The sequence below is a fragment of the Trachinotus anak genome, unplaced genomic scaffold (assembly GCF_046630095.1).
Source record: "Trachinotus anak isolate AG129_WGS33_773 ecotype Australia unplaced genomic scaffold, CSIRO_AGI_Tana_v1 ptg000002l, whole genome shotgun sequence".
NCBI classification, from domain to species: domain Eukaryota; kingdom Metazoa; phylum Chordata; class Actinopteri; order Carangiformes; family Carangidae; genus Trachinotus; species Trachinotus anak.
The window spans coordinates 7114348-7402705 of NW_027273853.1; the positions used below are offsets into that span (position 1 = coordinate 7114348).

At 41.1% G+C, this 288358-nt stretch overlaps 7 protein-coding genes and 1 long non-coding RNA gene across 15 annotated transcripts in view; 5 read left to right on the forward strand and 3 right to left on the reverse strand.

Annotated features, from left to right (window-relative positions):
* The first annotated feature begins 9285 nt into the window (after positions 1 to 9285).
* On the forward strand, positions 9286 to 12864 carry avpr1aa (arginine vasopressin receptor 1Aa). Its single transcript, XM_071493126.1, has 2 exons — positions 9286 to 10348; positions 11078 to 12864. Exons 1-2 carry the CDS (start codon positions 9400 to 9402, stop codon positions 11359 to 11361), a joined length of 1233 nt encoding a protein of 410 aa, XP_071349227.1. The 5' UTR covers positions 9286 to 9399; the 3' UTR covers positions 11362 to 12864.
* Positions 12865 to 29647: 16783 nt separating this feature from the next.
* Positions 29648 to 68901, forward strand: ppm1h (protein phosphatase, Mg2+/Mn2+ dependent, 1H). Its single transcript, XM_071493195.1, has 10 exons — positions 29648 to 30039; positions 40818 to 40983; positions 43266 to 43622; positions 51257 to 51369; positions 51584 to 51668; positions 51909 to 52027; positions 58114 to 58177; positions 60282 to 60389; positions 66576 to 66727; positions 67117 to 68901. Exons 1-10 carry the CDS (start codon positions 29807 to 29809, stop codon positions 67262 to 67264), a joined length of 1545 nt encoding a protein of 514 aa, XP_071349296.1. The 5' UTR covers positions 29648 to 29806; the 3' UTR covers positions 67265 to 68901.
* A 7405-nt stretch (positions 68902 to 76306) lies between these two features.
* On the reverse strand, positions 76307 to 116676 carry mon2 (MON2 homolog, regulator of endosome-to-Golgi trafficking). 2 transcript variants are annotated; one of them, XM_071493141.1, is made up of 35 exons: positions 116164 to 116676; positions 109420 to 109483; positions 107850 to 107977; positions 104091 to 104222; positions 103654 to 103783; positions 102639 to 102736; positions 102104 to 102229; positions 101604 to 101798; positions 101048 to 101172; positions 100247 to 100386; positions 99663 to 99813; positions 98222 to 98412; positions 97721 to 97802; positions 97200 to 97381; positions 96308 to 96420; positions 93618 to 93722; positions 93269 to 93349; positions 93078 to 93151; positions 92620 to 92710; positions 92237 to 92338; positions 90181 to 90291; positions 89054 to 89229; positions 88739 to 88901; positions 87614 to 87907; positions 87082 to 87280; positions 86172 to 86815; positions 84541 to 84684; positions 83530 to 83547; positions 82848 to 82976; positions 79943 to 80133; positions 79770 to 79830; positions 79555 to 79678; positions 79052 to 79259; positions 77496 to 77578; positions 76307 to 77024 (listed from the first exon to the last, which is right to left on the reverse strand). In XM_071493141.1, exons 1-35 carry the CDS (start codon positions 116269 to 116271, stop codon positions 76861 to 76863), a joined length of 5127 nt encoding a protein of 1708 aa, XP_071349242.1. In that variant the 5' UTR covers positions 116272 to 116676; the 3' UTR covers positions 76307 to 76860. The 2 variants fall into 2 exon arrangements, with proteins under 2 accessions (XP_071349242.1, XP_071349252.1); XM_071493151.1 differs by lacking the exon at positions 83530 to 83547.
* A 2192-nt stretch (positions 116677 to 118868) lies between these two features.
* On the reverse strand, positions 118869 to 146416 carry slc6a13 (solute carrier family 6 member 13). The gene is made up of 24 exons (XM_071488204.1): positions 146088 to 146416; positions 145665 to 145832; positions 145412 to 145528; positions 144772 to 144849; positions 143783 to 143905; positions 142728 to 142837; positions 142071 to 142236; positions 141524 to 141606; positions 141323 to 141362; positions 136781 to 136859; positions 131857 to 132066; positions 130029 to 130163; positions 128149 to 128289; positions 127689 to 127770; positions 127233 to 127365; positions 126304 to 126438; positions 124177 to 124280; positions 123819 to 123943; positions 123288 to 123400; positions 122903 to 123040; positions 121928 to 122030; positions 121425 to 121525; positions 120982 to 121152; positions 118869 to 120580 (listed from the first exon to the last, which is right to left on the reverse strand). The coding sequence occupies exons 1-24, from the start codon at positions 146178 to 146180 to the stop codon at positions 120416 to 120418; spliced, it is 2913 nt and encodes a 970-aa protein (XP_071344305.1). The 5' UTR covers positions 146181 to 146416; the 3' UTR covers positions 118869 to 120415.
* Positions 146417 to 146885: 469 nt separating this feature from the next.
* LOC139630071 (transcription intermediary factor 1-alpha-like) lies at positions 146886 to 159873 on the forward strand. Of its 3 annotated transcripts, none has more exons than XM_071493162.1 (18): positions 146887 to 147814; positions 147999 to 148117; positions 148434 to 148581; positions 149840 to 149972; positions 150354 to 150470; positions 151078 to 151192; positions 151409 to 151555; positions 151755 to 151869; positions 152918 to 153294; positions 154625 to 154759; positions 154850 to 154955; positions 155048 to 155123; positions 155372 to 155504; positions 156393 to 156745; positions 156953 to 157088; positions 158015 to 158089; positions 158542 to 158697; positions 158786 to 159873. In XM_071493162.1, the coding sequence occupies exons 1-18, from the start codon at positions 147523 to 147525 to the stop codon at positions 159023 to 159025; spliced, it is 2973 nt and encodes a 990-aa protein (XP_071349263.1). In that variant the 5' UTR covers positions 146887 to 147522; the 3' UTR covers positions 159026 to 159873. The 3 variants fall into 3 exon arrangements, with proteins under 3 accessions (XP_071349281.1, XP_071349263.1, XP_071349273.1); XM_071493172.1 differs by having other exon boundaries at positions 146888 to 147814; positions 155066 to 155123; XM_071493180.1 differs by lacking the exon at positions 158786 to 159873 and having other exon boundaries at positions 146886 to 147814; positions 158050 to 158089; positions 158542 to 158616.
* Positions 159874 to 162616: 2743 nt separating this feature from the next.
* fbln1 (fibulin 1) lies at positions 162617 to 193856 on the forward strand. Of its 2 annotated transcripts, XM_071493204.1 has the most exons (17): positions 162617 to 162835; positions 166091 to 166199; positions 167872 to 168001; positions 170786 to 170945; positions 171818 to 171880; positions 171972 to 172058; positions 172284 to 172421; positions 172520 to 172657; positions 173017 to 173160; positions 173271 to 173396; positions 173560 to 173685; positions 174864 to 174983; positions 175742 to 175873; positions 175991 to 176114; positions 181113 to 181258; positions 182618 to 182758; positions 193235 to 193856. In XM_071493204.1, exons 1-17 carry the CDS (start codon positions 162781 to 162783, stop codon positions 193372 to 193374), a joined length of 2079 nt encoding a protein of 692 aa, XP_071349305.1. In that variant the 5' UTR covers positions 162617 to 162780; the 3' UTR covers positions 193375 to 193856. The 2 variants fall into 2 exon arrangements, with proteins under 2 accessions (XP_071349305.1, XP_071349316.1); XM_071493215.1 differs by lacking the exons at positions 181113 to 181258; positions 182618 to 182758; positions 193235 to 193856 and adding an exon at positions 176723 to 177239 and having other exon boundaries at positions 162649 to 162835.
* A 17144-nt stretch (positions 193857 to 211000) lies between these two features.
* On the forward strand, positions 211001 to 266920 carry LOC139630112 (uncharacterized). 3 transcript variants are annotated; one of them, XR_011693121.1, is made up of 4 exons: positions 211001 to 211453; positions 212176 to 212278; positions 231746 to 231834; positions 233487 to 238218. It is a non-coding gene; the product is annotated as an uncharacterized lncRNA (long non-coding RNA). The 3 variants fall into 3 exon arrangements; XR_011693119.1 differs by having other exon boundaries at positions 211017 to 211453; positions 231746 to 238218; XR_011693120.1 differs by lacking the exons at positions 231746 to 231834; positions 233487 to 238218 and adding an exon at positions 266789 to 266920 and having other exon boundaries at positions 211024 to 211453.
* Positions 266921 to 269021: 2101 nt separating this feature from the next.
* The window catches only part of wnt7bb (wingless-type MMTV integration site family, member 7Bb), a 31712-nt gene continuing 12375 nt past the window's right edge, over positions 269022 to 288358 (reverse strand). For both annotated transcript variants that reach the window (XM_071493231.1, XM_071493223.1), the window contains exons 3-4: positions 275077 to 275348; positions 269022 to 270724 (exon numbers count right to left, since the gene is read on the reverse strand). In XM_071493231.1, coding sequence (XP_071349332.1) covers positions 270245 to 270724; positions 275077 to 275348 — 752 coding nt within the window. In that variant the 3' untranslated portion in view covers positions 269022 to 270244. The remainder of the gene's footprint in view (positions 270725 to 275076; positions 275349 to 288358) is intronic.

A 288358-nucleotide genomic window follows, 5' to 3' on the forward strand; every position in this document is an offset into this window, starting at 1 on the left:
CTTTTGCCAGCATCTTTCACAGTATTTAAGCCTGGATTTTTTCCATATGAGCTAAACCTCATGTACATATAAACATTCATGCATGAACCGTAGGAATAAACACCCAGGCATTCTGTTGGTACGCAAAAAACAGTCTCATATTTACCTCAGCTGGCATGGATGGCGTGCAGTCGACAACACTGTCAATCAATCGCAGTGAGAGCAAGAAGAAAAGAGAAGGTGGATTGTAATTGGGTAAAAGGCCAAGCTGGAGTACTTCATGTACCATTATCAGAAAAGTGGCCCCAAACCCACACACCTCTATTTCTGTTTGCCCTTCAGCTCTCTCGACAGGGCATGAACAGGGGAGGACAGAAGTCACCAGCACCTTTTGATTCAGTATAACGTGGACATATAATAATAAAATAAAGCTGAAATGCAGGGCCTTTCATAAGGCATGTAAAGAGGCTTTATTTGTAAAGTCTCCTTTAACTTTACAGTCAGAGTGGAATTACAAGCATCCTGTTTTGCATAGCAAAGTCTATGATACATGAAACATGTAACCACTAAATGTACACAAATACTATACCTTCTGTTTTATGGTGACTTGTCACATTTTGCTGCGTTATATTGCTGCAATTTTTTTTTTTTTTCATTCCTTTTGCAAGTGTGTAGATTTACAGGCTCATTGCAGTGCCTGGAGATTTATTTCACCCCCCTGGCCTTTAAAATTTGTCAAAGCCCCAGTTACTGAATGGCCTCAAAAGTTCCATATAGGGGTGTCTGAAAGAAAATAATCACCAGTCCCTTGTTCCCTGCCTCCTGGGGTCACTATGTTGTTCTTTCCTGGCCTGAATCCAAATTTTAACTGGTTCTCCTCTGAGCTGCCGCAGACTGAGGGCAGGAAGCTACTGTGTGTCATACAGAGAGAGAGAGAGAGAGACAGAGAGAGGGAGAGAGAGAGAGAGAGAGAGAGAGAGAGAGAGAGGTGGGATTCAGTTTAGATTGTAGCTGAAATTCACTTACTGGCAACATATGTTATTTCCAATTTTTATATAAACAAAAAAATATATATACTTCCTGAAGCAGTAGAATTAAAAGTAAATTCAAACCATCGCTGGTGTCTGCATTGGTGGCAGCGTACACAACGCAAACAAACAATGTGTGTGTGTGTGTGTGTGTGTGTGTGTGTGTGTGTGTGTGTGTACCATAATTGGGTGGGATGCATGGACCCATGTGTATTCTAAAGATAGTGATGGTGAGAATGTAAACAAAGGCAGAGATGTTTAATGAAGCTTCATCCCAAATCTGTTTCTGTTTATCAAACATGCACCCATATAGACTTAAAATGAGGCTGAATGTATTTGTCTTTTATTTATAAATCAATTGTTTCCCTTCAGGCAAAAAAAAAGTACACTTAGTCATAGACAGCAGCGGACATTTCTCTGACTCTCAGAGAAGCAAATAAATAAGAGTGAGGAGAGGGAGGTAGAAAGAGAGGACAAGAATATTTAATATTTCTAAAACAACAACAGTTTGTGATTTAGACATGTTTTTTAATAAATCTCCACAGTCCAGTTGCCTCCGTGCCAAGTTAATGGACGGGATCAGAGCGAGGCCTCGATTGTCCCCCAGAGGGTTGATCTTATTGGGTCACAGTGTGTGCATTCAAAGAAACACCAGTGAGAACATTGCCGTCTACTCTCCTGATAGATGATAAGTCGTGTCGATGCCTCCGAGTTTCCCATAAGCTCTTGATTGCAGGACGCACATGTGCACACACATACACACACACACAGGAACCACCACATGTGTGCACATCTGCACCAACAACTCACCCACACATGCCTGTAGAATTTCCACTCAGCTAATCTGTCTTCATATAAATAACTCGGCTTCGTTTGGCTGTTTATGTTGGAAGTGAAGTTTCTCATAAGTGGTGCATGCATATCCCTTTTGAAAAGCTTTACAGTACATTGACTGCTCGATGCAGGGTTTTCTAACAAGGATCGTAACCACTGCTGCAAAATTGCACGGGAAAAGCCAGTGAGGCCTCAGGTTGTTGCTTTTTTTTTTTTTTTTTTTTTTTTCTCACATTTAGCGTCAAGGATCAAGGGTTTGTTTCTTCCTCTTTGGCTGATGTCAGAGTCTCTTTGCTGAAGGAAAACCTTTCAGTCTTCAAACAGCTTTGGCTTTTTGACTGATACTGACAGCGGCAGCGGTTTCAAAGCATTTTCCAGGGAAATATATTGGTAGTTTTGTTCACGCAGAGAACAACGTGATCATTCCTCGAAACAGATGCCAGTGAAGATAAAAGTGCAAATGACCACACAGCTGCACAAAATGCTCTCTTATATGGTCTACTGTATTAAATGTGGCTGTGGGTCAAGTACAGTATATCAGACAATTAATCAGACACTTGAAAGTGCACTCAGTCTAGATTACTGATGTGTCTTTCTTATGATAATAAATCAGATTAAGTATTTGAGTTTGCCACGTGGGTGATGCCCTTGTGAACTATATCTGACATAAGATAGACCTTTTGGAGAGATGGTTATATATACATAAGTGGTATACTGTATGTGTAATGTGAACAGACTCCACAGCTTGGTAATATTTAATTTCTTCTTCCACCTCTGTCTCTGTAGTAGCCTTGGCTACAATTTCCAGTTGGTATTTGAATAGAAAACAAACACTTGACAGACACAGTTGTGACTCTGTTTTTCCTTGAAGACAAAGATTAAGTTTGTTGATTTTATTTCATACACCAGATTTCTTACAGGGCATCATCCAGTTGTAATGTCAGTGTCATAGTGTCCAAAGCAGAAATATTTAATGCTTACATTGTTGAGTTTTTATTTAAGCCCTCCGAAACAGACTGCTGCAGCTGCTCGTGTACTCATCAAAGTAGCATCACCACCTTCAGCAAAACTGTTGTGCATGAATATTAAATTTCCTGAAAGATCTACCAAGCAGCCATGTCACTGCTTAAATCTAAGCCAGTGTTTAAATATACTGGAAAGAAAATGAAAGAAAAAAAATACACCAGTGATTAAACCACATTTATGATACAGAGATGGAGAATAAATTACAGACTACACCAACATTAAGTGTCTTAGTAAGGTGTTGAACCACCACTTTTCTTTAGAACACCTTCAATGTGCCCTGGAACCGATTCTCAAATGAGAGATGAACATTATTCCATGTTCATTTAGTGTTTTAAAGGTGGTGGTGGTGGTGGAGAGCACCACCTAACACCAGATCTCCCATAGGTGTTCAGCAGGATTGAGCTCCTGTGACTGTGAAGGCCAAAGCATATTTACATCTGTTTAAAATCCATCATGAGTTCATCATGTGCATGGAAGCATCTGCATTTCTTATGTTATCTTAGGTTTTGTCATCTGTCTTCATTTTGTATAAAGTTGGTTGTGTAACAAATTTTTTTTATAATAGGAAAAGAATGAATTGTTCACATTTTTACAGACCATGGAGATGTTGTTTTGGAAAAATTCAGATATAAGAAATATACGAAAATATACAAAAATAGCATATCCATATTGTGTACTGTACATGAGAAAGTGCACTAATTATTATAAGAGCCCACTCATAAAGCAATGGAAGCGACCAAACTGAACTGAAATGTGAGGTGAAGCCTGTGAATGTGAGGCTAATGGGCCAGGGCTCTTGCAAAAGACAGGATCAGGCTCTCATGTCCATATGAGAGTAGAACAGTCAGTCATTAGGCAGGACAAGTGGATCTGAAGTCTGCCGCCAGCTGAGGAAATGGTCTCAAACATCTGAACGGCTCATTGAGAAAGTGATAACCATTAGGTACAGCTTGGCTATTTTTGTTTGAATAAATTATCTATAACACTGAAAGAAAAGAAAAGAAAAACTCTCCTTTGTTTTCTTTTTCTGTGGATAAATGAGTGATTTCATATCAAAGTAACAATATTATCATTCACAATAATGTGATAAGACCTGCTGAAAGGTTCCCATTACACAGTGGTCATTTCCCCTCTGTTATGACTATCAAATCACATCAGGTTTGTTGTCAAGAAGGCTGGAAAACAAAATGAGAACGATCCTTATCTTGTTATGAAAACAGAATAAAATGATTTTGCTTTGCAACACCTGAAGCGCCGCTATTGTAAAATGACTGGCATCTACTTGTGTTAGAAAGAGCATATGGCAACTGTTGCACTTTTTTGCATTTTTTTTTTCTACACTGACCACAGATACACACAGTTACTGTATATAAATCATGTTTCTATATACCAGCTCTTGTTCAAGTTGTGTAACAGACGTTTTGATTCAGTTCTGTGTCCATGTTTGAAGATTTAGGTTTTAGTATGTCCCATGATTCAGTGTCTCTATTTATCTTGTCCATGAACTTGTGATCACTTTGAAACTTGGGGCACTTCTCCACTTTTTATCTTTGATGATTTTAAGCCTTGTCCTCATTTTGCTATGAAACACCCGAACATCACACCTGTGTGTCACTGTTGAAAATCTCGGTTGTTCATTTCAACAGCCTTCTATCTTATAAAGGTTTTGGGACCTGGAGCAGGGATCGCTGTTCACAACATATTGAAGACATAGTGGTGGTACGTATTGTAACCTCCTGTCTTGTAAATGCATCGACAGCTGAAGCTCTTGTCAAGTGATAATTGTCAATCACCACCGCCCGCTCCCGGCAAGAAACCAGGTGGCAGAGAAAACTTACTGATAGCCTCTTTAATGCATAATTTGTTTTAGAAATTCTAATGTGTTCCTATATTGATTTGACAATTAATGAATACAGTAGATCAAATGCCTCATGCAAACCTTTATCAGCATGCCAGCTAGGTTATATATTAAATTAATAACACATTCAACCACCATTCTCTTCCAGTGAAGCAGCTTGTCACCTCTGTTTGTGATACCCCATGAAAAACATGTTGAAAATCCAGTCAGTTTAAGCTCTTGTCAAGCGACAATAACCACCACCCGCTCCAGGTAAGAAACCATATTCAGCAGCAGAGAAAATGTACTAATAGCCCCTTTAAGCAGTACTTATAGTGCCTTTTTATGTAGCAGATAGTAATTAGCTAATTAGCTTAATAGCTAATTGACATTCCTCTTCTATGGCTCATATCCTTTTCATATGCTTCACTGTCTTTTGTAGTATCCTATTACTCACCCCCTTTACTGTAGGTCCACATTAAGGTAGGTCCATTTAATTTATAGAATACATTGATTTTTATAGAAGAAACCAATACTTCAGCTCAGCTGCTATAAAACTGGTTACAAAAATCCCCTAACTCAGAGAACCAGAGAGCTCAGACTATACACTGACTGTAAAATAAAACAGTTTCAAACATCTGTGCTCTCTGTTCTTGGTTGAATTGTGGTTGGTAAGTCTCTTTGTAGGCCACTGCTGTCTTTCAAATTCAAACATAGAGGTGGGGAAAGTGGTTTCAAGCAAAAGCAGCTGTGCTGTAGTTTTCATTATATCATCTACATAGATCCAGGTTGCATAACTACTGTGTGTACTTGGTACGGATTTCCATGATTATAAACCAGAATGCTGTGTTTACTGAAGCATTGATTTATCATCAGCCCAATGCCAAAGGAGAACATGCAAACCTACATCTTTGAACTTACATAATCAGTGTATTATAGGTGGCCTCTGCAGAGGTCCTGTTCATTGTCATAACTTTAACCATAAAGCAAACAGATAATTAAATTCATTGGACTCCAGTCCTCCAGGAGACAAACATTTGTGCTTTTATGAATACTGTAAAGTAAAAAGGAGATAACTAGATGAAAGATGTTTTTCAGGTGCTCCTTCTGAATGTCAGTCTGTTTCAAAGGCACAGCATAGATCATATAGGGAAAGAGATGAACTGAAGGGTATTAAAATCCATGAGGTGTCAAAGATATAAGCCAGACAGAACAAGGAAAGCATGTATACTATGCAGTTTGTTAAGAGCCAGCGTTCTTCTCGTGCCTGAGATTACATACAGCGACATAAACAATCTATAAAGTCCTCAAATGCAATGTCCAAGTTTTGGAAACTTTCTCTCTTGTAGTTTAAGACATATTCCATCTACTAGAAAAATGGGAGAAATTTAATTCTACGTTTGTTCCTACACAGTAAATTAACAATTAATAAGATCTGAGGAGGAGCTGTCAAAGTAAAAATTAAAAATAGGTTGTGAATCCTGTTCTTAAAGTTAGAAGTGGACTTTAATAAACTACATATTTCAATTAAAAAGTGTGATGAAGATGTTTTGATATTCACAACGCTATCTGATAACAAATTTAAGTCGTGCAAGAAAGACAATCTGTTTTATAAAGGAGGAAACTCTTTAACAAGACTCTATATCCCAAAGGACAAAAAAAATCATTCAATGTTCCCAGCGAGTCTGAGCAGCTCTTACAAAACCTTAAGCCCGTGAGTAAAAGGGAAACATCACGGAAATGATTCAGACTGACTGCTTCAGCTACTGGAGACACAACATGCATTCCCATGATTCCCGGGCCCAGACACTCAATCCACAATTGAGGATGGTGAACAAAGTCTTCGTGTTCTGTAGCCACTGATGAAACTAACCAAGCCTGGAGCTGCAATAAAAGGGCAGGACGTCTCCGGTGAACATCTTCAAAAAGAGGAGATGAGAGAAAACGTGGTTCAGTCCAGCGTGAAGGGAGACATCCGTTCTACTGTCCTTGAAACCCCCCAGGATAAAAAAAAAAATGACTGTAACAAAGTGGATTAGGGAGTAGAAATCAATACACATAACAGGGCTCCCATGGGAAGAGGTTGGTTAGCTAGTCAAGGCCCAGGGCATCAGAAATGTCCCTCACTGTGGTTCTGATGGGAAGATTAGCAGAGACTGACACAGAGATAATTGAGAAAACTTCATTACAGCTCTAAGCCAGTTCAACCGGCCAGCAGGAAATTTTAGGAAGGGGGTTCTAGTTTGCACCGCTCACTACAAGGGCCATCGGAAATGAAACACAGCAGATGTGGATGGTTAAATGCAATGTGAACACAATAAAGATAACTATCCTCACTATCAGTATATGGGTCAGATGAGCTGAATAGCTGCCAGATGCCCACAGCCACCATGTGCTTTCGCAATGGAAACTGTAATAAGAAATTGACATTGTTACAGGTCACCTGGAAACTGAGGCGGCGTCACTAAAGATGCTGAGGTAAAGAACTGCAGGACAAGTGTGCAAGAGTGGAGACTGGAGGGATGCTCTCACCAGGAGAGAGAGACAGAGGAAGATGGGGGACGGTTGGTGATGTCAAGTTAAAATGTAAAATGTTAAACACAGAAACATGTTAATTTACTTGAATGTTAGACCGTTGCTGTGCGGAATGATGAAGGCAGAGTTTAACACTAGAAGGCTGTTTTCACAGTCATCTGCTGCAGGGGGAAATGTGTGCTCACTGATGGACTCACTGGGGTGCTTATCTTAAATCAGAGTGCTGAAGACGTGCACGTCAACATGATTCTGAGCCATTTGTAGTCCAACACAATAAAGTTACACATAATGTGTGATGTGGAAACTTGAAATTTCTAGAAAACAAACACTGAGAACCTTTTAGTGAACTTCTGAAACAAGGTTTAATGTGTATCAGTAGATTCTAAGTATTGATTTGCCTCTGAGATTTCTGCTTCCATGCCAGTATGTTCAGGATGAATGGAATCTTTTTTTTTTTAATTGTTATTTTCTTATCTTCTCTTTTTTTTTTTGTGGTGATCAAAGCACTGAAAAGTTACATTTAAAAAAACAGTGCTATTAGATGATAGTGTTACACAGTTTCATTTGCTTTATCAGTTTTTCTTCAGCTGAGTCACTGCACCCACCAGGCAGATTATTTTACAAATATCAATTTTTCTTACTTAATTTGGAAACCAATAAGAAAAAAACTGAAACCTGACAGGATACTGAAACCTAAAGTAAAATGAGAAAAAAATCCTGTGACCAATAAATTGGTTTAAATATGTTTGTTGTGTGTGAAGACTTTTTAAAACCTTAAATTTCATTTTAAATGACTGTGCAGTATAAGCATTTATTGGCTCTGGTTCCGAATGGCATTGTATTGTATTGGCATTGTAAACACAACATCCAGGTGAACCCACTCATTTTTGCCCCTTTTGCTGTTGAGCACACAGACACTTTAGACACACCTGTCGCCTGCCCAGCACGGTGCTGTTAAACCAGAAGCACCACGTCTACACTGTCCTCCAGGATGAAAGAGTGTGCTACAGCCCTGAAATAAGTTTTAAGAACACACAATCACTGATCAGAGTGTCTCACACGGACGCTCCAACACTGTTACAGAAGAACCAGCAGTTCAGATCTGTTTTACCAGTTTGCACAGTAGCTAGCAGCTCACTCTCATTGCACTGCTTCTGTGTATGTGCCCTGTGAGTGCATGTGATGACATCGCTCTTTGCAGTCGTGTGTCCTCAGTCCGATCAGCAAGGCAAATTCCACTGGCAGTGGAAAAGGGGTCAATTGGCTGATTAATAATCAGGCTACAGCTAGTTTCCTGCAGCTTGACTGTGCCATTCAGTTTGAAATGTGACTTTAAATAGGAAACACTGAACCTGAATAAATCAAGCCCCGTGATTCCTCCAGCAACAGGTTTAAAGGCTTCATCACTGCCTGTCTGTGGCCTCACTGTGCAGAGGTGAAGGCAAACAACATTCCTTTGTGTTGGTCCATACATTGCTATTGAAGTAGACTAAAGGCAGCATCGCAGTTCAAGAGCCACATTAGAAAAAACATTGCATATTTTCAATTGAGGTCAACAAAGGGATGCCACTGACTCACCCAGCGTTTCACTGGAAACATTTTATAGTGTTACTTCAACTATTTACTGCTTGCTGTGTTGCTCAACTTACTCCCTTGGAATTTTGCAATTGTGTTGTTTTGACTTCAATGCACACAGAGCTGCTTTCTCAACATGTGGTCCAAGCGGGAGAGGCTGTCGATGTGGTGGCTGTGTACACCGTGGGGAAGGGCTAGGCTGCACACTGCAAAAAATACTCATCCTAATTTCCCTAGGTTTCTAATGTGAGAGCAATTTCAAGAAAATGCATCTTTAAACTAATTCACTGGCAGTGGAAACTTAAAAATCGAATTTGTTTTTTAATTGAAAAGTTTGGGGAGAAATCTGGGCTCATCCCCACGCCAAAAAACTTTCTATGGTGTTTTATTTTTTTACAGTGTATGCGCTTTACGCACACGCTGTCTGAAATTTGATTCGAGTTTAAAAAAGCCCGACAGCAGCCACAAGTCACAGAGTAGCGGGTTCCTCTCTATGCGCATCAGGTAGCTCCTTATACGGATTGGAGAGGCACTTCGCAGCCCCTCTGGCACTGTATCTGCTAGGGCGCACAGAGGGGCAGTGCCATGCACACTCCTGATTACGCGCTGCTGCTGAGTGGGGGGAACCTGTCTTTGGTCTTCAGTCCCACTAATGACCTGACGATGGGAATGCCTGGAAACAGCACCGTCCACCCGAACGGATCCGATCCGTTTGCGAGAAACGAGGAGGTGGCCCAAATCGAGATCATGGTCCTGAGCATCACCTTCGTGGTTGCTGTGATTGGGAACGTGAGCGTCCTGCTGGCGATGTACAACACCAAGAAGAAGATGTCGCGGATGCACCTCTTCATCAAACACCTCAGCCTGGCCGACCTGGTGGTCGCCTTCTTCCAGGTGCTGCCGCAGCTGTGCTGGGAGATCACGTTCCGCTTCTACGGTCCAGACTTTCTCTGCAGGATAGTGAAGCACCTCCAGGTGATGGGGATGTTTGCTTCCACCTACATGATGGTGATGATGACCCTGGACCGTTACATAGCCATCTGCCACCCCCTGAAAACCCTCCAGCAGCCCACTCAGCGCTCCTACATCATGATCGTCTCCACTTGGATGTGCAGCCTGCTGCTCAGCACCCCACAGTACTTCATCTTCTCCCTGAGCGAGATCAAGAACGGCTCGGACGTGTACGATTGCTGGGCGCACTTCATCGAGCCATGGGGCGCCAAGGCGTACATCACCTGGATAACCGTGGGCATCTTCCTTGTGCCCGTGGTCATTCTCGTTATGTGCTACGGCTTCATCTGCCACAGCATATGGAAAAATATCAAATACAAGAAAAGGAAAACGACAGCTGGTGCCGCGGCCAAGAACGGGCTGATTGGGAAGAATTCAGTCAGCAGCGTTACGACTATATCAAGAGCCAAACTGAGGACCGTAAAAATGACTTTTGTGATAGTTCTGGCTTACATTGTTTGCTGGGCGCCGTTTTTCACAGTGCAGATGTGGTCTGTGTGGGATGAGAACTTCCAGTGGGTTGGTGAGTGCTGGAGAAAGCAAACTAGAAATGTATTAATCATGACTTAATTAAAGCACTTAGAGCTGTAGGATATACAGCCACAGAATAACACAGCATAGATAGCACAGATCCAAGTGCGCACAGTCTTTACGCACGGATTTATTTGGCATACAAAAAAAAAAAAGCAGAAGCAAAAATACACAAACAAACAAAAAAACAAATTTATGCATAAGGTAAATATGAATAAAAACTATAAAATTAAAATAGTTTAGACAGATTTTGCTCACAGCGTCTCATGTTTTTTTGCGTTTCACTGAGCCTTCAAGTTTCACAGCAAAAACGCTCTTGTTAGTTTGGGGCAAGAAATCTGTCACTTCAGTCTCCTCAGCTGTGGGCTCTTGAAAACATTTCACTTTACACCAAGTCTAATCTTATATTCTGTTTAAAATGTTAAATAAGTACTGCTATTAGGGAATATTGTTACACAGCTGTAGACTCACTCTGCCCACCAGGCAGATTATTTTACAAATGAGACTTGATTCAAAAAGTCTTAAAATAAGTTTGATTTGCAGTAGAAACAATAACATTTGTGAGAAACTTTTTGAACTTGTTCATTTGACAGAGTTTCTCTCTTGTAAAGAACATCAACACCAGATGAATTAACTTAGTCAGGCATTTCTGCAGCAGAGCCTGGACCAGATGTTTTGCAGATTAATCATGCCTTTCCCCTTTCCTCTCTCTGTTCTCTAGATTCTGAGAACACAGCAGTGACTCTGTCTGCGCTGCTTGCCAGTCTCAACAGCTGCTGCAACCCATGGATATACATGATCTTCAGTGGTCACCTTCTCCAGGATTTTGTTCACTGCTTCTCCTGCTGCCTCAAAACGAACACTGACTTCAAGAAGGAGGACTCAGACAGCAGCATCCGCAGAACAACGCTGCTGACGAAGATGACCAATCGGAGCCCTACGGGCAGCACTGGCAACTGGAGGGAGCTGGACAATTCTCCAAAGTCCTCCATTCAGACAGAGTAAACATGCAGCCAGACGACTCTGTTTACCGGGCCGGGAATGAACACAAGGTACACAAGCAGTATGAGCTCATCTTAACTTTCGACATGACTGACACTGACTGAAAATGTCCCTCACGCTCCAAACCCACAACGCAGACCAAGTTTTTTTTCCATGGAAAACATAAAACAGAGTGAAGATATGTGACGTAGATCGAGAATTTGCAACAGTGACAGAAAATATGGAAATACGTCCTGTTTCTTCTTGCTGGATTCTGTGTACGAATTAGTTATTTTTCATATGAGAAGAAGAAAAAAATAGAAAAGGAAGTGAAATTGCAAAGGTTTGCTAATAATGTTTTTATATCCCCACAATTGTTGGTAAAAGTCCTAGCCGCACATTTGCATCATTTTGTTGAATTTAGTTGTAAAACTCAGCCTCAGGTGGTCAAGAAGAGGTTTTTCGAGCTCCAGCATGAATTCTTTTTGTGTCTTTAAGAGAAAGCACTTTTCCAGGAATACTGGTGCTTTTACTGGTGGTTATTTCTCTGTGCAGTGCCGCCGAACACCCTTTCCTGTGAGAGTGTTTGCAAAGATAAAACTCACGTATAGCAGCCAGACGGTGTGTGGTGGTGGTAAACGAATCTTCCAGACCGCAGGTCTCTCAGTAACTGAGGCAGACACCTCGTCCTTTGTGTTTAGCCTACCATTCTGTTGTTTTTGTCCAAACCAGATTTTTTAAAGGGGCTATGTAAAAGAAACATCTGCTTTAAACTTTTCACCTTTCACAAAAAAAAAAAAAAAAGGTGGTTGTAGGGTTTATGCTACATTTATCAATTGAGCCTTTGGGAGCGTCCATATATTTATAATTTGCTCAAGGATTGGTTTCATGTTGTAGCAGGGAGCCCTTTGTGTGGACGGCTTTCACTTCTGCTCAGCAGGGGCAGATGGGAAATAGCAGGACTTTCACCTACACACACACGCGCGTACACACATACATACACATACACGCAGATGGGTGAGTAGGGGCTGCTGGGGGTTTTTGGTTAAATGAGATTGGTCACAGATGGAGCCTTTACCTACCGACCCATAGACCCCTCCCACTGCTTTCACAAAACGTTGAGGAGAAGCTCACACATTCCACACACACTACATCAACACGCTTCCTGATTTTCTTTTTTTTCTTTCTCTGACATCCTGCACCACTTGGGGGGGTTTGTGTTTTGGCTTCATTTGCACTCCAGACAAAAACAATTTCCTGCACATTAAAATGATGTACAGCACCATCATGTTTCTCAGACCACCCTGGGAACCCCCAGAAGAACATGTAAAATTTATTGCATCAAGATATTTCTATTTCTGACTGTATAGTATATTTGTACATAAAAGGCACTTGAATATCTGTAAATAGGAGTAATATATGTAAATATGTTCAACCTAAGTTCTATTTGTCTGTAATGATTTGTGCACATTGAAAAGAATCAAAATATCTTATAAATGTATGTTGAAATATAAGTATTAATGTACTGAATACTACACTGGCTTTGTCTCCTGTTTTCTCAGTCGCAACACAGATGTTGCTGCTTCGTGCAGTTGCTACTCAGCCATAGCAATTTCTGGTGTTATTTTTCTTGAGGAATTGAGCAAATTCACACTTACATCTCCAGCCAATCTAAGCCCTAAAAACTTGCCAAGATCTGGGATTGTGCAACAGTACGACCTTCCAATTGAAAATAGTGTGAAAAAGACAAACGTTTTGTTAATGACAGGCTTCAAAAAAACAGATCAAATCAACAGATAATCTAATAGCACTGCATAATGTAAAAGCCCCTTTAACTTGTTACTACAGTGTTTTGAGTGGAAAAAATAACGTCATTGTTACATTAAAGGGCCAGATGCAGAGTAAAAAACGTTTTCTCGCTTACTTGTGTTTTCTAGCCATGAAAAGACTTTGGTTTTAGTTTTGAGGTTAGGTTTTGAGATATCTGTCTCTGTCTGGAACCGACAACATTGATAAATGACATTTTACAAATTAAAAATAAAATCAATTCCAGTTACGGATTAAACATATAAGGTGTAAGGTATTATTTATTGAGTTTCTAACTTTTTCCAGTCTTTACGTTAACCTGAGCATCATATTTACCATGCCGTCATGAGTGTGGTCTAACTCCGAGCCTGACAGTGAACAGGCATATTTCCCAAACTATTTCTCAACAGCAACTATGTTTCTATAGAAACAACGCCTCTGTTACCCTGGACGATCTACAAAGTACACAGTCAACAGTTTTCACAGGGACTCTTTCTTTGGGAGAAACTAGATCCAAAGTAAAGTGGTCAGGGAAATGGAGAGTAATTGACAGTTTTCCTGGAAAGAGGCTTTGCTGTGAATTTAATTTAATTTAATTTTTATTTTTTTATTTTGTTTTTCAATGTTCTGAGGATGACAGGCAAAACTTTTTTTTTTCTGTAATTTGGCAAACTGACACTTTTGCTGATTAGACTCCAACATAATTTCATTCAACATTTCATAATTATATTACAAAATTGAGTTATTACATTATTGTGTCTCTTGGAGAAAAAATATGCCACACCTCTTATGGAATCACAACTGAATAATGCAATAATGTAATATTACTTCACCTAACAAGTTTTCTACTCTTCATGGCATCAATAACTAATTTTAATATTGTGGATTACCTTACTCACCACAGATAACATTGTCATTTATCAGTTGGTACAAATCTGGTACAGTATACAGTTGCATTTTTAAGGATTTCCCTCACAGCAACAACCCCCCAACCTCCCATATACACAGGAAGAGTAAATCCAGATCTGCCGTACAGGATGGGGGTGGTCATTGTCAGCTATATAAAAGAGAATAAAACAGGCATCTGGAAGTCCCAGTCGGTGTTAACAGGGATCATGCAGTAACAATCCCTACTTAAGGCAGATTGGAAGAAGTATCCCTGCAGGTCTGATGGACATATCTCAAATTCCCAGTGTAGCACTTGCTCTGCATCTCATTATTCATGTCAATCATCAAAATGCCTCTGAAAGGCTGGCCACACGAACATGATCTGGGCTAAGGTCATCAGTCAGACTCTAGACTGAACAAATACTTCAGAAGGCAGTGACAGAGTCACTCTCCAGACAGTTTGAAAAACGAACTTGGGCAACCAGAAAACAGACAGATCATATTATCATAAAAAAAAGTAGAATTGCCATAAAAGAGGCTCTTTGTACCAGTAAGCTACAACTCTGAAGTTTCTGCTGATGGAAAAAGACACATTCCTCCCATTCAATACATTTCTGTGTCTAAAATGTATCAACTCTCTGACAATTTATCAGTTTCATCATTGCGACGACACCAAAGGAAAAAAAAAAGAAAATCAATCAGGAAATCTATTTCACTATATAGTCTCTCATACAGTCCATATTGTGCTGCTGGTGAGATGAACGGAGTAAAGAAAGATAAATGGGTCCGACAGGGAAGAGCAACAGCGACACAGACCTTCACATCCTTTGTGTGTCCTTTGTGTGTTTTATGTATTAATACTTCAGGCAAAAACACTGATTAATGGTGCTCTATCCGAAGCATTCCTCAGACGAGAAAAACATGCGACTACTGCCGAGAAGATACTTCCTTTCTTAGTTAGTAAACAAACTTCTACCGTGCTCTGCTTATGGGAAACAAGTCCTGTTTTCCGTTTCTATCTGGACAATTGTGTCCACAGCTGGCTTCCCTCCACCTGACACCTTGGCCTTTTCTCAGCCCAGAACAGAAACTGTTATTGGCAGGCCAGTGTAAACAAAACAGTCTTAAAAAAAAAAAAAAAGTTATGCAAGTGTTTACAGAGTCGCTACAGCAATCATGATTTTTATCAAATGAAGATGTGCAGCTCGTGGCTGAATGAGACTGCTCTTGGTTTTTAGTGGACTGGACATGAATAAGTCTTTCATCCAGGAAGTTCCCCTCACATTCTGATCAGAAGAGTCAGATGAGACGAGGCGCTCCCTCTCAGAGTCTTGGCGTATCCCCCTCCATTAAAACGCTGCCTCGCTCTTCCTGCTCCATTGTTCTCCTTCCATCGGCCTTGAAAATAACACACACTTCTGTGTAGTATTGTGTGATTTAATTGCTCGCTAGAGGCCATTCAATTCATACAAACAAACAGGTCTAAACATGCTTGTACACAAAATCTGGAACTCGATCAAACGTTATTGTCCCAAAATCACTGCATATTCACAACACCACCCCCTCGTCAGGAAAATTGATAAATGCAGCTATATAGCTTGTCCTAGTTTTCTGTAATGTTTCAACCCATCCAGAGGAAGTTTTCTTGACATAACTTTTTTTCATCTTGTCCAAATACTTTGCTGCCGAAACCGTTTTGCTTCACAGAAATTGCATACAGCTGTATGTCTATTGTCTACTTGTAGCCTCAACTGTCAGCATATTTCCGAGGTCAGCTCAGTATCTATAAGTTATTGTTTCCTAGTAGCAAAGGGTTTTATTTAAGCTGAGGTCCTCAAAAGGGGGAGCAGAGGAATCTGAGTCCTAATCAAGATCATGACTGTATCAAATGACATCATAGTAAAGGCTCAGTCTACTGTGTTTCACTGCTAATATTTCAAAGGAAAAACAGAATTAAGAGATTTAAGAGATTTTTCGTCATTTGTACACACACGGGTACATAGGAATTTTTTGTGGAGAGTCTCTCAAGTCTGCAGTATAATTATTCATAAATTAAAGGAAAATTATGATGACTGTCCATATGTTAGCATCCACGGCAACACAATAGCAATATTAGGTTTCAGCTCAAGGTGAGCTTGATTGCAGCTTCAGGTGACAAAGCTCGGATATCTAGTTGGGACAGTTATGCAATACAGAGCTGAGCCGAAAAGCTCAGTATACCCTGTGAACTAGAAACATATTCACATACTACAAAATGCTTCACACATTTTGGAGGACGCTTTAATGTTGCATGGATTATGTTCACTAGCAGAGGATTTTGTAGTTAGCAAAGTGCTACAAAAACTATGTGGAAGTCACATGTTGATGAGTTTCAACGATGAACGATGAAACGATGAAAATACTTTGGGAAAGTTATTTGTTTGATCAATTTGGGCAGTGCTACTGTACGTTTATTTCAAAATACATTTTCTGTTGAACATTAGGCTTTAGGAGACAGGCTTAGGGTCTGAGATGTTCCTAAATCCGCTGTTCAGAGGATTTAAGATGGAGGTAATGCCAGTTTGACCAACCACATCATCTGTTCCGAATGGCCACAGGAGGGGTGGTAAGCCTGCTGTTACAGAGAGGGGCAAGCTGTAACAGTGCTTCAAATATTAAGATAAGGGTGTACTCTCTCAAACAATCCTTCCTCAAAAGCATTTATAATGTCGTGCTTGGTTGTATACAATAGTGACAAAAATAAATCAATCATGAAAGACAGTGGTTAAAATGAATGAACAGAGGTTTTATTTAATAAAGAAGTTGACCCCTTCAGTTTGGGAGATAAGGATAGAGTTCTTTAAATAGCAGCCAATTGGAGATGACCCTTAACGGAGGCCTCGACACTGGTGGCAGTGCGGGTGGGGAAGTGGTGAAGGCTTCTGCCACTCCCCCACTTCAGAGGGCCACTTATGCCACTCTTAAGAGATCCTGTTAAATTACCATTAAAGGAGCTATTTGTAAGTTTTGCTATTGCTACATAGCAGCATTAACAGCTGTTCACTCACCAGTCTCTTCAGCATCAAACCCCATCCCTTTGCTCACCCAGAGCTGTCTCCTGTGGTGAAAAGCAACACCAGTGTTATCTATTGTGCCTATCGCATCTTCTCTTCTACTGAAATTAGCACGCTAACCAGCTAGCCCCAGCCCCTCTTGTCACTTTCCAATAGCAACTCACTGAAGCCTCCAATCCCCCCTGAAGACGTAGCACTGCTCAGAGGGCATATTATAAACTCTTGTCTTGTAAACACAGCAATGGCTGAAGCTCTTGTCAAGTGACAATCACCTCCATCCTCTCTCAGCAAGAAATTCGGCAGCAGAGAAAACTTACAAATGGGCCTTTTACAAACACCTCTCATTATGTTTTGCTTGTTTACATCGTTCCAAACAGCATGTCACTGCCCTGTGTGATTTCTGATAGCATGCCAGCATGACGTCTAACACAACAGCACCTGACTCAGCATTCTGGCTCTCCCCTTCACACAGAAGTCGATCCAGCTCTGTGGCTACCTCTGCTGCTGGCTTATTACCGGAACAACAGTGACAGGTGAGAGGTGAGGCTGAGAGGTGGAACATCAGTGTGATGGTGAAAATAGACAAGCTGACAGTTGGCTTCATGCTTGAACTTGAGAGTGAGAAAAGAGAGAAATTCAAACGCTGCTTACAGTCTCACCTTCACACATCTGGCCAACCAAATGTGCGATTGTTGGATTGTCCGTTTCAGAAAGTTGCTGAATTTGTTGGATGCAGCCCTCCATGCAGCATCGGAAAGGTGTCAGGGAGGGGGAATCAACTAAGGGATACTGACGGCTTTAGGAAACATGACCTTTTCTCTGGCACTGCCCTCAGACCAAACCTTACATTGTTCCTCTGCTTGGTAATGATCTAAAAAGCAATCATCTTTATCTCCATAAAAACAATAACTAATTATCAGAAACAAAACCTGTTCTGAAAAATAGAGAGAAAACTAAAACAGCCTCATGGAGCTATTAGCATATACAGCCTTTTACTTTCATTCCTCAAAGAAGAGGAAAGGTCACATCAAGCCCTTATTAATCAAACATGTGCTTTGATGTACCAGAGGATCGCAGCATGATGTCGTATCAGGGCTGCACACAGATGATAGACTTGCTCCGTGAACATCCATACCAGGTGGGAATCAAAGACAGAGCCAGGGAGGTGAAATGAGAGGCTGCTGGACATATTATCTACTCTTTCATGTGGTCTCTGTATGTCACAATATCCATGCGTACAGAATATAAACAACCCAAAACATGTGTGAAAGCAAAAACATTTGGTAGTATATTTGCACCTTAGAGACTTACATCCTGCAATATATTTAAGTTCTCATGATCATATTGTTCCCTTATAAAGCCTTTGCTATAAATGTGTTCTAATTATCTATATGTGTATATGTCCCATAACAATGTGCAGCTTTATCATCTGAGATACAAGTGACACACAAACACACACTGCAACCACCAAAATATGTGATGCCTTCACAGTGGAGTTGTTGCCTAGAAACCAACGGCAGGCTAAATTGGCTCAGTGGACAATGATTAATGAAGTGTCACTGCAATAGTTTTTCCTGCTCATGCCCACAGGTCAGGGAAAAATTTACCCTTTCTAATTATGAAAGCCTTATTTATGAACAGTAATGTCAACAGTGGAGAGAGATTAGGTGTTGCTGTTAGTGCCGTCCTGCCTGGTTAACACCACATGTTCCAGCAGTGAACAGGGTGATGTGGTGTCAAGTCCAAAGCTAATAATTTGTGATACTCTGTGTTATGTTCAAAGACACCAGAAGAGTTTTTCAAATGTGCTCATTCAAATATGCATGTCATCAGTTTAAATTGACTGGATTTCGAGTTTTTCATGGGGTATCACAAGCAGAGGTGACAAGCTACGTCACTGTAGGAGTTTGGTGGTTAAATGTGTTATTAATTTGACATATAAACTAGCTGGCATACTGTTTAAGGTCTGCATGTAGCATTCAGTCCATTAAACCTTCATTGTCAAATCAAAAGGAACATATTAGAATTCGTAAAAAACAAATGTTGCATTGAAGGGACTGCAAGTTTTCTCTGCTGCTGAACATGGTTTCTTGCCAGGAGCTGGTGGTGGTGATTGTTGCTTGACAAGCGCTTCATTGGCCATTGTTGCATTTACAAGACAAGAGGCTATAATTTACTCTCTGAGCAACGTGACATCTTCAGGGCAGATTGGAGGCTACTATGAGTCACTATCGGGAAGTGACAAGATGTTGTTCAAGATGTGCTATAAGTTAGCATGCTAATTTCAGTAGAAGAAAAGACGTAATAGAGACAAGAGTTAACATTGGTGTTGCTTTCCACAGCAGGAGACAACTCTTGGTGAGTAAAGGAATGAGGTTTGATGCTGAAGAGACTGGCATGTAAACAGCTGTTACTGCTAACATTGGCTTTGTAGCAACAGCCAAACTTACAAATAGCTCCGTTATTTGATGAAACAATTCCAACTCATACTTCCTTTCCTATCTTTTTCCATAGCTTTCAACAATATTGCATGGTCTTCGTCAACAGAGGCCAGAGAAAAGAAGTTCATCTTTTGACGTGCAAGTGTAGAGATTTTAGTTTATTCTTGACCTTGGAAATAGCCACTCACAAAATAGTCCCAACTCAAGGTCAATTTACAAGCTTTTTCTAAATCTTTAAATCGTGTCACAATCAGTCATATCTGAGAATTGGCATTGTTTCCTCAAACTCCTATTTCTAAGGTCAAGAATGTACCTTTATGTTTAAACACAATTGTGTTTACATTCACTGTTTCTCATCAAAACGCATTGTATGTATCCTTGAATGCATACTTATCTTGAAAGTATGAATTTGTTAACTGCATTTCCTTCCTCACAAAACATTAACAAAACCTTTCATACTTTGAAAGCCAACTTGTTTACATTGGTTCGCATTCTTCTACATTTCTTGGCATTTTCCTGCCATCCCCTCTCAGTGCTGGAAACATTTATGCACTATTTTCATATTTATATTCTGTTCTGTGTTTGTGCATATGAAGTGTGTGTCTGTTTGTGTGTGTGTGTGTGTGTGTGTGTGTGTGTGTGTGTGTGTGTGTGTGTGTGTGTATGTGTGTGTGTGCATAGTTATGAATAAGTTGTTGGCCTATTTCTAGTGGTGATGTTGGGTTACGCTCTGTGCTTTGTGTTCCCCTCACCTGCCAAGGGACCGTAGATGGAAATTAGCTAGTAGCTAAATGTGGAACAAGCATGTTTCCTGTATTTCATACATGGTCCCTGATAAAAAAAAATCAATGTGAAAAGAAAAGAAAAGACATTGTGAAATTGTGTGAAACAGAGGGACATCATGTGTGCACATATGCATGCTCTGCACAATCACATTACCCCTCCAGCCGTCTCAGGAAAGCATACTAATGATCACACTACTAGACCACATTATATGTCCAGAACAGGGACCCCTCATCAAAATGTTGCTCTACAGTGGTACTAGAGCTCAACAGCTGGAATGTGTGATGGGTTACCTTAGTATTTGTGGTCCTCACATCTTCCTGCTGCTGCTTTTCTTTTCTGTTGGAGAAAAAAAAACATCTTGAAAGTCAATTTCAGCCATCCTCCATTACCATAGTTCTGTTTGTGGTGGAGGAACAACAGCCCACTTCCTGGTCTCTGACATAAAGCAATATCACATTGTGTGATGAAAAAACGCCAGTGTAAAAGAGGATACGCTGGTACTAGTCTTCTGGTGATCTACTTTATGTTATGTTTCAGAGTATATGTATATATGTACAGTATAGGTCACCTGAAGGGCACTTTAAATGACATGATTTGACATGATTGTCTCTTAGCTAAATGTTTTTATTAAAGGATCTACTAATGGCTTGCATAGCATCAATAAAATTCTGGAGGTTCTGACTAAATAAAGAAGTTTCTTAATGTGGTCATAATAATAATGTGCTTTTGTTATACAAGGACTGTTTTTAGTGTCATAATTTAAAGGAACAAAGAAGCGACATCTAACAGTTTCTTCAAAACGAAGTTGGACCTGACCTCTGTATATACACATGGATCCCTATTACAGTGATTTGTGCCAATGAGGTACCTGAAGACTCCAAAATGATACTCTTACAAATAATTGATAACACAATATGAAAACACCTAATTAGACATATAGAAATTAATATTCATGCTTGTTTCATAAATACATTAGATAACGTAGAATAACACAACATGGAGGTTCAGGGAGTGGTTGTTCTTCTGAAACTCATTTTAGCACCCAATGGTTTTCTTATTTCTTCAACCCTATTGTTTTCTTATGAGTATCAGATGAGACTGCACCTTTGAATTATATGATCACACTATGAGATAAATTGCCCACGGCCGTCTTTAACACTGATTTTTTTAGTTATCCCCTGCCCCCATGTGAATGTTTTGGATATTGCACCATTACCCAGGGATGCAATTTGCTGCATCCCAATGTTTTTTCTCTAGGATTTTTTGAGCTTTTTGTGCAAGTAATATCCATACAATCAAGTTGTAATTTTCTTCTGCTTGTTGTTTTCTTATGATGATTTGAGTGACTATAAGAACAATTCATGAAGTTCTTCTGAAAAATGCAGAAACACGTTATTTTCTCTGTTGTAGCTATTCGTTATAATGAGGCTGATGGTGGTGTGACTGAGTTTTTTATGAATAATTTCTTGACTAAATTGCTAAATAAATGTGAATCTAAATCACATATTGCAAAGGAGCTTTCTCACAAAGTCCACTACAGTCAGATCAGAAATACTTGATACAAAAACAAGAGCAACCATAACACAATATCATGTCCTCTGATCATTTTTCTTTATTCATATGTTTCTGCATAATCTTATAACATGATATTAGACTAGAGATTTCAGATAGTCTTATTTGGCAAACTGTGACACATTATAGGGTTTTTTTTAATGTAATGTCCCCTTAAAGTAGTAAAAACATATATATATTAAAAATGCACTTGTGTGATCTGTGAATATGTTTGAGACACCTCCGAAAACAACACATACATGTGCATAACCACAACAACATGTCACTCTTTCCAGAGCCAGACCCCCAACATAAAATTTGCAGGAGGAAGGTGTTGTTCATCACAAGGAGAGGAAAGCCGTAACAGAAACAAATGGTGAGAGCAGGCTCCCCTGTGGAGCTTCTGACCACCCCCCAGCTCTCTGAGGGGACAGATGGGAATGGAATCTGGGCCCACTGACGCCCATAAATCACACACATTCACAGCTCAATGCCAGCACCAGCCCCGGTTGGTGATGTGTGACTGATGTAATGTTATCACCTCATTGCGTCACACAAAAACACACGTGTTTGACTGTGCACTGGATACACTGATATGTGGCAACTAATATGTAAAATGTAAATGTAATGTAAAGAAAATGTAAATTGTGATGAGCTGCACTGGGGGTGAGCTGGAAATTTGACGAAAGTCTGGAGGTTTCTCCTGAAAGATTCTCAGTACGCTGGTGACATCTGCTGGTCAGAGTTTAAAACAACAAGCCACCCATAAATCCTGATAAAAATGACCCCTGTTGTTAGTGGCACACAAACATTACACACATATAGAGTTGGTTTATGAAATACATTTGTGAAATCTTTGGTCACTCTCCAGTATTACTGTAAATTTAGCAGTACTTATGAAAATCTAAAAGGATGTGAAATTAATTATTAAAAAATTTGCAATTTATTGCATGGAGCCAGCTTTCCTAACCCATGCTTCAGAGCTCAGTATCAATATCACAGCAATTTAGGATGACAGTAGAAGAGCCCAGTAATTCCTACAGATGTGTACAGATATGCAAGAGATACTGCTACTAATGTATATCCTTACAGATGTGCTGCAATATGCACTGAACCAAATTAAGATCCCCTCCCTGATTCTGCCATAGCAACCAGTAACATACCATCCATCCATCCATCCCTTTATCCGAAACCGGGTAGCAGGGGGGTGGGGTTGGAGCCAATCCCAGCTGACACTGGGCGAGAGTGGGGTACACCCTGGACAGGTCGCCAGTCCATCACAGGGCCCAGAAACACACCATAATCCCATATTCCCAGTGGTAGCAGAAGCAAATTAGTAGCCGGGAGTGGACTAGCTGTTAATTATTGTCTCATTGCTGTCAAAAATATCTGCTGACAGTGGAGAAAAGTAGAGTAACACTGTTCAGAACCAGATGAGGCTCTCAGACATAATCAATACCTCAATAGCTGAACAATTAGACTGATGAGATCTGGCAACATTTCATACAATATTTAGAAAAGGCTCACTATACAATCCCGACTTCTTAACTCCCCAGTCTGGGACATAATGTTTTACAAGTCTTCATTTACTATATTATTTTGTTTTATTTCATTTACCACTAACATTTACATAAAAAACATAAAAAACAACCAGACATCAGATTGGGGTTAGTCTTCACTGGAACCATCTCCAATGATTATTTAATAATGTGATTTTGTTTCCTAGAGTACAAAGATAAGAGAGGAGTCGGTTGTGTACACAGGTCGCTTCTTTCTACTTTATCTACTTATTTATTTATTTATTGCTTTACTATTATGCTCAAATAGCAGAATGCATACCAGTTCCATAGAGATTGAAATCTTTATTGCTTTAATGAAAACATAAGTAAATGTTCGAGCACAGTAGTTAGTAAAAGACAAGTAGGTCTAATATGGCAACAGTGTTGTAGTTATAGTAGTAGCGCTGGTACCAGTGAGATTATACGGTGTAGCAGCAGCAGTAGTAGCAGTAGTACTGTTATTAGTATGAGTACTAGTATCGTAGTTGTAGTTGCTGTAGCAGTGTGTGGTTTCCCTGCGTGTATTTGGCTCTTTTATTCACATCCCAGTGTCTATTGTTTGTTTAATTCTAATTGTTTATTTGATTCTGAATTAAAACCTCATCATTAAAACAAAACCTCAGACCTCATGGAGCAGCAGTTACATACAAATCATGACTACAGTCTATCACTATCACACTAAGTTTGTTTGTTTTTGTTGCTGTGTCATGCCAAACATCTGACAAATCCCACATTTACAAGAACTATCAAACATTAAAATCATGCATCATACATCATCCAATTACACATAAAAACAAACCAAAAGATAACAAAATCACTTACAACTTTGTATATACTTTCAAATAACTTATTTATGTTACAAATAAATTCACAAACACACAAAAAATGCTACAAACCTACAGTTTATCCTGATTAAGGGCTTTTTTTCTGACTAATAGTAACTGACTCATTTAAATGAGCTGTCAACTGAGTCTCCACAAAATCAACTGAGGTTTTTATCTTCTGATAGCGTGGTGTAGTTTGGTGTAAAAAGGACAGTAAAAACCAAAATGGAACTAACTTTCTATATCATTGAGATGGCATATGGAAAAATCCACTTCTGCCACTATAACTGGCCATTAGTAAGTAGTGGCAATAGTATGGTAGTTCTAGTATAACAGAACTAGCGGTACTAGCTAATAGCAGCAGCAGCAGTAGCTGTTGTAGCAGTACCAGCACTGCGACTACCAATGGATGTAGAGGCTGTTTAGCCGCTGCTGTTTTTCCTATCAGCTGAACACAAACAGTGTGTCAGGTCTGCATACTGTCAGGTCTCAGATTAAAGACTGAAGTGAAAAGACAGATGTAAGCAGTGCTGACATTATGCTCTGTTGAATCATCTCTGTCTCACACAAAACCAGCCTCTGTGATCACCCATGAACACAGATTATTTTCTGCTACGAGTGTGTGTGGGTGGCCGTCTGTGTCCATCTGTGAGTCAGCCGTCAGCTGGACTGGCAGGCTGATTACACACACACACACACACACACACACACACACACACACACACACACACACACACACAGGCTGGTATGACATCCTGCAAGCCATCTTGACCCCTCCATCACCATCATAATCCTGTGATGACTAAGACAGAGACAGAGCTGGAGGGAGATGATGTTCAGGAAGTCGACAAAAAAATAGAAACACTCTGCGCTATTGTAATAGCTTTCAGTAGAACTGCAGTAGATAGCCACTCCACCATCGTGCCACTTACATTTTGAAGTGCAGACTTGGAACTTCACTTACTGTAAATTGCCTTCTGCTTCTTACAGAACATTGTCACTGTTACTCCCTTCATCTTACGCAACTGCTATTGCAAATTTATATCATGCTCTCATCTCTTCAGAGGCCGCCTGCAACCTATAGAATTGATTTTAAGGTGCTTCCCCTTGTTCCAGATAACGTGGTTGTTGTGTCCAGTAAACTCTCTCTCACTCACTGTCCCTCGGCCCGGGACTAAAGCCGAAGGTGTTTTATACACCTCTAGTAAAACAGGGTTCAAAATTGAAATTCTGATGTGCTGCAATGAGAGCGAGATGGAAACTTAAGTCATTAAACAGTCTTTGGCAACCTAAGTTTTTAGGTATATGATTAGCTGTTCAGATATTTATCCGTTCCCTAGGTGACCCTTCAGTGATTTAGTTTTGTTTTACACAGATGCCTTACAAAAGAATATATTTTAGTTTTCATCTGATGTGGCATGGCTCTGTGAATGGCAGTGTCACAGCCACCTGTATGTCCAACATGGCCAAAAGTATGTAGACACCAAACAAAGGATGTGGACACCAAAGCAATACATCTATATTGATTGGTGAAGATCTACTTTCAAATCCATGTGCATTAGTCGGCTGCTACAACAGCCTAAGGTTTTATGAGACTTTGGGACTGAGATCAGACATTAGTGAAGTCGGATGTTGGGTGGTGAGGCCTGGCTCGCAGTCATGTTTTTCATTTAGATTCACTTAAAAAATGTGTTTAATGGAGATGAGCTCAGGACTCTGTTCGAGCCAGTCATGGTCTTCCACATCAAACTGGGAAATTCATTTCTTTATGCACTGTTGTGTTGAAACAGGAAGGGACTTTGTCCAAACTGTTGCCACAAGCAAAAGATTTCCCCTAATTCTCTGTAAAACAGCCCCAGACTAAAAGTACACCCCCTGTCCACATACTTTTGCTCAAACAGATAAATATACAAGATTGAAAATGAATCATGAAAGATGAATCATAATGACTTTGGTGGCTTTGGTTCAAATTGTGGCACCAAAATGTCTAAAATGAATTATTAAATCAAAGCCTCAGAACTGTAATAAATACTCAACATCAGGATGAAGTGGTTGTTAAACATACTATATGTTAAATGTTATCAAAACGTATATTTCACCAGATTACATGTAAAAAGTTGGCCACTACAGATTCATCAGTGCCCCATTTAGTGCTCTGGTACATTTTTACTGACTATGGATGACTGTGTGTCCTGAGGTAGAGTATATCACATCCTGCATACCAGCTCACAGACTGGCTGGTTGTGTGTAATTAGGTCAGTGGAGCTCTTTGCTGGCAAATTCATGAATTATTGATTAGATATAGTCTGCCAATTTGGCAACTCTGCTTTCATTGGAGTTCATTCATTTTCACAGGAGACGTTCTGTATAATGAGTGAGCTCACAGTTTTAATGGGCGTGTAAGCACATGGAGGTTGAAGATATTGAGGCTGGGGTGAAATGAGGTACTATGAACTTGTCTTCTTTTCTCCAGAAAGCCACACACTACACAGAAAAAAAACAAGTCAAAAAAACAAAACAAAAAACAAACCTTGTTCCAAAGCAGGAAGCAAGTGAATATCATATCACAGTGAAAAGTTACAGATAAGTGTTTGCTGGGTCTGGAGCACTAAACATATGACTTGTGGTTGAGGTTCATATCCTGTCCCATCCTCACCACAATCCTTTCACTGTGGTTAAACAAGTGCAAGATGTCTAAACATAACCACAAAAACACAACACTGTTTTTAATATTTTGTTGTTATAATGATGAAAAATGAAACTTGCATGGAAGACTTTTAGCAGACCACAAGGGCTTTTAAAACACAGATGCACAAGAAAAACAAAAACCACATGAAAAATTAATGGTTTCACAAGTCAAATTTTACATTTCAAATATCAATGTAAAATTTTATGTGAAATGTCCCAACACCATATTTAGTATGCTTATATGAGAATCATATAAAGGGATAAAACACATGTCTATTTTACATATATTACATCTGAATTTATAATTTTCACATTTAGCTTTGTATTTGTAAAACTATGCTAAATATCTAAAAATCTCATGCACATACAATGTCATTTTTTTTTTATATGTGAGGTTCATTGTGTGTATTGTTTATGAGTGAAATGTATTTTAAGCCCGATGTCAACATCTGATTTTAAGACATTTATTGCTTTAGTTTATATGGTGCTCACACAGGGAACTTTCCTAGATACAATATTCATGGATTCAGTGAAATTACAGTGTTGTATTCCTGGAGTACACTGGTGTCACTACTGAGTTTGTCGGGGGGGCAGTAGGGGATAATAGTAAAGTTTTGCCCTGACGCAAAGCGTTAATCTGGCCATGGTTGACTGGAGACCTAAAGCAAATAAGTAATTCTTACATAACTGGAGAATTATTAGAAAGCACATGACTAGGTGTTGACATGGTAAAGAGCAGAGATTATAAACTAAAGTGCATATAAGGACTTAAACACATTATCATGAGAGATGTGAATAGTGTCTTAAATTAGTTATGCTTTTGATTATGAGGTTGAATAAGTGCACTTTTATTTGTAGGCTGATCAGAAATCTGCCAACTCTCAGTCGATTCAAACTAAATTTGATTTATGGGTTGCTGATAGAGGCCGTTACTACGCAAAAAGCTAATTTCTTTCCAGTGAATATTTGGACTAAATGGATTTGAATCAATTCCCAGTTGAGTCTGACAGTGCCAATATGTGACAGTCGTTTTATCATTACATGCAGAGTGTTTTTTTAAACGCGCTCATGATTCTAAACTTCACCTTTCAACACCACCGGTCCACGAGCAGAAAGAAGCCAGAGAGTCTGATCGGTGGGTTGGCTGCTCTGCACACTGTGGTGTTGTATGACAGATCATTTTGTGAAGTTTACTTCTCCAAAATGCAGCTCCAAGTTCATGATGTCTAGACACATGTCCCAGTGGTTTGGCTGAACGCCCAGTCAGTCAGATTTTAACCAACTCCCTGGCCAGAACAAATGGAAACAAGAATTTAAAATAAAACAGGACCACTAAAGCAACAACAGAAAGTCACATGATGTTCCATAAAGCTGCACAGTGTGTCATATTTGCAGGTTTAAAGTGAATTATTGTGGTGAATGTTGAAAAAAAAGCCGATTTCTCTGTGCTAAAATCAGAGCCCAGATTTTTACTGTAGTTTACAATGAACTCAGTTAGAGGAAATGAGGCTGCCACAGTCAGTATCAGGTCTCAGACCTCTTCCTTAAACAGACTTAAAATATACTTAATATTTTGAATGAATTACTTTTATTTATATATTATTAATATTCATATTATTATTATTATTATTATTGTGCCTCAAGTTATACTCCATATTATAAATTCTTCATTTGGCTTCTGCTCAGTTTTTGGTTGTCCACTCATCTAATTACCAGTGTAACAGAGAGCATGCCAATCTCAGCTGACTGCACTCACACTGTCTTCCTTTGTGTGTGTGTGTGTGTATAGGTGTGTGTGTGTGTGTATGTGTGTGCATGTAGGTGTGTGTGTGTGTGTGTGTGTGTGTGTGTGAGAGAGAGAGAGAGAGAGACAGAGAGAGAGAGAGAGAGACTGTCTCTTCCTTTTATTTTATTCCCAGTTCCCAAATCCCTGTGAATAAGTTGTTGATGACAGCAGAAAATTACACATTACTTCTGTTTGTGGTCTCAGAGACCCCAGCTGTAAACCATTTTTGCATATGTTCTACATCTGTGACCATCTGTTTTATGAACTGTATTTTTTTGAATTTTTGGCATTGGAATTACATGTCTATGAATTCATAGACCCCAATAGACCCCAAACATGTAGGATAACATATTGTACATTTCTTCACATGCAAATGACTTCCCATCTATGGCCCATATAACATATAAACATGAAACATTTCTTTGTTTGGTGTAAGAACAATACTTCAGAGTCATTCTTTCATTTTGTCTCCTTCATCAAATGACCAAGACAAGCCCAGTCTGTGGTACAGTACAGGGAAGGATTCTTAACTCAATATTGGGCTACAACAAAGTCAAAACACGACAAATATTCAAAGTAGTTCATATTATTAGTTATAGAGCAGTGGGGGTGTGTTCTTGGAGATATTACTGTATGATTACAGATAAATGTAACACTGTAATTGTGATTAATGTGTTTGAGTGCTAATGTGTGTTACGTGAATGAAGATCCTCTCTTCAGGTCGTGGGTCAGCATGGGACCTTGCCCAGGATGTCATCGTCACTCCGGGATTACGCACCTTTGACCTCCAGCGCTGTCAACAGTGAGCTGCTCACTCAGATGCCAGTGCGACCAAATCCACCAGCAGCAACCGGTTTGTCACATGACCAGCGTGCAGCGCTCTCTCTCTCTCTCTCTCTCTCTCTCTGTGTGTGTGTGTGGCTTTTATTTCCGTGTTCACAGAGGGAGCTCTGAGCTGCCGGATGAGTTTCCACGGCCGCTGTGTGTCTACCTTTCACGCCGCAAAACTGCGTCGCTGTGCGGGGATCTGTCGGGCGGGGGGAGACTCACGCAATCGCATCGCTTGGACGCACGCTGCAGCAGGACCATGCTCACACGGGTGAAGTCAGCGGTGGCCAGTTTCATGGGAGGTGTGATGGCCGGTGGCTCCAACGGAGACCATCCCGGCGGCTCGGATCTGCCGCTGAAATTCCCGTACAGCAGACCGGAGTTCCTGGGACTCTCGCCGGACGAGATCGAGTGCTCGGCGGATCACATCGCCAGACCGATCCTCATACTGAAGGAGACCAAGCGGCTGCCGTGGTCCACCGGCTACGCAGAGTGAGTAACCTGTGCGCGTCCATCTTTTCCTCGCACAGCCACACACACACACACACACACACACACACACAGCATCCTCAAGAAGTGGACCACTGAGCTCACTCACCAGGGCGGAAACGCAAACACCAGCCGCTGTTATCATGTTGTGTTATTATAGCAGGCTTCATGTGTTGCCTGTGTGAAATTATTATTAAGACAGGGCGTAGCAGCTGGCCTTTCCCCATATATTCCCTCACACACCGCACATAAAACAGATCAGGTCGCTGTATCAAGTCTCTGTGGCCATATAGCACCATTATTATTGTGATGCAAATATAGATGCAAAGCACAGTTGGTGTAGACTCGCTGTAAGATAGGAGATCAGAATGATTTTTGTTATGATGAGATCAGCAATAACCTGCTCCTTCAGATAAGGTTTTCTTTTAAATAGATGTGACATGTTGTATTGGTATTTATTTACCCATGAGGCTGTGCAGGAAAGCTCCCGCAATTAGTCACCAGTTTCTCCACTTTACCTGTTACCTGCCTGCATAGTCTTAATATTAATCACTCTCTGTAAAAACAGTGAAACCTGATGCTTAAGATGTATTGAAAAGCAGGTTTTGCTCGGTATTTGCTCAGTCAGTGTTTGCTGTGTCAGACGCTGTCTTCCTCCCCCTGCTTTATAATCTACCTGAGACCAGAATCGCAACCGGATCTAAGACCATCTGTTGTATTATTGATATCGCATCAATCCATTTGGCTCCCTGCCTCCTCCTGCCAACTGTCTGTGTTGTATTATAAATGGTCAAATCATAAACAGCATTTCTAAACTTCTAAACTGTGCTGTTGGTGTGGGGAGCACACATGCAAAAAAAAAAAAAAAGGAAGGGCAGAACATGAGAAAGTGCAGACGTGGGGAGATAGTCTGAGTAATGCTGACAGCAACAAACAGGACAGGTGAGTATGGAATTTGCATGCAGGTAAGAGCGGCATGCACAGCACAAACAGACCAGTTTACTTTTCATTACACGTAGTTTACATAAACTGGGCACGACTCAAAAACATGTCATAGCCTTGTTGTCATCATTGTCTCTCGCCTGAGACCACAGAGTCACAGTCGCCTCTACTCATGCAGACCCACATAAAGTATCCGGGCGGTTGCTGAGGCTGGCTCACAGCTAAAGAGGTCACAGTTCAGTCCTGGAGGCAACCCTAACTGCACAGTGTGCGACACGGCAGTGCCCTGAATTCAGAAACTCACAAATAAGGGTTAGTTTGTTGTCTGTTTTCCCCCCTGACATAAAGTCTTATCTCCATGCTGTTGATGAGCTGTTACGACAGAGGGGTAATTTCCTTGAGCTTTAACAGTTCAGCAAGAACATTGTGCGGAAACTGCCCCCGTCTTTTTGCATCTAAATGTTTCAACTTTAGCTGTTCCGCTGTCAAACAAATTTACATGTGCAAACATTTATCATCTCAAGTCAGCCAGAGGTGTCTCCTAACTTGACAGCCGACCAGTGCAGCCTCACTCCCTCAGGCAATTGCTCTCTGCTTTCAAGAAATAAACAGGACACAGTGACACTTCAGCACCACAGAGATTAGGGTTGAGAATAACAATTACTTACTACAATTGTTTTATCCATAAAATGTCACAGAATAGTGGCCAGAGCTCAAGGTGATGTCCTCAGATTGCTTGTTGTATCTGGCCAAGAAAAATAGTCAATTAAAAGCAATAAATCCTCACATTTCAGAAGCTGAAACCAATTACTGTTTGGTCTTTTTGTTTGATTCAATACTCAAGATTTATTCAGTTCATTAAGTTTGATCAACTAATTGTTTAATTTACCTTTCCAGGCCTAAAATAGATCTATATGGTCTCTGCTTATTATGTACTGAAGAAATCCTTTGAAATTGGTGGGTTCTCATACACGCCCTCCTCTATGCTTCCTCATGCTAATCTGCCATGGAGAGTTTTTAATCTGAAGATGAAAAGAAAGGAGGATAATTCGCTTCTATGTTCAGAAACCATCACCCACTCATATATGTTCTGAAGTGGGTTGTATAATTTTATTTAAAAAGATAATCCAGATTTTTTTTTTTTTTTGCAGGATACCGTGTTCATCATTATTCTTATTTCATGATTTGAAGAACACGCAGAGGTTTTTATTTTCTTAAAAATCAACATATTTAAACAGGATGCATAATTCTACAGGATCAATTGAACAGCCCTACTTCATGAATAGATGTGATTCTGCTGTGAGTGTGTGTGTGTGTGTGTGTCTGTGTGTCTGTGTGTCTTTGTGTTTGTCTATATACGTGCCAGCGTGGCACAGCATCAGCCAGGACTCAGCCATACTGGGGATTTGTCAACAGCTGGTTGTCCAGCTGGCTTTGTTGTTGTGAAATCTCACTGCCAGCTGTGAAAACCTGAGTCCATAGGAGAGGATGTGATCCACACAGATCCATTCAGGAGAGTTAGCAGGGTCAGATACCAATGGATCAATCTGAAAAAAAAAAGATAGATACGTGCATCTGGAGATTTTTCAGCTGGCGATGTGATTTTGGCCTGACGCTATTATAAAGTTATTGCTTGTTAAAAATTTCTACTTATGTAGTAGATGTAACAGCTGTAGGCTAACAGGAATACAATAAGAGTTGCTTTCATTCACTTCCTTGTGCTGAAGAAAACATGGTAAATGGACTGCTTGTATAGCGCTTTTCTAGTCTTATTGACCACTCAAAGTGCTTTACAACGTGAGCCGCATTCACCCATTCACACACACAGCACTTACATCTACAGTGGAGTGCTTCTAACATTCACACACATCAGCGGCAGTTTGGGGTTCACTGCCTTGCCCAAGGACACTTCGACACGTGGACCGGAGGAGCCAGGGATCGAACCACCGACCTTCTGATAAGTGGATGACCCGCTCTACCTCCTGAACCACACCGCCCTGGTGTGAAGGGAAGCAGTCAGTTGAATAAACTGTAGGTACATGTACATGTGCACGGTATCACATCCTTTACTATTTGTGAGCAGTTACTCTGTTACCTATGGCCATGCTAATGGTGTGGCTCTGGGGTTTGGGAATGTTGGACTGTGGCTTGATCCACTGCTTTGCCTCAGACAGAAGTATCTCAACAGCTATTGTTTGGATTGTGCAGACATTCATGGTCCCCAGAAAAATGAAAACTATACTAACTGTGTTGATCCTCTGACTTTTCCGTCATTGCCACCATAAGGTTGACCTTTTAGGTTTTTAGTGAAATATTTCAACTATTGGATTGATTACCTTTAACTTCGGTGCAGGCGTTCATGCTGTCCGGAGGATGAACCATAATATCTTTGGTGATCCCCTGACTATGGGATGATTTGGCACAAAAAGTTGTTGAGACATTTGTGATTCCCAGATGATGCACCATAGTGACTTTGACTTTCCCCTTAAGCATATTCAGTCAAACTTTAAGTTTCTTTAAGCATGGGAGCATAAACATTATACCATCATTGTGAACATGTCAGCATGCTGACATTAGGCTAGATGCTAGAGCTTTCTGCAGACACAGTGGTTATAACATAGAGCATTAATGACTAGTTAACAGTAACACAGAATGGATGCTTTGATTTACATTTTTTTAATGTTATTTTTGGGGCTTTTTGACTTTATTTATAGGACAGTAGAGAATGACAGGAAAGGGGACAGAGAGTAGGGGAATGACATACAGCAAAGAGTCCAGCCAGTCAGGAGTCCAACCGGGGACTCAGCTACTCAGAGCATTTGCGCCCACATGCCATGTGCCCCAACCATTTGACTATCAGGTCGCTCTGTTGATTTTTACACTGAGGCAAACATAATTTGAAGGAAACATCTGAGGAATGATGTTGGATTAATTACAGTAAATATTACAATCACACTCAGAACTGAGAAAGTGTCACTTATCTTATTTCAACATCCTGATTATTTAATCCAAAATGTGTAAACTCCAGTAGGATGAGCTGCACGGTCCTTCTCTGTCTGTGTTTTTCTCCTTCACACCCCTGTCTGTCTATGAGCAGGCCTCTCTGAGCCTTTCTGCATCATCGAGGGTTATTGTGTTGCTCTCATTGGAGACCGGAAGAGCAGTTCTGCTTTATGAGGAGGATTCTGATGCACTGTCTCTCTGAGTGGATGCACCGTCAGGTCCACTGAGCATGATCATTTGAATGGATCATTGGGTTTTGCTCACTCTCACTTGCATCACCCTTTCTTTCTTGTGCAGCGCACGCACAGGCCTCACTTTTGCAGACAGGCTGAATTTACTGGAGCTGTTCTCCCCAGCAATGACCACTGTGATGCTCGGTGTTTCTTAAAGTAGAGGAGATGAGGGAAACTTGGTCCTAATGTCACCTTCAGTGACGGGTGTGCTCTCTCCAGGAAGTCTTTTCCATTTTGAAGGTGTTCACTTTGCTGTGACCATGTCCATTCACAAAACTAAAAATGTAAAGGCATATACAGTACACTCAGTGGCTGCTTAATTATGCACAACTGTACAATTTTATGCTATTAAATACAACAACTGGCATAAATTTGACCTTTATGACATCAGTTTATGGTAGCATTGTCGGCATGTTTGCTATTGAGGTCATAATTAATGATGGTTTTTATTTACCCTTTATTTTTGTTACTTTTTGGAGGTAGAATGAAAAAGGGACAGTGGGCTTGGATAGCTAGCTTGGATAGAAGTGAGGTTCAACACATTGTGCTCATCAGAGCAAATTAAAGCAGGGAGTTTGCATAAAACACAGTAGGCAGTACACAGTGTTGGAATGATTAGACCAAAGCCAGTTCTTTTCTTCAGTGGCCTTTAGAGGCGGTTCATTAAGAACTGTGAGAGCCTCTTTATCAACAGGAGAGATCCAAGTTTGATGATGGAGTAGCAAAAATATTGTCCAAATGAGCGTCACCTTTTCGTTTTCTTTTCTTTTACCTTTTCTTCAACTCCTCCAACCTGCCTGTTGGCAGAGGAGAGCTTCGTGACAAAGCTTTCCCTCTGACCCAGTACCAACAACATACCCCTGCAACCTCAGCAGCGGTCCGATCGATGCTTAATCAATATGCATGTCTGTTGGCTAAACACTAGCACCGCCACCGCACGCTGTATGTTTTGGCTGAAGGTCAGCAGACATGTATGCGTGAGGGCATGTCAGCGCAGGCAGAAAGTCGGCATCCTCAGTGTTAAAATCTGTGGTAAGGGAAGAGAGACAAGAAGGTGGCAGCTCCAGGCTGTCTAACAGTGTGGAGTAAATTCAGGGCGCACACGTTCAACAAATCTTTTAAGTATAAAGAGGCACTGATACAAGTTGTAAAGTCTACAAAGATGCCATAAATGTGTTTGTTGTCCTATGTTTTATTGGAAGGTCTTTTCTTTGTACAGTTTTAATATTCTTTCTTTCTGTTTTCCTCTTTCTGTAGGGGAGCCAAATAAAGTCAGTGTTACACTCAACTCTGGAGTGGAAGCACATGAGCAGCACTTCATACGTACAAAGCTTCCCAGTGCTCAGTCACATGATGCAGCACATGTTCTTGTGTTGTTTCTGCTACATCAACACGGCACATCGCTCCGAGGCAGAAACAGTGTGTCGCTGTTTCAGTTCCCTGCCAGCTTTTTCTTGTTGTGTGGCATAAATGTGCGTTGCCATTCACCGAAATGCGTCATGAAGAACTATAATTGTTTTTTTTTAGTATCATCTTTATCATTATCTTAAAGGATCTGATGGTGCAGCAGTAAAACATGGGAAACAAAGACAAATACAGTGTAATATGATAAGGATCATCTAATAATAGATGTTATATGTAGCAGGTATATGTGTGTGACATGATATAGGTAGATATGTGTCTACAGGGGCCATGTATTGCGTATAGAGACAAATTTGACATATTTAATGTATATGTGTAAAAAAAAACTGAACTCAGAATGTGTTCATCTGGAAATGGGATTGGCGGCACGGAGCTTTGAACAGGATTTGACTTTAACACATAAAAGAGAATGGGAGCTGCAGGGTTGCACGAACATAGAAACTCAGTTATGGGCACTGCAGTGATTCAATAGCTAACCTGACAAGATATAATTACCTGTGCTGTGTGAGCAATGTGTTTGTAGTAGTCATGGCCTCCAGGTCAGTTTTTCTACAACTTGGCATCAATTTATGTGTGCTGTGGTTGCACAAGAGGATGGCAACAAAGGATGATCCAAAACACAGCAAGGGTTCAGTTTTCAAAATGGAGACCAGTATTAGTCTCTGGTTAGTGTTATTGTATATTAGGCTACACCTAACGACTATTTTCATTACAGATTAAGCTGCTTATCGATTATTTTTGCAAAATACCAGATTGTTTATTCCACAAAATGTCAAGAAATAGTAAAAAATGCCAGTGACTAATTGTTTCACCACCAGTTGCATTTTGAACATGATTTCTTAGTAAATTTGGAGCAAAACTTCCCATCAAGTGTTGCTGAGAAGAAAAATCCCAAACCCAAAGAATGAGCGCTGTAGATTACAGCTCTGACAGGGTAATTAAGGTCATGCCATTGTCTCAAATGAGAAGAAATGAGATGAGGTAACCGAATGTGACAGCTCTGCTCTCGGATACTGCTCATGCCTCAGGGTGCGGACGGCTTTTCCTCTCATATCAGAGATAAAAGGCTTGAAAGCCCCGCTGCTGTTAATCTTGTGATCTTCCAGGGTCAAATGAACGTCACTCCCTGCAGTGCTTCGGTCACAGACACGCATGATGGTCCATGAAGTTTGTGGCCTCTACGCATCATATGAAGTTAGGGAAAGGAGTTATCCATTAACAAGATCTCACACACATGCACTGTGCACTTTATATTACTGTTGACCAGAGCGTTCCATCATCTCATGAACACAGGACGGGGCCGACTGATTTAAAATCTTATATGAAAACTCAAACTATACACTTGAGAGCAGGCAAATTCCTTAATGTAAGACACTCATGAATTGACAGTACCTGTTTTATGAAGTGCGTGTTCTCTTGCTGTTTACCCTCAGGGTTTGAATTTCTGACAACAAAGCCTTTGAATGCCGTGCTCTCAGATTCTCAGTAATGTAACCAACAATTAATGTTAACTGTTAACTGTAACTATCCATCTCAGGCAGGGTTCAAAACTTCAAATAATGAGCAACATCACAGTTAAAGTTGAAACAGAACTGACCTTTATGAATTAATCAAGGCTTAATCCTGAATAATTATAAGGACGTGGTTTGATAAGACCCGATTAACGGTGGCATTTTCAAGGCAAAATAAGCAAACATCTCAACAAACATCTTAACTCAAGGTCCACTCACTTTCTTTTCCTGAGGCGTGTGCACAGTTAATGAGGTACAGGTAACAAAGCCGTAATGAAACTCTGAACTGCTGATGAAGACTGTGACATACGGTTGAAAGCCACAGAAAAGGCATACAGCTACATTTTGATCTCTGAGGAAAAAAAAAAAATCTGGTGACCTGAATGCTGAAGCCGTATTCACAAGAGAGTTTCACAGCAGACATTTTGACTTGTCATTGTTTGAAAAGCACAGATGGAACTAATGACGTTAATGACGGGTCCCCTCTAGCAACAACTGTACTGGAGCAATTAAATAATGTTATTAGTAACACCTGTGTTTGACAGGTCACGTCTTCTGCTGTGTACAAAGGTCTGTTGAACTCCAGATTAACTCCACATTTTCCCTCTTGGTTATGTTTGCTCCTCCACTGTTTGGGAACCAATGACTTACAGTAAGAAGATGAATAAAAAGAGATTTTCCAGGCTTTTAATAAGATGTAATTAACTGTTTAAAGTGCTCAAAGCCACACTGTAGTATTTGAGATCATAGGGTGACTTTTTTTTTCCGTTGAATTTCTCGAGGATTAAAAGCATTGAATTAAGTGTAGATGTGACTTTATTATTAAAGTGCTGTTTTATAGACTATAAAATCAGTCCAAGTTTAATATGAAATGTGTGATGTGTGCATGTACACATATGACATCGACATTTTTATAAAGTGTAACTGCACTTATGCTTATTTGCAAAGTGCTGATGTAGGGCTGGAGCTAACATTTTTTAACATTTAACATTTAAATTGTAAGGTAATGTGCTGATTATTTTTCTAATTATTAGTCTATTATGTCAGAAAATGGTGAAAATTTTTTGAATTGGATTTCCAAAGAAGAGTCTATAACCCAAAGTAGGAGTGTTGCAATTTATGAAAAATGTGATATATATAAAAAAAAAAAAAAAATGAAATGCTGATACCATGGTAATGTACAAATATGATAAGATCATGATGGCAGTTGTGGATCATTAGTTTATTTATTAAGCGCAACTCTTCTTTTTGTACGCTTTTGTACTTTTGTACAGTAACGGTTCCAGACTCCACCTCACTACACTTGTATTTGAGTCTAATTCATTTAACAAATAAGAGAAAAAACACATAATTAACAAAGTCAAAGAGGAATTTGACTGATGGCCTTCTTCTTCTTCGTCTTCTTCTTCTTCTTCGTCTTGTCCTTATTCTTCTTTTCCTTCTTCTTCTTCTACGTCCTCTTCTTCTCCTCCTTCTTCTTCTTCCTATTCTTATTCTTCTTATTATCTTGTGACAGCCCTAATCTAAAGACATTTTTTATATCACTGACAGTAGATTAAAACAAAGAAACACAACATATCTTCGCATTTGAAAAACGGGAGCCAGTACATGTAAATGACATATGACCCTGACAAGCTAGTTCAATAAGAAGTGGAAGAAACAGATTTTAAAGATTGTTGACAATTGTTTTTCTCAGTGAATCAACCTTTCAGCACTGTTCTGATTCAAAGTGAGCCTCGTGTTCTGCTTCATGTACTTCATAGGTGCTGTAGCTGTGTGGGCAAGTTAAACATGTCTTATTGACACACTACAGGGAGTATGCTATTATTAGTTTTAGGATGGGGAAGTGGTGAATAGCACATTGTGTAAGACACCAATTAAAATCAATCTAACTGAGTGAAGGTCTGCTCAGTGAGTGTCCTATCAGTTTTACAACCCACAGTGTTTTCTTAGCTGGAGCCAGAGGGTCTCTGCTCTGCATGTTCATCCCTGTGACCAATTAGGATTATTCATAAAGGATCCTCCACAGGGGAGCAATCATGGCTGCCGCAGATCACAGATGACTGAGAATAGCTTGACTTGATTTATATCTCAAGCATGTTTAGAAATTAATTTGTAACTTTTGGATCACGTCATGTTGACGGAAGAAGCATACAAGTAGAAAGTGACAGAATTTTCACAAAAATAAATATTTCACTTTTCTTTCCTAATTTAACCTTGTGTGCTCTAATTCCACGAGCTACAATAGTATATGCACAGTTTTAATAGGGGCCGCTGTAGACCTACCATCTCCTACAGTGTGGCTAAATAAAGAATGCCTGGAGTATTGTTAACCAGCGGGTGCTTGTCCATGACTACAGCCGCTCGCAGCAGCAGCACGCCATCTGCCAGGTGTTGTATAATGCAGTATTTATGTGTCTTTCTGTCCTCTGCCCTACATGCGAGGGACTCAAATTGAAATGTGTATTTCAGGTTTGTGTATCTGCTGACTTCAATTCACCTTATCTCACTTTGTTTATTGCCGTCATGACAGGCAAACCCTTCCACAGAGATGAAGTTTGGAAGGGTTTTATAGTCCTAAGAACATCACATGGATGAAAGGTCATCCTCTATCCTCCGTATCTGCTGAATCAACAGCCGTGTGTCCAGTTGATGCAAGAATCCCTCTAGATTATCTGCAGCAGTGTATCATCCTCCAGCATTCGGGAGATTAGTCTCTCAGCCATAATAAATGCAAAGAGGCACAATCACCTTCTTAAAAGTTAAATCAAAGACAGAGCTGTTACTAAACTGTTTGGGATAGAGGGGTGTTCTTGACATGATGTGAGTGAAGATGACAACTGATGTATTGGAAATAGTTCATCCCTCAAGCTTTATTGGGATTTTTTTTTTAATACAAATACATATACAAATATGTGTGCGTTGTGTTTTGATGAGGAGGCCAAGAGCAGGATGTCATTGGAGGCGATCTCCGTTTAGTCTGACAGAAGAGACCTCCGGTCAATTGTGACAATGTAACTTAGCCCCTACACAAATTAGATGACACAATGTGTTAATGTACTAGCCATTTAGCTCATAAACGTAAACGGAACACATGGAAATATCTCAGATCACAATATCGTCACTAACCTCTCCCTGGGAGTTCAACAACAGAAGGAGGGAGGTAAAGGCCCATTTTATAATGGGGAAGTGCACGTAGGGACACAGAAACTAAGTCACAAACATTCCACATATTGACTCTGGAGGGCTAACATGTCAGGCTGTAACTATATACACAGATTTTGTGTAATTATAATATTACATATTACTGCTGTATAATCCACACTCTCACACATATTACTGCTGGATAATAGACTCTGTTCCGTCATTACTATATAGTGTATGTATCCTACCTATACTGCACATATATGTTTGCACAACACCAATGTATATTGACTTTCACTCTTAAAGCTATATACCTATTATATTATGAATAGTACACACATCATGCTTGCAAAAGTTTTTGAAGGTACTGTAATGTATATAGCTTTTTAATGCCATTTTTCCAGATTATTTTAGTTTTACTTAATTCATTTGAATCGTTTTTATTATCTCTTTATCTCTTAGGTGTTTTGTTAAGATGAAGCATAAATTCCCTTTCTGTGTGTCCTGTTGTCCCTTCTCTGACTAGGGTGATCAATGCAGGAAAGAGCACATTAAATGAAGACCAAGCCTGCTGTGAAGTGCTGGTGGTCAAAAGGAGACCTGCAGGAAACTGCACACCCAACCGGACCCCCGTGACCCGCAGGAGGTCCTCCCTGCCGAATGGAGAGGGCCTGGGCCTCCGGGAGAATCTGGTGAGTCAAACTGATCAGGAATACTCACCTTTTCCACCATACCCACCAAGTTAAGACACCAAGCCATGGTATTCTTTAATGTCTTATATATTTAGAGCAAAAGTTTTAATAAGAACTTAAAAGAACAAATAAGAACTGAATCTTACATTGCAGCTTAAAATAAAATGCTTTTTTCCTGGAGCAAGCAGCTGAGCCGTGTTTTTGATAAAATGTTAATACTGTAGCCTGACTGTAGTCCTCAAATGTCCCCTGGGGGCTTGTCATTGGGACCCACTGTCCCTTCATCCTGTCCCATCAGCAGTTTACTGGGACATACAGCGTCCTTTCCACAGTGGCCTTCAGCAGCTCTTGACAGCCAAAAACATGCAGAGGCAAATGTGAATGCATTTACACACAGAAAAACACAAAGAGGATTTTGAAATAACCTTTGGTGCTTGTGCAAGTACAGTATGTCATCTATAAAGGAAACCTATATATCATTATGAAATGTAAAGTCACTGCTGTTTGCTGCTATAGGGCAGTGTGCTACATTTATACAGCATACTGACACACTTAATTCTTTCACTGACAGCAGTGGCTCCGTCACCTCTTAGCAACAAGACTCAACAAACAGCTAATCCACAAAACACTGATACTAATCTCTTGTGTTTCACTTCATCTCTCTGATCTGACATGCAGTATTTCCTCATTTTGCAGTTCTTTGTAATTTAATTTCCAAAGGCAATGCATATCTATATAAAGTAACACTGCTGCTAAAATTTCCTCTCAGCCCACCAGTACTTTACTCAGGCCCACCCAGAGCCTACAGGAAACTCGTGCAAGTACCTCATGACTCACTACTGCAGTGAAACTAGACCAATACGAGTAGTGTAGAGCCTTTCTAGTGCTCTTCACTTCCTTCGTAGGCTCATGTTGTAGAACCAGCATGCACTACATTTAGAAAACCAGAGCTTTAGTGTGTGCAGAAATATGTGCAAGCAATGATCTATAGTCAGTGACTGGAAAATGCAGAAGTCAGACCTATATTGTCTATATTGTATACGACTTAATTACTAAGAGTGGAGTTAAACTAGTATCTGACAGATTTTGAAAAAGCGTGACCATTGGTTCCAGGAAGGCGGAAGATCAGAGAGTTGCTGCACTTTTTGAAGGCAGCAAATTCAAAGATGTGTGATGAATGAACCAGATCACAGGCTATTTTCTCTAAACATCACGTGGGAGGTGGCACTTTGTAGATGGACACACCGGACAGTATCCGGTTTTGGATCATACAGTGCTTCATGCCAGATCTGTTAAAACCCGTAGAATGAAGCATTGATGGAAAACATTAATATGGACACCTTGGAAGAGGAAGTGTACGCTCAGATCAGAGGATGTCATTGAATTGACCGCTGCAGTCCCCTGAAAGCGTTCTCGCTGAACACCTATGGGATACATTTGAATACAGTTTCCGCAGAAAGGAGCTTTCACCCACTAACGCTGGGTAATGTGAAGCTTTAGTCTGCATGAGTCACCTGGCAGCTGGACTCGGGGCTTTTTTGTTGGTTTTTTTTTGTATCCTTCTGGTCACTGACTGTATACATGAGTGGTTCCCAACCTTTTTGGCTTGTGACGCTTTATACAACATTTATTTATGACGTCCCACCACAGATTTCAAAGTATATGTCATTTGATGTTCCCCTCACAGATTGTTTCATTCAGGGGCCTAAAGAGGTAAAGGCATCCACAACAAAAGAAGATTGGAGAAAAGTAAATAAAAAAACATAATTGGTGTAGCTGACATCTTTTTTTCTTATTTCCTTCTTATTTCATGAGATTTCCAGTATCTTTGCACTCATTGGTGGGTCCCGAGCCCCCAGGTTGGGAACCACAGCTGAACATCATAGCACTGCAAAGGGAATGTGTGTTTTGTACTGCCCTACATTCACACTTTCATAATTCTAGATCAAGAGTCATCACACTTTATTGATTTTGATAACAAACTGTACTGCATCTTGTGATTGAAAATAATCATTACTCTTTCTTAGAGTTATGAAATGCTTGCCAGAACCTGGAATAATTAACCTGCTGAAATCAGCTTCTTTAATGATTGTAGAGAAAATGAGAAAGAAACCAGTTCATATTGGAACCACATGCTGACTTGTCTGACAGATATTCAGTAACTTATTGTGATTGTTACAGTGTGAATGTGGGGTCAGATCAAAGTGTTTGCTCACACCTTGAAAATGTTGACACAACTGACAAATGAAGCGAAGCCGTGTTTCACTCTTACCCGTATCCAGGACAACTCTGAAGACCTAACCTTCCACTACTGGGCGTTATTTGATGGCCACGCTGGCTCTGGGGCGGCTGTAATGGCCTCTCGCCTTCTCCATCACCACATCGCCCTGCACCTTCAGGAGGTGCTGGAGATACTCTGCTCTCCAAACCTGCTACCTCCCACATGCCTGGGTGAGGAACCAATCAATCACCATCTCACCCCGACCTCGCAACGCGCCCTTACCAGGGCTGCCTCTCTCCGGGGTGCTGCGGGGGCTCCGGGTTCACCCAGCACCCCATCCACACGCTTCTTTACTGAGAAGAAAGTTTCACACGAGAGCCTAGTGATCGGAGCCATCGAGAATGCCTTCAAAGACATGGTAAGTGGCGTGTGAAGTAGAATATGAATGTTTTTTATGATAATGTGCAGACCTTCTTGCAACAATGGTCTAAGATAAAGGACTACAAACAACGTTTAAATTGCAGTCTATAAAAATACATGTTCATTTGGTTCATTTGGTGCTATTACTTCTCTTGTACAAAGAACTGGGATAACTGCCTGACAGTTCAATGCATCACCAACCACCTAAGCTGCAGGAAATATGGTCACAATCTCCCTTTCCTGAGCTACAGTTTTGAATAATGGCCAGAAGTGTTTTTTCAGAACATTATGATGGCACACTGTCTTTTTTTTGTCCTGATAGACATTTAAATTATCGTTAGAGTTTGTGTCATAATTAGTGAATGAATTCATGAATTATGGCCAAAACCGTGTTTTATGAGGTCACAGTGACCTTGACCTTTGACCTTTGACCACTAAAATCTAATGAGTTCATCCTTTAGTCCTAAAAAATGTTTGTGCCAAATTTGAAGAAGTTCCATCAAGGCGTTACTGAGATATCGCGTTCACAAGAATTGGACAGACATACTTATGGATGTGCCGACGGACAACCTGAAAACATAATTCCTCCGTCCCTCGCTGTCGCAAGCGCAGAGGCATAAAAAGGAGAATTCAGGCAATCTTAAAGATACTGTCCTTGGCTCTGTTTCTGTACCAACTTGTGACCCCAAATCTGGGACAGACTTCTCAGCTCAGCTTTAATGTTTTGAAACTCAGAGTTGACTTTCATAAATAGTGAGCTTGGAGGACGTCTAGGAGAGGACATTTAGAGTCCTATATCAAAAAATCAGAATTAAAAAATTATTTAAAAATTATTTGTTTAATAAAGGTCAACGCATAATTATGTATAAGGAATATTTATTCCTTTCCTTTTATATTTCACACAAGAACTGTGTTTATTTCTTTCACACTGGTTCTAGTGTTTGCTTCCCTCTTTAGGAATATCGAATACGTAAACCTTTATAGGCCTCTTAAACACTTCCAAATGAAACATCTAGAAAATCATGTTTGTTGAAAGGTTCATGGCCCTTGTCCCCAGTGAGCCCATTTAGGGCTTGTGAGGGGCCACGAGTAGATATTTCTACATATTCACAGGTTACAAACCAAAAAGATTTGGGAACCTCTGTTTTGAGCTGATCTGCGGTATGCCATCATTATTCTGTGGCCTTGATGCAGTTTGCCTCTGCCTCCAATGTGCCTGTGTTGCTGCTTCAGTTAGTTATTTCCAATATTTCTCAGGTTAGTGAGACCCCTCACTAAAAAACGGTGTTGCTCAAAAGGAAAGCAAGAACAGAAAATGGCACATTTTTGCTGCCAGAAGTAACTAAAATCTGTTAACTCAATGTTAAATCCAGATGAAGTTTTTCTTTGCATACATTTTTCATTGACCTTACAAACACAACATGACAGAAGTTGGTAAAAACTTCAAATGGTATAAACTTTTAAAGCTAATTTTTTTCAGAATTTACAACGAATCATTTATACATTTATCAGTAACTGTGCACTCACAGATCATTCAGTAGGCCTACTTACCATCCATTAAGCTCTAATTGCTTTCTAAGTCAACTGATATTGATTCACTGTAATTGGAGGGTCAAACAAAATGCACATAGGCTTCTCAGTTTCCTGTTGTTGCTTCACAAAGATAAGCTACAGACATGAACCATGTTCCTGTTGAATTTGACCCGAGTGCATACAGTATATATACTGTATACTGAACACTGTATTGCGTACACTACTCTTGTTTCATGACCAGTAATTGAAATGGTATTACATTTAAAATGACTCTTCACAATGAAATCTGGGTTTTTTGTATCATTCATTCCCTGTAGGCTTGAAAAATATATATTTTAAAAAGGTTTCCTTATTCACAATGAGCTGTGAGCTTTAATTATGCAAGTTACAGTTCATCCAGAGGAACTATTGGTAAGGTTTGCTATTGCTATTTACCACACATGCGGATCATCTGACTGTTTAGTGACTGTTCACACAGCAATCAAGCCAACATTAGAGAAGTAGTGTTTGATACCTAAAAGTTTTTGGTGTTTAGGTGTTCACTGTGCCTCTGTAAGATGATGTGGACTCATCTGGAGTGTCATTCTCTTCTGGCAGCTCAGAGAGATGAGTAGGTGTCTTACCAGCACACATGGTGAACTGTCCAAAAACGCTGACAACGAGGCAGGCACATACACATGTGCACTCACACATCATGTTTGGTGTCCAAATTCATAATGTATGACTGTTTCTCTCAAACTGGAAGCACATGTCAGTCAGTGGGTCAGTCAGTCAATCAGTCAGTCAGTAAACAGCAGCTGCAGGTCACACACACTTGCCATCTGGCTGTGCTGGTGGATGCTGGAGACTTAATTCATGCAGAAGCCAAGAAATCAAGACCAGAGCCAATCAGAACAGTGCAGGCCTGCCTGATAGGCTTTGAAGGGGACAGGTCAAAGGTCACTGGCCTCAGTTTCAACATAAGGGTTTCGATCAACAGTCTGTCCTCAGCTGGGTCGTTACATTAGGGTCTTAAGTCGCTCTAATGAAAATAGCTGCTGATTTATTTTTCTGTCAGTCGACTAATCGACTAGCAGTTTCAGCTGAGAACACATACACAGTACATGAATACAAAATACAAAAAACTAAAGCAATGTGACCAATACAGAGGCCACATTGTGATTTTAAAAAATACACAAAGTTTTATCGACAAATAAATGAATACATTCTATTTAGTATCTGTGTTGTCTTGCTGCTGTAAACCCCACCCGTCTGGCCTTAAAAATAGGTTAAAACAGACGCTCTGAATTATTTTCCAGCAATGCTTGACCCAGGTCCACACATCACAGATTTCTAAAAGCTAACATTTGTTTTGTGATGTCACTCAGGGAGGTTAAATTAGATCTTGATGGAGGGAAGTACAAATCAATCCCATTAGAAAATACCATTAATCCTGCTGTTTCCATATATTGACCACTAGAGGGCACTGTGTGATTATCTATGTTTCCCAAAGCTATATGATATGATAAGGTGATTTGTTCCACAGTGTCATGAGGACTGTGTTCTTAATTGCTTATGATAATAACAGAGCTATTGTTGGACAGTGGTGCACTAAAATTAGGTAAACTATCATGGCAGCAATCAGCAGAAATCCAGTTTTTGAATAGGATTCAAATCAGTGCAACAGTTTCTTTTTCTTTTGCTGTCTTTTTCCTTCTGTATCAATCTTTTTCTTGTCAGAAACATATCATCCCACGACTCCTCGCACTGAGCAAACGTCCATGTCTCCCTCTGCCTCCCCTCTCTCCTCTCATTTGCTTCTCCAGCTCTTTATCCAGCTCTGAATCTGCACTTTTTACCTTGTGTCTCCTCTCTTTCTTAAAGGGTAATTGTACTAAAATCCACCATTTCAAGCATTGCAGTTGAGGTCATCTTTCACTCACTGCCATACTTCTAATCTTACAGCTACAATAACTGTCTAATATTGGTCTAAAGTTGGTCTTCAGAGAGCGATATTTAAAGCATTAACATTTATATATCCAGTTGATTGTTCAGTGTTTTACTAATTTGTTTTTCCTACTGGCTTCAATTACTGCACCTACTTTCCTCCACAGTTGTCATTTATTTTAATTTGAATAATTGTTACAGTAAAATTAGATGCACTCTGCTTCAGATGATACACATTTCTGCTTGGAACAAAAAATACTGTCACTTCCACTTTTGCTGAGTGACTACCCAAAAGCCAATTTTGGCAGAATCTCGCCCCTAAAAGCCCCTCGTCTTATTTTTTTAATGAAGCTCATTCTTTAAGAAAATTAGAAGTGTCAGAGAATCTTGGTTAAGGTTTGTCGCTCTAAATCTCTGTCTCAGAAGTTCACCGAGCCTCTGCGTCTTATCAGTGGTGATCCGCCTTTTAATTCTCCTCTGACACAACCCTCTGCATTCCTATGAAAGTGACGGGTTTGTGTGGAGTGGCTGCTGAGGCCTGATAAACACTCAGGGATGTGTAAACATAAAAAAAACAATGTGTAGCTCAGAGTCTTATCACTCTTAGCTGTTTGTCGGGTACGGACAGAAATAAGAGGGGATGAGGTCTCTGGCCTCGTATGACCCTTTGCAGTGCAAGACATTTAGCCCCTGTAGCTGGTTGGTACAGTGTATACGTGTGTGTGATCAGGTTGAGCTTGGTACATGTGCTGACTGTCACATCTTATCATTGTGTTTTAGAGCTCACTTTATGATAAGGGTGATCAGGAATAGGAAACAGCTCACCTGACTGGCCTTTAAAGCTCCGTATCTGCCACGTTATATCGGTAATGTAATCTGTACAAACACCAAAGTGTAAAAACAGCAACCTCATGGGTGGTTGCACAGTAAACAGAGGAGACTCCAGGAAGTCAGCGCTCCCGGCCAAGAAATAGTCTCACACATAACCCCGAGTAAAACTACAATGTGTCATCTAGTTTTTGTATTGGATTAAACAATCGAGACATAACATATATCAGTGAGCCTTACAGGTTCTGTTTGGAAGATTTTGTTACTTTTGTCCGAGGCCGGACTGCTTCCCTGTTTACAGTCTCTGTGTTAATTTAGCTAACTGGCAGTTGGCTGTTGTTTCATATTTGGCATTAATTCATGAGAATTGTATCAAGTTAAACCTTCTTATTTAACTCTTTGTGAGAATCAAACTATTCTATTTTTAATTAGTGGTCTTTAGAGATAAATCAATCAGCATTTATTTATATAGCCCTTTACAACAACCAAAGGTGACCAAAGTGCTTCATGGTAAAATCAAGAGATAAATAAAATCAACAGAATAAGAACACAATATATAATAAAATCATAAAAAAGCATAAAAGGTACATAAAAGAACAGAAGTAAAATAAGTTTTGAGCATAGATTTAAAAAGTGCTGGGTCAGTAATAGTGCCTGTTTTAGAGGTGGTGTGTTTATTTTTTTGTTTCAGATGTGGCAGACCTGAGGTATTTCCCAAGGTTTGTTGTGTGGTATGAGTATGAGCAGTCATCATTACCCCAGCCAGGGAGTAATGTTTTCATCAGTGTCTGTTTGTTGGTTTGTTGGTTGGTTGGTGGGTTGGTTTGTCAGCAGGATAACATAAAAGGTACAGAATCAATTTGTACCAAACTTGGTAGAGGGATGGAATGTGGGCCAGGAAAGAACTCATTACATTTTGCTGCTGATCTGGTTAAAGCAGCGGATCCAGGAGTTTTTTTTTTTTTTTTTTTTAAATCTCAAATGATGTATGAATCTTGGCATAAAAATCGGACACATTAAAGGTGTTGAGAACTATGACTTTGCACAATTAGGTGCAGATCTGACAGTTTGGTCCACTTAGTGCAATTCTAGTTAATCATTCAATCAAGCCATTCATTTTCCACATTTTCTCTCACTGCACTCTGACTTCACTGGCGACTGAACAAGTTGCTACTCTATCACAGGGTAATTAATTTGTTATTGAATATTATATATATATATATATATATATATATAATATAATATAATAAAATATTTATTCTGTTAATTACCTGTCTCACTGTCCTTCATCTGAGCTTTCCATCCTTTGAAAACCTCTGATTCAGCCATCGCTGTTCTCAGAGTTCTTTTTTAATAGCTTTAGGCTCTCCCATTCATTCTGCATGAACCAGGTAATATTACAGAAAACATTTTTTTTTTTTTTCGGCCTAATCTGTAATGACATATTACTGACAAAATCATGTTAAATAAAATTGCTCATTTTCAAATGATGAATCACCTCCTCATATATTTGTGAGTTTTTAGTTTGTCTAACAGGTAAGGTCAGATTTTTTTTATTTATTTTGCATTTGTGTTTCTTTGGAGGTTGAATTAAATCTTTCACTGCATTGAGATACAGTTTGAGTAGTTTGGTCAGGTGAGATGTGTGGGTGTGTACTGCATGAAAGTTTTTGAGTATGTTGTATTTTAATGTGTGCCTGACTTTTTTCTTAAATATATTCAAGTAGATTTTAATGGAATTTTAGTTGAATATAATCAACTCTGCTTCTTTCTTGTTGCTAGAGTGTTTGATTTGCTGGACATTTACTTTGCCTAAATGCCTTATGTGGTGATATGATTTTGGACTTTTCTGAGAAATTGGGCAGTCCCTGATCCTAATTCATGGTATTTTTTTTTCTTTTTTAAAGAAAACAATAAAGACTTTAATTTTGAAGGATTACAGAGAACACATGTGCATTGGCAGTTAGGTAGGATGAGATGTTTATGTTGAGCATTGCATGTCTCTGTCTGTCTCTGCCTGCTGGTTATTTAGCTCAGTTGGTTGATTCTTCCTGGTGGAAGTGGAGAGGAGAAAGGTGTAGATGTTTATGCAGGCATTTTCATTATTAAAGACTTTGCCTGCAGCGAGAGGTATTGGATACAGTGAGGATAAATATGTATGGCTCGCTATGGATTCATAATTCATCCAGTGTGAAGGACACATTTGTTCACCTCCCTCCCACTCAACTCACACACACACACACACACGTATCCGTCCTCTGTACACCTTCATGCCCAGTCACTCCTGAGAAATGTGTTGCTTCTTCGAGCAGACAGCAGCAACATGGGAGTGTGTGTGTGTGTGTGTGTACGGGAGAGAAAGGATACAGAAACACACACATGCAGATACACACAGACTTTCTGTCTCAAAAAAATCTTACACAAAGACTACACTTACACACATGCAGAGCAGTGTACACACACTTGCATCTTTCACCCAGACACAAACACACACATATTTATGGGCACGATGCACGCACACACTACAGTACACTGTTGTTCCCTGATATAAACACATGTGTACACACACTCACACACACACACACTCATTTAGATTTGTAATCAGATGGAGGTCGTCAGCAGCGGAGCAGAAGGTGATTCACTTTAGCTGGGGTGAACATCCATCCTGGGAAAATGTGTCAAGGATGGACTCACTGCAGATGTGTTTACCAACATTTTTCATCCCACTCAGTCTGTTGATAGTGATGGAGGGACGTGAAGGAGTCGCCCTGGGGCGTCATCCGTTCTCCCGGCCTCAGTTCTGCCATGAGAGGAGCCAGAGAGAGAGGGAGAGAGAGAGTGAGCAAAGAAGGGTTAAACCAAGTCTGAGCAGCTTGGTTCAAATGTATGTTAGCATTTTGATTAATTCACTGACAGGTTAATTATTCATCTAATTAATGAACTAATAGCGTGGGTTTTTTTCAAATCTTTCTTTTGGTTTAATTAGCACCAAATTAATCTGAGCTAATTAACTGGTGTAATAACCAGCAGTCCCTCCAAACTTTCTCTCATGTCCTTTTTGGTTTCCATTCTTTTTTATTGCAGCTCGACTTATGGCGCTCCTGATGAATTAATCCATTATCTTGCTATAATTAATAATCATGCATCATGGCAGGTTTTAAGTATCAGGGAAATATTTTACTCAGCATCAGGCTCCTGCTTCAGTGCTTAAATGTGCCGCTGCTTGATTAGGAAAAACTTTTTGAAGGCTGCGATGATTAGAAACATGATTATTTCCAGAGGATGAGTGTGTATTGTGTGCTGTCATCAAAGGATTAATGAGTGTGTGTGTGTTTGTGTGTTTAGGATGTACAGATAGAAAAGGAGAAGGCAGTCTACAACATCTCAGGTGGCTGCACTGCTCTGGTGGTCGTCTATTTGCTTGGGAAGCTCTATGTTGGGAACGCGGGGGACAGCAGGTGAGACGCACACACACACGCACACACACATACACACACTCATACATGCAAAACAAGTGTATCCTCACTATAAAACATACATAACGTACAGGCGTTTTTTTTTTTTTTCTTTCTTTATTCTGTCGCTCACCTTCTGGTGCCCTGCAGACAGCAGGAGCAGCAGTGTCCCAGCTTAAAGAAACAGAGTTGTGTTTTGTCTGCTCCTCACCCTCAGAGCTATCATTATCCGGGCCAGGGAAGTCATCCCCATGTCAGCAGAGTTCACACCAGAGTCAGAGAGACAGCGACTGCAGTTCCTGGTAAGAAAAAAAAAAACCTTTCTCAGCTCTTTTTTTTTTTTTTTTTTTTTTTTTGAGAGCACAGCTGTCAGATATTAGCAGAGCTGACCTCCCCTCCCGTTGAGACACTGGCTATGCTTAGCTCTGTCTCTCTTTACACTGCCTGCTCTCTTTGCCAGCTTAATAGACTATGGAATTGTTTTTCCTATCCCTTGGGCTTGTCAATCTTATTCTTTCTGTTCTTTTTTTCTTATATCAAAGGCCTACATGCAGCCCCACTTATTAGGGAATGAGTTTACACATCTGGAATTCCCGAGGAGAGTGCAGAGGAAAGAGGTCGGGAAGAGGATGCTGTACCGTGACTTCACCATGTCAGGATGGTGGGTGGATTGATTCACTGATTTATAGACTGATTTACTACTACAGCACTTAATCTTAAATGTACATGCATGCCAACAGTGAGGATATTTGATTTTTATTTTTCTCGTTTTTCGGCCTCAGTGAGGCAAGACACAGGCAGTGTGACACATTGTTTTTTCATGCACTGGTCAACTTTGACATTTGATAACATGTTTTCTTTCAGACTAGTGGGAAGAAATGTCCCAAACACACAATTAGGTGTTTATTGTACTTTGTCTATTTGAGTCTTTAATCTGTGAAGGCCGTTTTCTCAAAATGAGTTCAGTGCACATCCATACACCACAAAGGTTTTTACAGAGGCGGGTTTTTCATATATCATTCATTGCCTGATTTATATAACCTTCTTAAAAACATGGCGAAAATTGATTTTTTTTTTTTTTAGGACAGTTGACATTATTGTCACTGATTTATGGAGTGATAAAAGAGAGAGATATCCAATCCCCTCATTGAAAACCTTTGATTCTAATATCTCGACAAAATTAAATAAGAATTTTGAACCTGGCCTAATAAGCTGGGAAAGTTTGGATTTTTTACTCTAGTCCCTAGTAGTGTCTCGCTGGTAAGTGTCTCCTCTGCCCTCCTGTTATATTATTTCACACTAAACACATTTGTTAAAAATCCTCTTCGGTTTCTTTTTACATCCCCTAACTGAGCGTGTGTATAGTCAGATTCATTTATGTGCCCTCAGAGAGGAAATACTTTGTAACATCTTCTATATTTGAATGATTTACTGTAATGTCCCCAAGATGAAATACTCCATAAAAGAAATCTCCATCCCATTCAGTGTGTAACGGAATGAAAAAAAAAAAAGTAATTCAAAGCTTTGCTGTCAGGAGGAGGCTGTGACATTTCTGCTTCAGATTGTGAGAGATGCACAAGAAGGAATCCGTGGGCACAGCAAGGCCTGGGCTCTTTATCTCATTGTGGATAGAGAGATAATAAAGGTCAAAGAGCCCGAGGAAGACGGCGTGAGAGAGAAGAGAAGGGAGCATACTTAAAGACAGGTGGAAATGTGAAAGCCAGAGAAAAAGACAGAAGAAGGGAGGAAAGGAGGAGACAAGGGCCTTAAAGAGACAAAAAGTGAGGGAGTGAACGATTGTATGTCCAGCTTTAAGTGTCGACTTTTAGACCTAGTTTCTTCTATTATTAAAATAATTTCATTGAGGACTTGAACTCTGAGGTGACGCAGCCATAGTTACACTGCTGCTGCCTAATTAGCAGCACTCAAAAAAGTCTCGCAATCAGAACGGTGATAAAACAGGTGTTTCTGTTCCTTAACCTGCCTTTATTTATATAACTATATGACCGGCAGACAAAATAATAGAGACACAGTTCAACTGCACACATTCAGACACACATGAGTGTATTTATACACAGTTCTGAGTTGATTGTCCTTCAGTATTTTGATTTTACGCGACGTCTGGTTCGCTGCATTTAAGGTGGAAGTATTGTACTTTTTACTTAATTAGAAACTTGTCACTGCGAAGATTAACATTTGAATTGTGCAAACAAAAAACAATTCATTGCTGCACAGTAAATTAAATTTAAACTTCAGCTTGATTACCTGCAGCACAACATTAAAGTGTCACTTACAAAATAATTCTAATAATATAATAATACATAATATATAATACATTTAGTGATAATATTTTTTGCACTTACGCCTTTTTATTTTCTAAGACTCTTCTGACTAACGGTGATCAAGCTTGTATCTGATCCAGGATCAGTTGTCACAGTTTAAACAGAATCAAACTGAATGTGAAACCAGTGTGACGGTCTGTGACTGGCCAGTTTTCCTGTTCACAGCAGCTGATTGATTTCTACTGCATCATCATCACCGGGGGTTAGTTTAAGTTCAGCTAAAGTCACGTTAAAGTCACCTCATAGTTTGGTTAAAATCCTGTATTTTTACATTGTGGTATTACTACTTTTAATACTTCCTACACCACTGAGTGAAAGTTTTAGTGTACTATTAACAGTAAAATGTGCTTGAAGTAAAGGGACAGACAGAATGGCTCCCTCAGTGTTTGAACGATTATTCCTGATTATTGACTGCATTGACATGTAAGCCACATTATTTCTGTTGTAGCTGGATAAAGTGGAAACAGTTTTAACTGGTTCATATTCTTCTGTAGTTTAATTTTCATCAGTATCTCATTATATCATCACATCTGTTAGGGTGATCATATGTTTTTTATAACTAGTGTCTATAGCTGCCAGAAAAATGTGTTTGGGTTAAAAGACACTTGTCTCTGAAGAAAATAGATGAGGTGCATACCCAAGGAAAGTACAAGTGCTTCAAACCTGTACATACATACAGTACTTGAGTAAATGTTAATCTCACCAACACTGTTTTTTGAAGTGGTGATTAAGTTGTGTAAATGTGATGGGCTTTTTGTGTTTTAATTATGTCTCCCCTTGTAGAACATAAACATAAACATGCGTTGTGTTTACAGTATGTATGGGCTCCTGCATATAGATATGAGAAGGAGAGAGTAGAGTGAGGACAAAGCAGGTGACTGGGGAGAGATGAACAGTATGTTTTTTGACAACCCCCTCCCGCCGTGGGTGTGTTTTGCGGCGCCGCTCGGTTCAGCAGATGTAGGTCAGTCAGCGGCGGTGTTCCTTATCGGGCCCAGAACTCTCCGCCTGTCATCTTCCTGCTTACTGTCTCAGCAGCGCAGACGGCCTGTGATGTATTTTTAATCAGGTTCTACCCATAACCCAGTTCTGCTTCACTTTCACCCAGGCTAAGTCGAGGTCTTAAATTAGTAGCCTGTCAGCCAGCGTGGCTGATTGCTCTGATGTGTGTGGGTGTGACTTAACTGTGTCATCCTGTATAGGTGCAGTTCAGATGCTCTATAGGTGCAGAGGATAATTTTTTCATGCCTCTGCAGCTCTCTGCCTGTGCTTGTGCACGCTCTCCTGTCTGAGCGTGTAGTCAGTGTGCCCACACGCTGCGTGTGTGTGGGCGTTTACTTGGGCATCCATGATCAAGGCCGTGCTCTAATGAAGGCATACAGGCCTGCAGCCCACCTCTGTCTGTCTCCCTCCCTCGCTCTCTTTACCTCCCCTCCCTCGGCCAGTTGGACCAGAGTGTGAGCTGGCGTCGGCGTTGCAAGCGGTAATGGCTGTTCTTGTCCAGGCGGTTTATGGAGGGCGGTTTTGTTTGCGAGACGTCCCGGAGTGATAGATGTTGAGCAGTCAGCCGTGTCCGACATGATCCAAACGCCATAGCAACACAGCCAGGCAGGCAGGAGGGAAGATGGGGAAGAGGGTGAGTGGCTGGAGACGACGGAGAGGGGGGGTTAAAAAGAACAAATGAGAAGGAAATTGCTTTAAAGAAAGAGAGAGATGTGAGCAGATTGAGGTTAGCTTCAAAGATAGAAATAGAGATGAATGAGGAGAGGAAAAGCTTAGGATGTTGTGTAGGCCACATAGGAGGGCAGTGATAAATGACAATAAACAGCACTCAAGCTGTCTTTCCTTAATGTGCACGCCCACTGGGGTATCTGTCCTCCCCCTGATCCTATAGACAATGAACGAGAGAGCAGGGAGACTAACACACACCTTTATCACTGTCATACATTCTCACCCCCTCTCTGCCTCCTCTTCCTGTCTTGTTCCTCCCTCTCTCCTTCCTCTCTTTTTCCACTCTGCCTTTTGTACCAGTGTGACTGATGCCCGCAGCTTCCCTGAACACGTGGAGAGTGATTGGGTCACTGCCATTAGCTTTGGCCTCGCTCTGCTCCTGAGAGCACCAGTCAATCTATGGAAAGCCCATCAAGGTTGGCCGAAAGGTTTATTGGAACTCGGCTGTCAGTTGAGCCAATTTGTCTGACTCATCCTCTGCTGACACAGGCCCCGCCACAATGTCACCTCGAAGTCTGTTGACAGGTGTGTGTGTGTGTGTGTGTGTGTGTGTGTGTGTGTGTGTGTGTATCCGTTGTGTTTGTGAGTGTGTTTCTGTGTGCAGAGATGTATATAAAGTGTGTGTGCAGATGGGGATGCTGAGCACACACTGCTAATAGTCCTCTGTCACTCCTCTTAGCGCCGAGAGGAGATGACATCAGTCCTCCCCTATCCTGCTCGCCTCTCGTCACCTGCAGGGACGAAGATACAACCCCTCCACCCCACCCCCACCCTCTGCTCTCCTTCCCTGCATCCCTCTCTTCCTTTCCCCTCCCTCTCTCTCTCTCTCTCTCTCAGTCAGTCACACACTGCAATGTACTGGGCGACCAAACAGCCCTTGAATGTGAAAGCGCTCAGTGTTGTGGTGAAACAGTGCAGCCCTTGAGCGACTCTCCTCGCTGTTTTTTTGGACTCCGTGTCCCAGAGCAGGGAGCAGGTATCATAACAGGATTAATGTGTATCTTTCTCATTCTGTCACACACTTGTTATCACAAGTCTGACAGGCTGCATTCGCTGTAAACACACATCTCGAGAGGGAAACTGTCCCCGACAGCCGGCTCTGGGGATTTCATCCAAGACATCTTTGAAATAATGACAGAAAGTGTGTGTCTCTATGTTGTCATGTTTTTTTTTTTTTTCTTCCTTTTTTCATGAAGTTAAAATACTCGAATGAAAATATTCAAATGAAAGATGTTTCCTTGGCCATGATATGGCAGAGGAAATGGTGCTTCCCTTTTTTGTGTATAGAGAGGGTAAGACCTGCCCCGGTTTCATTAACATCTCTTTTAATGCTCAGCTCAAGTCTCACATCATCAAAAAGCTGTTTTAGAGGTTTTTCCACACCATGAACATTGCAAACATCAGTGAGGAAACGCGTCTTCGGACTCTTTATTCCACGCTCTCTGCTCAGAGGAGTCTGCAGACTGTATTTCTGTGTCTGTGGGCTGCGTTCACTGTGATAGTCCTCGCTCTGCACACTGTTAAAAAAGTGCTGAGTGCAGCAGCAGAGCGCTCGCCTAAGGTGGAAACATATGGTCTCTCTGAGTGGAACCAGCAGTAATGTAAAAACCATCCCGGTCCCTGCTAATCTGCTTCACAGCAGCTTAAATACATTGGATGAGGTGTGTGGGGCAGGTCCAGAGTCACATGATATTTGCAAAATAACACTTTTAGCTCAGTTTTAAGTAACTTTTCAGGCTAAATAGTTGTTAGCCTCTGTATTTATCACTATAAAAAGAGTTCTTAACTCACTTTAAAAACCATTTTCTGAGAGTTGAGAACATTTTGGCTGCATTTCCTCCAGTCTAAAGGCCAAAATAAAGTATATACTGCATTTATAAATGTTATTTGATCCAGGTCAGGACTCTGACTTCATAACAAGCCAGATTTCCATATTCATAGCACCTGGTGTGAGTTGTGAATGGAAAACTTCGCTCTGGCAGCTCTACTGGAAATTGGCTCCAATTTATAATGTTTCTGGTACTGTATAGTGAAACAGCTGTTCCTTTGAAGTAAAACTGCTCAGTGGGAATGGGTGAAAAAGAGTATACTCACTTACACTAGTGCACATTGTCTTCACTGCAACTGTCTGAGCTGTAAAGGTGAAAAGTGCATCTTCAGAGCTGGCGTGAATACATACAGTATTATACAGTGTTTTTCCCTCTGCTGCAGCTCTGTCTGGTCCAAGTCTGAAGATGGTAAATTATTCATTAGTTGGGGAAGTTTAAACACTGCTCTGAGAGCAGGGGAATGTGAACATGGATACTCTTGCATCATTCAGCCATTTTACATCCAGACCTTCAGATAAATGCATGCACGGACACACACACACACAGTAAACCAGTGTCTCATACTTCTATAGATGTCTTACTTTTTGCCAATAGGGAGACTAGATCAGATAGAAAGAAAAAAAAGAAGGAGGGAATTATGCTAAGGCTGTGTGTGATGTCGGGGTGAATTTTTTTTTCCTCACCGTCTCTCTTTTTCCTCCTAGCATACTCTTCGTCTCTGTGCCAGTTACCTCGGTAGCTAGGCCTGTTAGCGGGGGGTGCAGAGGCGATGTATCTCCAGGGCACGTGTACACTGCCTGCCATAAACCAAAACCCCATTAAAGTGTCCTCTCTTCTCTGCGCAGGGCATATAAAACCATCGAGGATGATGACCTAAAGTTTCCCCTGATCTACGGCGAAGGGAAGAAGGTAAGAAGTGCTCAGCGGCCCGCTCGCTGACAGAGTTACTCCCACGGCCTTGTGCGCCTCGCCTGTAATCAAAGCTCGCCAGGGCACCATTAGTCAGCACCCTTCAACCCCATCACTGTGTGGAGGAGCCTGCCAGTGGAAAGCTTCCTGGCCTCTTTTTCCACACGGATTCACATCCTGCACAAACCTATGGCACAGATCATCTCTTCTCTCTGATGGACTTTGTGCTTTTATGCCCCACGGCAGATTAAAAACGTAGCACTAACACAGACAGGGGTCAGAAGAGGGAGTCCCAACAGGGCCACCCGTTAGATGATGAAAATGTGATGAAAGACGGATGAAAAGTGTCCAAAAAGTGACATATGTTAATTGGAATATAACATCGCTTAAACACTGGCTTACAGGAGAATCTTTGTCAGTGTTTTGACACAAAACGCAAAAGAAAAGGTCAAGACTGCAGCACAGTGTTCATGACATTTTCCTCTTCCTCAGTGATGCTGTACATGTGCTGGTGTGCAGCATCTTGTCCTTGATACATTAAAAAGGTCAGAGAGGAAACATGAATATGTTCTCTCTGTGGCCTTCTCTACCTACGGTTTAATACAGACAGACAGTAGATCTATGTTTGACTGATGACTGGGGCAGATGTCACCCTACAGAACTCACTACCTTCAACCGTGTTCGGGTTTACCCCTGCACAGTTGGCCATGCCCACATCGCATCCTCTTCCTTTGAAGTGAGTTGTGGAGATGGATGGCTAGATAGAGTGAGGGGGCTTTGTGCAAGGGAGAGTAACGCCAGAGCACTTCAAAGCCCGGCGCGCAGCCTGCTGGGCCCCAGCTCTCAACAATTAATCCCAGGATGTTTCCCCTTCTCCGCCGGAGGAGCTTCACCGCCACTTTGAAACACTCTCCCTTCTCCGTCTCCTTCTCTCTCTCCCTCTCTGTGCTGCATACTGATCCAAGCTCATACCTACCAGTACTGACTTGCCCTCGTACTCTTCTCCCCGTCCTTTTGTGCCACCCTTTTTCATACACTTTACAGTAGATTCAATTAGCCCAGTTCCCCAGTCTGGTGCCAGCAGCCATTTTTAGAGGCTGCGGTGGCAATCTGTGCAGACAGAAGGAATCAAAAGGAGTTTCGTAAGGCTTACAAATGAGTTTGATGGCTTCCGGGACCTGGGGAACGATTATTAGGCACTTACAAAACTGGAAGATGCTGACGATGAGCTTGTATTTATTTGCCTAAATGCTGTGCATCCATCCAGATAAAGATTCCCACTGGGAGTAGTCTGTATTCTTCAGTGAAATGTCACTGGGGATATGTCAGTGCAGATTATTCTTTACAGTTATCAGGGATGAAAGTCACATTGTGTTTTAATGACTTCATCCAAGGAGGATTTACAGGAAGTATATATGCTCTTGTTCAAAAAGGTCCTGCTTCAGTCACACACATGAAGTATAATCCAGAAACCTGCATTATGAACAGTAGCAGCTCATCAGGACAGTCTGGGGTCAGATTACGAGTCCAGGAACCAATACACAATTGTCAAAATGTTCTTTGACCACTTATCAGTCCTTAATTTTTCCATTGTGGCCACAGGATAATTCCACTTTATTAAAACTTGGGTTATATTTTTGTAGTCGTTGCTGGTTCAACTTCAACTTACTGTACTTGCCATATTGTGGTTGTGCACACACAGTTTTTCTGTACGATAACCATCATTTCGGCTGCACTCAGTTACAGGCTCACCTCCAAATAAAATGATATAATAATTTGACTAAACTGTTGGCTTGACTGCTCATGTTTCTTGCCCCCTCTGATTTTTCTTTTTTGCAGCAGCAGCAGCAGCAATCGGGCCATGTCCACAGATCTCAGGAATTACTTTTAGTGCAGAGTTATCATAACCAGTGGAAATGATGGCTAAAGCTACAAAAATAAGACCTGACTTATAATAAACTCACTGTATCCCTTTTGTCTGTGTTTAGAAAAGAGTATACATTAAAAAGTTACATATTTTTTTGTTAAAAACCCCTAAATTAGGGAAGCTGAACCTATAACACTAGTGAGACATTGTGCTTCATATACCTCTGGTCTTTTGCAGGCTCGTGTGTTGGCGACCATCGGGGTCACAAGGGGTCTTGGGGACCACAATCTCAAAGTGCATGATTCCAACATCTACATCAAGCCTTTCCTGTCCTGCTGCCCAGAGGTAGGCTCCATTCTGACATCCTTAATTATCCCCTCCTTTACAGTCTATAACAGGCAAAGTGAAATAACTCACATTATCTTTTACACACTACAAAAGTTTGGAGATTTATGTATGTTTACCCACCCACTCTGGTGAAACTTCTATTTGTTGTTGAATTATTTGAATTGAACAGGATCTATCTTCTTTTCTCTCACAAGGTGGGTAAACAAAGGATGAACACTGTAACACTGTGTGGTTTTCAAATATCCAACAAGTGACATTTCAGAGTTGCTCTTTGAAAGTGAAGTTATGAAGAGACAGAAACTCATGTTTTAATTGTTATTACTAATTAACAATATTAATTAATAATAACAATATTATTTTTTGCTGTTAAAAACCTCCTCTGATGGAAATCATGTTTTCAACCTTGTTAACAATGTCATATGGATATGATGTTTTTTATGTAATGCAAGACATTTTATGAGCGATATAAGCACAAAACTATGACTGAGTATTTCCACCTTGGAACTGCAGTAAAACAATGACAGTCTTCTAAAAATGGATTCAGACAGCCAGGGATTCATACGTCATATAACCTAAGGAACAATCCTGTCAACTTTCGGGGACAGGGGTCGGGAAAAATGAACCTGAAACCTTGTCAGTACAGAGAGCGAGAGTTTGCATTAGCACAACCACTAACACTGTGTCAGCCACTGCCTGTTACAAGCTGACAAACAATCAGAATCAGAATCAGAATCAGAATCAGTTTTATTGCCAAGTATGTTTTCACATACAAGGAATTTTTTCTGGTGATTGGTGCAATTGATCAGCAACAGTGGGGCTCTCTAGCCTTTATGATGAGGCTAATAGCAGATGGGAAGAAGCTATTTTTGTGGCGAGAGGTTTTGGTCCTGAAGGACCGCAGCCTCCTGCCAGAGGGGAGTGTCTCAAAGAGTTTGTGTCCAGGGTGGGAGGAGTCAGCTACAATCTTCCCTGCACGCCTCAGAGTCCTTGAGGCGTACAGGTCCTGGAGGGACGGAAGATTGCAGCCAATCACCTTCTCAGCAGAGTGGATGATACGCTGCAGTCTGTTATTGTCCCTCTCCGTGGCAGCAGCGTACCAGATGGTGATGGAGGAGGTGAGGATGGACTCAATGATGGAGGTGTAGAAGTTCACCATCATAGTCCTTGGCAGGTTGAACTTCTTCAATTGCCTCAGGAAATACATCCTCTGCTGAGCTTTTTTGATGAGGGAGCTGATGTTTAGCTCCCATTTGAGATCCTGTGTGATGGTGGTTCCCAAGAAGCGAAAATGCTCCACGGTAGCCACGGGGGAGTCGCACAGGGTGATGGGGGTGGGTGGGGCTGGGCTCTTCCTGAAGTCCACTATCATTTCCACTGTCTTCAGAGCGTTTAGCTCTAGGTTGTTCTGCCTGCACCAGGTCACCAGACGCTCAGTCTCCCACCTGTAGGCAGACTCATCGCCATCAGAGAATAGGCCAATGAGAGTGGTGTCGTCTGCAAACTTCAGGAGCTTGACAGACTGATGGCTGGAGGTGCAGGTGTTGGTGTACAGGGAGAAGAGCAGAGGAGAAAGAACGCAGCCTTGCGGGGATCCAGTGCTGATGGTCTGGGAGTCAGACACGTGCTTTCCTAGCTTCACGTGCTGCCTCCTGTCAGACAGGAAGTCTGTGATCCACCTGCAGGTGGAGTCAGGCACGCTCAGCTGGGAGAGCTTGTCCTGCAGCAGAGCCGGGATGATGGTGTTGAAGGCAGAGCTGAAGTCCACAAACAGGATCCTGGCATAGGTCCCTGAGGAGTCCAGGTGCTGGAGGATGAAGTGGAGAGCCATGTTGACGGCGTCATCTACAGACCTGTTGGCTCTGTAGGCGAACTGCAGGGGGTCCAGGAGTGGGTCAGTGATGGATTTGAGATGGGACAGGACAAGACGCTCAAATGATTTCATGACCACAGAGGTCAGGGCAATGGGTCTATAGTCATTTAGTCCTGTGGGCCTTGGTTTTTTGGGGACAGGGATGATGGTGGAGGATTTGAAGCAGGCTGGCACGTGGCAGGTCTCCAGTTAGGTGTTGAAGATGTCTGTGAACACTGGAGACAGCTGATCAGCACAGTGCTTCAGGGATGATGGAGAGACAGAGTCAGGACCGGCTGCTTTGCGGGGGTTCTGCTTCTTAAAAAGCCTGTTGACATCTCTCTCCAGGATAGAGAGAGACGTTCCTTTGGTAGGGGAGGAGGGGGGTTCTGATGTGGCTCTGATGTGGAGGTTAGTGTCAGGCGTGTCCCACTGTCTTTCAAAGCGGCAGTAGAACTCATTCAGATCGTTGGCCAGACGGAAGTCATTAATGGAGTGGGGGGGTTTAGGTTTGTAGTTTGTGATCTTTCTGAGCCCTTTCCAGACAGAAGCAGAGTCGTTGGCTGAGAACTGGAGCTGAAGTTTCTCAGAGTACAGTCGTTTAGCTTCTCTCACCGCTTTGCTAAACCTGTACTTGGACTCTTTAAACCTGTCCCTGTCCCCACTCCTGAAAGCTTCCTCCTTTTGCCTCCTGAGCTGACTGAGCTTAGCTGTGAACCAGGGTTTGTCATTGTTATAACTCACCCTGGTGCGTGATGGGATACAGCAGTCCTCACAGAAGCTGATGTATGACGTCACAGCCTCTGTGAACTCATCCAGACTGTTGGAAGCAGTCAGTGCAGTCCAAACATGCCCGCAGATCCTCTATGGCTTCACTGCACCACTGCTTTGATGTCCTCGCAACAGGTTTACACAGTTTTAGTTTCTGCCTGTATGTGGGAATCAGGTGGACCATCACATGGTCAGAGTGGCCCAGTGCAGCCCGGGGGACGGCGTGATCAGCACCACTGATTGTGGTGTAACAGTGGTCCAGAGTGTTCCCCTCTCTGGTCGGGCAATTAACAAACTGTCTGTATTTGGGCAGTTCATGACTGAGGTTCCCTTTGTTAAAGTCACCAAGGACAATAACTACGGAGTCCGGGTTGGTCTGCTCCACACACAGTATCTGGTCGGCGAGCGCCCGCTGTGCCTCCTGCACGTTTGCCTGTGGTGGGATGTAAACACCGACCAGGATGAATGAGGTGAACTCACGGGGGGAGTAGAAGGGCCTGCAGTTTATGATGAAAGTCTCCAGGTCAGGAGAACAGTGCTGCAGGATCACTGTCACGTCTCTGCACCAGCCACTGTTTGCATAAAAGCAGATTCCTCCACCTTTGGTTTTGCCGGACAGCTCTGTGTCGCGATCCGCTCTGAAGAGTTGGAAGCCGGCCAGCTCCAGCGCAGAGTCCGGATCGATCCACACAGCCACGTCTCCGTGAAGCACAGGACGGAAGATGAAGAAAAGTCTCTGTTTTCTGCACCAGCAGCTGAAGTTCATCCAGCTTGTTGGGCAGTGAACGCACGTTGGAGAGAAAGATACCTGGGAGAGGTGTGCGGAGTCCGCGCCGGCGGAGACGCGCAAGCGCACCGGCACGTTTTCCTCTCCTCCGGCGTTTCACTGCGAGAGCAACGGTCAGTGCACCTCTGACCAAAATGTCCAATAATCCCACAGATGAGTCGAGAAAAGTAGGAAAAAAATCCACTGGAGTTGTTTCTCTGATATTAATGAGCTCTTCTCTGGTGAAAGAGCTCCGGAAACCAAAGCAGAAAACTGGATTTATAAAGAAAATAAGGCAAAAAAATGCGCACCAAAACACCGAGGCAGCCATCCGCGGCGCCATGGCAACAGAATTTTTAATATAATATATATATTTACAATATAAACAATTAAAACATCCTAACTCTGCTAACTGTTCTGATATGTCTGCTAGTCGCTGATTTTGGTCACAACAACCTCCTCATCTGAGTCTGGGTCTGGGTTTCCTCCACTGTCTTGATACACACTGCTGTCTCACCTAGCTAAAGCAGCGGCGGTGAGCGGGGTATAAGGCCTGATTCAAAAATTCTCAATGATACATAGTTGTTTAAAACCTGTCTGGAGAGGAACTTTAAATTCAGTTGTTGCAAAAACTCATCAACATTTGAACATTACAAAACGTAATAAAGGAAATGCAACTCAGATTATCATAAGCCTCATGACCTCAACCTCCTGATTAAATCAGAGCACATAGGTAACAGTAGGTAAAATGCCTTTTGGCTATTCACAGTCCACGCTCTGAACTGCGTGGTCAATGTGCACATTAACATTCCCCACCAGCCGTCGCTCTCCGGTGACTCCTTTCCTTCCCCGTGTCTACTGCACATGATTGCAGTAGTAATGAAGTCCATGAATTCTCTTGATCTTTAATTCATCACCTTCCGAGTTCAGTCATAGTTCAGCCTCCTTTTTGATCTTGCATTTCTTTTCCAATTTTCCCTCTGAGATCCCTGAAGTCACTGTTGTTTCAGACAGAGCATATACCAAACAAATCGGTGTATGTGCTGCATGTCAGACCTGAGCATTCAAGGTCTCGCTAGATGTTTAATACAGGAGAGAAATAAACAGTTTCTATATAAAGATATCATGTATGTGGGAGAGGTGAGACTGTGCCGTGGAGGGTTTGTGAAAAAAACTTTCTGCCAAGATGTCAGGTTGGAAATACTGAGTACTCACAGGTTATAAATAAAAAAATAAAAAAAGCTGACTTTGACATTTGGAGTCATCAGATCATACTCATGAGATCAAACGTGGGTGTTGAATCAAAAAAATCGAATGCTGCGGTCATGACCCGTCATCCAGACAGATTGCTGTTGAAATCTGTTTTGAAAGTGTTTCTGGAAACTACTATCTCTCTTTCATGGATTGATAACCTTGCTCCTTTTGTTCTTGCAAAGCTTAACTTAAATAAAAAGGTTTTACGGCTATATGGAGGTTCATGATACACACGGAGGTCATTCTGTTTCCTTTACAACAGCTCTCACAGCCACTGTGGTCACACTGTGCTGTTTTCACAGTAGCCTCTGCAGCAGGTTGGTATGTCAGCTGTGAACAGGCAACTCCTCTGTTACATGAAGCTAAGGCTAACTAAGGCATCTTTTGTTTTCTATGCACAGTCCAAGGTCTGTAGGCATTATTTTGATTGCTATTTCATAGTATGCTTTTGTTCAAACATAGTAATTAGAGTTTGAGTTGCCACAGTAACATAACATGTCTTTGTTTAAGCGTGTCTTTGAAAGATTAAGGCCTTCAATTCCTTTCAGAAGAATGCATAGAGGAAGATGTGACAAGAAAATTGGGCTTAAATGCTTAGTTGACTTAAATTAAGAAAAATCATTTTCTCACTTACCTCTAGTGGTATCTATCTATGCAGAGAGTTTTTGGTTTTTTTTTTGCAAAGATGTTGAGATATCCATATTATGTATTATTTGTTAAATACAGTGAAATATAATAAAAATAAAAATTTTACCGTGTTCCCAGTACTCTGGATAATAGATGGCAGGTCCCAAATTCATACTCCATCCTAACTGCATACAATATGTTCTACATACTCTACGTTTACTGTTTTAGCAGTTAGTATACAGACTATTTAATGTAACAGTAAATTATTAAGTACATGTCAAACTACAGCATTTGAGGGTCACTGCCTATTAAACGTCACTAACACAAAGCAAAATGTTTCTCTTGAGAATTAATTTCAAGATTTTTCTAGAGCTATTTCACAACCATTAACCAATGATTTTTTTTCCAGCTGTGAGCAGGTCCTTCATTTCCTTTGTGCATTGCATTGTGGGAAAATGGTGTCCATTGACAGTACACTCAAAGAACAGGCTGGTTTTAGTTTGCATATTGTGTGGGTTGGTGTATGTACAATTTGTCAATTTCCAGTGTGAACACACATCATATACTCACAACCTGCCTAAGATTAGTGCGTAGTACAGACATGGGACATGCTGTTCGTCTTTTTTAAATGTAACTTCTCAATTTGTTGAACATAAATGAAATTCCCTTCACTGGCATCGGAGTGGAGGCAGAGAAGTTACAGGCAAATATCTCAAAACCTGGACGAATAATCCCTGAACTACTTGCATGGGAACGTACCACGAGGGAAAAGTCTGAAAATTAGATTTATTTCAATTTGGCTGAACTCACCCCTCACCCACACACACACACACACACACACACAACCTCTTAACAGGTCCAAGTGATTCCTAGAAACGATGCATCTCTCAACCCTTGTCCCCCCTCTCACCTTCAGGTCAGAGTTTACCCACTGGGACAGTGCGAGCACGGAGCTGATGACGTTCTGGTGCTGGGAACTGACGGTCTGTGGGACGTACTCTCCAACCAGGAAGTAGCTGAAGCAGTCACCTGTTTCCTGGCAAACTGCGACCCCGACGATCAGCACAGGCACGTTCACTCATCACACAGCTGCAGCCGCCAGTCAGAGCTGAACTTCCTCTCACCCCGTCTTATTTGGAGTGGATGAACGCTGTTATCTTGTTGTAATTATGCAAATTTCCAAACATTTAGATAAGTCATTTCTCTGATGTCAAGGAAAGGCTTGTAAGACTATTAATGAGGCGCTCTGACTCTTCTTCTCCTGTGAGCTTAGTTTCAAAAGTTCATCCTAACGTTTACTGATTTATTTATTTTTTAAATTTTATTTTATCTAGCTGCAGGCAGATGTACTTAGTCAAATACTGTGCATAATTATTATCAGATTTGAACCATTTATCTGTTTGTTTATCACCATGCTAAGACTATGCCTTCATCATTTATCTCTTTTGTTATGTCAGGTACACAATGGCAGCTCAAGACCTCATCATGAGAGCACGAGGGGTGCTGAAGGATCGCGGCTGGAGGATATCCAACGACAGATTAGGCTCCGGTGATGACATCTCTGTCTACATCATTCCCCTCATGTATGGCAACAAGCAGAATTAGCCGAGCGACATAACTACAACCACCACCAAAATATAACCCTGCCTTGAACTCTGAATTTCACTTCTGCAGTTTCCTCACATCCCTTGTGCTCTGTTGTTAAAGTGCTTTAGTGTGGACTTCCTCTATTGCTGAGGGATCCATGACATTCCTGGCCACAGATAGGATTTTTGTCCAGGCTGTTTTACCCCCCTTGATCATCTGAGGATGATGTTATCCCTTCTTCTTGTCTGGTCTTTTCTTTTATAGAAAAGAAACTACTGCAGAAACTAAATCATGAAAAGTTAAACTACTGATGTTTCTTTCCCCCCAATATTCTGTGTCTGACTGAGGAAGCCATGAACTTGGTTGTGAAGCAATCTCTCATGGACGAGATGGTAATATGCATCTCAGGATTGCTGTTACTAACTAATGCACAATATATATATATATATATATATATATATATAAATACATTTGAAAATGTAAATACTCCCAGGTATAACACATTTGATTAGTGTGTTTGGTTGAACACCTGTACAGTGTAAAAGCAACACTAACCTGAAGACTAATGTTGTGTACTGTATATATGAATCATTCCTCCTCTGTTCCATGTAGGCTTTTCATGTAGCCAGGTTCAGTCTGCAGTTGTTAGTCTGTTGTAGAAAGGAGAAAAAAAACGTGTACATCTTTTTTAGCTGATTCTCCTAAAGCTGCAGCTGCAGCTTTCTTTTTCTTTCTTTTTCTTTTTGTTTATTTGTAACCCTTGCGTTGCAACTGTCTCCTCACCATTAAGGAAAACTTTGAAAATGAAGAAACATGTTTATGAAGAACATGCAAACAGGAGTCCTGTTTACCCTGCTCACAGCATCTTGTTATACTGTTGAATCTAGCCCAGCTTTTATACTAATTCAGGTTTAAGAAGGAAAAAAACCCAACAAATCTTTCTCTTATTTATTCACCATCAGCCATCTACCTCATTTTCTTCTCTTGTTGTTGTCCTCTTTAAATGGCTGTTTGCACGCCACGTTGGCTTCAGCAGCTTCCTCAGCTGCTACCTGTGCCATTATTTAGTTACATTCTCATATTTGCTTTTGTAAAAATGTTTTCAGAAAAGCACTGAAGCAAAACAAAGCTCCCAATTGTCGTGCACTCATTTTACCTTTTCTCAGTATCAGTTTGATATATCGTCCCTATTAAGATAAACTCATCCTCATAAATAGCTGGTGCCTCTAACAGTGAGAATTCATTGACTATCATTGCAGACAATTATACAGACAATACTTAACCCTATGTGTCTCTACAATCAATATTGATCCCTGATTCAGTGGTTTCCCACATTTTAGCTCATGTAGTTTAGTTTGTACAGCTTCTACCAATTGTTCACAAATATTGTCTCTTACCTGCCGTACAAGTGGTCAAAGCTGGAGAAACATGGAACAGAGTGACTTAATTTAAGTGTAAAAATGTAAATAACTTTTTCAGTGGTCGCTTCTCTCCTCTCTTTTACTGTAAGTGATGTATATCTTACTGACACAAAAAGTAATTTGTACTGTTTTAGAAACTTGGGAACAGTTTGAAAAAAAAATGGTTTAAATGCTCATTTTCCTTCTCTATTAAAGAAAACGACAATTCCTGACCTTTTAACATTTTCTTCCACATTACTCTGCTGTGTCTTTGATTGAATGTTGGTGTGCTGACTGTGTAGTAGACAGGAAAACAAGGTGTGAGATGTGAGTAGCAGGTTTGTGAGAGAAAACAGACAAATGGGGAAAATAACAGGAAGATAAAGACAGCCACGTACGCAAGAGGGCTTAGTTTCAGTTGACTGTAAAAAATGAACCAAAGTCATGACCTGGCTGTACTGTGATTGTTTTTATTTATTTTTTTTAACTGTTATTTCCAAAAGGGAACGTGACTGTTAAAAGAAACTCCGCAGGAACTCGATTGGGAACAAACTCACTCCCTTACACTCCAGTAACTCTATAGATTGGCCATAACAGTCAGACAAACTGTGTCAAGTGAGTCCCAAAGCAATATGTGGATGAAGGATGAAGGGTATCAGTTCACAGAGTAGCCTGATAGAAGATTTCATGGTGGAGGCTGCTGCGAGGGGCGTAATTTGACCCTGAAGCACTAGCACCCAGAAGTGATGAAAGACAACTTGATAACAAAGGGAGAAAAAGTGCACGAGATGTTCGTCTACATTTCAGCTGGTCTTCCACTTTAATTTGGTGAGCGAGAAGGGCTGTGGAATAATGAGGAATCATTTCTTTTTACTTTCAGGTGCAACTGTTGCCATAACTCACTCCTACTGAAGTGACCTGAGACCAAATACTTGAAATACCTGAGAACAATGATGTAAATCAAATGCAGGGTTAAGCTTTCATATTTCCTGACAGGACGGAGGTACAGTATGAAAAAAAGACACATTCCTCTGTCTCGTGCTGTGAGAGGTAAAGAGAAACCTGGGGGGTTTTTGACACCTGCCGACTATTCAGTCCTCCGTGGTGCAGTATCCTGTAGAGACTTTTTCCCCCCCTCTTTGAAGGCGAGTATTGGTCGATAAATTTTTGCCACTGCTAACAGACAACTTTTTTTATTTTTTTCCTCAGATTGTATTCTTTGAAGGGCGGAAACCCCTAAAACAGAATTTAGACCAACTACAATACTAAGAATGTGAAACCCGTAGGAGTCATTGTTCGACTGAGGCAGGTTTCGCTATCACACCTTAGACCGGTTGGTCTAAATCATATTGTTCTAACTGTATCAACAGGTGGTGACAGCTATGTGTCAACCTGATACTTCAAGTTGCATATTACATGCCAAGATATACATGAGCAGGTTAAAACAGGCCCGCTTCACAGCAGACATGAGGAACTGTGATACTGTGAAAAGCACAGGTGCTACTCGTGACATTGACGACTGCTGTTTTTATTCAATGTCCCAGTAAACAGTGACGGCGACGGAGACCCTGAAACAGAGGGAATTCAGCCACCGTTACGTTTATTATTCACGCCTGTGTCAAAGTGTGAAAAAGGCCTATTTGTAAGTTTTGCTTCTTCTATTCCCTGCAAAGCATTTTGTAACTCTCACACATTATAAGGCATATAGAACAGGGATCAGGAAGCATTACTAAGAACTTACAAACTTCCTGTTTTGTGCTGTGGAAGTTTCACATAATCCACACACATCTGACTTGTGTAAGCTTAATCAGCGTGGCTGTTTGCACCTGAGACCAATTAATACGCGCAGCTGCACAACAGCTTCATATGTGCAGGTCACCTTGTTCCTATTTTTCAGCTCTCATTTTTTCTTTTATTTTCCCATCTTTCTCTTATGTATTGTTTGATTTATTTATTTATTTTTTTTGTAAAAATGTGGACTTTTTATGAAGCCAAAAATTAAGTATGCAAGTAAACAAAACACACAAGATGGAGAGTAAAAGCTCTGAGGAATAACAGAGCAGAGAGCCAGGAGAGATATGCGGCCCACCCCTGTCTACAATTATGAATCATCACTTTTATAACTCGCTTTTCAATTCATGATATCCTATCAACAGGTGGATATTAGGATAAAAACATATAAATCACAGTTACACACCTACTACGTGCCTTTACACACACTCAGGATCATAAAGTGCTGTTGTAGGAGTCTCAAACTGCCGAGTCCTCTGCAGGAGCTGGAGGGCCATCTGGTCCCCACAGGCCGGCACCGCATCCTCCTCCAGTCAGGCAAACACTGATCTGGCACTCCACTCCTACTCTCCACACGTGTGTGTGTGTGTGGTCCAGATTGGATGACGGCAATGATGACACAGACAATCCTGTGGGTGGCTTGTTTTTCCAAGGTCACAGCACTCCCACCCCACCCGTGGATAGATCTGAGGGAGATGCTGAGTGGGCTTGCAGCGGATACTCATCTCCTGTACTGGAGAGGTGACGCCATTTCTCACTGCAGTGCAACATGGGATAGCTGAGGCCACAGCCCTCAAGCCTCCTGTCAGAGGAGTATTAAGTGGAAAGATGCTGGGTCTTTTTTTTCCTCCTGCATTCCACATATGGCTGCAACTAATCGTTTTCAGTATAGTTTCTTCGCCAATCACTTTGTCTATTAAACAGAGCTGGACCCAGCAAATGTTCGTATTTTGCTTGGGAAAATGGCCAAAAAAGATTTGTCAAAAATAAAAAGTTGCATATTAATTTTATGTCAATCGATTTGTTGATTAAAGGGAATCTGATTCAAAATCAGGGCTGCAATAATTAGTCGATTAATCAACTATTTGTTTGAAAGAAATTAATCAGTAACTGAAAACTGATTCATCATTTCAGTCATTTCTCAGGAAAAAATGCCAAATGTTTAATGGTTTCAGATTCTTAACCCTGACGATCTGTTGCTTTTCTCGGTCTCACGCTAGAGTGAGTACGAATATTTGTGGGTTTTGGACTGTTGGTCGGACAAAACAACACATTTATGGCATTAACTTGTGTACTAGGATTGTGTGATGGCCATTGGCAATTTTTTTTTTACCAAACTATGTATCAATTAATTGAGGAAATAACTGGCAGATTGATCAACAATTAAAATAAGTGTTACAATTGTATAAAACCAGGGAAAACAACATTTGAGAAGCTGAACCATGAGATGTTTGGCATTTTCAGTTGATATTAAAATATATATAAATATCAACTATCGACTAATCAATTAACCAACCATTTCCAAATTTGATGCATTACAGAGGCAGCATGTATGAAGGTATTTGGTGAACACACACACACACACACACGAGGGCCGACCGTCCTGTCAGGACAAAGGTGCGGCTGCTTCAGCAGTGCAGCTGTGATACCCCACGTGAGCGGGCAGATTTTCCACAGGGGGCTCTAATTTACTGCTTTAGGGCTTTGGCTGCCTCAAGTATGATTTATCTGCGGCCCAGCTCGAATGAGAGCTTGACACAAGATGGATGAGGAGGACGTGGGCTGCCTCTGCACTGCTCACTGGTCCATAGGCTGGCTCTCTGTACCGTCAGAATGTGATAAACGATGTTTGGTTTTACCCTGGAGGCTGGATTACTTGTATTTCTTACACTTATTTGAATATATTTAAGGCAGACCTGTAGACTGTTACTCAACAGGCTTGACAATAACCACAGGTTCCCTCTGTGGTTTGTTTACTAGTCAGCTTCTTCTACAAAAGGAAAAGAAGTCACACCTTTCAACCTACGTGTTTCTCTACAATGAGTAGCTGGAGTAGGATTTATTGTGTAATATCAGGACAGATGCTAGTGGGAGGAACTGTAGCCCAGGATGAACATAACTCTGCCTAACACACCATCATGTGTGAACTCATAAATATTTCATGGGAGTATCCTTGGAAGGTCAAATGCAGGATTCAATCTTCAGTCAGTCACTGAACGAGCGGCGTGCTCTCCTCTGGGCTATGGGGGGGGGTCTGAAGTCAAGACTGCAGCCCTTGCACGGTTTCATCGACCCAGTGCTGCCTGGCCCCTACAGCCAATCCAAGCTCATTATCCATTCCGGTCCCCACCCCCATCACGAGACCATTGACTGACCATACTAATGTGATACTGAGCAGCCAGATGCTGTTGGGCACCAGTGGGAGGATTTCAAAGGTTAACTCACAACGCATGACCCACATCAGCGCTCTGCTCCCAGACCTGGGGGTGAAGTCATGTGCTGTGTCTGTGCGCAGCATAGAGTTCAAATACTGAGGCACACACCACCCAGATTTAGCATAATAATCTGATTATTTGGTGAACAGTGCCAACAGCGCTGCACAGATTTATGTCTGAGCTCTGCCCTGCGTAGAAGAGGTGTTTAGATGCAGGAGGAGCACACACACACACTATCTGCTCCAGTGTCTGATGGTATGCAGCATTATTAACAAAGGAGGGAGAGCCATAAAGCCAGATTGTGTGTATCAGAGCAGATGTATTGTAGGATACCTCTGTGGGCAGTGGGAGCCACGTCACTCCTCTGCTCATAGCAACAGTACTTGACCTACATGCTTTCCATACAGCCCACTCCGCCTGAGGAGCTGGAAAACTATGCAAATCCACACGACTTGCTCCTGCATTTTAAAATGTGCACATCAAATTATTACAACCCGCATATTAGAAATGACCGTCTAACACATGCAAGATTTCTCCTTCCTGCGGAAAAAAAAAAAAAGTCATCATGGCACCAGTTACAAATCAAATACATGTTAATGAACCTCAATCTCACATTAGGTCTGCGTAAAATTAAAACTGCATACAACAAAGTCCTTTTTTCCCCCGCAGTCATTCACTATTTTATTGGATGACACATGATACAGTTCTGAAACGGGTTCAGCTCAAAATGCAACAATGCAACCACAAGCCATTGTCCGTTTAAAAGCGGTGAATTACAGCTTCAAACATAACACGGTGGCTAGACGCAACACCAGCGGCGTGCATTACCTGGAAAAACCGTACAACAGCGTTGAGAGCAGGGCTTTTTTTTTCTCCCCCCCCCCCCTCGGCTGAAGTGGAGGCACCAGCACTAGCAAGGCAGTAGCTTGCGCAGTCATCTCCATAGCGGGCAGTGTCACAACCCAACCAACAGCACAAACTACTACCTCAGCCAGTGCGTGGTCAAAATGCGAGGGGAAGACGAAAATCTGCGCACTTCAGAAAAAATATATATATATACCAAAAAATAAAAAATAAAAAAAATATCTGTATATCGTAAAGCTGAAGAAATGCACCGTCTCGAGTGCAGCGACATTCCCATGCAGCCGGAGACGGAGCGTCCTCTCTCTCCCGTGTCGCGGCTCCTCTGTGCAGACTTGAAATAAGAGGGAAACCCCGCCCAAGCAGACCTGCTTCCTCCGCTCTCCTCCTCCTCCCTCCCTCCCTCCCCCCTCCCTCTTCTTCAGCGCAAACCCCCAAACGGTCCTTTCCCCTCATATGACCTACTGGATGGTCCTAAGCTAGGGCTCGGGGGCCTCCAGGGGACATGGAGAGGGAGCCCGTGGGTCCCTGAAGGCAAATTTCGTGTATAAGCACTGAACGCATGGATTTTTTTTTTTTTTAAAGTAAAGAGATGTTTTCTGTTTCTGTTGTTTAAAGTACAAGGCACTCACAGACTAAACTGTAGTACATGAGCCCCACTGTAAAATATTCTCTTCAAATTTTCCCTCAACTTCACACATGAAATTTACACACTGGGTAAATGAAAATAAAAAAGTTAAACCTCTGTGTAATACCACGCCTTAATCTGTGTATATTGATATAATGGTACCATCTGTACCACTGTATACACTGTATTAATATAATGTATCAATATAATGTGGTCCTATTTTAGGAATTTGGTGTGTTCATAGAATAAAGTCATTTACAGCATGGATATACTAAAATGTCTCGTTTTGTCTGACCTTCCATCCAAAACCCAAGTATAATCAGTTTGTTGTCATGTATGACAAAGAAAAGCATCAAATGGTCACACCTGAGAACCTGAAAGTCTAAAAATGTTTGGGCTTTTTGCTTTAAAAAAGGACTAAAATGATTTGTGATTCACATAATAGTCGCCTATTATTTTTTTTTATTTCAACTAATAGATTAATACATTTCCCTTTGAATCAGCCTGAGATATTTGGTAGAACTGGCTTATTTCTCAGTCACGAACTCACTAATGCACATTAAGTGGGCTTCATGTTTTTCCACAAGGGGAGCAGGTCAGTTATTATCAGACCTGTTCCACACACATTAAAGTGACCTACAAGACAAGAAAATGAAGCCCATCTACGGAGAACCTGCCCACTTCTTATTAGTGCCACTGTAAGCAAAATTGGCCTCAATTCACCTAGAGGACTCGAGATAGTCCTCAATGAATGGGAGTGAATGGAGCCAAACAGCTAAAATAATTATTTACACCTGCTTCCAGACAAAAAAAGCCCAAATTTCATTTTGGTTTTTGCAAATATAATATAAATTATATATCAAAATTAAAATGGAAAAATACTAACATCCTTTAGTTACAGTTACAGGGAATTTTGCCCATAAAATGCTAGCATTCTGCTAATGTATGTTGTAAAATGGCTGTGGTGCGCACTGACACATATACCTACTGAGAGGTGTTTTGCTACCATACTTATCTCATGGAACTATATGTATTGTCTTTACCCATTATATGGAAAACACAATAAGAATTGGCAGAGATTTTTTTTCTAACCCCATAAATGTTACATTTTGGGATAGGCCCGTAATTTCTCAGGAGCACGCATGTACAACCAGATGTTCAGGCAGTGGAAGTTCACCCTATCTTAGAAATTCTCTGGTAGAAGTAGCAGCAGTTCTGATCAGCTTCAGTTTTATAAAGGGTTAAAGTTGTGCTTAATTCAGAGCATGCCAGTTTGAGTAACAGGTGGTTGAGCCGGGAGTCAGGCAATGCCAAGATGGCGACGGCAGATCAGCCCACTCTGAGCTTCAAAACCGTGCTTCAGGGAACCCATGGGTGACATCTTTATATAATCTATGGTCCTGACCAGTTGATGTTTCAGTGCAGCCACCTATAGGTAACCGAAGTACTGGCTGCAGTCATTTTAACACGAGTGCCACCTGCAGCCAACAGGTATTATAGCTGCATTTCTGTTCCTCATTTTACACGTGCTGTTTTGTTTGTATGTTTGTTTGTTTTTTCTTTTGAGGTTTAAAACATGAGTTTGTGTTTTAATCAAGCAACTGCAGAAGGGTCTGTGGGTCAATCTTCTCTGAGAGTCCTACCTTAATTCAAACACCTGGGGACCCACAGTGATTATTTTCCTTGAATCACAACAAATCTGAACCAGGATCATCTTGATGAATTATGACAGCTTTATATCTATGGAGGTGGTGACATTTTAACAAGGTTCAGCCCTCTACTGCTAGTTTTACAAGGACACTACAAATATCTTTAAATGAATGGGAATGTTGCAGGGACATTAAAGCTGATAAATATTAAATATTACATTTTTTTAATGCTTGTGCTTGTGGTCTGGTAAGGAACTTAAGACACATTGTAATTGAGCACACTCACAGCACAAAGCTGATTGTAGAATTGTCCCATTTATTTTATACAGACAAATACATCCCTTCTCAGATGGCTGGCTAAAGATGACATGGAATGTTACAGTAAGATTTGTTTTCTTGCATAAAATCCTCACTGTTGAAAATGTTGCAAAAGTCTAAGTGTTCATTTTTAAGATCAAATAAAGCCCCAGTTTTTGCCTCTCTTTTTTTATTTTAATTTTTTTTAACATCATCAACACTATCACCACACACCCAGAGGCAACACTGCAATTTTTTTTTTTTTTAAATCTCTGTAGTTAACACAAGAGTGCAGCCAGTCTGTATGAGAATGGAGGGGGCAGAGGCGGTATCAGCTCACATGAGAAGCATACGATGATGCGTATGAAGGTCAGGGTCATTGATGTGGTCCGAGCGGGCCTCGAATCTCTGTTCACCGTGGGTTGCTTCATGTCACCGCAGATGGGTCTCACATGGAGTTCATGTCCATGCGCTTGTGAAGCACGTGGGTCGAGAGGACACATTCAAGACTTCTTCATAATAAAAAAAACCAATGAGCTCGGAGCGAGCCTGGTCAGGACTCTCCGTTCTGGACTCTGGAGACGGGTGGCTGCATAAAGTCTTTGAAGGGCCCAAGGGCCTCTTTGAGGGCTGAGCTCACTTCAGACGAGGAGCATGTAATGCACTCTACCAGTGTAGGGTACAGGGCAATCACCTGAGCCCATGTGTTGCCATCCACTGCAGGTGGTAAACAAAAGATTGGAGAAAGAAAAAAAAACACAAAGGAGGATTGGGGATGGGAGGGAGAGGAAGAAAGAGAATATGAACTGTAACAGAGGGCAATCAAAGAAATAATTTCCTTGATAAAATTCCCACAGGCATATGGAAATGAGTTTTGTTCTGAATAAAGGGCACTGTAATGCAAACATCTTGAAGGGCACTTCAAAAACGTAATTTCATTTGTCTCACTTCAATCTATTGCTGTACCAAAAAAAAAAAAATCACGTCTTGTAATTGACCTTGCTAGAAACATAAACAGTTCTTCGGAGATTAGAGATAAAACTGTGAAAAATGGTCCCAACTGTACTCTGACACATTTATCTGAAATGAATAGATGATAGATATAGTGGCATTATTGTATTTTTTTTTTCCATTATGTCTCTCCTCTTTCCAAGATCTATTTAATCCTTGACACAGTTTGATACTCACCATTTTCTGGTTGCGTCTTTTTAAGCGAGTCCATCAAAGTGCTGATAGCTTTCAAGACAAATATAATCTCTGTCACTTGTTGCCTAAAATGAAAAAGACCAAAGATCTTCATTAGCTACTATGACAAACAGAACAGAAAAGCTGCAACATGAAAAAAAACAAGGAACAGCCATTCAGAAGTCAAAAATAATAAACTTGTCATTGACAGAATAAGTTACAATTAAAGGGGCTATTTGTAAGTTTTCTCTGCCGTTCAACACGGTTTCTTGCTGGGTGGTGGTGATAGTTGCTTCAGCCATTTTGTTTACAAGACAAAAGGGTTTTTATCTTTAGGGCAGATTGGAGGCTACAGTGAGTCGCTATCAGAAAGTGACAGGACAGGCAGGGGCTCTGGCTGGTTAGCGAGATAACTTCAGTAGAAGAAAAGAAGTGATAGAAACAAGAGTAAATATTGGCCTTGCTTTCCACCGCTAGAGACAGCTCTCAGTGAGTAAAGGAATGGAGTTTGATACTGAACTCACAATGTTTCCTCTAGACTGGTAAATAAAAAGCTGTTAATGCTAACTCCAGCTATGTAGCAATAGCAGTACTTACAAATAGTTCCTTTTAACAAACAAGCCGATACGTCAAGACATTAACAAAGTTTGTGAAAATTGTGACTGCAGGTCTGAAGGACTTAACATGATTATATAGCTACCAAACTTAATTTTCTCTCCATTATACAGGAAATAATAAGCAAATTATTACACTGTGCATGATAATACAAGATATTTAGCTTTGATAAGCAGGAAAAACAGGCAACTTGTTGATAAACCAAATCAGAAGAAAAATACTTGTAATTAACCTGAGAGAGATGATGCACTTGTTTGGCACTTTTATTGAAGTACTTTGATTAAATCAAAAATGAAAACTCCATCTGCCCACGGAGAGCCCTGACCAGTGTTTCCAAGTTGTCAGATTTACATGGTCTCAGTGTAACAAATACAGCACTTGTATAATATTAACAATTTTGTAAAAACAATTTCTGACTTATCATATTTTCTTACTGTGCTTATTTTGCTCTTCAATTTTTTTTTTTTTTAAATAATAATGCAATCAATGCTTTTCTCACAACATTCATATATATGCTACTGTTAAAAAACATTGATTGTCTGTATTTAAGGAACCTTTCCATTTGATGTGTAAATTCTAATTATCGGATTTTTCTCAACTCCCCCACCATCCCATTTTCTGTACTAATGGGGCAATTTCCCTGTGGGCACCATTTAACTTCCATCATGTCTTCGAAAAAATGTATTGCAGTTAGGAGTTACACCCAACACTAAAACACAGTGAGGACAAGTACATTGGTTTTGTGTTGTTTACAAAAGAGAATCAGAACAATGATGGAAGGATTGCAATATCTCAGTGGTTAAATCATGGTGCTGACAGTCAGCAGACTTTGGAGCCGAATTCCTGATGAAGACATGCGTCCAAAGATGTATGAAGGTGTTTTTGCAGGTGCACCTGTAGTACCACATGTAGTACTGTATTCAGAGGTGTATGGAAAGGTGTACCTGGGCAAGGGGCAGCGTCCACTCAACCTCTCATCCTCTACGTAGCGCCGGAGAACATCCTGGGACCTCTTGAGGAGAACCGAAAGTGCCATTCGAGAGATATAGCCCTCCTGTGGGGTGGACACCTTGTTGCTGAAGGAGAACTGCAGCAGAGTCTCAAAGCACACTTTGGAAAACTCCTCCCTCATCCTCACATCGATCTCTGCCTCTGTCGAAAGAAAACCCATTTACATTTTAGGCATTTAGCAGATGCCACTCTTTGGAGTGATTTACAATGAGCAAACAGAAAGGGTTTTACTGTCTTACTCAACACATGAAGAGATTGACAGGAGCAATTGTTGCTGGTGAGCCACAGGGAGGGCTTTTGCAACGAAACCTGACTACAATAAGATTCCTCCAACTATTTTTAACCAGCTCTTGGCCACCCTGTCGTCTCATTAATGGCAGTAACACAAGTTAGCAGCATATCAGGAATCATTTTAACTTCCAAAATCACCTCTTACCTGTGAATGAAGGAGACTGTGAGTGAATGGAACCTTTATTGAGCATAGCCATGATCTGGCCAACAAAGTCTTTGGGGATGAAATTGGCAAAAGGTAAAATTTCTGTGCTGATCAGCTGAACCACCTAAAATGAAGAGGACACAACAGTGATGCGGGTAAACTCACAAAATAACGTCAACATACATTATTACTGGTCGGTAGGAAGAAGTATTTACCTCAACATCAATAGCTTCATTCTTCTGAAATTCCTGGATGGACAGGTTATCTGGAGGTGAGCTATAAAAGGAAAACAACCAGAACGATGAGCTTTCTCCTCAGACATTCCAAAATATTACATTTTCTGTGCTAATGTTGCTAATGCTAATGTTAAGGCTTTCTTAATCTGTACCTTTTGGTAAAAAGAAAGTCTTCAAAGGCATTGGCCAGCTCTGGCCACATGGTGTCAAACTTCCCAGATGAGGCGTGCTGGCGTGCCACCGGCAGTCCAATCGACAGCACCTTGAGCAGAGATGAAACGGCGAGCTTCCAGGTGCTCTCTGATGGACAAGCATACTTCAAACCCAATGGCATTCTTAAAGTCTTGAGGATAAGGTGAAAAAGAAAGGAAGGGACAGCAATAAGAATGGCTCATGAAACTGAAACACAGAGCAAGACCTCAAGATAAAGTCTATACAACTCACAGGAGTTCCCTGAAAGCCTTTCACCCCCTTGTCTTTTATACTGAAATGTAGAGTGGCTTGAATGCAGAGTTACCATCAAAGCAGCATTTGAGGACATTTTTCCACCGGGCCAGTCCACTTCAAGTTTCATTTTACCAAATCACAAAATGTAATAGACCATCTTTTCAGAGAACAGCTGGGTTCCCTGAGGCTGAGGCTTTACAAGTATCACTTTCTTGTTAAGGAGACAAAAAAGGGGTGGGGGCGAGATCTGGATCTGTCTGTAGGGAACCTTCTTAATAGTTCCTTGGCAAATGAACTCTCATATATTTGGGGTTTCCTATGATAGACTATGGGAAAAGAGCAGCTGCACGCAGGTGTCAGAAACTGAATAAAATGTCAGATTTAAGATTTGCCAATGACTTGCACTGACAAAATCTTTTCATTTTTGACAGAATGCATTAAAAGGGTTTGGAAATCCTAGCAGTATTCGGCATCAATTGCTCATCACATCTGCTGCATGTAAGATGTAAGTGTTGAGATCAATGCTGTCAGGTCAGAGACAAGTAAAGTGAAAGTTGCCCAGAGGCTGGTGGACAGTAAACAGAATTATCTAGTGATTTCAAAATATACCACACTTATTACATTCAAAGCATCTCTTGGATTCTGAAAATAAGTCAGTCACAACATTCATTTAGTCCCTTCCTCATTCAGTCATGGTTAATCTGTCCCTGCTGCCTGGAGGCTGTTTGAAGACAAAACTAAACTGAACTCACTCCCTTTATTCCTACAAGACTTCTTAACTGTGAACTGTCTGTTCTGTGTCTTTTTGTTTAAACCATCAAAAACTGATTTTTGTACCATTTGGGGGAAGCACAACAAGCTATAAACACAACTCTGTGATATTATCACCTTAAAGTTGATATGGTGCATAGCAAACAGTTGAACTTACACATTCAACAGACACTGAGCAATATTGGCATTTAATTCCAAGTCATTTTTCTGCTAATAAGAGCCGATTGACCTCTTTTCCACACACAACTCCCAGGAGCGATGTCATCACATGCACTTACAGAGCACAAACACAGACGCAGACTACTACGCTGTCTACAGTGTCTGTGTGCACTGAAAAACATTACAGTAGGAAAAGGGTGAAAATTAGCAGGTTCACCCAGGTGTTTACATCAGTGCCAATCCGCTGTCAGTTGAGTTAACAATACATACATACAGAGGAGCAGTGGACGTGAACCAAAACAGTAAAGTCGTTGCCTGTAAAAGCTGCTAAAAGCCTCAGCACAGCTGAAGTGAAATGCGGGTGATAATTCTCTGTGGGTCTGTCACTATCAGCAACTCCTATCAGATACATGCAGTCATCTGATCCATGGTTAATATAAAACTATTGATTCATTTATTGATTGACAGTGTAAGCCAGACGTTCAACTTGCCTCAAGGCTTCACCCCCAAGATAACAGTGCAGCAGCAATTCTTTAAATGGCAAAACCTCCTACCATCAGGCAGGTTTGGTAGTTTAGTTTTTATTCTGTGAAAATACTTACCTTTAGTTTAGTTTTTATTGTTTGTATTATTTTTTTTATTTTTTTGTAATATGGGGTATTTGTCAGGGGCAAGATTCAAAAAGGTCAGAAAAAGTATTAAATCTCAATGAAACATCACATCATTTTAAAAATGTATTCACAGATGAACAACCATCCACAAAAGACAACTGTAAAAGATGTGTGTTAGTCAGTGTGTCTGTGTCATTAACTGGAAAAATTCAAACAACAAAAACAACAGTAGCCTACGTAAACTGTAGATATGTGCACAAACGTGTCAACAGTCTACACAAGATGCAGCTTTAAGTGCACAATGTGTGTAATTCTGCTTCTGAGATGAGATGCAGGTCGTATCAGTCTGAGAAAAAAAACATAAAAAACTCAACAAACTCTAGAGGTAAAATTAACTCATTAACAGCCTGGACTGCTCAGCACTAGTCGTAGCTCTATGGAACATCATTGCAGTTAATTAACAATAAAATACTTGACAACATTAATACAGTGAATGTTTTGGACACTTAAAGTGCACATGTACTGGTCGTACACTGAGAGCCAGACAGCCAGACAGTGAGATTCTGCTCCATCTGGCACCAAAATACTCGGCTTATGTATGAAATAAATTGACAAAGACCAAAACTAAAGACATTTTCTCTATAATTTTAGTTCATTTTAGTTAGTTTAGTAAACATGCAACACAGTTTCATCTAGCTCATCTTTTTCTTTCTATATAAAGCTTTGTTTTTTGTTTTGTTTTTAATTTCAGTTCAGAAAATGTTTTTTCACATCTAATTTTTGTTATTTCGTTAATTTTAGTTAACAATAATAACCTTGGTTTTCACTGTCCTTACTGGACTAGTGGTGACAAATTTACACTGCTACTGCTAAATGTTGACACGTTCCTCCCAAATATAGAAAATGCACATCTTTGATAGTGGTAATAAGATTTGAGGAATTCATTTAATCCAACACATTCTATTGATTTTTTGTTATTAAAAAAGCCAATAAAAAAAAAATCAATTCCAAAACTGAATTAGCACTTTCGTAACCATGGAAACTGAATACCGCATCCTGGTGAAAATACCTTGATGATGTTCTGCAGGACCTTCTCATTGATGACAGCTTTGTGGCACGCAGTTTTATGGTACAGGTCCACCACCACCTCCAAGGAGCGCTCAGCAAAGGGCACGTAGTTTAAGGCAACCCATTCAGCCTTCAGGGCACAGCGGTTTAACAAGAGAGAGAGGAAAAAAAAAAAAAACAAGAATTCACATTACTCAAACAAATCTGAAAACCGTTATCCCTACCGTCTGGCAGAGCCACACAGAAAGCAGTTTTTAAAGGCACACTTTGTGTAAGTAACACACACACTTATTTTAAAGTCACATTGACTATTAATCAGCTTAATGTTTTGGAAGGCTTGTATGAGCACAGCTGAAATGTTATAGCCAAAATAATAATAATAATAATAAAAAAAATAAAAAGACTTGATGCCACAAAGTGTGTCTTTAAGAAATATAAACAGAACCACACATGTGTATATGAATGTCACCAAAAACACAGAATCAACTGAAAATGAAACTGCACAGAGACTGTGCACACAGAGGCAATAACCACCAGTTAGTGGCAGGCAGAGAGGGGGGAGCACGGAGTGAGTGAGAGATGCAGATGAGACATGAGAGCCTACCACAGAGGGTAGGTCATCACCATTCAGCACAGCTTAGTACAACTATAGAGGGGGGGCTGAAGGAGATGGTGGAACTCACCGGTGCAAACAGCTGGATCTAAAATGGTTATCCAGTGAGTAGTCCCAAGAAACAGAATGAGAGAAGATCGCAATTAAACTGTTGTTTTGACGTTGTATCAGATCTGCAGTGGCATGTTGGCTAAATTAGAGTCAATGATCAGGACTGATTTAGTGCAGAAACACTCACTCCTAGCACCAAGGACATCTGACGACACTGGTTAAAAGCCAAAAAAGAAGTAAAGACCACCCATAACGTCTGTTTGGCTGGTTGGGAATTTTGTTTGACCCTCTCTCAAACAATTTAGGCAGATTCAGATCAACAAAATGTCCAGAATAGGGGCTGAGACAGGGCCCCACATGCAGGAATAACAAGGCTGACCGTGAGGGTTTGAGGCATGCCATGTATAGCACTAACATTTCTCAGCATAATTGTCCCAGCCTGCCAGTTAGATCAAGACAACTCTCAGCTTTCCCCTGAAGGCATAGCACCTGCTGGATTGTATAGGTCTCCAGAAAAACCAGGGGTAAGAAAGAGACTGACATCAGAGCAATTTTGTGAAAAGACTCCTCTGTACTTGAGAAGAAAGGAGTGGGTGGTTGAGGTTTTATAAATGAAGTAATTTTGCTGAAGATCACTGGGTTCCTTGCAAATAACATTTTCTTTAAATGTATTTAAACTGTGTTTGAACTGAAAAGTATTTCAGTTCAAACGCAGTTGGCATGTTGCCAACAAGTTGAAGCATGACGGAGGAAATATGAGGAAGATTTGGCTCGGGCTGCTAATGGGAGTCCAGAAAAACCTGTCGATCTCAAGAAGGGCCAAGATAGGGGCTTCATAAGGACTAGACTGTAAGGGAGGGAGGGAGGGGGGGGGTGTGCTTCATGAACATCAAAGAAGACGGATGATCTTGTTGAGAATGGCTGAAGAGAGAGGGACGATGAATAACAGTGTACTCGCTCCAACATTTTAATGAAAGAAAATTGCAAATGAAAACCAAGCAGTTAAACAGCCAAGTCTATGTCCTTCTACCTGGTTGTATTTGGCATTGGCCACGTGTTTGGTTTCCATCCTGCCGTACTGAGGAGGCTTGCAGGAGAACTCCACGAAGAGTAGCAGCTGTTCAAAGATGGCTGGGTACATGACCTGCAGGTTCTCCGGGCCCACACAGATGGCCTGCAGCAGGGGGGAAAGGGAGGAACAAACACTGCTGACATCCACAGCAGGACTACATATTGCATAATTTAACAGACTAACACACTGTTTCCTGGGCTGAGTTGACACAAAATAGGAGGAAATAACTTTTAGACGACAGGTAGTGTAAAACACGGTATTCGTGACAGAGAGGACTAGAGTTGCAGTATCGATTCAAGGTGTCAGTTAAATGTAGAAGGAAACTTTTGCCCTAGTTATTGTAAGTATGAGTCAAATGAAAATGCCAGAAATTTTGGTCGAGTTCATTTCACAATGTACGCCTCTGCCAACCAATCAAGGTGCAGTTTCCATTCATGTCTGTCCAGACTGTAGAAGACTCTGAAGGAATTTAAGTTATTAAGTGTATTTTAGGGCTTAACTATATGTAAAAAAAATTGTCATGATGTCAGTTGGAAAGGTCATTTTATATAAACATGATGATGATGTGATTTTTATTGGGGCTTGTACCAAACAAATATGTTCCTTTTTTGTGTGGAGAATATGATTTGTGGGCGGGGACATTTCTGTAACACCACAATGCTCCATTTACAGTATGGTGTGACACATTTTACCTTTAACGAAAAGTTATAGCTCCTGCAGTTTGGATATTGCACTCGGCCATATAGCAATTTCAATAATATTTCAATCAATTGTTCAGCCCTTGTGTATTTTCATTGTAGTTATGGCCAAAAATGTGTTTTGTTTTTCTTGAGTCAAGTGGACATTTGTGCCTAATTTTAAGAAATTCCCTCGCTTACATTTGGGAAGGATGGACAACCATGACGCCACTGGCCACGGCTGCACGAAGATATAAAAACATCAACTGGCTTCTTGTACCCTAGATCCCTAGACCACCATGACAACCCACTTGCCTCTTCTGGATGCTGTGATGTGTTTTATTTGATATTATATTTGATATTTGATATTATATTATATTTATTTGATATCCATAAGAAGATATATCTGTGGTTTTAAATACCGCAAACCATCTCAATGTAGTTTTACATCTCCTCTCTCAGGCTTCTCTCTGGAGCCCTAGCAAGGACAGGTCAGTGAGCCAATCAGAACAGAGACTCTCCTCTGATTGGTTGATTTTATCTTATCTTATATATATTATTCGATTGAAAAAAAACATAGCAGATTTCAGGTAAACACTCAGAGAAGCCACATCCTGCAGGGTTGGCTGGTGGGTCCAGGTGGGCGGGGCTTGGGGCAGAGCTGAGGGCGGTGACTGCTTTGTTGTGACATCACAAAGTTCCAGAAGTCCTGACGGCTGGTTTTAAGGCTCAGTTTCTGAATACAGGCTGTGTGCACTTCTCTGTGGACTGAGATCTTTGATACTTTTATAGTATTAATATAGAATCTAGACCTGCTTTATAATCAATAAGACGTGGAAATCTTTTCAGTTTATACAATATGGGATCTTTAAAATTCTTTTTGTTTACTGATAATACATTTCCTTTGCCCACCTTCTGCAAAACATCCAGAGCAGTGAGCACAGCTTCTTGCAAGCTGGTGAGCACCGCCTCAGTGTAAGAGGGGAGGATGAAGGGTGAGGCATCACTGCTGATAGGCACAGACACAGCCCCATGGAGGATGACCCCGAGCTTCTTCAGATCCTCCATACTGAAGTTGGCCTTGATGTGCTGGTAGAGTGCTGGGAAAATCTGTATCAACGCTGTGAGGAAGGGCTGGCTGGGAATAAAGGAGAGCTTCTCTGTCGGGCCACTGGGCGGCCTCGTGCTGTCCGTTCCTGTTCGATACCACGTGTTCCATGCTGACCACCACAATGCAGAGTCCTCTAAGGCTGACTCCTCCCCTGGGGGAGGGGCCTGCAGCTCGGCACCATTATAACGTGTCAGCCGCTCAACTAGCGAATCTGAACGCACCAGGGGTCTGCCAGGGCCAGACGCCGAGAGGGGGTCGATGAGCACTGGGGGGACGCCCATCGCAGCAAGTGCATCACCTGCTTTGTCTGAGTCTTTCACGGGTGTAACGATCTGTAGGATCTCTTGAAAGCTCTTGAGGGCAGCCAGGGAGACCTCGTTGTTTTTGCTCAGAGCAGCTGACTGAATGTGGTTCAGCAGCACCTCCCACGCCTCGAAGAAATCACCTGCAGATAAACAGAGAAGAAAATTAGCAATTTGACATGTGAGGTTTAACAACCTATACGACACACTAACACAAGCTCAAAGAGACCACAGCCGGGCCATTTCTGGACTTTTGCTACACTTGGCACGGATTTATGAATACATTTCAATATGTAATTTTCATTGTTTACTCTTCTGTGCTAGCTGCAGCAACGTGTCACAGTCTAGCATATGTACCACACCATCAATGACTGTGGCTAAGTATCAGCGTAGATTATAACTGGCTCACCTAATTGCTGGAGGAGATAACGCCTTGTGTTGAAAATGCGTGCCACGCCAGCTAGCGTCAGCACCCACGTCTCCGCCCACTGTTTTTCCGCCGTGTCACGTGAGTGGTGGATGAGGATGTTTCCGCCGCCAGACTCAATCTTCTCCTTGTCCGCTGTGGTGGACGACGTCCTCACGCAGTCCAGCAGGTGGAACAGCACCTAGTGGTGACACGGAAATGCTTCAACCGGCAGCAGAGTGAATACTGGTGCAATCTGCAAATAGCAGATCTTCAAAGAAAGCATATTTAAAGCTGTTTCTCAGAATAATTTAAAATATGATAGCAATCACAAAGTATAGATCTAATGTTGTCATACGAAAGAAGATTAGTTGTATCTTTCGACATATTTCAGAAAATTGTAGAAAATAATATATAACTAAATGTCACTGAGTAAATGCCCTTTTCATAGTTTTTTGTACCAACAACGTAGATGCCAACCTCCTCCAGTAAAATGATATCAAATGAGCAATGAGAACAAATTCTTGCACGCTACCTTCCACACCACAATATGCCATGTTGGCTGCTGCAGCAGAGTCCCGTGGGCAGCGATGGTGGAGAACAATGTCTGCCCAGCACTTTTACGCACAGCGGGCCGTGGGTCGACACACAGCTCGCCCAGCTTGGCGTACAGGCACAGCCACAGACAGTCGAAGGGAGGGGCAGGGTGAAATGGCCTGTTCAGGGTCTCTCCTCTCTCCTGGGCCTGCTTCTGCAGAGCTTCCTCCTCCCTCTCCAACTCTTGCGTGATGGCTTCGCCCCGTTGGAAGAAGTAGTCTGAAATGTTCCACTGTGGGTGAAAAGGGAAGTGGGGGCAGAGAGCGGAGGCATAAATTGGAGAGGATGGTTGGTAAAATGCTTCTGGTGGTTTAGCTATCCTATTACCATAAAGTAATCTCACAGGAGCTGCCACACTCCAAGAGAAATAATCCTGCAAACCACAGATCAATACCAGGTTTTGCATGTCCTCAGTACTGTATGAAGTATCTGGAAAACGTCAGAGCAGCTGTTAAGTGCTGTTAAATTTGATACAATAAGGCAAAACAAAGAATCATGTGATATTATAATTGTTTAATCATCTTAAAAATAATGTTTCAGCTTTTACATCTCTGACTGGCCATCCTCCTTTGTTATGTGAGGCATGAATTTTCTTTTTTTCCTGTTTTTTTTTTTTTATTTATTTTTTATTCACTTGACCATATTCTCTGTCTGCATAGAGATGCTTCACCTTTACAGGCCCTGGTCAGACCTGGTATTAATATACATCTTCAGGGATCTGAGTGGTCAGCTTGAAGTACATCGGTTCACACCGGACTTTAAAATCATCAAGTGACCACTTGTGACTGATCTTTCATATACAAATAATCTGGTATGCAGTGTTGTTTTTAGCCAATCAGACAGACAGGTCCATTGTCAATCTGCTTTTGTACGTGTGTGTGAGTGAGAGAGAGCGGTACGAAGGGCTACGCACAGCTCTAACACTACCTGTTAAATCACAATATTCTACTCATGGTCACTATTGGATCAAATGTTGTCGAAGCATCTTTGCAGTACGTACTATGCAAGAGTACAAAACAAACTGCTGTCAGGATACACAACCCTTAAAATTAAAACCACTCACCAGTAGGCCGATGGAGGTGAGACTGATGTTGAGCTCCTGGTTCTGCAGGCCGAAGCTGCCGGCTACATCCACTACGATCTGGAGGCAGGTGCAAGGCATGGTGGGCAGGAAGTCTGTCACCACCAACTGCAGGCACTGGAAGGCTGTTCGGATTAATGACTCGCTGATGGAAAAAAAGACACATGGCGTACTCTGGGTGAGTTTAGTTTTATGAAGAAATAAAACCTTTGCATTTAGCATTAAAACAAGAGCTAGAACAAGAAGGAAAGGTCTTGTCTAATTTGTTCATCCTCTCCTCCTCCTTTGTGCTCTTACCCTTGATCATTGCGGATGGCTCCTATAACACCCAAGACAAGGGGCCAGCCGGGCCCCAGGCTGTCACCCTGGCTCTGTAGGATCTGCAGGACACTCTCCAACTGTTTCTGGCGGATGTCTGCATGCAGCACGTTGGATAACTCCTTCAGCGGGTTCAGCAACAGAAGCTGCAGCCGCTTGGGGACAAAAAGAAGAAGACACCAACTTATTTGTTAACTGACAGACAATTATCTGCAAAAATGAAATTCTTACTTTGTTATTACAACAATGCACAGTGCGGATATTCAAAATTTACAACAGTTGAATGTGGTGAAAGCATCTAAAAGTCATCTTTATTAAACTCATGTGTAACATCAGGTTTGGGGGAGATGTATATTGTGTGGGCAGGTGTAAAGTCAGTTTACTTCCATCTGCTGTTAGACTTGTTAAATACAAGTCGTAACAGTCTTTCTCAATTTGTTGTGGCACAAAAAAAAACAAAAAAAACACAATAGGTTGCTTGCACAAGTCCAGTTCTCTTAGGAGCATGGGTGAGATACAGACAGGGGCAAATGCAAGGGAAAACCCGCCAAACATAAGGAATGCAGATGCTTCAGAGGGTCACTGTTAAAAAAAAAATTTTAACTATGCATGAATTAATGTACTTGGGGAAAGCAGTTCAGAAACTCTAAAATGGCTCTTTATCGTTGGCTAAATTAATTTTGGCTGCATAGCAGAAAAGAGACATTCAATTTGTGCCACTTACCCAGTTAGTACAACTGCTCTTCTTTATCTCCACTGCTATTTCATAACACTTTGTGAGTTTCCTACAGGACAGTCATCATTTTTATGGCTCTGTGCTGTTCTATTAATCTGCACACAGTTGCTCTGCCCTCTTTTAGATAAGCTCTGCACCATCTTTATCTGTCTCACTGAGGTGAAGGTCACAGACTCTGTGTTTGTGAGCGACAAGAGAAAGTCACTGTGCCGTCTCTGTTTAAGGCACACGCTCTTATCTGTCATGACTTAAATTGCGATTTCTCAAATGTCAGCATTGCAAACAAGCAACGTTAAGGAGCGAAAACCAGGGAATACAACCTTCTAAAGCAGGTTTTGGTTCTTTCCATCACATACACCTGAAGCGTTACCTGATTTTGGGCCAGCGGAGGGTCGTGTTTGTAAGCCAGGCCAGCTTTGATGAGTGCTGTCAGCGCCTCAGCCCCCCACTCCCTCATCCTGGAGTTTGGGTGCTGGCAGACCTGCAGGGACATATCACATATACACGCAAATGCATACACATGCAAGGAACAACAGATCTGATGCAGAGGCTGTTCAGAACAGTGTTCCCCCCGCAGTGGTCACAGTGGGTGGGTGTGAAACGAGTGGGTGAAATAAACCACAGACTGTGTGGTAGAGACTGGGATCCCCCTGTGATAACAGGATATGATGTGACAGACAGTGTAATCATGAAAGCTGGTACAGATACACATGGAGAGGCCTGGCTCAGCGGAGAAAAGTACACTAGTGTGGTATGAAACCTGTTTCTGCTTGAAGAATCCCAGTAAAATAACACATCTTCAGCTCATCTGTAATTATGATTAATAATATTTGGTCTATAGGGAAGTTTGTCATTTTAAAACAGTCTAATCTTCTATGACGAAAAAAAACTTGCATTGCATACAAGGATAAACAGAAACTGTACATACTGTAGCTGTGCTCCCTCAGAACCAAAATGATTCACATGTAGCTATCGGATAATTTGTCATCTATAGCCCTGTATGATGATTAATGCCTCGCCATAAAGCTGATGTCACTGTCTGTTTCCTTTGAAATATAATAATCACTGAATTTGAATTTGAATGGGCCTGTGAAGACAGATAAGCAGCGTTTTATCCCAGCATAAAGTAAAAAAAACCCTTTACAGGCGCAGCTTTAGAATCAGCGACAAATCACAGCTTCAAATTGCAAATTGCGCACAAGACGAACACAAAATCAAACACTGGTAGCGGCAGCAAATGCACGGTGGACACATTCTGACACAGCGACCTCTCAACTCCCCAAACATGTCATTGCCAGACTGAGAGGGAGAGAGGACAGATTGGAATAAAGAGAGAGAGACGAGAAAGCCAGTGATTATGGAGGAGAGAATCTGAACTTACCTTCTGCAAAACAGACAGGATTGCAAAGAAAGAGAGAGAGAGGGGAGACAGATAAAGAAAATGTGAAGAACGCACACCTTTACACACACAAATACTGTACAAAAAGAGAATCCTCTTACATGAGGATAGGACATGGGTGCCAACTAATACAGAGTGTAGTAAAAACCCATATGTGATAGTAACTGCTGTATGTGACAAAAATCTGCTGTACATACTACAGCTTACTGAATCTTTAATTTACACTGCAACAGAGGAGAAATCACGAAGTTCATCGCTCTGAATCTAATCAAAAACTGCAACACTAATTAAAAACTTTCAGCTTTTCTATTGCTCGTTCAGCTATTTGTCTGCTGCAGGACTAAACTGCTCGACTTAAGCCCGAGTCTCCCTGTTGCTGCTTGCAGCTATAATTTCAAATGTTACTTTAGGGGCTCATGTGCTCCAGATTCCATGGAAAAAGTGGCATTATTAGAGCCCTGTTACTGAGTAAAGTAACCAAAAGGGTCTAGCAGAGGAGGGCAATTATTCTGACATTATTTGAACTCCTACCATTCATTATTTTGAGAGACTGGTTTCAAATTTTCAATGAAGGTCTCCAGTGAGATCATTGACAATTTGAAACCAAACCAACCGACATTGGAAAAAGTGACAATTACTGTTGCAGCTGACAGAATTAAATTCTAAAAACTTGGTCTCTAGTGCCTATTTAAAGTCAAATTCTTTGCTCATGCATTGTAGAAGGTAAAATAAAGTTATTTTATTTTACCATGTGCCTTAGTGGGTCTGATCCAAGAGTAACCAGTAAATTGCCCTTTTTAAAGTGTCAGCAATGATGTGCAGTAGTAGTGGTGTATGACCTTGTTTGACATTTATGAACTGTGAGTTTGAATAAACTGAAGAGTGGTAATGCTAACAGTGTTTTATGTGCACCTGGTGGACTGTAGCTCTGAGTAGACATTGTCAAACACTTGTCATTTTGTGAAGCCCTATGAGGCAAATTTGTGATTTTGGGTCATTTAAATTAAAATTTGAGTGGACATGTTACCTCAAGTAAGTGGCCCGTCAGAGGCCTCCACAGGATCTCTATACGGTCCATGTTGACTAGGCCGGTCTCCAGGAGCTTGGCCACCGCAAACAGAGACGGCTCCTGAAACCAAGGAAACAGAAACTGGAGGTAAAGGCTACTGGGTGCCTTTTACTCTAACCTTTCTGGTTGAATACATATAGAGGGGCTCTGTATGTGTCTAAAAGGAAAAACATGCTGCTTTAAGTCCCATTCTAGGACTGTAGTCAAAAGAACTGGCACGTTCACTCTTTCATTTATGAAACTGTATTGTTAAAGTTCACTATTAAGCTACAACATAAATACAGTAAGTATCTAAAACATGAGTCAAGTTTCATTTCATACTAAACACAGAAAGTCTTTACCTTGTTGTTTCCAAAAGCCATTTCCATGGCTTCCAGGGAGAGGGAGCAGAGAGCGTTGATCAGATGATGGAGGGACACATCATCCAGGTACCTACATCACACAATATACACAGCATATTGAAGAATTCACATGTTTACCGGAAACACTATTTTCTCTAAGACCACAGTAGTTATTCTTCAGGTCAATGCGATGAATATTTATGAGGATGAACAAACCAAAGTAGAAAAATTCAAGCTGAGATTTTATCATTCATTATGTCTAAAACTCCCCCGCAAAAAACAAAGGCTTACTGGGTTTATCGACACAAAGAATTATTTTTACTGACCAGACATGACCTTTACCAGCCACTGTATTTCTTAACAAAACATATACTAGAATATTTAAGAGTGTATGGAAAAATAACTGGAGATTCTATTCTACATGTGTTGGTTTTCACAGAGGCAACACTGGTCCTTACTGGGAGCTCTCAAACAGTCTGGACAGGATGTTGGAGATGACGGGCAGGTCTGTCATCACTGCTGTGGTCAGCACCTGTTCATGTCACAGACACAAATACAGCCAGTTAGCTCAACTCCATCAATGAGGTGAGAAACACACAGTACAGTGCATGTTCAGCATGCAAAACAAAACAAAAAAAAAAACACTCACTGTACTGGGTCCCTCCACAGCTCGGCCTGGCTTCAGGGCACCGCCCACCCCCGGCTTCAGACCAAGGATCCACACTAAATGCTGGGAGAGAAAAGTGAGAGGATGAAGGAGGGTCTACATCTGCATAAGCTGACAAGGTCATGAAATACACTGAATCCTGGTAGGTAACGCAAATTATTGGAGATAATCTAAACCAGCTATAGGTCATTTCATTCCTGACTGACGGTTCAAATAGAAATGTCACTTTGCCTTATGTGTACATATGTGGGTGTGTGAGAGAGAGGATATGGAGTCTCTGTGTCTAAGCAGATGAAGATGTGTGCATTCATGTGTGTGGTGACAGTAGTACCTGCAGGGTCGCCAGTACCAGCTGCCAGGAGGTGCCCAGCACGGCCCCGTGGCAGTGCGCCAGGTTCAGCAGGGTTCGCATACACTGGATATTCTTTGCTGTCAGCTGACAGAGGGACACGCAGTTATAGACACAGCTATACACACAGTACATTTAAGATTACAGACACTTCTGCAGAGCAAACTACAATGAGTGAAATAGCTTAAAATGCTCAAATTTTCTGTCTTACTAAAATTACAAGCTAAAGTACAACAGTCACAGCCATATCACCATGGTGACAAAAAGAAGTGGGGTAAATACATGCACAAACTGTAAAAGCTAAACTAGCTTTACTACGGGGAGAATTGTAATTACAGCATAATGATTCCAGGTCAGGATAAAGGTCACCTCCCGTGTACTTTGAAACGTTTTTGCACTCAAGGGAAATTTATATGCACAGGTTTTCCCGCCTACATTCAGAACAGTTGTCCCTTACCTGAATGGTGACTTGAGAGACAAAGTGTGTCTCTTTTTATGTGGGTGTATTATAAAAGAGGGGTTTTGCATATTATGCATATTAATATCGCAAACAAACTGGTAAACAAATTGCTTTGCTTTGCAGTATTTGTGTGTATGTGTGTAACTGCAGAGAGAAGCTTTAGCAACAGCAACAGTTTTATCAACTGCACAACTGATGGATTCTGCAGTTTAATATCACAGACACTGTAGCTCTCAAACACATTTACATTTACTCATTTGGCAGAAGGAGCATAAGGCCATATGATTGAGCTCTACTAGATGGGTGCAGACCCAAAAGTCACTCTGAAGGTAAGCATTAGTGACTTGAATTTGATTTGGCCAGCCATGGGTAGCCCCGGTAGGTTGACGACACCAAAATAAAACTACAACCCCATTTCCAAAAAAGTTGGGACACTGTGTAAAATGTAAATAAAGAGAGAATGTGATGATTTGCAAATGATGTAAACCCATATTTAATTGAAAATAGAACAAAGACAACATCCAATGTTGAAATGCTGAAATTGTATTGTTTTATGAAAAATATTTGCTCAATTTGAATTTGACGCCAGCAACATGTTTCAAAAAAGTTGGGACAGGGGCAACAAAAGTATGGAAAAGTTGTGTAATGCTAAAAAAAAAAAACAGGAAAAAAAAAAAATCTGGTTGAATATCTCTCAACTAATTAGGTTAATTGGCGACAGGTCAGTAGATAACTGTGCACAAAAAGAGCCTCTCAGAGAGGCAAAGTCTCTGTGCAGTAAGATGGAGAGAGGTTCACCACTCTGTGAAAGTCTGCGTGGGCAAATAGTGCAACAACTGAAGAATAATGTTCCTCAACATAAAATTGCAAAGAATTTGGGAATTTCAGCATCTACGGTTCATAATATCAGTAAAAGATTCAGAGAATCCGGAGAAATCTCTGTGTGCAAGGGACAAGGCTGAAAACCAGTATTGGATGGCCATGATCTTCAGGTCCTTAGGCAGCACTGCATTAAAAACAGACACAATTCTATAGTGGAAATCATTGCCTGGGCTCAGGCACACTTCTGAAAACCACTGTGTGTGAACACAGTTCGTTGCTTCATCCACAAATGCAGGTTGAAACTCTATCATGTGTAGAAGAAACCAGATCTAAATATGATCCAGAAACGTTGCCGACTTCTCTGGGCCCGATCTCATCTAAGATGGTCTGAGGCGAAATGGAAAACTGTCCTGTGGTCTGACAAATCGAAATTTCAAATTATTTTTAGAAATCATGGACGGCGCATCCTCTGGGCTACAGAGGAGAGGGACCATCCAGCTTGTTATCAGCACACAGTTCAAAAGCCAGCGTTCGTGATGGTGTGGAGGGGCTTTAGTGCCCATGGCTTGGGTAGCTTGCACACCTGGGAAGGCTCCATTAATGCTGAACAATATATACAAATTTTGGAGCAACATATGCTGCCATCCAGACAAGGTCTTTTTCAGAGAAGGCCTTGCATATTTCAGCAAGACAATGCCAAACTGCATTCTGTGCGTATTACAACAGCATGTGTCTGTAGTAGAAGAGTCCAAACGCTAAACTGGCCTGTCTGCAGCAACTGATCTCCTCAGTTCCCAAACCTTTACAGAGTGTTGTAAAAAGAAGAGGTGATGCAACACAGTGGTAAACATGCTCCTGTTCCAACTTTTTTTAAATGTGTTGCTGGCATCAAATTCAAATTGAGCAGATATTTGTCATAAAATAATAAAATTTAAGCATTTTACATGTTGTCTTTAGTCTATTTTCACTTAAATATGGGTTTACATGATTTGCACATCATCACATTCTGGTTTTATTTACATTTTACAAAGTGTCCCAACTTTTTGGAAGACGTGGTTGTATTTAGAATTTGGTGCAAGTTAAATCATAGTCTTGTTAATGTTTTGTTTTTGGTCTGGACCTGAGTCTTGAGTCAGATCTGACAGAGTTCAGTCTTAGTACTCATGGCTGCAGCCCACTCCTCTCTCCTCGTTTCAGAGGATTCAGGGTGTTAATCCTCCCCAGCAGCAACAGTTTTGCTTTCTTTTGCAGCTTTCTAGAAAATAATTGTTTGTATAATTTGTCTTGATTATAAGATGTCTGTAAGCTTTGTTTTTGAAAAACTGCTACATAATTCAAATTATTAAATGTCAAGTGTAACCGCAGCCTCTTCATAATTGCGTGTCCTTACCACCACTGTGCCCTGGGGCTGGGCGGTGAGTGGCTGCCCCACAGCCACCACCTGCTGATGAGATTCACTGGAGGGGCTGATAATCTGCACACTCTGGCCCTGGATGGAGTAGGCTGTGGAAAACACACACACACAGACACACACATGTGCAAACACACACCCCCACACACACAGGAGTCAAGTCTTTCAATGAGCGTCAGTAATACACACAACCAGGTTTTGTAACAAGCTTACGACATGCAAGAAAAGCTTTGTTAATTAACTCCAAAGCAAACATCCATCGCGAGTTGAGACCCAATTTGCCGGCTTTATCTCTACAAGCTAATATGCAAATGGTGAATGTCTGAGTAGTTGGTTTGAGAGCAGCTCTGTGTGTGTGTGTGTGTGTGTGTGTGTGTGTGTGTGTGTGTACACGTCTACATTCCCCAGACACATTCTGCTTGGTGTTCCTAATTAGAGGCCACAGTGAAAAGTTATGGATTAATGCAATAAGAGCAGGGCAATAGGGACAGGCAAAATGCCAGCAGTTTACATGTTAAGCTCAGTGTAACAGAATGCACATATAACCATATGGGAGATGAGAAGTGCTCATTAATTTAATATAAATACACATCACCAGAGGCCATCCTCAGGGTTGGAAACTTTTCACTGGGTGTATTACTGTTGTGTTTTGGATTATATGATGCAAACATTAAAGCAGGAGGACAGACATGCATACAAAACTCAGCCCGAGATGGCTTTTAGTATTGCCCAGGTATTTCAGGTGTATCTGTGTGTGTGTGTGTACATATACAGGTAATTAAATGTTTGTCTAATGCCTTGTGCAACGAAACAGAGGTAACAGCAAACCTCTGCCCGGGCTAAGTTTTCTATGCAGTTTTTAAAGCCCTACCTTTGCTGGAGAGGTTGGCGGCGTTGCTGCTAAGAACGGTCAGAGCGTAGTGCGGCGGCAGAGAGGCCTTGCAGATGGCTGTGATGAAGGCGTCCCGGGGCGTCACCAGGCCGAGACGGCCGCACAGCGAGGCCATGGTCAGCTCCGCCTTGAGGATGTTCTCAGTCGCTGTCTCATCGGTGCTGAAGAGGAAAAGGAGGAGAGAAACAAAGAAAAGTGAAGAGTATAGTTTACTACTCATATGATATGTGAAGTGTTGTTTTATATGTATCAGCTGAAACTTCTTTTATCATGTGTGAGCATCTACTTTGGCACTAGTTAAGTGCTAATGTCCCAACAAATGCCATCAAGGCCGAGTTTATTCATCATTAGAGAAAAATAAGATTATTATTTGACATAAAGACGAAAACAAGATCATGTGCAGTGTATCTAGACTCCATTTAAAATGTGTGTTTTCAACCGTTAAAGTGCATATATTGTATATATGAAAACATTGTTCATTAGGCGACAAACAGGTTTACCTTGCATCCAGCAGCAGTGACAGAGCAGCCAGGAGACCACACCAACAGGCGCTGACCATCTCCTCCCACACCAGGTGGGCTCCTGAGGCACAGACACAAACTATTACTGAGTTTATTCAGGGATTATTTCACTTCAGTTTAGATTGGATGACTTGGAAAACACACACTCACAAAAAAGCAAGCCTCCATTTTTGACATGTCTGGCATTATTCTGGCCACCAGGGGTCAAGAAAGTGCTGCCACCCAGAAACCTAATGAGTTGGCAATCACCCATTTAAACAACAAACACAATGTGCCGTTTCTCCTCAAGATGCTGCCTTTGAGCATGTCATCTCTTCATGATTCACACATTTTATTTATTTAGCACACCTCTTGTGTCATCTCAAGTAACCCTGTGCATTTAATTTCATCAGTACATATCCTTCCCCTCTGAACATTTCACTGCACTGTGTGAGCTTCGTAGTCTCACCACCTCACACTGTAACTCTTGCCCATTCTTACCAGGTTGTGGCTGCCACTCCTGGTCGGGGTGAGCCTCCCTGAATTCAGCAGCTGCCTCCTCCTCCACAGCCAACTCTCTTTCTATCATTGAGGTGATGCCTCTGACCAGGTCCAGCAGGGCACTGAAGGCCACGGACATGGCGTAACCCTCGGGGATGGACGGGGGCTCCACTTTGTCCAGCATCTCCAGACTAGTGGATGAAAAAGAGGGACAGAGTGAATGAGATGGTGGTGAAGTGAAGTGGGTGTTTTGTGCTTGAATAAAATGAGTTTTGCTCAATTAATTAAAATGAGAAAATATTATAAGAGAAAGAACACTTGTGTCTGTTTATAAATAAACTGTCTGTCTGTTGATGGGTTTACATCATCAGTTAGTTTTTGAGTCTCAAAATGAACACTGCATTCTTCTACAATAATTACTCCTGTACACCAGTTGTCTCAAGGCCCCAGACTTCTTATTAAAGTATTTAAATTATTTGTGTCGACTGTGTCAAAGTGCAAAACATGTCCGTTACTGCTCTGTATCATCTCACTCTTCCTGCCAGACCTAACTGTCAGAGTAAATGCCTGTGTCCAAATCCGCTTTTTCTCACCTTAAAGAATGGCTAAAGTACAACTCTGACACAGGTCTGTTAGTTGTTGAGAAGTGCAGGACTAAAACCTTTGTGAGGCAGTGTACCTCTTCACCTGGGTTTTAATTAAGTATGATTTTTAGTTATTAGTCCCTGTATTTTAATGATTGTTTATGTTATTTTATCATTAATATTCTTACATGTTCTTTTTGTTTGTTTTTTAATGATATTAAAGATATTAAAATCTATTTTTTTGTATCTCATTGTCAGCTTACTTATTTGATTTGTCCTTTTTTTGGCTGATCAGTCATCTGTGAAGCACTAACCTGTTTTCAGATAAAGTTTGATTGACACTCTCCCTCATACCATATCTGCTCAGTGCAGCTTCCAAAATCACCATCAACAATCTTAATTACAGCAAACAGATTAAATTACTGTCAGAGAAGACAATTTAGACAACACCTCTCCTTGTTACAGAATGGCCTCTGGCTGATAATGTAATTCTCTGTGTTAAAACCTTGCTCTCCTGTGAAATGCGTAAGGACTAATTACAATAGCATTTTCGCTCCTCGAGCAGGGTTAAGCCCTTGATCTCTGTCTTAATATGATCTGTGGTTTAAAGACAAATCATGGCTCCACAGTTTCACTGCTTGTAGGGTGTAACTAACTCAATAATGATGCTGCAAGCTGACATTAATACCCATGAGCAGCACAGAGGTGGTAGCTCCCACAACTTCCTATGTACTTCTGTGTATGTGTGTGTGTGTGTGTGTTAGAGGTATGAGGTCAGTGATTTCACATGAAATAAAATGCATAAAGACAAAGTCAGAAAGGTGAACTACTGAAGTCAGTGTGGTAACAGGACTTACTAAGTGGCCTTGGCGCTGCCCTGGACACTAACAGTCATGAGGGGGATCCAGGTACCACGGTATTCAAATGCAGCCTGGGTGGTCAGGTTGCCACTGACTCCTGTCCCCTGGCCCCCCTGTGCTGTGCCCTGGGCCCCTGAACCTGAGCCGCCTGAATATAAAGTCACAGGGGAGCAAGGAGGGGGAAAAGTGAATGAAACGAATGGAGTGAATCAAGCACAAGATGACAAAAAAACACACTTTTACAACCAAGTATTCACCACATTCCCATGACTACTTGCGACTGAACATCAAATGTTTTGATTTCATTTTGAGTAGTTTTCCCCTTTCAATCAGTGTTACATACTGTATTTTTTAATACATCTCAATTCATTTCTTATCAAAATCTGAATTTCAGTCGCATCTCAACACATTTCTTGTGTTGTGTTGCTGAATATTCTGCAGCTTTTCAGCACTTCATAAATTCTGAACCCTGAATAAAAAAGGCGACTTAACAATGTATTAGTAACACACTGGTGAGTGTACCACAGTACTGTACAGGTCAGATTGAGGACCTGACTCCTCTCTAAAATCAGTGAACTGACCAGCAGGTGCACTGACGGCAGCAGTGTTGCCCGCATTGGGGACGATGAAGAGGGACTGGATGAAGGACCCCAGGGCATTGACGATGTCTCTGAACACTTTAGTGGAGTGCTGCTTCATGTCATATGACTGGCAGAATGAACTGGAAAGAGGATAAGACACAGTAAGAGACTGAAACACTGCACAACTACATCTCACACTCTATTGTTAGACTGCACTCAACATGCTGCAGCTTTTAGGCCTCAGCTGCACATGTTAGCTGTTAGCATGCTAATATGCTAAGTTTCATTTATTTGTGAACATGAAATGTTGTTGTCATTTTATGGAGCCATGAATATCTTATCTACAAAGTGTTGAGACATTTCACTCTGGAGCAAAGAGATCAACAGACAGATCAACACTACTACTCCTAGAACCATGCTGGTGGCATCAAACTATTTTACAGCCTGTTGACAGCACAGACAGTATAAGTATTAAAAGTTGAGATTGCTACCATAAAGACTGCCTGTGTTATTTGAACAATAGTGAAGAGAGTGTAGGTTTCTTTTCCTGCTTAGCTTGACCTCTGTTGTTGTATTCTCAGGCAGATAAATCAGCGGTTACTGAAACATTGTGCTGTCATGAGCAGGTACATTACACTATTTGACTGCTAAGTGAGGACCCATTAAATAAAAGGCACTAAATCCAGTCTTTTTTCACTAAATGCAGCTGCAGATGTGATGTTTTATATGAGTAAATATTTAACTAAGACAAGGAAAAAAAAGTTCAAGTTTTGGGACACATTACCCACAAAGTTCTCTTACCGTAATAGATGTGGCTGCACACATAACCTATGCACTGACTCTACGGCCACTGCTCTCAGCCACTGTGGCTTCTCCCCATCCAGGAACTTCACCAGGAGAGACAAGAAGATCTCACACTCAGTCACCTGCAGAACAAACACACACACACATCAGACTGGGACAGAATTATTGCCTGCTAAACAGAAAGAGACTGTCCTGTAACTGGAAAACTGCCTCTGGCAAAACTCCTGAATCCTTTCAGGTTTTGATGAAGCCATTCTGTGGCTCCACACGCTTCTTCACGGACGCAAAAAGACAAAATATAATTTCCATTTCAAAGACAGAATGATAGAACATCACTAAATAAAAACAGATGCAATGCTGAATTACTCAGACGCAGCTAAGCTCACGAAAGCACCTGTAGTAGATCTAAGACTACACTAATCCAATGCTAATCAGACCAAATCAATTAGGTGCATCAGTTCTGAGCTGGAGAAAATCCCTCACTCATAAAACATCCAACAGGCAACAGCTCCGGCCAGAGCCAGTGGACCTTCACTGCAGATCGGTTCCTCACCAGTAAGCTGTAGAAGTGCTTGATGAGGACTGACACGACGCGCAGCAGCCTCATGCAGATGGGAAAGTACGGTTTCTCCACAGGTGCTGGTGAGGCGGAGCTGCTGCTGCCCTGCCGGAACTTGATGTTGGGGGAGAAGAGTTTGATGACGAGTGGACACACCCGCTCCTTCAGCAGGAAACTGAACTCCTGGTGCTGTGGGGAGGGCGACAGAGACGAATGCTGGGATCAGATCAAGTGTGAGGTACGAAGACACGCAAGTTTTTATAGAGTACTTGTTTCAGTGCACAATCTCTGGTGTTAAAATACAATAAAATCTACAGGAGGTGGACAAAATAAAAGAAACATCTGATGAACCATAAATCAAGCAAAAAAAATAAGAGGAAGGAGGACCTGCCTTAGTTTTGGTGTTTGTTTTCAGAACTTTCCAACCTTTTGCTTCCATCTCTACCTAATAAGAGACCTAAACATCTACCATAAACATGTAAGAATGTATGCACCTGTAGGAATACTCCAGGAAAATCATTAAGAACAGACTCCAGCAGCTCCAGGCCAAATGTCCGCGTCATCTCTGTCATCCCCACCAGCCAGTAGGGGGCATCAGCGTTAACCAGCTGGCACAAGTCCTGCAGGGAGGCACACAGCAGCATTCAAAACAATGGAGCGTTATGTCCCACACTCATCACAGTGATTGAAAACAGTGCAGTCACTGAGCTCTGCTGGGAGGACAAGCGTCATCACAGAAAAGCCCAGAATGTGTGAGGAGTGACTCAAAGACAAGGGACCTTTGAATCGCTTCTTACAAATTGAATTTAATAGCAGAGATGAAAGAAATTACAGACTTGTTTCAACTGACTGAGGTTAAGTGGTTGGTATTATCAGTACTTTCCAGCTGTGGAGACTATTCTGATCCCTTGTCTCTTGTCCACAAATGATGACATCATGAGCCACGTTTCCAAGCCAGCCTGACCTGAAGGGTTTCACCCGAGGCCAACGAGAACTGAGTAGAAGGCTGCCGCCCCCTGGTGGACTTACCTGGAACAGCATGTATGCATCTTTAGCACTGGGCCTCAGAGTGCTAACAGATCGCCTGTTGGTGTTTCCCTGGACAGGAGGAGGCTGCTCCACAATGCCTGAAGGTGGGAAGAATAATAACTTAAGTCATTTAAACAGCTCATTGATTGTTCAACAGTAAAACAAGTTAATCAACAGGGTAAGTGTTAGCTCAGACCAGGGATGTTACTTTAATGTATTCATGTATACAAGGAAATAACTGCCACTTAAATGCACAGTATGTAACTTCTGCTGCTTGGGGTCTTTCAATCAAAACAATAACAAAAGACAGTGTCAGGTGACGTCATGAAATAGCATGGGATCATGGGAGTTGTTGTCTTCACCACCACTGTCATAAGCTTCTCCCGGTTTGGATTCCTCCACGCGATCAAGAGGTTTCTAGCAGCAGCTGAATTATCTACAGAGGTGTCCTCCTATCCATAACAAACTGACCAGGGGATTAAAACCAGTAGAAACAATGAACAAAGCAGGTTCATGTTAAAAATCAGTGATTTTCCAATGCCCTCAGAGAAGCTGAGAGTTGAGCTGTCTAACATTTGCCTGGCTTTTTTCTCTGATAACTTAAGATCGAGACACCTGATGATTAAAATCCTTCATCTAGTTAGAATACATGTGACATCACTGACAGGCGACCAAATGAAACAGATCGTTACCATGATTAAAATCATCATAAAATCATATTTTTCTAGGTTTGGAAATTGATAGAAAAACTCAAAAAACACACTCATGTTTCCTTGCATGCTGATGAATTCTGGGCTTTCCAAACACATGGATTGTCCTTATATTCTATGTTCTATTAAAATGATCTTAGCAGTGGCTGATAACTTCCTCACTGCCTCCTGATAGACTGAATAGTATCTATGTAGATGAGCTCAGGAAATGAACTGAACAGGAACTGAATATTTTGCATCCCATCAATGACACGCTGAGCTTCCATCATCCATCATTCACTCAAACAGCAGCACCACCCTCTGACCTTTGAAGCGCTCATCCTCAGCTACCATCCTCTCAAACACCACAGTGACAACCTGTCTGACGGTGGCGGCCGCTGTGTTGTTGGTGATGTTGTCCTTAGTGAAGTGAAGACGGAAACACAGCACGATGGCCTGCGCAGGAACCAAACATAAAAGTGTTATGCTGCATATGCAGATACAGGAACTGCAGCTTTAACACTGTGAGCAGAGTGGGACAGTTTGATGGTTGTAATTTGGCACTGTGTTATGATGCTGCATACTCTGGAGCAAAGATACCACAAATCTGAACTGGTAGGTTTAATAAAACATTATAGCCACAGTTTAATAATAGAAGATGACTCACTAAGAAGAAGGAGGTTATATGGATACCAAATGTGCAGTATGTGGGCACAGATACAGTAAATAAACAGTGTGATAGTGGAGTTAGTTGGCTGGGTACCTTGGAAAGTACTTCATCATGTACAACTGTGTTGGTGGTCAGCAGGACGAGGACCGTCTGTAAAAGTTTCAGCTCCTCCAAACCGTTTTCCATCAGCTGCCACAACATGTTGATGATGTTCCCCGCTGCTGCCTGTAATGCACACACACACACGCGCGTTCAATCACAGCACACAGGCACTTATAGAGGAACCTCAAGAGGCAGCATCAGAGTCACTAGTCTGTAACAGACAAAAAACCTGAGGTCACACAGACCTAAAATCACAGACATGCACAAAGAAAAAAAAACAAAAAAAAAAAAAAACACACGCACACTTGTGGGACCAGCTGGTGCTGCCTGCTGAGGGGTCACAACACCACCGAGTTCAATAACACCAAATCTGGCTGCCAGTTAATGTTATGTCACTTGATGCTGACTGTATGTGACACTGCATGTCCTTTCTTGGGTCAAGCTGTCCAAAATATAACTACTCATCACGAAACCCCTCTGAGCTGCTCTTACGTGGACTACAAGGCCGGAGTCACAGGAGGACTCTTTACTTTAAGAAATGAAACACCCTAAGCAAAATACAATTATTTTCATTACAGATCAACATGTCAGTTGTTTTTTAACATTAATATATTAATCATTGAGTCTATAAAATATAACAAAAGTTTTGCTTGATGTCTGACAAAGAGTCCAAAACCAAAGGATATAGAGCAAAAAAAAAAAAAAAAAAAATCAGCAAACCCTCACATGTGAGGAGCTGGAACAAATGCTTGGTATTTTTGATACTTTAATCAGTTACACAATTGATTATCAAACTATTTTCTATGTAATGCTGTGCATTTCATCTCTTAATCCACAGCTTCATTCAGGATACTGCAGGATTTAACATGGCCGGTCCCAAACATTTTTCCTCTGTGGATGCAGCTCAGGAGCATCTGATGCCCAGATATGTTGACAGTCTTGTTTCTGGCGTTTTGCGCATCAGCAGATCAGCCCTCATTGTTGTGCCATCAGCAATTCAGTGTCTGTTCTGTCCTTTACCAACATTTTCTGTCGAGCCCCTCTCCTTCCCCAAGGACACCAAGTGACATTAACTATCTCCAAATTCTCTCTCCGTGACAAAGTTTCTGAAACGGTTCTCTCTTAAGAATAAAGGTAGACTGGGTCTGTCTTGTGAGGCCCCTGAGGTGGCTTTGAAACCCTGCAGCTCAGAGTTGCTGATGAGATAGAGCGCTGCTGGCAGAGAAGAGAGGATTTACAACGTTCAATGGATCAGAAAATGTGTGTGTCGTAGAATATGTGAAGTGTGTGTCACAGTAGATGTCCTAGATTTGCGAGATGTTTGTTGGGTGCACCAGTGAGATAACAACCACTCAAGGACAAGGATAAAGAACTCAGGCAGAGGATATTAAAAAAAAAAAAAATGTGTTATTAAAGGCTGAGAATTCCCCAAACTTCAGACTCACTGAAAAAAACTGCCTAACACACTTGTGTTGAGATTGTGTTGTACTCATCACAGCCAGTATCTTTAAGGTGTGAAGATTTACAACCGTATAAGCTGATGTGGATTAGTGTTGAAATAATTAGTGGATAATTAACATCAGCAATTTTGATAATCACATTCCTTTATAAAGCAAAAATGAAGCAAAAACTGGTGATTCCAGCATCTCAAATGTGAGGATTTACTGCTTTTATACAATTGATTATTGATTATTGTAAGGTTTTGGACTGTTACAATGTAAAGATGTCACATTAGACTCTGGGAAATTGGGCCTTTTATTTAAACTATTTTCTGATATGTTAAACAGCTGTTCATCAATTAGTCATAAAAACAGCCAACAGATGAATTAATTAGTTGAAACCCAAATGTGCATAATATGGAGTGAAAAGAGAAAAAGTGGTAATAGAGTGAATCAAAATTACACTGAGCAGCCCGTCATGTCACACTTCTCTTGTGAGAGGATTTATTCTGCAAGTGTAGAGCCCTTAGTCTCTGCCACCACCGGCAGAAGCTTTGAAACCTATGTTAGGCTAATTAAATAAACGCCTGACATCAAAATGCAGAAAGCACGGGATGACTCAATAAGCTTTTAATAACTACTTTTTTTTTTCTTTTTTTTTAACAGTGTATTAACAAGGCAGCAGTGCCGCAGCTCCAGGGTACCTGCTTTGAAAGGGCTCTGATCTCAGGTCTGACTCCAGCTGGGTTACTTAAAAGGCTCAAAACCTCTTCACTCTTCACATGAGCTCATTAGACTACATTTATGTTAAAGAAATTCATACAGTCGCTCATTTTCTAAGATCGATACCTTTGTTACACCTACTCCTTCAGGGCTGTTTAACTGCCACATTACACACAGATCATGTGAAACTACTGGAGCATCCTAGTCATAGTTTTTCCAGGTCAGTGGTTTCCTCAAATACAGAAACTCTTGAAGGGCTAAAAAGATGGGCAACAACTGCAGAACAAAATGAGTAGTGGAAGAGGACAGGAGGGGGCGGTGCCTTTCAGTGACAGGAGTAAACTCAGATTAACCGTTCTAATATTTACCTTGCCTGATTGATTGATGGGCTGCACTGATTCATGTATTGATCTGAACGGATTACCCCGAGGATATCAGAAAGGATGTGCCAGAGCTGGTAGGTGAATTTAAATTTGCAAGCACGTGTGCACTGAATGTACAATATCTTAAGGGTTAGAGTTACACCGATGTCTATCAATATGCACTTTTATATACAATTAATAGCAGGAAAACAATGGCCTTGTTTTAGTTGTGACAATTTATACGATGCAAACAATGCTAATGTTTGATTCAGACAAACCTGAAACGGCTGGGAAAAAAAAGCTCTTCATTAAGTGAGTCATGTATTGTTTTACCTCAAGCCTGTGTTTTCTCTGTGTCACCAGGTTTGACAATATAATATTACTGTGACTCCAGCTTTACCAACACATTTCATTTCTATAGATTTCTATAGTATTTTATAAGCCTAACATTAAGAACTAGAGTGCCACTCAGTACAGCACATCCCTCCACCTAGTCCTAACAATCCTATGTGTCCTTTGTTCTTAATTATAGTTTTATTTATTTATTGTCTTTAATCCTTACACAAGACAGTTGTATGGTTTATTACCTGCTGTGTGAAATGATGAGGTCAGCATTATAAAACTCTTAATGCTCCACAACTGTATGAATTGTCTCATTGATATGTCACAACTGCTACTGTGGAATCTGGATCTGTCCAGATTATAATCTGCATCTGCACCAAACTGAACAAGCTCACAGATCTCAACACCAGATTTTTTACATCAAGATTCGTATCAAAAATATTGAAAAATGCTGTTTCTCGTAATGTCAAGGTAAAATGATAAAAAAGATTCCTGGAGACCCTTTCACCGGATCAGCACCAAAATTTAATGGGTTCTTCCCTGGCCTAAGTCCCATCCCTGCACCAAGTTTTGCATAAATCAGTTCAGTACTTTTTATGTAAACCTGCTGACAAATAAACAAACAATCCAACAGACACATGTGAAAACATAACCTCCTTAGTGGAGGTTACAACATGCATCAAGAAAGGCCTAAAATGGTTTGTATTTCCAGTTACTCTATTGCATTTTATGATTAGCACAATAATGATTTTACCATTAGGCTCATAATAATATGCTGATCTCAATTTTTTTTGTATGGACCTATCTCAATTCTGAACATAAGCCTTAGTGTACTGTATGTACATGCCAGCATTTCAAATACCAGGCGAGCTCACTGTCCTCACCTCAGATACCACCTCATGGGACATGAGTCTCTGGATGGCAGCCAGACACAGCTGGGTGATCTTTGGCTCTTTGGTTCCACAGCCCATCAGAAAAGGCTGCACGACCTCTGAGCTGTTCTCCTTCAGAGCTGCGGGAAAAGGACACAGATAAGGGGAATTGTCACTTTTTTTTTAAAGACCTGCACGAATACATTTTGTGAATGAAAGCACATTTCTTTCAGTATGTCATGGGAAGCACAAAGATGATGTCATTTGCTTTCCCAAAATTAAATGAAAAAAAAAAAATAATGCAACATATGAAAATGCTTGTACAAAACACAGAATGCCATTATAAGAACCCAGAGCTTTGAAGCTTTTCTTTTTAAGACTTTTGATGATTTAAAAACAATATGAGTATCAAACACTGGTGCTGCAGAGCAAAGGACGGAGAACAAAAACCTTTACTGAGGCATAGATAAAATAGTCAGAACTGCAAAAATAAAAATCCAATTTCTTTTGACTTCTCAATTTGAGATATATTTGTACTGGCTTTCAAATGATTATTTAGAATGACATGTAGAGACTATGAAATGAAAGTGTGGTCTTTGTACATTCGTTCTGTCTTATCAGAACACAGTGAACCAGTGCATTACATCCAACTACCTTTATCATTTTCACAGTCATTGCATTGGATTCAATGATTTACACCTGCACAACGAGTTCTTTCTGCAACATCTCAGTAGTGTTACTATTTAATCTATTGTGGAAACGAAGATAAACAAACTCTGCAGCAGTGAGCTACTGTGCAGTTCACAGTTACAGAGGGCCAGTTGGAGCTGGACAGCCATCAGTGGAACTCAGAAAATGTTGACTATGTGTCAACTCTGCAAATGTCACAAAAAAAGAGACAAGAGAGTGTTTCACAATTTCCTATTCAAGTGACGAGAGGTGAGTAGCATTTGAAATTGCTCTGTAGTGAATTCAGAACAAACAGATGTTGAATCAATCAAGACAACTTACAAACAAAGCTCAGGGATGAGCACTAATTTAGATTCATATGCAGGTAGCCTTTATCTTACTGTACACAGGGTGAGCAACCCGTGTACAGTAATATATTTTCTGGAGGAATTAAAGATCATGTGTTTCCTGTATGATGTAGATGACTTATCACAGGATGACTCCATAAATAAGATAGATCACAGTGAAAGATATGATTCTGTGTGTCTCTTGTTTATGTGAATTTAAACACATAAATACTATTGCCTGCTTGTATGTCTTCATTCATATGGGACAGTGCACATGTATCAACATTTACACTAAGATATGATGCAAATATACAAGAGTCTGTGTGTGAAATAGCAGAGTTGCACCTGTATTACAAAGCCAAGTAAAAACTCTATCAAGAGAATCAAGAATAATCTCACTGAAATGATCAAATTAAATTAAAATAACTTAAATCTATACAATATTTTGAGTGAGATTTCATGAGATTTCATCATTTTCCAATCAGAGTGATGTGCAGCCTCTGACAAAGTGGCAACTAGACCTCTCAGTCGTGGTTAACCACCACCCTTCTCACTTTCTCACTTACCTGCCAGTATGTCTGTGTTCCTGGCTGCAATGGTCTTAATCTTCACAATGCCAGACTCTGCGGCCTGGCAGGGGAGAAAAAAAGAGAGGAGACATTTAGGTTCACACTGAAGGTTCTGATGGTGCAGCACTGCTGACCGGAGCTACTGGTGGTGGACACAACTTCTGGTAATGATGGCCACAGGGGAGAAACGGGAAGGACAGAATTGGGGCTGATAAATCTGCTCAGAATGGGCTTCAACTTGAGAGGGATGTGCTGGTAGAAAGTGATTTCCCCAGTGAGGTGTCTGGCAGGGATGAGATGCAAAGAATTAGAAAGCGGGAAGAAGTAATGTCAAGAGAGAGAAAGGGTGGGAGGAGGAGGGGATGACATGGAGACAAGTGAGAGAAACAGACACACTGAGCATTTACCAGTCAAAACAGAAGCTGTTCTTATCATCTTTCTACAACAACATGCAAGTCACCGCAAGCCTGTCAAGATCCCTCCAACCTCCATTCAGTTCAGTTCAGTTACGGTCATTTTATTATCCCAGATGGGAAGCTTGGCTTGCAGTCAGGTGCACAAGTCAAAGACAACAACACAGTACAAAAGAGAACAAAATAAATGCAATAATAATAATAATAATAGTTCCTGAAAATGTCTCCTATAACCTCTATAACCTCCTTCTCTCCCCATCACTACTCCCTCACACCCTATCTGCTAGGCTTGGCTGATACCCAAAGTTTAATATCTCGAAACACTCCAGCCCAAATGTCACAATATGCTGGCAATAAAATCAACTTTTTTTCAGTCATTACCATAAAATAACACAACCTTACCTACTGCAAATAAAAACCTATCCAAAAGATGCCTTATGCAAATTCATACCCTCAGACTACTGTACAGCTGCCGACTGAAAAACCACAATATTCAATATCTTGATGAGCATTTTTTTTTTTCTTGGCATCTAACCTGATGAAGCACACAATGAACCAAGGCAGTCAGCAGGAATTAAGCAATGCCAGTATTCACTCTGTTACTCAGCTATTGTGTTTTTTCATGTAACTCTTATCACCACTGCAGATAAGACTTCCTTGCAAAAATGTAATCAATTTATTATTTTATTCTGGAAAAAAAAACTTGCATATTGCAGCCTCTAATCCCAACCACAGGTATATCACTGACATCAGTAGTAGCAGCAACATCCTCAAGCAAGCAAACAGCCAACGGGCCTCGACTACCTTGATGCATTTTTCATGCAGCTGCTCCATGGTCTGACTACATCCCAAGCATGCATGTGCTACACATAACCAGAGTCTCCACTCTATTCTCAAAGCAGCCATTATCATATAATGTCTGCGGTCACTGAAATAACATAATCCTAATAATTAGAGATTATAAATCTTTTTATCTTAGTGACCAATGAGTGATCATTTACAGTCTACTACTTCTCTTCTCTGCGCTTTCAAGATGAAAGTATGAATAGTAATAAGCAAGTCATGCTACTTTCAGTTGAACAGCCTTGATGGAGAGAAATGCTGCAACTGCTCTTTACATCAGAGTGGCTGAAGTATTTGGTCAACAAGGTGACTGTAACACTTTAACATGTCATTTAAACAGCCACAACGTCGAGCCACTGCAGGAGTCAACAATTCATAACGCGCTGAATCTTCAGTTACCAAGCAACCACTGGTTAGTGGGCTAGGCTCTCCATACAAACAGTGAATTGGCCTATTACCATGCAGCTCCTTAAAAAGTTAATCTTCAAAAAATGCTAGGCTCCCTCTTCTCCTTTGTTCCTCGCACAGAGCCAGAGTTCATTACAGGGCAACGAGGGCAACGCAGAGAGCCTCTCAGTTCCAAATAACAGCAGCCCTGCCATAGCTACTTTTGATATTCCCAGAGGCTGAGACAATAATATACTGTACTAGTGAAGAATAACTGAAATGCCAAGTGGCAGAACTGCACAGTGTGGGAGAGTCTGGGTGAGGTTTTTAAAGAAATGAACAACTAAAACGATGCTTCTAGCTTTATAATAAAAGCTCAGGAAATGTTTTCTCTGGCTTTGCATTTGTCATATAAATTTAAAGTTAAAGCTGCAGTCTGATGAGTTTCGACCTGCAACAATTAATGAATTAAATGATTTGTCAATCAACAGAAAATAAAATTCAAGTTTGATAATTATTAACTAGTTAAGTCATCTATTAGGAAGATATTATAAACATTAGCAGTATTTTCGCCAGATTTGCTGCTTTTGTTGGTTTTACATCATTGTAGAATAAATATCTTTGGGTTTTGGGCTGCTAGTCAGATAAAACATTACTTATTTGTATAAAAACACTCTGAGCTTTGAGGACTGCTGGTTTTCAGACATCTTCACACCTGTGATGTGCAACCAATACAAATAAACAACAACGCGACCTATCTCCAAAGTGCGCAACAGATGTCAGTCTACTCAACTACAATTAAATTTTGCAGCCTGTCTCTCCAGAGCTCTGAGAAAGATGAGCATGTTTTCTTCAAACACCATATTATAAATTGTTTTTCAAGTCCCCTTGAAATACTTCTGACAAGAGCTTTCTTTGTACTTGTCAACAGTCCTGGCTTTCCCAAAGCAGCCCTGTATGTTTATGTCTGATGACCACATACGACTGTATTGAGTATTGTTGGCTCCCAGTATGTTGTTAGATGAGGTAGATTTAAAGGGAGCCTCTTTGGTTTGCTGAGACCTCTGAGAAACTGTGAGTCAGTCCCATAAGAGGAGAAGCAGAAAACCAATAAACATCTCTAATTAGAAGCAGAGTGTTTGGATTTCCTTTCCTTTCAGCCTCAAGTGGAGCCACACACTCCGTCTTGGATCCAACGGCAATGAATCTCTGCAAGGTTTGCACATTAAAACCTTATAAATCTACGCCATGAAAATTCATCTTGGTCTACTGGCTTAACAACTGAAAACAGTGAAATCTCTCTCTTTTTGCAAGTAAACACATTTGTCCACCCACTTCCTCATAGAAAGTGCTGTTAAAGCTTCCTGTTGTAAAGTGTAAACCTGCTTCTCTCTGTCAGCATTGTGACGTCACCAACATGTGGAGGGAAATACCACTGGCCTGATGATGTCACTGTGAGAGAGTGTATGAAAGTGCTGAATGGCAACATTTGAAAACCTTGTCATTTTAAGATTGAATGACAGTAATTTTGTTTGCGTTCACCAGCTACATAACCACCAACATATTAACCAATGAGTCCTCAATGATTGTTATAGCTGAATATTGACAATGAATGAATGTTTAAAGTCTCTCAGGATGCACTCCTTAGTTTGCTTGGCATTAAATCTCAACTGCTTTTCAGTACCAGCCTTTATGTATCTGTAGCAGCAGGTATCAAAAGTGTAGAAAGTTGGTTTGGCATGTTGGTCAGCTTGTTTAGCGTTTATTTATTTCTTGGTCAAGATTATAACTTTGCACAGTGGATTTTGGTGCATCTGCGAGATGTGACATGCATACAGTACATTTAATATAAAACAGAAGGTTTTCACATTTAGCTGATTGGATATTACACAGTAACGATGGACAGAATATTCATCATCAAACTACCCAGGAATGTCTGCTGTATACAACATACACAATCCTGCACAAATATGATTTAAAACTCCTACCACCCAGTGGACATTAAATATTAAGGCTCTGCTAAATAACCAATGTCAGAACCAGGCTGTATCAGGAAGTGCTCGATAGTTTCAGTTCTTCTTCAGAGCCTGTTCTTGTGTGGAAATCCTCAAAGCGGAACTGACCCACGTCTGAGTGCCAGCTCATTTCTTTGCAAAGCAACATTAGTGAAGCTCATCACAGACTGACTTCCTTAGAAATATTGTGAGTCTCTCCAAGCTCAGCTGTTTTATGGAACTGACTTAGCATATTATAGACATGGCTTATTCAGTCCGCGCATCAGTGCAACAGTCTCACTTCACCAAACCCTCGCTGCATGTTGCTTGTTATTTTGTCTCTGTATAGCGTACGTGACCTGTCGAGCAAATGAGTTACGCTAAGTGAGCCATACAAAGGTTGCCCATAATGCAGGTTTTCCCATGACAAGCAGCCACATTTCACTGGGAGCTACACACAAGTGAGGTGACAGCACCAGACTCATCCACAGAGAGAGCGGAGGGCTGGATGCCTGGTGTTTTTTTTTTTTCACCTCAGCAAATGCAATCAGAGCACAACAGACAGCAAAGCCCTGGTGGTTTCACTGCCTGCTGCTCAATGAAAAACTGGTTCTGAGTGTGAAGCTATGATACAAAAAAAATTTTTTAAAATCAATGAGACTCTTCTTGGCCCATCTTAACCCACAGAGAGCACTGGCTGTGGTGCATTGTCAATGTGGGAGAAGCGCTGGGAAATAGGGGAGGGAACTGGAATGAGGATTGGCTGGGAAATGAGGACAGGGCTTTCTTATTCTTCTTTCACAATAAGGACACAATGCTTTGGTATTAAGATTTGATCATTTACTATCAAGCATGATTCACTTTAAAATCCCTAAGCAGCTGATTCCTTTAACACTAGAATGTGCTGAGAATGTGGTTAAGACAAAAAGGCAGCCATATTTTACGAATGGGGGAATGAAATGAGGACCACATTGGTGTGCTGCAAGATGCCAGCCAAATAATTTGAATTCAAACAACGGCCACCGGTACTCAGCTTGTTTGTTGCACGGTCACATCCCAGCAAATATAATCATGGCAGCCCAAATTGGAAAATGTTGTTCCAATCACAACAATATCAATCAGAGCGTGAGTGAGCTCAGACAGTGGGAAACATCAAAGTGGCTCTCTGCACTCCTGTGACCCCTGAGGGAAAGAGGCTCGTAAGGACCAGGAAACCTGGCTGACGACAAATCAATATTTGAAGGAGATGCTTCATAAGGCCCCAAGGCAAAGGCCAGCAAGCAGCCTTCGACCTGAGACCAGCTGTATGCTTTTTATGGTCCTGTGTGACTGCCACACGCCTCATTTTGAAGCATCCAGCATTCAAGTTAAGGGATTGAATCTGTCTGCAGTGAGAGAAACAGAAAGGAACTGGAAGCACTTGCTGGGGTATTTCTCTTTCTCATTTTAATGTTGTCTCTATCCAAGGTGAGACCTGAGGAAAAGCAAACTAAGCTGATGTAGCCTGATATGCATTTCCCTGCTCAGCTGGTCAGTGCACATTTCCATGGCCAGCAATGCCCCACATACAATAGAACATTTCATCTAATGACCTGTGTGACCACTGTTACATAGGCAAGCAGGCTATACCTGGGAATTACAGGGATTTGAGGTAAAGAGGCCCTGGCTGAGACAGCGTCAGGTGAAATACGTTACTTTGGCAAAGACTAGCTCCACCCTGTGTGCATTTCAGTGACATGAAAATGATAAAGTAGCATCCACATGATCCTGAAACAGTGGGGTAAATCTTTTAACATTTAAATGATGACAATAAATTACATTCCAGATGTAAATTAACTCTGATCCAGCCCTGTGGACCAGCTGAGAGCAGAGTGCATAATGAGGTGGAGTCATAAAAGCTGGGATGACCTGTTGTTGTCTTCTACGTGTGACTCTGACAATGCACATACACTGTGAAAGGCCCTGACATCACATCTCCTTGCACTATTCTGTTCTCTAAGCTCACTCAACCCATGATGTCACCATCACTGCCACACAACAAAGCCAGTCAGTAACCACAAACAGTGTGTCATTGCAAGGAATTAAAAAAAAAAAAAAAAAACACTTGTATGAAATGGCTCTTGGCTATGTCAATACAAGCATGCTTGTTGTGAAATCAGCTCGCAACATGAGATCCTAGAGAGACCAATGTAACTTAACTTTGTCCTAACAAATTAATGCAATCCTGCCATTATAATAGAATAATAATAAGAAGAAGAATAATCACTACAAGTATCCCTTTAACCATGCTGATAGTTTTGGTTTTAGCTGTGGAGGTCTTGAGATATTTCTCGCTCATTTCTGCAGCCACCGCCACACAGTGAGGTTAACTGGAAATTCATCTGAGGTGCCAACAGCATTGGAAGATAACACCAACATGTCCCATAACAAATGCATGGCCATTCAGATTATATGTACCTTGTGCCAAAGTACATATATATGTATATTCTTGTGATTTGGAAGTATCTGAAGTGTTGACGCTTTGCAAAAGATCATTTATAGGATACATTTTCTACATTTGCAGGACTTAATAATAATTTGGGACCACTCTCCTGCAATAAGGGATTGGTTCACCCAAATTAGAAAATATATATTTACTCACTTAGCTCTTATAGTATAGCCACTCAAAATAATTTACTAGTGGGGGTAAATGTGAATTTAACTTACTGTACTTCCAAGTAATTTACAACAGACTGATATGTCCAGTGAATGTGCCTGAATAACGTGAGTCAGCTGAGTTTATTTGGGTTTCCCTCCACTGTGTGACTGTAACAGATTAACCATATTAACCAAAAGGTGGGAAACAGGCCATTAAAAACACCTGTTTATTCATTTATTTGAGCGCCTGATAGACAGGAGGGCCCAGCAGCTGACACAACTTTTAATTCACCCGTACAGTATGAGGACAACTCAGTGTCCACATCCCACAACAGAGCACAGGCCCAGTGGTTAGTGAAGAAACGGGTTCAAACAAAACTAATTTACATTATGAACAACAGATTCGCAATAAGACCAGCTGCTGAGCGCCAGGGTACCAGCTCGGTGAAGCTAACTAGCCGGCTAACCTCTTTGACTGGGGGGAATTTCTTCTTGCACTCCATGGACAGAGACCGCAGGTCCGTCTGCATGTTCTCCAGCAATTTCTTCACCGCTTCGGGGCTGCTGGTCGACATATTTGACGGCGCCTTCGACAGAAATCTCAAGAAACTTCAAACGATAAGGAATGCGGGAGCGCAGTCGCCCCCCCACCCATCCACAGCGGGAATATAATCCGTGGCTACTTTACTCGCCTCCCTTAGAAAAGAAAATAAAAACGCCGCGGTCCATTGACACAGTATCCCACTTCTCTGCTCTGGGCGCCCGTTCGCAGGAGAGCAGCGATGACACCGGCATATGTTCACCTTCTCCAGAGCACCTGGACATTAGATTCGTACAGCAGCACAATTCCTACACATTTATGTTTTGTTTTTTTTTAAGACTGCCCACTAATCGAAGATATTCGCCAAATTGAGCAGTCTGCCATCAGCGGCCGTCGGCTCCACTTTTTTTCCCACAATGCTCCGGTGGACAGTGACACGTCACTTGGACTTCCGTAAACAGTGACCGATTCCGACTGATGTCTACAGTGACCCCTGCTGGAAGAGCTTCATACAGACACACAACGACCATAGACGGCAACGACGGGCCACGTATGAACCCCCCCTGCCCCGTCACTTGTCCACATGCACCGCCTAAAGGCCAGGGGAGGAGTTGCAGGCTGCAGCGGCTGCTTTTCAGATTATTCTATTAACACAAATTGTACAGTGGTGGAATTTATCTTGCTCAAATACCTACCGATGTATGATTTTGATGTACAGTACTTTTTACAGGACGCTACAGATTTAAGCACATAAAATGTTTAGATTATTATCCCCAACCCAAGGTTTACCCCAGATTATTCCTGTCTAACCTACATAATTTGATTAATTACAAATTTGTGACCTCAGTCTTGTAAAGGATCTTGAACTCAAGTAAAAGTAATGTTACTTTAAAGAAATTTTACTTAAGTAGTAGTAGAATATTGTAACAATTTACTCAGATAAAAGTACAAAGTAAGTTAAAATGTACTCTGAGTAAACATTACTGCCTTACATTTCTAGAGGAGGAAGTGGAGGGGATAAAAAAGGTGGTATATGATAAAATTATTTGATTACAGAACATCTTTAGGCTACCAGGTTTATATGCATTTGTATTTTAAAGCATACACACTGCTCCCAGGTGAGATTCGTATGAAAGCAACCATTCAGTTCCTGTCAGGCTCTTTGCAGCCTGTGCATACGACTGAATCTAGCAATATTAGGCTACACAAATCAAATAGCTGCCAACTGTAGAATTAACAGCAGGAGTAAGCAGCAGAAAAGGCTAAATATATAAACATAAAGTCCACAACAGCCTCAGTCTACAAACATAGAAAAAACACTACATCTGTAGGTAACAATGTAGCTGTTGATGCTTCCCTCTGTACAGTGAGTTACAACAATCTGACACTCTGTGAGTTCTCCACAATCTGCTCCAGATCCAACTACTCTCTTAGTTCACTGTCGGTGCACAATAGAACCAGTCCACTCACAGTGGTTTATGAGTGTCTTTAGCAGCTACAAGGGCAAATTATACTCCCTACCTATTGACAACATAACAAATGAAGTAATCCTTCACATGGTAGACATCTACTGCTGGTAGAGAGAGGGGGAGGGGGACGCTGGTTTGTCAAAGACTAGGTCCAAACATGGCTTGATCGTGTGTAGTCAATATGGGAAATATGTGAAAGATGATGTAGAAGTAAACTGAATATCAGAATATCTTCCTTATTTTGTCTGTCACACAGCGCTTCTCTGCCTTGATACCAAACTGTTGCTCTGCCTCTCTACCACTAATGCCCTTTTTCCACTGGTCAAAAAACCTGCTAAGACCTGCTAACATCGCACTTTTGTTAGCATTGGAAAAGGGTACAATCAGCATTCAGACCCAGGTCAAATGACTCTGCAGTAGACCCAGGTATTTATCGGCTCTGGCTCCGATCGGCATTGATGCAAACGCAACTCTCAGGTGTACTTGCTAATTTTAGCCCCTTTTCCTGCTGTACCTTTGCTCAGAGTGCAAACACTGTAGACGGACCTGTCGCCTGCCCAGCACGATTCTGTTACACCAGAAACATGGTGGCTACTGCATGCAGGGATGAAAGAGTGAGCACAGCCCTGAAATAAGTTTCAAAAACACACAATCACCAATCAAAGCATCTCGCATGGAGGCTCCAATACTTTTAGAGGAGCAATGCAGAGATGAGATGTGACAGATCTGTTCTACCAGTTTGCACGGTGGCTAGCAGCTCACTCTTTCTCCCCTGCATCTGTGTGTGTGTGTTCTGTAAGCCCATGTGATGACACTGCTCCTTGCAGTTGTCACACACATACTCTCACAGTCACTCAGTCACAGTTCAAAAGTATTACCAAGTATATTCCACACATTTCCAGTTGAATTTCTTCATATGGACAATAGTTTTTATTCTAATTTGTAATGTTTACGCACATATAGTGTATGTGCATCTGTATTACATTATTGTATATATTGAATACTACAATGCTTATATTACAATTAGTTATACATATTATCAACATGATCAAAGAAATACCAATATTTAATTAAATTAGATATGCATTTATATTTTTTTCTTTTCAAAAAGTCTCCTAGGAACAGTGGACTGTAAAACGTTGTTCAACTTCACTGTAACTGCTCAAAAGAAAAAAGACATTTTAATTAATTGTGTTGTACAGGTTGCAACTTAGTACTGTTACACTTAAAATGCAAAATTATGCAAAACAAAACATTTCTGAAGACAGCACATCATCTTACATACACCGTACCATCCCTAAATTCCTAAATACTTACGTGATAGCAAATCACATATGAAATATCGATAATGCCCTTTTATTTGACAATATGATGTTACTAAATTTTGAATATTTCTTCTTAATCATCAATAGACACAATAGATTCTCAGAGATGTAAATGATCATTCATGTACTGAATCATGAATCGTATTACCCATAAAATATAAACATATATTTCAATAGAAATGTACATTTCAAATGAAGGTATTTTTATTCAGTCATAAAAAATAATTTTAGCATACAAAAGTTACATACATAAAAGTGTTCCCCATCAGTAATCAATTATCATATATTTATTCCAGCATTACGACTAAAGAAACACCAGCTGAAGTTCAGTATTATACAGCAGAAAAAGAGATGACAAGAGAGATGTTGATTTTGGAATGAATCCCTTCAATCATTACAGCTTTCTGTACAGCTTTCTTCCTGTTCATATTATCTAAGTGGCACAGCTGTCTCTGTCAGGCGCTTCTTTCACACGACAAAGCCAACTGAATTAAACTCATGTCAATAATCAGAAGACTAAACAAAAGGCATGTAAAATATTCATGCTGAATTAAAAAAATGAAAGATACATTAAATCAATGAGCACAGTAACATTAATATAAAATACCAACAGGTGAGCCTAATTTAGATGAGTTGTGGTTAGTTCAGCTAAATGTGAATTTAAAATCAAATTCTTGCATTCTCAAGAATTGGTTATTAGTAAATGCTTTTGTAGGATGTTTTATTTGAAGATTTTACATCCTGATATGATAACTCGCTACTATACAATAAAAACAGAGCTGTCAGCGTGACTGAATTGAATACACAATACAGTTGTGCTGTATACATTACAGAAGTGTATTTAAACACAGATTTTATTCAAGTGAACTTTTATGATGTGTGCACTCACGTGAGACCTCCTGTGCTCCGTCTGCAGCAGACAGCTGTTAGAATCAGTAAAGTAACTGGAATGTCATGTCAGACTAACCGAACATTAGAGATGTCCATAACAGAAAAAAAAAAATGCTTCCTTAGAAAGCAGACACGATCAAATGTAAATTCTTAGCCACTGCGTAACAACAATGACCACATTTTTTCAAATGTGCATGTGACTCTGCCACTGGCAAATGAGATGATAACCAGCTCTCCTAAAAAGGATGTAAATCTTTAAGTAAGAATGTTGATGCCGTCATCCTGTGTTTTTAAGGCAGCGTACAAAGGAGAAAACTCCAGCAGCAGATCAGCAGTTACAGCTCAGGTGACTCTTAAACTCTGCGTCTGTGCCCGTTTCATCACTTTGTCTGGTGAGGTATTGTAGAGAGTTGGGAAGGGGCCAGACAGAGTGTCAAAGTTGAGGAGTGACCTTTGACCCCCCTACAAGGCTCTGATTTCAACCCTCAGGTCTTTAGCAATGGGACTCTTTCTCATCAACAGGGAAGTAACCGTCCTTAGTGGGAGGTGCTTTCTGATGGAGGCTGTCGCCATCGGCTGCGAAGACGGCGAGCAGCTTCTCTTGCTCCTGCTTTGTCTTCGGTAACTCAGTGGATGGAGTGGTCAAGACAGCAATGCGCTATGAACACAAATTTGATTAATTATTAAACTTAATTATTGTTATATATGAGTGACCTAATGTGTTAGTAATTGAAGGCTATTCATTTCCAAATAAAAGATTTGACATATAGGACCTGACATCAGTGGAGGTTACCTACTAAAGACTGCAACAAGTAGCATTACCTGAGGGATTATGTGGGATCAGTAATGCTTTTTAACTGTTTCTCATATATTAATAACTATTTTAGACATTTATTTCATAGTGAAAGTAGAAATACAGACAGAATCTAACTGGGGGAGTTGTGGTTATACAGTATGGAGAATATCTTTACCACTAGATTACCAGGAGACGCCCTTGATTACTTTCAAAAGAATTTGAAATAACTGCAATATTTAGGCTTTAATGGCTCTGAAACATACCTCTCTCAGTGTTCCAGGGGTGTTGTACAGTTTCACTGCCATCCAGACAGGGATACACAGCATGGAGGACAGGGCCAGGATCCAGCCTATCCCATTGCCCCACCATGGGTATACATATTCATTGTTATACTTCAGAGGTGAGTACTTGATCAAGGCAAAGGCAAAGGTTCCCTGGTAACAGAGACAGTAAAGTATTTTTAAAATATGATTTGTAGTACTATTTAAATAAATAGTTGATTATTTGATTATCCTTAACCTCTGTTTTAAAACCAACCTTATCCATTAATTTATTTGTATTTATATTTCAAATGTACTAAAAAGAGGCATTATTTGCAAATTAAAATGATGTTTAGATGTATTATCCACATCAGCCAGCAGAGGTTACTCTTCTTTCAAGAACGTAATGCAAAAACATGTGTATTGAGAACGAATGTGAAACCCACAAAGCATGTTGCAGGGGTGAAGAAAAGCCAGCAGTATTTGATGACAGGGCTGGGGCGATAGCCAATCATATCCTCTATGTTGTCATAGAAACGGTCAGCACCTGGGAGAGATGAGGGAAACGCAGCGGAGACTTCCATCAATATCTAATAATCATCTGTGTCAAGATTCACTCTGTTTAAACAGCAGAGACCTAAGAAATAACATCACATTACTACAACTTATTACGGCTCAATAACTAAATTAGGCCAGTTTATTGTGATATTTAGCTCAAATACATAATTTCTTATTACATAATTTAATGTATTAATTTGAAGATTATAAATGAACCATAAAATAGAAATAACACTCCCCTCCCTAAGCCTCAACCTCCCAATCTATGCATCAGACAAAAAGAGAGCGGTGGAGAGCAGTGAAAGAGAATGAATAGTGCCTAGCGAGACCAAAGCTTTTGTCTTTTAAATACCCCCTTCAAATGTTCCTGAATAGCCTGAGTAACACTCACCATAAATCCAAGCAATGCAAACAGTCTCAAAAACAGCCACAAAGAGTAGACACATCCCACTGGCTGCATAGTAGTCAAAGAGCTGGAAGACGTACATTCCTCCCTGTGGGGACAAACATGGTTTATAACCCTATAAGCATAAGAAGCTAAAGAAAACCTGCATGCAGTCAAATGAGGAAAAAAGTTGAGACCAAGGCATATAAGGAAAGTCAATGATCCATTTTGTTCTTGCAGACAGTTCTGCAAAGTGCAACTTCGTGAATATTTTGTGGCAAGTGTCATATTCAGACCTGTGTTTTAGTCAAGTCCCGAATCCCAGTGTTCGAGTCCGAGTCTATGTCCAAATCACAAAAAAGGCTTGAATCCCCATTACCTGAGTCAGGGTCAGCATGGTTGATTCTGAGGTGCGTTACAAGATGGGCTCCAATGTTCTCACAAGCATGTGCACACTCACACTAAAACAAAACAGCCTGAGTCCTCGTCTCCAACTTCTGAGTCTGAATGAAGTCAGTGCTTGAGTCTGAGTACAAGTACCAATCATTAGTGCAAAGTCACAAGTCCTTAAGATTAGGACTCAAGTCTGAGTCTTGGACTCGAGTCCTACAACACTGATTCAGACCAGCTCACAGGAAACAATGTCTGGACATGGAGGGACTTTAAGGGAATGTGCTGTTTATGTGGACAGAAGGACATGCTGAGGAGGCTGTAGTGGGTAGAAATAAGCAGGTGGACTGCTTGTCATTTTATCAGTATGGCTAAAAAGGAACTCAAGCCACCACTGCAGTTTCACCTTTGTAAACCTATTTACACTCTTTTATTATGACAGACTATTCAAACATCAGTCATTGCTAATATGCTTGTTTAATATCACCTTGAAAAAGATGTTTGTGAATGGAAGTTTGTTTGTATGTGAAAAATAAAGATTATATGGTTATTATGTAATCACTGTAAAAGAGTGGGGTCTCTGAGACCAACCTCTGTCAGCATGATGAGCCCCATGAGGAAGGACACCACAGCCACTGCCAGGATGAAGAGCTCCCTGCGGTGTTTACGGCGGAAGGTGGAGGGATACATGTCCACCATGGCTGTCACCAGGCTCTCCACACACACAAACTGATCAGGAGAGAAACATTAAGTATAAGATATTTGTATATGTGTATATTTCTATTTGTGTGTGCATGTTAATGTTTGTGATTTCTGACCTATTCAAGAAAGTAGTACACAAACAAAATTTGTATCAATTCTCTCAATAGAATAAAAGCACTGTGTAGTAACAATTATGAAATGTTCATATCACTACACTGCTTGAATCCTATGTGTGTGTGTGTGGCTGTAGTTGTGGAGCATATGTTGGTCTCACTTGACTGTCCAGTCCCAGAAAGACAATCATAATGAAGAAGAAGCAGGCCCATAGAGGGGAGAACGGCATCATGGACACAGCCCGAGGATAGGCTATGAAGGCCAAACCTGGACCTGGGTTAGACAGAGGTCAAATGTCCCTTTCTTATTAAAATTTCCATTATTGATATTTCTTGCTCATGGGAATGCTTTGACAATGTTGACAGCATCATATCATCAATATCAGTTCAGGTGGGAGCTTTACATTTGGACGTCTGATTGATTCCCTCAGCTTCAAATTAAAAATAATTCTCATGCTGTAATTTTTTTAATGCCATATTCTCAGTGTATTCTCAGGCAAACTCACAATGGATTACATATTGTTGAGCTGCTCAGCTTTCCAGATACAGTCTAGCATGTGATTCACATCATAAATCTTTTAGAATAATTCAGCCAAGGTAAAACAGCAGAAATAGAAGTAGAGGATGATGCACCTATGGCAGTCTGAATGCAGTGACCTGTTTTTATAAAGTAAAGTAAAAGAACCACTAACCAGATTCAGCCACCTCTGAGATGGGTACGTTCTGCTCGTAGGACATAAAGCCCAGGATGGAAAAGATGGCGAAGCCTGCAATAAAACTTGTGCCACTGTTTAGGAAGCAGAGGGACAGGCAGTCCCTGGAGACGACAGAGAGAGAGAGAGAGAGAGAGAGAGAGAGAGATGTAATGAATAGAAATGAAGAGTACCCAACATTGTCTGGCCTTGAGATTTGATTCCCTTCATATAAAAATCAATTGTTGACTTACGGTAGAGTAAGACACTCACACTGACTAAATAACTAACAACACATAAGGCATTACTGACTTTTAAGACGGAGTTAGTGTTGTGCAGTTGTTATTTCAGTCCACACCTGTAGCAGTTGTTGTTATATTTGTTGTAGCTTCCCAGGGCAGTGAGGCAGCCCAGGCAGATGGCATAGGAGAAGAAGATCTGAGTTCCAGCATCCATCCATACCTTAGGACAGAACCGAAAAAAGACGGTCAAGTAGAGAGAATACATTTAAAGGGAAGATACATATGGTTACGATGGTGATATGCAGTGTTTTCCATGGGAAAAGTTAACACAATGAACTGAGGAGGGAAGTACAGTGTATACTGAAAATATTCTTAAAATGTCCTGAAAATTTACTGTATATAAGTATTATATACGTTACTCAATTTTAAAAATGTGTCTTTTTGAGAAACACCCCAAAACCCCCAGCTTCTGTTACCAAACCAGGTTCCTGCAAAACTGAGCTGTCAGGGCTTTCCGAGTCAAATCTACTCTCACATGCTGAATAATTACAGTATGGAGTTCAATCACAAGCAGCAGCTGATTGTGGTTACAAATACAAAGAGTAACCAGTCATCAGTTTACCTGTTTTTTTATTATTTTGGTCTGCATGTTTTAACAGTAATACAAAATGATGTATTGTCTACAGCCCCTGGAGGCCTAGCTCACTCTGTTGTGTGAGAATAGATCTCAAATCCATACATGTGAGAAAGGATTCTCTGATGTCTGTAATACTGATGTTTCATAACATGTATCCTTCCAGTGTGTCTAATGACATCTCAGTCACAATATAAGATGACAAAACACCAAATTCTTACTGCATCAGATGTTAACTCTCCGTCACTCGGGCCCCAGACTCACAGAAAAAGTAGTTGTGAAGTCTTTTTTAACTCAGTTATGTTCATTGTGAGCTTGATTTTCACACAACCTCCCATCTACTCTTCATATTGAAAGTGTCACCTCCACTCAAACCACCTCATCTTTTTTAAATACACAATCTAACTCCCAGCGCAGCTATCAAATCCCAAAACTCCTTACTCCAAAACTCACCCTCTCAACCCCACCATCCTAACATCACCCAGCCAGCAAAGCCTATTATCCATCTCAGTCATTCTGAGGCATAAAGTGCAGCACTTTTCCACCCTCTCTTTGAACACTCACTCGCACTTCAAACTTTGAATGAGGTTTCTCTTTATTCTTGCAGTTCTGGTAAAGTGCCTCCAGAGCACTGGGGCATGTTTAAGGCAGCTGGCAGCCAGGACTGAAGATCCGATTGACTGGGGGTCCAACCAACAACATTACACAAAAGCAGGTATTCCCAAGGTACCAACTCCACCAGCCTGGCTTGTCTTGGCCTGCACACACAGGGCTTGTATTCATCCCCAGAGCCCTGAGAGGGATTGAAGAGGCCCCCTCTTTTGGATTTTCACACTCTTTGCAATGTAATGGCAAGAAAAGACGACATTTTAAAGTCCATGTTACTACCACCATCCCAAATCCACTCTGTTTCTGCAGCAGAGAATACATCCTTGACATTCTGCTGGACATATTTTGCAATGACGTTCTTCCCTTGAGAAAAATTGCAGGCAGCATTGTTTGTCAAAACAGCTTAAAGCAGCTTGAAGGAATCTATGTTTATATTCAGCACAAAAACAGGAAGCAATGTGATGGACGCACAGTCTTTGACAGGATTCATGTTCTCCCTCCTTAAACCTCCCATAACTGATGTTTTGGCCCGAATGGGGACAGTGAAACAAGCTGTGAACACACTCTATACTGTAACTCATATAATTATTACCATTTGAGTTGATAAAGTGGATTTGTTAGCAACTGAGATACATTCTGCAACAGTTTTGTGAGGCTAGCACATGTGATGTATCAATTTATTTGTGAAATGAAACTGCAGAGATGGCATAAGCTTTCGGAGGTATGTGTGGACGGGTTGGTATAATATGACCTGAAACATTTTCAGTTCTCAAAAATAATCAGAGTGGGTGAGTGTGACCAAACCTTTGTGCATAATGTATCTGCAGGGCTGGTCATCCCTGAGCAGTACTCTACCAGTTTGTGCCAGTTTTAGCAATATTAAGGCATCAAAGCATTTTCCAAAGCATTAAATGCTGCTAAACATGATGTCATCAAGTGTGTGTGTCTGTTTATGTTCAACATAACTGAGCATCTGAGTGCAAGCACAGCTCCAGCCTACCTGTGGGTCAGATAGTCGTCCCAGGTCGGGGTAGAGGTAGAAGTGGATTCCCCTGGAGGCTCCTGGTAGGGTGACCCCTCTGATCAGCAGGATCAGTAACATTGCATATGGAAAGGTGGCTGTGAAGTAAACCACCTGCAGAGAAACAGCAGCACTTTGGCATCAGGCATACAGTATGTGACTGCTTGGCTTACAGCAGTTTCTCCCACTATAGCAATCATTCATCTTCATGAGCTTATTTCAGCAAAACAAATGTGTGAAAGAGCTTTAAAAGGTTTTGTGTAATTCAATTGTTGATATTCTGTTGGTGCCGATCTTTTGTCCATGCACTGATGAACACTGATTATGGTGACTGCCCAGTTAAATGAAAATGCTGCAGAATATCACCAGTACTACACAGCACCTGTCCTGGACAGAGAGCTAAACACTCTTCCAGGAACAACACTCGAGAAAGAAGCCTTTTTTGTGAAGAGATACACGGATAAACTGATGGAATTGAATGAGTGAATGTATGACAATAAATTTTATCAAATGAGCTACACATTATATAAATCTACTCTAGTTGACTACATTGTGTAATATAATGTTCGCATAAGACAATCCACGAAGCTAAGAGAGTGACTCCAAAATGCAGTTAGCTTTGATTGAGTATTAGCTAAAATGTCCCTTGCTAGCATAAACCATGGGGTTCATTAAGTTGTGATTATTAACAAAAAATAGATGAATGTGGAAGTAACTGTTTATCTGCCCACCTGCTGTGTCTCTGGTAAAACTGGAGGATTTATTCCACAGGTTTTAATAACGTCACCTATGTTCACCACTAGGTGTCACTAGACATTCTAGACATTTTTAACTTATTTACTGGGGCCAGAATTGGTCTTATACCCATGTTCAGTATTTGTCTGTCATGAACAGAAGACAAGTTTTACCTTGCCAGTGGACTTCACCCCTTTCCAGATGCAGAAGTAGCAGATAACCCAGGCAATGGCCAGACAGACTACCAGGTCCCAGTTCAGAGAGCCGATGTGATGAATACCTGAGGAAATTCTCAGGACTCTGCGCCTGGGGCAGAACACATACACAGGACAAACATTTGAAATGTTTCATCTAGGCTTAGAGTTATATAGACCACATTCAGTTTATTTATGTTCACAACTTTTCCAGTATACTGTTTTGTCTATGCTCTCAGGAGCTAAGAAGCAAATGGTCTATAAACAATTCAAAAGGCCATGATACCGAACAGCAAAACTTTTGAACCAGTAGTAAAAGTTGCATCTAGTGTAACAACTATACATGTTTCAAAAAGCCATGCTAAGATGAATATTTGGTGAATTTTCTGGCACATAAGGCCATTTGAGGACATAGCCAAACAACAAGGCACTTACTCCCAGAACTCAATGACAGGAGAGGTGGCGTTCTCATGGTGATTGATGGAGCTATTCCCCCTCTGAAATGCCATACAGGAATCTTGAATGAAGGAAAGACAAAAAGACATTCAATCCTGTGAAGAAATCCAAGCTTTTGCTGAGGTTTCCAAGTTACACACAGGCAAGTGAAACAATGCCACCACTGAGACGGAGAAGTGAAAGGGTGCAGGACTACTCTCTCCCTGAAGATAAAATAAAATCATACATTGATAAAATGTTGAAGGGGAACACCAGGAAAATTAAATAATAAAAAACAACAACAGGCTCTGCCATCAGTTCCCTATTGCAGAATTATCTTATTCCTTTTCTAGCCAAACCTGTGTTTACGATTGCCAAAATGGAGGCCTGGCCACACCAGATGAAATACATGGTTGCATATAGACTAAAAATCTCTGCCTGCTGTTATGGAGTGTGTTACCTGTGTTCCAGGTGTTGTTGCAGGAAGCCCAGGGCAGGTCCCAGGTGAAGGAGTTGGACAAGAAGAAGATGGCCCAGGCCAACACAATGATGTAGTAGATGTTGAGCAGACCAACAATCACCTGGGTGGCATAACCCACTCCTGGAACAGAAAACATCAGGTTTACGGCATTTACTGAGCCACACAAAACAGTGAAAAAATGAAACAATGCTGCAACAATGCAGCTTGTTTTAACAAGAATGGGGGCTGTGGTCCTCTTAACTTATTGAAGTTTCACACTTTTTCTCTGCTACCTACAGTCACCTGGAACTCATGACTATATTCTTATTTAATTCCACAGAGGTATGCATGGTTTGAATTGTGGGAGAATACAATTTTGATGCACTTGTATTTTACTTGAGTAATTCCATTTTATGCTACTGTATACATCCACTCCTACATTATGCTACATTTCACAGGGGAATATTGTACTTTCTACACCACCATTTATTTGACAGCTTTAGTTACTACTAAGGTGAATATTTTAAATAATGAATAATACAACACATTTTTTTTAACATACAACATGTTAAAGATTAAACCTGTGGGTCTCACATGGTTGCATTTCAATAAATGTTCAAATGATCCAATATCTCGCCAAAAAAGAGAGAAAACAGACATCACAAACAGACATCACATTAAACGAGCACGATACTGTTAGGACTGTGTCACTTCAGTTCACTGAAGCATGCGTTCTGGGTTCCCTTGACTGCCCTGACTGTCACTGTATAATTTGTACTCTGGAGTTATGTGTTTTAATATAGTAGCATTGTGATGAGGAATTTTTCCTGCAGGCATTTCCTGCTCACACTCTCACTCAAGAGCAACACGGATGCCATTAAACAAGCACACCTGGAGTAGCATTGAGTGTGTTGTCTGGCTGCAGTGGTGTATTCCACAGCAGTCTGAGGACATTTCAAATTTGATTTAATTTGCAATGTACTCGTAGCCCAACATGTAAGAGATGATTGTAGTTTATCTCAAGTGACTCACAGACATGATTCTGAATCAGTGACAGGACCTCCCTGACAGTTCCATTCACTACAGACAAAGAGGGATAATTTAACCCTGGAAACAGCACATCTTTCCAGTGTTTGATTAAACCCATCCTCAGCCCACTGCTTCTGCCCTTTCAAATGAATGCATCAGAGCAAATTACATGCAGGCTAAATTATAATATGCTCAAATTTTTGGTGAAACTCTTGTTCCAACTCATGATTGCAAGCCTGACTCGACTCTCGCCCAGTTGTCATGAGTACAGGCTGATTACAGACTTATCTGAGCAGCTAAATCATAAAAGCGTCAGAGAAATGTGATATTAGTCGGTGCTGGTTGCTTTCCAGCCCTTTGAATTACTTTCATAACCTTCCCACATCTGTATGCCATGCACATAACACATGCACACAAACACACAAACAGTTATACACATACTGCATGTACACAAATGCCCAGTGAACATATGCCAATGAAAATGATAAATGGACATGAACACACTGAAATTCCTCTCACCCCACGTTGTTGTAGATTTATGTTGTCGGGGCTTTGTCCTCATAAATCTTTGTATCGTGTGTGGTGCACAAGTAACTCATTGTTTCAACACACATACTGGGGTCATTAGATTATTACATATTATTACATTCCAAACATCATGAACCCCCACACATAAACTTTTACAAAGGAAACATCTTAATGATATCATGAAAGAACAGCAGATCTTGGGAGTGAATGCCTGTAAAACTTATATGCTGATGAGTTTGATCCGCTCTTGGTACTGTCAGGCATTTTTAACAATATTAAACATAAATGAAATTACATTTATGTTAAGAAAATAGATATATTACCTTCAAACAAAGGGCAGATCTTCCTCCAGCAGGTGATACCTCCCTCGCTGGTGTACTGACCCAGAGCCGTCTCCAGGAAGAAGACCGGGATCCCACAAGCAAACAGGAAGATGAGGTATGGGATGAAGAAGGCGCCTGACATAAGTACACAAAGGAACACTTGACTCCCTTCAATATGTTCTCAAGCAATGCTGAATAGAAGAGATACATGCAAATTGTTTTCTGTAAGTTCTGTAAACAATATTTAAAATAATAATATAGCCGCAACTATTTTTATGTTAAGATATAGTGTGGTATTGGCATCCTGAGCAGAGAATGAAATCACACCCCCTCTGTGTGTTGTAGTTTTACTGTTCTTTGTTTTGGTAGCTGGTCAGGCAGCACGTGCATGTTAGTGCATGTACACATGCATGTCAGTGCATGCAAGTTACCTCTGACTACCTTAAACCTAACCGTGGTACAATTCATTCTGGGTAAATTCAGACTTTTTTCTAAATAAAAAATGTCCAACTGAGGAACTGAATCCAGCAGAACATGTCTGTCTTTAGGAAGAATTCAGCAGTTACAAGGACATTTTACTTTTGAAATTCAGCAAAGAGTGCAACGATAAAAATAAAAATCAGATTTGAAAAAAGATGTCTAAAAATGTTTGGTGTTTTTTGCTGTTGGGTGTTACTAGTTACCATGGTAACACTGCTCTTAGGCCTGAGTTCACTTAGGGGTAAGGTGTGTCATTTTTTTGGCTTAAAATTAGTAAGGCTTTATTTTTGTGCAACGATCTTACTTGTATTAGACTGAAAAAAGCCAGAGAGTATCCGCCATGGGGATTACTGGCTCAAATCCAGGTTGGCCGGTGGCACTGTCAAAACACCCATAAAGTTTTTAAACTTATTACTGGCTCCTTCAGGTGTCTTTTGGCTCCATTAGTCATTCATGGGTCCGGTCCCCGCGGATAAGTCCAAGGCTGAATTTGTGCCAATACTGTTCTGATTTTACCATAATGGAGCCTATGAGCCGCTGCGGGGCTTGAGCTTGACCCGGAATTGGCTTCTTCTCCTCCATGTGCCAGGAACTTGATGGCTACATAATGTTACATGTCTATTTTGACTGGTGACCTCCTACACAGGACATGATTACGTAGGGAACTTTCTCATATTATGAATGTGTTTAGCAAATGTTGCTAGCTGGCTAACTGCTAGCATTTCTGTAGTTTATCATGGCAATGCTAACATGGGCTAATGGTTGTGGCTGGACTGTTTTTGTTTGCTCTTGTGTACACAGCGTAACTTCATGCAGTTTTGCTTCTTGTATGTTTACTGGCCGCTTTCACTGGGCTCCATCACACTTTACTGGGGAATGGGTGTGGGGGTTGTGGCCAAACAGTGAAGCTTTTGTTTTTGGCTGAGATGCTGGTGGTGTAATACGTCATCTAGTGGCGCTGACGATCACTCTCTATCATTCTCATCTAAATAAAAATATCTTGACAAAATAATTTAGCTAGAAGTTATGAATGTCTTTCTTTCTTTCTTTTGAAATCATCCATGTGTGAGACATTAACTACCTGCATGAAAAAAACTGTCTGGCTATTTTCTTAATATTGGTGAACTATGATCTCCATTGAGCAACAGAATAGATCACACATTAACCCATTTATTATCTCTTTGTGCTCTATTTATGTTATGTTAGAATCAAGTGCCCTTTTTCTGGTTGCAGTCCTGCCACAACACCCTGATGCTGCACATGATTGCACAAGATTGCATTCTGAAACTAAATGTTTTATGTCAAACAGGCAACAAGATAACCAGAGATAAGTAATTCCAGCACTCACCTCCGCCGTTCTTGTAACAAAGGTAGGGAAAACGCCAGACATTTCCCAGGCCAATAATTTCTCCAGCCACTGACAGAACAAACTCAAGCTTATTGCCCCACTGACCCCTGTCTGTCATCTTCTCCTCCGTACTGGGCACAATGTCCAGGGCCCTACTGTGGCCATTGGAGGGCTCCACCTTGGATGTGTTCTCCATTTCACCTGTGCGTCCTAAGGGTTAAATCGAAAAGAGATGAAACAGCTCAGCTTTAATTTGTAAAGATCAATAAGTCTCTTCTCTATCCGAATAGCAAAGAGATAGATGATGTCCCTTAGAGACAAATCCTGCTCCACAGACATCAGTTTTACTGATTCACCACAAGGCCTGGGTCTGTCTAAAATCAATATCACCAGATTGATATTTTTGCAAAATAGTTATATATCATGATATGGTGAATATAAGCAAAATCACACCAAAAAATAATGCAAAGTCATGAACTCTGCTCTGCTGTTATGTATTACAGCAGTCAAAAGAAACTTTGTTAGATTATAATAAAAATGGCCTAACATCAAACATTTTGACAGATGCAATTTAATGTGACCATCTCATCACAATGTGATTCAACTGACAATCAATACATGATAATATTGAATATTTGTTCTGCACTTTTCACAATTCTTTAGTCAAACTAAACAATTCTGGAAAAAATTATGAAAAAGGTTAAGGACACAAACCTATTACTTGTCTTGTACAGAATAAATCACCCACAATTTTTGGAACTGATACAATTTACTCAGTAAGCTTGAAATTGCATCCAATAAGATGACTCCAACTAAATCCAAATACAGCAGCCAGAGTCTTTATTCACACACTCATAGCCAAACATATTCCTGTAGTGTTTAAATCACTTCATTGACTCCCAGAGTGAGAACAGACCCATCTTCAAATTTCACCCAACAGTTTTTAAAACACTCAATGGTTTAGCTTTTCCTGACCTGCTCACTGAGTATGATCCAGTCGCACCTATCAGGGCTATAAGTGTCAAATTTTAAATTGTACCTATAGTGATAGAAGATCCAGATCAGGTGAGGGCGTGTTACAATACATTGGTGCCTGAAGAAAAAAAAAATCTGACACTGTGTCTACATTCAAAAGCAAACTTCATTTTCACTATTTATTGTGTGTATGTGTGAGTCTTCTTTTGTTACTGTTTCATTCTTTCCTGCACACGCTACTTGCTTATTCATGCATTATAATGTAAAGCACATTAATTTAACTTGTCATAAAATGTGCTATACAGAAATATTTCCCTGCCTAGAAAATTAAATGGACTTAAGACCAGGAGGGAGAAGATATAATTTCAGGACCTTGGCTAGTTCTCAAGGAGAATTCCCACTGTGCATGTGATGTGCTAAATAAGTCTTAGCTGTTTACACGAGCTATAATATATTATATCACTACTTTTGCTATGTTGGATGAGGTCAGTATTAGTTGGATATTATGTGACCACGTTAGTTATGCCCTTGACCAGACCCAGTTTGGGGACCAGTGCTGCTGAAAGAATTTCTCTCTGTGGAGGAAACAGACGGCTCACTGACTGTGCTCACTCCTGTCAGGTTGCATTAACAGGCCTCTCACCAGCTCCTCTGTTACCCTTTCATCTCCCTCTCAAACTGTCCACATTCAAACAAGTTGGTCATCAGTCTGCAGGAGGAGACAGGAAAACACATGTTGGCACCAAACCTCCTTCCCTTCCTCTGTCTTTCATACGTCCACACAAACAAACACACATTACGTGCTGTGTGACCTGGGCCAATGAAGTAGCCTGTATTTGACTTTTGTTACATGTTCTGAAAACGGCACAGGAGGTGGAAATCCCATTTAGCCAGCAGCCCTGTGTGAAGCCACCTTTAGGAATGTGCTCCTACTGGCAAAGGGCAGAGGTCGAGCACAAGTCTGACTCTGTATGTGCTGTGTGCATGGGTTTGGAGGTTGGTTCTGTTTTAGAAGCCAAAATCTCCAGTGCTGGAGCCAAATTGCAGCCTGAGGTAAAAATAGAGCCCCTTGTTTTCTAAAAGGAACTTGGTGGGAATGAAGGCTTAGTGCAACAAAAGCAGAGGAGCTCGTCTCCTCTGTGTTGGCAAAGGACAGTCCTCACTGGCCTTACGACAAATCACAGTTTACCTCATTTTTTTCATGGACACCAGGGGAGCTCAGCGGACATGCCAAATACCTCACTTCAAACACATCCTTTTAATAGGTGAGACTAAATATTTATAGTAGCAAAGTTGGGCTGAAATAGTTTTCACACATGCTTACAGAGCATCAGAGGAGAGGCACACTGTGAGAAAATATGCCAAGACTGAGAGTGACCTCATTGAGGCACAGTGGAGCATTATCCCATGAAAAAGCGCCAACTTCACCTCTCTCTGAAAAGCTGTGAACTCGCCTGAGCCACTGACTGACTGAGTGACTGACAGGCTGACCTGTTGAATGAGAAACTGACTGACTGACTGAATGAAGGACTGGCTGACTTAGAGGACATGTTGTACTACTGGGCACTGATCTTAATATATGCATGGTTCTTAAAGGAATAGTTTGGAAACTATCTTATATAATCTATATCAGGAAGCGGTCATATTGCTTTCTAGCTGAGAGTTTAATGTTAAAACCAGTTCCGTAGCAAAGGTAACAAAATCCACTATTCTGGAGTCTGCACTGGTTGTCTGGCAACCTCATGGTGGTGATGGTACTCCAGGAAGTTTGTACACCCAGCCAAGAAATAGCCCCCTGTAACAACACATTCTCGCTCCCAACTTGTCGCATAAGGACGCCCTTCACGACCCCTTGGCATCACTTTTTACCAGTCTGGGTACCCTTTAGTACCTTTTTTCAATGCGCAGAGGCAGTGTATCTTTTGAATGAATGAAATGCTACATTTTTTAAAGGAGAAAAAAAAAAAAGTTCACTGTGACTTTAAAACCATCATGTGGTCTTGAGCCATATACGTCAGCAGACAATGGCTGAAGTCTGCTTTACTTGTGTCAACTTTCAACACAGCAGACAACATCAGAAGTCTGTTGGACTACCCTGCACGTTGAGAATGATGCTAGAGGGGTTCTCAGGGGTTCTGACGAAGCGTTCACATGGGACGACTTGGGAGTGAGGCTGCCTTATACCTGAAAACTATAAACTGTCGTTTTTACAGCTAAGTTTTTGTGGTGACCAAACAACTAAAATATGACATATTAATTAGTAAGCTTGACAGGCGCCAGTAGTTGGTGTCTCCAGTTTAATTCTAAGCTAAGCTAACAAAGTTGCTGTCTAGCTTCAGTACATACATGTGATTGCTATCTAGATATTTCCCACTCTGGTTCAGAGTTAAACATTTCACCCAGTGTCGCTGGTGGGTGTGATAAGAACTGTGCTATATTGTTCTTACCACGTAACCCATGTTCCACTATTGGGTCGTACAATGATACCTGAGCCAGTGCTACGGTCAGACCAAAAGGGATGGCACCTTGACATATTAAGACCTTGTTAGCAAGTTCGTTTACACATCCAGCAAACACAGATCAACTTTAGCATCCAATAAGAATGTGTGTCCCCCTGATGAATGTAAGTCCAATATACCCTTGAGCTGTGTTTTGGTCTCCACCAACTTCTTAAGGAAATATTTGGCTCTTTACCTCCTGAATGCTGCACTGTGTTCAGAGGTTAACCTTGGCTAGCTGTCAAAGCGCTATGAGCTTATGAGTATTTTTTTTTGGCTGAAACAGTTGTCTGCTGTGGCTGCGGAAACAAGGTTGACGAAAGCAGCAAGAGCAATCCAAAGCCGTAAAGTTATGGACAGTTAAACCAAAAGCAATGAGCTGAAAGATGCTCAAACACTCTGCAGAACTGAATCCCTGTGGATTCATTATTACCAGCATTTCACACACAAAAAGTTGTAATTGACTGTATATATGAAAATATGTTTCTTTTGTCTATTGTTTTTTTCTGTGGTATCACTGTACTTGGTTTGCAGTTGATTCAAATCACCCAGTGTGAATGACCCAATGGTGAATGACAGTGAAAAACCTCCGAAGAGAACACTGTCAGACATTAGCATGGTTCTTGGTCATAAGGCTAAGAACCATGCTAATGACATAATATCATAATCAATGGGAATGAATGGTCTCCTAGTCCTGTGGGTCCTCATGGCGTCGCATGGACAAAGGCAGTGATCTTGGCACTTCTCCTAAATACGTGCAGCTCAGAGATGCATCCACATAATGTCCTTTGCCCCCGCGGTTTGATAATTGCAGGCTAATACATAACCAGATCAGTTACATAAGGCAAAGAAAAACCATGCCACATGTCTACCTGTGCACAGCAAAGACTTACAATTGTAGCATAAGGCATTGAACGTTTAGGAGGTAGAAATGCAAACTGGCGGTACAAAAAAAAAAAAAAAAATCGCACAAGCTGTAAACAAAAACGACATCTAAGCACTGATGAAGATGAATACTCTGGTGCGGTTTCCGCACAATCCTTTGGTAAGACATATGGTCATGATTATAGCATGGAACAGCATGAATATCAGCAGGGATACACTGTGCTGCATGAAAATGTGCTCAAAACAACAACTAAGTTATAAAAGCCAAGTTTCAATTCTCACATGCACAGTCTTTGCACATGAACATGTTAGATATGTTTTAATAATGCAGGCCTCTCTCTAGCTGGGCAAAATGAAGAACCATGCCCGGCTTATTTGCATGGCAGAGATGAAATGAAATGTTAAACAACAGCTTTCACTGAACTCTGCTGCCAATCAATTAACAATCAAGTAAAATTCCATGATGGCAATGAATACACTCATATTCAACAATAGATTCATTTATTATCCACCTGTGACTGTAAAAAGAAATGTAAATCACATGATCAATAATCAAAGGCACTCACCTTTCATAATGTTGTACAATGACAGTTTCCAGAAGAGAGTGGGGCACCAAATGCACGCCTGCTCCCGTTTCAGGTTTGACTATATAACTTACATGAAGGGGCGGAGATGTGAGCGACTGAAAACTTTGGTGCAGCATGCAGTGAGATTTCCCCTCTGCTTTGCCCCTCTCTGAAGGACCCCCCTCACCCCCTTCATCCAATTCCATTCAGACACCCCCCACACACAAACACACACACTCACCACAGCACACTAGAGGTCTGTGCTGTCTCAGCGTGGTGGGCTGATTGCGTAACCTTTTGACACACACATTCTCCCAGGGCCTTTCTGTCCAGAGAACAAACAGAAAGTATGAGAGGCTGGATAGATTTGTATTTTAGGTGGAGATTGTGTATCACATCATTTACACGTGTTTATACACGTCTGAAACATGGCTGATGTTGGTTTGAAAATGATTTAAAGATACAAAAATGCATCATCCACAAAAATTGTAAATTTTAAATAATTTGTGCATGAGATTCACAATAAGAGCCTCCGTTATATCAGTGTTTTCTTCTGACTGATTGTAATTAAAACATCACTCCTTGCTCCAACACACATCTTTAATTCAGCCCCCGGAAAACAGCCTTTATTCCCTCAACCAGATTCCTTCCTCACAGACCCAGTAGCCCATTCAGAACATTTTCCCACCACAGGGGTCTAGAGCGGCCCGGTTCAAGGCATTTGTTATAAGGTCACAATCCAGAGGGTCTTTATGGAGGTGGAGATGGGGGGGAGTGATGTGTTTCTGCTTTTCCTGTCTGAAATCTTTCAGGGGGCAGGTCTTTTTTTTGTAAACTCCCCAACCCCCCCAACCTCAGATCAAATTATAATTCAAGACACAGACACATTAGTTTTCTGAAAAAAAAAAAAAAAAAAAGTTAAACCGTCTTCCTGACTTCAGTTTTGTGGCAGTTTTGACTTTTAATGTATGAACAACCAACTTGTTTGATATTTTCTGAATGAGTCCAGATCGCTCTCTCTAGATCTCTCTGCCATTCTCAGCTTGAGTATAGCTCCTGGCCACAAACCTGATGTTGCAACCCATCCCTAACAGTTCTAATTTCATTTGATTGCATGGCCTTATAGTATATATATCAAAGAGATAGCGGCATCCTAATCCCCAATAGTCAAATTTCCATAAAATATAAAACCATAAACCATAACATATAAACTGTAACATGTTTTTACACTTCAGGATTTTATAGGCATTAAACAAATTAAATAAAAACATGGTATTGAGGTTTAGAGGTCGTGTATTTTTTTTTTTTTTACAGACAGAACTAGCCGTTTGTCCCTGTTTACAGTCTTTGTGCTATGCTAAGCTAGGCTAACTGCCTGCTGACTGCATATTTATATCATGTAGAGAGACCTATCAATCTTCTCATCTAATACTCGGTAAGAAAAGTGAATAACTTTCTTTTTCCAAATTATCAAACAAGTGCTCTAAGTTATATACGGGACAATGCATGTGCCCTAAGAAGAAAAGTATAATAACTTACAAACTTTTATGGATGATAATCACAAAACTGGTAAAAAATATTCAATGGTTATTTGTGGCAAAAGTGTAATTGTGAAACTACTTCTTCCTTCCAAATTGTTTGTCACTACCTCATCCAGAGTCATGGTCACGCTTCCAAATATCCATGGGACAAAAGAAAAAAAAAGACAAAAGACGACAAAACAGCAGACGGAAGCTCATTAATGAACTGAATTTCCTCATTCTCTCAGTAGTCTCCTGCTGCTCTCTAACTGTACGGCCACAGGTCACTGCTCAGGTTGTAGCCTGTTTACTTTGAAGGGCCCATCATGTCTCTCCAGATCAAATTCAAAAAGTCTGGTTCAGTCAGATGCGTGAAAGCATCTGTTTTAAGGCCTTCTGACACGAGAAGTTAGAATTTAATCCACAGCGGATCACTCACAGGGTTTATTAATGATTAATATCAGGTCAATTTGATCCAAGAGATTGCATACATTAAATTACACTGGCTAACTTGAGGATGGAGGAAGTGAAGCACATCAGATGTTTTAACTGCAAGTCAAGCTTAGAAGATCAAAGTTCATGTTATACAGCATTTGGCTGCACTGGACGACTGCAAGGAACAGATTAATACAGCTCCCCTCTTTACCCCATTTTTAGGTTTCTGTGAAATGAAATGATCAACGGTGGCATATACAAATATTTACCAAACCCTTTTCAAGAGGGGCCTCCTCAAGTGAGGGGTATCTTAACAAAGTAGAGGTTTCTTATGTGACTGCTCACAGGAGAGGTAAAAGATGCCTGCTTTAAACAGACCTTAACAGGCACCAATAACAAAAAAAACCCACATTAGTAAAATGCTGCTTCATACCTTCATTGTGTGGTGGAAAATTTTTGCCTTTGACAGACAGCCAAGGAGAAAACTGGCCACGATGGTTAAAGTAGGTAATAGGTGTGTACACAGAGATTACGCAGTGTGTCAACACTGTGATGATGGATTTGATCTGACCAAACTCATATACCCTCTCTGACCAAACAGGACTCTGAGAGCTCAGAGTTAACCATGTGATTCACATCAAAGTCTGACAGAACATTTTCAGCCGTTGTCTCATTTGCGCTCTTAAAGATGAACGCCAGCAGAGATCTGGCCGTTATGTTACACAATGAGAACAATCTGAATGTAAATCGCTATGCATAAGGAGGTGCACCCAAATTTGTTTTTTGCTTTAATCATTGAAAAAAAAAAAAGAATAAAAAAAGTATTTTCTTCCATGTGTCATCATCCAAAAATGTTACTCACAACTTAAAATCAATCATGTATCATGTAACTCTTATAACAGCTTGACAAAAGCCTTGCTGCAAAAACATTTACCCAGTAATGTTTCTGCAGGAGTCCAGGTGATGCTAGTGAATACTCAACTGTCATGAAAACATAAAATGCTGAATAATTATTTAGAATGACTAAATTGATTTTCTCAGACTTCTTTTTCATACATGATTATTATATATATACCGTTTTTTATTACAGTATGACAAGAACAAAACAAAAAACCATAAAAACAATGCAGGTCTGTGAAGGAATTTCTTATTTTTTGACAGCTATCCTCATCCGACATCAGTCAGATAGTTTTTAATACAAGTCGTGCTGAAAAGAATATATGTAATTAATATGTATGTAATAGATCTGATAACAGAATAGATAACACCTGCCCCATTCCCCCCTGTGATTTGTTACTACAAAGGTGTTTTTCAACACAATACTCGACTCTAAATTCCTCTGGGGCTGAAATGTTTGGACAGCAGGACAATACAATAGAGGTTTTAAAAACAGACCACTTCCACACATGTGACAGGATGTTATGGTTGAATTTTGCTAATACATGCAAAAAATAGTGTCACAACAGCATCTGCGTGACAAATATTTGCTCATTGCATCTGTGGGAATTTTACAGTTACGTCATCAAAAAAATTACAATATTACGCCCCACTGATCTAGTCTGTTTCGTACATTTCTTCCCACAGGGACGGAATATTTTACATGTATCAGTGTCGTGCTCCATGTGTTTCATTTCTTTAAATTTAACATTGACAACATAGAAAATAACAACCAGATGAATGCTGAATTGGAATTCGGCATAATCCATAATAATTACTACATTTTCTCATGCAGTCCTCTCCAGCTGTCACATGTGCTTAACCTCACCTCCAAACAGGATATATACTGTATATATATTTGAATTAGTTGCAGCCAGAGCTATTCTTTATTCATGAGATCCTCACCACTGAAACATTTATGTCTTCACAGAATGTAATATTTTTGGCATTTGGACTTGCATAACTACCTGTTACGTCCCAGGCTGTTCTATATCTGTGTTGTTTGCTCTAACACAGCAGATTTGCCTTGAACATGGACATGTTCAGGACTTTGATCAAGTTTTAAATGTGCTTCATACATTAGGTGACTGTACTTAATTGAAGACCAGAAGACCAGATATATGTACGAGGGAATCAGACGTTGCTTGGTCGATAGAAAGTGGCTGTTAATAGTTGTTGTATCTGAAAAATATTCTTATTTGAAGAAAGAGCTGGATGTCTGTTTCAGGAAAAAAGAGAAGAAATAATCCACATGTACTGCAACCAGATATCATTTATCTTGCCACATTCAATTCAAATGGTCTTATTTTCAAATGAACCTTTATTCATAGCAGCAGTTGCATCAGTCTATTTCAAATCAGTTGAAACTAACAGTGAACTCCCTTTCAATATAACACAATCATGAATATAATATGCAACAAATATATTTTGCCATTTCACATCAGAGCTGTGCGTTATCCTTGTAAACCTTCCTTATTTATTTATGTCTTTTTCATTCTCTGTGAGCTGGAGCCCTCTAGTGTTTAGTGTGAAAATCAGTTCAAACCTCCAAGGGTGAAAAAGATGCAGAATAAAAGTGTTTTGTTCTCATTATTTGTGTAAAAATCTGAAATTGAGAAATGAAGCACATCGCAGAGAAAGAAGAAGTTTAATATTCATCATGAAATGGATACTCTGGATGGTCACTCCACCTGTGTCAAACCAAAAAGTGTCGTTATTTCTAAGCATGATGTGAGAAGTCATTTTTCTTATATTGCATTGCACAACAGATAATGTTACCACACAACAATGCATCACAGTACAATATGAACAATAGCTTAAGAAGATCAGGTTCAGTTCAACTTATACTTACATCAGCAGCTCCACAAAACGAATATTTTTGTTCAGCGCTTCAATGGCTTTCATTTCTTCCTCGGTGAGTGAAAAATCAAATATCTGTATAAAAATATGATATGGCTTTATTAAAATTATATATCTATGAATATTGTAGTGAATTTGATAGCATCCTTGCAATGTAGGGGTCTGAATACGTATGTCAATTTGATATTTTAGTTTTTCCTCTAAATTCAAAGATAACTAAAATTCTGTTTTCAGTTTGTCAGCCTGGGGTGTTGAGTGTAGATTGGTGAGGGAAAAATGATTTTTTATTTTTGTTTTAGAAAAACAAAATGTGAAAAAAATTAAGGGGTCTGAACACTTTCTGAATGCACTGTATGTGTGCATTGTATTGTATGTTTTTAAGCCTTATCTTGTTCTTGATTATATTTGGGATATGTCATTTACATGGATCATGAAAAACCTGGTTATTCATATACACAGTCATAACAGTACCCAGGTTTCTGATTATGTGTCTGCAGGTGTGACGTACTTTCAAAAAGAAAATATTTTAGTGAACCCACCTGGGAGTTATGTTTGATCCTCTCGGGACTGAAGCTCTTGGGAATCACCACAACTCCCCTCTGGACATTGAAGCGCAAAGCCACCTGGGCGCTACTCTTGTTGTACTTTTTCCCAATGGAGACAAGCAGCTCATCCTCCAGCAGGGGAGGAGATTTCACATTCACCCTGAACCAGACACAGAAGAAAATACTAATGATGCCAGGATAGAGACTTTTATCACAGTTTCTATGTTTAGTATGAGGGTTTGTAACAATAATAATGTTTCAGTGTCATATATTAGACCGAGAAATTGCACATATGTCGTTTTTTTAATTATTTTTTTTATTTTTTTAATTTGATTTTGAATATTACCAAATATTGATCTCCATTTCAAATATAATTCAGGTTCTTTCAATAACATAATAATGTATCATGTCAGGAATTTCTTAGCTGTTCAATTTTGTTATTGAATTTTAACTCTGTATTTTCAAGCCTAATACATCACTAGAGTTTCCCTCCCTTTGTGTCACAGAGAAGTGACGTGTCATCATGTGTCATGTGACTGTGTTTTTTTTTCACCCTCCCATGAATACAATACCAGTGGGATCAAAACATTGCAAAATATCAACTGTCATTTAGTCATTTTCAAAAATATCATCCTCTTAAAACCTACGTACCAGGATGCATCTCTGGAGGATCCAATTGGGCAGTAGCCAACAATCACTATGTCATTCTTGCGACAGTAGTCCAGAAGCTTAGGTTGTGTGAAATATGGATGGCACTCAACCTGCAGGTGTGAGAGAAGAAAATACATAATTTAAAAGAAAAGTGGTCTGACATTACATTTGCACCCTGCACTCTTACTTACCAAAATAAAATTGAATGGAAATGGAAAGATCCACTATTTATAAAACAACTTAAGCGAAATAATTATATCTTATTAATACTAAAAACTAAACATTTGATGTAAGGAAACCAAAGGATACACAGCTACACTGCGAAATCTACTGCATCTTGTTGTGACGTTAGTAGTAATATATATATATATATAATTGATTGAAATATAATCGCAATCACAATATGGCCAAGTACAATATTCAAATCGCAGGAGCAGCGATGTTTTGAGAAAGGTAAAATGCATCACAACATTGTTATGCATTGTTAGCACCATAAGCATTGTGATGCTACAGAGATGCCCCGGCCTATAGCCTAATCATATTCTCTAGATGTAGGGAAACATGCTTGTCTGGTACAAGCCCCACAAAAATCACATCATCATCATTTAAAATGGGTTTTTTTTTTTGTTTGTTTTTTTTTCAGTGAAAATGAAATGCAAAAACAATAATTCCAACAATAATCATAACTCATAACGCAATATCTGCCAAAATAATCCAAATATGATTTTTTTTGCATATTGCACAGCCCTAATATGGACCAACTGAGGATGGAAAAAGCTGAAACTGCTTCCAATCATTTCACCAAGTAATGATAAATCCTTTCATCAAACAACTTAAATTCACTCACAGATTTATTGGCAAGCTGTCACCTGATTTCTTTTAACATTTGCTGAATGGAAAACAGAGAATTCTCAATGGAGCTGAGGTATGAAAAGCTAAGCAAAGCCTTCTGTTTGACAGCCTGAAAACTACTGTATGCTGCAATAAACTAACGACACACACTGTGCCATGTCTGATGTCAATATGGGGGCTAAAGAGACAAGCTGTGGGGTCACCTGGTTGGACACAGGCTTGTGTTTGAGGCCAGGTTTATTCAGCAGCAGCTCCAGCTGTCTGCGGTTGAAGTTGGAGACTCCCAGAGACTTAACAAGTCCGGCGTCTTTGCAAGCCTCTAAAGCCTGTGGAGAATAAAAGATTTATATCTCCTCAAAGACTGATAGTGATTATCTTTACAGACTTACCGAGACAGCGGAGAAAAACAAAACAAAACATAAAACAGGGAAAAGGAAAAAACGGAACACAGCTTGGCTGTTTACGACACTCTCCTTGACAGTTTCAGATGCTGCAGCACAGAATGTTCTGGCATCAACATTCAGGTATGAAGGAATGAAGTGGTTTCACATTATCCATTATTGTGTTGTTATTATTTTGGTATTTTTTAGACATTTGTGACATAACACAGGTGCCACTGAAATGCACGGAAAAAAAAACAGCAGATCCTTCAAGATGAAGGGCCAATGAATTAATGCCTACCTGGTTATGTTTTGTGAATGTAAAGAGCTTATCCAGGTTTCAGAAACCTGGATGTACTACTGGGAGTAGAAACCGGGATACTGTGGCATGTAAACACCTTATCCAGGTTTCTCAACCACTCACAGTGGCCAAGATGGTGAGAAATCAAGATAGTCAATCAGAAACCTGGATATTGTTACGATCACTTATACAGGGATATGAATAACCAGGTTTTTCATCTCAAATATGACAAGATAAGACAAGACAAGGCTCAAAACACACACGTAAACACATGTAAACACACTCATAGATAGCACACTGGAAAAAATAAACCAACATTGACTTGACATTTTATTAGATACTTCCAGTTTAGTCTAATGCGATGCAATACAAGATCCATGCAATTGATTTTTGTGCTATGTCATGAAATATGTCATGAAAATATCACATTGAGATATTACAGACAACAAGGAGGTGACGAGCAAGGTAATCAAATAGCAGGATCATCCATTGTGAACCTAATAGAACTCACCTCCCATGTTGCACAGAGGTCTGTGTGGTGGTAGATGTATTTCCCATCCCGGTCTTTTGGATAGAATTCATTTCCAGGCTAAAATTTTAAGCACAATTAAATAATTTGCATTAACCGTTCTTATTTAAGAATGTAGTTCCTAAGAGACTGTGGTGGCATGGGCTGCTCATGATGCTGCTGAAATACTGTGCAAAGCGACGGTGTGGAGCTGCAGTTGGCTTCAACTGGACTATTTCAGTTCATTTTTACAACTCAACAACAAAATGACCTGAAACCCACCCAAATGGTTCCAGTCATCCAGTCTTAACCAAACATACCCCTGGCTCTCTAATCTCACTCCAAACCTAAAACTAAGCATGAGCCACATTACACACACACAGCCACTATGCATAAATATAGCTGTAAAACTGTAACTAAAAACACTTTACTGTATATTAGGTTTGCATTGACTTCCTTACTAAATCTATTCCTTCTTTAATTTCAGAGGTCTCTTCTTATTTCAACCCATCCTGTTTGACGAGGGGAATCTGCAAGAGCATTATCTAAACAAAACACCACCACTGTGTGCATGTAAGGGCAATGTTCAGACTCTAAATAGCTGATAAGTTAACTGTCATCTATATGTGCACTATATAGTAACCTTGAAGGCCATTGGAAGCTCAACGATGTAGAGGTCCACATAGTCTAGTTTTAAGGCTTTCAAAGTCCTCTCCAAAGCTGGTCTCACCAACTCCGGTGGGTGGAAGGTATTCCAGAGCTGAGGGAGATAATACAGAGCTCGAAGTGAAGCCTAGCACACAATCCCGCTTTTTTCTTAATTCTTAAACTAAATAAATAGTGTTCAAATTAAATTCAGACAAGTGAGACACTTGACATATGTCAGAACTTATTACCTTTCCGCAGTAAAAGATGTCCTCTCTTCCAACAGTTCCATCAGCAATCTTCTCTCTAATGGCTTGACCCACTTCGTGCTCATTGAAATACACCAGTGCCCCATCGAAGTGCCTGTAACCCACATCTATGGCCAGTTTGACACACTCAAGTGCTGTGCCTTTGGGTGTCTATAGGAAATCCACAGGAATGTAAGTGTAATCGGACCTGGTTCGGATAGAGTCATGCTGTAGTTTGTGCAAATATGCATTCCTGTTTGGATGATATGTTTCACATTTAAAGCTTCTGTTAATGTTTATCTACTGCAGTTATCACTATGAGCAATAAACGCTCCTACGCAATGGTGAGTCCACCTGGTTAAGCAGTCATTAACAATTAATAATTAATATCTAAATCTAGAAACACAGACATTATAGTCTCCTCACCGTTCGAGGGTCCCCATAGGTGCCCAGTCCCAGCAGCGGAATTCGGTTTCCATCACTGAGAGGGACACTGTGGCTCTCTGCCGTCAGATTCATGTTTGTGCTAATGTGAACAAACTGAACTGCTCTGCAGTCTAACTGCTGAACAGATAATGTAGTGCATGACCTTGAACCTTGAACCTTGACACTTTACCTTTCACACATCTATGTTAGTGGCTTCTCACTGGAAGCTTTCGCAGACAGACTCAAACCTAAACAAATGGACCTGACAATTATGATTAACATTTTATATTGTGGCACAGTGCTGTGTTTTTCTCAGGAGAGAAAGTCAAAAGGTTCATTTCACCAGCAGATGACATTTTAATCCCTCCTATTACACAACCTTGTGTAAATATTGTTCAGCTTTTCAACACGCTGTGTTAAATAATAACTAGGCAGGCTCCCATTAATAGGCTATTGATGTTATTTATTGGTGTTGCTGTTACTGTTGTGATTATAGCAGCTCAAATACACATAATTGAAAACAGTACCAAAATTATTGAAGTCATACACATTTCTATAAACAAATCTTTACAAACTGAATGATGGTCACTATGTCTCTAAGTGGAAGTGTATTACACCCAGCCAGTTATTCTGTTACCATTACACTTCCAATGAATTTGTATTAAAATGAGTTTGAGTTGATTTAGCATATAGTTGAATGTATGTGGGCTGAAAATCACTTAATTTCCAAGAAAGTAATTAACGGCTCTCACAGGATAGAAGTGATTTAAATGAATAATAATTGTCTGAGCACACACTATAAGCATGTGGGTAGCGGTAGTGGAGCGGGTGTGCTTTTCCACCCATCACACGGATGACTTGCCACGGCTTAACGCGATGGAAGGTAACGTTACAGGAGGAGTAACGCAGAGGAACCTGACTGATTAGCTACAGTAACGAGAGTTTTTCATCTCATTCATAAAAGCCAGTAATTGGTGAGTAACACGCCAACTCTCAGGGTGACAAACAGACTGGGTGCCGCTTCTAACCTATTGTTAGTTCTAATATACATCTATAGATATATGTATTTATATGTATGTTCTAACCTCTCATCCCTCAGCCCGCGCCTCTCCCGTCAGAGCGCGCGCTGTTTTTGACCCCACCCCTCTCGCGCCGCAACGAGCGCGTGCGGTGCAGCTTGAGCAACGCGACACCCTCGCGCGGAGGCATCGCGTCTCATCCTGCGTGGGTTCAGGCGACGGGAGACCCACGAGAGGCACCACCCGTGGACTGTTAATGCGCGGGCAGCGTGGAGAGAGGGGGCAGAGGGGGGTGCTGTCCACGCCGAGGCTGTAGGAGGAGAAAGCGCAGTGTGCTCACCTGTGGGGGTACAGCCCGTGTCCCCACACACACCCACACACCCACACACACACACACACAGATCGAGCCCTGGAGGATGAGAGCGCAGGACATGGGTGGACGGGCAGAGCAGCGGGGGTCCGGGGACGCTCCTGTCATCGTCGCTGAGAACGAAGCGGAGAGCATGCCGGTGCAGGAGGGAAAGTCAGGCGCAACCGGCCACAATTACCTGGACACTTGCCCCTTTTGCCGTCTGAACTTTCACAGCCGAGAGCCCAGACTTCTGCCGTGTCTGCACTCTTTCTGCAAGAAGTGTTTACCTTCGCCCTCCAGGAACCTGGCCTTGACAGAGGCGCCAAACTCCCCGGTTGACAGCGCGACCAGACCACGTGAGTCACTGTGTTTACAAACATAAGGATGTGAAAAGGCATCGCCCTGAAATCAAGACAGGAAGTAACATTTCTGCTGTGTGTAGGGGCATAGACTCTACTCACAGGTGTGTGTGTGGACCCGTACCTATAGATATCTGGTGTCCTGTGTAAGTTATACATGTGTGTTCCTGTCTGATTCCAGTGAATGTGATCCGCTGCCCGGTGTGCAGGCAGGAGTGTATGGAGGTGGATGTGGTGGAGAACGTCTTTGTGAAGGACTCAGCAGAGGCTCCCAGCAGCACCGTGGAAAGGACACTCCAGGTCAGTGACAAAATGCATTACCATATGGGGGCAGCCTTGTTGCTAGTTTTTAGGGTAATGGCTGTAATATTCCTGCAAGATGAGCAAGGGCAGCTTGTGCACTGGGAGTCTGAACTGAGGAAATCTCTACAGCAGACCTGTGTCCCCCCCTGTGCATAATACATACACTCAAGGTGCTCATGCTTAAGAGGAGTTGTATATATATTTTTTTATTGTTACAGGGAAGATTTTATATAATTTTTTTGATCAAACAGGAGGTAAAAAATGGTTTCATCTCCCGTCACCTGCCTCTGATGCTTGTCCCATCTGTCTGTAGCTCTGTATGACCTGTGACGACAACACTGAAGCTGCCGGGTTTTGCGTGGACTGTGTTGAGTACCTCTGTGCCACATGTGTGGAGGCGCATCAAAGGGTCAAATTCACCAAAGACCACACCATCAGACAGATGACAGAGTTGTCACAAGGTATTCTAGCATAGGTCCTTATTGTCTGTGAAACACTTGGTGCTTGCATGATTATGGGATCAGTGCTGAGGATGTCACAATGTGCTCTGGGTTTAGAGGAGTTTTTTTTTTTAAGTCTAGTAGAACGGATTCAAGAGGTAAATGCAAGACAACTTAATGACCTCTCTTCTAGGGCAGTCCATTTCATGTGACAGAGCATACAGTAGGGCTGCTGTATATATAATCAAAATTGCTGTATGGCCAAGTGCAATATCCAAATCACAGGAACTGCAAAAAAATATATATATATATCACAGGAGCTTCAAATTTTTGATAAAGGTATTCTGCCTTGTCGCAGCAGTGTTGTGTATTGTTAGCACCATTAGCATTGTGGTGCTACAGAGATGCCCCAGCCTACAAATCTTATTTTCCAGATGTAAGGGGACACGCTTGTTTGGTACAAGCCCCAACAAAAATCACATCATTTTTGATTTTTTTTTCAGTGAGAATGAAATGTAAAAATGATCATTCCAACTGCCAATAGTGACTCATATAGCAAGATCTGCCAAAAAAGGATTTCCTTTTTTTTTTTTTTTTTAACAGTAAGTCAAAAAATAAAATATGCATAGGCAATATTTTGGCTTTATTGCAATATTTTTATATTCTTACAATCTTGACTGCTGTTACTGTTGTTTGAAATTAACTTTCAAACAATAATCTCAACTGCAAATTGTGGTAAAAGTAAAACATTGCCCCCTTTGAGTATTTTAATGGCCTGAAAAGTAAATACACCATAGAAAAACATGATCTTAACCAGTTTTAATGCAATACTGTGACACTGTGAGGCTAATTTAACACATAATCACCCAGCTAAATAATCGGGCACATTCATTAAGTAAAGAGGAATTTGGATTGTGTGTAAAAAAGCAAAGACCAAAGATGTGTTAACAAGGGCTTCAAATATTACTGGCCTGAAAGTTACTGTACATTTGGAAAATGACCTGCAAGAATTTCTGTGTTTTCTATGCAACTAATTCACTAACAATAAGAAAGCGTACAGTATATCTTGGAATGCTGCACTTACATGCGTCTACTTTAGTATGTTCTATCTAAGTCTTTGTCATTGCATCAAATGAAATAATAGACAGGCAGTACTTTAACCATTAACATTAAAAACCTGTGTGTAGTCCAAGCCCAGCTGTCCAAGCAGTGGATGAACAGATGTTGTTTGGTATCTCAAATGAAGGTGTACAATGATGAGACCTCTGCTGTTTTCCAGACGTCCACAGTGTGTCGACTCAGAGGCCGATGTTCTGTGACATCCACAAACAAGAGCCGCTGAAGCTGTTCTGTGAGACCTGTGACCAGCTAACCTGTCGCGACTGCCAACTGGTGAAGCACAAAGACCACAAGTACAGTCCTGCTTTACGGATTAATGTCATATTATGTTAATATACGGGTTCATACACCTGTGTAAAATTCTGTTTTGTTTGACATTACACCTACAGGTTGTACAGGTTAGTGTGATTAACAAATATAACTGAAATTTACATAACCCACATATATCATATATATTCTCATACTGAAACGCTCATGGTTGTCATGATATGATTTTAACCCTATTACCCATCTTTAATGTGCACTCTGCTGACGTCTTCTCAAGCAGGACACTGTGTATCCTGTTTGAGGAGAGAAAGGGGTTAACTACAGTAGCAGAGCAGAATGCTGATATTATGTACTCAACATTCACTCCTTACATTGGATGCACTGACTTACAGCTCTTGTTTGATTAGTTACCAGTTCCTTGAAGATGCTTATAAAAACCACAAACAGCACATGGAGTGTATGACCCATCAGCTGCAGGAGAAGAAGAAACTGATTGAAGAGGTGTCAAACTCCATAAACAATGGGTATGTATTCCCACATACCACAAGATTATACATGGCAGAAAATGCTAAATGTAAACAAAAGTTGGAGACAGTTTACAGAGCTGTGTGAAAGACATTTTTGTCTTTAGTATGACGTCTAGTGGCAAATTATTGTAAAGCTGAACACACAGAGACAGGACACAAATGCAAGACTCAAGACACTCAGTAGGTTCAAATAATAATCTTAACTTAGCAAGCAGGTTTTGTACCGAGGAAGACAGTCCAACAAAGCAACAGTTCCAAATGGGCCGACTGAAGGCAAGGTAAAAAAAAACCCAGAAACACGTCATACATGGCCTCACTAGGAGAACTCACACGTTGGGAAAAAGGCTGGAAGGCTGACACAAAGTGAACAATACGAACTGGCACAGACAGAAGGGAACAATGAGACTAAAGACTCTGGGGCCGGGGAGACAGTGAGACACAGGTGCAACCCATTAGGGCGGGCTCAGGTATTCACACGGGAGGGCAGGCAGTGCAGGGACCGGCGGAGATGTGATAATTATGAGATGTCTCCAAAATGTGCTGTTTGATACTTCATGTCATTTGTTGAATTTGAATATTTTATTGACAGTTGTATGTTTTGCAGACTTTTTCAGGTTGATCAGAATCGAGCATCTGTTCATAATGAAATAAAGAAGTCCATCTGCAGTTTGATTCTGGAGATAAACAAGAAGGGCAAGATGCTAGTTAATCAACTTGAGGTATGAAAAGAACCTTCTGAATATATAATAAACATAACAAAAGCAATGATATTTATCGGTTTAACCGCATGATGTAGATCTTAACTTGCTGTGGTGTTGTTTCCAGAGGAACATTACTTGCTTGCAAGCTCAGTCGACTGTCTCACCCTGAGGCCCAGAGCACATCCCCTCCAGCTGTTTGAACACTGCAGATACTCACTTATTCATGTTTTCCAGGCTGTAACAAAGGATCATGAGAGTGTCTTGCGAAAACAACAGGAGGACATCGGCTATCTATCCAGACACCTGGATCATGTCATCAACTTCACCAAATGGGCCACAGCCAAGAATGGGGGCACGGCCCTCTTGTACTGTAAACGTCTGGTGAGGCCTGCCCCGATCATTTATCCACTCAACAGTATCTCATCACGGTCTTTGTTTTCTCAGCGTGAAGCTCAGCTCAGCACTGAGAGCCTGTTAAGACCCTGGTCTGTCTTGCACGTGATGAAGTGGGAGCATATGCCTTTTGTAACACACAAGTGTCCTCATCTAAAAATTATTAATAACATCCCTTCTGTTGCAGATTCTGTTTCAGATTGGAAACCTCCTGCGGGCTAAATGCAGTACCTCATTTGTACCACAGAGCACTGTGCGCTTCCAGTGTCGATCCTCTTACTGGGCCTCAAATATTGATCTGGGTAAGACATAAATATATTTGATATAAATGATATCATATATGATGATATAAACATGGTATTAGCTATAGATATTAGTGTCTGTTATAAGAACTACTTCAGAACCTTAGAGAATGGATTCCTTTCAGTCAGTTTTTATGTTGTTTTATTTGTTTTTGATACTTTTAAAATGCAAATTTTACTCTAGTGACTACTTTGATATTATATTGTTAAACATACGCTGTATCCTGATTATCTATTATTATTTGACTTTTAATACCAAGTGATTCAACAGTTATAGTCTCTGAACCACAACAAAATGGACTAGTAAACATGCTACACACATGCTATGTATCTGGAAACTGCATCTGTAGAGGTTTTCAACCAGAAACCAGTCCACTTTGTATTTCTCTGTTTTCCCAAATTGGCTTTTTATTGTTGTTTGCATAGAGGGATTTGGGACTTGTCATCTCATCAATGCAGAGGGCAGCAGGTGCTTGATTCTGAAATAGAATAAATTTGATGTTTTATCCATCACTGCCGCCTTCTTCATGCAAATCACACCAGAGATTTGGTGGTTCTCCCTTGTCATGTGGGTGAAGGAGGCTGAATTGAGGATTCGGAGCTTCAGGGGGTTTAACGGTGGCAATTGCAGCAGTTGGAACTCATTTAAGCCTGACAAATGTGTCTGAAATATGAGCTTAAAAGATTATTCTGTTAGCTGATTCGTGGAGATGAGGAGCTCTTTATTTTGGTTTTATGTCACTGTAAGTTAAATACTCTGGGTTTTGGAATGTCAACAAGCCATTTGAACACCTCACATTGGTTGATTAAATAATTGATTGCATAATCGATAACTAAATAGATAAAAATATGATTAGTTGCAGCCCTACTTGACATGTTATTCCTCCCTTAATACTGGCCAAAACTTTCCAAAACTTTTCCTGTATCATTGCCCAAACCTTCTCTTTCCCAGAGTTCTCAGGAGGAGTTGTGTCTGTATTGTGTATTTTTCATCCCTACTTGTTATGCTCATCCAGTCTCTGTATGTGTGTGTGTGTGTTTCCTTCAGGCTCTTTAGTGGTGGAGAGTGTACCAGGCCACCAGCTGGTTGGTTTTCAGGGTATCCCTCATCAGCTGTCCCACCCTGGGCAAGGCCCCCCAGGCTCGCCCCACAGCTTTGCCATGGGAGCTCCCCATAATACTCTGGCTCAGCTCCAGATGCAGGTGGACAAGCTGAACCCGCAGGGCCACTGGCAGCCGCAGCCGCCTCCTCCACCGTGGACATGGTACCAGTGTGTCCGACTGCAGCGAACTGTCCCAGGGCCCCTGCAGGGAGGCTCTCCCTCCCACAGTATGCCCCCTCAACCGGGCCGTAGATTCATGGTGCCTCCTCCCAGCCACATCAGCCCAACTAGCACCTTATCGAGCCCCGGGTTTACGCCCCAGGTTAGTGTGTCTTCTTGTGTGCACTTGTGTCCGTTTGACTGACAAGCTCTCTTAACAAGCAGCGACAGCGGATGGCATTGTCCTAAATAGAGCTGACAGCCTTCACATCCTGGGCAATTTATGTCTTTCCTTGTCAAGACGGATTTTAGTCTTGGATGAGCTCATGACTCAAAATCATAAAATATAACCGCTAAATCTGCGGGAAAACAGCAGCCAACATGTGACAGAGGACGAACCCAAGTTTCCACAAGAAAGGGTCGATAGTATCTCGTCATCCAAGTTGTTTAGTCTAGCTCACAGGGTGTTTTGGTTCCAGCTCTGAAGTATAGGCTCATTCACAGGACAATACTGGCGTGTGAAGTGCACACATAAGGCATGTCGTACTGATATGAACAAGCTGTTACAGCTGCATAATGAACTCTAAAATCTTCCCTGTGGTAAAGACATATATACTGCATATTGTGTATACTTAAAAATAGTCTAGTGGTATTCTCAAAGCGTGCTGTAGTCACGCTGTAGTAGGTTTTAAGATTGTGTTGTGTTGTGTTGTAGCTTAAAGAAATTTAAGAACTGACAGGCCTATGACTATAAATGCTTCTATTTTTGTCAGCTTGTTTCACAGTGTAATGGTTCAGCTGTAAGTGCAGATTAATTTGAGAAATGACTTCATAGTGTTTGTGTAACTTTAATGACTAGAAAAGTTGAGGCAAGTTTCAAATCTCTGCAAATTAATTTTAATGCTCTTGTGAAATAAATTAAAACTAAAGCTTTCCTGAGAAGTTTGCAGAAACTGACAACAGCATATCCATGAGTCCATAAGCAACACCCAGAGTTAGAGTTACAAAATAAAACGTTTGTGTGGGTGTGGATTCATCAGATTTTGTTAAGTAATGTCAAGTAAATTAAAATAAAAAAAACGTTGGTGGCAAATGTTTAATGTATGTAGGACCTGTGTTGCTCATTCAAACAGGCCTTTAAAGGACAGGACCTTTAAATTGTGATTTGACGTGATGTGGAATTGCGTATTGTCCATATAATATTTGGTTTCATGCATTTTAATGGAAGAACAGGATTAACTGTGCCTGTGAGGTTAAAGCTACAGTGGATAAAAAAAACCTTTGTTCAGTTTTGGCTGAATCTTTTTTTTTTTTTTTTTTGTTTATACTTTCGTCCCACAATCAACCCACACAGCCAGTGACAGGGTAATGAAAATACACCTTTTCATCTCCACCTCCATCAGCACATGCTTGTAGATGCCGACAGGAATGTAACCTGACAATGGTTGAAGTATTTTTCTCTATCTTTCTGTGCCTCCCTCGTTGGTCTGTAGCCTCTGAGGGGGATGGAAAGTGGCTCCAACTACCAATCCAAACCGATGGACATATTCTCCTCTTCACCTTTGTACACCCATATTTCACCACTGCCCATCAATGGTGGCGTGAGTTCGTCTCAGTCACGACAGACAGTAAGTGAGTCCCTGTGTTGATGTGCCTGAAGATTATTATTATTACATTATTTCTGCTGTGCAGTGACTGACAGGCACTGCTGTGTTTAGATTGAGCCCACGTATCTGAACAGGAGGAATGACTCAGCTGGTCCGGTGTATATGCTGAAACCAAACTATCCCCAGGGTCTACCGCCTTCTTTGCCACACAGAAATGGTACGTCTGTGTCATTTTGTACTTTTTGTATATTTTATTGGTGTGCAGACTTTATGTATTGTTGTGTTGTTAATAAATTAATACGCAAGCAGATTTTCATTCTCCCCCAGTACAAGGACAGCAGATTTCACCAGGGTATGCTGCTGTCTCCCAAGTGGAGAAACCAGGGTAAGGGGACAGCTGTACACCTACACACGCACACACACACACACACACTCACACACACACACACACACACACACACACACACACACACACACATATACACACACACAGACATACAAAAGCACAGATTTCTCTCCTTGTCTAGCCCTGAACAGTAGACTACTGCCTCAAAATGACCCCAATCCCCTTGTGCCATTGGTCTCTCCAGTGAATTTCGCTTTATTGTGATTGGCTCTCACTTTGTTCCCAAGGACGGTTTCCTGGAAACCTCCAGAAACACAACAGACCAGTGGAGCGATGGGCTCAGCTGTGAAGAGAAGACGAAGGTCATCACCAGGGCCTATCATCGTCATCAAAGATGAGCCAGAGGACGACAGTAGCTATGTAAGGAGACAATAAATGACTGTTAGTTATTACAGTATGTCATATATAGATATGACTTTTGGTCGATACTTTTATCCAAAGGTGTCTGCATTTCTTAACTGCATTGGACTAACTCACAGTAAGACTTTAAAGAAAAACTGTAGTGTATCACAGCTTGGGTAGGAATTTTGGCCATCAGACGGTTATCACAGTGCACGCACCAGAGTAATTGGGGACATTTGGAAACAGAGGTTATTGCTACAGTGAAGTTAGACGAGGCAAGAAACCCTAAACGGTTAGATGGGCTGTAAACAAGCCACCAGCTTTGCCAGATTATCTAAACATCATTCTCTGGAAGTAAAACCAAAAGTGAGGTCACCTGAAATGTCAGTAATAATCCATTTTTGTCTGTGTGTAGCCACAATTGTGGATATTAGTGTAGGTCAAATTTGAACCAAAAGTTCATTGTGTAAACTGTGTCATTTAAACAGACAGTTTAGGTTACCATTTTACTCTTTGCCTTCTTTTTTGGCCAACTTGAAGGTTGTTTAAAACATTTACAGTCTCCTGACTTCTCATGTTTCTCGCCCCATCTGTTTTCTTTTTACTAATGTTACCACATTCCCAGATCTTAGCAATCAACTTGGTTAGTGCAGTGCTATTATTACCAATAGAAATGCTGGTCCAAACAACTGAAACTAAAATCCAGTTTGTATGAAACCCAAATCTCCCTTTAAATCTCTGAATGTGACCGTGCTGTTGACCTTTATAGCCATTCAGCCACACCAGAGCTCTGTGTGTAACAAGGATTCAGCTTAGTGCAATATGTCATGGATGAGCCCATTTATGACATGTTGGTTACTGTATTTTCAGGGCCTCTTTTTATCTTGTTATTTTTGTGGATTTCAGGTACAAAACAACCAAAGAGCCAGCCTTCCTGACAGCACAGGTGAACACCCGCAAAGCAGTGTCCAAGGTGAAGACAACAAGGTCCCAAGTCCTCCTCAAAGCACAGACCACAAACCCATGAGTCCTTCAAAGCCTCCGAGCAGCCCATGGGACCAGAGTAAGATGGATGTTCCAAATCACATCTGTTCACTGCAGGTAGAGCAGCAGGTAGACCGAGACCAAGCTCGGCGGGACGACTCTGATGGAGTCTTGTGTGCTGTGTGTCAGAGCGGAGGAGAGCTGCTGTTCTGCGATAAGTGTCCCAAAGTTTTTCACCTCACGTGCCACATTCCAGCTCTCCTCAAAGCTCCCAGGCAAGTTTTTTTTTTTTTCATCCTTGTGTTTATTCAAGTATTCAATGAATTATGTTTGCCAGCTTTTAAGAATGAATCTGATTTTGACAAGTTGTTTTTGCATTTTGGCAATGGGAGGTTTTCATCTGACAGCAGCATGACGCACCTGCTAAGGTACGTTCCTTTTTACTGACTTCTGCACTGAGTCTCTGGACTGTGTGTTTTCAGTGGGGAGTGGTTTTGCTCTTTCTGCCGTGACCTGTTCGTGCCTGAGATGGAGTATGACTGTGACAGCAAACCTGAGGCCAAAACAGTGAAGAAGGAGCCCGACTCTGAAGGAGGATTTCCCCCAGTGGACAAACGAGTCAGTATTTTTTCTTTTTTGTGACAGTAACGATTGTGGATCTATAGTGCTTCTGATGTGACATGGTTAGATTGCCGCAAAGTTAAAATAAATGTTTAGCATTATCAGGTAAGACGGAAAGTTCCAGCTCTGATTTCCAGTTACTAAACTCCTTAACTTTATTCATCCCAAGCAGGGCAGATAAAAATGTGCATAGCAGAGCTGTAACACATATCATTACAGTGGCATAAGTATTGTCATTTTAAAGTGATGCTCCTCACTTTTGGATATCTAGATGTTATACATATATTTAACACCTCACCTCTGTAGATATGAAAGTTTGTAGTTTCATCCACAGGCTCAGTCATATTTTCTTCAAACATGGTAAATGCTCAAATTCTGTCTCTATACTGATGTACCACCTTTTGGTGCTTGTTAGTAGATGTGTATGATAGTGTGCACATGTTGCAGCGCTCTCCAAGCTCCAATAAGAACGAAACTTGATCCATGTGTAAAGTGGGTGAGTGTGTGATACTCATAAATAGATTCGGGATCAGTTTCATAAGTCAACCTTAATAATTGTTTGCCTGGCAACCTTATTGTCTTTGCTGTTGTCTAGCAACTATACTGTGTAGTTTAAGAATAATGTTTAATGATAATAGTATCTGAAATTGTGCAAGTTTTCTGTTTTTAATACAATGGTGTTTAAAATAGTGTATCTGAAAAGCAGAAAGTTGCTTGATGCTGTGTGTTGCAGTGATTAAACAGCTAAGAATCAGTGTTCAGCCTGACGCAAAGCAGATCACAGTCAGATGAATACCAACATGGTACTCAGGTCAGATTCACATGATCACCTGAGAGGAGACTATAGATTGGAGATCTGCGTTTGGTTTTCTCAGTTACCAGTTGACATTAAGTCAGATGGTTTTTTTTTTCTACCACTGCAGAAGTGTGAGAGGCTGCTGCTGTACTTGTTTTGCAGTGACCTGAGTTCAAACTTTCAAGAGCCCGTGTCCCCCGCGGTGAGTCTGGAAGCATTTGTGACTTACAGAGGAAAAAGTTCACAGGATTAATGTCAGATAGAGTTACAGAGACTGTAATTTTAATGATGTGTAATATGCAGTATTTATTAGTAAAGACAGAAAAACAGAAGCAGGTGTGTAAATATGCAGAGATTTGTCTTGCTGACACAGAGCATGGAGCATTTGTTATTGCACAGAGTGAATTAAAATGAACAATTATAGCCTATAAACTGTACGTTGCAGCACATAAAAGCCCATATTTGTGTGCAGCACTTAACCGCACAGCCTATTTCTGGCTTTTTAACCGTCACATAACAAAATTAGGTACAGATCCATTACCTCTTGTGCACAATGCTGACATGTGAAATATTAGATATTATTCATGATTTTACTTTAACATCTGCCCATGAAGTTTCATTCTTGTATTATCTCTCCCTTTCTAAATACTGTAGGTATGTGCTAATAACTGGCCGACTATAAAGGGGCCGAAGAGTCTTTCAGCTGTGAGAAAACGACTGGAGGCTAAGCAGAGCCTGTGCTACCAGAGCACAGCAGAGTTTGTATCAGACATCAGGCTCATCTTCGGAAACTGTGCAGCTCTCAGTGAGGTACAGTGTTTGCTAAAAGCCCCCATTTATCGAGCATCATTCAGTTCTTGACACCTGGCAGTAAACCTCTCTTCTGCTTTCATGTCAGACCGTCACAGAGGTCACTGTGGCAGGCAGGCAGCTTATGGAGCTGTTCGAAGAGCACCTGAGGACCATCTTTTCTGACCAAACCTTCCCAGAAATCAAACACGAGATGATACCCGCTGCCCCGCCCTACTCTCAAGTCGCGTCTCTTGACAATATCCCCCAGCTTGCAAAGCGCCAGGGCACATGTTCAGACTCCCAGGATGCACCAAGCAGTCCCAATGGAGAAGAGGGAGTAGTGTGAAAGCACAGATCTTCTTAATGGTTTAGATATTTGACAACATTGCCATCACCAGCCAATATGTGGTGTGTAAAACTTTATTACAAACATTTATGACACAAATTCAGGTCACTAAAATGTTTTATATGTTTTGTGGTGAATCGTACTGCAAACAAAACTTATGACACACATTTTCTATGTTCTGGACTAAACTGTGTTAGAGCCATAAACTATATATAAAAAGATAACAATTGTTGGATTAATACTAAAATATCTTAATTAATCAGACTGGGATTTAATATCTGGAAGTGCATACAATACATGCAGCAAATTCAGACACTCACAGTGTACAGCTGATGGTCACCAGTCTTGTTTTTTTGTTACATGAAAGGTTTTAGTTCTTTAGTCTTATTACACTGAGCTAATCAATGGTGTGGGCAGATCTCCTGTGTAAATATAGCTGCGATCAGAGAAAGGATGATAATCATGAGCATTGATGTTTGTGGTTTATCTTAAGTGGAATAAGATAAGTTACCAGGCCAGAAAAGTGAAAACATGTAGAGAGTCAAAGCAGTTTGATAAAACCACTGACTGTTTAAGATGTTTTTATTGTCAAATATTATCTGGTCTGATTTGTATGTTTTTTTTTAACATAGTGCAGAACTGCAGATTTAATGTTGTAAATGTTAATGTGATGTGTCATTTATTTACAAAGTATCTATTTATTTATTTGTTTGTTTGTTTATTCGTTTATAGTAGAAAATGATTTTATCAGATTTTATTGTGAAGGACTAAACACATTGCATATCTTTCAATGTGTGAGACTTTTTTCCAGTATTACTTTGAATCAGTTAAAGCGTGTCTTCTACACACTCAGCGTTTTGAAGCGTTTTCTTTTTCCAACATCCTGAACATTTGGCCATGAACATACCTGCATGCAAGTCAGCTTGCAGTTGTTTACAGTGTACCCTGAGATATGATAGCTTCATTCTGGGTAAAGATATAAAAATGTTATTCAGAACCTTCAGCTTATAACTGCATGTCAGGGGAGTCTATTAACGTCCCATTTAGAAATAATAACGTATTATTAACCTCAACTTAAGCTTTATAGTTAAGCAGGGCTACTTTCTCCTTTAACACGTTTCTATAGCTGAGCTGAGAAACAGAAACAGCCTTTGGGCCCCTCAGTTTGCCTGGGTGTGTTAGTGAATCTCTGCTGATTGACACAGACGTGGCAAGACAAGCTTTGCTGAGCTTCAAAGGAACTGTACCACCCCACCCCACCCCACCCCCACCACTACAAGATTAACACTGTTTGAATGCGACCTCAGCCGGTCTAATTTCCTCCACCTATGAACTGGGAGGTCAGCTCATGCTGCTGTTTCTTGTTAAAACCCAAATGTAGATTGGAGGTGGAGAGGAGGAGTGAGGGTTGGTAGCTTGTGCAGGCGGGGTAAGATGTGCTCTAACCAGCCCAGGTTGGAGCCTGGCACTGGCCTGGCTCTCATGTTGGGGCATTCTTCATCCCTTATATGGCCTTCAGGGACCTATATCTCTTTTCTGCGTTACACTAAGGCAAAGATAAGATTAAAGACTGGTCTGCAGGAAAGGATGCACTCACTGTTACATTAGAGAGGGGGTTGCCACATCCTTGACTGTTCGATGTCTGCAGGAACCTTATCTATGCTGCCATAGTAACAGTCTACTCTTATCTGATTTCCATTCATTTTGTGAAGGTTTTAACACTGATTCGCAGAAAATATCTTCTCAAGTTATGTCGTCCGTTACAATAAACACCATGTTCGCTGGTGTTGTTGTCAACTGTGGCAGTGTAAGTGCAGATCTGTGCTTTACCAGGCAACAGAAGAGTGACAGATAAAAATAAAAGGCGTGTTGTTCACTGTGATGGATTACACAAGGAAGACCTCTGCAAGCTCATTTTTACGCACACATACTCATCGTGGGATGTTTTTAGAGTAGATTTATTCAAGGAAATGGATCCAGGATACACGCATTGAAAAAGGCAGTTGTATTTTGTAAATGAAGAAGATAAATAACAGGATTCAAACTTAGATCCTCACTCCCCGTTACCCTTAAGCAGTTCTGCAATAGTGATAGTGAATCATATTGAGAAATAATAAGATAAGTGGCTGTCTGGAAGTCAAACAAGCACCATTCTTAAATGTATAATTTACTTTTTGTGGCAAATGTAATTTTTTGGCAAAAAATGCAAAACACTAGTGTCGCTGTTTAAAATATTCTTCATCTTCTTGCCAGGCCTCTCTTATAAGACTGCTGCGGTGCACTGAAGAGCACGCAGATTGAGACACAACTCATCACACACTACACTTTTACTGTGCAGTTACCCATTTATAACTGCCATAGACTTGCGGGCTTCCCTGTATGCCTGTGGTGTCCCAATATCAAGTCCTCGGTGATGTTTCTAGACTGGCTAGACTGGTGGTGGAGACATATGGCTCTGATTAGAAGATCATTTAACCTCTCTCTGTCACCATGCCCAGAGTCAGTAGACTGATTGAATTTACAGAGAGCCTTAGTTGGTACAAAATGTTTATAATGCAGTCTAGCAATTATTTCTCTGCATCTTGCCAATTCTGGTAGACTTGTGTGTGTGTGTGTGTGTGTGTGTGTGTGTGTGTGTGTGTGTGTGTGTGTGTGTATGTGTATGAGTGTGTGTGTGTGTGTGTGTGTGTGCGCGGCTTGTTTATGCCCGGCTCTTCACAGTTCATGATCACTTTGGCTGACAGTGAGCCCACATCTGTGGCAGTCTTGCAAAAGCTTTAATTTATTAACTTTTTAAGGGAAAATGCCTCATTTTCTTTGGTACAGCTGTAAAGTTTAGTAGCTAAAGAGAAAAATAAGCTCAGTAGGGGGGCTACAGGGGCCAGTAATACCGCTGTGCAGATATCAGTGAGGAATCGAATATAAAGGGGGGATGCAACAGCACAGAGCCAGGTTCCAGTCTCATCTATCATCTCCCTTAAGGTGCAACAAACCCAAATGTAGCAGTGAATAAGTGCAGTTATTGCAGACAGGGTAGATATCCAAAAGGTTTCAAGGCATACAGTCTGGACATAGCCACAACAGATTTTTAAAATACCTCAAAACCAGCTCCAGATGTTGAGTAATCAGTACAATCATTAGTCACAGACAGAGAAGTCTACTTTGCTATTGATGGGAAGACAGTTTCCAAGTATGCATGCATACTCTGCAGCACAGTAGCCGAAGACACTTGCAGTTCCTACTGTTGGCTGTGCAAGAACAGTGATGGCAGCTCCCTCTGGAGTATTTCAGCTCTTAGACTTTCCAATTAATATCAGTCCTATAAAGCATTTTAGAAGGACGTCAGACCTTAAAAATATCTGTGAAATCATGCCTGTCAAATTACTGTATAAACTCACTTCTGAGTATTACCAATCCCAATACATGTGTTTACCTAAATACATTTTTTAATTGTTATATACTATAAAAGAGCTCTTGCTTTAACTTGAAAAAAAAAAACCCCGCTTTGATTAGTAATGAGTCGGTGTCTGTGGCCCCAGCCCGCCCCTCACAGTGCCATAATTAGACGCTCATTCCTCCAGTCACGCTGCAACTGCGACTCACAGCTCCATCACATCCACCTCTCGGACTCTGTAAAGGAGCACTGCTGCTTATTCACACAGCCTGCAGAGAAAAAAGAAAACAGCAGCTGGAACAGCTGAAAGCGCTCGGACACCTACTCTAAATCAGCATTTGGTCGAGTCTCCCTTCATTCAATGGGTCCGCATGTAGTGCTGCTCTGCTCCCTGTTCGGAGTTCTGCTTGGCCAAGGTAAGTCACCTCCCGGAGAAACTGCGACGTGACCACTTTTAATTAGCAAAGCCACGCAAACAGTGGCACCCGTGGATGACACTGGTGTGTGTAAATGATGTATTTGCGTGACTTTTACAGGGTGAAGTTTACAGTAAGAATCAAACTGAGACGCGGAGAGGGGGTGAATTTGTCATCGGACTAGTTGGGACATGTGATGAAAGCTCAATTTACAAAGTTGGGTGCTTCAAAGTGTCTGATCTGAAAAGAAGTAGGCTTGAGTGATTTCATTATGTATGTTATAGCCTACCCGTTGTATTTATTGATTTTTTTATTTCCTTTTTTTTTTTTTTGTTTCCACTGTTTTCCCTCTTACATCACAGGAAATGATATAAAGTGTGTGCAACTCTATGCACAATATTCGCATAATACATTTTTATGTAACATATCAAAAAGTAAACTTTAACATCTTTAACTTTTTCATTCATTGCATTGTGTTTATGCAATAGCCTAGATTCAACTTGAGATGTCACATTACATGAAGAGAATGCAGTTTCACAATAACTTTAAGTAGGAGTTCTCGCTGCCCTGGTTTCTGTACTTCCTGCCCTGTGGGCCAAAGGCCAAGTGCCTTGGTATGCTGTGATGCTGTGTCAGAATGACCAGTATCCCACCAGGCCATGGTGGTCTAGACAGACGGGTGTGATTTATACTTGAACGCCCACAGCAGGGTCATCAAGGTGTAGGATGAGGCATATCCAAATGCTCATGGTCCCCTGGTCACACATGGAGCAATTTTCACAGTCAGCAGGGGCCACTTTTTTTCTAAGCTCATTGCCCTCATTGCAGGGGGGTGGTGTTACATGACCAAAGCTCCCAGAAAAAAGACCTGAGACCTGATCAAAGAAGGAACATAACATTAGAATTCAGATAGACAGATAGATAGATAGATAAATTGAAGCCTTGAGTGAAGCCTATGAGAGAGATGCACACTTCTGTTGTGACGCCTGGCCAGCTCCTCAGTTTGGGCGGAGCTCCACCACTGGGCTCATTAAGCCTTGTTTACATGAGGCGTCTAGACGCAGGCGAGCCATGTGCTGCTCTGCCAAGACAGAATGGCCCTCACAACCAGCACCGCTATCCAAGATGGAAATCAGCCCTCCCCAGACAGACAATGCATTACAGAGACACAGAACTGTGGCAAGCTGCATCTAGACTGGGGGACGGCTGAGCCTGGTTTGCTTCTTTTGATAAAACAGCACCACACAATTTTAAGGCACTTCTGCTCTTTCAATTTAGGTTTGCAAAGCAGCAGACAGTGGTGGCGTTGGAATGACTCTGTGATGCTTTGTGGGTTTGAGTTAGTTATCAGCTGAGAGCTACTGTGGGGAGAAATCTCCAGAGTATGTAACCAACAATTCCTGTCATTTATAGATATAGAATATGCTTATCCTGTCCCGGAGAGAAAGATTAGGGGATTAGCTATTTTGTGGAATCTGGAAAGGTGCTCCTTGGATGACTTTCAATACAAGTCGAGTGTTTTGGCAAGAGCATGTTAATTACTGGTAATGGTCATAAACAAAAAAAAGAAAAGAAAAAAAAACTTGGACTACCTTTGCAGAGTTAGGAGAAGTGCTCTGTGAGGGTGTTTGACACTTGGTCTTTAACACCTTTATGTGAGGCATTAATGACATGCAGGGCAAATCCATATAAACATATTTTATATTTTTGCAAGAAAAATATTTTGCTCCTGTCTCATTGCAACATCATGGTGTAGCCGTGCAGATAGAGGTCTTTAACATTCACAGACAGAGGGAGAGACTCTGAGAGGACCTACTTGGTAGGCCCATGTGAAAAGCTTTTAAAATGCCATCTCATTTCATCCAGCTGCTACAAGGTTTATTGGCCCGAAGGATTCTGGGATGTGCCAGACTTCCAGAAGTCAGTAGTGAGTCAGCTAATGTGGCTGCCTAGTAATAAATCCTCTGTCCATATTCCCTCCATGCTGCCAGGTCAATCATCCTTCGTGTAGTAGCAGTAGTCACAGTGTTTTAATTCTGTGCTTTGATTTCCTGCAGCCTTCAGACAAACAGTCATAGTCATCCTGCTCATATAACTATTCTGAGAAGTTTCATTATAGTGTTTATCAATGCAGAAAACTGTTTGTGATGATGACTATTCCTGCTCGTTCCTCATCTTTGATTTAACGGTTCTAATAAAATTCCTCTTGCCCCTCTGGGAGAAAGCAGCAAGTCTGTAAAACTGAGGACTGTTATTCCAGACACTTGTCCTCCCTACCTAATCTAACTCACTATCTGAAGCTGCTGACTCCTGCCAGACGTGCCGTGTCTCAAACAGATGGATTTCTTCAGCACATTTCACAATCACTATTCCCAATAATTCAGAACATTCAGTCACTAACCAGCAACAACTCCTCTTCTATTACAGTAGATCAATAAAGTTTATTTTTCGGTGAGTTTGTTTTCTCTCCCTTTTTTTTTTTTTTTTTCCCCCGGGGGACTTATTGTTAATAACAGTTTGGCGCACCGATCCCTGAAAAAAAAAAAAAAGTCCAAGGGGTCGATCTGCCAAAGCTATTTCATGTTTGGCAGATCACACCACAAACCGCAGGCGAATGAATGTACTTGATATGATTGCGTCGGCTGATTGTTTACAGAGTCGAGGCATTCCACGCTCTCTAATCCACATGAATAAACAGCCAGATGACCACAGAGTTGGTTGTCCTCCAGTTAAAAACAAAAAAGTCCCTCTTGTGTCTGCAACAACATATCCATCATTCATTGTCTTTGGCAAAAAAAAAAAAAAAAATCTACAGGCAGTTTAAAGTGCCAAACAGATTTTAAAATTTATTTTTTCATCTTTCAGAGGATGGAAGGACACTTGCCTTTGAGGACACTGGCAAGACTCTTTTGTTTGGGTTAGATATCCAGATTTGATCATTGTTATTTACCTAATTAGCAAAAACAGTGTGTCAACAAATGACAATGCTTATGACTATGCCATTTGCTAGTCGTGAGCAGCATGGCAAATGTGTTAACCACCTCATGTGTATGCAGGCAGGTGTGTTGCCTGCGGTCTGTGTGTCTGCACCAGTCATTATCTACACGGGGGTCCCCTGACTATTGGCGATAATGCCAGATGATGCTTGAAAATGCCCTGACAGGGAATGGGATGTGCACAAATTTACCAACACCTGTTTTTTTTAACTGGTCACAGATGCAAAAACGTACCTAGCATTGTGTTGAATGTTTGCAGGAGCAGAGCAGATCTCGATAGAGGACTGCTGTAAGGATGGACAGAAGCGTGGCACTGATAACGAAGACTGCGCCTCCCTCCCTCTCATATCCGAGTCAACCACGTGCAGGTAAGCAGGCACCGTATGTGCTACATTTTCTATCTGCACCACAGAAGCTCCTGCAGTATTGGCCCAGAGGGATTTGGCCTGTACCATCTATGGGGGAAATGTCTGTGGGCCCTTAATAAAAGATTGTTTTACCTTACTCCCATAAATCTCCAGGCACATTATTCACTTCACGTGAGAGCGGGAAACACTAATAGTGATGGGATAATAACAGGTCTGCTGGTAACCCAAGAAGGTGTGCTGCCACAGGTTCAGGGCCCATAAGCCAGGGAGATCTGCTGCTGTGAACACTGATGGCAAACACATTTACCATAGCCACCCTAAGTGATCCCAAATTTGTCTAAATTATAGTGTGAGGGGAAGAGAGGAAAAGGGCAGAGGTTTGTGGGGGAGCAGGGTGTATTTGGGGGTGGAAAAGGATGAGGGGGGGTCAGAAGAGGGGCTGTTTCAAAACCCAGGAAATACCTTAGAGGTGAAATGCGACATAGAGGGAGGATGGAGAGAGGCAATAACAGGAAATCTGAACGATTACTTCAGACACCAAAGGAAAAAAAAAAAGAAAAAAAAGAAAGTACAGAAGAAAAGAGAGGAGAGAAAAGAAGAGAAAAGAAAAACAGGAGCGCGACTGTGCCCTTAAAAGGTTCTGCAGAGGAGGTGTGTGCCTTGACGTGAATTTGAGATCCACAGTGGTTTATGTGGAAAGAGATTTCTGGTAAGAGTTGATAAAGAGGCTTGTTGGAAATGAGAGAGGAGATGTGAGGGGGTGGCGTTTGTGCTTTCTGTCTTGTAAAATTGCAGCGAGAGAGGCAGCGATCCAAGCCAGACAGAAACAGTCACCCGCTCTTAACTGATTGGACTGCGTAAACAGCCAGCAAAACGCTAGACAATACAATGAAATCTGATCTAACAGAAATATTAAGTAACTGATATTTTGTGTTAAGGGCTGTGCCTCTTCCACATAATGGTTTTAACACTGAAGCATGCAGTGCTTTATTGATTTCCACAGAGATATACATTTTCCTTCCTTTCAGTGAGCTCAGAGGTCAAGGTCAGTTCAAAGACTTTCTGCCACTCACTTTTTGCTAATAGAGATGTTTTAAATCCACTGGTGATGTTGCTGAGCCCAAGCAAACACATACGTACTTACAGCTGTTAGTCAACCAATCAGTGGCCGACTGTTCTCTACTCTCACAGGACACGGCAGGCTTGTCTTAAGGGAGTGGTTTGTCTCAGTGATATCATTATAGGAGTAAGGCCTTCAAAAAAAGCCACTCTTCCACCATGAGTAAGGACATGTGGAGGTGGGCAAATGTCAATCTTGGGAGTGAAAATGTTGGTTTAACTCAGGTCTAAAAGAGCAGGAGAAAGGGCCTCAGGGAGTGCTGCTCAGCCCAGTTTGAATCCAGTGATGTCAGCGTTGCGAAACACACTAAACTTCCATTGAATCCGCACAGGGTTTACTCATCCCACTCATCCATGCATTTTTAGTGTGACAACTCTGAGATCCCCATCAGGCTCGCCTCAGGCTTATTTTAAAGGGCTACACTTTAAGGCAGGGTTGTTGTGCACTGATGGGGAGGAGGGGATGAGGGGGAGTTGGGGAGTTGGTTATTGATAGAGCTGAGAATAAATGCACCACCTGTGTTTTGCATTTTTTTTTTTGTCTTGCCGACAGGGTGGTGCAGGAGCAGTGCTGTGTAACAGTGCTTGAGGACAACATGTGCACCACTGGTATCAACCTGGCCAAAGACCAAGGAGCCTGTGATTCTTTATTCACCAGCACCTGCGAGACCAAGACTACAAAGGTCTGTTTGTACCTGGACGTGCGCCTACATTCACAAATGATTGTGTATGTGTTCCTCACTAACTGGAAATCCTGTAACCACAGACAAAAAGAGTGAATATATAGTAATCACTGTGTGCACCAAAAATCTCCCGCTGCTCAATCACTGTTCAGTATATCACCCTGCTGGACAGCCAGATTGGAGGCAAATGATTGGTGAGAGTGATGATGTGTGTCTGAATGTGTGTGTGTGTGTGTGTGTGTGTGTGTGTCTGCGCCGCAAGCAGGATGAGGCATGTCACTCCAGGGAGGAATGGAGCTTGTTGCTGTCAGATAGATTATAAATTCTGACTCTCGAATCTTCCTCAGGCTCAAGTCCAAGCACATTTGAGCCTCTCTATGCTTTTATTCCCTCTCAGTCCAACCCTCTGTGTGCCCCTTTATTTTCACAACATACTGCAAGTCAACACATCTCCAAGATAAATGCTTGGCAATACGTGGAAAGGAGGGGATGCAAGTTGGTGCATTTTCTTGACAGGATGAGGTTTCAGTGGGACAGCTTGTCTTTACTTGATCGTCTGTAAAGTGCAAGTAGTGGCTCATACTTAATGGTCCAGGTAAGGTGAATAAAACAAATGATTTATATCTTTGAGAAGGAGGCTGTTTGACACGTTATTTATTTGTCCATTGCGTCATTACATTTACAATATCTAAGGAAACAGGACATGGCGATCAGTCTTCATCTTTAACTCTCAACGACAGCCAGGAACAGTTTGCACAAACTGTAATTGTTGTTTATCTTTAACATTAGGGCACAAATTTGAGAGAATAGTCCTAACCTATAAAGAATTATTCAGCTTTTTAGGTAAATAGGCTTATTTGCTTTCTTGCTGAGAAGACGATTGACGCCACTCTCATGTCTTTACTATAGCTATGGAGTTACAACCAGGAGATGGTTAGCTTAGCTTAGCATTAAGACTGGAAGCAGAGGCAAGAGCTACTCTGTTTGTGTCCAAAGAAAATATTGTTCCAACCAGTGTAAAAACACTGGTAGGACAGTCGTGCACCTAATCTCCATTAAAACAACAACCTGTTTAAAAACAAGACGCAGCATGATAATTAGTGAGCTTTAGAGAAGCTAGTGTGCAGATGTTGTTAGCTGTAGCCAGAGCCAGGCTGCCTGTTTCCTCCTAATGCTAAGCTAAGCTATCAGTCTCCTGACTCCAGCCTGGTATGGAAAACACAGACTTGAGTGTTGTATCAATCTGCTAATCTAACGTAGCAGATCAACAGCATAGTTCATTCTTTAACAATGAAGTTGAGTCAATATGTGTCACAATGCAAGTTTTTTAGATTTTGGCCACTTGGGGGCAGTGAAAACAAGCGGTAAACACCAATCACCTTTTTGTTGATATAGCTAACTCGTTAGCAAACTTTTCCCTTTTTACACGTCCTGCTGAAACAGAGCAGCATTAACATTTTGTGGGGTCGCATGGTCAAGTAAGAGCCTAAGTCCAATGTTTATTCTCCTTTCCGTTGTTTCCACTCAATCCTGTGGGAAATATGTGTCTCAAGAGTTTACAAGCTAGTTGCTAACTTGGTGCTGAACAGATATCCTAGTGAGCAGCAGGTTTTCAGAGCTTTTTCACTGAGAGCAGCGGCCTGTTGCAGCAGAAGAGAGCGGTGAGAGTGAACCAAAACAATAAAGTTGTGGACTGTAAAACCAAAACAGTGACCTGAAAGACACCATGAAGCTCTGTAGAGTTGAGGGGAAATTCTGAGTTAGGTGATATTTCGATATTTCTCTGTGGGTTTTAAAAGCAATTGCTTTCAAATTACACATAGCCCGTTGTTGTGATTTGTATCATGAAAATATGATTATATGCTGTAGATTATAGTTTCTCCCCACTTTAAATTTGTTTTCAGCACCTTATCTATTAGTTTCTCATCGTCTGACCTGCCCTGATTTAATTAACTTTGCTGAGCTTTAAGCAAATTACAACCAGCACTAATTATATTCAGGATAGGATAGGTCTGTGTGTTTGTGGGCGCAGTGTTGAACTTGTCATATCCAGCTACTACACTGTTTACTCTGCACTCTCCTGAAAAGTTTTCCTTTCCTGAAACTTCCTCCAAGTTTTAGAATAGTCTCTAGGCCACACAAGCATGTGCCCACACATAAACAAACACACACAACACACACACACACACACACAGAGTGGCAGTTAACGACTTCTGGTAAGAGCTGCAATCTTTGCAAGACTTATGGCATGTGTTCAGCCTTGCAATCATTACACCACAGACTGTCAGATTTCAGGTATTATAGCATCATTGCCTAAACTGAGACACAAAGACATGCATCCCCCACACTCTGCACCTCTCATCCCTCTCCTGACATCACCAGGCTGCTGTAATGATTGATTGACCGTGTTTCAGCCAGAGGGGTTGATGATCACCTCATTACTGTCTGCCTGTCCGTCTTTAATACTGACTTACTACCTGTCTGTCCGTCTGTGTGTCTGTCTGTCTGAAACCATTCAGTTGGCATGTCTCATCAGTCAGCCTCCTTTTCTGTCCAATCTGGAGTTTTAGTGTCTGTCTGTCTGAGTTACCTCATCCTCATTTGTCGGTCTAAAAGTCTGTCTCGTTTACCTCAGTAACCATGCCATCCCACAATCGCCTTCTTCTTGTCTACATTTTAGTTCAGGTACACGAATTCCTGACATAGTGTTTTTCCTCTTTGTTCTTAATAAATTTTTCAGATTTACTTGCTATCTAATACTGTACTGTATTGTGTCCTCTGTAGATGTGCTGTGACTGTTGTCTCCTGGGGAAGGCGACCCAGGAGCAGGGCTTACCCTGTGATCACAGCCTGTCTGTAGGCTACCAGTGCAGCCAGGTGTCCCGGGCCTGCTGCGTGTATGGAGCCTCAGATAACCAAACAGCAGCTGCAGGACAAATTGAGCGTACGTGAAAAATTAACAATCATGCCGAAGGCGCTTTTTTTCTCACATTTGTTTGTAGCAAAGGGTTTTACAATAATCCAGTTCAATTCACTTCAACTCATAACACTTTATTTGTCCCTGAGGGGCAACTTGCAGAGGTGAGTAGAGTTACACTCCCACAGGCAGCACAATACAGGAAATTGAAAATTAAAATTAAAACCAAAAAATGTAGAAAAACAGAATGTAGTGAGATAAAACATGTGCAAGACCACATACAATTTCTCTAAATATTTGAGGATGAACATAAGAGAGAAGAAAAAACAGTTGGAGAAATCAGAGCATGACTGGTGTTGTCAAACATAAGGCCACACTGCCCCCTGGTGGATGCACGTGGTCACTGCCTTTAGCTTTCACTGGAGTTCACGAGTGATTACAGTCAAAGGATAAATGAATCTTTTTCCTCACACCTACACACAAGCAGCTCAGGTTCAGCCACACAGCAGCAATTGTTTTACAACCAAGTGCTGCTGAAATGATCAATTTATCAAGTGTTTATTTGACAAACAGACAAATAAATTTCAAATTTATGCAATTGCAAATTGAAGAGGATATATTTTATTTAATTTAAACTTATTTATGATTTTAGGCAGGATTTGTGTTGGTGTGGTCTAATTTGTTTATCAGCATTTTGACATAAAAATCTTGGTTCTCCAACAATGGTTGACATTATTGTGTAAGCAATATATTGATTGTTCAAACAGATTATTGATTTTTTATTATTTGCCACTGAAAAATCTTTTTTGGATGACATAAAGCTGCGCTTTAAGACTTGATGCATAAGGTGTTAAGATGTGAGCATATGAATAAACCTGCTTTATTTCTCCCTCACACAGAACCAAACAGGGATGAAACCAACACAAATGGAGACAATTCAGTTTTAAGTGACCAATGCAAAGGTATAGTATCACAAGCCAATAAATCAGCTTTTACCCATAATGATTTAACCATGGAAGTGCAGTGATTAGCTTGTTTGTGTTGCTTTTTCAGGGCAGTGTGCTCATAGGTGTGTCGGCAATGACACTTGTGCCTGTTTAAAAGGCTACAAACTCAAACCAGATGGAAAGAGCTGTGAGGGTAAGTGGCCTTCTGACATTTCTCCAACCTCCAGTGTGAAGATTAATAAATTGATAATCAAGACTCTGCACAGATAAATTTGTGTGATAAGGAAATTAGGTGGAGCAGACAAATGCATATATAGTGTTTATGGAACAAATTAGGGCCTCGCTGGGAAGAACGAAAATGTGAATCTCCTCTCCTCTCCTCTCCTCTCCTCTCCTCTCCTCTCCTCTCCTCTCCCAGATATCAACGAGTGTTTGCTGGGAGCCAGCGACTGTCGGGCAGGAGAGCGTTGTATCAACACAGAAGGCTCATTTCGTTGCCAGAGAGAGGTCAGCTGCGGGACTGGCTACGAACTCACTAACAGCAACAACTGCAAGGGTCAGTTAGAGTGTTGAACTCACAGTGTGGAGAGACACTTTGAACATGGATAATGTAGGTCTGAGTCATGTTTTCACTGTGTTCATTTCTTCCTCCAGATATTGACGAGTGTGAGACTGGAATCCATAACTGTGGCCCAGAGTTTGAGTGCCAAAACACCCAGGGGTCGTTCCGTTGCATTCCCAAGGTCAAGTGTGGGACTGGCTATATCCAGGATGCCCTGGGCAACTGCATTGGTAAACATCTGCACCATTACCAGCTCTTTTGGCTGTTGGTACACCAGCTACTGGCCATACATCAATTTTGAAATTTTTTGAATGAATTTTGTGAGCTCCTTACATTTTTATCCATCATCATTACCACCATCAGCTATCAGCTATGCTTACCTGCCAAGTTACTTCCACAATCTTTGACACATGGTTGTACGTTAAGATTTGCACGTTCACTAACAGCACATTTAATGTTGCTGCATATTAGAAGAAAAATTTGGGAGAATTGGCTAAATTTGAATTATAACAATTCTTTGTGAAGTCTAGCTCATCATAATTGAAATAATAAGATGAATCAGAGCAGCCATCTGTGTCTTTGTTTTCAGATATCAATGAATGTCTTAGCCAGACGGGTCCATGCCACAGAGGGCAGGTCTGTATCAACACAGTCGGCTCATACATCTGCCAGAGGAACTCTGTTAACTGTGGTCGAGGATACCACCTTAACGAAGAGGGCACGCGCTGTGTTGGTGAGGCTGAACGTCTTGTATTGTATTCCTACATACAAAGCATCACACTGTTTTAACTAAGGTGTATATCATGTCCCTCTCTGTTGCTTACCCTACATCCCTGTCCACAGACATTGATGAGTGTAAGGGCCCTGAAAAGGTCTGCTCAGGTCATGGTTGTATCAACCTGGTGGGCTCCTACCGCTGTGAGTGCGAGAGTGGCTACATCTTCAACAGCATCACTCGGACTTGCGAGGGTAAGAAATGAACACTGAATAGCCCCATAGTGTAAGTAGCTAAAACCAAATACATTCTCAACCATTCGTCTACTAATACTGTGCTACTGGTTAAAATGTGTACAAGAGAATATTTTCATGATTTCATCATGTCACCGTGGCATGTTTTCACTTTGTGTTTTAGATATTAATGAATGCAGGCACTACCCTGGCCGCCTGTGTGCTCATAAGTGTGAGAACAGTCTGGGATCCTACAAGTGTAGCTGCACCACAGGGTTCAAGCTCGCTGGTGATGGCAGGAATTGTGACGGTAATTCACAATAGGCTGCACCTTACATACACTCTCATTGCCGGGGATAATAGAAACCCCTGTTTGATCAGACATTTTGGCCACAAGAAGAGTTGACACTTTCTGCTACAAGCAGTGGTAACAAGTTTTTATCTCTTTGAGACTAAGTCTTGGACTTCTTTTCATCATGATCTTGACAGTCCATCAATTAACCTTCATCAAATCAGAGACTGCCATTCATTATCTGACTTCAGAATACTCTTCATTTAGATGTCATCAGAAGCCTTTAGGGCTGGTGGTTTGATTCTTGGCTCCTGTCTCCATTTTGAAGTGTCCTTAAAGGTCTTATATGTACATTTGTTTTTGCTATTGCTATATAGTCCATGTTAGCATCAACAGCTGTTTACTTACCAGTCTAGAGGAAATGTTCAGCATCAAACTTCATTCCTTGACCAGGTAGCCATGACCTGGCCAGCCCATGGCATCACTTTCTGATAGCGAGTCACTGTAGTGTCCATTCTGCCCTGAGGAAACAGCACTACTCAACAGCTTATTATAACCTCTTGTATTTTAAACACAAGATGTGACCATCACCAACAGCTGCTCCTGGCAGGAAACTATGTTCAGTGGCAGAAAAAATGTACCCATTCCCTCCTTAAGCAAGATATCTAACCTCAAATCACTCCTGATGTGTGTATATGTGGGGGAATGAAACGTAATTTAGACAAAGACATCATCCAAATTAATTTAATGTACCCAAAACATTACATCTCCCTCACCTGCCTGTAGTGTTGTAATCATGCATGATATCAAGTTCCATCATTATTCTTTCAGTTTATAGAAGGAGTCTATTAAGATGGTATGTGTGGCACAGTGCTGATGTTTCTTAGATAGTTAACCATAGAAAGGAGAGGTACCGTGCTACCTACAAGAGAGATGAATGTATTGTGTGTGCTGAAAATTATATCCCACAGTTATATTGTGATGTTACTCTTCTAAACACAATCATGTCTCTTAGTCTGCTCAGCTTGAGCCCATTCTCAGTAACCAGTTTACAGAGAAACCACGTGCACAACTGTGCATGCAACAGTTTACTTACATATTCATCAGGACAGGGGAGAACCCACCTCTCCGCAGGGGTAGTGTTTTTATTCTTCTCCTGAGTCCATAATGTTCTGTAATACTTGTTTTCTCTGTAGATCTGAATGAATGTGAGAGTAACCCATGCAGTCAAGAGTGTGCCAACGTGTATGGCTCCTACCAGTGCTACTGTCGCCGTGGATACCAGCTCAGTGACATCGACGGCACAACTTGCGAAGGTAAAATGGAGCCAGTCTAACAGCTGCTTAGATTAATAATATGTTGGAAGTACATCAGATTCCCATGTTATTAGTGCTAGGTTTTGAGGTTTTGAGGTTTCAAACTAGCTTCTACTATGTGTTGATATGTTCACTGTGATAACATATAAGCATGGGATTTATTATCATCCTATGATAACTTGTTAAAGGATATATACCAAACAAAAATATAGCACTGCATGAAGCAAGCCTCAACAAGTGGCAACCCACCGTGACATCACTCACTGGGTTGTGAACTGCCGTTTTGAAGCCTGGAGTATGTGATTTGGCTGTTGCCACCTTAGTTTTTTGGAACCAGAAGAAACCATATTTGAACAAGAAGGTGGAGCTGAGGAGGAGCGAGGCGTGGATCCGACCTGCTCTGTACTCTACTCTACAACTCTCTACTCCACCTGATTGTTAGGCAGGTCACATGTGTGGTACAGTCTGTCAATCACATGGTAGTCCTGCCCTAATGCATACCCTGCTTTATGGTCTATTATCCTCTAAATGGGACCATAATTCAAAAAACAAACATCATGTTGTATTGAAGGAGACTTGAAACTACCAATTGAGACCATAAACTCAGAAGGAGTTGCTTAGAAAAAGTCTTAGACCTTTAATTGCAACTCTTGAAAAATGGGAAACAAACACAAAAGTGTTGCGTTATATTTTTGTTCAGTGTATTTCCACATTTTTTTCTCTGGTTTGACTTTTATTTGCCTCTGTGACCTTTGTAGATATCGATGAGTGTGCCCTGCCCACTGGAGGTCACATTTGCTCCTTTCGCTGTCACAACACACCTGGCAGCTTCCACTGTTCCTGTCCTGTCATTGGCTATACCTTGGCAAACAATGGACGCAGCTGCCAGGGTAAGCTGTCCTTACTGTAATGCCAGACATGACGGTTGCAGTCTTATTTAAACTTAAATTCAGTTTATTTTTGTGAATGCTTCGAAAAAACATGTTTTTCCACTTTTGTGTTTTCAGATATTGATGAATGCGTGACAGGAACACACACCTGCACAGTGAATCAGAGCTGCTTTAATGTACAGGGAGGATTCAGATGCTTGTCCTTCGAGTGTCCAAACAACTACCGGCGCGTAGGAGAAACGTGAGTATCTGGATTGTGTCTCTGATGCAAACACTACACATCGGCTGTGCTGAGAATTAATATGTATGAGGATGATATTTAGTAGACAGACATAAATAATACAAAGGTTTATGTTCCTCACAGTCAAGTCTGAATGGTCATCTAGTAATAGCTCTGAATAAAGGTACAACAATTAAACAATATGAACTCCTTAAACCAACCCTTGTTCGTATGTATAGATCAAGGCTCTGCATGTCCAGTATGCTCAATGCTGGAATGACTTTAGAAAAGATGTGGCTGTAGCATGTTTTGTTGTTTTAGAATGATGCATATGGATATTTTTTTCAGCCTCAGTTTTGGCTTAGATTCAGTACAGGCTGTGTATGCCCGCCCTTGTTTGGAGGCACTAGTGACGGAACCTCTTGCATGATAACACAGAGGGCACCATGACTGGCCTGTCAGGCACTAGGCTGCTGAGGCTTATGTTCCTTCCACTGCATGCCATGCACGGCAAATGAAATTTACACCTGGTCTCTCTTTCTCTTTCTCTCTGTGCCTGTTTTGTTCCGTCTTGTCCTGTCCTGTCCTGCCCCCCAACCCCCACCCTCCTCACCCTTCTCTTTTTGCAGTCGATGTGAACGCTTGCTTTGCAATGAGTCTGTCGAGTGCCTGGCCATGCCCCTGAGAATAACCTACTATTACCTCACCTTCCCCGCCAACATTCCCGTCTTCACCAACATCTTCCGCATGGGCCCCTCCCAAACCGTACCTGGCGACAACATCCAGATTGCTATCACTGCTGGCGACGACGAAGGTTTCTTCAAGACGGAGCAGATGCCCACTGGTGGCGTGATGTCGGTGGCAAAGCTCATCAACAAGCCGCAGGACTTTGATCTGTCTGTGGAGCTAAGGCTACGTCGCTATGGCACGATCAGCACATACCTGGCTAAAGTGCTGGTGTTTGTTACCCAGGAGGAGCCCAGAGTACCTTACAACCCCCTACTAGAATAAACACAAGTGTTATGTAGAGTTACATAAGTTACTTCACTCTTAAAAAGGATGTGTCAGTTTATCCTCAACACAAAATGCATAATGACAGCATAGCACAGTGATGCAGTCTGGAGTATGTTGTAATATATAAATCATTGCAGAACATACTGCATAGAAACACAATTTTCCTAATGGCAAAAAATGCCATTAGGTTCAGTCCTACTTAAAAAGAAGTAAACTGTATATATATATATATACAGTTTACTTATATATATATATATATATATATATATATATATATATAAGTTAACCTGCTTGTGGATCCTGGTGCAAAAAATAGACATGGCCCCAGTAGTCCTTACTATCTGCAAATCATCTTGTTATCTTTAAATAGACAAATTTATTCAACAATATATAAAACTGGACTTTGACCCCAAAAAGCAGAATTTAGTTAATATTATAATCAAGTGCTGCATGTTCTTAAAAGAATAATTAGATATTTTGGGAAATACAGTTATTCACTTTCTTGCCAAGAGTAAGATGAAAAGACATGATACTGTTCTCATGTCCAGTATGATGCTACCACCAGCATCTGGCTAAGTTAGCTTAGCATAAAAACTGCAAATAGCAGTCAAAATCCACCTACTCTTCCAAAGTTCAATGATGAACATGTTGAATCTTGTTTGTTTAATCTGTTCAAAACCCAAATTGTAAAAACAACAAAATCAGTTTGTTTGGGCAGGTTGTATGTGGGACTATTTCTTGGCTGGGCATAGTGATTTCCTGTAGTCCTTTAAACTAATTTTTGAATCATTTTTTTAAATACAGTAATTTAAAACAAATATGACTCTGTCCCACACCAAACATATGTTAAAGATGACACATCATTTTTAAGAGTGGATATGAAAAAACATTACAATGAACACACAAAATCAGAAGCTGTTTTTAGCATTTTACATAATCAACTTTTTAACACTAGAATTAAGGATCATTATAGAGCAATATAAATTAAGCCCAAGTGAATGTATCCTCTTGGAAGCGAGGCATAGCAATAGCCGCTAGGTGGCGTTCTAGGTCAGGGTAACTTTTCAAACGGTAACGACCCAAGTCTGCCTACAACTATGTGTAATTTGATGATGGTTGCATGATAAAGTCTGACGTTTTGCAGTATTTTATGGTTTATGTGTTGGATGAACCGTTTTCTATTAAAATTGAAATAGAAATAACACATGTTCAAGTCAAATCTAGTTCTTGATAATGGTACATTGTGGGGTTCAATCACATAACAGCAAAGAGAGCAGCTGGAATGTGAGACCACATCACAGATGGAGGCATGACGACTTCCTCTCATAGTTTCATATTACTATTATTCCAGTAGCTTTGGTGAAGAGAAACCGATCGATAAATGCAAATATATAGTAATGCATGTGTGTAAAGTTAGAGGTACAGTTTGTGACCTTATTGAAAAAGGGGTCATCTGACAAAAAAATTACATATACATATATAAAATGCATATACTAGCACTAGACAACAACTGAATCTATTAATAATGTTCTCGGTTATTATTATTAATGTTTCCTGATGATTTGAAAGATTTCCTACATCAGTAATGTGTGTAAACACAGACGCAAACCAGTCATTTATTTTAAATTGACAAAGAAATGCAAAAGTTAAATTTCCCATCTATGAGTCAGACTCTTCATTTTTGTACTTGATGTCCAAATACTTCAAATTTCATTATTTATAAAGTCCATGAGGTAATTCCATGCCTCCAAATTCCAGTCAAAAGCCAGATTGGACCTTTTAATGCACTGATTCCACTTCCCAAACGTCAGTTACCTTGCACCGCAAATACATCTTTCTTCATCTTTTTTTTTTTTTTTTGCCCATTTTTAGTCCATTTGGACTTAATGTAAAATGCACAGATTTCCACTGCATACTGCGGGTGTAAACCCCAAAGCAGACAGATAATCCAAATGAAGGCTGAGTAAGTGACACGCGATGGGATGCAGTGGCAAAGGAGAGGGAAATGTGCACCAGCAGGAGAGAGTATAAATAGTCTGACATGCTGTGAGGCTGCTGCCCGAGGGCTGTGGCTTATAATAACTGTAAATTCAGATGTCCTAGGTTCCTCCTGTCCTGAGCTGTCAGGCCAGTAAGGATGCACTTGGTCCCTAGTGGGGATATCCTTAAAATAAGAACATAGTGGCGCGCAGGAGGTTTTTTCCTCCCCTTTGACATTGAGTTATGGGGCTCTGGGCTCTGGCCGGTGGTCTGAACAATTTGTGGTACAGCAACATCACCGCGCACAGAATGAATGATGCCCTGCAGTGTTTGTGTTGGGGCGTTATCAATGTGCCGACTATAAATAATAATTACCAAAAAAATAAAAGGCCCTACGCTTGACCAGAGGACTTTCATCCAAAAAGTCTGTTTTTCTTTCTGGTCTGAAAGTATTGGGGTTTTTCTCCTGGGCTGGGCCACGTGAGGCATGGGGAGACAAAGAAGACGTGCATATGTGCTTGCACGCGTGCACACATACACACACATACACATGTACACAAGCATGTTTTTGAATGCACAAAGGCACACGTGCACAAATGAACATAAACACACAAATAAAGGTATTTTAGATGCAGATGTATACATGCATTAATACACACATGGAGTTGTAATTATCTCCACTTGCTGCTCCTGCTTTGAAGTGCCCATCTGTGTGTGAGGGGGCAGTTCACTCTGGGTCATTATCTTCTCGTAAATTTACTCTCTACCCCAACAGAGCTTTCACCTCGTCCTCCTGAGCCCTGCTCGGGTCTCTCTGCAGCTCAGGCCGTGGTATTATAAACTAGGAGAACATTTTGTGGGTTTGGCCTGGGCCAAAGCAAAACTTGGACCCACCCGCTAATTGCTAATTACAAGCCCCTACCCAGTGGTGGCTTGACTTTTTGTCAGGGGCTTCTCTCCTCGCTCTCCATGAAAGGAGCCCTGCAACCCAAGCTGGGCCTGGGCTTTGAGCTGCAGCCTATAGGTCCCCTGAGGAGTGCCAGAGATCCATGGCCCATGACTCACAATGTGGCTATATGGCTGCCATGCACATTAACTAGACTTATACATGGCAACCTGGCTGTTTTCATAACCCAATATAACCATCCATTGACTTGTCTCCTTTGTGAAGAACAAACTTGAATTCAACATCTTGGATGTCAAAGTCGAGGCTTTTATTTTGTTTCAAAAGTTCTCTCATGTACACAATTTCCTCATCATTACAAAGACAAACTCAAGATTCATGATGTTGTTAATGCCTTACAAACCTCTCTCAAAGTCTTATGTAGCAGACAGGTAGTGAATAGTGATACTTCAGGTGGCGTTAGCTTTAGGAGCCAGCAGAGGCCCTCCATTCCCTCCGACCTGTCACTGATTAGTCTGTGGAATAAACAAAGCCCTAAATAATAGGATGAGAGCTGCCCTGGGGAGAGGCTGGGGAGTTGTCTAGTCATGTTGCTCACAATTTAGGAGTCTTTTAGAACACTCCCTTGCCCCATAAATCCTCCTCAAGAGATTATCTGATGTGAAGCCGGGGATGCTCAACAAATCCAAATATTTTCCTGAGCAGGTTGTGGATCATGCTCTGTGAGTGCAGTAATTCATTTCCCACACAGCTTGAAATAGTGCGTCAGAAAAGCATCAATGGCAGCACGAGTCTCCACAAGCTACAAAGTTTGGCTTCTGCATGAGCTTTGGCCATTGTTGGTTTATTACTCTTCCAAACCACACAGAGTTTAATTGTTTTTGATGTTGACTGCTATATCCAGCATCCATTCTGTCTTGTTCAGATATTGTTTGTGTGGCGGCCATTGGAGTTGTCCCACCAAGTTCTTGATTACGCAGTGGGCTGCTCCCAAGGATGCCCTGTTATTGTGAGCTTTTGACTCTGAAGCCTTTGTACAGACATTGCCTAAAGGTCAGAGGCCATGTATGTATTTGTGTTGTCTTTTTGTTTTGGGTGTGTATGTTTGCTCTTTCCTTCAGAGCGCAGAGACTTGAGCGCTCCGACACCATTCGCTGTATGAAGTCCTGTCAGCCAGGTGACGTCGCCTGTGTTCTGGACCCCACACTCTCACTGTCCCACACCTTCATCTCCTTGCCCACCTTCAGAGAGTTCACAAAGCCAGAGGGTAGGTGCAAGTCCATTTTTTGAAACAGTGATCAGTAGTGAACATTTTGAATAATCCAGATGGGCAAGCATGCAGCAGGCATGTGAAAAAGTCACAAATATACACTCATGTTTCATGAAAGAAAGTTCCCTGGGGAATAAACAAGTCTCAAAAGAACTGTTAACAGGAAAATACTCCCTTTTTTTGCAGAGAGTTGGATGAGAAGATTGATACCACTCTCATTAATGTAGGGTAATTATGAAGCTTGAGCCAGCAGCTAGTTAGCTCAGCTTCACATAAAGACTGGAAAACCAGGAGGAAACAGCTAGGCAGAGCCAGGCCCTGTACAAAGGCAGCCAAACCCACCTACCAGCATGTTACTAAACATGTTCATGCTTAGTAGTGGAAAAACAATTTGCAGGTATGAATTAGTGAGCTGCAGATGTGATGGTAAGCAGATTTGGTTTCCACCTGCTTAAGATAAGCAGCTAGTTTAATCTCTACTGTTCTGACATGGGAGCGGTATCAATCCTCTCATCTAACTATTGGCAAATAAGCATAAAAGTGTATTTCCCAAAATGTTGAGCTTTACGAGAGTGCTTCAAAAATAACTGATCATTTAAGCTCCCCTGAAGTTTCCTCTGTTTATCCCTCTACTCTACATTTTAACTAACCCGCAATAGTCCATATTTGTGGCTTCATTGTGTGACAGAACACTCTGTTAAAATCTTTGGAAACAATGAATTTGAAGACAGTATGATAACTTGTGGGTTTCTTTAGTGTCACTGTGGTCCTCAGGCTTTTTTTTTTTTTTCTTTGGCTCTACTTTATCGCTTTTAATCTCTAAGCTCCCATCAAATGCATTTCCCTGCAGTTGTCAGAATCCATATGACCACCTCTGACCCCCCCCCCCCCCAAATTAGCTATTCCATGATGTTCTCCGTGCATTCTGGGCTTGGCTGGCCCACACCAGAGACTAAGTGCCATGCTGGTTGGATATGAGTAACCACGGTAATCACTCGCAGACACTGACAGCTGACAAGCATCTATTGGCCAGCATGCAGAGCATGTTTCAGACACACTCATGCTCAACGTCACGGGGAGTTAAGCTCTTGTCATTTCTCATAAGCCCAAGTCGGGGTGTAAAGGACTCAAGGCCCTTCAGCTGAACAATAGCATTGAAAAGCCTCAACCTTCCTGTGACCCTCTCAGTATATAATAAACACAGACCTTTCCGTCTCCCATTTTATTGTCTTTCTCTTGGAAAGTAAAAAAAAAAGGAATGTAAGAGTTGGCATAGGTTTGGCCGCGCAATCCCAGTGTGATTATGAGGGTTTAGGCTCCAAAAGCTTTTTGTGTCTAATTGTTATCTTCCAACAGAGATTGTTTTCCTGAGAACCACGGTGCCGGCTTACGGATCCTATCACTTAGGCAGTTATGACGTCAAGTTTGACATCCTGGAAGGCAACGTGGAGAACGCCTTCGACATCATCAAGCGGGTAGAGAATGGATTGTATGTGGGTGAGTACGGAGATTTTTTACTTTAACCAACCTGGTGCAAATGTTGGACAACAGAAGCTTCAACTTGCAGCCTGCACCACCCGACAGCCTCTGTGACTGGAAATCACATTTCTTTTTGACAAAGTTGGTGGTTTTTCTGACCTCATTTCTCATTTTGAAATATATATGTGTATTTTCTTTTTTTTTTTACAAATCAAACTCACATGTGGACACTGAGAAGGGACAAAAAGGCACAAAATTTTTCCATACGGATTGTCTGGACCCCATGACATAAGTACATGTGACACTGCCCGTTCTGGTCTTCGGCAGTGTGGTGGCATCATGTAGCTGTCATCGTCTACACAGGGGCTCCTGGTGTCTGTGTCTTTGGAGAGTTGTCCTCTGAGTGGCTCTTTGAGACAGACGAAGGCCTGTTTCTGTCTCACCAAATATTTGGCATCAATTTTCACAGTCTTGTGGTTAAACAAAGTACCATTTAATTCACTTATCCACGGCTAGGCTTATCCCAAGCAGATCATTACTTTCCACAATGAGTTATGGCGGTCTGAATGTACAGGAATAGAGTGTATAAATCTATACTTGTGTACTTACATGCACATGTGCATGAGTGATTGCAGTTGACAAGCAGTTCATCATAACTACCTGTTCAACGACCGCCAGCATGCAAGAAGAGCCCTGCACTAGTTCAAGTAGGAGCAACAGATACCATCTCCAGTGGTGTGTAACAACAGCACATGTTTGGGTTGAAGCCATTCCCATCCTTTAGTCTGGTGGTGACCCAAGGCTGCTGTGCGCCTGTGGGAGAGATGAACTGAGCCTTGGCCCTGGGAGAATGAGGGTGTTGTGAGCCTGAGGATGACACATTGTTGGGCCCGTCTAGGTGTTTTTGTTTTGGTTGTGTGCTGAGATGCAGGCAGGGTGGTAGTGGAAGGAGAGTGAGTGTCTTCCTCTTCTTCCTCTTCTTCTTCTTCTCCTTCTTGCTGATGGATGAAGGGATGGCCTGTCAGTATGCACATGTGCCTTTACAAGAATGAAAGAGGGAGGAGGAGGAGGAGGAGGGGGAGAGTGTGTGACTGTCACTGGTTCAGACTGGATTGGGGGGTGCACGCAAGTGTTCCTCTTTTATACACTTGTGCAGAAACAGATGTGTGCTCATCAAACACAACCAAATTCACACAAAGACATGGGAGAGAAATGTTTATTACCAGCAATAATTCACATAATTCACTGTAAAAGCAGTTATAATTATATTGTACCGTTTCATAATGGTATGTTTTTGTTGGAATGTGCAATGGTGTAATTTTGCATGAGTGATAAGCCTTATGTTTTTTTTTATATATTGTCTACTGTGTGTGTGTCTGTGAGGATTTAGGAGAAATTCCCTGTTTATAGCAGCCTTCATTTGCAGGGGCAAGTATGTATATGTGTGTGTGTGTGCAAGGAAGGGAGGGAGGATAAAATTGCAGAGAGAGAAAGACAAAGTGAGAGACTGCGATTCAATGAAAGAGGGAAGAGAGAGAGAAAGAGAGAGAGAAAATATGTGCAGAAGTAATCCTGGGTGCTTTGCTTCATGTGGTTAAATGTATTGTTCCATTTCCCCACGCTAGGCCTCAGTGTCTCGCCGAGCATTAGAGCACTTAAACTGACGACCACATGAAAGGTCTGTTTGTGAGGAGCCACTTCTCTCCCAAACCCATTGGATGCTTATTGGATGCAGCTCTTGCATGTTAGCACCAGTTGCCCATCACGTATCCAAATTGAGGCCCTGTGCACTGGGGCCTTTGGTCACTGACTGCTCACTGTGAAGTGTGGCATCCACGGTGCTATGACGGCCCTCTTGGTTTTACTTAGTGGGTTGTGCTGCTGGTGCTTTGGCCCACAGACGCTGCTGTTGCGTAACCATTGTATGAGGCTCGCTGACGTGTCACTTAAGGAAGCTTAGTTTCCAGTATCTCCAGGGTCTCCAACAGTGGTATTACAGCTTGGTGGGATGTGAAAAGTAGCAGACATTGAGGCTCCACTAATGAACAAGTGCGTGAACTCAAACTAACTTGCCATTATTTTTGGCCACTTTTTGTGTTTTTGAAAGGGACAAAAGAGGCAATTAGGAATCCTCAGAATCCGTTGCTAACTTGAAAAAGTGATTCTTAAAAGGTTTGATTGGCTGACGCTCTTTTCCGTTCTGCACACTTACTCACTATTTGAAAACCAGTCGGCCGCACACGCAGGCATGCGATGTATGCACGGACATATGTGCATACACACACGCGCACATGCACGGACATATATTGGCTGACGGCACACCAAATCGGAGCCACGCCACTCTTTCCCAGTTCCTGGTCATCCATCACTGGCTTTCCCAATGCTGTCACATCTGGATGACAACCCTGACAGCCTCATGCGTCTGTGCAAACACAACCAACCCTCAGCACTTGGAAAAAAATGATCAGAACCAATCAAACACTTAGAAATTCCCATGACGACCACAGTAGCACAGCGGGGACCACACAAAATCCCTTCAGGTATCTAGACACACAGCAGATCCACCAAAGTGATATACAGTCTGTCATCCTCACAGCAAAGACAACATTTATGACTTACACACATATTTGGAAACACAGACAGTGCAGGAATGCATTACTCATGCTAATGCTGTCATCTACTTTTGATTGGGGACAAGTTGTTTAAATAGGGATGATTGATTCTGGCAGTCAGCAGGTGGATAGATGAGTTCTCCCTCTGACTCTGTTGCCTCTGCTGGAAGCATGGGCTGAGACTGGGGGACTTCCTGCAACATGAATGACATACACTCACTGCACTCTATTAGGAACATCATACTAATACTGGGTGGTGCCTCAGTTTTTCGTGGCATAGAGTCCACAAGATGCTGGAAACATTCCTGTGAGATTCTGCTCCATGTTGACATGATTACGTCACATCATTTGTGCAGATTTGTCAACTGCACATTCATGCTGCCAATCTACCACATCCCAAAGATGTTCTATTAAATTCAGATCTGGAGACTGGGGAGGCCACTGAAGTTCACTGAACCCATTCCTATGCTCTTGAAACCAGTTTGAGACCATTTTTGCTTTGTGACGTGATGCATTATCCTGCTGGATGAAGCCATCAGAAGATTAATTGTGGCTATAAAGGGATGCACATGGTCAGCAACAATAGTATGAGGCTTTGAAATGATGATTGATTGATATTAAGGGGCACAAAGTATGTGAAGAAAACATTCCCCACACCATTACACCACCACCAGCAGCCTGCACTGTTGACAGGAGGCAGGTTGGGTCAATGGATTCATGCTGTTGATATCAAAGCAGATCAGGTTGCGCTTCTTTTTTTTTTTTTTTTTTTTCAGCCCATCCACCTTCGACATGTTGTGCATTCTGAGATGCTTTTCTGCTCATCACAGTAGTAGAGAGAGGGTTTCTGACAGCTCCAAATAGTCTGCCCATTCTCTGTCCTCTCTCATCAACAAGGTGCTTCTGTCCACAGAGCTGCTGCTCTCTGGATGAGTTTTGTTTTTGGCTCCATTCTGACTAAAAACTGAAGAGGCTGTTGTGCTTGGAAATCTCAGGAGACGAGCAGTTTTAGAAACACTCGTCTGGCACCAACAATCACACCACAGTCAAAGTTGCTGAGATCACATTTTCTCCTCATTCTGATGTTTGTTGTTAACATTAACTGAAGCCCCTGACCTGTTATGTATTTCGCAGCTGCTGCATGATAATTGCATGAATAAGCGGGTGTACAGATGTTCCTAATAAAGTGCTGAGTGAGTGTACAACATTGGGGGGCATCAATATTGTCTTTGAGAGTATCATATGCTACAATTTTCTTTTACCTTCAAGTATCCAGGTCAGCTTTAACTGTTACTTAGTTGTTTGCTGAGAGACATTTATGAGGGGAAAAGACTTAATGACCCACCAATCCCATTTCTTCCTGTTTACCATGAAAAATGCAAAGTTAACAAAAGTTATCTGGATCACATGATTATGTGAGTTATGTTTTTACTTAACTCCGCCAGCTGGCTGACCAACGTGAATGTGCATAAATGGAATGTACAATACAGCAAGTAGCCAGCTGTGGAATCAAACAGTCAGGACATGTTCAGTCATCCACCCATGAATCTGCCCAAATGACTCCTCTTCATGACTAATTATTTGTCATATGTAGGGATGTTTCTGTACAATTAATCACTGATGTCGAACAGTTTTCCAAAGTAGTGTTTATGTTTATCGTATTGGGCAGCAACAGATTATACAGACTCTTCTCTTCATAAATCATCCCCATCCCCTGGAGACACAGGAAGTCTAAGACACAGCAGCTAAATTCCATTCATTTTTTTAATGCAGGTGAAAATATACCTTTGCGGTTTATATCCTGTGCAGAGAATAAATATCTTTTGTGCTGGTACTGGCACAGGCCTGGCAGCGAAGTGAGGCAGACAGCAAGATGAATAGAGGAGGAAGTGAACAGTTTGTCTCTATGCAGGTCGTCGTGGTCGTCAGTGCAGCCGTCCACAGTGGCTGGTGGAATGTGAGCCTTCTGTGTGAGACATGACTTACTTCAGAGCCAGTGGAGCTTGTGGCTCTGGCTTGTGGCTGTGCTGGTGAGGAGATGAGGACAGCCAGATAAGCAGACAACAAGCTCCCCGAGTTTGAGAGGTTGTCATTTGGATGAATCATGACATGGCAGCAGCAGGCTTACCAGTGTAAGCCAAGCCCACAAGGAATCCTTGTCTGTCCCAGTAGAGATTAGTACGGTTGATCAAAACAGGGTCTTCCCCACCCAACAACACCACAGTCAAACACGTACTGATGAAGAGATGGTGATGCAGACCATGTACCATGTGCACAGTCAAAAAAAACACTGGTATGTACACATGTAGTATTTCTTGCAATAAAACTGTCTTAATAATTCATCAGATTTTTGGTGATGCATTATACTATATGATACTCATCATTACTCTCTGCTCTCTGGCACCGCTATTTAAAAAAATGTAACTTTGTTTAGTTAATCACTCAAATCACAAAATGAATGCAGTTTTTTTATGTATGGACATGCCAAAATAGATTTAAAAAAGTCTATTTTCTTCTCCTTAGTTATGGGTCTTAGCTTTGAAATGTCACTTGTAATGTAGTGCAAATGTTGCGGTAAAGATAATGGCGCATGTTATGTCATCTCAGCTGCTCTGGCCCCACAACTGCTGAAACCAAGAAGTCCGAGAAAAGAACCAACCAATTCCCTAAGGCTACTTTTCAGTGATGTCAGTACCCATTCAGTGACACTTTCCAACAATGACCCATGGACCATTTGAGAGATCTGTAACTATGAATCACTGTTAATTGACCTTAAAAGATCAAGCCACACATGCTGGCATTTCAGAACGGGGGTATGCATAGATCCCACCCCCCTCTTTGGAGTGGTCAGAGTTGTGTTTGGACAGCCTGACCTGACTGGCCTTCCGTGTACCGGGGGCTAGTGACCTGGCCGTAAACACAAGATTCATTCCCTGAGGGGTCCATGTACACTCTTCATTCAGTGGGTTATGTTGGCAGTTTGAGAGGATTATATTTCAGCCATGCTGACGGGTTATCAAAACTGAAATTGGTTGCTTTGCTAATGGGGTAACAAGGGAGCTAGTTAGCAATTTCTTTGGCATGCCTCCTAGCTTTTATGGATTTTTTTGGAGAAAAAGTGTCAGGCAATAAAAAAAAAAAAAAAAAAAAAAAAAGAATCATTGAACAAGAAACCACTCTTTGCTGTGTTCATGTTTATGCCAGCAGTGCTCAGCTGAACATTGGCGATATAGTTAGATACAAAACACAGTATAGTTATGGCCATAATGATGCTGAAGAATGCCCTCCAGTACCCTCTTTACATACTGGAACTTTGTACACCCCCTGGACACTATCCAGTGGTTTCACTGCAGTGAGCATGCATAGCGCCACAACCAGCGTGTCATTATACAATACTGTGGTGAGGCCAATGCATACTTTTCATTTGTCTCTGGTGTTAAAACCGTTCATTTTGGATTTTGTCATACACTTCCTCGCTGAGTTGTAGAAACCAGAAAACCCAGAAATTGTACTGTTTACATGTAACCCTTCAATATTGCAGCCCTCGTGGCCATGAAGGATGACAAATGCCTCCTGGCATTTGCTTCACTTTGTTTTGTGGCAGTGTCCCTGCTACTAGTGTGCATTTATTTAAGGCTATTTTCTACTTAAGGGGCTACTTTATGGTGTGGCGGAATGTTTTGGAGGAGGGACAGATTGTACAGCTGTTTGTTTGATGGTGGCTGTTTAAGTCTGCGGGGTCACCTCTGCACCCTGTGGCAGATACCTCAGCGAGATGGAAAGAGGCCACAAACCTTTCCAACACTACAACTGGATCTCCTGCTCGGGTTCTTCAGGCCTCAGATGAGATGACCTTGCAACTCAGTCACAGCGCGAAATGTCAGCTGTAGGGTTGTGAAAACCTCCCTGTGTTTATTTATATGAATCTCAGGTGGTATGGTAGCCAATCAAAGTCAACCTGTTATGTGGCTGCTGGCTTTTTGCCTTACAGCCCGGATGAAATGTTAAAGATGAGTATGCGGTTGTGGTTTCACCTCAGGTTCACTGTGAGTATGTTGAGGCCCAGCTGTTAGCTGATGCTTTCCCCTCATTGAGGATACCACTGTGCTTTTGATGGGAAGCTTACGGAAACACGGAGTCATCATGTTAGGATTGCACAGAGGCTTCCAAGAGGTCACATACACTGACTTTAGTATCAGGCTGCTTTGAGCAGAATTGGGCACACAAGCCCGCATTGTAATAACATAATTACTCTTTTCTTGCCCTCAGGGCTGTGGAAAAAGATAAGTTAAACAAAGACTAGAAGTTGAGTAAAACGTGTTTTGACAAATTAGGTGTTTCTTACCGAACCACAAATCACGACAGAAACCATGATACATCTTACAGGTTACATCTTCCTGGCTTGTTGGTTATCACGCCCAATAGCAAATTCAAAAATCTGAGTTGGGGAAAACTGAACTGTGTTTTGAGTTAAGTTTCAAATCAGCAGTGAGCTCAGGGGAAATTTGGGGATTTGGAGGAGGACACTAGAACAGAACACAGTTGTGCCGTCCATATGTGCTAATTAGACCACAAACAAATTTACAAAACACTAACGAGCCTCAGACACATTCCACATATTGCACTATTTAGATGTCCTTAATAAATTTTCGGTTTAGATGTGATGTTTGTCTGTGTTTTTGCTATTTATTTTTTTATGTGGTGAGATTGTTTAGCTTTCTTTCATAGAAACAATCTTTAGGATTTTCAGTGGAAAACTTACCCTCGGCTGACCCTGATTACAGAGTGTTTAGTTCTCAATAGATTTAGGCCGCACTTACTGTACACTGTAATTAAAAAAAAGCCTTAATGTGAACTAAAACCCATCTGTCTTTGCGGTGGTCCATATTGTGCTCATAATGATATCTTACTCATCTTCATTGTGTGCTTGCTCAGCCCAGCACAGAAGCTTTTGAATGGATTTTATTTGATTTAAGCACATGCACAAATCATGAACCTTCTGAACTCAATTTGAGTTTGAATTGGTCAACTCGGAGTTGCGTGCCATCTCAGCTGGCTTATGTCTGAAAATAATTTTCAGACTCAAAATTCAATCTCTTTTTCCATGTCAGTTATTTTCTTAATGTTGCGGCTGTTGTTCGGTTTAAGCAAAGGTTAGCTCTCTCTGAGATGCCGCTGACGCTTTGGAAACAATAAAATCTCAGTCCCGCTCCCCTCTGTCTGGTGTCACTATGCAACAGAGTCCCAAAACACCAAAACAAGGGGGCAACCCTGGTAGAAGTGGGCCCCATTCCACACTCGTCCAAGTGCTTATCGCCGGAATCTTCTGGAATCTGTTGTGTGCCCATAGTTTCGACTCAGAGAAGGACGAGGGAGCAAAAGAAAGTGACAGACAGAGTGAGAGAGAGAGGGAGAGAGAGACAGCAGTTCAGGCTCCTATAGCTTGCCCCTCCCAGAGTTAAAGATGGATTCCTGGAGGAATGCCTCCATGGCTGTATCGCGTGACTGTGACTGCTCCCCTCCATCAAACACATGGGACTCATTTACCCTTGTGGGCCACAGTGATGGTGCCACAAACACCAGGCCCCCTCAGGAAAGGGAAGAGAAGGGGAAGAAGAGAAGGAGGAGGATGAGTGGGTGGGGGAATCTGCCATCATACAATGCCAAGGTCCCAGAGGTCGAATAATGGTTCATCATTTGCCCTGTGGTGAACAATGACCAAATGGGTTTTATTATTTTATCACATAACGTACCACAGCAAGGAGCCTCATAATTCAGCCCGATCGAGGCAGTGATATGTTGATGTTATTTTGATCCATGTTGAATTAAAGACTTGAGTCATCCTACTAAACACTTGAACGCTTTACTGACTCAGTCATGAATACGAGAAACACAAGATGAGTGAATGAGAAAAAGAAAGAGAATGGTTAAAGGTGTGATCGGAGGACAGCGTGGTGATTGTGCTGCCTGACTGCACTCTGGCGAAGACTGTTCAAACAGGCCAGAGCTGAAATGTCACCAGCCCTATGCAGAGAAAAGGCCCGCTGACAGCCTGTATAAACACTGGCATTTTTCCCCCTGTAATCGCATGTTCACTTAAAAAGAGCACCCAGTGAATTCCACGGGCATTCAGTAATGCTCTGTTTCAGTATGTTTATTCTCCCATCTGTTTTACCCTGATAGAGGGTGTCTTTTGTCCACAGAGAAGGTGGACAGAGGGAGTGGAGGAATAAAATTCACACTGTCACGGGCAGTCCTGACAGCCCTTTTGTTTAGCTCATCAACATCGCTTGTCACTTGAATACTCATCCAAATGTACCAGTTGATGCCGTGGCTCACCTGACGTCAGGAAGGTTTACAGTAAGTGATGTCGCCAAGTGAAAGAGTAGTTAGAGAGATGACCTTTTTATGTCCAAACTTCTAACTTCTCGGGAAATTGAGCTTTCTTTTGCCATAAGAGATCATTAGTGGTAGCTGGTATTCACTAACTAGAATTTTCTACTGAAGAAATGAAGACAGCTGTATTGAATAAAATTGGAGTGTATATAAAATCGACAGAACTGTCACACTTGAGATGGATGACTAAAGAAGAGGACTGGTTTAGACAGCCTGTGATCAGGACATTGTTTTTGAAAAGATACTTTGTGTCATGTGTTGAATGACAAATGTAATTTTTTTTAAATGTGCTGAGCACCACAAACAAAATTCCTCCAGCCTCAGTTGTATTGGGGCGGAAACAGAATTTCTAGCTCGAAACCTCAGCTCTTAAAACCAAAACTATCTGCACGGCTAGAAACCACTGGGGGGTAAGGGAGAAAACATGTTTTGGGTGATCCTTTAAACCCAATAGCAACACAGAAATCAAAACATTCAAAATTAAGTCAAAATGAACAAGCCCTGTCCTTTTCATTAGCTTTAATACTAGTTAATCACAGCAATTTCAGTTAATCTACCAAAGCATTTCTGAAGAAATGACTTGACAAATTCATATTGTTGTCAGTGAGGCCAAACGAAGACAGGTGGTTGCCAGAGATTTACATCCTAACATTTTGCTGGTGTTTTAGTCTTGTTGCTGTTGTTGCTTTTTGCTTCATTCCCTGGTACTGATAGCATCTAAAAACCGAGTAACTAAATTACTGAAACAGACTAATAGTCCATTTCTGCAATATCATCTCAGATTAGCTTCACATGCTTAACATGCAACACAGACAGTTGTTTTTCTTACTGTACGTTCAGATCGAAAGCAGCAAGAGCGAAAGAATTTGCTTTGGCTGCCCCGCCAAGAACAATGTTGGGAGTTCGTGGTCGATCTGACATACTTGATGTAGATGAAATAGACAGCTAGCAAGGGTGGTCTTGCAAACTGTATTGAAAAGGCCTGCAAAGGAAACAGACATGTCAACCGGTATCTTTGTGCCAACTGACCACAAGAAGGGTATAAGTTAACTGCATGAAATCTTTTGAATTACTGGTATTAATGTTACCAACTGATTTGCATCAAGTTGTCAAGCAATACTGTTTTGCATGCTATGGTGCTAGTTAGCATGCAGTTCCCATCCTCTTGTTCCCAAGAGCAGATTACTTCTACATTCCGATTGGTTGCCATTGAACCGCTTATTACCATAAAATTGCTGGGATTTCAACGTTTTCTGATGCCCACACTGCCCAAGACATGCCACCAAGGGTCATGCCGCTGCTCGCTGCCAAGAGACGCTGGCTCACATAGGAAATTAATGACTTACGGTCACTTTCATGCTCTCGCTGCTTTTAATCTGAACACACAGTTCGTAGTATAGGTGCTGTACCAATGTGCAATGTACTGTTGATTTACTGTATGGTACTCACTTTTAAGGACACTGTTGTTCTTCTTTGTCTCCCTCAGGTGTTGTTCGTCAGGTGAAGCCTCTGATTGGTCCGTTGACTACAGTACTTAAACTGTCCATGCGCAACCTGACAACTCAGGGTGACTCCGGCCAGAACATCATCAACGTTCACGTCTTTGTCTCCGAGTTCTGGTTCTGAGAAGTTGGCTGCCAGATTTTACCACATGTATTAGGACATCCATTGTCAACACTGTACACATTGGTTTTGTTATATCAATGCAAAGATCAGTGTCGAGGTTTTAATGTTATGTTTGATTACTTTTGACAGTTTCTGAGATGAAAGGCTACTAGCTGCTTCTGGTGAGAGCACCACACTTTGTTTTGATGACAAGCTCAGCCTGAAGTGCACTCCCATGTCACATCTGGCAAAATGGAGCTAAATATGGAGAAACTCGATGTTATTAAAAAAAATCTTGTAGGACATGAGACAATCAGAACTGTTTTAAATTGAAAGTGCATGCATTTAGAGAGGTTGTTAAATATATGATGATGACATTCAACAATATTCTTTTCATAAAAAAACAGTATAAGCCTTTGTTTTTGTAACATTCACTTTTCCTTTCTTACTGTATGCATTTGATGAGGTATTTTTTCTACGGAATAAACACTATTTTAGTTACAGTATTTGTTTTTTGTATTTCTTCATAGTAACATTTACAGACCAATGTTTGACTTTCTCACTGAATTTATACTTCTGGGTTCAGGGATATACAGTACATGTTGCTACATCATGGAAACACTGTCAAACAGGAACAAACTTTTGCGCTCAGTGTCGTCATGGTTATAATATGACCCTTTGAGTGTATGAGCATACCATTGGCAGGTGTACCAGATCTTCGCTGTGGAAAGCAAACACCAATGTTAATTCGTTTCTATCATGTCTTTTCTTCTACTGAAGTTGGCATGCTAACCAGCTAGCCCAGTAGCGCTGCTCAGACGGTGTATTATAACCTCCTGCATTATGAAATGTGATGGCTGAAGCTATTGTTAAGCGACAATCTCTCCTACTTGCTCTCAGCAAGAAACCACATTCAGCGGCAGAGAAAACGTACAAACAGTCCCTTTAAGGTACTGAAATCACTCCCTGCTATTTCGTACACTACAAAATATAGCAAAGGGTAATTGTGTCATAGTAACGGTAATAGTCTCAATTTACTGCTCACTATAGAATATACTACTGAGTGTATGTTATAGAGGGAAAAGTAGGACTGAACTTTTGACTAACCCAAAAATTGCCCTTTAAAATGTAAACGTGAAATGTTTTCATCACATTGGTAATTCAGTAGAATTTTACTCGATGTACTTTGGTTATGAGAACATCATGTGCAATACCCGGGCCTGTGACAGGAAACTAGATTATGATCATCCGGACGTGTCAATATTAGCTAGCAAACAGAGACGTGCAAACAGAGCTATCTTAGCTAGTAGACTTTTGTTCATGGCGGTCGCAGGAACGTCAGTTTCCATAGCGACATTTGGAACATTCTGTTTATTTTTGCACTCAATCGTATCTGTTGAGGAGCAGTAAAGATGTAACGGCTTGTCCTCCAAATGCCCTCAGTAGGGATGTATATAAGCTGCTCAAGATACTCTTGCATGCGTATTTAAACATGTTAGCCTTTTTGTCAATTCGGAAGATGTGGGGTGGGGGGGGGGGTTTCCAGAAAATGTCTTTGCTTGAGCGACTTAGGTGGAGGGGGGGCACAAGGTGGCAGCAGTAGTTAAAGACCATGAGCATGGGTACCAACAACCGCATTCCTAATTATGTTTAGCAGTGAACCAGAACTCCTCTCTTCATCAAACAAGGGGAAACATCAGACAGAGTGAGCTGTACACATGTCAGTAACGGCCTAACTATGAGACCATAATCATCACTGTGGCCGGGCCCAGCTAAAGCCTCCCAACGCTTCAAAGACAATGGAGGAGGAGACGCATACATCAGGTTCTCAAGTCGTCTGCCGTGATGGATTTTAAGGCTCTACTGAAGGGGGATATCCTCTTCAGAGGAAATAGAGGCCAGCAGGTCAGCCTTGTGGTCGACATGAAAAGAGTAAAGAAATGCAGTGTGTGTGTGTGTGTGTGTGTGCATATGTTAACTCTAGAACCCTAAAACCACACTTAAAATCCAATGCCCAATGTACATAGTTACTTATGCAGTATGTATTCAGACTAGAGTGAGTGAAGTGTAATGATAAAAATCATTCCAAATGGTCTGGTTTGGAGAGTACCTATGTAAGAACAGTTAAAACATTTTTTTTCTAATTCAGAGGGAAATACAGTTATCCACTAACTAAACATAATTTTGCCCTACAGCGTGTCTGTTAATGGCTATGCTAATCAGAATAAAGAAAAGTGTCCATTTCTGATCAGTTTTGAAGGGCTGCACAAGGCCAGTTTGATTTGAGAGAGAGAAAAAATCAGTACATTGTCTATACTCTTAACTCAATATCTAGTCTATTTCAGGAGTGTGTCGGGAGAGAGACACACTTGGAGAAACACTTTAAATTGCCTCTGATTAGTTTGCAAGATGAAACAATGCCCACATATTTGGCTAGTCCATACTGCATACCAAAATCCACAGAAAACACATTGTAAGGACGTAAACAGCTGAATATGAGCAACAAAAAGCCATATAGTCAGACTGTGTGGGAGGACATTACCCAGGGACGGCCTGGCTGGCTCTGAATCTGGACTGTAAGAAAGGCTGGGGCAGCAGTCCCTAGCAGTGTTACCAAACCACATACATGTGTGGGGACAAATGAGCAAATATCTTCTGCCAGATTCTCCATCCAAAGCCAAGAGGGAGCTGCTTGCACTGGAAGCCTCTGGTATGACTAAGCCGAGTGGGCTTGATGAGTCGATGTAATGGCAGGGGAGCAGACCTGTGTGTGTCTGCGCTGTTTGTTTGTGTACTCTACTGTGGCACAATGGTGGTCAGGCCTCTCAGTACAAGTGGTCATGGTGGTGTCTGGCTCAGAGTATACAGGGTATGGGGCTGATGGGAGTCTAGCCCAGGGGTTGGCGAAGGCGGGCTGATCCCAGACAGAGACCAGAGGACCTCAGGAGGCACGTGCTCGGCCGACTCCTGCACTCACCCACTCCCTCTTTTTCCTGGCGTCCTACCCTGGCTCCCACCGCAACACATGTTATAGGATATAAGTGAGTTCTTTTAATAAATTTGGGGGTATTTATTTTTTTTCCTCTATTTTACAAACCACTGGCCCTCATTACCATAAACACAAAAATGTTTCTTTTTGAATGGGCACTACCAACTTGCTGTGGTTTTGCTCCCGTCTCACTGAGATTCTCATCTTTGCAGTAAATTTCATGTTCACAAAGATAATGGGGTTGATTTATATCTTTTAAATGTGAGACGGGGACACATTTTGTCTAGATGCCCATTATTTGCCAACTTGACTCATGTGTCATCTGTGATACTATAACTCTGAATAAAAACCAAACAAATTACCATGAACTGTCTCCAGCAGTACATACTTTGTTAGAAATATTTCACCTGTGTCAAAAGTGTTTTCCTACTGTGCATTTACAGGAATTTGCAAAGTGGTGTTTCTTTTAAGTCCAACAGATGGCAGACACATACAACACAACACTGCACAGGCAAGGAGTTTTAACATTGTATTTCCCTGAACAACTGTCACCACCTTACATTACAATGGGAGAAACAGCCAACCAAAGACCAATGTTTTTTTACTTTTCAGTAAGAAACCCCTCATGAATCTTTGCTTTGTATCCAGTAGGAAAGACTTTGCAATAAAATCTGAACTTACTAAAATTTATACCCATCATTTTTAAATACATTCCACAGGGACCTAAATAGTACAACATTAAACTCCTATAAGATTCTGACTTAAGCCTAACAAAGTGTTGGATTGCACAAAAAACAATGTGGGAGTCTGATGTAAATGTTACGGAAAAGTCTACAGGGGCTTTCACCCAAAACAGGATCATAAATGATTTGCTCCACAACACTGTATTTCATGACAAGTCTATACAGTCTTTGTGATGTGGGACTCCTATTATCGCCAATTAAATCTTTTGAGGTTTAGGGTGACAGACAGTCCACCAATTATACAGGGGCTCCACCTTGACCTAGAGAAAATCACAAAGCACACAAGTGTGCCCCTCCATAACTTACAGATTTTAAACATAACCATTTAGAACCACTACTGAACTCAACCTGTTGCCAGAGTACACAGTGGATCAATCACATTTGGGAATATAGACTGAGGGTGTACTCATGAAAATTCAGCGTGTAGCCTCTCTGTTGTTACAAGCAGCTCAGAACACACAGTGACGTCCACAGTGCTTAAGTGGATGCATATCATAGGGAGGGAGGGGAAACAAATCCAACCGCATATAACCGTGATGTGATGACCATCTAAAATGGTCACTGACCTTAGACTGTAAAGTCATCTTTTCTTACGGGATCAAATGGGTGATTTTAACATGGCATTTATTTGTTATATATTTGGTCAACTTTTATTGCCTGTTGTGACATTTAAAACAAATGTGTTCTTTATAAGCACAGAAAGCACATTGTTTATTGAGGAAACTGTCCCTGCTCCATGACACACTAGCAGCGAGATTTAGACATCCAATAATGGGAAATAGCACTTAAAAAAATGGCAAACTGCTTGTTGAAAAAGAAAAATCCCACAGCTTGTCTTAAATGTCTTTAAATTTGAAGGCTTTATTTTTTCAGAAAGTAAAATCTATTTATTTCCATGATAGCCCTGTATGTTATAATAATACAAAATGAGGGGGATTCTGGTCACATATCAAAGCTACGTCATAAAGTAGCTGTCTGCACTTTTAAAACCGTGTCCAGTGGTGAGGCTCAGCCCTTGAGGACTGAAGCTGTACACTCTGATGATGACCATGATCTCATGCCTTGTCTGCAAAAGGCTTCACTGAGTTAGGAGGCCTTCAGACCTCAAATGTTTGAGCTTTCATTGTGCATGAAAATGAGCTGGGAGTTTGCTGTGTCTGCCAAAGTGATGTTTTGTCTGTAACTGAGCACACACGCCCAACTGTCGCCCCTCTGTGGACACCTCGAACCATCTCAGATGTCTCCGGGTCTCGGAGCAGTGACCAGACAGTGACCAGATCAGGAGAAAGGAGATTTACCCTGTAAACACAGGGAGTTGTCAGTGGATTTTGGCATTTTGTTACAAGGGAAACCATTACGTACTGTCTGTTTTGATATGAGGTGTCAAGTATGTAATCATCGGGAACTTACTTAGCACTTGCTCTTTCAGTTTGACATTTGGAATCATCAGTTGCAGTGGTCAAAATCACACCCAGTAATTCATCACCGAATCACTCAACAGAACGTGTAAGATTTAAATGCTGAGTTCATGTTAGCAAAGATACATTGTCTGACACCTCAGGTACAAAATCTAAGAGAACCTTTGGCCTTGAAATTCCCACAATCATGTCACAAATCACAAACGTGTTAAGTAGATTGACGTGTTAGTAGAGTCTGCTGGTATTCTCGGTCTGAACCAATTCTAGTCTGACAAGGGAAGTAAAGCATACATTAGCCACTGAGACAAAATGAAAACTGTAATTGTTTTAGCCTGAGCACAATAAGACAAAAAAGTCTATTTGATAGAAATACTATTTATGGGTTGGTAACAGCAAAGCCCAATCTTCCAGAGCACATCTGTATGTCATTGTCCCTAAACCACTGTCTCTGCATACACTAAAATTTTGAGAACAGAGATTCAGAGAATTAATTATCCAATTGTTCAGAGGCATCATCATGGGAAACAGGACTTAAGGCGTCAAAAGACACATTTTTTAATTTGGTGACAGTCACAATGCCTTTGCCTGCTTTCCCATTAACATCAACGTATCTCTCCCTGTTCACTGCTCCATTTTACTCCATACATAACTATGTAGTGAATTAGGCTTCCAGGAACCGCAATGAGACAAAGGTCATCTGTGATATTAATGAGTGGAAGGCCTTTGAATCTGGCACACTCTTAAGACGCTTTTCTGTGTGACTAAATGTAGTGTACCATTGCCAATGATAATTAATATGTCACATTTTGTTTTTCAACAGGGTGTTTTTCTGCCTTTGTAACTTCAGAGGGTTGGGGAAATCCATCAAAATGTTCTTTGTATTGGTTCTAGGTCATACACACAAAGTAGGTTTGGTTAATGGTTACCTGCTACAGTATGGACACCTGAAGTGCAGGTCTGTAAAGGTAATGCCACTTCATCAACAACGCTGACTCTGTGCACCATACATCTGTTGACTTAGCAGTCACCCTTCACAAAGCAGAATACACACACACACACACGCACACACACATCTACTTCACAAAACCAAACGAAATGCCTACTTAATGGACATATGGCCTACATTGTTGGTAGACCGCTGTGATGATGCCTTTCTCTGTTTCCTCTCATGTCTGGATGAATTAAATAGATCAAGCCTTCCTGATTCTGACTTTTTTAAGTTCAGAGAAGCCAGACTGGTTGTTAGACACCATATCCTTTGTGTATGATGATGTTATACAAACTATGTATCACACAGCCTTGACTTGTTGTGTGGTAAGGATAAAGCAGATGCTACAGATAAGGTTAGGGTTAAAATGTAGTTAAGCTGGGGGAGATTCTGGAAGCTATTGAGTCATTGATCTCAGAGTTCTCTGGTCCATACTGAGCCGGGGGTTATTCTCTATCCCCTCACCCTCCTTTCTTTTTTATCCTTTGTTGTGGTCACTGGGACAATCGGTTACAGCCCGACGGAATGGGAACCACTCAGTCAGTCCCCTGCTACAGCAAACTATTAAACAGAGGATCCAGTTACTATGACCAGTCTGGGAGGGAAGGCATCTTGAGGGGAGATTCAGTTCCTCAGAGTGCTTCAGTATAATCCCATCCAACATAAAACATTTTCATACATGTTGTTCGACATTTTACCCAGTGGAATTCCTCAGATTATGGTGACTACCAAGAAATTAGCTTTTACACAATGATTACTCCAAAGATCGCTTCCAGGCGCTTTTATTGTGTTTGTTTCATTGTAAATGTTTGACTGTTAAACCGATATCTCTTTGCATTTGGGATTTCAGGTTGGGGTGGAAGTGGCTTCCATCCCAAAGCTATCAAAGAAACAGCAGAAGACAAACACAACAATGATGATGAAGTGGATAAACAACATTCCCCCCCGGAAACCCAATACAACTTGCTCCTGTGAATTGGTCTGTCTGTGTGTCTCACTGAGGCAACAATGGTGATTTCTGTTTGAGTCCTGCGGGTTCCAACCCCAGACCCTGTCTCCCAATTGGAGCGACAGAAATGGAGGGTCGTGGTCACCGCAAATGCTTTGTTTTCCACAGTCCCTGCTCGCTGCTGTCCCGCCTGTGATGGGACCATCTGCCTTCTCAATTAAAAGGCATGTTTGTGCTCCACATTTGTTTGTGCTCACAGATGATTTTTTGTAATAAAACTCAGACTTTCTGGTATTTCTTAGATTCCTGGGTGATGACATTGCGCTTTGCTCTTTTGGGCTTGTGGCTGTTTCCCGTGGAAAATGCAGCTTGCAGAAACTACTGTAGCTGTTTTCTGGTGTGTCTGTGGGATGAAATGAAGAATAGAATGACTCTTGCCGATGTTCTCCCTGCCACAATTAAGAGCAGACCCGCTGTGTGCTGGGGAACGCACAAGATGAAGAGGCAGCCTTTGCCATCTCCTCTGAGACATGACTGTAGGGACAAAGCATTTCATCTCAGAATATGTCATCCTAATAGTCTGCTCTGTTGTTCTGGATTATCATCCCAGATTGATTATTATTATAATTATAAATATGTATGTGATGTGTAAGTATTTTTTTTCTGTGTTACATTAGAATAGGATCGTATTAGGACTAAACATTACAGAATGTGTTCCAAATTCTTAAAATTGGTTGTTGTTTTGTATTTGGGTGTCATAAAAGGCGTCCTTTATACAGCTAGAGCAATACTTTGACAGGGACACTGACACATGTACAAACCAATAAAAGTATTTGCAGTAAATTCTTGGATGGTAGATGTCCTTTTGTATATTCTTCAAAATATAATTCCAGAATTCAAGGAAATGTTATTACGTTTTTACATACATTGTGGATTTGGCATTGGCTTTCTTTTGGACAGCACTGGACTATCGTGGGAGCTCCAGGGACCACACACAGCCCTTTGCCCAGAGCACGTTCTGGCCTGTGCCCACTTGCCGAGCCACCAAGTGTGGGAAGAGGGTGGTACCGACATTGACCAACAGTCACCCATTGGATCTGTACTGTCCAACAGAGGGACCTGCCAGGAAGTCATCCATTTGTTGAGAGCAAGGACTGAGAAAATGTTTTAAACTCATAAGAACAAATCTGACTCTGAGATTCCTTACTGATATCTGGTTAAGAAACATAGAGAGGAATAAGCTATAATATATCATATTGTGATCTCATCAGTCTGTCGTGGTTCCCACTTCTGATTGACCACTTGCACAAAAGTAGGTAGATTTAAGAGAGCTCTTTATTTGAAAAAGCACTTGTTGCCAATCAGTCAATGGTTAGAGTAATATATGGATGGCGGCTGTGTTTTGAAATGGACTGAGTGTGTGGTATATGGTAATTGTAGAAGAGATCGCGAAGCCCCAATTTGAACGCATTGTGGATTCTGAGAAGCCGTCGCATTTGGTTGGCCTTTGCTAAGTGGCCATGGCGGCTTCTATAGCTTAATCTCAAGGATGTGCAATTGGGCTACAGAGTGATGAAGCAATGGTAGTTCACACGAGAGTCTGTCACCGAACCTCCCAACAACACCACTCAACGAGCAGCAGCATGGATAGATTTCTCGTTAGGGCCTGGTTGCAGTGGTAAGGGGTCTTACCCTGTAATGATTTTAACATATGATTCCAGGGCTGTGGCTTTTTGCTGGTTTTTCTCAAGACTGTCATGGGTGTAAAACCTCCCCCTTCACTTTGATGCTTCAAGTCTCCTTTCCACCATTATGAATGAAGCATGGTACCATTTGGCTCAAGGTATTAAAACCATAATGTGATTTCTCTCCATTGTTGTCCTTTTTCCCCCAAATTACTCGCCCAAACCCTTGAAAACAAGATTGTCTGGTCTGTCTTTGGGGATGTCCTCAGCTGTCATCTATCAGCAGTCACTGACTGAAATCTATAAACACACCGAATACTTGGCAATTCACTTCTCCGCAAAAGTGCAAAACCAGAATACTTTCTGCGTTATGGTGCTGACACTGTCTTCTCAAAGGCCTGATGAAATCCTCACTGCAAAGTCCAATTCATCACAGTTTTGTCTTTTGGCAAAATATAGAATTAATACTTTTAAAAGTTAATTTAGGTACATTTCGGCAAGTCTTTAATACAGTTGTTTCTTGACATCTATACAGATGAGGAGGGATGATAACGCAGAAGGTTGCTATTGATTTTGATGTAAATAATGTGTTGAAGATTGTGTTGTGTTTTTTTTTTCATTATATAAAATTTACAATATGAGATTTATCACTTTATTAGGAAAATCTACAAGATGATGACCTATTTCTCCCTCTGACATCTAACTGTGTCATCCTAAAATTAGCTGTGTCAAACACATTTGAGCCAAGGGACATGTATGTACGTTAGCTCTAAAATTGCCATCCACGGCATCAACTTTCATTCATGCATGTAGCAAGTCCTTTCCTTGGAGGATCTACAGTTACATAAACATGGAGTGTCTTGTGGGGTTTTATAATTGTGTTATTCATATTGCATGATACAATCGACCATAAGCCCAGCCGGGTGCACTGCCATGAATGGAGGGAAGAATATGTCAGCAGTAAACATGAGAAGGTCTGCTCCATTGACAGGAATTCCACTTTCTGCTGCTGCTGTGAAACATGGCATACCTAATTGTACAGTGGTCACCCACTAGGTCTAAATAGGGTTCAAGACCACACAGTGCGATGCAGGCCCACTGTAGGAAACTCTCACAAGAGACACAGGAAGAAACTCTGCTTTGTTCGCTGATTGTTTTAGTTTAGGGTGACCCATCTGCGTAAGGTCTCAAAATACAGCACTCTCTTTGTATCTGTCATTGGTACACCTCTTTTTAATGAATACCAACAATGGGACAGCATCCCATGCACTTAGAACTATAAACCCATGTGACCCAGGTGTCTTAAAATTATGCTACACCAAATAAGCAATGCCTTCAATAACCCTCTTTTCAAAATATCTATTATTTGATTGAATAAGGACACAATATTGTAAATGTGACTGTATGACAATAATCTATAGCATTTGGTAATACCAGCCTAGTTCACGATGAGGAAGCAGAGCAACAATAGCAACAATAGCTTCATTTGGACAAGTGATGAGGAGGTGAGAAGATTTATGAGGTGATAAGTAGTGTGCTTACGCTCGAGGCTATGGCCCCTATGTTCCCCCCAAAATCACTCAACAAAAAAGGAATAGCACGTGGTGTCTCCGGTAGTATGTGGATTTTACTCCATCACTGGCCAGCCCAAGTTTAGATCACCCCCTCCTGCTAATGACACATTCAAATTTGCTGCGGTTAGGGTTTTCTTCAAATACACAGCTAGATTCACACAAATTCTTCTCCCCACCTCACCTCTCTCTGGTCTGGCCTAAGAAAACCACATGCCGGGGTCACTGTGCTCTCCTCAAGCCAAACCAGACCCATAATTTTGCTTTTGTTTCAGATGTAGCCTCAAAGCCTGAAATATAAAGACCCAGGCCAGCCTGGGAAGGTCAGTATGTAGAAGGAAAGAGTGAGATAGACAAAGAGAATGAGAAAGAGTGAAAGAAAAGTAAGAATGAGAGAGGGGGCAGAGAGAGAAAGAGGAACTCAAGAGTGCTGGTGAGAGCAGAGTGGTTTCCAATCTATTGAGGAAGTCTTTATTATACAGTATGTGTGTGGACAGGAAGAGCTGTGTAACGAGGAGCAGTTATTGCCAAACCACTGGCCATTACTGACCATTGCTGACCATTACACCCAGTGAGCTTTAACTATTTTGGATCTGTGCTCTACCCGAGTTAACAGAGTACATTCACACTTAAGTGTAATCTCTCAGTGGGACATGAGAGCAACTCACAACTTCTTCTCCATAACTTCTTCCTTTTCCAGCCACTAACTTTTAATATAGCTGAGCAAAAGAAAACAGACCGTCTTCTCATGTATGACCTTATAAAATGAGATGACTCAGTTTTCTATGTTTTTTTTGACCATACTGTTTATGAAGACTCAAAATGACTTTAGTGTCTCTTTCCGTCTCAGTGTATGTTTGAAGTTAAATGTCCATTTTTGTGAAAATGGCCCCTCATAACCCTGCAAAAAATATGGTATATACACACTGTTGCAATGGCCTTTCATAAATTGGCTGTCCTGACCAATAATATTTTTAAGTCAAATGAACTATATGTTGTTTGTTCTGCATAATGTTCTTAAAGTCAAAAGCATTTTCAACAATGGCACTATGTTCACAGTCCCTCTTCACCAAATTTATACACAGCTGACATTTAGGTGGGCCAAACCAGCGCTCCAGTCACGATGAAACATGCTTTCTGCCAATCACCACCTTGTGTTAAAATCAAAAAAAGGTCAAAATGCACACACCATAAGGCTTCCATTGTAACAAATGGAGAGGAGTGGAGGTGGTGTGGTGTGCTGTGGGGGCTATGGACTGAAACCCAGAAACCTCAGCCTCCTTTTAAGAAAAACAAACCAGTTTTATTTGAGAGCCAGCTAGTGTATTATACTACCCTGACCTCAGGAAGCGTTCCCTTTCAGTCCAGCTCTGGACACACTGTTCCACCATCAGGGGACCAGGCAGATCTATGACACATGCAATGGCCAAAATGCAGTGTGGCCCTGGCCACAAATCCAACAACATTTGGCCCCTGGAGCCTTGTTTCATGGGAAGCCGATGCTCTGACCACAGATGGACAATAATATGGTTTTTGCTTGGCGCACATTGGTATTTTGTATATTACGTGACATATTGCTTGGCTTAGCATTACCTATTGTAAAACCATCCATAATCATTCAACCTCATGGGGAGATGTTGAGTAATGGCAGGCAGGATTAGCGTGACATTTATACAAGTATTACAATACAATAGAAGAATATTGCAAGAAAGCACATGGAGCTTAAATGTAAACCACAGCTAGTTCTGACTGTCTCACGGTGCACCACATAACATAGCAGCAGCACTGTAATACTACCATCACCTGCCAGTGACAGAGCAGGTTTAAGTGAAACATTTCATAATAATGTGATTGTAACATCTTTAGTTTGCCATGGCAGGAATCAAACCTCAAAAGGCATCCATCTCCCATCAGTCAATGTAAAGGGAACATGTAACATAAACATGTAACGATAAGCAATTCTTCAGTATACTGGTTTTCTTGAGCAACAGTTGTACATGAGCATCGAGTTTTTATTTTTACAACAGTTTTGGCTATCCTTCTCTTCCAAGAAAGCCATGCATACCTCTCCATTAGACAATGTCCTGATGTTATCTCCTGCTTGACAGAAATGCCACAGACTAAAACACTTTTTTTTCTCTTCCTTGTCCAGCCTTGTGCTGTTGGACTTAGTACCTTGGAAACCTGCTTTGTAGAAAGAGGACATCTGGAAGGCTCGGTGTCTGCTGTTTTCATAGTAATTGTTTATGTTTGGAGACCACAGGCGAGTCTAATCTTGTCATGTTTTATTAAGCCCTGTATTAAAGAATCTACAGCGAAGAGTCCATGACAGACCTGCAAGTTACCGCCATGGGAAGTTGTGTAATCAAGACTGAAATGCACTGCAGAGGAATTTTCTGTGCTCTTACTCCACTCATGGCTCCTGAAATTTTGTATGAAACACAGACACGCTTGCATCTGGCTGGTCAGCCCTTGTGTTATATCCAAGGTCAGTGAAACTGCCAAATCTCAGGCATATTATTTTAACATTATGTACACACATTCACTACATTTCAAAGTAAACAACATTAAATGCAGCCCAAGGGGCAACAATTTAACTCTGAGTGCATTGCTACCTCTATTGTGAATTGTTTATTTCTAAGAGGAAATTCTGCTGTGCGTAATTGAATCTGACAGAGTGTCCTGTGACAAAAAACCACACAAAGGCATTATGTGCTCATAGATTGGAAAGAAACGTACATTTGTCAGCATTATGATTTACTTTGCCTGCGTATGGTAAACAAGGCGAGACAGGCGATTCCTTCCTCTCTGAAACCAAGCATATCAGTCTGGATTCCATTCCTCTCCCATTTCATTTCATATTTCATACAGCCCATTTGAACAATTGTGTTATTATGGCAGTGTAAATAGACCTTTGCACTGGGCAAGACTTCAGGAATGCTGATGATGTGTAAGCTGACACTATGCCGGCCACAGAAAGCTAAAGCATCGTTTATTGTGGATTGGTGGCCCCTGTGATAGGTGGGTGGTGTTTATTGCCAGCCAATCATCTGCATAGGTTGTCACAGAATGATTGGTAAAACAGTTTCAGTGTCAGCATGAATTGAATATAATGACCAGTTTGGAATTGCAAATATGCGCTCTACCCCACTGAGATAGCTGCCAATTGTATTGAGTATATTTACATGTTTTTGTTTTTTTTTCATAGAAGCATTTACCTCATCATTTTTTCATTTCATTTTTCAAGTAACGTAACGTGCACCTCTTATTTTAGAGGAACAATTACACTAACTTAATATTGTGTAATAACATACAGGATGTGATAGAGACAGGCCAGGTTTAAATGAAGAGACTGGGGATAAGTTGATTTTGGGCATTGAGGCATAACACATGAAAATGAGAAATTTCACACATTACCAGCTCTCAAATTGCAAAGTTTCAAAACATGAATCTTTGGCAATATGTTTTGCCGCAACCTAAAGCTTGACCCTACATGCAGACATTTGTGGATGTACCGCAAATTGTGTTAACAGTCATTTGCTCTTCTTTGCTACGCCCTCTGAAATTCAGCTGCTTTGACTTATGTTGATGCTTGCAACATTTTTTTTTCTTCCCTTCTGCATTACAACATGACCAGTGAATCATGGTTTATATTGAAACAACACAGCTTACTTGTTTTTGAAATTCAGGGGGAAATTCAGTGACAGCTGAATTCTGGTCCTCTCTGCAATAAAGTAAAATTACTATCCAGATTCATGCAAATGTCAAGTTTGTGAGGGGCTGATAGGGTTGAGACATTGTCAACAACTGTTCACATTAGCAAAAATTGTTTAAACAATAGTACCAACCAAGGATATGGATCATAGTTTTGAACTTCATGTGTTTCGCTTACACAGCCACAATCATAAAGGCCAAGTGAGCGTATTTAACCTGGATCATGTGTGGTGCTCAGATTAACCTTCTCCACTGCCCCCTCCCGTGGCCTGGCCTTGGCTGCCCTCCCTAAGCCCCCATTCAAAGAATATTGAGTATGTATGAACACTATATAGGCTACCGTGCTGTTGTGAGTGATCCCTCCTGCTTTCCCATGTGTTTATTACAGTATGGTTTTGGTGTCTGAAAGGAATGATTAACTGAACTGTAGCAAGATTGAAATTTCTGCGCAGCTACTAATATGATTTCATACCTAAATGCAGATTTTCCACTTTTCCATTCTTTCCACTGTATCCATTTTACAATAAACCAAGTCAGAAATCAGGGGTAAGAGTAGAGGCTCCAGTGCAGGGCTCTTATGGTGTACCTGAAGGACAACCACAGTGTAAATCGTCTCCCTTGAGGGAGGAGAATCAGGATGTGGCTTTGAAGGAAAGTAGAACTGTGTGTGTGCGTGTGTGTGTGTGTGGCTGTGTGCTTACACACAGTGGATCCCTCCGTTGTTACACACTTACCAACAGTGGACCAGTTAGCCAAAAACATTTTGGAAGTGCAGTGCAGGGCCGGTGCAGGCCCAAGCTATATAGTAAAATTACACATCTCTTTATACAAATATAAAGCTTTATGTTTATATAAAATATCACTTTATATAAATATAAAGCATTGTATATATTTATATATACATACAGAACTTTTTCATTTTCATGTTTTAGCAAAATATTAGCCACTCATAGTTTTCCATTACATAACCTCCTTCTTGTACTTCCTGTACTACAATTACAAAGGGCAGGATACGAAGCAGACACCACATCACTGGCACTTTATGGCCACCACTCCACCTTCACACTGGGAGCTTCTCTCACTGAGAGTCTTCACTTTGGGTTTTGGACTTGAAACTTCATTGACTCTCATGAGGGTTGAACTCATATCTTCTTAAAAGCACTATTTGGTCAAGACAACTGACCCTTCATTCCAAGAGCCTTTGAATATTTACTTTGGACTTCAACATTCACTGAAGAGCCTGGGGATTGAACGCAAGATTTCAAAACTACAAAGCAGACTTAAGGGCTGTTAGAAATGGACCTAAACTGTCTTTTACCAAATAATAATAGCTCAGGATGTTAGAGAACTGCTTCGGAGTTTGTAGGATGTGGGTTTGATACTTATCGGTGAATTTTGAAGTCCAATACCCGAAGTGAAGAAAAACACTCAGTACAACTGATAGCGTGGTGGGTTAGGCGCCAGTGGTGCAGCATCGGGTTCAAATCCTGCCTGTTTTCAGTACCTGGAGCATCACAACCAATCCTGCTGTGCTGTGTGCCCTCCAGCCACCCACCCTCAGCAGATATAGAGTCAGTGGTTTATGGGACAGAAAACCACAAGCAGCAGAGGCTTTACTGAAACATGAAGTTGCAAAGTATTTTAAAATGTTTTTGCAACAATAGTAAAACACTAGAACTGAAGTAACCACTACTATATTAGTCTACTACATTAATAGCAGCACTGCATACACTACGAATGACATACTTTAATGATTTTTCTAGATATTCATGCCTTTTGGACATTTTAGTGCAACACTACATCATTATTTCCAGAATATTTGTTAAAGCCATGAGTCTAAATAAAAATGTTGTATTTCATTCTTTTCTCAAACTAAAAATAGGGGCTGTTGGTAAGGTAGGAATGTCAGATTTTGTGTGTGCGTGAGAGAGAGAGAGAGAGAGAGAGAGAGGGGGAGAGAGGAGAGTTTTGCACTCAGCACGCATGCATGCATATGTGTTGGTGTGAGTGTGTATGTGTGTGTGGTCCTCTTAGTGAGGTGGAAAATTATTTTTAAGTTTTAGTTAAATATTTACTTTTCCTTCAATTTGCCAATGACGTTTTCAGAACTAGAGCAGGACTTGACACTGGGGAGATGTGTGTGAAACTGAATACTGAGAGTGGATGAGATTCTATGAATGAGCAATAGCATTGCACAAAAGGACGGCAGGTCCTGAGGCTTATTTACTACATGAGAGGACAACAAAGAGCAATAAATGTCATGTTTATTTTTGTGTTTGAACATTTCCTCATCTAGGATTTCCATTAGGAAAATACACAGACACAGCTGCAGACATCACAAATGAGTAACTTGGCATCCATGATGATATGGCAAAACCCAAACAAAACCCCTGGTTTGTTTAGTCAACCCAACCGATACTTTGTATTGTGGGGAACTCTGTTTAGCTGGGTTTAACTACAAAACAAAGGATGATGTAGTCTTCCAGCCTTGTAAAGAAGGTGTTCTCAGATCTAGCCTTATAGGAAATCACAAATGGTGATTTGGTGACATGGTGTTTACCTGCAGTCACTGGCCTGTTTTCACAAGCCATTAGGTCTACAAGCTGGGAACAGTCTTAAAGATTAATGAAACCTACAATTACTCAACAAATCGCACACCTGAACCAAAACAATTACACAAAGGTGAGGAAATGGAGAGAAGCGGCCAAATTTGAGTGGGAAGGCAGATAGTGGTCAAGACAAGGGCAAAAAGGACTGTAATTAACACAGAAGAGGAACCCCAGGAATAGGCTATAATGTTTTTGTGAGACTGCGGTGAGTTAAAGAAACTAGTGGAACAGAGGCCTCCCTGGATATAATGTCTGAACTTGAGCACTCTGTAACACCTTGCCCACATAGCCCTAATAGTTGAATGTGAAAGTTCTTTCTTGATGTTTTATGTCCTCTTACTAGCTGTTGTGTGACCAAAGTAACACTGAGCTATCTCTCTGACAACTGAACAAACGCTGAAGAAGACTGAGATGATGCTGGGAGCTCCGGAAAATATATTCCTTTTTTTTCTAGCCCCACAAGTAGCTTTGTCTGGCAATTTTCTTTGTAACTGGGTCAAAAATATTCAAAGATATAATTACACTTGAAATATGAAAGGATTTTGGTGTACAGCGAGTCGGCACACACTATCTGTAATCTGTTAAGACCTTTGTTAGGTGGCCACTGGAAAATGAAGCTCTGCTATGCAGTGCTGAGGAACTGGGAAGATCATTCTCACCAGTGGGTGGATTTATAGGCTCCACTGAACAATGTGTAATACTGTCCAACAGTTTAAAAAGTTTCCTCTAGATTTTGGCCAGTCCCAAAAAACTAAAAAACTAAAACTGTTCTCACAGCCATCACTGGACTGCCTGGTGGAGACCTAGTTGGTTTACAGATGTGACACATGTTTGTATTGCAGGGGCTCATAAAAACTGTTTGATGTAATCCAGTTTGCTCAAAATCCCCTGATCTGTTCCACAGTGCAGCGGCATGTGAATCGAAACATCTGACAGCTGTGCCCTAAAAGAGATGGCTGTCCAGACTGCTGTCTATTGCAACTCAGTTAGCCAACATTAAACTTCATCTTTAGCATGTGAACAGCTCCTGCATCACCACTTACTCAGCACTTTATTAGGAACACCTGTACACCTGCTAATTCATCCAATTATCCAATCAGCCGAGGGTTAAACAAACAATAAATATAGTGTAAGGAAATTAAATGACAAGTTATTAGGTCTGAGTTACAATAATAGTGTAAAGTGATGAGTTTGCTATTTTACTGTGCCTGTCCCTTCAACAAGTGCAGCCAATCAGTCTAACTGTAGCGCCGCCTGCTGGAGAGAGAGAGAACAGACCCGCCATTAAAAACTGGTGACAACAGCAGGAAGAGCTAACAAGCTCGTTTTGAGGAAGGTTCACTTTTATTTTCCCATATTTTTTGTGGAGAATATTATGTTTACCTGCTGTCTGGATTACCGGAAACTGCTTTGTTGACGTCTGAAGACGATTTGGTGAGTTGAAACTTATGTTTTAGTGTATCAATTAGCATGCTAATTTCACTTTTTTTCAAGCTGGAAGTGTAGCCGAAATTGCCAGTAGCTAAGCTAAGACATCGTGAATAAGTTTTATGTTGTGTGTTTTGCGTAAAGTGGATTGAGAAGCTACATACGACATGCACGGGCAAGTTTAGCCTGGTTAGTAAAGTGGGCAGGCTTCAGTGTAAATGAACCCTCACTGTGACCAGTATCCCATCCATGCTGCATTCACATGCTCCTGGGACAGTCCCATTTCCCTAATTGGGAGGTCCTTCTTGGGACTCACATGCTGTTAAGTCAGAATGTGGTAACAGGACGCTACAAAGAATGTTTTTTATTGCTCAGAGCATTATCACAATACTTTGATAGCTGTTTCCAGTATTTCTGTGTTACTTATTATCAGGGTTACTGCTAATTAATAATTTGTCTAATTCATCTATGTCACTCTACATGGACAGCAACTTACAGTTACAAATCCTAATAAGCCTACCGTATTACAAATTTAATGGTCGTAAAAAAAAAAAAGAAATATTATATGTAAATTTACCTCATTAATCAAACATTTCTCACTATCAAGTAGCAAACATTTACTTTGACCGCCATGTTTTTACATATATGATGTCATCAACTCAGCAAGTGATGTAGCAAAATTTGTATAACTAAGATGTTTGCATGTATATTGCATTGTTGAACAACAGGATCACCTGGTGTCACTCATAGAAGACATCGTGTTGGATTGGCCTCTAAAAGACCGACCTACACTCCCAAGATAAGGACAATGATTCATACAGCTGAATTGTGGTAGGACTAAACTTTAAGTATTTTGCTGCAACATGCTCTGGAACTAATTTGGACCTCACTTGTGAGTGACTTAACAAAAAGGATTGATTACACACCGAGTTGTGTGATCATATCGTTTGATGTGTGAAATTTTGAGTTTTGTGTCTCATTTCTGTTATATATTGTCTTTCAAATTACGTATATTTTTGTGCCAATTTGGCGATGCAAATGGATTGTGTTACTGCAAATTTTAAACTTGCCGGTTAAGTAAATTAACAAGATGATAGAACTAAACTCTTAAATCGTCCAACCACAGAGTGAAGCAAGGAACAATTCGAGGGAGACTCAGTTGAAAATTAACTCTTGGAATCAAGTATATCAAATAGTATTATTTAAGTCAAACCAAAGTGAGATAACCTAGACATAAATACTTACTCTTCCCTTTTTTCAAATGCTTCCATGGGATTGAATGCACAATGTCTGCATGTGTGAATGTGTGATTTGGTACAAGTGTTTACCTAAAACAAATTTTCAACATAAGTAGGCGAGCTTCTTAAACTTAGTCCCTTGGTCTGTGGTCTGTTATCCCTAACTCTAGTTATAAACTGCTCCCCTGAACCTGAACTCTGGTCCTAGTTATCTGTGTATATATATAGCGCTCCACCCACATCAAACATCACAATGGGGAAAAGTGCGATCTTAGTGACTTTTACCATGGCATGATTGTTGGTGCCAGACAGGCTGGTTTGAGTCTTTCTGAAACTGTTTGTCTTCATGCACAACAGTCTCCAGAGTGTTAGTGTGAAAAACGTATAGAACTGCTGGCTACAGTAACTCAGATAACCACTCGTTACTACTGTGATGAGCAGAAAAGCATCTTAGAATGCACAACATGTTGAACCTTGAGGTGGATGGTCAGCAACAGCAGAGGACCACATTGGGTTCCACTCCTGTCAGTCAGTCTGAGGCTGCAAAACTGGACAGTTGAAAACTGGAAAAAAACGTAGCCTGGTCTGATGAATCTTGAGGCAGTGGATGGTAGGGTCAGAATTTGACTTTAACGGCATGAATCTATTGACCCAACCTGCCTTAAGTATTAAGATTGGAGTGGTTAAAGTCTCCTGCCTCTATAAAAATACTCTGGCTGTTTGTTTTGTTGTCTGCTGATGGCATCGTGTAGTTTACTTGTTGCTAGCTTAGCATTAGATATGGGGTGGACATAGGTGATTAAAAACTGCTGAGAAAATCCCCCTCTTCCCCTGGTAAGTAAAAGGGCCTCCAATTTAGCGTTGCCGGAAACTGCCTTGCTCATGTTTGAACGATGATTTGGTGAGTTTAAACTATATTTCAGTGTATCAATTATTATGCTATTTCCTTGTTTTTCAAGCTGGATGTTTAGTAGAAATTGCCAGTAGCTAAGCTAAGACAGTGTGAATAAGTTTTATGTTGTGTATTTTGTGTAAAGTGAATTGAGAAGCTACATACGACATGCACGGGAAAGTTTAACCTGGTTTGCAAAGTGAGGTGAACAGCGTGGAGTGGAATGGTTAAAGTCTCCTGCCACAGTAAAAATACGCTCTGTTTTGTTGTCTGCTGATGGCATCATATTAGCATTAGCTACAGGTTGGACATAGGTAATAAAAACTGCTGAGAATTCCCTCGGTAAATAAAAGGATCTCCAATTTTAGCATTAAAAACTTCATGTCCGGGCAGCAGTGTCTCTCAATAACCTTGGTATCTGTGCACCAACTGTTGTTTGTATGTATACATACTCTTCCTCCTCTTGCTATACCAGAGTCACACATGCGGTCTTGCACGGTAGAGGGTGCTAGCTCCACAGCTATATCGGGGATGTTTTCATGCGGCCAGGTGCCTGTTATCCCCCATAATGCAGCTATTCATATGGTGGGTGGTAATCTGCAGTTTCAAGTTGTCCAGCTTGTTGACAAGAGAGTGGGCGTTGGTGAGAAAGATGCTTGGTATTGCTGGTTTAAGTGGTGATGCTCTCAGCCTGGCCCACATCCCTGCTCACTTGCCTCATTTTTGTTCTGCCTGCATCTCCTCTCTGCTGGGCAGTTAAGTGTTCATGCGTCGCACTGGAAGAGTAATCTCTAACAAAATAATGTTTAACTCTCTAGGGGAACGTCTAATACAAAAGTCTCTTAGATTGAAAATCACAGTTTGGGTGTAGGTCTTAATTTTGGTTTTAAGGCTACTACCTTCTGGAGTGTACTGGGCTGCTGCATCTGCACTTGCTGCTGTCCAGAAACCCTTAATTTAGGTTTGGGGAATGTGAGCCTGGCACAATGTGAACCCTTTATTACCAATCAATCATCATTTCAAAGCCTCAGCCTATCTGTGTATTGTTGCTGACCATGTACATCCCCCCATGGCCACAATGAATCTTCTAATGGCTACATCCAACATGATAATGCTCCATGTCACAAAGCAAAAGATGTCTCAAACTGGTTTCATGGACATGACAGTAAGTTCAGTGAAGTTCAGTGGCCTCCCTAGTTACTGATCTGAATCCAACAGAACATCTTTGGGATGTGGTAGAACAGGAGATTGGCAGCATGAATGTGCAGCTGACAAATCTGCAGAAATGATGTGGTGCAATCATGTCAACATAAATCAGAATTTCAAAGAAAATTTTCCAGCATCTTGTGGAGTCCATGCCATGAAGAACTAAGGCACCACCCAGTATTAATATGATGTTCCTAATGAAGTGCTAGATGAGTCTACTTTGCTGCTTTCATCAAGCTTGATTTAGATTAAGACAGCTACCAATACAGAGACTTCAGAATTATCTTCAACTATAGCTGACACATTGTCAGTTGACACACAAAAATAACAGTAAAAATACAGGACATTAGCTGTTGTTTTTGTGTCACATTGTGATGATTGTTTTTGGCTTTCACTGTGCTGTGGAAGGCAGTGGATTTACATGTTTAATAAAGACCTAATCAGTGGCTGGTTGGATTTTTTTGTGACATTGATTGCAACCAGATTTCAGCTTTATTAATCAATCAGTATCTAATGTTTTCTAGATATACGTAAATCTGAAAACTGGTTACTTTCTAAATCAATCAAAAAAAGTGCATCATCAATATTTAGGAAGGAAAAATGTTGCAAATACTAATGACCTCACCACTCAGCTGATGCCCACAACAATTTTCATTGTTACTTATATATCCCGTCTTTCTTTCTGCTAATCATCGTTCAGTATACCTCAAGAACCATGAATTATGCAACATCCTATGCGACCTTGTAACATTTCAGTATGATACCCCATTTGACCATTTTATGGCATTACATACTGTAATGTAACTGACACGTAAATAATGAGGAAGTACGATTAATTATCACTTAAGACCCACCTGTCTTGCCTTGACCTGCCTTAACTCATTTAATAGGAACAATTCATTAATAAAGTGGCCCATAAGTAGATTCACAGATATCATAGGTATTGGAAACTTTAATCAGCATAATAATTGGGCACTGGTTCAGTAACATACTGTAGTATCGAGAAGTCTCTTCCTAACATCTGGTCACATATCACAATTAATTCAGAGTTCTTCCGAGACCACTGGTCTAATTTACTAGCAGTTATTTCAATCATATTTGTAATTTACTCATTCCTTGCCAACTGAGGATTTTGTGTTAAAGTTGGTAAGGTTGTATCTGTTATTCTACTGCAATAAGTGGCGTGAGTAACTTGAGACAAAAATCCACAAACTTCCTTGTTTGGAAATTTATTTAATTTACATGATCATTTTTCCACATGGAAAATAATTCCCCCTCTCCCTTATTTTTAACATGCAATTCACCACAGATATCAAGGTCTGCTTGTATTTTCAAGATAGTAATTGAGCAAAAGCCACCGGGGGTGGCTCATGGATATGTGATGTTAAAGAAAACAAGTGAGATCCCTTTGGCAAAAATGTTTTCCAGCAACAGCTCAGTGGCTGAAGCACCCGTCCCTTAGCTCTCCCCAAAATCCCCACCTGTGAGGTGCACAACCAACATCTTCTCTGGCTGCCTTCTGCTAAAGACTCCTGGGCTCCTCATTCCAGTACGTCTCTCAGCACTGACTCTCTTATCCTCCTCTATACTCTGCCAGAAAAGCACCTGAGGGCCTGCACTCCTGCACAGGTATTTCTGCTGAAAGCTATAATAAATCATTTGCCTTTTGTGTCTGGGCTTTCTGCCTATTTTGCTAATGTGTTTTCTCTCTTCCATCCTGGTTTTGGAGTTGAAAGATGCCTACTTTAAATAGGTCCCGGAGTGTGCAAAGACAGATTCAGTGCTTGCAAGTGATTCCTGGTCCTTGTCATCACTCCAATGCCCCATTTCCCTAGGCTGAATAGGACAGGAAGCATAGTGCTGAAGATACATTGTGACAAGTAACAGGTAAAGGAGAGGAAAAGGAGGGAAAAAGAACAGGCTTAAAATGTAGTAATTGAATATTTTGATTCATAATCCACTGCTGACTTTTATTGCTGTCCACAAGTGTTTTGACCATAGCTTCATATCATATGCCAGTGACTTTGACTGTGGTAAAGTGACTCTGCAGAGGAGAAAGCATATTGTTTATTCAAGGAGGAGAATTTCACATTTTGACCAAATTGACTCTGTATAGAGAACAGCCCAGCAGGCCATGTAAATATCAAAAAAGGTTTAATGAAACCATGAGGGATGACAGTTTCCAAAGTACATATTATCTATGGAGAGGTCACAGTGGGAAAGCGGCCCGCCATCCGTCTGCGTTGCATTTGGTGGCCAGAAAGTCATGAGCGATTGTTGGAATTTTTTGGTCAGAGCTTCGTGTTTGAGCCCAAGCCTTCCTAACAACCCCTTCCTCACTGTGTCATCCCCCCATGCACACACACTGACACACACACATGCACATGTGTGCACACACTCAGACACCCAATTACACGTGAACAGACAAACACACATGCACACACCCTGCCATCCAGCTCAGTGGCTTGGAGCTCTTGCAAAGTTCCTGAATCTGCCTCCTGCATTCTGGGTCGGTGGGAGCGGACTTCCTGAAAACAATGGAATGGACTAATCTGCGGATTTGCCAGTGGATTTGATAAAGGCCTATGTTCTAAGCCAAAGTTTCTCTGACCTCTTGTTAAATACGTCTCATCCTCTCCCTGCCCATCCCTCCCACCCTTGTTCTTTTTATGAATGGGGTAAGAGTGGATTACCAGAGGTGCTGTGTGTCTAATTAAAATCTGCACTCTGTTGCATTCCCCCTTACTCCTATCCCTCCATCTTCTGTCGAATATACACCCAGACAATCCTCACATTCTCTCTTTCTTTTGGCATTTTGGCACAACCATTAGTTACAATGAAAAGGCTCATGCTGATGACTCCCAACAGCAGTAAAGCGCAGTGGTGACAGGGTCACAAGTCAAAGGTCAATCCTCAGAGGTCAGGCGGAGGTTAATAAGGTGTTTTGTCACTTGAAGAAATGTCTAATCTCCCTGAGACTCAAAAGGATGCATCTTTCCTTTGGCAAACTTCACAAGTAGTCACCAACCCCCCTCCTTATTCTCCTTATAACCTCTTCTTTCAAGTCCACTCCTCTTTGTAGTCCACCCTTTGTAGTTCATCTCAACACGACAAAACTTTTCAAAGCCGTGGTTTGTCCGGGATTAATTTACGGCAACATTTCCTAAATCCCTCCTTTCTATCTGCTCATCATCTTTCATGGAAAGCTGTCCTGCGCCAGCCTGTTTGAATGGCTAACTAGTTGATTCCCGTGAAACAATTAAAATTCCAGCCTTTGGCCCGCACTCTGTGAGCTGTCTTGAATCTTGGAGCTCGGTCGGGCACAGATGCAACTTTGCTGACAGGAGCCCACTTGATGAGGGTATTATTTTAATGGAAAAGAGTTGCCTATTCATTATGTGCATGTGGCCATCACTGAGACACAAAGCACAGATAATGACAGGAACCAAAAGCTGGCAGAGTGCCAGGTCTGCTAAAAACGCTGCCCACTTGCCAATCTACAGTGCCAGTGACCCAACTAGACAGCTGCAGACAATAAAGTGGAAAACCGGGCTCCTTTATGGTCTTTACGGAGCTCACAAACATCACATTTACGTTTCTACTGTCACTCATTAGACTTGTCATTTATTTGACTATATAATACAGTTTTATTTTACTCAAAAACCAGGAGTAGATTTCTTTCTTTTCAGCAGCGATAGCCTGCTGACTGTTTTCACAGTCTTTCCCAGAAATAGATGCTGCTGTGCTGAGGATAGACTGGAGCTGAAGCTGCAGAATGCATCTGGCATTCTTACGCCCATGTTTCCTGTTTACCATATTATTTTCTTATGCAGTGCTTATGTCCTTGTGGGTGGGCATGAGTATCTTTGGATGCATGTCTGTGTGCATGTGTGCGAGTGTGTGTGACTGCTTCAAAACATCATTCATAAGAATTCATCCTAAGGCTGAATAGATACTGTTTCTAACTGTTCACAGAAACTATCAGTGCAACACTTTACTTATCAGTGCAACAATTTACTTCACTTCATTGTGTGAAACAGGGCAAAAGTGTGTTTGCAAAAAATACTTGGCTACTCCTATGAGGAAACCCACAACATTAGGTTAAGGCCATGTGGTGTGTTGTGCCACTGATGGCGAAGAATGTGACATATTGAGGACAAACAAGCTTTTCCACAAACAAAAATATGGGGAAAGCCCACATTCGTGTTTTCCACTTGTTTGTGAAGCAACCACACTGTTATTGTTTTCCTGTCAATATGAGTTACAGTAGTGTGAGAGGACTTGTTGGTTTTCTCTGTAATGGTCCGTTTCCCTGTGAAAGGAATCCCCGGACATTGTCGGACTTTGCTAAGGAAGCAGTTCCTCAAATGAGTAATGAATGTCCACAATCATTTTGGTTCTTAGAGAAGAATATGTTTTTGCAGTTTTAATCTTTGTATTGCAGCTTTGTATGCAACATTACAACATTATAATATAAAGACCCTTTGGGGCAATGCAGATAGTTGTAAGTATCAATTTGACATGAGATACAATAGTGTGTTCATTAAATATACCACAGATGTAATTGTAATTTGTCTTTATTTTCTGTAATGAGGCAATAAAATTTCTTTTGGGATGCCTATTTTTATGTTACAGGAATAGTTCACTGTGACATGTAGCTGACACATAGAGTTAACTGTAAAGAAATCTCTAGAAGGTCCCATGGTCCCTATGAAAGAAAAATTTTGGATTCTGTCTTCCTCTTATACTTTAGGTCTCAAAGTACTTTATAGTGCTATACTTGTCACTTGTTCAGAGACAGTTTTTTAAGGTGCTCAGTGGTTTATGGTATTTCCATTAATAAATAGTTTCCCTTCAGTGTAATACACTTATGAATACTAAACAGTATTTTTGCATAAACCTTGAAGTGACAGACTCAGATTTGGTGCACTGAAGGCTTTTATCTTGAACATCTACATAATTTTAGTCAAGAAAAGGAAAATGAATTTAGCTCTGTTACTTACTCACAGGCAGACACAGTGGAGGGAACTCTGAAGACTCACTCACAGTGAGGAGCAACGAGACATTCACCATAGTTAATTTTCTATCAGAAGTAAGTGAATTACTTCTCAAACCAGTGTGGAAAAGCAGGTGGTCCAGGACTGATATTAGAAAACTTTTAAGAAACAGAATTCGCCTAAAAGCGCCATAGACTCCCCAAGAAAAAGCGATGCAGTGGAAGACCTGGTGAGAAAAAATGCTGGTTGAAGAGAAAATCGTCATCATGGTTGTTTTTCAGATTCTCCTTTGAATGACTCTTGTCTCTAAATGCAGCCAAAAATCAATGTGACAAGCCCGCAGTGACGAGAGAGAAGTGGCAGAGACAGGGCTGTGGGTCTTTGCAGTCACAGGACTCACTGTCTGGTCAATGTAGTGGCAACTCAAGGTTCCTAAGGCAGTGAACTTGACTGCTCCAGGCATTGCTCTGCACATTTTCAGTGACATTTTTAGGCATTAACAGCTTACCACAATACTATATTTTTTTACCCAGTGACAAAATGTAAATGATGAACTGTAGCACCACAGAGTCTTACACAATACGATGTGGTTCCCTTTCTGAATGCTCTGTCTGATTTGGCAAAAAGACCTTTAATAATGTCTGTTTTTCCCTGAACTATATTAATACCATTTAAGATTTTTTTTACACTAAAAAACTGCTTGAATGTTAACCAGTTGTAAATTGCTCAACAGTGGCAGTCGGTGAATCCCTTGAACATCCTCTACTGCATGTTTAAAGTGTAACGTATAAAGTTCCTTACTCCTTACAGTCAGCGGCTGTCGGCGGTTATTCGTCACTGATGTTCTCTGTGTGGTCAGTTATTTCAACGGTGGGTTACAGCTGCTCTGCTTTTGCCGTGGCTCCCAGGCTTCTTGCGCGTCCTGCGGTTTGGTATCACCCAAAGGTGTCTGATGCATTTGGCCGTTGTGCTCGGGTGGCCTGCCCTGCGGTCGCCCTCTGTTTGGGTTTCTGCTTCATGCTCAGATTAGCAGCTATCTCCACTGGGCTCTGGCTTTTCCTGGAAGCTGCCTCATTCATTGAGTATTTGCTTATGTTTCAGTGTGAACTGGCACACTCTTCCGCGTTCCAGATAGCCTCCGCTCTGAATGGTTCAGCTCCGTGCCAGGAGCCATTGTGTACTTCTCTAAATCTCCAGCTATTGATTTACAGTTTCAACTATGGACGGTACAGCCACTTAAACCTAGATTTGATCTTTTTGAACATAAACAAATTTTTAAATCACATAATCAACCATAATGACATACTGTACTTGATACAGACATTATTTTGTTGATAAACATGCATATTATACATTTTTATGTGTGTGATAGCTCTGTTTTATATCTGGATAACTCACTGACTTCAGCTGTGTGTACACCACCTATTGTGTCTGTATGGTGTTTGTTGTGTCTGTGGGAGGCTAGTGCAATTTACTAGTTTTATTATCAATATATCCTATTGCACATTATTGCATATACAACAATCTCCAGTAATAATGAGGAATGCCAGTTTCAGAGCTCAGAGCTTTGCATGAGATGAAGCAATATCAGTTGCGCTGCCAGACTCGAGTTAGTGATACCCCTCTGGAGGGTTCACTACACAACTCAAACATGATCAATCCCAATAAAGCTGTCACATAGTGCATAAAGATATCATCCTCAGACCCTGCTCATCTCCCCAAAGCATTTTGTCAAAGACCAGGGACATCTCTCCTCATGATGTATATTGCTATACAGCACGCTCTGCTTGTAAGTTTATTCCTTCGTTAATGAGTGTATCTTGTTCCCCCCGAACTGCAACGAACAAATTGGCGGAGATGATTACACTGCCTTTTTGCAAACTTTATCTGCTAATCTCTTGTTCTCTCAGTTTCATTTACCCTCCCTCTTTCTGTCTGCTTGGTGGGAATACATCATTGTCTCAGCAGCTAGTGTGTTTCAGTCTCTCTTTGAGTGATAAGTAGAACCCCTGAGACGTGCCAAGTGCTGTTTCCCAGAGGTTTACCAAAGGACGTCGCAGCACCTCTCTCGCTCCTGCTGCTTTCATTGTGCTTATTTGCATTCATGATTAGTCTTGCTCTACTGGAAGTGTGGCCTCATCCCCACGGCATGAGTCCAGGGCCTTTGTTGGGCTTCTTATAATAAATGCAAAGCCTTGCTTTCTTGATTGGCTCTATCATTGTCTCATTAGCTGCACTGTGGTTTCCCCAGTTTAGACCAGTAAACAGAGATGCAGAAGCTGGTATTCCTCCTCTGCAGGCTGAGATAGATGGAGAATCAGATAGCGCTAGATAGATGACGGGATACAGTTGCACAGGTTTTAGTTACAAAACACAAGCTTCCACTGAGCCAAGGCTTGAGCTGGATGTTGTTGGAAATTTTCCAAACACCAGTTCTGATAAATCAAATTTGATACCGCTCATTAAAACATTATTTTTCATCATGTCTTTTATGCCATTGAGTAAAAGGAGATTTAGATATTTAAAAACAATTCAAAAGACACAATCTAAGGGAGAAAGAGATACAATAGAGGATGTGGGTGAGGCAGTTGCTTGGCAGAGTTAGAGGGGGGCTAACACAGCGGCGGTCCAAGCCCTGTCATTCTCACGAGAGCACTGCTGGTTTAGATTTGGAAGCCAGGGCACAGTGCCAGGGGCTCTTTTCACTGGGGATGAGCCACTAATCTGAGTTTGTGTCTCACTGATGGGGCTTCCTGACCATTTGAGGACGTTGTCATCATTGGTTAATGTTGAACTTGCTCACGGGGGGGGGGGGGGGTCACAGGAGCCGCTGCCAAGCAGCCGCAGCAGACAGGGCAGGGGAGGGGAGGAGGGGAGAGAGAGGAGGTAATATGCCAGTGATGCAACAGACAGAGGTGTGTGGCTGAGATGCTGCTATTTTCCATTCCCAAAGGTCTCATTCATATGATACAGAAACTTAATTATTTTTAACTTGAACTGTCTTTCAGTATTTTAATTTTATTTTGTCCTCATTGTTGGAAGTTTAAAAAAACAAAAAAACTAAACACTTTTTTGTTTTGTTACTGAGAGTCGGATATGACAATCAGCACCACTATGCAGCTGGAGCCAGCAGCGGGTTAGCTGAGCTTAGCACAAAGACTGGAAACATGGGGCTCCAGTTCTGTGAAGTCCTGTGAAGATAACAAAAAATGTCTTCTAACACTTCTAAAGCTCACTAATTAACACTTAGCATCTTGTTTGTTTAACCTGTTGTAGAAATACCTTATAAGAATGACAGTTTGCTGTTTTGCAAGGGGTAATATGCCGAACAGTTTCTAGGCAACCAGCAGCAACTTCAGGAGGTCACAAGAGAGTAACCATAAGCCCTGTCACCCTGCTCCTTTTTCTCAAGATACAAACTAAATGTCCAAAATACAAATTTAAAATGGAATCATAAACTGGGAAACAGTCATTGTGATCCAAGTGCAGTGCACCAAAATTAATGTTAATCTGTCTAATCTGTGAAGAGCCATTTTTGTACATCATTAGGAGAGGAGAGGGTGCTCTCTCTTTTTCTTCTTCTAATAGTTCATCTATAAGTAACTTATAAGGCACCAATTTCTATATCATAAGACCATAAGATGTGCTGAAAGCTGATGATAAAGGGACCTTGTATTAAGATTATTTGTCAAAATACTTCCTCTTCCATTATGTGCAACCAACAGTAACACAGTGCAATATGGAGCAGGTGTTTCATTTTCTGTAATCTTGTATATTCCTCCTTAGTTTTTTAGCTATTACCATGACTTGGCAGATATACTATAATGTAGAATCTACTTTTCATAGTAGTAAACTGTTTGTCTCTGGTTAAAGACAGCATCCTTTCAGTATTAATTTCAGGTAATGTTTCTAAAACACTGGTAAACGTGTGGAGGCTTCCCTCTTCTATTACAGGTCTCAGTGCCAGACTGAGAAGACTTTGTGTAAATCTCCTCTGCATAGCAGACTTGATATTAGCAAAGGCTTGCGTTTATTTGAACAGTCATAGCGAACCAGGTGGCTGGGGTTTGCCACATCAGGTCAAATCAGATAGTCTGTTAAGTTGTCTTTGAAAAGTGTAATAAACTTTCTTCCAAGCACTTTCCTGTGCTTGTCTAAACAGCCTTGGATTCATTTATTGTCTTATGTGGCAAATCCTACAAATCTGGCACCTCAGCAGGCAAAAACAAACAGTAGAACAGTATTTTCAACACTGTTTGACCTACGTCTGCTCCAGAGGAAGAGCGGCTACAGTAGAAGGGCTATAATTACTCTCCTGGTTCCAGCTGAGAGCTTTTTGAAAGGAACCAGCTCCTACACCACAGGAAAGGTGTCATGGTTTAGCAAGGTGTGGGCACAGCACATTCCTGGCATCGCATGCCAACCCGCGGGTGGAAGCCACCCTGCTACCGGCCCTCATGCGGCTGGTGAATGGAGGCTGTTGGATGGCGAATGAGGAGCTTCAGGGATGGGTTCACGTTGAGGTAAACAGAAAGTGTGACTCACTGCTAGTCCAGACAAATGCCACCCGAGACCACAGACAGATAAGTCTGCCACACAGTCTGTCAGCTACAGATGATGTAACAGGAATCAGACCACCACCCACCCTCCTCTTCTCCCCTGTGCTGCGTTTTTCATCTGCCTCTTTGCTGACAGCTTGGTATAGGCCAGGTTAGACCAGGCCAGTCGCCACAGAGCTCCCTATTCCCTCTACTCTGTGCCTCTTAGTCACTTCCCAGACTAAACCAGCTGATTCCTGCTCGCCACTGTGATGCTAAAATAGTTGCATTATGTGATTGCCATCTGCCCAGCCAGACATGAGCTGTGTTCAATAAATTGTGTTCTTCTTTTCAGCATCCCAGACACCCTGCTTTAAGACGCAGATGGGAATTCAGCCTGATGTTTGTCACACAGCATTTTCTCTACAGCCAAGTGAGGTGCACAGAGGTGTGGCTTTGATGTGGTTCACAAGCACTCGTATTACCTACATGCTTAACATTCATCAGTCAGGTAAAGAGAGGAATGTGTTCACGGCAGTCTTGGCTCATTGCACCTCAGATATCACACCACCACCATGCCTACCAGAATAAACATTCAGCAGAAAGGGAAAACATGCTGCTGTAATTCCCATGGGAGAAACTGAGGGAGTAAAAGCTTCTTTCTGTGGTTGTGGTGGTCGTGCTGACCTCATGGAGGATTTCATGGGATGATCATTGAAAAGTGAGGTCAGCTTGGTCATTTTACGGCACCTCATCAGTGTGGGTGTATATTGATTTAAATGAATGCATGGATGGGTGTTCATTGCCTGCTTACCTCTGGTTATATAGCGTAACTCATCCATTTAGATTTTTCTTTCATGACGGATTTAACTGCAAACTTGGCTCCTGACAGAAGATTAGACTGCGCTGCTGATACATGAGACAAAGCTTTTATTTCCAAATGTAATCACTTTGACTAACAGGTCTCACAAAAGTAATATGCCAATTTGAACAGTCAGGTCAGCTCCTGTTGATATGATTCACAGTAAGCAAAGAATGTGTCTGATATGTGAAACACAGCAACATATCACCTAGCAATCTACCACTGCACCACGGGCAAAGATATGAAAAGTTTTAAACAACATGATTATTTTAGAAACTTTTCATGATAATTAAGGTTTTCCAGAGAGTTCAATTTTCAGTATGACCAAGGTCCTAACTTATGGATGTCCTCTACTTATTTAGTTGTAACACATTCTTTCCAATTAAACATGTTTTTAAAAAAGCTTACTATTTTGTAATTTTTTTTAAATTACCAATATCACCAATATCATCAACACTGTGAATGCTCAGAATCAAAGCTTATTCTTGACCTTGGAAATAGTACTTTGACAAAACAATTGCAAATGAAGGTCCACATAAGTATTTTTTTGCTGGAGCTTTCAACCATTTCACACAGTCTTCCTCAACAAATTGAGTTCTGATTAATCTCCATCCACTGATGAAGACCTTTTTACATATTGTATGTATGTATCTTAAGCTTATTTTACTGTTGCCACATACAATTATTGGTCATTCCTATTCATATTATTTCCTATTTCCTATGTTCCCGTGTTTTGTTTTCCTTTAGTTTTTCCTTTCATTAAATTTTCCTCTTTTTCCATTTGGTGAGATGTTTTTATAAGCCCTCTTGTTTTTTTTTTTTGTTTTTTTTTTATTATAGTCTGCAAAGAAATAAATAAACTAAAATAAAAGTATATGGTTAAAAGCTCTTGAAAACGTAAGTCATCCTTAAGAGGGGTTGGTAGAGGTAATGAATAAGCCCTTTCCATTATCAGTATTATTATTTTAAAGAACAGTGATTTAAACTTTGATTCAAACTTGTGTAAATCAGTGAAAGTCAGCATTGAAAACTCAAAGCTACATGAGTTGCATGTCTGCGCGCCTCCTCACCTCTCTGCAGCCATGTTTGTGGATGCTCATCGGTACTGTATGTTTTTCAGCTCAAGCACACACACCAACCTAAATACACACATATGTCTTCACATTTGTGAGTACAGAATTATGCCAACACTTCAGTGATGCAGTGAAAATGCATGATGGGGGGCTTGAAACAGTGACAGCTGGCTGTATGTGGGTTACCATTAACACAGGGCCAGTAGGACACAGCTCTCAACACCAGCCAGCAGAGCTGCTGAGAGGGGTCCTGGAATTTACACGCATAATTATCACTCTCTGCTCTATGGCTTTAAGAGGCTCACTGTACTTGTATGTGTGTGTGTGTGTGTGTGTGTGCATATTTGTGTGTGTAAGACATATAATGGCATGTGTGTTTGTCTATGTGTGGTTTTGGGAATAATGTCACGTTCAATTGTATCAGCATCACTCACCTCTTCAGTAATTCATATTTTGGTTCAAGCTTCTCTTTTGTTTGTTTTGACAATTCAGTGTGGGAAACACAAACATACAGTGAACTGCTACCTCTCTATTTGTGTTTTTCATGCCTACATAATTCTTCTTGTAGTCTGAAGTATCACTTACAGGCACTGTCTTGTGTTGCTGTAATACATCATTAATAAACTTGATGTGAGCAGCCTTGAGAGACGATCTCTAAGTTGCTTTCTCTAACACTAGGTGTCAGTGTCGTGTCTAGCTCTCATGGTGCCGGCAGCAGACTTTCCATCCTCCCCTTTTTACTGACTTTGAAATTCTCTCACTGAACGACTCATTAAATGACAGAGACAGGATAATAGTTATAGATGCTCAGTTTCGAATTTCACTTTTGCAGATCGTGTTAGGGGAAAAATAGGGTGATGACATGGCACTGTTATGACTCTTCATTCCACCATATTGAAAGTCTCTCATACAACAAAGAACACACAATAAAGGGTTATATGTGTGCTTGGTAATAAAGTGTTTGAAGTTCGGTGTTTGCAGATTAATTCATAAATTAAGCTTGTACTCTTCTCCCTCTCTCAAGTTTTATGAAACACCCCATAAAAAGGCAAACACATCTTTAAAACAAAATTCCTCTATTAAAACTCATTTATAGATTAATACAACTGGTTCACATTCCTTTGAGAGTCCATAAAATAGAACCACATATCATGGCCGATTTGGTATCGTACTGTTAAAAGAAGTAAATCATTAAGCAGGGCAGTGCATGACCTGTTGAATGTGCTATTTTTAAATAGCCCAATTAACACACCGTTTCACTGAACAGACAAAACTAGCACCTCGACCTCTCTTGGGGCCTCTCAGTAAAGACCTCAGTGTGCTGATAAGGGTATTGAGGGCAACACACTCCATTACACCTTCATCTCAGGACAGAAAGCAGAGGAAGACGGGTCTGCAGAATGTCAGCAACTTAATGGTGATCAGGGGGTCAACAGCATCCTGCACCAACAAGGGAGAAAATATCTGATCTTCCACATCTGACCAGCTTTACTTCCTTTCTTGTTAGATCTCTTCCTCTTTCACGGAATTTCATTACAGCCATCTCCTCCTTCCTTTTCTCTGTCCTCACATTTTTTTTTGGAACCTTTGTTTTGGAATGACTGCACAGTTATTTTAGGCTCTGCAACTGCTGGTAGCTCAGCTTATGATGATTATGCAGATTAGTTCGTTCTGGAGAACCAAGCATTGTTACTGGAACAAGGAAGAAGACTGGTGTTCCTGGTTCAACAAACCAAACCAGCCTCAAGGCATTACAGCCACATCACAGCACTCAAATGTAGCACCTTTCATTTGTATATGAAAGAGCATTCCATTTGTGTGCAGGAGCTACCTCATCCACTTTTCTTTAGCAGTTTTGATGATAGTATGGCTTCATCCAGAGATTGCATGTCCACCCCTGCTGCTTTAGCTTAGTTTCGTCACTGGACCCTTCGTGGTGTTTTGGAGCATTGAGCATACCACGGCTGGCATCCTGAATGGCTGTAGTAGCCAACTGACAAAGCCTCTCTCTGTGCTACACTGGCCCTGTACTGGAAATACAGGTGCTTGGTGAAGATGTGATGATTGTGTCTTCTTTGTCCATTAAAGGGAAAGGTAATGCGCTTTCAAGAATGGGTTGTGTCACTGATGTCACCGTCACAGGCTGTCATCAATTGGTTACCAAATGTCAAAAAGTTTGTTCTTATCTAATATCAGCCAGTTAAGGAAAAGGGGAAAGGAGGAAGAAAGTAGAAATGCATGAAAGCTGAATCCTGCATTCAATGAACAATAGCCCTCAACACTGAAGCATTTTGGTGTCTGTCTGCGATTACGTTAACCCAAATGAACCAACACCAGCTCTGAGCTGTGAGCCAACAGTGCGTGGTTGGCAATACAAGGGGATGACCGAACATTGACCAAACGATATAATCAAATCAAACATCTTAGCTCGTAAGCTTTTATATGCTACATGTTTGTGTGAGAGATAAAGGTACTTGGTGGCTGGTGTATCTGTCGCTGTGAGGTCATGTGGTTGAGCTGGTGTACCACGGTGATGCAGCACAGTGGTCAAGGCAACAAAGAAGTGAAGCCACATAAATAGTGTTTGTTTTTCAAACACACACACTGAAGGTGAAGGCTAATCTCTTATCTGGAGAATCACAAGTATGCCTTCCAAGTTTAAAAAGAACGTGGGACTCCATGTGGAGCTGGGTGCCTATATGGAGTTGCATGCTTTGCGCGTCATAGAGGAAATTGCAAGATTATGCCTTAGGCCTGGCCAGTAGCAATTACTGAAGAAGTGGCCTATAATCTGTGGTTGTTCTGTGATGTGTGTGAGTATTACTGTGATTGTGTGGAGGCCGGGATGGCATTGTTGTGCATATTTTTGTACTCTTCTGTAAAGGTTGCTTGTGTTTAGTCACATGCGTATGATATGCACTTCACACCTCACCTTTAAGATAAAAATTGTTTTTAGATTCAAAATGTGATGAGGATGATGATAAAGTATACTACAGTATATTTTGAAGCTTAAAGACCCGATAATGCTTTTGGTTTGTTTAGTTTTCAAAGATGGAAACTGATCATTGCAGAAATTACACACATTTAACTATCAAGGGAAATGGGGCATCAACTTTTGAACTACACAGACTAGTAATTACAAAGTCGTACAAAATAAAATCAAGGTGTTCATAAATATCCCGGAGACAGTAAAAGCCCCTTTTTAAAAGTGTCACCTTTGATCTCAGAAGATCACTGGCATATATTTAATTAATCATCAGTTTTTCTTGGCTCTCTCTCTCTCTTACTTTCGTCACCTTTCCCCTTGGCACCCATTTCCACACCAGGATTAAAGTTTCTCTGAAAGTATTAATGAATATAAAGTCATATTTACCAGCCAATCATAATCTTTGTGTCATTAAGGCTTGATAAAAGCCCTCGTCTGGAGGAGAGCACCTGCTCTACCTGCCATCAGCTCCTCATGTGCTGCGTGCAGCTGCTGCCTTGGCTGGCCCATTGCTGGTTCAGTTCCAGGCCTTGAAGCCTTTTACCATCAACACTCACTCAGAGCTACCACATTAAGGTTGGTGACAAATGACCCCCGAGGTCATGGCAAATCATAACACCACATCATAACACCTCACAGCAGCTCATGACAGCTCAGAACATCTCGTTCCAGCCAGGGCTTTGATGCATGCCAGTCTGATTAACCACAAATGGAGGCAGAGCACTGACTTCATCTGCTGGTGGCGCAGTTAGGGATTTCCCAGGTAGAGATGTAAGGTCATTAGGTCAAAACACATCTGAAATTACAGAAAAAGGATGAGTGGAGCTGGGGTCAATGTGAAATTAGAAGTCAGGTTTCCATTCAAATGTAATACAGATTTTTCAACGGCCTTTCAGCAAATCGTCGAAAGAATTGAGGTTTGTTTCATGTATCAATAATCATCCTAATCATTTCTTTAAAGTGGCATTTTATGAAAATGTGGTTGTAATTAACACTACTAATACAGTCAGCCATTGCAGCAACAATAGTTATGGAGGAGAAATTCATGGAAGCAATTAAGACTTTTGTAAATCTCTGCCATACAATGATGAAGCAACACTATAAAACCTACTTTCACATCAAGATTGTAACCATTAACAAATTAGATGACATGTTCACAAGCCAAAACACTTTGCAGCCGATTTTCCACTTGCTTAAAGAAATCTTAACGTAAACACCTTGAAACACCCCAGAAGCTGAAAGTCAGCACTGTATATGTCCTGTTTGTGCACACCTCAGGTTCAACAGGCATCCAGTCTTTGTGATGGCTGTGATCACTACATGGTAAGGCAGACACCTACATTAGTCAGCTATATAACACTGATCAGGTCACTGAGGTCCTCTGATCAGTAGTTGGTTGTGCTCCAACCCAACTAACAAACTGTGCCTTTGAAGTTATGTGGTGTCTCGTCTAAAATGCTTGTTCACAGTAGTTATCAGATGGTTTAATGTCAAGATTATCTGTTCAACATAGCTTGCTAGTTTTCTCCGTTTTGCATCAGTAAAGAGTTTACTGAGCGACAGGGCCCACCCTTGCTGAAGTACAAGGCACAGCTGTTGCGCTTATGTAATCAGTTCTTTTTCAAACACATGATTGATTACAGATTGAATTTTTTATTTTTCCCAGTTTTATACAGCAATTAGCATTTGAAATGAATAGTAACATCCCTAAGACTCACTCTCTTTTTGCTTGGCCTGTAGATACTATGGAGACCTTTATAAAGGAACTGAAGAACCAGTGGTTGAGGCTGACCTGTATAGTTTTGTGCATAAATCGTGTATCTGAATTTTATGTCTATTGTTTGCTTTTATTGTGACATCTGCTCCACGCAGACAGTATATAAATAAACTTCACTTACTTACTGTTGACATAGTGTGAACAAAGTGTTTAGCTTTTCCTGATACTGGGTTACTTTTACCCATGTTTTTCCCATTTGAATGTCATCGACTTGCCTCCTCCTCACACCTCATGGGCTCTGTTTGATTACTTGTTCTGTGTCGTTCTCCCAGAGAACTGCAGGTCTGCTGCAACTCTCAGTTCTTTAAAATCAAGGCCTACACCTTTTCTGTTTGTCACTGCATTTTGTTAAATCAAATGCATAAATCATTTCTTACACTGCAACCTTTACTCTGTGTCTCTTATTTTCTATTTAACGCTTTCTTTCTATCTAAATGCTTTTCTTTTGTATTGCCTTATGCTGTTTTTACATTTTGTTTGTAAAACACTTTGAATTGCCTCGTTGAAATTTGCTATACAAATTAACTTGCCTTGCCTATGTGGAAACAGAATGGCAGTGGTGTTTGCGCTGTGGAGTGGAGAAGACAGGAAAGGAGGGATACAAGAGGAGAACGGGGAGTGTTTTATTTGAGAAATGCTCATACATTGAAAAGACCCTCTCTGTCTGTCTCTAGCCTGTCCTGCGTTTCCCTTCCCTCTGTGCTGATTTATGGGCTTGTCTGTTGCTAGGATACGGACGCGCACAGTGGGTCTTCATCACTCCGAATGGACGAGATGCACTGCCAGAACCTGGTCTGGACTCGGAGCCAAACTCTAATGTGAGCACAGAATGACCTGCAGTTACCGTAACACAACCTGCCAGTCTGAGAAAACACAAGCATTAGCCAGTGTGCATGCTACATGTCAAAGTCAGAACAGATTGGATCAATAACCTGATCAAATAACAGACAACAGCCAGTGGACTGCTGTTGAGAGACCCAAGTTTACATCTGCCTGATATGGGTATGGACTCCAGCAGTAGACTACTACTACTACTGCTCTCTTGCTACGCTACCTATCCGCTAACACGCAGGCTAATTACCGCATAATGACTTAATAAGAGCTGCGGGTTTGACTCAGCAGGAAACAACTGTTCTGTTTTACATCCAGTAGCATGCTCCTGCAGCATGACTCACCCAGCTTGGCCCAGTCCTCGGCTCCATGCGTGCGGGGAGACAGTGCACAGGCCTGCCTGCCTGACTGACTGCCTGACAGACTGATTGACACAGAGAGGGATGAAGGGGGCATGTGGTTTAAGAGAAAAGGTGGAATTAAGGGTGAGATAAAGTGCAGTTGTTGTTATTGAGATCTGAAGGAGAATGAGTTCTTTTGATAGCAAGCAGGGAGCTGTGAATTAACTTTTGAAAATGCGTTTTCAATCGTGCCATAGGTTTCTTGCACCAACAATATAATTCTCATCAAGATTTACTCAGTAAACCTGCACTGATTTTTTTCTCATTTTCTTCTATGACTTCGACAATAGGAGCTTATTCTGTCTCACAACATTTGAAATTAATTGATTACATCATACAGTATTGATTAGAGTATGACACTAAGCAAGCAATTTCAAATGTTTTTGTGCATCTGTCTTCACTTTTTCTCCAAATTTTTGATTGCATAATAGTAAAACTACAAAGTAAAAACAGCATGGTTTCATTAGTATGATTATTCTGGTGTAATTAATGTGACATTATTCACTGTACAATTAAAGTTTAATCAATGAAATGTAACTTCAAGACTTAAAATAATTCTCTGGAATTAGTACTGTTCACTGGAAAAAAGAAAAATCCTGCCACATATGAAGAAAACTTTCTCAGTCCACCTGCTGGCGGAAAAAGAAGCGGGTCAGGCAATGTTTAACCTCTGAGATTCTATAATCCTTCCTTAATGCTGGCTCACTCTTCCACTTAAATGGTCTGCATGTCTGAAGCTAAGCTGACAAGACGGAGGTATTGACATGAATCCGGCAATAAAGGACTGCTGGCTCCAGTTTGTAATTCCTTCTGAAGCCAGTTGGCTTATGCAAATAGTAGACCACCCGTTACCACTGAGGAAGGAGCCCACTATAATGATCCTGCAGTTACTTTAAAAGAGAAGTTTGGTGCAATGAAAGCATGAATCAAAATCATTTTCATTGTCAAATACAATGATTGAACTAATGCAGTTTACCTTTACATTCTTAAACATGTGACAGCACGCTATGTGTTTGATATACTGTTAATGTTTTCAGTCTTGAATGATTTATACAGTCACTGAATCTGCGCTGTTTTGTTTTTCTCCTTGACTGAAGTGATTCAGATGTCATGACAGATGTTTGTAAGCGGCTTAAAGTGCCAACGTACACTACATAAATCATGAAATGAGAGTGCTTGTCTGAACTGAGAGCAACAATATAAATGATTAATTGTGAAATGATGTGAATTGATTTTAGATGAAGAATTAGGTACAAATGTACAACAGGAAAAACAGAAGACACATTATGGGCAAGTATACTCTTATTATACTATTAATTGCAATTAAGGCTACAAAAAATAAATTATACTGTATTTCATTATACAAAACAAAAATATTCACCAGCATGTACCATTCAAAGAAACACCCCCCTTGTAATACAGCACTTTTACTGACACAGTATAATTCACCCAGTTGTAAACCAACCTACATAACCTGGTTGTGAGCTATAAGATGAAGCTCTACAGTAACAATATAGATCCATCAACAGGTGGTGTCAGTGACTGATTGGAGCTGCAGTGTGTGTCCCCGGCAGGAGTGTTGTTGGAAAGGATGTCACTCAGCCGCATCCACTCTCACTGGATGAGGAGGAGGCACACCTGCAGTCGCGCTATATTTCTCTCTCATCACATCCACTGAGAGTCATTCACAAAGACAAACACACTCTTCTTACACACTCAGATTCTGCGTGTGTGAGTATGTTTATTTCTGCACATGGTTTTGTATAAATTTGTTTCTCTTTTGGTGTTCTGCTCTCGTGAGTTTGCTTCATTGAAAAGAAATGACTCAATCTAAAAAAAAAAACTAAATGATGCATGTTTTTTTTTAATCCAACTGTGATCTGAAGAAAGTTAGCCACTGAAACTGTTTGCCACAGTCACTATTTTTTGTCGAGCTTTACCTGTTAGCATCTTCACATTTTGCTGCTGTGCCTTTATGAGCTGAATCACACTGCAGTGTTCCAGCCAGCTTTCTGTTAGAAAAAGAGATTTTCTCTAAATGGAGGGAGAGTGATATTCTATCAGTGCAATTCAAGACAGGACTAAAGCTCTGTTGAAAATTGCTAAACTTGGAAGAGTCATTACCCCTGCCAAGGAGGTTATGTTTTCACCAGTGTCTGTTTATTTGTCAGCAGGATTTGCTTAGGGGATGGGACATGGGCCAGTGAAGAGCCCATTAAATTCTGAATCATTTACTGTGATTTTGAATTTTTTTTCTCTGAAGTTTGGTGAATGTTGTTTAACATTGGCCTTGGCAGAGGCCTGCACTCTCTGAGTGCCCTCCAGTTTACTTTAGGCTCACTGGGTAAGTATAATGCAGTGTAGTCATCCTTCCTAGCAACTGTCTGCAGACAACTGAGAGAAATGAAAGGTCATCTTTTTCAAGGACTTGGGGAAACATTTCATTATTGCTTTGACCTTCCCTCTATGACTGCTTATTTGCTTTGAGATGTCTTACAATTGTTATTATATCTTTCTTTTTTGTTATTTTTCAAGTGTATTAGAGCTGTTTTTAGTACTGTGTAGTGGAAAAAGGAAATGCTTGGATTAAGTAGCAAAAATCCTCCATTTTGACTGGAACATCCTCATTCATTATTTGCTGTACCTGATAGGGGCAGTTTATAAATCAATCATTATCTTGCACTAGTTATGTGTTCTTTTTTGTGTATTTGTGTATTTTTTAATGTCTACTGTATGTGCCCATTTAAATTGGCCCCTGGGGACAAATAAAGTTTTTTGAATTTAATTGAATTAATATGGCCATTTAAGGTCTCAGACATTAAAGCATTGGACCACACAGTTCTTTTTTTGTCCTGTGTCTACCTGCTTTGATTAATAACTGAGCTCAGTGACTGGAACATTAGAACACAGTGACAAATAGGCAGATCTAAAAGGTTTTGGACAGTTAAGTGTACACTTGGTAGCATGGTTAATGAGATATGTATTACAGCGCTGGAACTGGTTGACTGTGTGTGTGTGTGAGAGAGAGAGAGAGGAATAGTTTTGGCCATAATAAGTGGTAATCAATTAGGAGACACTAGGCTGCAAAGTGAACTGATGACAACAGAGTATTTCAGTATTTCAGTGATTCAATCAGCACAGCTAAATGTGTTGAACTGTGCGAGACAGATGTGAGAGGTGTCCTTGTAATTCTGCTCTTTAATGCTTCAACTGGTAGACCCTATGAGGATGTTTTTATAGTGGGTTCATTCACAGAGCATTGGGTTGCACTCCTCTCCGAACAGGGGGGAAAAAGACTTGCACGCCATTTTATTTGTGTTTGCCTTTGCCTTGGCTTCTTGTGAGGTGCATTTTATGATGTTGGGTGAATTCATGTCTTTGTCATGCCTGCGGTCGAGCCTGTGAGCTCAACATGCACTCTGTATTTTGTTTTGAACATATGATTAGCAAATAAGCAAATGTAATGCTCTTGGCAAACAAAAAAGCAATATTTTGCTTTCTGACTTTCTGAGAAGGCAGATTTATTTCAGGAAAAAAAAATACGGTAAAGTTGAATTTCAGGAAATAAAAAGACAAAAGACAACCTAACCACCTGCTCTTAATTTTACTGGAATATGATCAAAACATGGTTAGCTAATCAGGGCCAGATGATCTTAATGTGCAATCTGTATTTGGTTTAAAAACTAGAACTTAAAATGGACTTATGCACTTCTTAAGAACCCAGTGAAGCCTTTCAACTGTAACAACTAAACATGTTGTGAATTAGTGCCCGAATGCCAAATCGAACCACAAACCGGTCCAATATTGACCTTTGAACTTGACTACAGCATACTCACCAGCTTGATGTTGGCACTCCCTTTTCTTCTGTGTTGTGCTGTGGTGTGTATCATTGTGTGTACGTATGTGTGCGTGCACATAGTCCGGTGGGTGTTTTCTGTGAGGATATTGAAGGCTGTCATGCAGACATGCATGGGAAAGGTTTGCCGTGGCCTCATGCATTTGTTCATGGCAACACAGCGTCAGGCTGTTTTTTATTTGGGTTTGCTAAGTTGCAGGACAGGGTTCATGGACCTGCAGCCAGCCTTTAATTGGTAAAAACAATTATGTTTTCAAAAACACATTTTATGGCTGTCACCAAGGCAGTGAGGAGAGAGATGGAAAGATATGTATTTATTCGCACATTAGCTGTCACGGCATATTTTGCACTGGCTATAAATATGCCAGCGGTTGTAAAGGAACTCATAAATGATATTAACTGTGTATAAACAATTTTGATTAGTTACTCATGCTTTAAATGAGCTATTTGGATTTTTGCTCTTTGATTGTTGCTTTAAATCAAGATGGTTTCAAAACCTCCAACTTAGCTCCATGCTCACGTTGATATGTTTGTGTGGAAATGTTGTCTGTGCCTAAGAACACACACAATTTTGCTCCACTCCTGCCAGGTGTTTGAAGCTCCCTCAGTGCTCTTGTAATGTTTAACTAACAACTGTGACTCTTTTAGATGTGAGGGTAGTCACGGGAGGGCGCAAATTCATGAGCTGGGAATAACACACACACACACACATAGTCACATACACGCTGAATGATACGTGCACTCATATAACATGCACACACACTCCTTACTCTAACAGCCCTGAGGGATTAGTAATGGTTTCTTGGCAATGAGCCTGGTTTCTAGCACCACTCATCATTGGGATCCCATATCGAGGGGATTTTCACTTCACCTCACAGTGTTTTTCTTGCTGTACACTCATATGTTTTCATCTTGACAGCACATGTTAAAAGAAGAGTGATTATTGTAATCATGGTAAAACATAAGAAGAGTTCAAGAGGGGACCACATGTTTGTCTACTTGCGGTTACATAAATTGTGTGTTCTGTATTTCTGATGCGTGCGTCCATGTTGCTTTCACAACAAATCCACTAATGGTTTTATAGCAGCTAGTCACCATGGCAGCGCTGCAGGCCAAAAGAAGTGCACCCTGGGAGGACAATATGAGTGCGTTGAGTGTCTTCAGGATTAGGACCACAGGGCTATTTTTCATTTCACCTTTGGGCCACCGAACAAGAGAGTAATGGGGAGCATTGCCAACCCCAGCATCTAATCTCCCTTCAACACTTGAGGCCAAGCAGCAGGAGGGTGGGGGGGTGGTCTGGGTGTGAGTCTGTGTATGTGTGTGTATGTGTGTATTTGTATGAGAGTAGGTAAGGACCAGATGATGCATGCTAACAAGTGCAGCCACAGAATATTAATCACATTGTGCTTAGTCTCAGCAGTGCTTTGGCTGAGGAGAGTATCAGCATTCATGACATGTCCACACTTGAACAGCAACACACAACCTGCTACTTTAACTCATTTCATTAGCTGCTTGTGTGTTTTTGAGCTGACACACACTATCCTGAAAAGATTTGCTTGGATTGGGTTGAAGGATTTCTTGTCTTGAGGGGAAATTCCAGCATTTATCAACCTAGATCTTATTTTCATATTTCTGTCCATTAAGATTATGAATTATGTTGAACGTGTTTTAAATGGATCTTTACTGCAGTTAGAGAAATATTCCATCACAGGCGTTAACTCTCCTCACCTGAAGTCATGAAGTTTAACAGTGGAAATAGCAGAGTGCAATGTTGTTGACACCATCTATACACATTCATTCTTATCATATTAGATTTTCATCAGCTTTTTCATCAAGATTAGGCTGTTACATAAAAACACTGATGTTGCACTGGCATCAAGGCTGTTGTGTGACTGTTAAAAGCCGATACGGATGTCATGCTGACGTCTTCAGGTATACAGTACAGAGCAAACTCACCCCAAGGGAGAAAGACTTATGAGACTCAGCTACCTCCTTCTAGTGTGTTGTACCTCCAGCCAGGCGGACTGAGTGGTTACCTGGGAGAGAGACGAGCATAGCACCCAAGCACATATAAACACACCTGCATGCACGCACATACACACACACACACACAAACATGACCATGCACATCCACACACACACACACACATACACAAACATGACCATGCACATCGTGTTTAATGGTTTCTGTGGAAAGCTGCCAAACTCACTGAAGGTCTCTCTGTTTTTCTCCTCCTTATTCCCTCTATCCCTCCCACTTTCTAGTCTTTTTCCCTTTACCCTCTGACCATCTCTCTCCATCCCTCCCTCTCTCTCTCTCCCTAACAGCATATGCTCTTAACCCCCCCCCCCCCCCCCCACCTTCCTCATGAAAGAAACAACCCAACATGGAGAAAATAAAGACATGAGATGTCTGTGAAGTAACAATTTGTCATGATACACGACGTGCCACACACAGAACAGGCCTGGAGACACAGTACCATCTTATATCATCTTCTCCGTTGCCTAAAAGCACTTAAAGAAGACCTCCATTTTATTCCTTCGAATTTTTCATTTCTGATTTAAACATGGAGGTCGTGACTAAGGTTATTGCAACAGGCCTCCACAGAAAGCCATGGGGCGGCTGGACAGGAATGTGGGGGAGTGTCTTCAAATTGATAAAGGTTTGTCTTCGGCCATTCTGCCCACGCGTCGGATGGATTTGTGCTTTGCTGTGCTACATTCTCTTTTCTGCAAAGTGATGTTTTAAGATGCAGGAGATAACATGCAGAGATATGCTGGGTGGGTGAGACTAATGTCATCGTGGCACCTTTAATGGGCTATTTCAACCCACTGTTAATGGCCTCCAGTGGAGTGCATAAAGCATTAGTATATGTGGTATAATATACGTATTTCTGTAAGGATTAGTATCAGTGCATATAATGCTTTACTCCTTTAATAATTTGGTCAAAGCTTTAACACATCATGTAAGACCAGAAACAATTGCACAAGATTTTAACTTGATTCATTATGTGTATGAATCATGGAACACAAAACAGGCCCATGATGCAGGGAGAAAAGCTGGCACATTGTGTGAATCAGCACAATAGTTGTGGCTAGAGATCTTGACCTTTAGTGGTGAATGTGCATGAAAGAAACCAAAATTCATGTCCAGTCACAGACCTGCAATCACTGCTCTCCTTTTTAATTGACCATAAGCGCAATCTTTCCCTCAGTTTAAGTTACCTCATCTGAACCATATCTGCAGTTACCTCAACTGAACCATAGCTGAACTGTAAGTGACTTGTCATAATCAGGATCTTTACCTAACCTTAACCATATTGTTGTTTCTACCAGCAGATGTTGTCGAAGCAAGAATAAAACAGTCGTATTGAATATTTAAGAATCAAAATGGCTGCGATAAGGTGGAAATGGTGACATATTCCAATCTTGTGTTTTAATGTTGTTGAGGCACTGTTTTGGAGCTGTCAGTCAAATTCACGTTTAACTTCCTTTATTGAACGATGATAATTTAACTTTGTTAAACTCGTAAGCCTGTGAATATTCTCATTTGTCCAGGTCATAGTATCTCAAAGGAGTTTTAAATCGAAAGCAACTGGACTTGGTTATTTGTCTAGGAAGACGTTTCACCTCTCATCCAAGAGGCTTCATCAGTTCTTTCTCGTGAGAAAGAACTTCATCTTTCATTGATGTGTTTTAATCCACCTGTGAAGCCAACCACTAACAACGCGTCAAGGACTGCTAGTTAAAAGTTCACAAACAACATAATAAAAGATGCTAACTATGCTAACCATTCTGATATGTCTTCTTGTTGCCAATTTTGGTCACAACAGTCTCCTCGGTCCTCGACAAACTCCTGAGTCTGGGTCTGACTGAGGCTGGAACATGTGGCTGAGACTCTCCGATGTTTCCCCTGCTCAACCATGTTGATACTCTCTGCTGTCAACCAGTGGTGTAGTCTACGTGATACACGGGTATATGCCGTATACCCACTAAGAAAGCTCCAAGCTGAAAAATGCCCAAGGATACGTACCAACATAGGTTTGCGACAGAACTTGCACTTCAACAATTTGTGTATGTTAGAAATGGCTGCTGTGAATCATGTAATGTCAAGTGAAACGTTCATCAATTAGCAGTGGATTGATGAGCTTCGTGTGCTGTGAGAAAATACATGTCAGTGTTAGTGGTTTCCCTCTACACTTATGAATTACAGTATGATGTCATGGTGGCACCCCTGGTAGAGCGGATATCATTATGACTGTTAGGGTTGAAGGTTAAGATACACTTTTAAGTACAACCTAATTTATGTGCTGGTTCTGCACAGACACTCAAATAATTTGTTGTAAATCAGTATCAGAAAATCTTTGATGGGGTGGCAATCCACAGTATACCCACTAAAACAAAGTACACTACACCACTGCTGTCAACCTAGCATAAGCAGCAGTGGTAGGCGGGGCACAAGACCTGATCCAGAATTTATCAATGAAGAAGTAAGTATAAAGGAGCTTCCAGCCTCAGTTTTCCATTTCCTTTACTTTTTATGTGGGAAAGCCATGTTAGACAAAATATTAATCATAGCAGAGTATTTTTATACAGTTTAAACCATGTCTGGAGAAGACCTTCAATGGATAGGGAGAAGGCAACCAGATGTTCTGAAAAACAAAAGGCCTAACAACTGCCATTGCAATATTATCATATGTGTATTATTGACATGGTATCAATATTTCATTTTTTAAATGTCATGATGTATTGTTCGTGACTGAGTTCTATGAAATTCCATTAATTTCTTCTTTTAAAGAATGTGTCTGCACATCTCCTGGCCTGCGTTCATACTGTACAAGCTGTCGAGGATTTTACAGATGTGGACTATTAAGTTACTCCACTGGAGCAGCTCATGCCCGGGGCTTTACTGGAGATTTTTATGATTGTTTTCTCTTTCTGTCTTTTTCTTTTCTTTTTTCTTTTTCTTTTTTTTCTGTTGTAGGTATCAACCAAAAATGTCCAAAACTCTGACCGTGTGTGAACATGATTAGCAGATCACAACGAGTATTCCTCCATCCAGCCCCTCTCCTCCACACCCATTCAGTTTTCATTGTCTGCTGCAGCCAGGAGGCATCTCAGTGCAAGCCAACAGAGATTTTTCAGTTTCAACAGTCACTCATTTGAAGCTTTGGACACTGTATAACTCACTGACAAAGCTAATGCTTACAAAAGTTCAGTGCTGTAACTCTCCATTAGTGACTGAGAGCAGCAGCGTTTCAGATGACAGATGTTAGCTTGTTTGTCACTTGAAGATTTTTCCATCCTTGGTGTGCACTTGCAAACACCCCATGCCTAACAATTGAAGCTTGTTTTTCTTGATTTGCATTGCAGTGAAGAATGTGAAATCCTTGACATGCAGCAGTTTTTTTTTTTCATGGAGATCAATGAAGTGAATGGCTGTGGATGACGCAGGATAAACTGAATCAGATGTATGTGGTTTTGATCAGGAAGCTGAAGCAGAGCGACATCGAATACTTCGTCACTCCATTGTAATACATGGATCTCGCCTTTCTTAAGACATTATGCCCAGACACAACGGAAAAACAGGCCACATAATAGATTCTTTGATAGCATTATTAAGAAAAAATGGCATTGTTGTTTCAGTGCTGCAGCACATCTGTCTCCTTCCCTTCTCCGCCAGATGCTTCTTGTTTTAGGCCTCATGGAGTTTCTACATCAGTCAACATTTTTGACCATAAAAATGACTTTTTGATCTTGAGTCTTTGGTCTGACATCATTGAGTTCCTGACAATTAATTTCATATTACACCATGCCAATTGTCCGGACTGAGGCTTGTAAATACCTTTCACTTGAATAAGAGTCCTAATTTGTCATTCAGCAGCAGTGTTAATTTGGACATCCGTATTTGGATTTTGTGTCCACCTATGTTTTTTAATTTATTTTTATTTTTTGCCACAGTCTGGTCCTCCTTTAGTCATTTCATTTCGATTACTCAAGTTGATGTTTGATTGACCAATTGTTGGTAAATAATTCAGTAATTCACCATCTTTCTAACACATTCATGCACACACACACACACACACACACACACACACACACACACACACACACACACACACACTCATTCTAGATAGATATTTTAGCTGTGCATTACAAGACACTAGATCATCAGGCAGAATAAAAAGAGCCATTGCCAGCACAGTTTATGCTACATATGCTATTAGTGCATGAATACATTTGCACTTTAATGTAAAAAGAGAAAGCAAGAACAAAATGATTAATTCCCAGCCAAAATTACTGCTACAATGAATCTTATTCCTAGATTTACACTTAATTACACAACACAGCTGAAATGGACAATATTGACAAAACGTAGACATTGGAATGCAACAGCATGGAATCACCCGCAAACCAACATCACAAAAAACTCATGTAACACAATCAAGTCAGGGCAGCTCCTTCTATGTTCAGTATTTTCCTTATGCATATAAATTGCTGGGATAATGTGAAAATGGAAAAGATTGATTGATTGAGAAATGATTTCATCATTGGAAGTATTTTTCAGTTTGATTTATTGCAGTCAACCTTTACAGAAAATATTTTGATCATTGGTATTGTTTTTTTGTTGTGGTTGTTGATTTTTATACCATATGCAATTTTCATTGACAAAATGTTTGTGTTCATGTGTAACAGGATCCTTAATTCATGTATTGTTTATTGTGGAGAAACCCAAACAACAAACTTTATCTTAATATAGCTTCTATCATCTGTGTACTTATGTTATTTCTTCTGGCCATTTGAGGGAACATCTACAACTTTCCATGCTGAGGTTCATCTGCACTCAGGAGGCAAACTGCAAGTTGGGTAAAAGAGGCTCAGCTGGGAAATGTGTCCTTGGCCAGGTCGTGGGTTTCCCCATCCTCACCAACCTGTCTGGAGTGGACACTTCTCCACCTCTGCCCCCCCTGCTTCGTAAAGCCCCAGGGCTCCCAACAACACATAGGATTAATCCATATAATAAAGCGGGTGGCTGAATGGGTTTTGTAGGGAGCAGAAAGGAGGTAATGCTCTGTGTTTTCTAAATGGGGGAGCAGAGGGCCTTTCAGAGGGAAAACATGCTGATTACTGTATTGTAAAATGGCTTTTGATTCCCCCTGCCTGCTTTAATCCCCGGGACACAACAGTGGCCCTGTCTCCCACCAATGGCAATTGAGCCTCTAAGGAGACTTGTATTACCAGTGAGCGGGGTTTAATTGTGAACTCGATCAGTTATTAAAGAAGCCAGGGCCCACTGAATTGGAGACTGGTGGGCCAGTCCTCCACTGCTTTTGACCGTTCTGCTTCTTTCTTCCTAGACTGTGGTTCGCAGTTTGTTGTTTGCAATGCATAGGCCCAGGATGAATACAGGCTCCCCACTATAGAGTTCTTTCTTTTCCCTCCTCCCTCCACGTTTTTCCTCCTCTTCTCCTACAGCTTCCAGGGAACGCAATTAAAGTGGGGAATTTTATGGGAGGCTGGAGCAGTGATGGGGAGGGGAGTGAAGGGGGAGCAGGCCAGCGAGGCTATTATCCGTCCCATAGGGTTGAATGGCTGGCCCCCCTCAGCGAACACAAAAGGAGTGGTCAGAGCTGAACTGGAGAGCGGCCCCATCTGAAGAATGGTGGCCATCAGCGGTGGCTGGTCCCTGATGGCTTTGTGTCGGAGGATGTTCACCTTGCAAAAACTTTTGCTCTTAATAATGACATATTTCTTAATCCTCAAAAACTTACTAAAAGAGTTGTTACAAAGATCAGTTAGGTTTTGGGTTCAACAGATTTGATCACTGTTCTGGAAGAGTTGGCAAATGTTTGCAGATAATCAGTTAATCGCTCAGGTCAGTCTTATCTGTTTTAAATGTTTGTAAACAGTTAGTGGAACAAAACAGGCATATTGTTGCTTTTCCCTATTTTCCCAACCTCTAACCCCTGGGTCAGGACCCCCCCCCCCCCCCCCCAAGGTGAATCCAAGGGGTCAAAAACTAATAAAAGAGATAGATAAATTGGGGAATCATGTCTGTTTCTAACCATATGTAATTTTTGCTTTTTTCTCACAAAATAAGAGCGAATTCCATGTGTTCCCAGCTATAAAAATCCTTCACACTGCACAATATATCAAGAAAAAGGCTTTAAGCTGTCAAAAGGGGTTTTAAGCCCATGAAGTACTGCAAGTGTTAGTTGCAGCCCTATTGGAATCATAAATTATGTTGAGTAAGACCTTCAATAAGTTGTGATCAAAATAGTGAGACTGCAAAAAAAAAAAACAAAAAGCACTGGTTAGGATGAAAAACCAAAAATTAATTGTTTGCTGTACCTGTTGTGGCTGTGTTCATTATGACTGTTATAAAACCACATCACATCTTGTGGAGGTGGTCAGCGTGGATAGTTGGGTCAACATAGCCTATGATTTTGACTTGGGAGACTGCAGTTTGCTTCCTGTCTGCGTTGTTTTCTTTAAACCTGAACCATTATTGTCCCCTAAACATAATCAAGCAGCTTTGATGCCCTAAAACTAACCACCAAAGTTTAAGTGGTGGCAGATCAGTAAGACAAACAGTCATAAATCAGTTTTGACATCGTTATATGCACATTTTGGAAGTCACTGACAAGAGAAGTCATTCTGACGATCTGGGAGGCAAAGACTAATTATTTATTCTGTCATTAAATTTGTAGGATCTATTGAAAATAGCACAAAGGGAATACGAGAAAAAATGCTAAGTGGGAGCAACTCAACTTGTGAACATCCTTCATCTACTTTCTTAGCTCCTGTTATAGTTCCTATATTAGCAGGTAAACAAGCCAGTGCTTGGTGATTTCTACTAAACAATCATAGAAAAAGGTAACAAAGTATCAAAAAGTGAACTTTGGCTGCCATAATTGTGTCTGTGGTTATTTTTTTTTACACTACCTGTTTAAAACCCAAAAAGTCAGAGGGATACACTTAACAAAGCTTACAAAACGTCAGCATATTCAAACCAGATATAACAACAGAGAAGTAAAAGTGACACTAACCTCCACTGACAATACAAGTTTCTTTGCGGACAAACGAGGCAACCTTTGGCTCGATTTGATGTTTTTCATACCTTCTGCAACATTTCAGACAGACCTAAAAGAGAACACCCATCCAGCACTTATTTTACCTCCGCATTCCTTGCCATCCATCCGCCTAGTTCTCCATCACCAGACAATAGAGGATTGAGGACACCCTGGGCAGGCCAGCCTCTGTGGGGCCTGTGAGCTGTGTGCCAGTATGGGTAAATAGAAGCTCTTTAATATCCGCCAGGGGGACGAGGGGTGGGAGTAGGGTCAGAGTACGGAGCTCACTGAACTGGCAGCCATGCAGCCCATTGTTGCTGTTTGTTAACAGGTGTGTGTGTTTAAATGGGAGTCTTTCAGTGGAGCTGCTACACGAGCCCATGGGGCCCGAGCACCTCTCACCCCCTCACAGTGTTCTCATCAATGACAGCTTTTCAGCAGCCTGGGGTGGGGGGGGTGGCGGAGGAGGAGGAAAAGAGAATGATGAGGCTGGCTGAGAGATTAGAAGTGAGAGGACAGGCTGCACTACAGTACACAGTGTGTGACCAGGTACATTACAGTCAGAGAGAGTGTATTTACAGATGAATACAGCCCCACGCAAACAACTACAATCCTATTTAACATAGTACACACACACAGTCTATCAATGAATGGCTCAACATTTGGGGAATTTGTTTTTTTTTGAGAGTGAGATGAGAAGAATGATATCAACCTTGTGTGTCTGCATCAAGTGCAGAGCAGGAGGCAGGCCACATTTTACCTGACTTGATTGATGACCGGTGGCAGGGGGAAACAGATAGCTTGACTCTGTCCAAAGTGTGAAAAATATGCCTGCCAACATCTCTAAACACATGAAGTGATCGTACCTCTTTTTCGAAACTCATTCAGAAATAGAAAAATGAAAACAGCAGTTTGTGGTTTTAGGGATTGTTGCATGCCAGGGGTTGGGTACAACAACTTCCTGGAAGTCAAAAACCAAAACCTGTGTATGCCACCCATATCTAGTCGGGGTAGAAATCACCAGAGGCCCCACAAAACAATACTACCACGGCGCTTAAGTCACAATATTATTGCGATTATAAATATTTTGTGATATGCTGAGTATCTACATTAGAATATTGAAATAATATTAAGGTGATATATTGTGATTAATTACTTTTTTCCAGCTGCACATTATGTCCTCAAAGAAAAACTTTGTCAACAACTGTTTTATCTGATAAGATAAGTTCTCAGTCTGTTCACCTCACTTCAATCATTTTTATTCCTGCAAAATGGGATCGTCAAGCAGACAGACTGACTAACACTGTCATAAAAACCTGTCATAAATGTTGCAGGCACCTGGCAGACTGTTCTGTTTGTATTACAGTCTAGTCCAACTTAACTGAATGAAAACATGTATGGACTTGGACTACTATTGTACTACTACTGTACTATTACAGGTATTTTGAACAATGCAACCTGTACAAAGAAAGGTTATGCAGCCCCTTCAGCAATTTGAGAGAAATAACTGTTAAATTGAAATAAAATAAAACATGTAATCTTACATTAAAATACAAATGTTAAATTTTAAATTAAACATTACTCTTAAATGAAAATAAATAAAATGTCCTGTTGTTTGCTTCTGGCCTTGGGACTAAAAACGTTCAAAGACAATTGGAAAGTGAAGGATTGTCAGCGTTCTTGCTGAGGAAGAGGAGCTGATAAACATGCTCTGATGTCAGAGTGCTCCATTATGCTGTAATGATGTCTCCAGACACTAATACCTGGGATACAAAGGTATCTTTTTGCAGACTTAATCAGGAAAGGGTAGCCTTGCTCATGTGGTTTCCACCAGCTTAGTGGGTTTTCTGTGAGTGCCAGTGGTATGACCTCCTGGTATTTTTTCACCTCCTCCTCAGCTATGCCAGATAATGATGTTGGTGGGACTCCAATATCACCATAAATCTGATCAAGCAAGTCTGCTAGCCCACTTGAGTTCCTCATCTTGGCTAGTATGACAGGAGGCCCGGGATCCACTTAAGTGTAGCCAGGTTACCTCTGATGTTCCTGAGCTTCTCGCTCAGAAATGATCTGTTATCTCATTTCCTGTAGAGTATACATACACGCAGACAGGGAGAGAATAAATGTGTGTTGTATATCTTTAATTAAGTATGCAGCAAATACATTGTTTCTCTCTGGTAATAGTAGTCTTTAGATATAAGTAAATCTTTACCAATATGACTACAATATCAGTGACATTTTTTAAGTGGGTTAGAATATAAGCTACCATTATTATTTAAATGTTTGTTTACCTGTGGGGTTATAGCCTCAGCAACCAACCTGAAATAGGTTTCTTGTGTCTCGTCTGGGGACAGGAACAACAAGGTTTTAAAGTGTTGATACTGTGTAGAGGGTGTTTTTCTCTACTGCACTGGCATAGCTCTTCTTCAGATCTTGAGTGATGCTTTGTTTGATGTCTCTGACCAGCTCTGTGTCACCAATGTTGACTTGTGTGTCATGCAACAATTGTGCGAGCAGTAGTGCTTCTAGTGAAATAGTAGGATTCTTCTCCTCAGACATCACAGTGGTCACCACTTGCGTCGACTTCAGGGTTCGGGCAGTTTCTACAGCGTTCCCAACATCTGTGTCATTCAGGGTGAAGATATCTGTGTTGCTCCTTCTCACTTTGGGAGACCACAGCGCTGCACAAATGGCAGGCTGTTGTTCAAGGAACCACTGGAGCATTTTGTAAGCATTGTTCCATCTTGTGCTGACGTCAGTCTTGAGTTTGTGGACTGGGAGCTGTAACATTGTTTTTGTCCAAAGCAGTTTGCCATTGTGCTTCTGTTGAAAAGAAAAAAGCCACTGACTGCGCTGTGATGCCATGTTGAGCATGTCAGCGTAACACTACACACTACACATGCATGTATCCCAGTGACAACCAACAGGTTTTTGTTGGCCATCCCCCACACTTGTGCTGCATTTTGCTGCAAGTCTGCAATATACGTTGTGACTGTTGTGTGCTGCTCTAGTTTGGAGAACATTAGACAGCAGTCGCCAGTCCTCTATGAGATAATGAACTGTTATAGTCTTACATTAGTCCACTGGCCATGACGTCCACGCGTCACAAGTTAATGCAACTCTTTCTCTGGTACTCAAACTTTCCTCAGCTCTAAGCTTCTTACTTGGGTTCAGTGTCTTGCATGAGTAACAAAAGCCCTGGTTTTCCACAACGTTGTATGTATGCAGGTCTTTGCCAGTGTTTGGCAGTAAAGTGTTACTCAGTAACAAATTACTGCAATATTATTACTTTCCCCAGTAACAAGTAGTGCAGGGGATTACAGTAAGTAATAAGTAATAATAAGTAATAATATTACTGTTACTGATCCTATCAGCATTGCATTACCAGGACACATTTAGTTTGTTGTCCAAGGTATCTTATGATGCCCTTGCTCTGCTGATGTCCTGGATAGCAGAGATGCTCTTCTTGCAGCTGCTAGTTGTCCGAAGTTCAAACTCTGATGGCTGAGAGATGAGAGATGAGAGCAGGAGAGAGCTGGTGAGGGAGCACACTTGCTCTTGCAGAGGAGCCAACTTCTGTGTCCAGCCATGACGATGGTGTCTGAGGACAGCTCATCAGCAGAAAAAGAAGTAATGGACTACTTGAGGTTGGGGAGTTCATGAGGTTGAGACTCTGAACCGGTTCTCAAAGGTCTAAAAAAATTTTTACGTGAGGTACAACACTCCGACCACATCTAGCGCACCCGAGGAGCGGCTTTTTAGTTTAGGAGGTTTGGTGCTCAACCCGACAAGGAACAAGAGGTTTGAGAAGCTGCTTTGAGATATAATCATTGTTTCACTTCTGAACATTGGGACCTTGTTTAATGTGTCGGGGCTGAAATAACAATTTTCTCACCAAAGTTTTCTCGCCGAACCTGACAGGAGCTGGTGGTGGTGATTGAAACTTGACAGTTATCACAAGACAAGAGGTTATAGCTTTGGCAATTGTTGTCTTTCCAAACACAAGAAGCGATACATCTTCAGGGCAGATTGAAAGCTACAGTGAATCGCTATCGGAAAGTGACAAGAAGGGCTGGGGCTAGCTAGTTAGCATGCTAACTTCAGTTGAAAAAAAGAGGTGATAGAGACAAGAGTTAACATTGACGTTGCTTTCCACTGGAGACAGTTCTTGGTGAGTAAAGGAATGAAGTTTGAGGCCGAACTTGTTTCTTCTAGTAAACAGGTGTTAATGCTAACGCTGGCTGTTTAGCAATAGCAAAGATTACAAATAGCTCTTTTAAGCAAACAAGATCTTGTAAACAAGACAGTTATTGGTAGTTTTTTTTTTTTGTTTTGTTTTGTTTTTGTCACTTTAGAGAGTATAGTCAGCTGTTTCCTCTTCCCTCCAGTCTTCTTGCTGAACTAAATACGCCCTGATCTCAGCTCTGTACCTGACACACAGGGTTGCGATTTAATGTTTCCGTTGCATTGTCAGTTACATTGTTAGAAAAGTGTTAAGTATCACTGTGTATGTTATATGACTATATTCAAGAGGGAAGATTACATCATTAACTCAAAGTGAATCTGTCTCCACTGATCCACATCGCTGCTCATTTGTTTTCATCAGGCGTTATGTTGAGAAGTGGGTGATATTCAAGTCCCCAGTGTGGACAGTGTAATAACATACACACTTTATCTTTTTCCGTAAGCCAACTGTTCCACCTCAGCCATGCATGAAAAAATTTTTTAATGCACACATTTAAAATGTACATAAAAACTGGTGGAAATTTGTCTACTGATACTGATGTCATCTTTCTCTTGGAAAGAAAGCTAATAAGCATATTTCCCAAAAAGTTACTATTCCTCTAAACTCTGAGCTGTTTCATCTTTACATTGCTCCTCTGTTGACACTGTTTCACAGTCGGCCGGCCATCACATTTTCCTTCCCATGTCACCCCTGCCTGTGACACACCGAGGCCCATGAAAAAAAGGTCAAGTCTTACGCATTTTCACCACGCGTGTATCAGGAAAAATCGTTACCCTGTGGCTGTGGAGGTTTAAAAACAGAGGGCAGCGAGTCTCCCCCGCTATATTGGGCTGTGTGTTGAGGATTACTGTACTGAGAGAGAGAGCGAGAGAGAGAGGAGAGAGAGAGAGAGAGAGAGACGCGCACACACACACAGAAGGAAAGAGAGAGGGAAAGCTGTGTGAACGATAACCTCGCCACACTGCTCCATGGAACCCTGCCCTGTTAATAGTTTCCACCATGGGCGAGTGAGGAGGAGACTGAGAGAAAAAGGGAGAGGAGGGAGAGGGGGAGCAGTGGAAGATGCTTCCTGTGTGGCTGAATGGGTGCTGGCCGCACAGCGGAGAAGGAAGCAGCCTTGGGCACTGTGGAAGAAGTGATGAAAGATGCACTTTCCTCCTCATGCAAATAAAAACTGGTTTATTGTCTCATCAACATGCTGGAGCTATATGGCTTCATCGGATCCTATGATTATGATCGTTTCTTAAAGAAAGCTTATACTCATGTTGATGACATAATTTGATTTGCACAGGAAAGAGATTTAATTTTAAGTAACATACATCTTTCAAGCTTAGAATTTGGGCCAACAATTTGAACTTTTTGTTTTTTCTTTGTCTTAGATTGAATCAAACAAACCTGGTCAACTTTGGCCTAGTTTGGCCCGGCCCTGTCTGAGTAGACCTGATTTCTTTCCAGGCTCTGTGTCTCATCACATGTCGATAACGGATCAGTCTGTCAACATGGCCCAGCAGAGGTCCAGTCCCGTCTTAAAGTTCACTTCACATGAGCAATTAAACCCACAAATATTCTGTGTTACTGTGTGATGCTCAGATGTCTTTTTAGATTAGAAATAGATGACAGATTATATTGTTGAGTCTGAATATTGTGCTTTTGTTGCCTGTTCTGAGTCCTTAACTGTGTCTAAATCTTATGTAATGTTTGTTCTCTGTGTGTGTTCTCTCATATAATTTCATGAATCTTGTTACTTTAAGATCTGTTTGCTTCCTTGGTTTCTCTCAGAGTTTGTCTGAGGTGTACAACAGCCCTGTACAGGCTCTGACCATACACTGTATGCAGTTAGCTGGACAAGGGCTTTAGATTAGATCAGAATTTATTACAGTGCAGTAGATTTTCATTAGAATGTGTGAAACAAAGAAATGTTCTTTAAACCTAAAACCAAAGCAAAGTAATCCAAAGTGAAATGATCCACCCTCTTTCCTCAACTCTTCCGCCACACTCTGGTGAATCATGGAGCCAAGCACTCCTGTCCTCAGGTGGTGAGATATGATTTTGGGGCCCACGAGACAAAAACAAACTTCTGAGGCCTGCACCGCCCATGCCACCACAGGCCTTGGCACTGTCAGGCCTCAGTGGTAGAACAGTAGTATGTAGTAAAAGGCAGCTGTGCATAACAGATTATACATGTCGGGATGGTCCTGCTGATACGGCGGGTTGAAAAACCCATCCATTCTCTCCCTCGGGGAGATCCTGACCCCTGGCAAAAATGAAACATAGCAGTGTTTTTCTCTATAGGGGAGAGCAGCCGTGACATGTTAAGCGCTTCAACCAAAATAGAGAAGAGTATATTTAGGGTGAGTCAACATCTCCACAAAACAGTCCCCCCATGCTTGAGTTAGCAAGCCACAAGGGTCTTTAACGTCTTTATTGTAAGATATTGAAGAGATCTAATTCCGGAAAGTCCAAGCAGAAACAAAGGACTCAAATGTGAAGTACACAGGACAGTACACAGAGCTGTGCTTTAGAGAGAAACATTGCTGTAGACATTTAAATTAGGATTATTTACCATGTATGATGTTCAACATATAGTTTTGTATGTGTTCCAATAAACTCTTGACTACTTTGCCAGGAGTGAGTCTCACTTACAAGCCGACTGAAATGGATTTCATCAACTGCTGCATTAGGTCATGCATGATTAACACCTATTACTGTGCTCGTTTTTAAAGCTGTTCTGACCATTATTTTATTAATGGAAAATTGATTAAATTACTATTTGTAATGTGAAAGGGGCTGCTTGAAGTGATGGATACGTAGAAAATTACGGACATTGCAGTTGCCGTCAGCCCTGTGGAGCATTTTGTCATATTTCAGCTCATTGTTTTGGTTTTCTTGCCCACAGCTTTACTCTCCTGGTTCAGTCACAGTGCTCCCATTACCGTAGTGTCCAGATTCAGCAGAAAATTGTTCTTGGTGGAAAAGCTGAGCTAATATGCTACCTCCATTGCAGCAAACAGCAGAGAGACAAGGTTAGCTGCTAGCTGGTGAATATAGTGGAGCGTTTTGCAACTAAACATCCAGGTTTTCCCTTTAGGAAAGAGTGGAGACCAAAACAGTGCTAAAATGTAATTGAGTATTGGATTTACATTGATCAGATGGTCAGATATATAATTTAAAATGAATGTTAAGGATATCTGCATAATGCAGGATGTCTAAATAATCAACTGTTTGCAAACACTTTGGACATAACTACTTTATGAGGTTTATAGCATTCTCCCCAAGTGGCTGAATCAAATCAGGAAATGCATTAAAGCTGACTTTCTTTGCTGTTGCAGGGAAACACATGGATGTTTTTTAGTATTGAGGTTCATTATTGACCTTGAATATGATTGTCCAAATTGACAATTAAGCAAGCTCAATGTTAAAATCAATATTAATGTATTGCACCATAAAGTAGGCTATTACAAATATGAGAGACTATTATTGAGTGCAAGTGCCAGTTTATAAAGCAGAACATTAATCAAAAACAGTGTCAGTCACTTTTGATTCCACATAACATGTTCATTCAACTTCCAACTGTATAACTCTGGATTCCATTTCTCAGGGAAGACAAGTTGCATTATTTTAGAATTGGTCACACATCATTTGTCAGCGAGCAGATCATTTGAAAACAATAATCCTATGACAGAGATTGGTTGGATGGAGGTAGCCACATACAGGGAGGTCGGAGAGACCTTGCAGTGACCCTCATGACTGATCTGCATGTGGATCCCGAGTCTTCATCTGGGGAAAACGTGTGTAACTATTGTGATGCTGGAAAACACATCTTTGAACTTCCTTTCGCTCCAGAGTGCATGCTGAAAACAAGAAGAGGGCTTCCAAAAAAGACGTGCATTTGAGGAGTAGCGGGAACACAGATTGACAGTCTCTGGTTTGGTGTGTGTTTTTCTAGAGCATCTGTCTTCCTGCTTCGGCTCAAAGAGACAAGCTGGAGGAAGTGTTTTGCTCCTCTCCAAGACCTTGAATGTGGGGAGGAAATCATCCGCACATTGCGTGAGACCCGACTGTTGCTCGCTGGTGTCTGTGACAGCACTCATCAGCGCGGCATTAATTAAGGGTAAATACAAAGCATAAACAATAAACACATGACCACAAAAACCACAACTACCTCCCATACCAGTTCAGACCTTTGCCAAAGAAAGTAAATATAATAATCCTTTCAAGATTTGTTTCCCCCCAACCAGCAAGAGCGCCCCCCTATATGAAGATTTAAGTGAAATGCATTATTCAACAGATAGGAGCGTAAGGATGTCATTCATTGGAATCAAGCAGACCAGCATTAGATCGTATTTCACATGGCAGCTTGGCAGGATCTAACTGCAGATGTGCAACTTGGCATATCATGTCATTTCTAAAATAACCTGTTTTTGAGTGCTGTGGGTCCGGGTCCATGTCTGAGTTTTGCTGGAGCACCCGTTGGAACTGATTTGTACGTGTTTATGGAGAACTGTGTTTAAATGGTTCTGCCTGTGTGTGTGTGTGTGTGTGTGTGTGCATGCTTGTGCACGCATGTGGTTGAATGGGAGTAAGTGAGTGCGTGCAGAGGGGGGATGGTTGAGGGGACAGCTGTAACGGAATCACTTCATAAGTGAAATACCACTCCCTGTACAATAGCCAGCCACAAACCAGAGCTGTGGTGCAAATGTTTTTCCAACATGGCATGGATCTATCCCTGCATACTGAGATTAAAAAATGCATTTTTCACTTCCTTCAAACGAGAAACCAAAGAAGGTTATGACTAGTACGCTCAGGTTTGGGGTCCCAGATGCTCTTCATGCAAACAATTTCAAACACGGTTGGCTGTTTTTGTGAATTTTAAATGAGATTTATATTTCCAGTGCAGGAGTATCGTTAGGATCGCTAGAGCTTGAGTTGATGATCGCTTATGTCTTCCCCACTGTTTCACCGTTTCATTTCTGAGACAAGTTTACCAAGACAGGCTTCAGAATGCCCGTGTCAATGAAGACAGTCTATTGAGGGGCAGATAAAGGATGCTAAAATGCATTCGTTCTACATAGTTTCACATGCTGAGGGCTATTTTGCATCCCCCTGAAGAGTTGATTCAATAGTCTCTCACCCTGAATTTGTAGAATGGCCTTATTGAGGAGGCCAAGGGGATGAACTACATTCCAGAGGCCTGCTGGGAGAAAACAAGATGGCCGTGTGTGACATGTGGCTTTGTTGGCGGGCGAGGGATGTCTCTCATGGCCATCAGGGTGTCAGAACTGGTTACTTCTAATCACGCCTGATAGGCGGAGAGGGCCTGGGCAGTACGGCAGGGCCTCGTGATTCAAATCACAACCGCTTAGAAAAACGCACCATGACCACACATTGACAGATTAACATTCCGCATGTTTAACTCATATCTCAGGAGCTGTGAACAAGCGGTGGTGAACTCCCTCCCAGATTCCAGATCACATTGTTCGACCTTTTTTTCCCTCGCAGCCTCCGTGATGTGAACCTGAGGGAACCGCAGCACTGGAATGTCAGAGATGGAATTCCTCTGAATGGCCGTTTGACCTGACTCACCACTTAGTGTCAGCACAAGGAACACACTCAATCATTAACAACTGGACCATGGTGACCACTGACTAGAATGGCTGCTGTGACCCAGGCCTCATGACTGGCATGGCCACTTACATACACGGGCAGGGAAATCCTATGGCCCTGATTCCACTATTAGTCATGACCTTCGTATTACAATGATGGAAGAGAAGCTTGGGAGGTATTTTGTTAGAGTTGTCAGCTGCTACTGAATGAGTAAGTTATCACCATGGTAATGATCTGTTGGGTTCTGGTGTAGTGATAAATGGTGCTTGTTACTGAGCATTTCTATAATCTGTAAGTCAGCTTTAACCATGACACAAACATTCATTTGTTGCACATGTTCTGTTTTGTGCACCCATTCAACTTCTTCATTCCCAATAACCTAATTCCTTCTTTTTCACAAATGTTAAATCTGTTAAATCTTCAAACTCATTGGGAACATAAGGCCAGACGTTTTTGGAGGCCTCCTGTGCTTGAATTAATGTAACTGATAGTAGAAATACTAGATACTTAAACTGTATTTAATGTGGATTTGTGACATGTGGCCAGCATCCAATCAATCCAACAAATCAATGATATACACTTCCTTTATCCTTTTGCTCTTTTTCTCTGCGGTTAGCAAGTTTGAGTTCGTGTCAGCTCCAGTGGAAATAATACTGACCACTTTTCACTGTGAAAAAAAAGTCTCACATCACTCCTGCAACACAATCCACTTCTCCGTCTGTATGCTCAGTGTGTTCCAAAGCAGTCGTATTTTCACACAAAATATGCACAACTTCCAAGCTTTTTTCCCCTCTATAATGTTACAGCTCATTTCCCAGTGATGAAAAACATTTGTAAATCACAAAATATTAAGATTACGGATCACACTGGAGGCCATAGCAGAACCCTCATTCACAAAACTGAGCCTGAAACAAAGTCAACAACAAAGCAATGAAAATATGCAAAATATGGGGAAAAAAAACCAAACTGCCGTACAGCTTTGATAACTCAAATCCTTGTAACAAAGTCCACGTGTTTATGCAACAGCTAATTTTATCGACCACTAAAAGCATTCCATAAACCACAAGCAGTGTCCAGATATAAAATGCATGATGATTGGACAATCTTCAGTTGAATAGTTCAGCTGTGACAGTTATAATACTTATTTAGCCTGTTCAGAAGGTCTGTGTTGGCTAATAAGTTCAGTTCTTAGTCTCATACATAATTGTTGTGACTTCTTACGTTATTATTATTATCATCATAAATTTAGAACAAATCAAAGTTGAGTTGGTGCAATAACCAACCTAATTTACATTCTGTGCTAAGAGCGTATTGCGCTCTGCTCAGAATGGAAGCAGGTATACACTTAAATCTGCAATTGCTTCAAGTAAATGACAGTGGAAGCAGCATCTGGTGTAGTATGGCTCACATGGCTGCCAACACTGTGAGGCCTCCCCTCACCACTTTGACCACACGGGTCTCTCCTATAGCTTCTCTGGCACAGAACCATAACAGTGAGCCATATCACTTTTTCACGTGATACATCCACCACTGTCCTCCTGCACAATCCACAAGGTCTTTATGTGGATTGGGAGAGATAGTGGGTTGGTTACAGACCTGAGACTCTTTCCATGAAGGTCGTGGTGGTGCACCTGTTTATCGAAAGCCCAGAAAATGTCACAGCTACTGTGGTAGATGATGCCTTGTCTTTTGGAGTCAGCGCGAGTGTCAGTGAGCGTCTGAGACATCTCTTGCCTCGCCAAAATTGCAGAGCGGAGTTTTGCTCTCCACACGAAAACATGCCACGTTGGTTTCATTTGATATCTGATCACAGATTATGTTCCCCAGTCATAATTAGGAAATATCTCTTTCAAACGTTTAGTGCCAGCAACATTATATTATGGTTAAAGGAAACCATTCCTGCAATGTCGAAACAGCGGCACTGAAAAAAATACGTCACTTTTGAAAAATGTACTCCGAGTGTTCATTCTCATTGGAGTCTTGTTTTTTTCTATGTGCACCCAAATTAGTTTAACCAGCACTTGTCAACAGCCAAACCATCAAATAACTTACATGCAACATATTTAAAACCAAATGTGTGCATACTACCACAACGACCCTAACAAAACCAAGATCCTCACAAGCAGGGGGCCGTAAATGAGTCCAAATAATGACACAACGCCACCCAGAAACAGCTGTTGGGGAATGATGGGAAAGGAAAGTGGACTGACCGGGCAGTGGGGACGCATGTGGGGTCTTTTTCAGGACTGGGGAGGAGGAACCTGTGAAAGGGCCTGCCACAGGGGAGAAAGGAGCCTCTCATGGCCCATTGTGCATGAATGCTCCAACCTCTAGACCTGTCTCTCCAGCTCCAGCCATCAGCCTCCCTCCTGACCCATTCTCATTACCCAGGCCTGCCTGCTCTCACCCAGTAGGAATGCTTGTGTTTGTGTTCAGCTTTCATTTTATGTCACCTCTGTTGTGACCCATTCAACACTTTCAGACTTCAGACCTGTAAACATATCCTGGTAACATACCCATATTGCTTTATTACAAAAAAAAAGTGTACACACAAACTTAAAGGGTTATTAATTTATTATGATTTTAGGGGATTGGGATAATTTTAAGTGCCTGTGACTCACAGAGGCCCTTAGAATTAGAGTACCTGGTAATTGTTTTTCAATATTAAATTATTAACCTATCATCATTAATAGAATATTTTATTACAATGTACTAATAAAACCAATGGTGTCTTTTTTTTCTCCTGTTTTGGTAAAAAGTAAAGTTCCACAGAGCCTCTGTAGAGAGCCTAATTCTTGGATTTTCCATTCAAGAATTTGCAGTGTAGAGTACAATGTTATCATAACAGAAATGTTGGCCAAAACTATAAAAATAAGAGCTAAGTTGTAATAAACCTCAGTTATCCTTTAAGGTAGGGTTAGGGTTAGTACAGACTACTGTATGAATGAGTGACTGCAGTGGTTTCTACAGCTTAATAAGCTACATATTGCACTGACCATTGCAGGGTTGACTTTCTAAAATAGTGCAGAGCTGAACACTATGCTTGTGTTCCTTTATCATTATAATCACACTTTGAATTTAAATGCAAACTCTTGGGTTTCTGGTCACACAATATTTGGCAAGATTTCAATGTCTTAGGGAAAACATGGAATGAACTACACTGGTCTTTTCACTGCATATGGCCACCCCCCACCTATTTTATGAATCTACATTCATCAGCTTCAGTTTCATGCAGACTCAGCTGGACTTTGATAACTGAGTCTTCCATGCCACATCTTGACATTGCGGCTATCTGGCATTGCCATCACAGGGCCCCTAAATTACCAAATGTTGAGCTTGCAGATTGTCTTGCTTATACATCCAGCCTCTAATCTGCAAGATTTATACCTTGTCCCACCCCTGTAATTAACAGACTTCCTAATAACTCACCTCATACATTTATAACATTTACTATCCCCACATATCAGCACACAACAGGACCTATTAAGATGTCAGCTTCAAACTGAAAACATGAGGAGGTTTCCATAGTGACAGTCATCACTCATACTCCTCTCAAACCAGTTCTGCTTCAAGCTGTGTTCACTATTTATTCTTCAGCCAGATCTAAAGATCTCACTGAGCGAACTTCAAGTAGCATATTTTAGGAAAGAGAAAAGAAGGGATATGACCCAAGAACAGGATTACTGTGGGTCACAAATCACAGTTTGTTTAGCTGTGAAGTCACTTAGCCAGCTTAAAGAAGCTTAATCAAAGGAAGATGAATAGACATGTAAAAGCAGCCCAGACATCCTCTGTCAGAATTAGCCAATCCAGATGCACCCAAGCACACCCAGGAAGTCCAGGTCATTCACACCACCGAGTGTCATCCATGCTGTCATTGACTCCAACAACCACAGCACGTCAACCAGTAGTCTGAGGCAGGCTTTGGGGTCAAATTTCTGCCCGTGGCTCAGCACAGGAGCACAAGTGTCTGGTCAGACCCACTGGTCAGGCACCACGCCCTGCCACCAACCACTGTCTGACAGCTGCTGTTGCCTCACCAACCTGCACGCATGGGAAAAGTCCACAGAAAGCCATGCAGACAGTTGGGACATGACAGGACAGGAACGGCCTGAATGTCTGCATGCCCCATCACAACTATACGTGGAGCAGGCAGTATTCTTTAATGGCCCGAGTGATGAGAGGTGTAACTACAGGTCGGAGGCCAGCAAACTGGCACGAGTTAAAAATGGATTTTACGGCTGCTCCAAGACAGACCTAATAGCACTTCCCAATGAGGTCTAATGCGTTTATGTATTTGTGGATTACATTTTATTGCAATTCAGCTCAATAAAACAGAGAAATGTAAGGGTAGAAGTTTTCTTTGGAAGGATGATATACAGGTCCATATGTAGAAACCATGATACTCAAAATTAGAAACATATTAATTTTTCCTCTGCTTTCTGCCCAAGCCCGCTAATTGATAGAACATATCCGAATACTGGTAAGGTGATCCTAAAATGAACATACTGCCCAACTATTTTTCAAACCACATTTCATATGTTGTGAATGGGTAATGAAAATCATCACTGAGCAAACTCAAGGTAAAGACATTATTTTGTAAATCTTTCATAACTTTAAACAAAGATTTTGTTTTGCTAATGCAAGGACATAAATTTGATTTGTTGTGTTTACAGAAACCAATAGATCTGATTAACACTATATAATGACACTATATAATTACTGTTTAATTCTACCATGAGATTTACAACACATATGGCACTTCACAGTCATTTTATAATCTCCCAGCCACAGAAGTTAATTGGTTAAAAAAACAAATAGTTACTCACAGAGTATCTTAAAAATATCATTCAGATGAACCATAAATAATTATAGACACAAGTGAACTGGCTTTCTGCAAAAACTGTATCCTGTTTCTCAGAAGCAAATTGAATTAAATTACTTTGTGGTAGCACACAGCTTTCTGCCTCCAAAAAAAAGTGCCAATGTGGTTCATGCTCAACAAGTTGACACCTGCACTGCAAATACAATGATTACTCATACTGCTGATAGAAACTGACAAATGGTACATACTTCAAACGTATCTCTCCAATACACTGGATATGCGTTATTCAGGAATTGCTTGGACCCTTGGTATGTATAACAGCTGTAAAAGCTTTAAAAGGGCTTTTTTAACATCTTCTTCCCTGCCACTGAACGTGGTTTCTTGCCGGGAGCGGGTAGTGGTGATTGTTGCTTGATAAAAGCTTCAGCCATTATTATCTTTCCAAATACAAGAAGCCCTATGTCTTAAGGACAGATTGGAGGCTACAGTGAGTCACTATCAGAAAGTTAGGGCTGGGGCTAGCTGGTTAGCATGCTAACTTCAGCAGAAGAAAAGATGTGATAGAGACAAGAGTTAACATTGGCGTTGCTTTCCACTGATGGAGACAACTCTTGGTGAGTAAAGCAATGAAGTTTAATGCTGAACTTGCAACATTTCTTCTTGACTGTAAAGTAAAAAGCTGTTAATGCTAACGCTGGCTATGTAGCCAAGGCTAAACTTACAAATAGCTCTTTTAAAATGTAAATGCAAATATAGAGGTTCATTCCAAACGATGAAATTAATTCAAATAATCTCACTCTCAATTTTAAGCAAAAAATTACAGGTGTAGATGAACGAATAGCCAATACAACATTTACTGTTGTAAATGCAATATTTTGACATTTTGAGAAATACAGTATGCTTAATCACTTTCTTGCTGAGTAATGTACAATAAATACCTTTCCAAAATGTGTCTGGTAAATATAATCCCACAGCCAGCAGCTGGTTAACTTAGCTTAGCACAAAGACTGTAAACAGGGGGAAACAGCTAGCTCGGCTCTGTCCAAAGCTAACAAAATCCACTTACCAGTACCTTTTAAAGCTCAGTAATTAATTAGTTCTTATTTGTTTAATCCATAAAAATGAAGGCCAGGAGGTGGTGCTGGTAGGTGGATTTTGTTACTTTCAGGGAGAGGCAGGCTAGCTGTTTATGCTAAGTTAAGTTAGCTGACTGTGAGCCTGTTATATTTAACAGACAGGTACGTTATATCAATCTTCTCATTCAAGTGTTTTTCCCTACAAATGTGCTGGTTTAACAGAATGGTTGACTGAGCAACTACACAGGTTGTTTTGCAAAAACTGCAGGTTTTCTCATAAACTCGGGGCTGGATCTCTTCCCTGCAAACTTCTCCCTGGTAACTCTGGTGGGGTATTAAAGAAGCAGAGGAGCTTGGAAGAGGACTGTCAGTGCCAGAGCTTTGCCTTAAACAAAGACATGTGTTACCAAAGGGATGTCAGCCTGCCCGCTACCCAGCACTGCGTAACTCAATCTCCCCACATTCTCATCCACTGAGGGGGTTCTTAGGAAGAAAGGGTTAAGTATGTTGATCAAAGGCTCAGTGATGGACCAAAGGACTTCTCTAGATCATCAGTGTGACCTTGGTGCATCCATCAGCCATTAGGATGTCAGGACTGTGGCGAGGCAGGGCCCAGTTGGTGTGGAGGCAGTAGGGGTGGGGGGTGGCGGGGAGCAGAGGGTCTTTAGGAGCTGGGGTGCTGACGGGCCTGTGTGGTAGATGGGGAGCTGGTGGGGGGAAACGGGACCCGCAGAGACAAGAAAAAGAGGGGAAAATCTGGGAGGAGGGTTGGCGGATTAAAGCCCCAACCAGCCTTTAACTTCTCCCAAACCACATGGAGCTGGTGTCCAATGCCCTACATATTCAAAGGCATGTACACTAGCCGACTTCCAGCCGGTGACACAGATGGAGACAGAAATATACAAGCGCTGGGCAACCAATTTCTCTGATGTTGCTTTCCGTGCGGTGCGCTCTGCTGACAGACCGAGTTAGCCATCAACTCTCTGAGCAGGAGATGGACAAGTTCATTTGTGTTAAGCAAACTTTGTCACCATGCTGCTCATCATTACCTGCCAGAAACACTTAAAATCTGGAGTAGTTGTTGGGTTTGACACAGCAGAAAAAGCCATTCAATTTAGTCAGATAATTTCTTTGAACAACAGGGCCCAGTGTTTCTTGTAGCTACATGTTGAGCTGCAGCTGTTTGTGTGTTGTTCCGGTGACCTTCCATCCCCATGGAAAAGCAAAGGGATTCAGTACAACTTTCCATGTATATGACCCACATCATGGAACCTCTTCACCTCCACCACTGCTCTTTCCACAGGCTAGACAGGGAAGGATGATACACTGGCACTGAATCTCACTGGCACTGGCTGTGTACTGGGGTTGGCTATTCCTGGACTAGCCTCTGGAACTGACTCTAAAGTATTCAGTGAAGCAAAGGACTAAGTGACTCCAGTGATACTCAGTGATTTACAGTAGGAAACTAACTGAGACTGCTCAATCAAAAAGCTTGTCAGTGAGCTCAGAGTGTGAAGTGAAGTTGCTTGAGGTGATCAAGACAGATTTTTTTTGAAGTTGTTGACAGCATTTGTGTGCCGTTAAGTTAACAAAAACATTCAAAATGCCAAGATTTTCCAAATTGCAGCTGCAGAGTGTCAAGTTCTGTGGTCTCAGCTGTGTAGCATATTTATGTTGTTTTATCAGAACAGATCATTTAGACTACAGCACTTGGAGCCTTTCTGAGTTTCTCTGGTTTGGACTGAGTTAATTCTTTGTAATTTTAGTTTGGTTTATTATTCGCAGCATTAAACTGAAATGGCAAATTCAATTTGCTAAAAAGATCATGGTTTAGAGAAATGAATTGCCGAGCCATTAGCTGTTAAAATGCACGCTGTGTCCCTGGAAATACTGTACCTCAGTATATGTTGCAACAGGCCATGGAAAATGTATTTCCAAAATATACATTTTCATCTCTGTGAAATTGTAATTTTCTTCTTCCAGAATGTTCATCTTCTGCTTCATCTCACAGAGGGTGAGGGGTGAAGTGCTAAGAAAAGGGCCCTTAAGGGTCTTGTAGTTTTTCCCTAGGTGGAGTCTGCTTTTAGAACCCCAACCTCACTTCATGAAAACAAAACGTGAGGAGGAAAAATAACCTCAAGGAGAAGCCGTGGCCTAGCCAACCACTGGACACTGAGCAGCACAAAAGCGCGTGTGGGCTGTCCTCGAACTCCCTCCGCCAAATGTCTCCACGTAGAAACCCACTTCCCATTAGGAATGTCTCTTTCTCACACATGCCACATGCGGACACGGATACACATACACTCATATACGTAAAAGTGGCACACAGACAAAAACATTAAGTAAGGTGAGCAGACGAAGAAATGCTTAGTGTTCCTCTTTAAATCTGCAGTAATCTTTGCACACACATGAACACAGACGCAAATCCAGCAGCGCCTGGGGTTAGACCCATCCCATCGTCTGAGACTGCTGATGCTGTCCTTACTGTAGCTGTGAGGCCTGAGGGCGTCACCGCATAAGTATTAACCTCGCTCATATTTTACAAGCACCGCTTACTACCCCAGGCCAACATAAACAGGTGTGCACGCCAAATTGGGCGTCATTACTCCCCAGGCTAATGTCTTGTCTGCTTATATATATAGATGGAACTTTCACTTTACTATCTGTGAATCTAAAGTTATTCACAGTTTCTCAAGCACACATTTTTTAACCTGTTCAGTCACAACCAAATGTAGGACAGAGGTTGCTTTTGTCTGTGGCATCTCGCTCTTTTTTCTAAATTTGATTGAATCATCAGGCACAGTACTTGGTATTTAGTTCAATTTCAGTACAGCTTATTGTGCTGTGCTTGTTATTCTGATATTACTGAAGATATCATGAAAAGGGCCGTTCTGATCTGTGCTGTTTGTGAAGAGACAATACACACTGCTGCAAAAGCACCAAGCACACACCAGAAAGAGACACGTGCTGGCCCATTATTTGGACAATACAGTTGCAGATGGATGGAGGCAGTCAGGTAGTGCTCCGGGTACTCAGTCTGGGGTCTTGACGATCCCCACTTTGCCTTGTGGTCTATGATGTCACACAGGGCTCTGCCTTTGAATGGCCATGTGTTCCTCACCACTAATATCAAACAGATGATGAGAAACCTCCAAATGATGGTCTTTCACTAAGACAAGCAGTCAAAACAAAGTTAAAGGAACACAGAAAAACACCACTCCAAGCGATCACATGAAAAAAAAAAAAAAAAAAAAAAGACTATACGTTCTTAATTGCTGCAGGCTGTGTTGCAGGCAGTGTTACACTGTATTGTGTGCTCTTCTTCTTTGTTGTGAATTTTAAGGTTTTAAACCAGCACTTTCATGGCTTGAAGACTGATTGCTTTTCAGTCCACAAGGGCTGCTAAGAGGTGCTTTCAATACAGTAGTACTTCCATGTTTTTCTATCACCTTAACCAAAGCCTTCACATCCTGGAAAAACAAACAAGATTTAAAGGATTGTCCCAGTATAATCCGTCTTCCATGGGACAGTTAAACATCCCTTTCCTCAAATGAGGAGGAGTCTGTAATTGAAATGCAGTGTCTGGAAGACAACAATCCTTTTTTTTTCTCATTTGGTATCTGGCTAAGCTCAAGTGTCAGCTCAGATGACCTCTGACTCCTGGATTTTTAATTTCATCCTTTCATTTGTGTAATTTATTTTTTTGCCACCCTTGATTCTCTCCCCCCTCCGCTCTTGCAGACGTGTCTTATCTTCGAGAGGCCAAGCTTCTGATCTGAACATTCCTCACTTTGTCTCACTTTGCCAAAGTTACAAATTACAAGAGGAGGCAGAACGATCGAGCTAATTCAAAGGAATTTGGGAGGGCTTTGTCACTTCACAAAACAGGGAATAAAATGTTGGGGAAAAAAAAGACATTGTTTACTATCTAGACTGGATGTCATTTTTTTGCTCTACACTAGCCCTAAAAAATTAAACTAAAAGTTTTGTAAATCTTTGGCTAACATCCATGCAATTATCTAGATGATAGATGAATAAAAGGCTTTGTCAGCCGTATGAGGAATCGACCTGTACTGAGCTACTTTATTGGTTCAAATCAATTTAAGCTTTCAGATGACAAGGAGGTCAATGACCACCACTTGTGTATACAGACGTTTTCAGTTGTCTGCCTTCCCTGTCCTCTTAGATCTGTATAAATGAAAACTGGCAGTCTCATGACTCCTTCATATCCTCTTCGGGGTCAATTAAAGCTACCCTGGTTTCCCAAAGCACTGATATGTTTTGTCAGTGAACTCTGAATAGTAGGATCATATGATAAATTTGCATAAAGTTGATGCATAGCATTGGCAGACATAAGCCACATCCTTTCCAGTGGTCATGTTACTTTGCAGCTGTCTTCCCTCCTAACTGGGCCCTGAATTGGAAAAGTGGGTGCGTAGCTCCCAGTGGGAATTAGACCAGAAGCATTAGCTTGCAGAATATATCCCAATGAACTAATGATCCTGACACCCAAACAATAGCTGCTTTAGAAGAAGGCACACACAGCAGACTCTGTTTTTCTATCTCATATTTTTAATGACAAAATGTTTGTCAGAAACAAATGGATTTATTTTTCTCAATCCAGGGCATAGTATGGGGAGCTTATGCGGTTCCGGTCCCCAGGGCTTCAGACAACTAACAAAACACATCTTACTTCTGCTCTGCTGCCCACCTACAATGCTTTTCACATACAGGAGGACAAGTGGGAGCGTCCAGCAAATGAATGAAGTAGCATGACTCTCTTTCACAGAGCCACTTCATAGAAAGAGCTGGATGGAACCACTGACAGTGATAGTGTCCAAAATTGTAATTTATGAATGATGTAAATTGTGTTAAGTATTGGATGTAAAGTCCCAGCCACAAAAATAAAAAAACATACATCTATCAACTCCTATGCTTTTTTTGTTTTCCACGGTCAGTAACATTAACAATGAAAAATTGTAGAGTACCTCAGGGTACACCGTTTTGAAGACCATCATAAAAATGAAAAAATAATGAAAACTCTTTTACCATGTTTTTTTTACCATGCTTTGTACACAGTCCCAAACTTGCTTCGACAGCTGCTCCTACTTATATGGTGTACCCACTCTTTCTCCAAACCACTCTCAATTAGCTCCTCTTCTAAATAACCACTCTTTTCACTTGCAGTTTCCGGCTACACATGCACCTCCTTGTTTCATCAAGCCATCCCATCCATCTCAAAAACACCCTCACAAAAGAACTACACTCTTGTTTGTGTGTCTAAAAACAAGAGGCACACTGAGCCACTTCCTATTCATCCATCAGGTCATTTGCATGAAGGCTCTCTCCCCATTTACTGACTCCGAACAGCTCTGCCAACACAGAAAGCAAGAGAGGCTCGAGTGTTGAGCCAGTTATCCTGTCATCTTGCATCCTAAATCCTCATTCAGTTCATCCTGAGTGTCATCAATTGTACCGCATCATGCTTTGAGAATGCACCGCTGATATAATCTGCTGTTCCAACCACCACAGTAAACATGCAAAACCTGCAAAGTGATGAGGTAAAGAGATACTGTGGGTGTCACAAGTGGCTGTGGCCACCCAAGTCAGACAGCCCCAATTAATTTGCAAAAAAAAAAAAAAAAAACATCTCTTCATCCTCAAACAAAAACCAGTTCCAACTTGATGAATAATCACATTTTGCAGGCAGGGTTACTCGGGATTTATTTTGCAGGGGGAGGGCAATGTTATTCATCTTTAATGGAAAATAAACTGTTTTCCATAATCCTTGTTACTTCTTTTTTTTTTTCCTTCCCTCTCTGTGTTTCTGATCACATCTCTGCTTGACACACACAGAGAAGAAGCTCCTTTCCATGCTGGGAGAGATAATTGACTTCTGTTCCATGCGTGCCACAATCAAGACAGAAGACCACAGCATATTACGAACATGTGCTGTGTACAAAATAATGTCACAGTCAGCACACCGCTTGATTTATTTATTTTTGATTTTTAACGATTTATGCTTCCTAATGCATTTGCCAGTTACTATATTAAGCGTGGTTGGAATGTTTGAATAACAGACTTCTACATAAAGTTTGGCTTCAAACCTGGACACACACAATGACCAAATTTAATGTGTGTGTTTTTCTTCGACGGGAGAGAATTTATGAAAATAATAGCTTTGGAGATTTGTTGGAACAGTCGATATGGGCAACTGAACACTGAGCGGGAACATTCTTGTACCAACAGGCATTGAGCAATAAAATGAAGAATGTGGATTCCTTAAGGATAAGCTTTCTTGTATGTTTCATAATACAATTCATCATTACATTAAAGACACAAGTTTTTTACACAAGTTTTTTTTCTTTGTCAGAATAAATAGGATCTTTTGAAATGCATCCAATTATCTGTTGCAGAAGTAAATGTGAATGTCAGAATGAGACTATATGCTAGACATGTTATATCAATAAGTTACTTTAACTGGGTAAATATGCAAGACCATTTACATGACAACTGTGCTCGATTCATCTGAGTAGCACCTCTACTGAAATAAAATAAGTTAAAACTGATACTATAAACAGCACTAATCATGCAAAGTGCAAGACTAGGCTACAGTCTCTAAATCTCTAAAATATGTGGTTATCATAAATGTGCAAAAGTTATAATACATTCTAAACGTATGAATTAATATGTAAACCAAAAGATAAACTGGCCTATATAGTCTGTAAACCTCACATGACCTCGGAAAAATGTGTATGTAGCTATAGATTAAAGCTAAATAGACAGCAACAATGTAAATATTGGGGGGGGGGGGGGGGGGGGTTATAACTTAAAGTGCCCCAAAGCACTGCACATTGTGAGGTGTTAGCCTATGGTTTATTTAGCCTCTTTGAATGAATTTAAGGAACAATTCAGCGTTTTGTGAAATGCCCTTGTATTTACTTTCTTGCCAACACTGAGACGAGAAAATTGATACCACTCTCATATCTGTGCGTCACATTTGGAGCTAGAGCCAGGAGGCATTTAGCTTATCTTAGCTTAGCTTAGCATAAAGCCTGCAGGCAGTGTGAAACAACTAGCGTAAGTCTCTCCAAAGGTCAACAGTACACCTACCAACATCTTTAAGGCTTGCTAATCATAAACACAATGCACCACTTTTGTCTAATCCGTACACAGGCATGTAAAAACAAAAATATATGGTTTTAATGGGAGTTAAATGCTTTAACGGTCTTCTTGAAGAAAAACATGCTTCATCAAGAAATAGTTACAGCACCTAACTCATTTTTATTTGCTCTGGCCATCCTTCCTATCAGTTATGACAGCATTGTACTTACCAATTTAATAGCAATGATCTGGGGATACTGAGACGTCTCTAAAAAGGAGGCTAGCAAAACTTATTTGGAAGAAGAAAAAACAAAGGTAAGCAGTAAAATTATTGCCCAGACTGTCTGTTGCTAACATCCATCACAGTTGACAGATTGGTTCAGCTTTGACCAGCTGTGCTTGCTATAGTTGTACACTCAGCAGCAGTGTATTATAGCCTACATTTTGGGTGCGCACACTATTTTCCTTTACCAATAAACTGGTTTAGATGATCTGTCTAAACTTTTGGCTCATATCTGTCATCATCTGATCTGTGTTTTTGCCAATTTAGTTGTATCATTGTGTTCTCAGCTCTCAGCAATTAGTGAGTACAATGTTGTTATAACTGATAGCATTGATATCCAAATCTTCTCAAATAAGATCCAAGTTGAAATAAACTGAATTTATCCTTTATTGCTCTGGCAGAACAGAGCTAAACTGGCCAGGAGCAGAATTTCCCTAGAACCCTAATGAGAACAAGTGAGTGTGAATCAGATCCAAGTTAGCCTTGTGCTAAATGAGAAAACTGATCCGCTTGTCTGGCAGCATATCAGGCTAATAAATAATAATAATTTCCTCTATAGCTTCGATTATCACTGCTATTATATGCATGGGTGTATAGTTGTATTAATCATTCCACTGGCCACAGCTTTACAGATATTTTGAAATGAATTAAGGCAGACTGCAGGTTCAACTTCAGTTGATATTTTAGCAATGAACTGCCAAACTGAGTCAAATGGGAGTTTATTTAGTTCTCATGAGTTGTATCTGAATAGAAAATATCAGTGCAGCACTCGACAACACATCCAGCAACATATCAGTTTCATGTTTAATGGATTGAGGAAGGATCTCTGCAGTTAAATGAGTGTTCTTGCTACTGTCTCTTAACTGAAATTGCAAAAGCATCCAAATAGATGTTACTGCTCAGGGGAAAAAAAGGACTGCAAACAATCTATGCTACAGTAAAACAGAACCAAGGTGTTTGAATGTGCAACACACTGTAATGATGTCTTTTGCTGTCAACACACCAGTAGCAATGAAACCCTTTTTTTTCTTTCTTTTTTTTAAAGAAAAGATTAGGTGTTTTAGGGATTGGGGGGGGGGGGGGGGCATTTTCTAATAGACACACATCTTCAGTCAGAGTTTCTAAAAAGTATTTTTCTTTACACTTAGTACAAAAAAAGACATCTCTACCCGTTAGTGCTTCGTTTTAAGATACTATAACATAAATAAACAATTTATTTTCAGTGTTCAGAACAGACAGTTCCAGTGTGACTGGAAAACTAACATACTCCACCATATTCCAGTTGGCAGCAGAGGGTTTAACAGAGTTCTCCACTTAGATTTTGGCGCACCCCAACGCACCATACTTACAAAATGTTCTTCATTTCTGCAAGCCTCCAACATAAGCCCAGTCAGTTTTGGGGGTTTATTCATGTCAAGATCGACTTTTTGTCCCCTTAAGTGAAAATACGACAAAACCCTTAAAGGTTTTCAGTGAAGACTTGACAAATCTCTCTCAGTCACCCTCATCAGCTGCTGTCATTTTGATCAACTCCCAGGTTACTGTGTCTCCTCTCCATGTACGAGTCTCTTGTGAATTGAACAGTTACAAATCCCAGAGTGCAAAGCACAGTTCCCACCGAGGGCCTCATTCATTACCTGTAGTCCCAACTTCACTGTGGATACATCAGTACATGAGCATAACCTCTATGTGACAGTAAGGTTCTGGGGTATTACCTACTGATATTTAGCATTTACTTTCTGAAAAGCAATTAGATAGATTCTGCTGTGCAAAACGATGCCATGAAGAGCTGATAGTGTAAATTCCATTCCTTTATTTCAAAATCTCTCACTGATCCAAGTCACACATTTATCTCGCTCTCTCGGGTCTTCCTCATTCAGCTAGTCCTTGGTGCCTCAATTCCTGGCACTGAGTTCCTCATGTCCTTATTTGCAGGTAAACACCTCCGTCCTCTCACTGCATGTGTTGCACTTGACGAAGCAGCACCATTGGAACTTACAATTGCACTGCCACACTTTGGTGTACTGGTGTGTATTGTAGCCCCGGCCGCAGCACATAAGGTCGCAGCCGTCTGTATGTGGCGAAGTGCGGTTGCACAGGCGTCCCTGGGTGCCCACGCTCCCTGTGGCTGCGTCCTCCTCGCAGTAGTTGGGTGACCTCTCGATGTAGACAAGGTCCGTCTCCATGGGCTTGCGGTAGCCCTGAGTCTGCTTCACCTTGAGGTGGGTGGGCTGGCGCAGTCGGCTAGCCCGGACTACCTCCACATGTACAGCTTTGTTGTACTTGTCCTTGAGTACGTAGCCAATCTCGCGGAACTTGGGAAGTGTAGTCCAACAGGTCTTGGTGGTGCAGGAGCCTGAGACGCCATGGCACTTGCACTCTAGCTTCATCCTTTCTTCTAGAACCTGAGGACAGATACAGAAGACACAACATCTGTAGAACTACAATGAATATAGACATGAAATTGAACAACAACCATCCTTGACAGAGGATGACCCCACATCAAATTATAGAAAACACATAGTGCCTAAACATCCTCTTGATTTACTAGCCACACAGAAGGTTTTACTTGTGCTGGTTTTGATACCCACCTCCAAGATTTATGCCTCAAAAATATAATGGAGGATTATGGCAATGGGGAATAAACATAACTAAAAAGAAACTCAACAGTAATGTGTCTATCTACTATCACTGTGCCATCAGAAGCTTTCATTGGAGCTAGTCTCTACCCAAACAATATTCTGTTTACCTCCATTGCATACATGAAATCCTGATGTAGCCCCAAAACAAATAAAACCAAATCTATGTGCATGGCTAGATACAATTAAGATTAAGATTAAGACAGCCTTTGTCAGTCCTACACTGGGGAAATTTGCAGTATTACAGCAGCAAAGTGGACAGTGCAAGGAAAAAAAACTGCAAATGTCAATAACAGATACTTAAGAAAAATATAAATAATAGATAAGAATATAATAGTAATATATACAAATAGATATTTACAAAAAATATACAACAGTAGCAGCAGATTGTGGATACTACTAGAGGGAAGCAAAAAAATATGTCTATCAATTGGGTGAACAAACCCAACTGCAGTTATTGCAAATGCAAAATCAACATACCAGTAAAACATATCAAAATGGCACAACCCCTCAACCAAGACATTAACTTTTTCCTAGTTGAAATACAAGTTAACATTACTCTATATAATCTTGAAAAGGTGTAGGAACTGTTTAAGGCCAGCCATTTTATATTTCTGAATTCCATATATGCACTGACAGATAAATTGGATGAAACAGGCACTAAACATTGGATTTATCAGTGAATAACCATGTTTCACCCAGATGCTGGCTGAATGCTGCCTTTGTGTTGTGTTGTGTTGTTTTGTAAGTGGAAACAAATGTGAAATATGTCAGATCAACTCAACATCAAGATATTTATTTGAATTTTTGTGTAAAAACTGCGATGGCAATAAGGCATTTCAGCTAGTAAATCCTGTGCATTTATGCCACGGACACTTAAGTCCGACAGTCAGGCAATGCCAATCTGACTCTGAGTGTAGGATAACAGACCTTTGTGAGAAATCCAAGCGTATCTGAAAATTTGAGTCATGGTTGACGTGCTGTTTCATGTCCCGAAGGAGGGAAAATTGTACTTACTGGTAATATCCCATCCTGTAATTTAGTCTACCTTCCCTAAACCACATCAATGAGAGAGGAAAACAAACATGGATCTCATATGGCTATCAATCATCTTGGATAATTTGAAGCCAGATTATTGTGTCATTAAATGTGTTGCACATGCAGTACCAAACAAAGACAAACTCAATTAATTGTTTACAGCTGGACAAGAGACTCGAGGTTTATTTGAGTGCTCGAACAACATTGTGATAAACAGAAGGAAACAATGTTGCCACATGCATGAAAGTGGATTTGAATATCATTTAAATATCACTGCTATACATGCAGATGCTTGTAGTCACCTTAAATGCAATAATTTATGTTTTTAAGTTATTGCCTTGCTCAGACTTGGTTTTAATTTCTCTGACTTATGGCATACAGAGCATAATGTTTTCTGTTTGCTGCCTGATCCTGGGGCACTTGGGAAATGTTGTGCACTGTCATCATTATTCAAGTGTCAATATTTGCCCTGTGGGTCTAAGAAACAAACAAACAAAAAAAAAAAGCCTCGAAATAAAAAAAGTGTGTCCTGTTCACTTTCTGCTGAACAAAGACGAAGGAACAGAGGAAAGAGGAGGTAGAGTTCGAATGGGTCATATTAACACGTTTGTAATAGTCCTGACATGACTCCTTTAACCCAATTAGGAACCCCCGACTTGCTCGAACGATGTGATGTGTCTTTGTTGTATAAGATCTAAGTTTTGTTGGCAGGGCATTTTTCCAGTGCAGCTTTTTCCTGGCACCTTGCTTCGCCAGCGGCACAAGTCATCATTTATCAGACACTTACGAAACGTACACAAGACTTGTTCAGTATCTCTGTCATGTGATCACAGTTTCCCAATGTGAGGACATTTGATTGAAAAAACATGAACTGCCCTGACTCCATGAAAGCCGGGGTCACCTGTCAATCTCGCTTCGGATGTTGATTCAGAATGAGGATTTCCAAAAATGTATAGGGCAAAAAAAAAAACCCACAAGGAATGCCTGGCATAAGGAGCCTGACAGATGCATGGAAACATTTACTTAAACTGTGTCCATCAAAGCCCCTGATCTGTTTCTAATTAGTCCAATATGGCCAGACTCCCATCTACAGATCACTTGTCAAACACACACACACACACACACACACACACACACACACAATGCAAGATAAAAGAGTTTCAATGATGCTTCTTATCAGTGATTAGAAAACAAAATCTCAGCTGGATTCCATTGGAGGCACTATCTCCTCCCTCATCAGTATCAGGATCATTTTCATCAGCTCATTTCTCTTTAAGTTATTGGTGCAAAGACTTTCTAGTACAGATTTTTATGGCACGTGCCACTAGAGAAATGAAAGCATCTCACCAACTTGCACATAAACTATTTTTCACAATCAAGAAAGCCTGTCAGAAAGGGGAAGATGATCTTTTTTTCAAATAAAAACAGCTGCATATTCTGATTAAATGACCAACAAAGGCCCCATTTACACTTGTCGCTTTAAGTGTTTCTATCCAGATAAAATTCACATCCAGCTTAATACACTTTGATTTAGAAATTGCCACATATATGTGCCTCCATTAGCCAGGTCACAAATCTGATGGGAATCCATCTTGGTTTTCCTGCACTACATGCAAATCAGGCTCTGCAGTGGTTGTAATACACCTTTAGCAATTTAGCTACAACGCGTCGCAGTCAGCAGTATCGGCGAGCCGCAGCTGTCTGTAAACTTATGCAAGACTATGACCAACGCCCGAGATGGTTTGAACAATCATATTTCAATCCATCTTGAATGCTTCTTGGATGCATTTACACTTAGCTCTTTTGATATCTGATAGCTATCCAATCCGCCCAAGTGACTAAGTGCTAACACGGCCAAACAAACTATGTGTAAACCCAGAGAAGGCTCAGACCTTTGTATCTTAAAAATCTCTTTTAGTCTAAGAAAGACTTCCACTTTCCCTCTGTCTCAGCACTGTGCAGACCCTGTCAGTCCACTGTGCTAGCACTGGCAGTGTCGGCCTGCTTTCACACTTTCTGCTTTCAGAGAACTGCAATAATACCCAGTCCTTTACATTTCATGAAAGGAGCTGGAAAGCAGGGGTGGTAGTACATATGGTAACCATAGGCCAGGCTCTATTTTCCCAGTAGACATGATAAAGCCCAAGTTATTAATTAGATCCATTTGTCAACATAACATCATCTCTTCTCTTTTATTTACCTCTCACACCCTTTGACTCTCTTTTTCTTTCCTGCAAGACTGTTCTGGGAAGACTAATAGCAAACAAACATGTCCATACTCAACATTGCCAACATAATCTCTCAGAAATAAAAGCCTCCCTCTTAGTAATTGGCTGAAGATAAACACACTGCCGAAAAGTTAACTGGGCAATGAATCAATCAACTTGATCAATCACATTTTTCTGTCACGTGACTGGGACTGTTTGCCGTTCTGCATTAGAATACATTAACACACACATCTGTGCATTCATGTATGCACAGACACACACACACACACACAAAGTTTGTTTAGTACTTAGTCATAAAATGTTATGTGTCTTTAGAGGAAGATTATTTGATGTCATCTATTTTCAACTCTCTGAAAGGATAATTCCATTTTATTACCAATTGGGTCTGTGTTTTCTCATTTTGGCTATTGCTTTTATCACTTATGATAACACAGTAATAATAATAATGCAATTGCTAAGATCTGGGAGAACAGGAACATTGCTACAGCAAAGTGGGGGCAAGAAGCATGTGTGGTAAAACAATCTGCCAAGTTGTAAACAAAGTTAAACAGCTCAGCCAGATTATCTAAACCAATATATTTGGAGATGAAAACAAAAGCAAGCACAACCAAAACAGTTTGGTTTTCCAAACAAGATTTACAGAAAGAATATGCTCAAAACTTGAGTTTTAATACATCAGAATTATCCTTTCAACCAGGTAATTATTTCCTAAACTGGAATAAGTTGTTTAAGTTTATAATATTGTCTGTTTAATCAAAAAGACTGCTTTGCTGTTGCCCTCTCTGGATCACCTCTGGGAAAATACTTGTTGCAAAGCATCTGAGATTCCATTAAAAAAAAAAACCTCTTTACCTTTCTCCCTGCCTCATTGTTATGCAAGTTCATCAGGCGGCGTGGGGTCTTTTTAATCTCGCGGGCATCCACGAAGCGGCGGGAGAACTCAATGCCGTACTTGATGTCAGCCGAACAGCCCCCCCACTTCCAGCCTTCCTCTTGATTGTAATACCCCTGCTTCTCCCGGTCACAGCCGCACTGGCTCAGGTTGCCCTGGCTGCATGCTGCCGTGATAGCGTGAGCCACCCCTGCCGCTGTGATGGCGTAGGTGAACGCTGCTTCCCGACTGCCTGCAAGAGGGAAAAGAGATCTTTTTCAGGAAAACTGAGATACTACGTGCCCATATTGTACACTTGTATGTAACTGATAAAGCATTACACAACAAAACAACAAAATACAAAACCCAGCATTCAGTTTGACGTCAAACAAATGTTTAGCACCTGGCACAAGACATTAAGACCAATGTAAATATGTTGTTATCTACCCTACTTTGATTTTGTGAACCTTAAACCTTAATATTCAAGTTATATCATCTAACCACAGCAGAGAATGTGATCTTGATGAACAGCACAGAAATTCAAAGGCCGCTCCGTCGTCTTGATAAGCTACCAAATTTTTCCTTCCGTCTCCTAAGCAGCTCCTCTCCTGCACCTTGGTGGAAATGTGGTCACATTTCCGACCGCAAAGTCCTTGGGCCCAGTCTGTGAGAGTGCAGTGTTGGAATTCCAGTGTGGGGAGAGCTGGTCTAGGTGCTGTCCAAAGTGCTGAATTCCTCTACAGAAGCACCTTGTACTGCTGCCCACACTGCAAACAGCTGGGGTCTGCAGGTCTCACTGCCTCACTACACACTATGCACTGACAAGACGGCAGCCGGAGCCAGACGGGACTACGACTGCACAGGATAAGATCAGCAGCTACACCTAAACAGGAGATATTCTACCTGTGGTGTATCATCTGTTACACCTTGGGTACTTCTGTGTGAAAATGTTGTAAATTCGATTCCTGTTATTTCTGTCCTTACATTTGACCATGTGACCCCTCAGATTGAAGGACTGCATTATTTCTGAGTAGAGAAAGTGTTTGTATTACTTGGGCTTCTGTCACTGGATAAAATGCAAAAAGCATCAAGCAAAAATAACAGTTTCAGGGTCCTGAAAAAGCAGACAAGCTTTCACGACAGCAACAACAATATTACACTTACTACTGTGTTAAATAAAGAAAGTTTGAATTATTAGGTCTTGTGGAAACAACTTTACACTGCAGCTAATGGTTATATAGTATGATGATCACATTAACTGGTTTAATTCATAAAATAGTAAAAATTTCCCAGAGCCCAATGTGATGCCTTCAGATACTGTTCAAACGTATTCGCACATTGAATTTGCAGTAATTTAAAATGGGGAAAAGCTGCAAACCCTCTCACTAAAGACTGGAAACTGTTTGACATTTATCCTCCCTAATTGTTGTTGTTTAATTTTCTTTCAGTGGAATATCAGTGATGGATTCAAGATGAAAAGGACCATAGCACACATTTAGCCAAAAGGTTGATGACAATAACAATGCCATGCCATTCCCTTCTCATGCTCAATATCTCAGAGTCCTCCACTCCTCTCTTAATGGCCACGGAGGGAACCAGCTTAAAAGGCTTCTCCTGGTCTAAAACAGACTGTGGGTTATTACAACCCCAGTCTCCCTTCAACTGGCAGTAATCTGGAAGGGGCCGAGCAGCAGAAACAAGGCTAACCGCAGAGTGTTTCAGGGGGCCTTTTTAGCATTTGGAGAGGAATGTTTCCAAAGTCTTTTGATGTATGTTGTGTAATGTACTCGGTTGCAATTATTGGAATCTCTCTAGGTAAACTTATTCTGCACTTCAGAGAACCAGAAGCATGTTGCTGATATATTGTGTCTTCAGTAGCTACAAAGCTTGTCAGATCAGTTTGGCAACAAACATCACTGCTCATTGCAGCAGAATTGGGTGTGAAGAGCAAAAGATATTTCAAATCATCTGTGGTTAGAGATTCATCAGGCTGATTTAAGTATAGTAATAACAATAATTACTTTCAGTGAGCTCTGGTGAATATGAACGAGTTACTCATGCATTTTGCCTGCAACATGCTCAAACATGTCAGATGTGACAGATTTACAATATGTTTTCATAGGAGTAGAGTTTAAACAAATATATAAAACCTTCTGAGTGCAAAGGGAGCTACAACAGATTTGAATCTGGTGAAATCAGTAAATGTCATATCATGTAAACATTCAGTACCTACAATAAATACACTGTCAGATATTGCAGCCATACCCACGGTCATATCCACCATAAACAGAAATAATATCCTGAAATGACCAAACGAGGATGAGGCGTTTACATCTGCACCGGCAAAGTACAACAATAAAGTGGAAATTATATGGAAACATGACACAAAAAATGCCTCAGATTTGAGAGAAGAAACTACAGTATGTCCTCTGTCGTTTTGCCTGACCAAATAAACTCTAAACCATTTAGAAAGTTACTAGGTCCAAAATCTTTGCTTATTTTTACCTTATTTCACAGAAGCAGACTGTGCAGTCAGCTAGAGCCAAGGCTGCTAGTGTTAGCTGGAGCTTAGCCTAGCCTAGCCATGACTGCTTTGCAAAAAGCACAATAGTAAAATGTACTTATCTATTGGGGTGTATATGTGTACTAATTTCACTGAGCTTTTTTTTCAGGCTAGAAGAAGTTATTTGCATTAAGTGCTTCTAAATATACTGTTTATATGGAGTCATTTGCAGCTGTTTTCCATTTCATTTCCTCTTCTTACTTCAGAGGGACTTTTGCACCTCTTATTCTAGTCTCAGAAGCATTTTCTGAACTCTCAAAGACGTTTTCACCCAAAGCCACTGTTAATTTCCTATCCTGGCACTGGTGCTGCACAGCTAATACCACGGCCACAGGTTTGCCCGGTGGGGACTGACTCACAACCACTTGCTTCTCTGGTTTAGCAGCAGAGCTGTGCCCCGCCAGCTTGTGGTAACACTCTGCTGCCCCCACCTCACACACATGCACAAACAGAGACGCACAGCTGTAACATATGTGCATTCATACGCATAACACATGCACGCAAATACTCAGTCACCGGCCACATAATAAAAATACACAACACACTCACACACTACCCTCCACCCTCACACACATACACTGGTAAAAACACATTTGCACATCGAGACACAGAGCGTCACTGTAATGTTTAAAACAGGATAAAGGCAGTTTCCAGAGAAAGGGTGGTTCCCTGAGCCATAGATGCAGGCCCATTTCTGGGCCCATTGAGTTGTGCTGCTCATGGGGAAAATGATGATGATGGAGCTTGTACTGGATGTCACCCCCTGGTGGGTCTGGCACTGCCAAGGCTCAGCCTGGCCATAATGAAAGCCAATTACACAAGCCATGGAACTGTGGTGATCAAGACCCTCTTTTTACTTTGTGCAATGAACCAAGAAGACATCGGAAATCAGATTTTTAGCGCTTAAAATATATTGTACACTGGGCATAAATATCCATTTGGAGCATTCAGTCCAAATTATATTATATTATTTCTGATGATTCTTAAATCACAAACATAAAAAATAAAAAGTTATTCACTCCAAATAAATGTAATGAACCATAGTAAAACATATGTTAAGGTTAGATTTTAACAGAAAGCTACAGAAATCAAAGAGCCAAAGGTTTTGATCGTGCACTGAACAAAACAAATAACCACAACTAGGAAACTCCCTATTTCAACAACAATGCTGTTGTCTTGTGGATCCTGTGTGTGCACAATGACTGTGCTCCTGTGCCCTCGGGAAAGGAAGGCCCTGCTTTGCTGAACAGACGTGTGGTCGATGAAATGTGGAGGAGAAAAAGCACCCTTAACAGCAGCAGAAAGCCCTGAAGAAGCTGGCCCCAGAGTCCTGACAGCCCTCCAGGAGGAACCACCCTGGGATAGCCTCGCAAGCTGCCAGTGGAAAATTGGAGTGACCAGAAAAACCTCAATGAACTTGGAAACATCCAGGAGAGAAGAATGAGGGAATATTAAACCAGATGTCTAATGGAGTTTAGTGGCAAGTGTCTGCTACACTATCCAAGAAAGCAGGGAAGAAGAGGATCAGCCTTGCTTCGCTCTGAACAGGTACAGGAGTTCATAAACAAGCACAAAACATCCTGTTACATCTCTGCATCAGGGACTAAAACCGGAGATGTAGTGAAGACTACTGACTCAGTACGCTTTGGCCTTCACATTAGCTGACCACACCACTTTGGACACTTGCCCCTGCTGCGATGCCCGTCGTGTCTTCTGACCATCTGCCAAAGCTGGGACACAAAAAGAAGTCTCTGGATGTAGTGGCTTGCCGCTAAAGCGGCAATCTGTGTTTAGAGCCGGAGAAAGGCACACCGCTAGACAAATTTCACATGACACAGCGCAGGAGATTTACAACTGACGACACTACACAGGCCAAGCTGGTACGGTATAAGCTAGCTGATGTAGTAACACTACCGCTGACCTCAACCAGGCCTTCTTTTCTTCACCACTCACAAGCCAATGGTTAGACTTTACTGCTGACAAGGGAGGAAAGGGAAAAGATATACTGAAGAGACTTGGACAAGAGACTGGCCATGGAGGCGGCTGTCTAAAAATCAACTCAAGGTCAGTTTCGTAGTGTGTGTATTTAATTATGAGACACCAAAGGGACAACGACCTATTTAATTATATCTTTTGCCTCACTTGTTGTTAGCTATGTGTTAATGTTTAGTTTTTGGCACAAAGAAAGCTACTGACAACCAGTCAAATTTCGTGTTAATGTCAGCATACTTGGCCACAAAACTTGATTTTGATTCTGACAACTGAGGTTGCACAAGCACATAGGAAGGTCTGCAGTGAAGCATGCAGACACAGAGCGCTGCAGCACAGATACAACTTCATTACTGCAAAGGTGAGGAGGACTGGATAGAGTAAGAGGGTAGGAGAAGCCATTCAGCGCATGAAAAGGGCCGGAGAGAAGTAGTTCAGGCTGGAATACTGGTCGGGGTCTTGCCAAGCAACAGGAACACACACACACAGACTCACACATGCACACAAACACACACAGACCGGCAGAGCCCAGCAGTGCAGCTGAATGGCCTCTCCACACAAGCCAAGCCTGTTGGTGGAGCAGTGAAGGGGAAAGCTTTTTAAAGGCCCCCTCATCCCGGACATGCACTCACATCCCAGGGACACAGGAGGATTGGATTGCATAAGAAATTACATTTCAACAACACAACGATACACTGGAGTTTTAGAGCTTCGTATCCATTAAGCACAAGGACGTCCTGTCACGGACAAATGGTACCACAGTGAACAAAGGGAAAAGTGTCACCTGCTGGTGGCCAGGAGTCTTTGCACTTGTGTTGATGTGTGTTTATGAACTGGGCAAGAAAGATTTTTTTCATCCAGAGGACATGACCACTGCCACTCCCCCCAAAACTCACTTGCCACTTTGACTCAAGTACCAGATAACTATATTTTTAAATGAAATGGGAGATACCCAGAGTAGTTATCGCTGTTTAAAGTTTTGGAAGTTTTTCTTCCGTCCTCCTGTTCTTTCTGCTTTGCTGCACTTCCACCATCTGAATAAAATGAAAACACACAAGTCCCCACTTTTCATTAGAAAAAAAGAAAAACAAAACTCTATACAGTAAGATAAATTCAAAATATGACCAAAACATACCAGCAAAAACCTCTGCAAAGCAGTGAATCGAATAGAAATCCAGTATAGGTTTTCAGCACTGATCATAAGGGTAACTCTATGTTTATTCCATTAAAAGAGATATTTTTCCACACTGTGCATATACAATAAAATTATGACACCAAAGATACTGAAAACAAGCTCTAACCAAAGCCGACTCGGCGCTGAAACTGTGTCTCCAGGGCCCCATGGAAGGGGAAGAAAGCTGGAGGAAAATCCCTAGCTTTGTATACCAATCACTGAACTGACTAATGTGCTCTCTACTACTGTTTTCCGTTCCGCTTTATGTACCGTTGCTATGAACATATGCTCCCAGCAAATTATAGACAAAGTTGTGGTCCGTGAGGTTTGCAGCTCGAGGAATTAGCACAGCCGTGTTCCTGTACAATAAAATAATATTGTTTTACCAGAACTAGGCTCCACATTCTCAGTGTACTCACATCATGGAGCTGGGGAAGTGACACGCTTTGGCATAGCCGCTCACTGTAGGGTCTCCAGTTTGATTCATATAATAAGGAGGGCTTTGAGCAGTAAAGCTAAAACAATTATGAGGGTATTTAACGTTGCCGGTATTAAATGCTGAGAATCTAAGTAAGCTGCCTCCCAGGCATAGAAAATTGGGCTGGCAGAAAACATCTCAAAAGCATCCTTTTTCTTCCCTGATCTCCCCGAGGTGGAGATAAAGCTTTTTGACTGAATACCGAGACTTGCTAAAACAAGCACAAATCCTTCTTCCCACCCTTTCATCCTAATAATGAGACCAAATCAGGACCTCACCTGCTCAGATCTGGAAACATAGGCCTGTATGTGCTGTACGTGGTAATCATCAAGTTCATGTGAGGACAGTGTTGAGGATTTTCCTCAATTTCAATCCCATTTGACTTTGTTTCATCTTCAATGGAAACATATTTACTGAGATATATATCAATCCCACATCATATCATCGAAGATATCATTATCATCATCACTATAATCAGCCAGTCAAACATGCCGCTGATGACATGTTTCCTTTCTCATTACAAAAGAAACCTCCAGACCCAATATTTCCATATTCACTGATACTCATCAAACCCTCAAATGAAGCTCCAGGTCTCTTAACATCCTCTCCGTCCTACCAGTGTCTCTTTGACTCAAACCCACTAACTCTCCGTCTCTCCGCGCTCTCACCTACGTGGGCCAGTAGCTGTGTGATTGTTGGCACATGTAAATGTCCAGTGGCGGCCCTGCGTGTAGAGAATACAGTGATTGGCCTGGGATTGTGTGGAACAAAGCGCACTGTGAGATTACAGTTGATCCTCTCGCATCCTGTTTCCTCCTGCGTCTAGCAGCACTGGCAGACACAGACAGACGCAGATCCCACCGATAACACATCACTGCGGGGAGGGGAGGGGCGAATGATACACACACACTCATAGACACACACAGGGGCCCAAGGGTCAGGGCCCAGAATGACCCCAGGCCACGTCAGCAGACAGACAGTGGGTGGGCAGGAGAGAGAGAGAGAGAGAGAGAGAGAGAGAGAGAGGTGAGGGAAAGGAGAGGGACCCCAGCTCCTGACACACCCACACAGTCTGAGACAGAGACAGAGCTGATGAATGAACAAGGAAAAGGGGGCCTGGCGATGATAGCGCTGTTTGGTTGCGTAGGACGAAGAGGCCCCACCCTAGATATATACATATGCTGTGGGCAGGGGATGTGAGGCGAAATATTGGAAGAAGAAGAGTAAGCGATGACCTTTACCGAGCCATGATGACCACAGCCCACACACTATTGAACAACAAAGCATCAGACTCCCCTATCTGATAAAGTTAGGGGAAAGATCTGACACACTGACACACACACACACACACACACACAGATATACGACTGCTCTGTTTTCTCTGGACTCTCATGGAGGAGGGCAGAGAGGATTACGGCAACCCACATGATGATGGGCTGAAAAATAGGCCTTTTATCCACCACCGTTCCACCATAACACAATGCACGCGTCATTTCCACACTGTTATCCGCATGGTATCAAGTACTTGGCTGCCTGGGAATGAATCTGCAGTTTCGCTGGTGGCGGTTTGGCACTACGATGCATCAGAGATATTTTATCTGCTTGTGATACCAGCCACAATTTAGCCTCCTTTTGTGATAACGACAAATATTTACGTTTTTTTTAAATCTATATTGGATAACAGAATTGGGTGAATGAGTTGATAACCACAACTCTTGCCTGCAGTGTGCACAACAAGAAACACATCCCACGGAGGGAAAAACCGAGGCGGCAGTGAGATGATTGATGGTATTTTAGGAGAGTTCACCAGTGTCAAAGTATCCACTTGTGTGCTTTTGAGAAACCCCCAGTTTTGAAGAATGAGTTCTTCACTGTCTTTATTAAGCTAGTCCCGGGTATAACACCCGTTGCCAACTGACTAAGCTCATATGTCAAGCAGGGTAACATTGTTTTTTCAAGGCAGAATTTAACTGTGACGCTTCACTCCCTAATGATGATAGTGTTTAAAATACGGGAAGCAAAGAAATCTGTCACTATTTCTTTTTTTAAATTTTGATTAATCGGGTTCACAATGTAGGTGGCAACTGCTACACTACATGACTGACCTATTTGCTTTCAAGGAAAGAATGTTTATCCTGTAGCTGATATTTAACTTGAGCGTCTATTCTAAAGACCGCATCTCTACATGATTTAAAAGAGGTTTGATGAAAATGTTCAGCTGCTCGAAATTAATATTTCAGCTTGCATTTCCCCGTACTTTGTCAAAAATGAAGAAACAAAGCAGCAGTGGAACCACATGGTCATTTGAATAGATTTTCTTGTCCGTTTATTATTAGTCTTAGGTTGGACTGTGATGTTGTACTTGCATTCTGCGGGGATATGATTTCACCACAAATGACCATCAACTGATTCCGAGAAGGGGAAGGAGCTCCGCCAGTGCATTCATGATCTGTAAGTGTTCAGTTGTCCTCAAACTAGGAGCTTGTAGTCCAGTGCGCAAGAGGAGAGCTGCTTGATGTGGGGAAAATATAATTAATGGCTACCTCAAGCAATCAACAATGAACATTTATTACTGTTGTCATTTTTTAATTCCATCTGATTCTATGTATGGAATATATTTTTTTATTTACTGCAGTCTGTGATGTTGTAACGCCACTGTCTTCTCTGGAATGGCACCTAACTCCCCTGGCAGAGAAGGCAAACAATTGTTTAAGGAAAACTTGAATTTGCCACTCAAATAAGATGCAAAGCCATAAGTTTGATTTAAACCTGTGTGCTGAAAGAATACGTTGTTTTTCAAAATGGTGAAGACAGAAAAACCAAAATTCAGCGCAACTGTTGCTTCTGCCTTGCTGAAACTGACAGAAAAAAAGACTCCATAACTTTCAATCTTTAATAAATTCAGATTAAAAAAAAAAAAAAAAAAAAGGGTAGGGCATGTAAAACACTGAGCCAAACTCTAAAATCTTCTATCAACCACATCCTCTTTGCACTTACGTTTCCTCCTCCACTGTTCAACCTGGGAATACAAAGCCCAACCTCAGCACTGAGTTATGTCTGACTCTATATGCCTGTAGTGACCTTTCCCCTCCTCTGAGAGGGAGCTCTGCTCGACAGAGTCCCGCTTCCCCAGCTCCCTGATCAAGTATGTGCCTGTCCGGGAGTTCTTTCCACACAAGTGGTTTTCAGTGAACCTGCTGACTTAAACATCCTTTATCTGACTAGACGCTGGTTTGGCCCCTGCAGCCCCGCAGTCCTGGCAGGTGGATCGCCCACTGCCTTCACTACAGAGGGGAGGGGAGAGGGGCGAAAGAGAGACGAGGGAAGGACTGGCTGGGAGGATGGGGAAATACAGATATGAAAACACCCTCTATTCTCAAACGTCCTTTCAGCATAAGTCTCCACATTTTACCACATTTCTTATCCTGTTTGCTTGTTCTCATCCTAAGAGTTTCTAGTCATGTAGCACAGCTTCAGGCAACAACTCAGTGCCGATCTGAGGTAAATGAGAGTGAGAGCCAGCCAAAGAGATGACACTGAAGAGAAAGCAAAAGGGAGAGGGGTATGATGTAGGTCACAGAGGAAAACAGACCTTGCATCTTTTCTTAAAAGCCCTTTTGGTTTCAAAGCAACATTAATAAATAAAGTCTTGCCTGCAGTTCTTTAAAACCTTCCTTAAACAGCAGATAAATTCTAATAAAAAATTGGCACTGCTATGGGAAATAAACACAACAGTATCCCCTGTTCACCAAACAGCTCACCTGCTCAAGTGCTGCATCTATTCTTGTGCAATGAGCCAGAGGCAGCATGATTGAACTTTTGTAATATTTCACTGCCGCACAACAAGAAGCCTCTTTCAGATGAGAAGCATGAATCAGGACAGTGACAAACTGAATGGAAAGTCAAACAGAGTAACCAGAGCAGGCAGTTTTTATGACAAGGGGGCCAGTGTTGGCCTTTGATGCTGAGTGTAGCCGTTGAAAGGTGTCCATTTTCAAGGTCTAATCGCAGACATCAAGTGCACTGCAATTTGAACAGAGCTGTAAGGTGTTCATAAGCAGATCTTTTAAGTGAAGGGCATCTCTGTTACAGGGGGTTAGCCAGAGGAAGGTCGGATGGTACGCCATGTCAGTCAAAATATGTTATTAAAGTAGGAAAAAAAAAGTATAAATATATTGTGAATCTGAATCTACCACAGTTGAGACGTAGAATAAAGGCAACAGGAAAATAAGTGTTCATATAATATGTGTGTTAAAGTTGAGCCATGGGGCAAAGATCACTCGCTGGATCTAAAACACATCAACTTATTATGTGAGATGTGTAACAGAAACCACATGGGGCTTTCAATGCACTTCACGCGTGGGTGAACGCACTCAAATATGCATAATAAAAAGTGCATCAACAAATTACAGCCATGGGATCAGGCTTGACAGGAATATTTAAAATACAGTGATTCATCCAGAAACCAGGCCAGGGATTATGATTGGAGGATTGACCACGTTTGCCATTCTCATCCTGAACCCCAACACCCCCCCGCCCCCTCCCCTTCCCTCCTGACTCACTGATGGATCTGTCTCTAATTTTATTATTACTTCTTAATAGACTGCAACAAGCCACTCAATAACACCCATTTCTGTTAGCACAGGATAATTCGTTCCACATTTTTACAGACTGAAGGTACCAACTCATGCCAACACCAGAGCAGGGCAGACTGGGGAAGGCTGCTAAATCTGCTTTTGCAGAGGAAACAGAGATGCACTTAAATTGCAAGTTTCAAATCTCACTCCCGAGTTTATGGTGTTGTTCTCCAATTTGTCAGTTGGAGCATGATGACGAAGCCAACGCTCTTTGCTAAACTGAGAAAACTGTTGAGGGATAGAACTGCAACAAGAATAGGGATGCTTTCATTTTTCCATCAATCCATCTAACCTCAAGTCTTGTGTGCGGCAGAGTGTCAGGCAGCAGAGGAGGTGCCAGCAGCAGCAGCAGCAGCAGCAGCTATCTCCTCAAGTGAATACACTTTTCTGTTTACAGTAGAAGAGTGAAATAAATATCAAATGACCTGCCTTTGAAACTGAATCACCTCTGCTGAATGAAGATATCTTGGGCTCTGTAATGCTCAATAACCCAACTATTAATGTGTGTTCTCTTGGAAAGCAAATGTAATACCATGGAGCAGCTCCAGAACAGAAAGACTGCCTCCAAGAGCAGGCAGCACAGAGAGAATGCATTAGACTTGCGGTCGGCTGATCTTTAGCTCTTGAAAAAAAAAAAACGCCGACATCTCCTCCCTCCAGCACAAAACTAAGACTGGATCACAGAGCAGGGGGAAAGGTTTAGTGTTCATAATTTGGGGGATTTGAATCAAAAACTTAAATGGGAGCAGAGCGGGAATAGCTTTTCCCCTGTACTTGATTATGATGATGTGGGAATCTGCAGATTCGGAGAAGGGATTGGAACATTTTGTTGAAGGGGTGTATTCCATGATTTCATATGCCATGCTAAAGAATTCCATAATACATAAAGACATGGTCAAAAAACATGGATACATCTTCAATCATGAAAGACAAACACTGGAAAACTATCACAACCAAGGACGTCGCGTACAAGCTGATGGCAGCTTGAGGTTGTGGGAGAAAAAAAAAATTGCCCACTTTTCCACAGTGTGAAGCCTGCAGGTGAGAGCTGCAGTAGCTGTGGCGTCTCCCTCGATGATGGGATGGGACACTGATAAACTGAAAGAGCCCTGTCATATTTCATCTAATACACTTTCCACCCACAGGAGGGGAGCGCTTGAGCTCACTGCCTCAAGATGCAATAGCCAATCACACACCTGTATCCAGCAGCTTGTAGCTATTTAGCTCCATGCCACCAAAACAAATCGCTATGAATATGTTGAGAGAAAAAGGCTTAAAGTTAGTTGTGAAATGTGTATGAGTGGAGTCAGATACACACAGATACACAGAGTCAGAAATACAGTCAGAAAGTGTGTAGGTTGTTGCAGGATGATGGTGCAATACTCATCCACAAACAGTTCAGTTCAGTTGACTGTGATCCTGATCCTAACCTGTTTCCTGTGTGCGTGTAAGCATGAGGAGAGATATTGAAACAAGGATTACAATATGTAACCATTGTTCTAGTTCACACAGGATTCACCCTCAAAGGGGCAAAACTGAATCACTACACACCCTGCTATGACAGTAACAGAAAACATGCTGTTGCATGCTGCATGAGTAGCTGGACACCTGCACTGCCACTCCCCAGATAACCAGACTACTTACAGACAGTGCTCTTTGCGGTTTGACACAACCCTAATTGACAGTAGATCATTGTTGAGTGTTGTCCTGATAACAAAGGTGGTTATGGTGGGTGGCACAGCTGACACAAGCCAAGGCAACATATCTCTCATACCCTCAGGTCTCTTTTCAGTGCTGAGCACAACCCCGGAGGGAACGCTGAACACTTCAACCAGCAGTGACAACATCTGGACATGACACCATGAGCACTGCTAAACAATAACTGATAAATAAATAACTGGTTATGATATTTTTTTCGAATGAACCTAACTGCTGAGACATGTTGGACAAGTCAGTATCACTAGACCCAGTTTTCTGAAAGTGAGAGGTCAGGGTATTTAAATTACTAACCACACTGTCTCCTGTAAATATCCTTCTGCATTACAATAGTTGCGCAGACTTTCAGGCTGGCAATGCAGATGATTATAATGAACCGTTCAGGAGATTTCACCCTTTCCTTTTCCAAATAAATGAATCAACAATCATGATTTGTTTGGTCACCTGCTGATCCTCCTTCATGTTCTGACTACATCAGTCAAATATTATAATAATCTATAGGAAGAATGGTCAAAGCATCCAAACACTGAGACCTTTGTGCCATCCCGACAATGATCCCATTATCACCAGGGACCGAGAACTCTGTGATAACTTTTTCCTTTCTGATTCTGTCAAGTCCCAAAACATACTGCAGCTGTAATCATGAGATCGGTAATCCAATTTCACAACTTTATCGAGCAACATATCAGCAGCTGCCTCACACTGA

What these genes read in the sequence shown, in the direction of transcription:
- avpr1aa (XM_071493126.1), top strand. Translation starts at nt 9,400, where the DNA reads ATGCACACTCCTGATTACGCGCTGCTGCTGAGTGGGGGGAACCTGTCT. An exon ending in TGAGAACTTCCAGTGGGTTG is followed by an intron (nt 10,349 to 11,077) that starts GTGAGTGCTGGA and finishes TCTGTTCTCTAG; the next exon opens with ATTCTGAGAACACAGCAGTG.
- ppm1h (XM_071493195.1), top strand. Translation starts at nt 29,807, where the DNA reads ATGCTCACACGGGTGAAGTCAGCGGTGGCCAGTTTCATGGGAGGTGTG. An exon ending in GACTTCACCATGTCAGGATG is followed by an intron (nt 52,028 to 58,113) that starts GTGGGTGGATTG and finishes TTCTCTGCGCAG; the next exon opens with GGCATATAAAACCATCGAGG. An exon ending in TCTACGGCGAAGGGAAGAAG is followed by an intron (nt 58,178 to 60,281) that starts GTAAGAAGTGCT and finishes GGTCTTTTGCAG; the next exon opens with GCTCGTGTGTTGGCGACCAT.
- mon2 (XM_071493141.1), bottom strand. Translation starts at nt 116,271, where the DNA reads ATGTCGACCAGCAGCCCCGAAGCGGTGAAGAAATTGCTGGAGAACATG. An exon ending in GAACACAGACATACTGGCAG is followed by an intron (nt 107,978 to 109,419) that starts GTAAGTGAGAAA and finishes CTTTTCCCGCAG; the next exon opens with CTCTGAAGGAGAACAGCTCA. An exon ending in ATGAAGCTATTGATGTTGAG is followed by an intron (nt 79,679 to 79,769) that starts GTAAATACTTCT and finishes TCTTCATTTTAG; the next exon opens with GTGGTTCAGCTGATCAGCAC.
- slc6a13 (XM_071488204.1), bottom strand. Translation starts at nt 146,180, where the DNA reads ATGAATCTGACGGCAGAGAGCCACAGTGTCCCTCTCAGTGATGGAAAC. An exon ending in CTCAGAGGTGGCTGAATCTG is followed by an intron (nt 123,401 to 123,818) that starts GTTAGTGGTTCT and finishes TGTCTAACCCAG; the next exon opens with GTCCAGGTTTGGCCTTCATA. An exon ending in TTGCATTGCTTGGATTTATG is followed by an intron (nt 121,526 to 121,927) that starts GTGAGTGTTACT and finishes CATCTCTCCCAG; the next exon opens with GTGCTGACCGTTTCTATGAC.
- LOC139630071 (XM_071493162.1), top strand. Translation starts at nt 147,523, where the DNA reads ATGAGAGCGCAGGACATGGGTGGACGGGCAGAGCAGCGGGGGTCCGGG. An exon ending in CAGAGGACGACAGTAGCTAT is followed by an intron (nt 155,505 to 156,392) that starts GTAAGGAGACAA and finishes TGTGGATTTCAG; the next exon opens with GTACAAAACAACCAAAGAGC. An exon ending in TTCCCCCAGTGGACAAACGA is followed by an intron (nt 157,089 to 158,014) that starts GTCAGTATTTTT and finishes CTACCACTGCAG; the next exon opens with AAGTGTGAGAGGCTGCTGCT.
- fbln1 (XM_071493204.1), top strand. Translation starts at nt 162,781, where the DNA reads ATGGGTCCGCATGTAGTGCTGCTCTGCTCCCTGTTCGGAGTTCTGCTT. An exon ending in TCCGAGTCAACCACGTGCAG is followed by an intron (nt 166,200 to 167,871) that starts GTAAGCAGGCAC and finishes TCTTGCCGACAG; the next exon opens with GGTGGTGCAGGAGCAGTGCT. An exon ending in AGAGGGCACGCGCTGTGTTG is followed by an intron (nt 173,161 to 173,270) that starts GTGAGGCTGAAC and finishes CCCTGTCCACAG; the next exon opens with ACATTGATGAGTGTAAGGGC.